The 244,095-nt window shown below is 44.0% G+C and overlaps 7 protein-coding genes, 1 long non-coding RNA gene and 1 other non-coding gene across 23 annotated transcripts; 4 read left to right on the forward strand and 5 right to left on the reverse strand.

The window, feature by feature from the left end:
* Positions 1 to 15,206: 15,206 nt before the first annotated feature.
* Positions 15,207 to 99,821, forward strand: SCHIP1 (schwannomin interacting protein 1). Of its 5 annotated transcripts, XM_090147626.1 has the most exons (10): positions 15,207 to 15,271; positions 16,109 to 16,189; positions 18,314 to 18,461; positions 72,144 to 72,650; positions 93,141 to 93,259; positions 95,528 to 95,645; positions 96,183 to 96,380; positions 96,656 to 96,779; positions 97,487 to 97,580; positions 97,892 to 99,821. In XM_090147626.1, exons 2-10 carry the CDS (start codon positions 16,122 to 16,124, stop codon positions 97,941 to 97,943), a joined length of 1,428 nt encoding a protein of 475 aa, XP_090003752.1. In that variant the 5' UTR covers positions 15,207 to 15,271; positions 16,109 to 16,121; the 3' UTR covers positions 97,944 to 99,821. The 5 variants fall into 5 exon arrangements, with proteins under 5 accessions (XP_090003752.1, XP_090003753.1, XP_090003754.1 ...); XM_090147627.1 differs by lacking the exons at positions 15,207 to 15,271; positions 16,109 to 16,189; positions 18,314 to 18,461 and adding an exon at positions 61,702 to 62,020 and having other exon boundaries at positions 97,892 to 99,820; XM_090147628.1 differs by lacking the exons at positions 15,207 to 15,271; positions 16,109 to 16,189; positions 18,314 to 18,461 and having other exon boundaries at positions 72,498 to 72,650; positions 93,141 to 93,263.
* On the forward strand, positions 40,067 to 44,005 carry LOC149916643 (uncharacterized). 2 transcript variants are annotated; one of them, XR_016469747.1, is made up of 3 exons: positions 40,067 to 40,156; positions 40,411 to 40,489; positions 43,867 to 44,005. It is a non-coding gene; the product is annotated as an uncharacterized LOC149916643 (long non-coding RNA). The 2 variants fall into 2 exon arrangements; XR_016469748.1 differs by lacking the exon at positions 43,867 to 44,005 and adding an exon at positions 43,416 to 43,650.
* Positions 99,822 to 104,747: 4,926 nt separating the features above from the next.
* On the forward strand, positions 104,748 to 106,544 carry IL12A (interleukin 12A). The gene is made up of 5 exons (XM_031603700.2): positions 104,748 to 104,948; positions 105,744 to 105,851; positions 105,957 to 105,998; positions 106,092 to 106,196; positions 106,377 to 106,544. The coding sequence occupies exons 1-5, from the start codon at positions 104,760 to 104,762 to the stop codon at positions 106,542 to 106,544; spliced, it is 612 nt and encodes a 203-aa protein (XP_031459560.2). The 5' UTR covers positions 104,748 to 104,759.
* Positions 106,529 to 121,403, reverse strand: LOC116235485 (uncharacterized). 4 transcript variants are annotated; one of them, XM_090147620.1, is made up of 17 exons: positions 121,061 to 121,403; positions 120,765 to 120,922; positions 118,081 to 118,112; positions 116,599 to 116,652; positions 116,072 to 116,143; positions 115,540 to 115,569; positions 114,278 to 114,328; positions 114,144 to 114,187; positions 113,982 to 114,031; positions 113,446 to 113,666; positions 113,121 to 113,371; positions 111,836 to 111,970; positions 111,402 to 111,540; positions 111,192 to 111,245; positions 110,988 to 111,071; positions 110,332 to 110,604; positions 106,529 to 109,732 (listed from the first exon to the last, which is right to left on the reverse strand). In XM_090147620.1, the coding sequence occupies exons 1-17, from the start codon at positions 121,103 to 121,105 to the stop codon at positions 109,716 to 109,718; spliced, it is 1,710 nt and encodes a 569-aa protein (XP_090003746.1). In that variant the 5' UTR covers positions 121,106 to 121,403; the 3' UTR covers positions 106,529 to 109,715. The 4 variants fall into 4 exon arrangements, with proteins under 4 accessions (XP_090003746.1, XP_090003748.1, XP_090003749.1 ...); XM_090147622.1 differs by lacking the exons at positions 120,765 to 120,922; positions 121,061 to 121,403 and adding exons at positions 118,522 to 118,612; positions 120,042 to 120,170 and having other exon boundaries at positions 108,651 to 109,732; XM_090147623.1 differs by lacking the exons at positions 120,765 to 120,922; positions 121,061 to 121,403 and adding an exon at positions 120,042 to 120,212 and having other exon boundaries at positions 108,651 to 109,732.
* Positions 121,404 to 129,985: 8,582 nt separating this feature from the next.
* Positions 129,986 to 174,439, reverse strand: IFT80 (intraflagellar transport 80). Of its 2 annotated transcripts, XM_090147618.1 has the most exons (20): positions 173,882 to 174,438; positions 172,345 to 172,429; positions 171,807 to 172,025; positions 164,803 to 164,913; positions 161,706 to 161,774; positions 156,464 to 156,573; positions 155,813 to 155,902; positions 154,697 to 154,834; positions 147,095 to 147,274; positions 144,977 to 145,095; positions 144,082 to 144,156; positions 142,720 to 142,883; positions 139,811 to 139,875; positions 138,997 to 139,132; positions 138,673 to 138,820; positions 137,869 to 138,040; positions 136,298 to 136,387; positions 136,026 to 136,198; positions 134,790 to 134,913; positions 131,519 to 132,006 (listed from the first exon to the last, which is right to left on the reverse strand). In XM_090147618.1, exons 2-20 carry the CDS (start codon positions 172,382 to 172,384, stop codon positions 131,893 to 131,895), a joined length of 2,337 nt encoding a protein of 778 aa, XP_090003744.1. In that variant the 5' UTR covers positions 172,385 to 172,429; positions 173,882 to 174,438; the 3' UTR covers positions 131,519 to 131,892. The 2 variants fall into 2 exon arrangements, with proteins under 2 accessions (XP_031459565.1, XP_090003744.1); XM_031603705.2 differs by lacking the exons at positions 171,807 to 172,025; positions 172,345 to 172,429 and adding an exon at positions 129,986 to 131,028 and having other exon boundaries at positions 131,923 to 132,006; positions 173,882 to 174,439.
* On the forward strand, positions 146,489 to 207,627 carry SMC4 (structural maintenance of chromosomes 4). 6 transcript variants are annotated; one of them, XM_090147615.1, is made up of 24 exons: positions 146,489 to 146,746; positions 176,241 to 176,430; positions 177,555 to 177,733; positions 178,338 to 178,529; positions 180,161 to 180,337; positions 191,937 to 192,101; positions 192,805 to 192,932; positions 193,383 to 193,523; positions 194,504 to 194,654; positions 194,936 to 195,100; positions 195,923 to 196,156; positions 196,599 to 196,784; positions 197,743 to 197,904; positions 198,230 to 198,455; positions 198,550 to 198,629; positions 200,305 to 200,457; positions 200,605 to 200,731; positions 201,073 to 201,262; positions 202,155 to 202,299; positions 202,796 to 202,969; positions 204,096 to 204,278; positions 204,900 to 205,132; positions 205,743 to 205,926; positions 207,253 to 207,627. In XM_090147615.1, the coding sequence occupies exons 2-24, from the start codon at positions 176,301 to 176,303 to the stop codon at positions 207,448 to 207,450; spliced, it is 3,903 nt and encodes a 1,300-aa protein (XP_090003741.1). In that variant the 5' UTR covers positions 146,489 to 146,746; positions 176,241 to 176,300; the 3' UTR covers positions 207,451 to 207,627. The 6 variants fall into 6 exon arrangements, 5 of the variants coding, with proteins under 5 accessions (XP_090003741.1, XP_031459568.2, XP_031459566.2 ...); XM_031603708.2 differs by lacking the exon at positions 146,489 to 146,746 and adding an exon at positions 174,532 to 174,708 and having other exon boundaries at positions 177,558 to 177,733; XM_031603706.2 differs by lacking the exon at positions 146,489 to 146,746 and adding an exon at positions 174,533 to 174,708.
* A 1,868-nt stretch (positions 207,628 to 209,495) lies between these two features.
* On the reverse strand, positions 209,496 to 219,993 carry TRIM59 (tripartite motif containing 59). The gene is made up of 2 exons (XM_090147629.1): positions 218,495 to 219,993; positions 209,496 to 212,809 (listed from the first exon to the last, which is right to left on the reverse strand). The coding sequence occupies exons 1-2, from the start codon at positions 218,558 to 218,560 to the stop codon at positions 211,580 to 211,582; spliced, it is 1,296 nt and encodes a 431-aa protein (XP_090003755.1). The 5' UTR covers positions 218,561 to 219,993; the 3' UTR covers positions 209,496 to 211,579.
* Positions 219,994 to 220,117: 124 nt separating this feature from the next.
* Positions 220,118 to 239,408, reverse strand: KPNA4 (karyopherin subunit alpha 4). The gene is made up of 17 exons (XM_031603710.2): positions 239,132 to 239,408; positions 234,805 to 234,849; positions 233,688 to 233,777; positions 233,570 to 233,599; positions 233,429 to 233,481; positions 233,065 to 233,160; positions 232,866 to 232,951; positions 231,085 to 231,171; positions 229,731 to 229,900; positions 229,599 to 229,643; positions 228,743 to 228,874; positions 228,369 to 228,497; positions 226,967 to 227,071; positions 225,874 to 225,945; positions 225,095 to 225,257; positions 223,910 to 224,004; positions 220,118 to 222,034 (listed from the first exon to the last, which is right to left on the reverse strand). The coding sequence occupies exons 1-17, from the start codon at positions 239,198 to 239,200 to the stop codon at positions 221,936 to 221,938; spliced, it is 1,566 nt and encodes a 521-aa protein (XP_031459570.1). The 5' UTR covers positions 239,201 to 239,408; the 3' UTR covers positions 220,118 to 221,935.
* LOC116235550 (small Cajal body-specific RNA 7) lies at positions 227,716 to 228,029 on the reverse strand. The gene has a single exon (XR_004168387.2).
* Positions 239,409 to 244,095: the final 4,687 nt, after the last annotated feature.

A 244,095-nucleotide genomic window follows, 5' to 3' on the forward strand; every position in this document is an offset into this window, starting at 1 on the left:
TCTAATTTCTCTGCCAGTCTGTCCTGAGAAATGGGCTTTTATTTTGAGTTTAGGTCAACAAGTGCACCTAATTATCACTGTGAAGTGTCAGCATTGGGAGATACAGTGAAGAATAATTGGGTGATACTTCTGAAAAATACGATGCAGTTATCTGAAGGTTTATTTTCTGCTATAGCACCTGTCGGTGCACTACCTGGACTTCTTCCATCTTTCCATGACTTTCAGAAATAACAGGTGCCAAAGCTGTCCCATGGATTTGTGTTGTTTGGGTTAGTGGTAGTGGATGTGGTTGGCTATGGGTGACCAGGTGAGCCCATCAGAACCTGACTGGTCACAGTGCTGTTGTATCTGCAGAAAGTGCCCTATGGTGAACTTATATTGGTGCATTCACTGGGGGAAATCTATGCTTGACACGGATGATGGTTGGAACTAAGGTGAGTGTATGAGAGGATCAGGGATAATGCATTAGTGTTGGAATGGAGAGCTCTGTGGGATTTAACTCAGTGCTTGGGAGGAACAAAGACAGTAGCAGTAACTAGTAAGAAAATAATAAAGAATGATGTCATGGTGTTGATGTATGCAGTGATGAATCCTGCTGGGACAGAGCAGAGATGGAAGCACTTTGGAGGAGGGCAGCAGATGCAATCCCATTGTGAATATGTTCATCTCCCTCTGAATTAATAGAGAACAGATTTTGACCAAGGATGCTTATTTGTGCTGGTCACAGTTTTCACGTTAAAAGTGGAGGTGGCCACTTCCATAGCTCAGAACTCCCTAGACAGAGAGAGGCGCTGATTTTTAGAAGTGAGATGCTTGGGGCTCATGTGAAGGTGTTAATTTAAATGAAATCACTCAACAAAGCATTCAGGTGTTTTTCCTATCAACAATCATAGCTGTAAATATAAAGAATGGAATTATTAATGATGTGCATGCTGTCAGAGTTCTGTGCAGTAAGATTTAGTCACAAGGAACTATAGATAAGACAGCTCTGGTAATCCAAATGATAAATTATTAATGTTTCCATTTGGAAACGTGGAGCTGATGCTCAGAGCTGTGTGCTTGTGCTGGGGAACTCCCCTTGTGCAATGCCTTTGGTGCAGGCATGCTGTCTCGGGAATATGCAGAAGGAGGGGAAAGTCAACCAAACTCCTTGGAGTCCAAGGTTGCTGAAGTTCACAAGGAGCCATCCAGCTTAAACTATTGCAGGTTGGTGTTGTGGACACGTAGAGGATGTGGAGCTGTGCAGGAACTGTTGGGCAATGCAAACCTTCGTTGCAGACCACTCTGTGGGAGAAACAAAAATCCTACTGTGCGTCATAGGCATCTGAATGAGAACACATCCCATCAGGTCCTTCCGATTTATCAACCTTATAAATATTCACCATGACAACCCAGTTTCTAGAGTTACGAGAAACTGTGAATTCATTTGGGGAATTAGTGTTGGTTATTATAATTTCAGTTTGGGGCCCGAATGTGTAAATAACTTCTACAGAATTCTGGTACTAATTATTTATCTCTTGCTCTTTGACAGCACCAGTTGTGCCAGCTAAGAAAAGAGTTTCTGCTAGCATTGCCCCAGTGACTCTTCTAATGGGTAAATCATTAGTGCAATTAATAGAAATTTTACTTCCAAATAACTGATTGGAAAAACAGAAAGGGGAATCCTCCCTTTTCCATAGTATTAGAGAACAGACCTTGATAACTGTTCTCTTTAAAGGTGAACTTCTAAAATTTACCTGTGTATGGCATCTTGTGTATGAAAGCATTTTTTCCACATTAATTTTCTTTAAGCCTTGCATTTACACAAGTCCAGACTTGTGCCACCAACGCAGTGCTTGAAGCTACGTTTTCACTTTGCAATGAAGGCTGCTGGGGTTCATAAATTACCTCTGTCTTCTGAATGCATCTGCTTCCTGGTGGCCAAGTCTAAATTAACACAAAACTTAATTTGTGTAAGTATATTTCTAGTTAGATGGAAGTTCTCCTTCCTCATTAAAGAAGGGGGGAGTATGAGTTGTTTTTCCAATATTCTCATACCACCTTTACAGTACGCTGCTCATAAATGCTCTTGGGTTTGTTCTTGCTGTGTATGAGCAATCCTTTTATTTTCATTAAAAGCACTTTGGACCTTGATTAGTTCCATTAGTTTCCAAGCAGAGGGTGAAGGGCTGTGTTCCCAGCCAGAAGGATGTCTGTGGGCTCTTTGAGGGATGTAGTCAGTGGGCATGGTGGGGATGGTTGGGTTGGAGTTGGTGATCTTAGCAGTCTTTTCCAACCTTAATGATTCTGCCTTTCTCTTAAGCTTGCAGCCAAAGTGCCCTGACTGCTTGATGCACGTGCCTATCCTTTAATGCTTGGCCAGGGGGTTCAGGAGTTGCAGGGCTGTGGGTTGGACTGATGCATGGATCTTAGACCACGTGGTGTTTAGGGAACAGCACTGAAATAACAGTAACAGCATCTTTCCACCAAGAGTATATACGTTGATTTTTATCCTGGAGGAAGAAGCTTCTGTCATGAGTTTGAAAGCCTTCAAGCCATGGACAAACAAGCTTAGGTGGGAGCTGCTCATATGGTCACAGTGGGAGCAGAGATTTGTGGTGTTGGCAAGGACCTGCATGGCTCAGTGCTCCCAGGGGAAAATGGAGCAGCGCTGCAGGGAGGGAAGATGTTACTGTGCAGTCAGTGTAAATCACAGCCCTTCTGCAGCAATGCCTTCCCTCATCCCACCAGGGTTAAGGACCTGGAACAGGTGCTGGCATTGCTGCTGAAATGGGTGTTTGAAAGCAGGTAGTGCTTTCTGCTCTTTATTTCTCCAAACTCAACCTAATTAGCACAGCTGGAGGGAGGGACGTGCTGCAATTCTTCAGAAAAGCAGCAGCAATGTTGTTTGCTTTGAGGATCAATCCGCAGTAACTGGATTAACACGGAGCTTGTACAGATGTCAGAATTCCTAGAAATAATGAAATCAAAGACCTCAAAAATGCTTTTAGTCAACGTCCTTATATGTCACGTTCAAATTAAATGCTGGAAAATTCCTTCTGATGTAACTCTGTTGTGTGTTGGGTTTGGGGGCTTTATTTCTCTGTTCTCATCCTAACTCTCTGGGAGGCACTATCTTGCAAAAAATATTTGGGGAGAGAAAGACTGGTTGAGCTGGTTGGTTCCTGGGCCTTGGTGGGACACCTTCAAGGAAAAAAACCCGAAGATTTGGAAGTCATAATGGCAGCATTTCTGAATATGTGAATACCTTTGTGTGCATGGCTGGGAAACTCACAGCAGTTCAGCCCATGGGTTCTTGTTGCATGTGATGTGGTGGTACTCAGTGCTTAGGTTCTTCCATCTGTAGTTAAATCCAACAAGAGGTGCTATAATGGAGGAGATCCTCCTCCTTTGAAGCCTGGCATCAAAGGAGAGTGACCGAGTCTAAATGTGAAGGCAGAAGTCCTCCTGGCTGGGGTGCAGAGAGGTACGCTGAGCTCGGAGCGGTTATGGAAATGGTCCTTGACCTCATCTGTTCATAAAGACCCAACTGCTCGTTTTCCAAAGCGCTGTTGAGAAATATCCAAAGGCTGTCTGCAATTTAGAAACCCAGCATATGCCACAATGTCTCAGCAACAGGTCTGGGCAGTGGAATCCTATTTCTGTAGTCATTACATAAAAGTAGCCATAGCAATGCTAATTTGTGTGTTGTCTAGGGAGCGAGCAGGCCGTCAGAACAGGACTAATCTTACTCTGTGTTGTTTTTTCTAATAAAAAGGAAGAATGCTAAATAATTAACATAAACAAATGAAAACTAATTTGCCAATTTTTAATTTTTACCCAATTGCGCGCTCCATGTTGATGAATAATTTACAAGTCAGAAAGGAATATAAAATGAAACTATTTCTCTGGGGTCTGCTGTGCATGTTATCTGAACATCCTATCTGACTGTTCGTTTATACAAAAAAAAAAAAAAAGAGTGAAAAATAACCCCAGAGAAAACAGCATTCAGCGTGAACCAGGCTGTAATAAAAAGAGCTGCAGACTCCAGAGGTTTTACTATTTCCTTATAGACCTGGGATCATTTGTCTGAGGCTGTTTTTGAATTATTCATGTAAACTGTGGCTTTCTGCTTTCAGAGACCGAAGGCAACCGGCTCCTATCATACGGTTTCACATGCTGCTGTTCTGTTTGCATTTAAGTTTTTTGTAGGGTGCCCTTTATACAAAGGCTCTGCAGGATGCTGTGGGATTCTATCAGCCACGCATTAAACATTGAGAACCTGTATTGTGCTTAATGCTGAGGGTTTCACACAGCAAAGAAGGCAGCTGGCGGGAGGGTGAGCCAAGGATGCAAGGGAATGTAATAACTGGAGAGCTAATAAACCTTGGAAATAATGCCATCGTTCTGCTTTGGCTTTGGAGTGCTAGCACCAAGCAAAAGGCATTTATTACTTTTGCTCCAAATGCTGCCTGTTGACTTCACAAATCTTCTGTATCTCGATGCCCCAGACCTACGCAGGGCTTGAGGCTGACACTGGTGCCTCTGTGTAAGCATTTTGGTTTGAATCAGGAGGGTGTCTTTTGAAACCAATTTCCTGACTGCCCTGTTTTAATGTACTTGGATTTGGAACACCTCATCTTGCGCGGACTGCATTTCATAGCATCATTAAGGTTGGAAAAAACCTCTTAAGATCATCCAGCCCAACCATCACCACCAGGCCCACAATTTGTTGTGGCTGAAGATGCACTGACAGCCGTTGGTAGCTGTTTGCATGGAGAGTGATGGGGTTATCAACAGCCCAGACTGCTTCTGGGGCTGTGGCTTTGGCTGTGCAGATCTGTTCCCATTCCGTTCTCTCCTTGCTGATGCAGGCATGGCCATGGATCCCACCAGGATGTCCTGGCACACCTCCAGCCTCCCATGCAGGGATGCAGTGGCTTCACTCTCCTACCCTCATCAAGTCTGAGGGTGGCACAGATGGAAGGGAATGCCTTTTGGGGCTAACAGAGATCCTGAAATGCAGGTGTTGATTGTTCTCTGTAGTTAGAAGGACAGATTTGGGATGTAGCTGTCTGGTCTAGGTGACTGCACAGACCTGTATGTTTCTTATTCCAGGGTGGAAGATTTCCTTCTACCTGTTCTGCTAAAACTGGTAGTTTCAGTGTTTGAATATTTTGCTAGCGATATTCTGGTCAGAAACCAAGCAAAGCAGCACCAAACACAGCTGAAGTAGGATAAAATGTTAATATAAAATGAGGATAAAATGTTTGCATTATAATGTTATAATGCAAAGATGTTGGAAATGAGCAATTCAAGAACTTGGCTTTTGTAGGAAACACAGCAGCAGCACCAATAGCCAGCTCTTAACAGCTCGTGCAGGCCAGTGTAGGGCAGCTCTGCAAGCAGTAATGCCCAATTACAGAAGTTACGAGGAAATCTTTTTCTCTGTGTTCTGGAAAATGTGCTTTTTTTGGATGGTGTTCAAAGAATCACAGTCCTGTTCAGAAAAAAACATCTGTGCATGATTGCTAGCACTCCCGGATTTTATCATTATGTTCAACTGTGATAAAATCTCCCAAGTAAGAAAGTGCTGCCAATGCTGTCAACTCCTGATAAACCCCAGTGTTGAGCAGCAACTGAGGCTGGCTGGGAGCAGAAGGGAGCTCTGCTAACCCACAGAGGAGTTTCACTGGGCTTTCCCTGCTGATAGGTATCAGGTTAGAGGTGTAGCTTTTTGTAGACGGCTCTTTTTGTTGCTGCTCATCAGATTTGTAAAGTGCCATCCTGATGTTTATCTGCTCCAGGTGAAAAGCATCGCTGCAGCACACAGGATGCAGTTGCTAAGCAACCGCCTTCAATTAAAACATCATCTTAGATATCTGCAGTATACATGAAATTAGATTTAACTCCTCAGGAGCTTAGAGGAGAGCACCCCCTGAGCCCAGCAGCTCCTCTGCCATACATCCTCCTCCTTTACACCCTTTGCTACATTGCCTGCAAAGCTTGGGAGTGGGGTTTTGGTTCTCTCCAGGTTGGCAGTGCAGCACTGGCATGTGGTCATTTCAAATGCATGCAGAGCCTCTGGCACCTCTCAGGAGGGAGAGAGGCTGGAGCCAAGCTCAGACTGCAGGGTTTGGGGACTTCTGTCCTTGGGTATTCGTCAGGCCCATCCCCAGCCTCAAAACAGAGCTCAAATCCAACAGCTGGAGGAGTGCTCATTGTAAATGGGCTCCAAGTAGATGAACTTCTGGAAACGGCTTCAAGCTCATTTTTTGTAAGGAGTTTGTATGAGCTGCTCCCCGTGGAGCTCATTGCTGTCGGTCAGAATTTCAGCTGCATGGCATCCCCTGAGCCATGAGCACCCCGGGTTCCCTCCTGGAAGTGCTGTGAGATGGCTATTGGAAACCCCAGCAGTCTGAGCATGCCATTGGGAAAGACAGGATGGGGGGAGGGGTGCTTGGGAAAGTGAAGTGCTGCTGAGGGATGGGGGGTGTCTGTGCAAGAATGAGAGACTTTTACGTTGGGAAGTTAGATAATTTCAGCTCTGGAAGTGCACTTTTCTAACCTCCAACATGCTCAAATGCCAAGATTGTGTTGAAAACTAATAGAATCCAAGTGTTTTCCTGTGGAAAAACTCATACCTGAGCTGCCTGAAGCTCTGTTGTGAGAAACATTGCACAGTGTGTATTCAGGCTGTACCTCAAGTCCCTTGGCCAGACCCCACATAGCTTTTAGAGAAGCCCAGACAAAGGCCAGAGTATTCTGCTGCTGCTCTGGGACCTTCTCATGGTCACTTTCCTGGATTAAAGCACTCAGCTGAAGGGAATGTTGCTGCTTTTACATCCTGGAGGTTAGAAACTGATAGTAAGAAAAAAGGCAAACATTTGTTTCATTACATTTTTTTTCAAGGTCCACTGCCTTCGCCTTGTCCATTATTGTGAAATGCCACATGCTTAGTGTCCTCCAGCACCATAACAGAAAGAATTTGAATGCTCAGTAGCATTCAGTAATAGCAGAAATTTAGTGTAAGATATGAGCTAAATCCTGGGTTTTTAAATGAAATAATTTTGTGTCCCTTCTGCCCTCTTGCTGTACTTTTTTTCCATTGCTATTCACAGAAGAAAAGATCCCTGATGTTGACCAGACTATATCCCACCCTTTGTGATTATATTTGATTTTGATATAGGAAATCAGATTGATTTGATGGGTGTAGTTGCTCTGAAACCTGCTCTGTGATTGACTGACTGATTGATTGATTAATTCTCAAGATTAATTTAGCCATAACCCGTGTGCTAAAAACACAACAGAACAGTTTTGTAATTTGCCTCAGAGCTGTACCTGTGCCCATCTTTTTAATGGGATTGTAAATTATATGCACTTTATAAGGGGACTACAGTAGTCTGAACAATTGTGTTAATGACTCTTAACAAGTGATTAACTGGGAAGGCAGGATGGAGGAGATTGGATTGTTTCACCTGCGAGATTGCCAGGGGAGCATCTTTATTACTTGTCTAATTATCTTGTTGCCATTTCATAGTGGTCCCCAGTAGTGCTACAAAAGTTAGAGGAAGTTCTGCTGTGAGCCCTTCTGAAGTTACAGTGCAGATGTTCTTGTCACCTTGGGATGAAATGTGGGGGCATAGAACATCTCTTTCTGAAGGAGCTTAAAAAAGTCCCTTAGCAAGGTGCTCACAGATATGAAACATCACACAGCTCTGTCTGTTCTATCAACAAAGGGTCCCTACCTTGATGAATTTGCTATCTACTTTGTGTATAGCAAGCTGGTTAGAAGGGAGAAGAGCAACCCCTGCTAAATCAAATGGACCCATTTTGTGAGAGAAGTTGAGTAAAGAGTCAACATAACCCCAAAATGCCATCAGTGTTGGGATTCAAGAAGGGCCATGGGGTTCATATTAGCCTAGGCAGCCCTTTGCTAATCTTCCTGATCTAATTGACCTCTTAGCATGTTTATGCCCACCCTTAAAATGGAAATGATGTAGATACACTTAAGAGAGCTGAGATTGGGTCTTCTGGGGTGTGGCACCTGGAGGATGTTGGCTGGCTGATGCAGGTGCTGTCCTGCTGGAGGGATTTGCCCTTGGAGGACTGCACTGAAGCTGTGGTGATCTTTATGGCAGAGCAGTAGAAAACGCCATATTTTGTAAGCAAGAGATGCTGGAATGGGAAGGAAGGTAGGGCAGGAGCCTTGACATGACTTGTGCTTGCAGTCTCCAGTGAGCACAGCTCAGCTGGCAAATTAATAAGTGGATTGCTGGTTTCTTGGTGTGTTTGCATAGTTATAAGGATCAGAATGAGTGAGTAGTTTCATTATTATCAGCTTGGAAAAGCTATCTCTCATGTTGAAGACAAACAGGAGAGTGCGTGGTGGAAATTACAATACACATAAAGATTAAGACCCTAATCAAAACTGCTCCATCTGCAGTTCATCATAACAGAGGAAATGGTTCTGTGAGAGCACATGATCTTCCATGAACCTAAAGTCTGTGGCTGCAGCTGCTCTCCTTTGGGTCAGTCAGGAACACCATGTGGCTGCCAGCTGACTGTGCTGGTGCCTCTGCCTTGTGCAGTTTGCAGTGACAGAGTTTCAGTTGCCCAAAAATAGGAGTGGGGAAGTGGTGGCCACACATCCAGGATCACTCATGGTGGTTCAGAGGTGGCTGATGCTTCTGCCTTACTCATGTCCTCACTGCCTGTCCTGACCAGGGATGCATATCCCCACGTGTGCAGTGGTGGAGGACAAAGCTTCTTGGCACTCACAGAATCACAGAACCATTAAGATCCCCAGCCCACCCCCCCGTGCCCACTCACCCTCAGTGCCACATCTCCACAGCCCTCAAACACCCCAGGGACAGTGACTCCTCCAGCTCCCTGGGCAGCCTGTGCCAGCGCCTCACCACTTTTTTGGAGAAGAAATGGTTCTTAATATCCAGCCATTAAAGCCACGTGTGCTTTCTCCAAGCAAAGGCACTCGCTGTGAAGTTGGTGATATGGGGACTGTGCACTCAGTGCTGCCACAGTGCAATGTGATGGATATTGGTGCGTGCTTTCCTAAAAGCATCACCTTTGGTTATGGACCAGATGCATCTTGCATGGCCTGTGCTGAAATGTGCAGAAGCGTTAAAAAGCATTTCTATAATAGATGTGTGTTTTTTGTACAGTAACCTTCTGATTCCTAAAGTAGTTCATCCGTCTTCTCTTTTGTGGAAATTAGTAGACAACCACATGCTGAAAAGCTGAAAATTGGATTAATATTTTTCTTTTCAGTTTTAAAACAGTCATCTGTTGTTGTCATTAGAAGTAATAGGCACACGAGCTATAAAAAGAGCCACTTACTTTTTCTGGGGGAACGAAACCTCCACTGGGACTATGGAAGATGGATCTGTCATGTCAAATTTTCCTCTGGCTTTCCCCTTCCTGGCATGCTCAAATCCACCCTGGCTTGGTTGCAATCTCATCATATTTCTCTCAAAATTAAGCTGGACGCAAGTGTAACTTGCAATGAAAATCTGAGACGTGGGTGATGGGGGTGGCTGGATGGTGTGGGTTTCTTCCAGTGGGTGCAGATTTGTGTCCTTCATTTGTGAAGAAACTAAAAGAAGGGCTGTCCAATAGCAGCCAGGGCTTGCAGGAGAGGCTGGTTGCTTTAACTGTGAGCTACTACTTGGGAACCCAGGGCATCAGGATTGTTGGTTTTCATTGCAAATGGAAACTTGCCTTGAAAACCCATTTCCTGCTGTGCTGTCTTGGCAGTTCCAGCTCTGTCTGGGTTTTCACTGTAGGAAGGGTAGAGAACAGTGGACAATATATACATGTGTACAAAGTATCTATGCTTGCATTTTTTTCTTTCCCTCTCAGACTCCTCTCCCTGCTCTCCCATGGCATTCACGCTGTTCCAGACCTTTTTACTCTGTGCTCTGACTAGATGGAGTTTCAGAAGCACTTCAGCTGCAGAGAAGCCAGGATGTCAAGAGGCTTATTTCTCTCCAGTTTGTTCTGTTGGCAGAAGGTAGAAGTGTGTGTATTCTGAGGCAGAAGTAGTGCTGCTGGAAGTCTTGACCACAGTGATAGCAGAAAGAAGGTGCTTTCTAAAGGAATCTCACTTGGCTTCTTAGTGGGATTCATCCTTGGGCGAGGTCTCCAGAGCTGCTGTAGCTCTGCAGCCATGGTGCAATACATTGCTCTTCCTGAGGGTAGAAGTGAAGGAAGGAAAAAAACCCAACAATTTACTGACATCACAGAAAATGAAGGGCTCAGTGGGTCGTTCTGCGAGTGCTCCTGTCCCCTGGGAGATGTCACAGCATTGCTGTGTTTCCCTCCTGCCCTTATATCGTGCTCAGGAGAGTACTTAATATTGCAGCTGTCCTGTGCAGCCAGGATGGTGGCAGAAGGAATGGGCACCAGCTCAGTTCATGGGTCTGAAGGCCAGGGCTTCCAGCAGTTTTGGTCTCTATGCTGCTTTCACACTTAGTTTCGTATCAAGTCTTGTCTTGATTTAACAACGATCAGGAGAGAGAATCATGATTTACAATATAGAGAAGAGAAGCAATTAGATAGTATGTCTGTAGGGTATTAGCAGAGAAGGAGGGATGTTATCTGAAGAAAATGAAAACATTCCTGATTCATGTATTAAAGTGTGTGAAGTGTCCTGTGGAATATGAGGCAATCACAACCCATGGGAACTTCCAGCAATGAGTGAAACTGAGAAATGATGCAGTGTAGAGTTTATCTTCAGCAGAACAGTATACTCACTGCTCTAATAAAGCTTTTCCATCTCTACCTTGCTGGGTTTTCAGTGGAAGGACCAAAGGAGCTGCCCACAACCCAGCCTTAGTTTCCAGCCTTCTAAGCCCCAGCAGCTCCTCAACTGGAGCAGTTCTGTGAGCATAACTTTGATTCTCAGTAACATAGGAAACGGGCAAAATATCTCACTGGTATCCAGCCACATGAGCACTAAGCTGCTGGAGTTCATTGCCTAATGGCTGCTGTTCCCCTACGCTCTGTGCCTCAGCTCCTGGCTGCCTTGCTGCTGTATCAGTGTGCTCATCTACACCAGAGTGCTGTGATGCTCCGTGCCCATCCCAGCAGTGTTCTGATTATTGCTCACATCCTTCCAGCCTGAGTTGCATCAGTGATGCCAGCCCTGTCCTTGGCCTGATTTGCTGTTTGGTGTGGTGAATCCTTCTGGGAACAGCCCTTGGGCTTTGGCTGGTGGGGAAGGATGGGTGTGTGGGCAGAGCTGGCATGTGCTCACTGCCCTGTGCCCACTGGAGCAATGTCTGTAGCTGGAGGACTCTGAAGAGCCTGCAGGAGTGATACAAGAGTCTGAAGTTGCTTGCTATTAATTAGTGGTTAATAACCACAGTCCATTTTAACTAATCCTAATGTACAAGGAGACAGCAAGGGCTGTTCCTTCCCTGGAGGTATCACAACCAAAAGCACAAGGTACTTGTGAGATTGGAGCTTATGGGCCAGGGTCTGAGTGGACAGCCTTGCTGTGTCTCCGTGCAGCAGCTCACACGTTTCCACCACGCTAATTTGTATTTTCTTCCTAAGTCTGTATCTGCAACTGAAGTAGATTGAGGTGACTCCGAAGATGGCGTGGTTTTTTTCAATGTGATTGGTAAATCTCTCTGACAGCTGTGCATTGCGGAGCCCCTGCAGCTATGTTAATCGTGTGCACTTAATGTACTTTCCTTGCATATTCATAGCTGAAGTGTTCCCTATTAGATTGCCCAGTAGGGCTTCCCCCTCCCGCCCCCAATACACAACAGCCTCCATCATCTGCTGTCTCTTTTTGTTGTGAGATATGGAGCGTGTGCCACTGTCTGACGTTTAATTACCACTGCTACTGACTGCTCAGTGTGCAGGGGTGCTGTGTTAGCTGCTGTGCTCCAGCCCTTAAATGGGACACAGAAGGCTCTACGCACCCCTGTGATGCATGCAATGCAGGCGGTCTGCTGGTTGCCCACGCTGGGGCATCATTTAACACGGGGACCATGGTCTTCCCTGGGAAAACTGAGCTTAATGTGTTCCTGCTAAAGGATTATTGCTCTGATACCCTTACAAGGCTGGGAGCTGGTTTTCAGTGAGGCACTGTGGGGAAAAGCGATGGTCAGACGGAGCCCAGCAGAGATGCTGTGCACAGAGGTGCTGCTGCAGCCCAGCAGGTGAACTGGTGAGGTTCCACAGCTCCTTCCTGGGACCCTCAAGCACTGTAAATGACACAGTGGGATAGGAGGACATGAGTAACGTGAAATTTGAATTAAAAAAAATACATCCTGCGGCTTGGGTAAGGATTGGGCATAGCCTCTTTGACTGGGGGTTGGGGCTGGGTGTTCTGTGAGGTCCCTTCCAATCAAAGCCATTTTATGATTCGATGACGTGTTTGAATAACTGCTCTTAGTTATAAATTGGAAAAACAGGTCTTTGCTGCTGCAGTTTTGGGGTTTTCCTGTGCTGGGGGGGTGCTTTCTGCCCCAACCTCTGTCTCTGCCTGGGGAATCCCTGTTGTACAGCAGCGGGCAGAGCTCTGAGGCAGAGATGCTCCAACAATGGCACACATGTTCAGAAAGGATTCTGAACATTAATTTCCAACACGTGGCCTCTGCCCTGATTTCTCTGCGCTGGTACAAACCCGTGGGTATAAATAGCTCCACTGACCCAAATGGGTATTTTTGGGCACAGTGACAGCACAGGCTCACAGCCTGCTATTCCAGGTAAATATTTCTCTAGGCACGACTTTGCATCTGCAGAGTTCTTCCCTTAGACATTAGGCTAATATTGGCCTTTGGAAGCAAACTTCTCCAAAGTAGACTTGAGGGACCACTGCATTTACTGTTTGAATATTTATTTCCCAAAGGTATGTGTGGCTTAGAAACATCCAGGAAATGCTTTTTTCCTTCCTAAGTGGCCTTGTGCAGAAGTCACCTCTCTGCCTTTGCTGGCAGAACTGGGGAGCCCCAAGTGCAGTGGGGATGGGTTGGTTGGGCTGATGATCCTAGAGGTGCTTTCCAGCTTTAATGTTTATACATATTTCTGCAGCTCCGACGACTACTATTAACATCTGTATTCCACTGAAGTAGGAAAATGAAAACTGCAATAAATTTCACAGTATGTTTACATTCTACCAAGTTTTATGGAGGCACCGTAATTCATCGCGTGTTCCAACAGAAGCGTGGATCTCTTCCAGTTTAATTTTCCCAAGCCTGAGTTTGCAGCTGGGTCGCTCCTGGTGTAACCTGTGCCAAACATCTCCCAGTTGGCTGCTGTCATCAACCCCTGCTCAATGCCACGCAGGGTCCAGGCTCAGCAGCAGAGCTGGCCCACAGCCATGGTTGCAAGGAGCAATAATCAATGCTTCATGTTTAATGACGCAAAACTGAAATTAGTATGGATTTTATGTCTCCTTCTCTTCCCAATTATGCAAACGTTACTGTGCCCCTTTTGTAGTTGTCTTATGTTATGGCTTTTAGATAGGCAGGCTGGTGATGTTTAATTGAAAGGCTGAATAGTCAAAAATGTCACAACTGATTTCGGTTTTTACTTTTTTTGTTCCGTCTTCACCCTTAGGTTAATAGAAAATGATGTCAAACACAAGAAATGATTTATGTAAGTTGTGCAGGTTTTGTCACCCAGGGCTATATATAAAGTCAATTGCAAATTGTTTTCACATTGTAAATTACCTTACAGTGCTCTGGGACACACTGAAAAAATGGCCAGCAGAATAATATGGGAGAATAAAGGTTATCTTCTGAACCAAACTGCGCTTCAAGGAAAACAATTTTGGAAGTTGCTTATTTTTAATGTGCCAGGAAGGACTGAGCATAAAAAGAAAGCAAAGCCCTGGAAGTTTGAGGATGGGTTATTTCCAGTGGCAGGTTTTGGGGGAGCAGCCTGGCTTCTGCATCACATGTGTGCAAGATTAAAAATTGGTTGTGTTTGAGAAGGCACTGTCAGATCCACTGGGCTGCAACGACAGCAATGGTGGCATTGGAAGCAAAAGTGTGCGATTCATCTCGGGATGATGAAAATATCCTCATTTTATCTTGTTAATCTCCTGAGAATCCATATCCCTGTGTAAGATGGTTGTGGGCCCCCTTCCCTACCTCCATACCTCTGAGTAGCTCTTGCTTTTCCATTTAGTTCCCAATGTGATGAGGTAAGAGAAGCCATGGGTTGACATCTTTGTGTCTTCATGGACTTCCCACCTCCCGGTGTGCTTTCATTATTGGCCAGTTGGATATTTCTGGGGCAATGTATTTAGGTTATGTATTATAAAAGAGGATAGAGATGCACCTTCATGAGTAAATCAGGTGGAAACAGACCGATACTCTTCTCCTTCAGTGGCTGTGAGAACAAGCTGTGCGCTGCAGCATGTCCCAGCATTCCCCATCCTACAGCGAACCACCTTGTTGGCCCACGGAGATGGTCTGGCAACAGGAAGACAACATAACATGGATTATAATCTGCTTTAATTCTAGGTTTGCACCTGCTTAAAACAAATATATGTATTTAAATAGTTTTTATTGCACTTCACGTTGCGTATTTCTCAATTTTAGCTTGGTTACAGATCTCCACCATCTCTCAGCTCCCACCCCTTCTGAACAGAGTGTGGCACTGCTAGAAAAACACAACTTAGTTTTTAAGTCCTTTGTCCATGCTGAAATCCATGAGGGATTTTTCCTGGACCCCCAGGGGTGGATGTGGATGCAGGGAACCCCATCTACATCTGCAGTTCAGCTCTTGGCATCTCCTCTTTTGAAGTAGGATCCAATGCAAATACCCTGGTGAAGATGGCAGGCTATCTTCATTTATCTTTCATATTAAATCTCAGCTAGCAACTCTCTTAATTGTGCAACTACAGTTTGATTGCAGAACAAAGAGAAGTGCCCTTTGGTATGAGCTGATGCTCATCACCTCTTCCCCAAACCATCTTTCAAATCACAACAGCCACACACCTCGCAAACAAAGGAACACTTTCCTCTTTCAGTCTGCTATTATTTTTTGTAGGTCTGATCTTTACGTGCTGGGTATGTTGATAAAGGTGTTGGTTTCTTTGTAGCTATTATGTGCACTGGGAAGCGTGCCCTGAAGGCTGCCTGAGGAAACGTTGTGCTTTGTGGTTGGGCCCAATGGTTGGAGCTTGAGGGGGGATCTCCAGTGTCAGCCAATGAGAAATGAAACATTTCTCTCTCTTCTTGCAGGAAGAGCTCAGAAAGCTCCAGAACACCCTGGAACACGTCAATGATGGCAAATACTCGCTTCAAAGGTAAAGGTGTGATTTCCACTATATCTCATACGTGTGTTTTTTAACGTGCGTATATTTTTCACCTGGCAATATACTGGATCTACAAGATCTCACATCTATCCCACAAACAATCTTTACTTTTAGTTACAGGAAGATAATTCCTGAAAACTGGTGCTGATTGGGTGACGTAATTAAGCGTCCAGTCAAAGTCTCAAAATAACTCCCCAGGTTGGGGTCTGATCTTACCAATTTTCATGCAGAGTTCTTTCATTCATGTTGCCAGTCCCATCCAAAGCAGTGTCCCAAGACGTTTGATTTTTATCTTGTAACATTTTAAAATTGCTTTCTCAAAGCAATCGGTTTGCAGCACCGACTCCTCAGTCACTGGTATATCACAAAGAATATTTCTTCATCTTCTTGTATGGCCTTTGCTGATGTAATTCATTTGCTGCCAGCATTACCACTGTTACTTTCCATTTTACTCTCCAGCTTTTCAAATGTAGCCCTGGGGATGAAAGTTAATTTAGCAAGAATATCTACTATATTTGCCAGTGGTTCTGTTTGCAGCAGCTTCTTTGCTGGGTGTGCCTGACTCTGGGACTGGCATCTGGATGGTTTAGTACAGAAAACTGCAAGGACTCAAGCAGGCCCCAGTCTGAGAACTGGGTCCAAATTCCTACTTCTTGTTAAGTGAGGTGGGGTTGGACTTGGGGATCCAAATGCCTTCCCCCAGAGGCAGCAACACATGAACACGAGCAGCTCTTGTATAGTCTTGTCAAGTTTTCTGAATTAATTCACAGTGATTGCAAAAGTGTCATGCTGAGACACATTAAATCCATTTTCTCTTCTGTTTCATAGCCATCAGCTTGCCATGGATGAGGAAAATAATATTGAAAAATATCGTATCAACTTACAGCCCTTGGAAACCAAAGTGAAAATGTGAGTAACCAGGAATGTCCTTTCTGCATTTAAGTGCTGCTGAGTTTGTCAGATTCCTGAACCTCAGAACCCAGCTTGTGTCCATCCCATGTGTCTGTGCAACTCTAAGTATACTGAGGCAGAGCACAGAGCAGGTTGTGCTTGAGCCCCAAAGCCACTGGCAAAATTCTGAGCTGTAGGCTGAAGCATTACACAGTTGTACTTACTGAAGTTCAGTTTCAACTGAAATCTGCACCTAATGTGCTATACTTGTTGTTAAAACATTAATGCTGTCTTAAAATATTGAAAGGACATGAAGTTTCAAATTAAAATCCAGCCAGTGTCTTTTAGACATGCCAATATAAGGCCACTGAAAAGAAAAGTCCACAGAGCTTCTGAGAGGGGCAGCTGTACCTTAACTTCAGTTTATGCTCATGCTTTAGAATGGAAAATGCATGTAAGCATTAATATGTAAATACTACTGGTATGTGTTTTGCAGTGGGGCATGGAGCTGAGGTGATGTGAAGTATAAATGCTGGAGATGTGAAGATGCAAATTCTTTTTTAAAGCAAAACACAATTACTGGAAGCTCCTCCGCTGGCATTTGCACCTGGGGGCTTTAGTTGGTATTCCTGTCCATCTTAAAGCTGTTGTATGAAAACAGCATGGGGCTTGACCAATCCAAACCGCTCTGAAATGCACATTGTCCCCTGGTACAAGGTGAGGCCTTTATTGCTGTTACCTGGGAGCAGGGGCTGATCCCCACCTTCCCACAACCTCCTGCCAGAGAGCTGGGAGAGCCATGAGATCTTAGCAGCAACATCTGGGGGCTGTGTGGTTTTTTTTCCTGTTTGTGGAACTCGGAGCAGAAGTGACACCTTTATTACAAAGGCAAAGTGGAAAGTGTACTTCTAGGACAATAAACATCTGTAGGAAAGGCTTTGGATCCTTTGGGTTGCACCAGAAAGTATTTGTAAGGCTCCCTGCAGGAGGAAGGAGCGTGGTCCGTATTTCACACCTCCAAAGTGCCAGCAGGAGTGGGGCTGGGGGTCACAGCAAGGAGTTCCCTGGGCTGGTGCTGAGCCCCCAGGGTCGCACTGTGCTGCTGGAAGAGCAACCAGGGAGCTCTGCAGAGCTGAGAGCACACCGAGGTCAGGGTGCTGCATGCCATTACCAGGCATGGTGAAGGATTTGCTGAGTTCATCTGCCAGCAAATCAAATGTTAAAAATCCCCAAAAGGAACATTTCAGTCTCATTGCACTGCTGTAGCTCAGATGAGTCTCAGGTCAGAACTTAGCCCTGTTTTTCCATGGGGTTGGCAGATTGTTCCATAATTCCCTTTCACATCCATGCTGTTAGCAGCACAGATTTGATAGCAAGGATCTCTGGTGGTGCCGCACTGCCACCTGCCGAGCTGCAGCCCAGGGAAAGTACTCCAGAACCCTGCCCAGGCAGATGCTCAGGGGCTGTGGGCTTGGCTGGCTTTTCGCCTCCTCACAGTCAAAGCTCAGGGTTTGGAAGCAGAGCTCCTGCTGCACTCCCACACATTGCTCTGGAGCAGTTTTAAGTCCCATTGGCAGTGGGAGGTGGATTTCAGAGGGTGCTGGGCTGGCTCTGAAGGGCCAACCATGTCTGTGTTATAATCTTTATTACTGGTGTAAGATTTTTATGCTGTTCGTTTCTTTAAGCAGATAATTGTCTTCCTCTGTGTTTGCAAGCTGTGAGAGAATTGCTGAGTTAAGTACAGTCTTAGATTTAAACTCGCACAAGTGATTTAAGAATTAGAGACATAGAAATGTATCTACTTAACAGGCATCCCAAGATACACCAGGAGTGCATAATGTAAGGCCTACAGAGGTAATAAAGAATTCCATCTACTTAACAAGTATCTCAAGATACGCTAGCAGTGACAGTGGAATTCCTACACAGGGTAGCAGTGCATGGTAATTTTCAAAACAAAGCGCACAAAGACAAGACCACCACGTTTAGATGTCGTACTGAGGGACACGTTGTAGTGGGCAACATTGGTGACGGGCGGACGGTTGGAGTGGCTGATCTTGGAGGTCTTTTCCAACCTCAGTGGTTCTTAGCATAAATCCTTCCTGTGGATGCATTCACCAACTGTGTGCTTTGCTCTCTGCCCAGCATCCAGCGCGCATGGCGGCAGTACCTGCAGCGCCAGGACCTGCGCCCCGAGCAGCTGGGCAAGCGCAGCCCCTCCCCGCCCTCCCTGTCCTCTGACAAGATGAGCAGCTCCATCAGCATGAACACCTTTTCGGACAGCAGCACGCCAGTGAGTACAGCCTTGGGCACGGTGATCTGTTGGCTCCTTTTTGATGGTTCCCATCGAGGGCTCTGCGGGGAAATGAAAGTCATTGCAGCGTCTCAAACGGACACGTAAAGGGACAGTTGGGCATCGTGAGCAGGTGTGCAAGTGAGACATAGATCTGTCATAGAAATAGTCATCATAGAAATACTGTGTACTGCACACAGCAGTGGTACTCTGAGTGGGAAAAAAGATGTTTCCAAAGTGTTTTGGAAGCAAAGATCTTCACTTGGGTACGTGTTTGGTATTTTGTGTTGGTGTTCTCCAAAAAGAAAAAGGAGAAAGTGGCAAATTCTGGTGTTTTTCCAAGAAACCGATGTGTTTTTTGGCATTATTTTGTTTTACTAAAAAAGACTTGGAGAAGTTGATCTAGGGATTAAAAATCAAACTTGATTTTGGAAGCGATGCACCAACCTGCATATTGGGAAGCTGCTGGTGGAGGCTGTGCTCCTCTTGTCACAGTGACTCCAAACCAGGAGCCAATTTTAGAAAATATTGTGTGGCTTTGTGGCTGTCCCTGGAGTAGGGTTTTTTAGGTCAATAAATCAGATAGATATCGAGCCTATAAATACAGCTTTCAGCTTGGAGACAGCATACATCTGTTTTGAGGAAACAGTGGACCCAAGCGCAGAAAGTAATTCAATAATTTCAAAAAAATACAAGAGGTAAAAGTGGCCACAGTGTGAGTCAGGCTGTCCCAATAAATAAAGGTGAGGTACGTTGTGTTGTCCAGCTGGGAGCACGTGGGGCAGTTGGGAGCACACTCTGCAGGTCATTGACATGAGGGCACAGTGCTTAGTTATGGAAGCTTCGGTGGAGATCACAGGGCAGCATTTGGTGACTTCCAAATTCACTGCATAGTGGAGAAGCCAGTGGGGTTCTTAAAACAGATGAAGCGTCTGTGTGAGGAGTTGGTGACTGTTAGTTTAACTGCGTCTTTGGAGCCTGTTAGCTGAGTCCAAAGCTGGAAAAATGCCCCATGCTGTAGAACGTAGCATGTTCCCAGGGATCAGCCATGACTTTGTGCTTCTGGTCTGCAAGTTAGAGGACGTTTCAACTTCTTCCTCCGCTGATCTGTGTTATCCAGGTTAAAGCTGACAAGAGGTGAGCTGCTTCCTGCAGCTGCTATTTTTGTGGCACGGCTGTGGTTGGGCAGGCAGCATCGGGTTTGACAGCATTTAATGAAATATTACTGAGAGTGCACTGCTCTATTTTTAGGTGCTTCATGCTCATAGCTGGAGGCCAGGATGATAAAGTGTGTCTCTGTATTGGGTTATGTGCCGATGTCTCACATAGCAAGTGAATTAAGCTCCTGTAATGAGAGAAATAACTTGGGGGCCTGCTGTTACCTGGGGCAGACACACAGCCACCGCCAGAGGTCCCCCCTCCCCCACACACAGAGCTCCTGTGGGGTCCTCAACCCTCCACGGGACCCCCCTTGGGAAAACAACACTTTCTTAGCACTTTTGCATCTTACAGGAAAATGAGTACATCTCGGAGTTGTGGTGGTGTGAAACATGCAGCTTGAGACACCAGAATTACTGCGTGGTTTGCATTAACATTGGATTACAGAATCACAGAATGGCCAGGGTTGGAAGGGACCTCAAGGATGATGAATCTCCAACCCCCTGCCACATGCAGGGCCACCAACCTTCCCACCTAATGCTAGACCAGGCTGCCCAGGGCCCCATCCAAATCTGGCCTTGAACACCTCCAGGGATGGGGCATCCACAGCCTCTCTGGGCAGCCTAAATTAATGCCTGTTCATCCAACTGCTGCATCATACTTGTTTAACGCAAAGGAAGATGGGAATATTGTCTGGCACTTGTCTGGTGCCCGGTGCCAATAAGCTTTGAAAACTCAGGGAACATTTCTGAAGGCCAAAAGAACCCATTCTGTGTGTCCTTGGCTATTGCAGTGCCAAAGATTTGGGGCACCCGCACTGTGTGCAGGTCAGCTCTCAGCTGAGGCACTGCGACTCCAACAAATGCCACTGTGCTTTTCAAGGTCTTCCCAAACCCTTTAAAATCAGATTTATGTTGTTGTTCCGCTTGCATTGGAGAGTGCTGGGGGACACTGTGAGCATCAGGAGCAGAGGAAGGAGGTGAGGATAATCCATATCTGTGGTCTAAGAGGAGATGGTCAAAGGTGTTTGATCTGGTGGGGAGGCACTACATGTGTAAGGGCTGTCGAGGGTAGTTTTGTTTCATATTTACCTCTAGAGAAATAAAACAGCTCTGGTCCTGTGTGAATCATGATCTTGGCTGTGTGGTGAGCTCACAGGAGAGCACACAGCAATGCTGACAGTGGGTCACCCGTGCTGGTCCTTGAGTGCATACACTGAGGACAGATTGTGATCGAATGCAGTGGTGAACAGGACTCTGTCTGACACACACGTGCCCTCCTGACTGCAAATCTCTGGGTTTGGAATTGACACTGTCAGCTCTGGGGCAGGGCGGGCATAAGGGCAGAGCAAAACAGGGACAATTAACCTTGGACTGTTGAAAACTGGATGGGAGAGTGAATTGATTATCTTAACCAAGTAAAAAGACCTGGGCAGAATTAAATGCACCATTTGGACTGTGAGCTGAGTTTTCCACTGCAGTGTAGGGTACATAAAGGAAGGAGAAAAAAGAAAACGTCTGAGAGCAGAAAATCTGCTGCTGGACCTATCTGTAAATTTAACACTCTCCTGAATCTTCATGTCTGGGACCTTGATAAACTGGAAAGGTGGACCAGTGTGAACCTAGTAAGGTTCAACAAAGCAAAGTGCAAGGCTTTGCACTTGGGTTGGAGTAGTCCCAGGTATACATAAAGAGTGGGAGAAGAACTCCTTGAGAGTAGCTCTGCCTGTGGCAGAGGGGAACTTGATGATTCTTGAGGTCTCTTCCAACCCAAGCCATTCCATGACTCTGCTTTCCATTGAATGTTTAGATTTGTGCTATAGAAGCAGGTGAGCAGAATGAGGAAATAACCAGTCCATTTGCCAAGACCTCAATTTGGCCCACATTCCAGAACAAGACCTTAAAGAAATGGAGCAAACATTTATAATGCCACTTATTTTGCTTTAGCAGTGTTGCTGCTGCCCTAAGAAATAATCTTAATGCTAGTCTTTGTGTAAAAGTACACTGTGCTGAGCAGTATGGAGTCTCCCAGATAAAAATTTGGAAGAGAGGGAAAGTCGAAATGAAATTTGTGCTCCCTGGAGAGGTTTTTCATCTCTTTTCCAAAGAGGCAGAATGCAGCTAGCATGCCAAAATATGTTAGCAATAAGCGGTGATTTGCAGATGGGAGAGAAAAATTTATGAAGTATTTTGAGTAACCACTGTCACAACAGAGCCACTTAATTCAGCTGAAATCTAATCCTGGTTTTCAATTTCCTTTTGCTGTGCAAGCCTCCTGGTGCTCTGCTCAGCTGCATTGCAGGTACTTCTGGGGGTGAAAAAGTAGTTGAATACTTGAATGATGAAAGGCAGAATCTCGTGTCCACAAAACAAATGAGAGCCTTTAGGCTAACAAATGCAGATTACTGCAGCAGGATGGGTATTGAAACGGCACACACCAAATATCTATTTGTACCTGTGCATGGGTCCAGCAGCTGTGGTGAGGTAGAATTTTGAAGCTCTTAATTGGGTGAATAATACCTGAATACGAAGTACCAGCACGTGCAGCAGGTGTGTTGCTGGAGAGTGCAGAATAATGTTTGGTCACTTGTAGCTGAAAGAGAAGCTGTTTTCCACTATGACTACAAACCTCTTGAGGCATTTGTAAGGGGAAGTGAGGAATTGGGCTGATAGAAGTCATAGTTAAACGTGTTTTTTCACTCTCTTGCCCTTGAAACTTTTCTGTTCTTAGAGAATAAGACAAAACGTGCAGATCGGTAGTAGAAAAACTGATTGAAACTTGGAAACTGAAATCCTATGAAAAGCCTGTAATACCCAGTCAAAAATGCTCAGAATCAAAGCCACGGCCTTCTCACAGCACACACATAGCTCGAGTGCAGCATGGAGGAAGGGCAGTGCACCCACAACCAGAGAAGATGATTCTAACCCAGAAGTGTCAACACTTGTGACTGAGACTGAGAAGGAAATGGTGAAGATGAATTTCAAAAGCGTAGAAGATTTTCTGTTATTTAGTTAAGCAAAGTACCATAAATCACTGAAAGACAAATGAATGCCTTCTATGTCATTGCTTACAAGTGCCAGTACAACATTTTAAAGTCCCTTTTTTTTTTTTTTTTTTTAATGTTGGAGATGAACCTTAGAGGATAAAGACCTGTAATCGTTCACAGCGTGATTTCATCTCTTGTTTAAAATAAATCAGTTCTCTTTTAAAATGTCAGGCCAAATTGTCTAAGTGCCTGCTAAACTGCTCTTATGTGAATTTGACTCTTCTGATTTTACCCATAATTGATACCAGTTACATAATATTACAGTTTTACCTGAAAGTAACAGATCCCCTTCTTCCACCTCCCCCCCTTCCCCAGTATCATTCTTGACAGTGGGGAAAAAAGCAATGAGGCCATTTCGAAGTGTTTGTGCTGTAGTATGCAGTGTTCCTTTGGGCCTTCCTCCCAGTAGAATACAAATATAATGAGCAGAATGGATGTAACTTTGGTGATGAGATGGGAAACAGATTTTTCCTGTTAGACTACAGCTTTTTAGGACACGAAGAAGGGGTTTGCCAACTGTGTGTGTATGTAGTACAGGCGATTTTCTAGCTGCTAGAAAATGCCTACTGTCAATCACTTGTCAGATTACTGTATGAGGAGCACACAATAAGCATCTTCACCACATCCAGTTTCTTCTGTTTTCCTTTTACATTTTTAGTTTAAATGAAGAAGAAAAAAAAAAGGAGCAACAAAAGGATTTGAGAATATTCTTCTTTTATTTCTTTCTTGCTACAGTGTAGAAAGGTGGCAGAATTTACCTTTCTCTGTGGTCTGCGGCTAAGTTCCTTATTTTATTTTCCATCAGAAATAAACAGTATCTGGAGCTACTCAGAAAATAAATAAAGATGATGCCAGATATGTCCCACTGGCAGTTGGCTGCGGGTGTGACCTGTTTTTCTGATAACATCGTGTCTCTTCAAATGGTTCAGTCTCAAAGACATAATCTGTGAAAGCCACAGAAAACCTGATAATCCTCAGCAGACAGGCAAGAACTAGTGCGAGACAGCCCCGAGCCCAGACTTCTTAGAGAATTGCGGTGGGGTGTTGGCTTTAATTTATTTATTTTTTCATTCCTTTGTAATCTAATCCAAAACCCTGGCATGGAAATGAATGGATTTTTGTCCCCACTTGGGGTAGGAGCGACCCCGGGGCCCTGCAGCATTGTGGATAGCGGCAGCGCCGCCCTTTCAGCACTGCGGACAGCTCCACTCCCCCCCCCCCCGGCGCGGACCGCACGTACCGGGCTGGGGGCTCTGCCCTGGGGCTGCTGCTTGTTTCCATGATCTTCCTCCCCCTGTGCTGGAGTGGCTGCAAATACAACGCAGAATCACAAGGTTGGAAACGACCTGCAAGATCATCTAGTCCAACTGTCCTCCCATTACCGTTGCTACCACAAGCACTAAACCATATCTCATAGCTCCACATCCTGACGCCTCTTGAACGCTGCCTGAGACAGCAACTCCACCACCTCCCTGTGCAGCCATTGCAGTGCCTGACCACTCTCTGAGAGAAAGAGTTCTTCCTTATGTCTAACCTAAACCTCCTCTGGTACAACTTGCAGCCATTTCCTCGGGTCCTGGTTGTTGCCTGGGAGAAGAGGCCAAACCCCTCCTCGCTACAACCTCCCTTCAGGAAGTTGTGAGTGCAGTAAGGTCTCCCCTGAGCCTCCTCTCCTGACCAAAAATTCCCAGCTCCCTCAGCTACTCCTAATAAGACTTGTATTCCAGACCCCTCACTAGTTTTGTTGCCCTTCTCTGGACATGTTCCAGGGCCTCAGTGTCTTTTTTGTAGTGAGGAGCCCAAAACTGAACACAGTACTCAAGGTACAGCCAAAAGCATAAAACAAATACACATCAAACACAAGATTTTTACTTTGCCTCACAAGGCTTTCTGGAGAATGAAAACCATGTTATTTCAAGCCCATGGCAGTATCCAGTACATAATATTTGTTGTCTTGTGTTCAGGACAAAATGGCAATGAGCACAAAGTGAAATGCAGTAGGTTCTGTCTGAACACCAATAAATACTTTTACAGCATGAAGGTGACTGAGTGCTGGCACAGGTTGCTCAAGTTCTGGAGTTTCCCTTCTTGGAGATACTGGAACACCACCTGATGTGGACCTGGGCAACTCACTCCAGGTAGCCATGCTCAAGCACAGGGTTGGGCAGGTGACATTCAGAGGTGCCTTCCAGCCTCAGCCATTCTTAGATTCCGCTAAGTAATAGGTGGGAGCTGGAGCAAATTAGCTGGGCACGGAGCATATTAAATCAGAGATAATATAGACAACTGCAAAGAAATGTTTGCAACTCATTGTGTTCTTAATTAAGACTCTTATCTGACTGAATTTCTTGTAACTTTGGGCTGCAATTAAAAAAAAGCAGTTGGACTTAGTATGCAGATAATTTACTTAGCTTATTATTGGAGGAGGGAGTAAAACAGAAGATAAAATACACTGGTATTTGATTTCTTCATAAAAGTTTTTATTATTCTTTTTAACAATCATGCATATACAGCTTTGCTAGGTTCCACTGCTTATCTTGTGTGTACATAATTTTCTATCCTACAGACTCAAAGTACTTATTCTTACGCAGGTTTGATAGTAAAATCCATGACTACTTACTGTGTCCAGAACTGAAGCGACTTTTTCATTCAATCATAAAAAGTACGTTGTGTCACTACTCGTAGTGTGTGGGCGAACATCTCTCCAGAAAATGGACAGTTCAGACCACTTTCATCACAAAATGCAAACTTCTGTAAACTGAAAAAAGAAAAAAAAATAGCCATGCTGTCACCACATGCTGCTCACCGAAAATTTTTTTAACTCTTTAATAGCTGTTCATTTTCCTTGCAGCTATTCCCAACCTTTTAATAGATGTTATTTCATCCAAACGAGAATCAGAGTTTAAATACATTTTCCCTTGTTTTAGTACTGGTTTCCTTTCTCTGCAGTGTAGCCTGAGGGTTCAGAAATGTGTCCATGTTTGGAAAAGGTCTTGTGGGCAATGGCATCTGTTTTCAAATGTAAAATGCTTTATTAGAAGTTGTTGCCCTTGTGGCTTAGGAAAAAATGTCCTGAATGCAATTATAATGATGTTATTCATTACACAATTATAACATTGTGTATTTATAAACTGTCACCTTTAGCAAAAGTGATCTTGGCTTTGTATACTGTAAGGCAGTGCTATTTAGAAGCAAGGGAAAGATCTACAGTCGAAACAAGTTTCCATTCACAGCAGGTTTAAAACTTCTTTTGGCTTCATGTAGCCTGAGTCCAATCCCCACACCCTGTATCTGGAGGATATCTGGATGTTGGGATTTGGGATATTGTATATTATTATTGAAGGAGCTCTGACCTTTTGGTCCTGGGAAGTTATCTCATTGTTCCCATTTGTAGCATAGATTGTACAAATGGGAAATTTGCTTATTTTGAATGCTGAACACCTGTGCTGCAGACATGAGGCTTGCATGTTTCCTGCTGTATCCTGTCTGAAATGGTTTTGCAGTATGGTTTGCTTAATAGACTGATACAAAAGGGGGAAGTGGCAAAACCAAGTGACAGCAAGTGCATTATCCTGCCCAGCCCCGTAGCAGATGGCACACAAAGTAAAGGGTAGGTGTTTCTCTTGTCTCTAGCACTGACTCCCTTAGCTACCCAGCAGAACCGTGGCTATGATATCCTACACTTTAGTGCCATTTAAACCTTAATTACTGCTCTGTTGCAGGACTCGCACTCTGACCTGGTGACATAAACCATGGAGCTTTTTAGTTCTCACTAGATCAGAGCAAAGATCCTAAGCCCCTGAGCTGAGTGTCCCTTAGAGCAGCTCTAACAACCGTCTGAAGGTGATGCACGAGGAAAGGAGGCCAGGTTCATGAAACCTGCTGTCTGGGACATTCCTCACCACAGCACAGTTCTCCGTCTCCCATTTTTCCTCCTGTTCTGTTATTCCCTCCCTCACTCTCTGCTTTCTCCGTTCCCCCTGCTCACAGCCTCCCCTGTGTGCAACTATGAATGTTTTCTGTCTTGAGTATAGACTAAGTGCACTAAATATTCCTCTCACCTCAAGCCATCTCTCTTGGCTGAAGAGGGGACCCTCAACTGGTGCTCTGCCTTTTTTTCTTCCCTTTGGATCCTTTCTTGATTTGTTCCTTACTTCTAGCTGCTTAAGCAATACAAACCAATCCTGCCCTTCTGTCCTACTTAAAATAGGAGAATACCCTGTATTGCATTTAAAGTTACACTGACAAAATCAGAGTTCCATCTTTAGGTAACTGTATAGTCAATGAAAATTATATAAAGGAATATTATATAATCAAATAATATTAAGATGTTATGATAATGAAATAAGCAAGAGAGTTAGGCACAGCAAGACAAAGAGAATCAATAGGATGCTCACCCATGTCATGGGCTTGCTCAGGAAACTCCAGTGGAGTGGATCTTCCAAAGAGAGAGAGATCCTTCCCCGCTGGCAGTCAGCTCTTAAATGGGTCTAGGAGAGGTGCAGCCAGGCTCCACCCCTTCCTGCAGCACAGGTGAATTGCTTTCAGCTGTGCTCCCAGGGCTGACTCCTTGCTTGCCTCAGGTGATTAATCAGAGGTTCAGGCCGTGACTCAGCACTTCCCATACAGTAACCAAAAATTGTTCCAACTTTCCAAATAGAATTCATGCTTTGTCTGACGCCAAGTGCAGGACAGCTCTGCAGGGAGGGACGTATTTGAGAAAAATGCTATTCTTCTGAAAAGTAGAATAGCATCTATAAGCATGATTTAGTAATCCTGTCGTTTTGCCCTTATTCAAGCTACATATTATTGCCATTAGTTTTCTTCGTGGCTAATTTGTTTCCAAGAGTAAATATTAAACTATTAGCAGGAATTGCTCAAGTATCCCCCAGTAATCCAGTCTGAAGTAGATGTGGATGGAGGTGGTACACAGAACGAGCTAGAACTGTAAAAATAGGTTTTTACCTCTGGCAGTAACCAAGCAGTATTAGCAATAGGGCTGTAGTTTGTTTAGGTGAATCTTCCATGAGCTAATGTAATTTGTGGTGATTAGCAAAGTGATCTCCAGAGCCAAATGGAAAGCGTGACTTGCTTCAATTCTTACAAATTCTATATTGCAGAGAAGCTCAGAGACATTAACTGTGATAAATGAATTAATACACTACGTTTTACATATTTTAAATCAAAGCACTCTGTAGCAACATACTGATTCCCTTGCCAAAAAAAAAAACCCTTATAATTTTGTTCCAGAAGGTCAAATAGAGAATTATTCTTTCCGTTTGTCTAGAATGGATTAGTAGAGCCCACATGGCAAAATGGATCCAAAACAAAGAGGTTTGTGAAATAAGAGCTTGTTTTACTTGATGTGAAGGCAGTAAGATGGAAAGGAAAGGTCTTCTTGGGAAAGGACTGAGTGTTGAATTCTTTCTGCTCCTGCAAACCCAGTTTGGTTGGTATTCCTTCCGCATCAGTGCAGTACCTCTAAACTGCACTCTTTTGGCCCAGTGAATTATTAAGGTTTGGCTCTAAAACTGGAACAAAATACATCTGCAACTTCTGCTCATTGGTAGGTACCCAAATGCAAGGGATCCCTGTGCTGAGGTCAGTGTTTGTTCTCTGCTGTACGTCAACACTGGTTACAAATCATGCTTTGCTGACATGGGAGCAGTGAGAAGACAGCAGAGGTGAAGGGGAGTACCAAATTACTTAAGCAAGTGCAATCCTAACAAGCTGCTCCTTGAGTTTACATAGATAGAGGTAGAAGGAAGAGGAGCATTTCTATAGGGAGCACTGTCTTGTGTCTGCAAGGCTGCTCTCATCAATCCATGAACAGCAAAAGGGAGAAGGAGCTGTCTTTGATAAACATTTACCAAGTGATTTCTATATAACGTAAAAATGCAAATCTTTGCATTTGCTGTTGAATAACGTAGATGGAAATGTAATTAAAGATCAAGAAGACAGATCAACCACTGGAAAGAAAAGGGCTTAATTAGAAATCAAATATTTGATGATTTTGTGGGAAACATTAACGCTGATGTGAGCTATAAGAAAGCATTTGAAATTAAACGAACATGGAAACAAATGCTATTTTCAATTCCTTTAATTTACTCCAGATAATTTTAGCCCTACACTATGTAAGTGAGTCTACACAAAGCTTCTGGTCCAGCATGACATTTGTCTTCTGAATGGGCATTTTACGTAGAAATAGTTGCTGCGATGTGCTTGTATATATTTGTGTACATAACATCATCGTTCCAGATTGCTCTGTGTACATCTGACACTCTTACAAGTAATTTCCCCTGGGGCTTTTTAATGCTGTGTTACAAAAGGACAGTCTCAATTTGGCTTTGCTGGTGGTAGCAGAAGGCTGATAGGTTTCTTTATGTGCATCTATTGAATGTTGACTATTGATGCGGTGAGTCAGTTTGATACATTTCAGCTGAGCAGTGGCAAAATCAATTCAAAAATGATCTCAGTTGATGACAAAATGTCTAACAAAACATTTCGGAACCGTAATGGTGTGGGAATAGTCAGCAGGGACATGCTGCTGGGGTGAAGCACAGCTATTCCAGCAGAGTTCTGGAACAGGGGGTGGCTTTGGAGTGATGTCTAACAACAGGTTTACCATTTTTGGTATTGACGATACTTAAAAGCAGCAAGTTTGATTTAGAACTTCGGGTGTTCCAACTGACGTGCTGTTGTTGTTTAATTTCTCTATCAGTTGTGTGGGAGGTATGGCTTCAACTAAGGGTTGTGTGAGACCAGGATTTCCCTGGGGTAACTAGCTTTGCTTGCTGCAATTAATTATATTTTGATGTTACCAAAGCTGAGGAAAAAAGTGTACAAAGTAATAAACAATGGAGTCGTGATCACTAGGACCAGAAGGAATTCAATACATAAAATACATGTAATAGAAACATTTTAGTATGTAGGGGGAACCCTGTTAGAACAGCCAGAGCCAAATCCATCAAATTGTGTTAGTGGCTATATCAATAGCAAAATGTGACAGCATCCCTTTAATAGTGTGTATTACAGAAGAACACTGTAACTCGCCAAGTATGTTCAGCTTATATTCTCCTAAAATTGAGGGTATTTATTTCTGCTCATAAAATAAATTTCTAGGTGAGTTATACTGGGAAAACATACTTTTACCTGAATAAATACTAACAATTTTAGCTATTTCTTTCACTGCTGCAAATTTAAGCGGTGAAATAGCAAACATTGTTCTGGTCTTCATGAGGTTCTAAATCTCTCTCAATAACTACATTTTTTGAGCCAGCTTGACTGCTTACGCATATGAAATAACTTGTTAGGGTCGGCTCAAGTTCATCAGTAAGATGTATGTGACATTTTAGGAGGGTGAATGTGCTGAACAGTTCTGCCAAAGGAATATATTTAAGGGAAAAGCCCATCTTATCTTAGGTAATTTCTCTGAAAGTGGGGAATTATTTCACATTGGAAGGAAAGCCATTGCAATTTGAGCAGAGACAAAGGCGGCACAGCGGAGAATCGCCTCCTTGGGGGTGATTCATTCCCCATCTGCTCCACGCACTGCAGAGGTGAGCCCAGGCTGCAAGGGCGCTGCTCTTGAGAGGAGATTTGGCAGCTCTGCCAACTGCTGAGCGGCGCAGCGTGCCTCCAGCAGCATGCCCCACATTGTGGCTGTATTAAATCCACAGCAAAAAGGGTAGGGCGAAGCACACAGAGAGCGGCGGAATGATAAAAGCTGATGTGATCAGCTGGCACCTGCATGGCAGAACTGAACCCAGATCGACTTTGTATGAACAGCATTTTAGGAGCTCTGAGTACTTTTGAAAAGGTCTTAATTTTAGCATTAAGGTGATGTATTAACTTTCCATACAGGAATTATCAAATCTTAGTCATAACTTGAATTTGTTAAGTGTAAATTACTATGTGGTTGGTTGACCTCTTAATGCTATCTATCCATTTTTCCTTTGGTCAAGAACAAATTACTTTATAAAATCAGCTTGATACGGCCTGGCTGTCAATTTTTCTATTAAAAATGATCACGCATTATTTCTCTGTGCCATTAATGCGCAGCAGAGAATCATTTCCAAAATGAGTTCTTGCACAACTGGGTGCTAATACTAATAGTTTTGTGAGCAGAGCCTTCCCTGAGGTAATAACATTTTTTCTTAAACATGATAAAGTAGAATTTTCTGATGTATTTGGTCATTGTTTTGCTTGAGAATTGATATTGTGGATATTGGATATGAAATTATCACCTAATTTGCCATGATCAGTAATACTTATCAAGAATATGCCATCACAAATGATGTGGGTTTTAATAATGTAAATGTAGACACAGACTTGCTCAATCTGCTCCACACCATGCATGTACCCAGCCTGGGACACACGGGGTCCCCGTTGCACTCTGGGGTCTGGCCAGAGTGTGGAGGGCAGCCCTGGACAAATTGCTTCCCATCAGCAAGAAATGCCTTCCTGAAACATTGCAACTGTGGTTTGCATTGGGCCTGAGGCTGGGATTCACTGAATGACTTCTGTCCAGTATCTACACCATGCTGGGGTTGCCAAGATATCAAGCCTAAGACACTTTTAATGTAACTGCGTGGTATGGATGAGGTCTGTTTGGTGTATGGCATCCACTGTTAGCCTGGGGTTCCAGTCTTCTCATTTCCTTCTTGTGTGTCCTTGGGATTTCTTGTGTTGCCACTAATTGCTTTTGGCCATTTCCTTCTTAGGCTTTTTCCACGGTGAGGCCAACAAATAGATGTTTAATGAAAATGGAGTGATATTCTAAGGGAAGAAGTTCCTTCTTTTTTGCTTCTGCCAGTGTTTGAGGTGGCTGCCCCCCACCCCTCGCTGCTCCCCTGCTTCTGAAGCCCCCGCCATGATGAGCCTCCTCCACTTGGTACTCCAAAGCTTCCACTTCCTACCCATTCCTGTAGTTAAATAGTAAATTTTGAAGGATTTTCCCATCACTTTGTTCTTGTCTCATGCTCTTTTGTACAGTGACATTTCGTTCATTGTGTCCAGGTCTCCAAAAACTGTACTTGGGCTGATGGCACAAACTCTTGGTTTTCTCCTCAGGGAGCTGATCAAGAGCTTCACCAACACACTGGTTTTCTACTTTATTCCTTTTGACTGCTGATTAACCTTTTCTTAAGTGTTGGCTTCTGCCAGTTTGGGGTGGTTTTGTCCTTTTCAACATCTTACCCTTTCACTTGCATCCCATGCTGTGCATTGGGGTTTGCACAGAGCTGAGTTACCTGCTGTGTTAGCCATGTGGGCTCTATTTAGGGCACACCTGGATCTCTCTAATTGTCCCTCATTGGGGACATTTAATTAAGCAAAGTTCCTCTTGTTGGATCAGGGCAGTTGCTGGGGGGACCAAAACTGGGCAGTTAATATCAGGAGATACTTGGGTACAAGATATAAAAAGAACCAAATCTGAACTCTAGAGTAATGCTGTAGTATGTTTTATGTGACATTTTACTGCTGTATCTAATAATGCATTCTTCACATCTTGTGCAGCAGTCATGTTACTTCTTTATTTTAGAATTTAGAAGCTTTTGTTTTACAAACTAAGACTGGTGTTTCCAGTTCCTCATTATGGTGCTGGTTTAATTGTATTACTCCTCTCATTGTGAGATTGAATATGGCCATTCAGCTAGAAAAAATGCTGCTAGAATAATGTAAATGGTTGAGCTTTGGTCTTTCCGAGGTATTTAAAATTCTATTGCTGTTCCCATAAGCCACAGACAGCAGTGGGTTGTTTTTCATGGGCAGACAGTACATCCTTCTCTTGGGGCTTTTACGGGCGGATTGTATAAAATGATAACGCAATGGATGGGGCATCTGCCATATTCCATCAGCTGCCTAAATCTGCTGTTTCAGACAGAAATTCAATACAGTAGAATATCTTTCAAACAGATTTTCAGGTACATGGAATTTCAAGAGCGTTCTTGACGCATTTGCAGTGGGTTAGCTTTAAAGACATTCGCGTTGCTTCAGTAAGGATGTAGCTAAAATGCTTTCAAACCACCTTCAAAATAATAAAATGACTTCGGTACTCTGAGGAGATAAGAAAAATATCATGTTATTATACTTGATCATGATGTTGTCCAGAAGTCTTAGATATTGTAATGCCTGTTGGATAAAATATTACCATTTTAGTGAAGAGCAGAAGGAACATCTTGTTCTAAAGAGCACTTTGGGGAAAGAAAGGAAGAGAAAGCTTTACATGCAGGAATAAGATCCTTCCTGGTGATTTTATGTTTAAATGAAATAAGTGCAGTGGTGGAACATAAGTGGGTTATCATGTGATAACACTTTACATGCTAACTGCATGGCATATCTGTGCAATGCAGAGCTGTTTATCCTAACTTGCAAAAGCCTGCTGCACACATTCCTGGAAATTCAGCGGCCCGGAGTGCTCGTTATTTACATTTTGTTCTGTGTATGATTTGCAAACTTGGAATGACGAAAACCCAAAGATTGAATCTTGAAGCCAAGTTTCAGTAACAGCCTTTACACCTGAAAGGAACACACAGCATGGATGTGCTATGGGGAAATCAGTAGTTTGTGGTGATGCAGAGTGGTAAAAATTCCAATTCTGTAGACAGCATCACTGGAATTCTCAGTGTGGCTTCTTGCCTTCTTGGTGTCCATTTGCCCATTCTGATTTGTCTCTTACTGATGCTAAGATATGTTCTGTCTTTTATTCTAAGATCTGTCCTCCCCTTCCCATTTCTCAGCTTTCTTCAATCTGTCTGAAAAAATCCCCCAAAAGAACAGACCTTGAGTGGGACGTTAGGACAGCATGGTAGGAATCTGTGGAGCTCAGGAGAGCTTAGATGTTGCACATAGAAATCACATAGAAATCCAGTACGTTTAATCCCATGCATTGAGCTGCTCAGTGTATCTGCAGGAATCATAAAATCATAGAATAGTTTGGGTTGGAAGGGACTCCAAAGGTCATCAAGTTCCAACCCCCTGCCACAGGCAGGGCCACCAACCTCCAGGTCTGGTACTGAACCAGGTTGCTCCATCCAACCTCATCTTTGTTCTCTTGTGATGAAACAGATCCTTTTGCGACCTTAACCAGAATGAGAGGAAACTTGGCAGCTGGAGCTCAGACATTGCTTGTGACCTTTCTTTCAGGACAGACTCTTGCTCCCTCACGGAGAAAGCTTTGTGAAGACACTAATCTCCTGCAAATGCAAGCTTGAATCAAAATGTTATTAGATATCCTCAAACCTAACTTGGCATGGTAAAAATATCCCCAGGTTTCTTCTCAAGAGGAGGTTTAATGATCCAGAAAATTAAGAATAGTCATATTTTTCAATGTGGAGATATTCTAATTTTAGATGTCCATACTTTGTTTCCCTGCATAAGCATGGATCTGTATTTCTGAGTACTGTGTGGCACAGCTGTCCTTTCAACCTTTGGGAGGGCATTTCTGCCATGCCCCAAGTTTTAGTCCTGGCTCTTGGCTGAACAGAAAAGCATTATTTCATGTGTTAGGGGTCACGCAGAGCAGAAGAACTGGCTTTCTGTGTAATCATGCCAAAGAAATTAGAGGCTGTTACTGCATCCCTCTCACTGCAGCAGAAGAATGCCAGCCCCACTGGCTTTCAATGAATGCATTTTCCAGCATCACTGAAGGGCATTATTTGGATCTTCTACAGCATCACTGTCTTTTGTCTTAAGCCTTTGCTGTACGCTGTAACTCTTGGGTGATGGAATATTGGTGCCAGCAACGTGAGAGGTCCTGAGAACTGGTAGAATCTGGCTGGGCGCTCAGACCTCACTGCACATAAAGCATTATTGCATCAACGTGGCCATAAAACTCTATTAAAAGAGAAGTAGGTTGGTAGAAAGTGCTCGTTTGGAGCACGCCAGGATGAATCATGTCTGGGCAGGCTTGCTTCAGCCTGTGTCTTGCTTTATTCTCAGCTGTGGCTCTTCAAAGAGAGGGTTTTTTTGACTGTTATTAAATTGTGCAAGTCTAGACTCAATATATGGTTGGGTTAAAAGTCATTTTTATCATATTCTCATGCTTTTCTTCTGTTTCCCCCTAAGTTAGGATTTAAAAGGAGCTTGAGCTGAAGTTTGATACCACAGCTGCATAGGGTTCACCCTTGGTGAGCAGCACCTCGTGCTTGAGATTGGTGATTCCTGTTAAACTTCATTTAAAGCCTACAAGTGCATGAGGTTTGAGAATTAACCTTGGCGTGGCCAAGTGGAAGACGTAGTTATATTTTAATAGAATTACTTATGACTGAGTAGTAATTTATAATTGCATGAGTGAGATATTTTTCCATCCCATATAACCTGCATGGAGGAATGCAAAACACAAACACACTTCTTTTTTGTATTTCCTTTCTCTTTGGCATTGAAAGTTAATGCCTAATCATGGAAAGGATTGGATAAATGTGCACGTTAGAAGAAAGAAAACAGACTTTGCATTAAAATTCCTGGTTTCTCTGACTGAAATATATATGACCTTTTTGCTGAAATAAGAACTGAAGAGGACTAGTGTGAATAACACTCACACAGTGCTGAAATGCCTGCGTTATTTCCCTTGCTTTAATGTGGCAATCATCTCCACTGTTACAAGCACCTCGTGTCCATCTCCGTGTACAAATACAGCAACAGTGCTCTGTCCAAATGCAGCAGAAAATGAAGGAGGTGTGTGGCAAATCCTAAGAGCAGTGTTCTTGCTGCAGGTACTGCAAGGTCACTCATTCCTCCCCCCGGGTGCATCGCAATGAGTTCTCCTGCCCGTGCTTTGACTTCTAGGGGTCAGGACTTCCATGAGGACAGAAGCAGCTGAGCAATAACACAATGGGAATGTGTTTTATTTCTTAATTCTGCTCTACGTTTTGCTGCAGCCGCGTCTTAACGTTCTTCTCTGCTACCCAAGAGGAAATCCAGCATTTAAAGTCTAACTCTGTGAGAAAGGACAACACCAGAAGAGATGTGGCTATGAAAATACAGGGCCAATTCAATAGATTAGGGGGGAAGTACCTATTGGAAGTATCTATCTGTGGGGAAGTTATCTGTTTGAAATAACGTAAAGAGTTTACATTTCATAATTTCTCTTTATTGCGGAAATATTTTATGCAAATATTCGGGGTAGGGAGATGTTACCAGATGGAAATGCAATAGTTGTGGAGTTCTTCCTGGCACTTTTGACAGCATATATAATGCTGAATGGCTTTATGCTAATGCTTTGCCCTGGAATTCATATTTTATAGCTACTTTGAAATTCAAATTAAAGAGGTTTCGAAACTGAAAACCTCGCCCTCTAAGATATACAGTTGTATGCAGAGAAGCATTTAGCTGTGTTGGCTCCTGAGTATTGTCATGGCAGTGTGTAAGAGGATGATTATGGTGTGAAATGTGAGCTGGAAATCTCCAAATGCCACCTGTGCTGCAGGGATGTGCTGCTCTGCTGGGCGAGCGCCATGGAAGCTCGCAAGCTTTTGAAGAACATCACTTCTTCCCAAGGGGGAAAGCATTTAGGATCTGAGAAGTGTGTAAATAGCACCAAAGTAATGCTTTGGGCAGTTAGCAGTGCCCTGGTTGCAAAACCATATGGGATGCACTCACAACAATCCTGCTGTGGGGTTGTGGTCTGGGCTATCAATTGACCTTCGATGTAGAGTATTGCAGCAGCAAAATATCAAGATAGCAAAGATAAGATTTCTTACCAGCTACACCTCATGTGAGTTATTGATAAGGTAAAGTTTTATGCAGTCGTAGAAAGAGATAACAGCTGCAGGAAAGCCACAAAGCAGCAGTGCTTTGCCCACTCACAGCTCTGCCCATTCCCACATCTCTCCATCCTCATACATAAAACACCAGTTCCTCAGTGTGTGCGGTCAGATCCGTTTGAGAACGATTTACACCCTCACATAAAAACTTCTCAAGCTAGCTGAGTTTATTTGGTGACTGCAGTCAGTTTCCCTGTAACTTAATGGTACTTAATCCTGCCCCGTTGGCCTCTGCAGCTCTTGTGTCTCAGCCCCTTGCTTGCAGCACTGCTTCAGCTCTGGCACAGCAATAAGCCTAAATCCTCAGTGTTTAAAATAAAAACTTTGATAGCCCAAAAAGTGGAAATCTGCACGTGCTGTCCCACAGAGCAAAGTGGAAGTCTGAAATGTGCTGAAGGTGATCCAAAACTGGAGAGGTTTTGGACTGGCGTTCAGCCATTGTGATAAGTTGCAATTCATAACCTGCTAAGGTAGCGCCAAATCATGGCTGGATCCTCAGTTTAATTTCCAAAGCAATTCTTTTACTGATGTATAAGGGGATATAATATGCTGAAATTGTTAATGTCCACTGTGTGCACAATTTGCTGTTTCAGTGTTGTGCAGTCCTTTCATTCACCATCAGTGAGCATGCAAAATGAGGAGCTGGCAGAAAGGAAAGTACGTAGAAGTGAGAGGAGCCGTCTAATATTCACCCATATTGCAGCACAGATTTTCCAATTACATCTTAGAAATCGTTCTGCTGGAGCTGTGAACTCCATGGGCCAGAAGCAGAACTTGTACAAATTGCTTCCAAGTAGAGACATGGTATATGAGAAAATATGCTCTGAATTTGTATTTTATTAATGGTCTTAACAGTGGAAAAAGCTGAAAGTCCCATTTAAGTTAATTCATTGCAAGTAATTTTTGAACAGAACATAATTAGTGTGTTCTCTGCCAATCTGCAGAGCAGGAGGAAGGAGTCCTTGCAGAATCCCTCACTGCTGAACCAGTGACTTTCCACATCAGAAATCTTAGGACAAAGGCAGAATTCCTAAATAGCTCAGGTATCAATGGAAGAACTGACACACCTGGTCGTTTGGTGGGTAACTGGACATTTTTCATAGGATTTTTCAGAGCAAAACTGTAATTTCACACATCTGACCAACCTCAGCTAGGCAGCAAGGCATCGTGCTGCATCTGACACATCTGAGGTAAATTAAGGATTGCCATCTGGTAGACAGATTCCCTTAAATTTGTTCTCCCTTTTTAATTAAAATAGGCTTTAATTAAAAGCAGACATGTCAAGAAGTGCTGAACATCAATTATTTTAGTGACAACAGTTTCCAATTTGGGATGGGCACGTGCATCAGGAAAGGATTTTCTCTTGGGTAATGTATACCAGCTCAGGCCCAGCACAGAAATAGCTGTCTTTCCCTTAGGGTTCATTAGCATAATCCATGATATTATCAGTGAGCATTGACCAGGACCCAAAGTAAACAGAACATTAGGGATATTAGTAGTAAGAAACCATGATTTTACATGTTGTAATGTTGGATATTGAGTGCAGGATACTTTGTTCCTTTGGCTTTGATCAATGTAGAGATGCTCAAGCACGTAAGCTCAAAGGCATTTTTGGATGTGCCTTCTTTCATCTTTATCTCAACTGACCAGCTGCTCCATCAGGTTGGATATAGGAAAGGGTTCTGCACTGGAGCAGGGTGCAAATAGAACAGCTGCCCAGTGCCATGGTCAGGGCCCTGACCTACTGGAGCTCAGGGAGCGTCTAGACAACATTCAGAGACATGTGGTCTGATTTTTGGTGGTGCTGTGTGGAGCCAGGAGTTGGACTCGATGATCCCTATGGGTCCCATCCAACTTGGGGTGGCCTGTGATTCTGATTTCCCAAGCTTGCTGCACTGTGGCCATCACAGCATTAATTCATCACACTGAGCAAGGAGAGGGTAAATCAAAAGATGGGCCAAGGCTGACTGGGAAGGGATGTTTTTAAGGCGAGTGCTGAATGCCTTGGGCAGTTAGCAGTTTGTTTTAGCAATTCCCTTTCTCAAAAAAGAGAATTCTCTTGAGAAAGGAAGACTGAAATATTCTCGGTTCCATAACAAGTTTAATTATTGTTGGTAGCACCAGAGTCACGAAGGAAAATGACCTAGATATTATAGTTTGAAAGCAAGTTTTTTAACAGCTGGCAGATGGGATTTATTCATTCATAAAATGCTGATTTATAACTTTGGGGGGGGGGGGGGGAAATGGCAGAAAATGTGAAAATCCAATTCATTCATCAAGTATTTTGGTGCAAAAATCAGACCTACTAGGGAGGGGGGGAGATTATGGTTGTTAAAAGCAAAGCTATTACAGTTCATTCTTCATCATGCACTGACAAGGTTTGGACATGGAGTTATATTAATTCAAATGACCCTCAGAGCTCAGCCATCTTCCCTGTTCCTCCCCTCGTGCAAATAATATTTGGTGCTCTCGTTTTTGGAGAGAGAAGCCAATGAAAAGGTTGAGCAGAAATAGTTCACTGTTTGAAATTATTTTCTGCTTAGTTACTAGGGGCCTTCAGAGTACTGAAGTATTTAAATGCCAGTGGAAATTTTACCTTGTGTAGTCAATATCCTTTGTACCTGCTGTTCTCAGAGCTTTGCTCTCAGGCTGTGTGCTCTCCATACTGAGGGTTGAGCTCAGGGTGAGTGCTGGGATCAGGACAGGGGAGCTGAGTCCCAAGGGAGCCTTGTGTTCAGGCAGGACACTGGTGTCATCTGCTTGAAGCTTGGGACACGCACCTGGGATCCAGTCCAGTCATTATCTGTTGGGTGGAGTTCCAGAATTTCTGCATTTGAATCATCTCCATACAGTTGGAAACACTGCAAGGGAGCACAGCGTATGTGGTTCTCCCACAGCAATCCTGAGCCTGGCAGATGCAACAGGTTTTATAAAAATAATTGGCTGTGCCTGGTAGATGCCTTATTTTGGGAAGCCGATAAACGCAGGATGATACAGAAGGTGTTTGCAGAGTTCCCTCTGATGGACTGGTATCTCTCTCCTTGATGCACTAATGCACAGGGCTGTCTGTTTTGCTTGCTGTCAGCTAGGCAGATTGGCAGCACTGCTGTAGTAGGTGCCCCACCTGCTCAGCAATCCACCTCTGCACTTGTGGGTGAGTCTTTGTCATGTGTTTCACAATCCTCCAACATTCCCGTGTGGATCAGAGGTAAGAGATGGCATTTCTGAAATCTGAGGAGTCTAAGAAAATCAATTATTTGTCACTAGGGTTTCTTTGATGTTGGGATGCTCCAAGTTCCTTGCACCTTCTCTAAAAAAACAAACAAAAAAAAAAACAACAGTACAAATCTATTTTCATAGAAATATTGGATCTCTTTTTCCTTTCTTTTATAAAGTTCTGAAATACAGGACATGAGTCAGTGGTGTTGGAAACCAGTAAGGATATCTGTCTTGTTGAGCAGTCTGACAAGATGACTCAGACAGCGAGACGTGGTTATGTCAGAACAGAGTGAGCAAAAGGCATCCATCTTGTCATTATTACTCAAGAAAGAAGTATTTTGTGTCATCAGATTATGCTTTTTGAAGAACTCTGGAATCCATTTGCCAGGTGCAGGCCTTGGAAACCACCTCTGCAGCCCATTTCTCATTCGCTCTCCTTCCATCAGGGCTCACCTCATCCTCCACCTCTCCATACAAACATCATCTCCCTTTGCACCCATCCTATGCAGGTGCATTTCCAGGGGAGTAGGGCTTCTGGATCCCAATTTGTGGGAACCACGGGAAGAAATTTGGATTTGCCAAGGGACAAATTTTCACTTTATACCTCAATGCTTCTGCTGTCAGTTACCAGAAAGTTTGGTAGCCATAATTAAAGTATGCAGAAACAGAAGTAGATGGTTATTCAGGGAGGCTGGGATTTTATCCTGCTAGCGTGCCTTCATTATGTGTACATTTTTACCTTTTCTTTGGTTTCTGTCCCCAGAATATCCCTATTTTCATTGTGATTGATGATTGAAAAGTTTGGGGGTTGGTACTAAAGACACAACACATGAGAAAAAGTGGTAAGTTTGGTGCGGATGCCCTTTCAGTAAGCCAAAATGCCTTCTTTAAATTGCCTGGAAAACAGGAAATCATGAAAACCTCATGAAAGTGAGACTGATGGAAATAGTGCACAAACAGACAGGGCTTGAGAATACTGGATGATAAAACTCTTTCCTTTCAGACCAGAGAGCCCAGTGCCCATGTCCCCAGTTTGGTAGTCTTTCAGAGAAACCCAACTTTGCCAACAACTGGTAGGCAGCTAAACAAACTGCACTTAAGTAGGTGCATGAGATGATGTGTAGGCCCTTCTGTTGGTGCTTGGTGTGACCACTTATGATCTGGATGATCGTAGAGGTTTTTTCCAACCTTGGTGATTCTGTGATTTTCCACGCAGCTCGGTAACTAGAACAAAGCAACTAGAACTGGAAATGATTGCTCCTACAGCTTATAGAATGTTTCCTTCAGTCAGACACTTTAAAAAGCTGAATTTTGAAGAACAGCTGGTTTTGGAGATCATCAAACTGGGTAAAGGGGTGGACACAGTGTGGGGAAGGGGAAGGTGCAGTGAACCTCTCTGATCCTAGACATGAAACCTAGAAAAATGTTTCCACAATGATACTGAAATCTTAATAGCCTGTCAAACGCGCTGCTCAGAAGACATTTGGAATGAAAAATAGCTCCAAGATTTCCAGCCGAACAATGCACAGTTCATTATACATCCATCAGAAGCCAAACTGAAAGTTAATTTAGCTCTCTGATGAAAGCCAGAACCTACTTCTCAACAGTGGAGATAAAAGCTGGTAGTCTCAGTGATGGCTTCCTCACTGCCCACGTGTGCGAGGAGCAGAGAGGTGCTTTGGCATGCCCATGAAGCTGCTTAAACCTTCCCAGTGGCACATGGGGAGGGCAGCTGAAATTTCTGTTATATACAACCAGATGGATTGCCTCCAGGTGTTTCTCCCTTGTTTTGGGGCAAGACGATGTGATCATGGAAATATTCTTAGCTTTACTTAGAAGGGACAGGTTTGCTTCCAGCAGGTATGTTTTGGAAGACCCTCTGTTAAGAAAAAGAGAAATTTTAGATGGTTTCTGTGAGAAAACGAAAGATAGAAGTAGACACAGCTCCTTGGTTATCCCATTAAGAATAGCAGGAGATCCCTGAATGCTTCAGTGCAGTGAGCACTAAGGTAACGTTTGCAAAGGGAATCCTTAATGAGGTGGTAGGGACACGTCAGCCACTTCCCTTGTCTTGTAATTAAAAGCTGCTATCTCTAAAGTCTTTGGCAGAGAGCAAATTAGGAGGGACCCAGGACAGGAAAGAGCCATTACTCTTTAAACAGGAGGTTACCATCTTGAAATGCACAAGTACTTAATTAGGATGTAGAAGCTAATTTAACAAAACAGGGGAAGCTTAAATTAAGGTGCTTCAACTGCAGATGAAACCAGATATATATTTTTTTTTAAACTCCTGAAAGTGCACAAATAAAAGTTTAACAGGGAGGCAGTACTTCTTCATGAACACCCAGCTCCCAAGGGTTGCTCTGGGAGGAGATGGGATCGGTCACCCCCAGGAGCTTGGCTCAGTGTGGGGCTGCCTGCACCTCCCCATGCCAAGGGGCAGAGAAACCAGGGCAGGGCTTCTCCTTTCCCTTACGCCTTCCCCCCATCAGCTTCTCAGTTTCATTTCCCAAGCTCATTGCTCTTTATTTGTACACATGGTAGGCAGAGGTGGTTAAACATACCATCAAATTTCTTATTACAGGGCTTGTAGAAAAGTGCAAATTAAGGGTTTGTGCTTCACGTTGCATGTGAATGACAGATAGATCCTGCCTCGGGCTCTCCCTCTGTAATAAAGATATTGGAGTAAGTCACTGTTTTAGCTGTGGTGCAGTGTTAGGTGCAGTTAGGTGCTGTATTTCAGAGGTAAACTACAGCCAGTGATGACTCATCCCCACTGCAGCAATAATTACAGCTCAGTCAAAAAAGATGTAACAGAATTAATTCAAGAATGTTTAGCCTGAAGGCATCTGACAGCGTTTAGAAAACGTGTGAAATATGTTTTCTTTGGGTAACTTTTAGAAAAAAGCATTTCTGTAGATTGACTAGCCTGTGTGAAATGACTAAAGAAAACCTCCCACAGCCAAGCCTGAGATCTGAGTTTGACCCCAAACGTCTCCCAAAACAGCCCAGGGGAAGGGGGCAACACCAGGTGCATTTTGCTGAAGGCAATTAATTAAGCTCTGGTCCTGACTTGCACCTGGGTCCCACAGAGGAAGGGGAGCAGCTATTTGCTGTTACTTCTCTTGGGGGCACCCAAGCAGCTCTGATCCTCATGGACAGATCTCTTTCCCCCAGAGACCTTCCCACTCCTCCAGATAGGTTTCTCTCCCATTTCCTTGGGCAGATAACCCTAAATCCATCCTGGTGCAGGTCCAAAGCAAGACCTGAATGGGGACGGGCAGCTCATGTAGTCAGTGAGTCCTTGATTTTCCTTCAGAAGGTCCATCAGGAAAGCCATTGGCCCAGGCCAGTCCTGCCTAATGCAGTGTCACCACAGTTCATCATCTTGATGATGCCTGAACTTCCCCACACCACCTTTTGGCTGCATGGTCCCTCTTTGACCCTCTCCTGGAGCCCTGGGGTGTGGAACAAACCTCCCCTCATTGTGTGCCATAGGAGAAGGAGGAGGAGGAGGCTGTCCCTGTGTGTCACATGCGCTGTGTTTCCCAACTCCTTTACTGGTTTTAATGGGATTTGCCATTCTCTGACCACGAGCACAAGTGGCAGCCTGGGGTGGGCCCTGCCTGCAGACCTGATACAACTGTTCTATGAGCACAATTGTCTGTTATCTACAAAAGCCTTAACTCTCTGCTATGTATTTTTGTGCTAGATACTTCCCATTTCCTACATCAGTTGGTTGATAACTGCCTTAGCTTTGCTTTTCAGCAAAAGGATCTTAATTACTCAATAGACGGAGCACAAAGCCTTGTCTCAGCAGCCTCCTGACAATGGAAGTTGGTGATAAAATGCATTAAAGCCTTCACTGGTATTGTTTACACATTTACAGCAGTGGTTGTGCTCTCCAGTGATAGAAAAGGCAGTAAATAAAAGCTGTTAGGATCGTCCTTTTCATTAGCATATGATTTTGTAGTCTTTGGTGCCTTAATCGTTTGTGCATAAAACTGACCTGTAATTAGTGGAAAGAATTTCTCTTAATTCTCCTGAGAATTAAAAGCTTTATCTGACTCAGAGAGCCCACGTACAGAAATTGTCTTTGAGCTTAAATTGGAGGTGGGTTCCCCTGAACACCTTCCTGGCTGAAGCCAGGAGCAGACAGAGACAGAGAGGTGAAACCTCCATCAATGCCCTGACAGACCGTAATTCTTTGTCACTGCAGCCCCATCCGTGGATCTGTTTTATGGCTGATGAAGGAGATCTGATCGCTCTAATTCATTGATGTGACTTGGATTTAACCATCGTACTTTCCATCCTCAATGAATCAGCCTGATAATAAAATGGCTTGGATGGTGGTTTATTTATTTAACCCATTTAACCACGCTCCCTGCTGCCTTATTCTTCCCTGCAAAAGTGTATTCCCAGGGAACGATGCATATGTATAAAGGAAACCAGAAAGGAGGCTGAAATCCGCAGAGCTATGTGAAGTGCATTTTAGCTTTACCTTTCACACAATCAATCATGCCTTTAAGTGCAGAAATTGTTACAGACCGGGCAGGGACAGACAGCATCTCTAAATGCTCTCAGTTCTGTGGTATTTTATGAAAAAGCAATGTCTTGCTAGTCATCATAAGGAATGTGGAGACAGACTTTAAGGAGTTTATTTTAACAGTTATGCATTTAAATCGTTCCATTAGACTGGACTTGCTCTCCTCTCTGCTGATAACAATCAGACTTAAGAGAGCAATGTGGGCTCTTCAAGGAATTATTTTTGCCATTTCAGAGCTTAATCTGCTCCTCATTTTTAGGAAAACAATGATTTTATAGGAACGAAGCCGTCCAGGTTAACTTCTGTGGCCACATATATATTTTCTGCTATTGCCATGTGATGTTATCATCTATTATTACAGATTTACTGAACAAATGAATTAGCAGCAAACTGCTCTGGCCCTGAAGGCACCATACAAATCCAAACTTGTTGATGCTGCCTTTCCTTGCTCTCTCCCAGCCAACACCAGCAGGCTGTGAGTGGCTCTTCTGAGCGTAAGAGGGTATGTGACATTCCTCTGTAATGGCTTTCGTCCACGTGTGATAATAGTGGGCCCTGAAATAGGAAAAGGCTGGGCTTTTTGCATCCAAAGTATTTGGTCCGACATCCATTTTTTAAGGACTTAAGAGAAATTTAAAGGTAAGTCAGAATATTCAGATCCTCTCACAATAGTTTATGCGGTCCTAAAAACGCATCAAACATACCTCTACAGAAGTATAAAGCAAGAATCACTACAGAGAAGGGCAGTATTTGCAGGGCTCTGAATCGTAGAATCATAGAGTCATAGAGTGGCTTGGGTTGGAAGGGGCCCCAAGGATCATCAAGTTCCAACCCCTCTGCCACAGGTGAAGCAAGTCTTGACGACAGGGATGGGCTGCGTTCCTCATGTTCTCCATAGGACCCTAAATCTTCTGGACTGCTTATTACAGAACAGCTGGAAAACATCTGTGGACCCTCTGAACTCATCATCACCATCCCATCATTGTGTTTTTCGTCGGGATTTAATTCAAATAATCGGTGGTCAGGTGTCCAACCAAGGATAACGTGGTGGCATTGAGTCAGGCACAGAGCACACATCCCTGTGTGCACATACAGATGTACTCAAACCCTCCCAGTCTCCCCAACCATTTCCCTTTCCCCTCCATTCTCGGAGGTGTGTTTAAGTCATGTGAAACTCTCAGTGCGTGTGAAGGAGTTTGTGCAGTGTTAGCCAGCACACGTTTTAAGAAATAGCTGTCTGAGCTTGTTTGTGCCCTGGAGATGCATATTTCTGCAGAGCCAAAGGAAACAGCACCCAATTCTTAAGACTTTGGGGCTCCAGCAATTTGGGGAATGCTAATTATGCCTCTGAGTGCTGTGCATCCAGAAAATGCTCTAATTGCAGGTCCCTTCTCAAACCTCATTTCCCTGTGCCTGGCAGCATGAGCTTTCAGAGCGGGATTTTGATGAGCTCTCTGCACTTCTTGCGTGAGACAGCTTGTCTTAAAACCAAACGAAGGTGAACCTGCAGGTTTACAGCACTTCCCAGGAGGTTTGTTCCAGATTCAGAGGTCTTTTTTTGGAAAGCTGCTGTTTGTGGATGTGGAAAGCAGAGCAACCTTTGCCACTGCAGTGTTCAGGGCTGAGATACTTTCCTCTGCCTCTTCTGCCCATGGCTGCTTGGCTCTATTGGTGGCCTGTCTGTCCCATCCAAATGTCCCTTTGTCCTCCGTTGGGGTTAAACAAGGCATGGGTCTTTCCTCCATTCGTCTGTGTAACCTATTAGCATTGTTACTCTTTGAATTATCCTAATTTTATCTTTCTACAAAAGGAGCTATTTAGAAAATATATTTATTTTCAAGTGTCTCTACCTTTTGACTCATAGTTCTAATTACAAATAATGACTTGATGGGGCGTGTTAAGACAATCATCCTGCTGAGTGAATTGCAAGGCTCGAAAAATAAAGAGCTTTCTCATCACCTGCAGCAATTTCAGGGAAATAAAGGGTAGAACTGCATTAAATGATCATTTTCATCACTGTAAGACACAAGGTGGTTTCCTCAGTACTCTCCCAACAATGTATTCATGTCAAATGCTGTCAGCTTCACTGCTTTCTCCGTGATTAAACATCGCCCAACCCCAGCTCAAAGTATTGAATGATTTTATTTTATCATTATTATTTTTTTAAAAACGAGAGCTCTCGTTTCAGATGAGATGCTGACCTTTAAATAAGGATTAAGGCAGGACAGCTTCGATACCTTTGGTTGGCTTGGCTAGATAAGCTGCAAAATAAGACATGGTCTTGTCTGCCAAGGGTGATATAGCATCATGGAATCACCGAGGTTGGAAAAGAGGATCAGGTTTTTCCACTGGGGCACATTGCTTCTGAGCAAAAAAGCAAAGAAGAGACTGAGGGAAAGGAAGAAAGAGGGTAAAGAAGGTATACTCAAAGAGTTAGGATTTTTTGTTGCCAACTCACTTTGATTTTCAGACTAATTTGTTAGGAGTTGCACTGAGATGGAGGGCATGCCTTAAATCAGTCTGATGGTTTTGCCAAGATCTTTATTTAAAGCCTTACCCTTAAATTATACAGCAGTTACCTGACAGAAAGATGATTGAGTTAATGAGGGATTATTACAATATTCTTGATTGGAGGAATTAGGAAACAACGCCTCGCTCTGCCCTTGGGAGAGCTGGCTGTTTCATTAACAATTAATAGGAAAAAAAAAAAAATAGACACTGTGAGAGCTGCAAATCAGTGAATCAGTGTGAATAATAGAAACCAGGGAGAGGTGGGCTCAAATATATTTTTAAATATATTTAAAACCTGGCAATGCTCATCTGAAAAGGTTCTCTGTCTGCTGCACACGGAGAAATGGAAACCAGCACAGCGCTCCCTTTTCTCCTCCCCAGCGATAGAAAAAAAGTCATTACTGTGAAGATCGTTTCTCTCTCTGAACAGATCTTGTATTGTTTGTGGAAGCTCTTCCCATGTACCTCTCCCAGGTGGAGCTGGGGCACTGAGGGTAATCCGCAGGCAGCCTGCTATCTGATGTTATTTAATGGCCATCATTGAATGGAAGCTGCTCAGTGCTGATGTGAGGGCAGCTGCCTGCAGAGAGGTGGGAGTGTTGGGGGTCCACAGCACTGGGGTAAAAGGCAGCTGTGGAAGGTGTTGGTCAGCATTTTGTCCTTGCTACAGCAGGAGCATCCCCTAATGTTGCACAGGGAAGGCAGCTCCTTCCGTCACAGCTTCTGCCACACGTGCGGCTTTTAATCAGGAGATGTGTAATTGCATTTAATGAGCGCTGCTGCATTCAGTGGTGGCATGGAAATTGTAAATTGAGGAGTCGAGTACAGGTTGAACCTTGAGCTATTGAGTGGTGCAGTGATTTTGCGGATTATTTTTGGAGTCCAGCTGGATTTACTGGGCTATAAAGTCTATCAGGGCAGCAGTGTGGGTTAATGAGGTGGTCCTCAGCTGGGGCTCATCCATCCCCAGCTGTGTGTGGTTGGGAGCAAAGAAGCTGAATGGTGCTGGTGGTAAGAGAGCTGTGGTAGGTTGTGATGAATTGTGCTCCTCTCTAAAATATTGTGGGCTTTAGAGCATGGTGGTGGTTTGGCAGCCTGGAGTAGAGGATTAACCTTGGAGTGCTTGGATGGCTTGGAATGGTTGGAGGCTTCACCGTGAGGAATAAGTGCATCTGGAGATCTCAGGTAGGGTTTTGGGTTTCTGTTTTCAGCTCAGCTTCCCTGCTCAGGGTTGTATCCTTTGTGTTTTGCTTTATGTGCACAGGGTCTCCCTTCCTTGCCCAATGCATTGAGGTGAAGCAGCGTGCCTCTGTGCAGGCTGTGTGTCTTGTGAGAGATTAAACTTGAAAACCCCTTCCAAATTCACATCTATAACTTACATGCAATAATACTGAACTGCACAAGAGTCCTGTGGCTCAGTGCAAGCACATATGCTTTTTTGGGATCAGGCATGCTTGGGGATGTGGGGAAAAAATGAAGACTCCCTGTGGTGGGTCCGCAGCACCCATTGGGGTGGGTAATGCCTGCATGAGAGCTCAGTGGTTGAATGGCTGTGATCATAGGCCATGGCTTGGAAATGGCTCATCAGAAGTGGTCTTGAAATGTGTGTCTATTTTTCCAGTTCTTACTGTCTGTGCTCTTTGTTGTGCAGCTCTTCTTTGGTTCCAGGTTTCTTAGACAGAAACATGGCTTTTGCCTGCAAATAATTATTGTGAATTTTAAGAGGTGCAGGAGGTAGAATGTGGAAAGCTGTGTAGCCCCTCAGACTCTTAAGAAGTGCTTCTGTTGGGACAGAAGGGTGCAACTCAGATCCATTTGAATGTACAAGTTACTTTAGAAGCAAACCAGGAACCCACAGTTGTGCCTGAGCCTGATGTGTTGATGAGGAAGTTAATTTCATTCCCCTAAGTTCAGCTGTGGCAAATATAATGCTTTATTAAAATGCTTTCTCTGCAGTTTTTCCTCTGTGATAGGCTGGGTTGTGCTGGGACCCATCCCTGTGCCATCCCAGGACCTGCCCTGGGGCTGGGCTGGTTGGGGAAGACCTGGCTGGGTGAAGGGGATCAGTGTGCAGGCAGCTCTTGGGCATGTTTTGTACACCTGGGGGACAGAAGCCATTGCTGAACGGTTGAGGCTCTGGAGGCCATCTGGTCCAGTCTCCCTACCCAAGAAAGGCTACCTAGAGCAGGGTCACCCAGCACCATGCCACCATGTGGGCATTTTCCTTCAACCACCAGTACTGTGCCATGACTAAAAGATCTGTTGTTGAGCAAAGCCATCAGAATTCGCCCGTAACTCTTTTGCTGGAGGCTACTGTGGCTTTGAGTGCTTGGGAGCATTGCTCTGCCAGGGATGAAGAGCTTTGGCTGACTTCTGCAAACCTCCTTACTAGCTGTGATGTACTCTTCTACGTTTTCGAGCACGTTAAGTTCTTAGAGCTTTTGCTGTGTACACCTCAAAGATGCATTTCAACAACTGCTGTAAATCTCTGGAACTGATCAATATTATTTTGAAATCCAGTGCTTTTGATGCATCGCTGTGTGATTGTGGGGCTGATCCTCACAATGCCAATTTTCAGGTGTCTGTGGGTTGGGTGTTGCTCTTATTGAAGTCAATGAAAAATGGACCATTGCTTTTGGAGATATAGAGACAGTCTCATGTGGAACATGACAGGAGTTATTTAAGATGCTTTTCAATGACAAGAATATGCAGAGCTGCTTAGGCAGTGCTGCAGAAAATGCCTGCTGCGTGGTAAAGAAGCCCTGACAATGTGTTAGTAAAGAAAATAATAATAATAACTTGACTAGGAGAATACTACAAGAATTTGTAAGCCCAAGTATAGTTTTTAGGTTGATGTTTAAGCAATGGTTGTTATACGTGTGCTGAATGAGGTGTCTGGCATTGTACAGCTTCAAACGGTGAAGAGAGAGTTAAACAGGGTGCTGCTCTTAGAAGATCTTTTCTGTTCATTGAATTATATGATGCTCTCACATAATGTCTTAGGGCCAGTGATAGTTTGGGTTGCATTTGTGCTGCTATTAGTTCCTTGATACTGTATGAATGAAACTCATGTATGCTGCATCAACTTCACTGTGTGTGCTGCTGTCCTGCTGCCCAGGGGCTTGGATCAATCCAACAAGAGAAGCCTTTGCTACTGACTTTTATTTTTTGGTGTTTTTTTGTTTTCATTTATCCAAGCCCATCTGTTTACTTGGTGTCCAGATGTAGGACCAGCACGTGGTGTAGCTGCTGTGACCAGGTGTTAGCAATGTGTCTGTGGTTGGGTAGTGGGGCAGTGGCTACCCAGGGAGTGCTGGGATCACCATCCTTGGAGGTGCTCATGAGCCATGGAGATGTGGCACTGAGGCATGTGGGCATGGTGGGGGTGGGGTTGGGTTTGGGGATCTCAGAGGTGTTTTCCAACCTTGCTGATTTGATGATTCCTAACGTGCAGGCAGTTGTGCCCACATCCTCTTTGGGTTTTTTGGGAAGCAGGGATGGTGCCTGAGCCCAGGGGTTGGGATCACAAAGGGTTGGGTAAGGGGAGACCTCCCTTGGCTGTGGGGTTTGTGTATTATATAAGGACCTATGGAACTGACACTGAACATCCCCCCATGATGTGGCATTGTTGTGATCATAGAATGGGTTGAGCTGGAAGGGACCTTTAGGGTCGTGCAGTTTCAACCCCCTGTTATAGGCAGGGACACCTCCCTCTAAACCAGGCTGCTCACAACCCCATCCAGCCTGGCAACTTCATTACCTTTGTACCTGCTGAATAAGTCACTCTGTAAATAGCTATTGTTCTTAATCATTGCAAAGCAGTGCATATCTCTGGTTGCAGTGTTGACTCCTGCATGGCTGCAAGGCAGAAAGTGGCACTGCCATTAACCTGTGGAAACAGGGAGCTCTTGATGCCCTCCAGCCACAAAGCATTTAGGTGAGGTGAAGAACCACCAGATGAAGTTGTGGCCTCCTGACACTGTGTAAATGCAAGTATTTACCTGCAGGATCTGTTCTGTTAGAGTCTGTTGCTAATGTGGATTTTATTAGGTTAGGGACCTTAAAGGGAAACCAGATTGTGTTATCAGTCTGGGCGAGCTGAGGACTTGTGCATTTAAAAGGAAGTAATGCTACTATGCTGTCCCTTCCTCCTGAGCACTGGGTTTCATTTGACTTTCAGAGGCACCAGTTTCCTAGGTTTGCTTAACTGCACGTCAGGGGAAGGTGCCCAAAATATCTATTGGAGGGGGAAAGATGGATGCAGGAGAGGCAGCTGAACAAAGCTCCTTGGTTAACACTACCTATTAAGTGGTCACATGCCAATGATTTAACCAAGAAATGCCACGTGAAGGGGATGAGAGGGAGTTTCCCAGATATTAACTTTGTCAGATGTTTTTCTGTGCTGGTATCACCATCACAAATACTGACTGTTTCACATAACCAGTTTTGTGCACTCAATATCAGTGCCTGCAGGTTACCCACACAACCCAGGAATGGCAATTTGAGCTAGAGCTCTATCTGTTCCATCCCATTAATGGCACGCTTAGTTCATTCTTGTTGTCCATTATTACTGCTAGCTGTGGGGCAGCTCACCTGCACCCCCTCTGCCCTGAGCTGAGCTCCTCCTGTTCCTTCCCCTCCTCCCCCACCCCAGCAGCTGGTACCATCCCCTCCTCCTTGCAGAAAGGCACTTAAGACACTCCCTGGGGAGGGCTGCCAGGTGAAGGATGAGCATTGCCACGAGCTCTGATCTCAACACTGTGCTTTTATTACTATTTTTTTTAATTTATTTTTGGGCAGAGCAGGTCTTGCTGAAGCAGTGAGGCTGCCTGTGATGGCTGCGCTGCTCCCACCACGCTGGGGTTCATCCGGAATAAAAAAGCAATTTGGGGCCCAACTGCTTATCTCAAGGGTCCCCTTTTGTGCACGCTCATTACCCCAGCCCAGCAATTAAGAGTTTGGGCAGCGCTTTAATTGCATTTGCTTCTCTGTAAGCAGCAGTCTAGGAAAAGCTGAGAAGCCACAGCACTGATTAATTTTACAGCTTGATTAAAGGGTGGAAATGCACCATTTTGGTTTAATCATGCTGCACGTGTGTGTCCGTGTGTTTCTGTGGGCTTTGCAGTGGGAATTCAGCAAAAACCCACAGTGTCTGCAGATTGTCTGTCCAGGTGAGATGGGTGGCTGCAGTGCCCACAGCACCTGTGCAGCACAGTCACACTCCTAGAGAAGGGCACCTTCACGTTGAGATGACCCCACACTGATGGATGTGCCTCCAAGGAAATAAACAGCACCTCTAGAAGTGCAACTCTGTTTTCCATTAGATTTCCATAAGCAGATCAAGCAATTGGCTTTGCCCTGAGTTTCTCTGATGCTGGCATTTTCTTGCCTGCATGTTAAAATTTTGTTTGGGGTGTTGTTCCAAAATCAGCGGGGAAGGCAAGCAGTGCTCTCAGCACTTCCATGTGTGTGCTATATCCTGCTGACATCTAGCTTAGAGGCTTGGTGGCCGTGGTGGCACCTTCCAAGGCAGCAGGATGGTGGCATCACGGGTACCCAAGCCCTGCGTGCAGCTAATAGGCACCCAGTGCTTAAAAATAGAGAACAGAGGTTTGCTTCGTCAGTGCTGCTGAGTGATGCTACTTAAAAAAAAAAAAAAAAAGTACATTAACATATTTGCTGACTTACTCGTTACAGCCGAATTGAGTGCACTGATTACCTGAGCTCGCTGGCAATGAAATATGAATATTTATTTGACTGAGCTGAGAGCAGGTTGGCGTGACAGTAGGGCAGGAGGCAATGTGCACTTACAGTGTTTCTTTTGTCTTCTGTGTCTTACAACATGATTATCGCTTAGCAAAATAGAATTATCCCATTGATTGGATTTGCATCATCTACAACCAGGTGGCCTTTTCTCTAGTTAAGCATCCTGATAAATACAAAATAGGTTGTAGTATAAATTAGTGTTAGACTGATCAGAACTTTATTGCCTTTAAATATTCAGCACTCCTCTGAGCAGAGCGTGGTTTTGCCTGTGCAAAGCCTTTAATGCTCTGCATTTAAACATCATTTTTGTCCCTTAGTGATTACTGTCGAGTGGGTCTTTTATTGCTTATGTTGCTCTGTTTTGATCACTGAACAGAAAAAGAAAAGAGCTGTGTTCTCAGAATGACGTGAAGGGATTTAATGAGGAGATGTGCATCGATAGGAAGGATTTGTGCAGGAGCAATCAGTGTTTGCATCACACTGAAGATGAAGTTAACCTCAGATGCAACGTGATCCCCTTTCATTTGCAAAGGGAGAGATCTAATGAGCTGAGCTGGGCTTATCCTGCTTCTTACAGATTGCAGGGCACAGTTGTGTTGTGAACTTCTATAGAAATCAGAATCTCTTTGGTACAAAGTGGAACTCATCAGAAGTGGGCACGACAAACCCAGGCACCTCTGTGAGTCTCTGAGTGAACGTTTTCCCTCTTGCCTTAAAACACTGCGTGAGCATTGATGCAAATCCTACTTAAATGCTTGTCAAGTGGCCTTCCTCACCTTTTTTTCAATGGTCAAGAATTTTTAAATGACTGAAACAAGTGAGTTGCTCTAAATTAAAAAAAAAAAAAGTGGGAGGAAAAAAGGTTCTCCTAAGCAGAGTCTTTACTGTTGGAAACATGAGAATACAGAATACAACGTGATGTTGGGAGGCAGAGAGATGATGAAACGTGATCGTTTTGTTGCCCTGACCCACACACCATCATGGGCTGGGGGATGATCCACGAACAAATCAAGGATTCCCATTTGAAAGAAGGCACATGGAAAACGTAACAATTTACGTATTAAAAATGAAGGCATCTTTTGAGTGTTAATGGAAAGAGAATATTTTTTTTCATTAGCATACTTATTGAGAAGGGCAGCGCTGCTGTAGGTTAATCCTGTGTTGGGTGAAGCTTTTTGTGCTCTTCCTTTGTTGTTTCCTTTTATCAGCTTCTGCTCAACAGCCCAGCACACAGCAGAGGCTTGGGGCTCTACATAAGAGCTGTTGATGCATGGTGTGAAAACAGAGCTTTGTGGCTGAGGGCACAGCACAGCCCAAGGAGCTGCAGTGAATTTCCCAGCTCTGTGCCTGGCTATGCTGGGGGCTGCCATCAGCGTTGCTGCAGCTGGGGGTCATGGTGTGTAAATCCTTAGTTTGAGTTCATGCCTTTGAAGAAATGCTGGAGGGACTGTAATGATTCCCTGGGCTGTGGGGCTCTGCTAAGTGCCCATCAGGTGATGGAAATAGCTCCCAAAGCTCTCCCCTCCCTGCTTTCGTATTCAGGTTAGTAGTCCCTAGAACAGTAATTGTAACTACCACAGTAAGCAAATTTGTGTTGCACTCACTGTTCCCTGTCCCCATGAGTGTGGCTTCCCAAGGCACGTAGCTTGGAGGTACGTGGATGCTTTATTGACATGAACATACAGATGGTGTGACCAGTGGTCTTTCCTCAAGACCATGCATGTCCAAACCTGATGGTTTTTTGTTTTTATGGACTACTTCATGTATTTCCTGCCCAGTCCTGGCTGGGAGCAAACTGCTCTGTGCTCAGTGTTGGCCAAGCATTGATCTATGAGCTCTGCAATAGAGATGCTGGGAGACAATACTGCAAGAGAGAAGCTCGTTATAGGCAGCTGATTAATTACCAGTGGAGCAGACCATTGGTAATCCAATGGGACTCTGGTGTTCCTTTCCCTCCCATTCACCAGCTGCCATCAGTGCTCACTGTGCACAATGGCCATGTCTTTTACTGGTGCATCACCATCATGCAGCTGCCATTCTGCTGCCATGCAGGTGAGTGAGTGTTTAAAAAAACAGGGGGAAAATAGATCTCATGTAAACATCTACGTTTTAATTCGCTTTTAATTTCGTCAGGCCTGTTATGTGTTTATCAAGGCATGTAACAGCTTTATGTTAACAGCACAGCAATGCATCATTAAGCACTCACCAGCTGCTTCCATCCTGGTTCCATTACTGATGGCCCTCACCAGCTCCTATTGAGGGAAACAAATGCCTGCTTTTCTTTAATCACTTGCACCAGTCCTGCAAAACAAGGAGTGATAACAGGAGGGCCCTGCCATGTTTCTGTGATGGCTACAGCCTGGGAGCTCGTTAGGTGGGGGTGAGAAGGAGTGCCCAAATGGCAAGTGGAGGTGCTGGTTAATCCCAGGGATTGGGCTGCGGGTGCAGTTTCTGAAGGCAACCTATTGATGCCTTGCAAATCCCAGCTCCAAAGTAAACAGTTAAAATTATTTCCATGGGCTCTCCAAACTCATGCTGTTCTCAGTAGCTGTAAGGCAGAGGGGGGAGATAGGGAAACCATGGTACAGCAGTAACACTGTGTATTTGTTCAGCTGGAGGCACGTGCACCAACGCTGCCATTGGATCTCCCCACTTTGTCTTATTGTAACCTGGTGGTGGGGTTATTCCCCATGGGAGCCCTTGATCCAGACGTGATGCTCGCTCATGTGTGCCACCTTGTAGTTGTTTGCTACGGAGCAAACAGATCTGCAGAATTGAACAGTGCTCTCCATAAAAGCATTTTGATTAAGCTTAAACCACCCTGAAAACAGAGGTGGGATTAAACACAGCTGGATGGGGCAGAAGTCTGCCTTGCACGAGCCCAGGAGTGCAATCTAGTACTCACAAACTTCAGTCACCTTTCCTTTAAACTTGCCATTGATTTAAAGAACTCCTGTTATTACCTGACAAGCTTCCTCATTCTCTGCATTTATTTTGATTTTGTAGAGCTTTCAGCCATGCCTTTATTGCTGCTGAGCAGTAAAATATCTGTTATAGCCAGGGCCATAAATTTCCCCCTACCCGGGGGCTGTACCCTCGTGGCTATAGATCACCACAGCTATTGCCAAAAAGTGCCATCATATCACATTGCAAATTAGGGGATGGGAAGACAGGGCTGTGCTGATGGTGCCTATTATGTGTGTTGGAGGGAAATGCTCTGCTCCCCAAACTGAGACAGTTATAAAAAGTTCAGGAGGGACATCACTGGAGAAGGAGTTCACTGGAACAGGTTGCCCAAGGAGGCTGTGGATGCCCCATCCTTGGAAGCATTCAAGGCCAGGCTGGATGTGGCTCTGGGCAGCCTGGTCTGCTGGTTGGTGACCCTGCACATAGCAGGGGGTTGGAACCAGATGATTGTTGTGGTCCTTTGCAACCCAGGCCATTCTGTGATTCTGTAAAGTCAGAAATAGATGGTCAATAGTGGCTCTTCCTCTTGTTGTATGTGAAAAAAGAGGACAAAGCTGTGGATACAAGGGACAGTGTAATTAATGGTGGCTTCTAATGGGTCTGATTTTTAGGCACCTTGTTGACATAGATGAAAAGTGTAGGGAGATGTGTTTCCTGTCCCTAGGAAGCACCAAGGCTGCATTGCTGGCATCCCCAGCTCCCTCCCTCCCCACATCCCAGCCCTCAGCTCCTGCTTTCCTCAGTGCAACATTAGCAAAGTAAAGAAATATGAATAAATTAAATGCAGCATCAATTATTTACCGATCCGAAGTGTCTCTTCCTGCTTTCTCAGAGCCCCGCATCCCTCCCAGCACCCTGTGCAGCACAGCCCTATTTTATTTTTTAAATTATCTAACACTTCGTTCAATTTTTAATCCTCCCTGCCATTTAATAATTAATGACCTTTGGATTTAACTTCCTTTTTTTTTTTTTTCTGAGCAGCACCGCAGGCTTTGGAGAGAGACCTCAGACAGCCTCTGTTGTTATTTGTATTTTCAGGCTTCTCTTTCCTGGTGTTTACCTTCTTGGCCACCACCATCCCCATCTATTCTGTTTTTTGAGATCCTTTCAGTCTGTGTTTCCCTGCTGGCCCCCTCAGCACAACTCTCACTCCTTTACTTGCTGGGGATTCCCACTTGCTGGCTGTGCTGCAGACACTTTGCAGCCAGAATATGGTCAGGATATTTGTATATTTTTGGCAGCAGATGGGCCTAGAATGCCAAATTCTGTGGTTTTCTTCCTTTTCCTCTCGCTTCCTCCATTTGATTGGAGCACATTTTAATCACTGTAAGTGGAAAATCTCCCCCATGTAGTGTTCTTCCCATTTTTTTTTTATCGCTTTCAGACGTTTCCCTGTATCTTTTCCCAGAAGGAACCCCATAAGGTTTCAGTGCGATGGCAAAACATAATGTAGGGCAAATATCTTCTAATAGAGTGCTTTTCTCCCGGAGGATGCTCGCAGGTAGCAGGCTGTGCAAGGCGCCCATCTGGCAGGTTCTGCATGCGTCTGTGCTCAGGGCACACAGGGACACTTCCCCTGGGTTCCCAACTTCCCAGACTGGAGGAGTACATCCCAACATCTGTGCCCAGAGCTCTAAAAGCTTCCTTTTGGCTCCATCAGGAAAGTGGTTTTTAATACTCAGAGCAGCCTCACCCATTACCCACGAGAAATGTTTCCGCTTCTCAGAGCTTTGCTAAGGAAGAAACAGAGTGCAGCATGCGTGGTGGGGATGGGCTGATGGTTGTTGTACTTGGTGACCTTACAGGGCTTCTCCAACTGTAATGATTGTGATTCTGAGGCCTGGAGGAGGTTTCTCCCATCCCCTTCTGTTCTGTCACACATCTGCAGGACAGGAGCCAGGAGCCCCTAGCAAGCCCTGCTGTGGGCTGGGAGAGATCCTGAGTGCAGAAGCTTAGGTGCTTTGCAACACCTGCCTGATGAGCACCTGCACACTTCAGCCATGGGAGAAGGGTATCAATCAGAGAATCATAGAATGGCCTGGGTTGCAAAGGACCACAGTGCCCATCTGGTTCCAACCCCCTGCTATGTGCAGGGTTGCCAACCAGCAGACCAGGCTGCCCAGAGCCACATCCAGCCTGGCCTTGAATGCCTGCAGGGATGGGAGGATACTTTATTCATAAATTCAAACTACAGCAGTTTACATACCAGGTAGCATGTAATTGCTCTTTAATGCTTTTACATCCCAGCACTTTTGCAGAGGATGAAGAATTATTAGTATCTCTCTCAGATGGTCTCTTTTGATGAAGGAAATATTAGCTGGCAGTGCTCAGTGTTAATTCTGGCTGGCTGATGTTGATGGCTCGATGCAAAGCTCTGCTTCAGCTGGCAAAGGAGATGTTGCTTTGGGCTTTGAAACACGAAGACGTGAAAATGAAGTGACACATACATTCTGAAAACAGCTGGAGAATAGCTGGGGGAAATAAAATGTGGCCTTGTAAGGGAAAGCTCCCCAAGCCTGGAAATGCTTAACCCCACGCATTTGTATCTGGTGTCTGCAAATGCTCCCAGCATTCCCCTGCTATCAGGCAGGTGAGCTTGCTAGCACAGGGTTATGTGCACTGGGGATTGTGCCTTATTACTGCTTCAGCAAGAAGTGTGACTCTAAATGCACGTTACAGGCAGCAGCACGGCACTTGGGAGGCCCCAAAGCATGGGGTGTTGAACCTAAGTGCTGATTCTTGGCCTGCAGAATGTTCTTATCCTGCACATCCCTGCAGGTGTCCAGGCAGTGCAAAAACACATCACGGAAGGGTTTAGATCCTTCTTTGTCCCACCACAATGGGGATGGGGCACCCGTCAGTGCTGCTGCCACCCAATGGAGGAAGCAATGCTCTGAGCAACTGTATTTCTGATAAGAGACTTAAAATCAAGGTTCTGATTTGTGGTGCCCAGGTGTGAATAGCTTCCCAAAGAAGGGAATCATGAGGAATAATGGTGATCTCTTGGGCTGTAGCCTCAAGGAAGGCAGTTTGCAGGGAGGTTGAGGAGCCCCTCCCATCCTTCGGAGGTGACAGCAGTGGTTCAGCCTGCTGTAGTTTAATTTAAAGGGCTGCTGATGCTGAGCTCTTCCAGCACTGTCTGACCAGCAGTGCAGGCTGCCCAGGGGTGCTGGGGTCCCCGTCCATTGAGGTGCTCCAGAACTGTGCAGATGTGGCTCTGAGGGATGTTGTGAGGTGGGGTTGGTGCTCTTAGAGTGTAACCTGAATGATTCTCCGAAATCTTTCAGCTCTTTTGTTCCCCTGTGGGGTGTCTCCCCAGTGCAGGACATGGCGTTTGGATCTCCTTAAGGCCTTTAGGTGCCCATTGGAGATGGGTGACAAACCAGTACAGTAGCTGTGGTGTCAGAGGTCTCTATGGGACACATTCAAAAGGCAGCTGCTTTCCAACCAGGCGGTGACAGTTAACTGGGAATGATGGAAGTGGGGCTGTGGGAGCACCCAGCAATGGGCAACGTGGGGCAGGTGGGGTGAGAGGAACGCCGAACTGAGCTTTGTGAGCAAATTGTATGTTTTTATCACGGAGTTGTTATTGCTGGACCCTAGAAGCAAAATCCTGAAGCAAATGAAAGAATCTGCTGATTTCAGAAGCTCTGGGGAGCAGTGTAGTGAGTGCTGCTAATTACACAGCTCTGGTGTGAGCTGGGAGGGCAAAACTTTAAGCAAGCAAAAGTGACAGTGGGGTTTAATTAGCAGGAACTGTGGTTTGGTCAGTGGCTGCTGCCCATACACAGCAATGGGACCTGGGGCAGCGCAAGGTGGATCTGTGCCTCTTTTGGGCTGTGCCACTGCTGCCATTTCAGCACTTTTCAAGGTGAGGGGATGAAATATGCATGCGGCTCCCTTCAGGGCAAGCTGGCTGTGCTATCAATTTGTGCCAGGTCAACTTAGTAGAGCCCTTGGATTAAAGAAAATTGAGATAAGATGTGGGTTTGCTCCGGCGGGCAGCCTCTGAGCGATGGTGTGAAGCCTTGGCTACGTTTGATTTCTGTTTCCCACAGGGGCTGCAACTGCTGGGGATGGATGTGGGCACCCAGGTGGGTGTGAGCAGGCCCCAGTACCCCTGGCAGGCAGCTCCTCACCCCCAGGATGTGCACATCAGCCATCAGCACAGCACTTCCCAGCACGCTCACTGGGTTACTTGCTTTTCTTTGGCTTTTTCTTCTGCTTTGCCCAGTTTTGCACAAGCTCCTCATTATGCTGGCGGTTAATAACAGCTTCAAATGCAAATCCAACAGCACGAGGGTGGCACTGCGTTGCAAAAAGGAGCAGCTTCTGCACCTGCCTTGGCTGAGTGCAGGTGGGATTGAAGGGAGGGCTGGAGCCATTCCCCTAGCCATTGCAGATAGTTGGTGCTGCTCAATCACAGCATGAGCCCCCCCCCCCCTTCCCTCAGGGGCACAGCCCATAGGTAGAGCTCAGCAAGGCTTTGTCACTAAGGTTTACACAGCAAAGTGTTGTGTGATTCATAGCATTTGTGGTTTGAACTTCTGGTGTGTTGTGAGCTGTTAATTACCTCCCCCACTGACTGTTCCCAGCCAAATGGATGGAAGGTCAGCAGCGGGAGAGGCAGGTTTCCCAAAATGCATGCACTGCCCTTGTTTCTCCTGCATCCCTCTTTCATCACCCAGTGGATGATGGGCCACCTGGATTGAGAATTTCCTCTGGTCACAGAACACTGTCCTTGATGTGGCAGTCAGGGACGTGGGCAGCCGGCATGGTAGGGTGGGTTGGATTGAGGATGATAAGGGTCTTTTCCAACCTCAATGATTCTGAAATCCCACTGAGATCTGAGAAATATTTGTTCCAGAGTTTTGAATTACATGGTCGGATGCTGCTGAAGGCTGCTTCAAACCAATGGTTTCCAACCATGATGACTAGAAAAGACCTCTCCATGCCTGCTGCCCACATCCCCCTGTGCCACATCTCCACAGCTCTGAACAACCCCAGGAATGGTGACCCCAGCGCTCCCTGTGGGCAGCTGTGCCACTGCACCACTGCTCTTTTGGAGAAGAAATGTTTCCTAATACCCATCCTGACCCTCCCCTGGTGCAAGGTGAGGACATCACCTCTCATCCTGCTGCTGTTACCTGGGATGCTCAGACTTCCCAGAACAAGTTAACTTTGTGATGTGTTTCTTCCCCCTCTGGACTTCTGAAATGAGCTGAATTAGAAACATCCATCCCAGCTGACATAAATGAATTATTAACTTCAGAACCAACTTCAGGTCAGCGGGCTGAATAGTTCAGGTTCCCACTGCATTTATTTGTGAAAGCAGGTGCGGTTCGTATGTAAAATCTGTACAGAGAGGAATGTGTTTGGAACAGGGTGGGTTATGTCTGCTCCCAGCCCTGACTGCAGGCACTGGGGCCAGGCTGAGCCCCAGCCCTGGCTCCTGCGCAGAGTGTGATGTAGGAGCTCATGAAAGCAACGAGGCCGGGCTGTGATGTTATTGGCAGGAGCTTCCTGCTGCTGAAATGTCACTTAGCTCTTTGGAGAACGGGGTGGGCAATGCAGTTTTGCCAGCCAGGAGCTGTGGGAAGGGCTGGATCCAACTCGAAATTAACAAAGAAGAGCCAAGCCAGGGCAGGGAGGATCCAGGGGGTGGTTCGTTGTGTTCCTAAAGTAAAATGGGCCCCATAGGACAGATGTGAGGCTGGGTGCATGCTGTGGGTACAGCTCCTGGTGTTGGCAGCAGCTGTGTCCCCACTGCGGTAGTGCAGCGCTGAGCCAAGCCAGCCCTGCTGCCCATGGCTTGGTGTGTTTTGCCATTAGCTCTGCTTAAAAAGGAGGAGAACAAGCTGTTTGACAGCACTCCCAGCGCCGTTACCTTGTTCTTCTTTTATTATCCTGGAAGCCTACCCTGCTTTCCATCACCAGACCGGCTTGCAGGCTTAGGAAATGCTGCCAAAAACTGAAATCCAAACATGTTTTGCAGTGCTTTAGATAGAACCAGCCAGCGCTAGCCCGGTTCCTGAAGCTGTTAAAGTGGTATTTCCCACAAGGAAGGATGTGCATCAGGACAGAGACAGCTTTTTATTTGGTAAATCAGATGAATGCTAATTAACACACCGGTGATTGTGTTATTTTTAAAGAAGGGAGTCGCGTCGGAGAGAAGATAAAAGTCAAAAAAAAAAAAAAAAAAAAAAGATAAAAAGTCATGACATATTAATGATTCAGAACGTTATGCCGGAGCTGGCAGAACAGAAAGTATGATGAATAATTCAAACGAGACAGGATTTTCCTCGCAAGGTCGGAGAACGTAAAAGGGACGGCTTTGGAGAGCTCGGCACTGCCTGGGGACCTCCATCCATCGCAGGCTGGAGCCAAGGAGAGCGCGTTGGTGGCACCGGGCATCCCTCAGCTGCAGGACTGAGCCCGGACCTTTGGTGCTGGATGGATTAAGGGCCGCTCTGGAGCCCGGGTCCTTGCAGGGCACGCAGGCAGCAATGCTGTAGGCGGCGGTGAGTGACTGGGCTTTCTCACAAAATGGCTTGAAAGAGGAAGGCTGCTCTGGAAGATGAACGTGAGTACGGTGCGCATCTGGTGCTTTCGGGAGGATCATTCCCCTTCTGTGCAGAAATGTGGTTTGGGAGGCAGATCACGCAGACGGTGTGAGTGCGTGAGGGTGCAGGTAGAAAATCCCTGCCTGGTGTGAAGACCCTGCACGGTGCTCAGCTCCTCCAGTCCTGGTCCTGACCCAGCTCAGACCTCAGCACAGCCCCAGTGCCTTCAGCAGCGTGCAGGGCTGGAGCCGGGCTCAGGAGCTGGGGCTTTTTGTAGCAGATGCGATTCGGCAGCCTGCGAGGTCTGTGGGTACATCCTGCAGTGACGTTGGGTGTATTTCAGGCAAAGCCACGGGAGCCTCTAGAGAGATCCTACTTCACCCTAAGACAATATTTTTTAGCCTTTTTTTTTTTTTTTTTTTCTTGATAAGTATGACTTGGACTTGATCTGTGTGTCTGGCAGCGGAGATTGCGCAAAGCAATCTAGGATGGCTCTAAAGTGGTGGTCGTTTGTGAGTGTAAATGGGAGCCTTTGGGCACCCAGCTGCCTCACAGAGAAAGAGATCTCATTGCAATAGGTTCTGCTTTTTGCCTGCAGTCCCCGTGTGCAAGGAGGAGCAGATACTGTATTGCTGTGATATTGGGCTGCATGGCAGCAACCCATGGCCCTGAAGCAGTGCTGGCCACGTCTGTAGCACTGCAGAAATAAGTGTGGCACGAAGTGTGCCTTGCAAAAGTGTGCTGTGTCATGCATGCATGATATGTCAGTGAAAGCAGGGAGAGGGGTGGCAGAACAGAGGCTGCATGGTAAGGGCTAGGGCAATGAGTGCTGCCCGACAGAGGGGGATCCCACCCCAGCTTTGGGGTGCTGGGCAGGTGGTACCCCAACCTGCGTCTTCTCCTATGGGGTGTGATGCAGGCAACTGCCTTGAGCTCTCTTTTAAAAGCCTTTGGGACAAAGAATCCTATTTTTAAGCACCGCGTCCCTTTAGAGACATGCCCAGTTTTAGCTGGCAGTGCGTAGGGAAGTAGGGATTTGTGCTCACCAAAGCTGTTCCCTGTGCCACCCAGCTGACACCTCATCACGTTCTCGTGACTTAGTGTTCCTTGCTGTTAATTGGGAGGGCTGTGCAATGTGTTGAGGCTTTGAGATGAGTTTCCTGAGGCGTGCAGCCCTCTTGCTGGGGGAGGATGGCTGCTCCCACTGTTCCTGCCTGGGATTTGGGATTCTGGCTTTTCCCCAGTGTGAAAATCATCTGGGAATACTGAAATGGCAAGATGACAAATGGAGCAGCAGCAGCACTTGGGATGTATTTTGTGTAGCATCTTATACACTGAATGGGGGAGGAGCTCCATTCTGGGGACAGAATGAGAGCGGAGTGAGAGTGGAGCAGCACAGAGCCGCAAAGCCTTTTCCCCTCTGCCCTCCTTTCCCTCAGCAGACGTGCTCTAAATCTCCTCCATCCCTCTTCCTCCCGTAATTAATAACAACCCCAGAGAGGCTGAGCCACCACCGCTGCTAATTGGAGCACAGCATGGGCAGTGCCAGGCCGGTAAGAGGATTATTGGCTTTCTGTGCCACTGGTTCCAGTGTCGGTGGGAACCCCCTGGGTCAGCGGCAGGGCAGAGCACAGCAGCCCATCCCCTCCTGCCTCCTCCTCGCCTTCTGCTCCTTTGGTGCCTTCCTCATTTAATCTAGTCTGGGTGGGTCACGGAAGTCAGCTTCAGGTTTTTCTGCTGTGTGATATAGGATCAGGCTTTGTAGCACTGCAGGCGAAATGCAAACGTTGACACCAGGCTTTCTTGCAGCGTGTTCAAAAATACCCAGCCCGCCTACCTCGCACCTTCGGAATAGCTGAAGTTTGTGCCTTGCAGGACTTCTGTAAAACAAATAGCAGGAGCTCTCAGGAGCAGAGCCCAATCTATTCCTTCTTCCGTCATGGAGCTCCTGTGCTGGGCACACTGGTCTGTAAGGCGTTTAGGAGGCACAGCTGGTGTGTTCAGATGTTGTCTTGGAGCACCTGCAGGAGCAGAATCACAGAACCATTAAGGTTGGAAAAGACCTTTGAGATCCCCCAACCCAACACCGCAATGCCCACTGCCCACATTCCTCAGTGCCACATCCTCACAGTCGTGAACGCCTCCAGGGACACGGTGACCCCAGCACTCCCTGGGCAGCTGTGCCAGTGCGTTACCCCTCTGTTGGGAAAGAAATTCTTCCTAATATCCAACCTGAACCTCTCCTGGTGCAACATGAGGCCATTACCTCTTGTCTTGCATCAGACACAGCATGACCCTGATGGCAGCAGCAGAGACTGGGACATGGAGCTTTCATCCAAGCAGCCCAGGCTGGAGGATTCCATCCCAGCAGAGTCAGCTCCCCTCACCCCCTGGGGCAGCCCAGAGGCCTGGGATTGCTCTGTGCCCAGCAGCAGCTCGCTGTTCCCCATCATGACCCAACAGTGTCAGTCTGTCCTGCTGCACCGTGCTGAGGGCACAGCCACTGCTTCGTGCACACAGCTCTGCCTAAGTGGGTTATGGTTGGAGATTAGCTGGAAATACCTCTGCTTAAATAGTGCATGGATTAGAAATAGACCTTTTCATTACAGGAATAGGTCACGGCAATTCGCTTTCTATTTTTTGCCATCCTCCCCCAGCACTGAGTTCAGTATACATCTGACCCACTGCTCAGCGCGTCAGAGCTATCAGCTGCAGATCTTCCAAATTCTCAATTAAGAAAACATTTTTCTTAATTGCATCCTCTTGGCCACGGGCAGGGATCTGCCCAGTGTGAGCCCAATATGGTGATCCCAACCCCTGAGCTGCTCCCATCACAGACGGGGCCAGGGTGAAGGTGCAGGACGGGCACGTTCCCATTAATGAAGCACTGCAGTAATTGTTGACTTGCTTCATCACTTTGATTTCCAGCAGATGGATATTAAATAACGCTCCTTGAGGAGAGGAAAATAAATTTTCCCCGAGAGTTACGAGCCTACTGAGAAAAACATAAATTCATCAGATGCGTTTGGTAAAAACAATTAAAAATAATTTAACTCGACACCAATAGCATTAAATGAGATTATGGAGAGCTGAAAAACTGCACTCGCCGTTTAATAACATAATTGCATTGGGTCCCCATGAGTTTCCCTTTCTTAGGGTGGCTGCACTGTACCCCCACCAGCTGCTAGCCCACATCTCTGCCCAAGGACATTGGGGCTGCAGTGGGCACTGTCACTCTGTGCTTCTCCTTCACTAACCACAGCAAGGCCTGGGATGCAGCAGGCGTTTCCAAGTAATACAACTCATTAATCATCAGCAATCAATTATAAATGGGTGTTAAGTGCCATTGCAGGAGCAGAGCTTGGCAGCTCTGGCCATATTGGGCATGGCATGGGATTCTATGGGATGGCATGGCACAAGGTAACATGGCACAGCCCCTGGGGAAGCACAAGGCACTTCTGGTGCAGGAATAGCTCCATAACAGGCCTGTTTTCAGGAGCTAAGCTGTGCTCAGAGCACCCAGCCCAGCACTCGAAGGCAATCAGCTAAAATGAGCAGTGACTGATGTAACCAAGGCAAGACAAAGCACATACAGTTGCTTTCAGGCTAATATGTAGATTTATGCAGAAAACAAATATAAAGAGCTGCATCTGTTGCGAGCAAAGTATAATTCATCATCAGGGAAGAGGTTTTGTTTCCTCACAGCTACATGTGCTGTAGTTATGTATTTTATTTTCCTTGGATTTGTGTGCAGTTGTGTTGGGTATTTTTTGGTTGGTTTTGGGACTTGGTCATTGTTTTTTTTTTTTTTTGTGAAGTTTCATTTCTGACTTGGAATACAGATTAGGAACTTTACAGCAAGGGCTGAACAGATTCTAACATAGCAAATGGGCAGCCCTTGGCTCTGGGGCACGTCCCAAGGACCAGAGCAGGGCGAGCAGCCTCAAGAAGTGGCACACAGGGCTCAGCCCCCTGCATCTGCCCACCATTGAGCATCTGTCCCATAGGCTGGGGAGAGCAGTCTGGGGGCTTTGGGCACAGCCCTGCTGCTGCTCCACGGCACGTTCCTGCAAACGGCTGCGTTAAGCACATCATAAATCATTAGGGAAAAGCAAAGCAGCAGCCTGTACTCCTGTGAACCTGAACTGCATCTCAATGCTGAGCAGCTCATAAAGGCGCAGAGGCGAAGGAATAGCAGGAGATAATTGCCCTTGGTTGGAAGGTGGGAAGCAGCAGTGGAGAATTTGGTGGTGCTTGGGCAGAGTGGTGCAGCTGGGGCTGTGCGTTGGAGGGCACCTGCAGGACCATCTTCAGCCAGGAAGAGTCCTCTGGAGAAATTGCTGAGTGTTGGTTTGTACTCAGATGTCGTCTACTTGAGCTTGGGCTGCAGGGATGTACCAGGGCACTGCCCTCTCTGTTTTCCTTGGTGCCTTCAGCACCCAGAGATGGGTCCCTGCGTACTCAGTGCTGTGCCTCCCTGCTACGGGAAAGACACTGAGGTCCTGGAGTGTGTCTGGAGAAGGGCAACAGAGCTGTGAGGGGTCTGGAGCACAGTGCTGTGGGGAGTGGGATGGGTCAGTCTGGGGATGAGGAAGCTCAGGGGACGCTCAGGTTGGATACTGAGAAACCTTCCTTCTCTAAAAGGCAGTGGCACAGCTGCCAGGGGAGTGGTGGGGTCACCGTTCCTGGGGGTGTGCAGAACCATGGAGATGTGGCACCTGGGGACATGGCTGGTGGGCTGGGGTTGGGGATTAGGAGGGTCTTTCCCAACCTTAATGCTTCTATGGTTCTGTGCCCTGCACAGCAGCCACAGAGCAGTGGAGACAGCAGCTTCAACTCACTGACATGTAATTACAGGGCTGGTTCCTCCCATCCTGCCACCCTCTGCTCCGTGCACATGGAGAAGTGGAGCAGGAGGGTTTTCATTTCAGAACTGCTCTTTAGCTCTATGTGACCTCCTGTGTGCATGCTGGAATTCCTTGGTTAATAGGTTTAGAGTGACTGCAAAAACACGAAGATGTGGTGGTGCTGTGCTGGCGTCGTGCATGCAAACTATTTCAGCTATTTCCTCGCTCACATTCCTTCCCAAATGTGCCTGTGAAACCAGTTTATAAATGGCTTTTTTTTTTTTTTTCAACGTGGCCTTGGAGATTACACCGAATTCCAGAGGCCTGTGCAGAGATAAGGGGATTCCTGCTGACCTCGCACCATGTTTACCCAATGTGTTTGCTGGCCCTCCTGGAGCCAGGAGAGAAAACAGAAGAAGGGGAACTCACAGCCCCACTGGTTTCATCCAACCTCAGTGATGTGTCCCTGCTGGGAAAGCGTGTGACAGTGGCACATCACTGCCTTCATTGTAGATGAGGAGGGAGGATTGGTTCCCTGTGGTACCCAGCATCTCCCCAGGGGGGGGTGAGGGAGGAGCAGAGCCCCGCTGCTGGGCTTCTGACAGCCTCATTGCAGCCCATTTACTCCTTGAAGAGTGGTTTTTGGTAATTGCCTTTAATGCACCTTCGTTAAAGCAATGAGGTGGTTTTTTGCTTTCTATTGATTTCAGTGTAATTTCACTTTTACCATACTTGGGTGGTAATCCCCAGCTTGCCAAAGCAGTGATACAACCTCTGCTGTGTGTATCAGCACATTTCACACTGTTTGGGAATAAAATTAGTCATCCTGACTGCTGCTTTGGCCTCCAGAAAGACAGCTCCCAGGAGGTTCCAGCAGGTTGCCATTCTGCCCTATTGAAATGGCCAGGAAATACCTTCAATTGGAGGGGATTTGTTCCTTCCTTGTTTCTTCCATAATCCACCAGGAGCAGGGAGGTGCAGTGGGTGCTTCAGAAAGCAGAGGTGTGTTTTTTCCTCCCTTCCCTGCCATTATCTGCCCAGGGCAGGGGGTTGGAGCTCGATGATTCCCTCCAATCTGAGCCATTCTATGAATATTGCCCAGATGAGAGAATGGGAATTTGTCACTGAGTTCAGCCTGAAGTGCCTAAAAAGGCATCCAAAGCAATACCTGGAAGAAGCCCTCTGCCTCTCCTCTGCCTGCAGCAGAGCTACAGTGGGACCACAGTGTGCAGGGCGTGATTTCCTCCTCTTCCTTCACACCCCCTCCTCCCCCCCATCCCTGCTCTAAATTAAGCAAAGGATTAATGTGCTAAATTTAAATGCTGAAACCTGCCAATGCAAATGGAGTTTGAGTCTCCCCAATGCAGCCCCAAAAGGCCAAGCAGTGCCTCCTGCGCCGGCTGGGCTGCGGGAGATTCATCAAGCAAACAGCACTAATAGGAAACAGCGGCAAGATGTTGAGCATGCGTTGTTCCTAGATATAGTTTGGCCTTAAAACACAAATTCCTGAGTTCCTGTTTGCTTTTGTGATAGGGGAAGGTGTCTGTCACCATGGTATCTATGTGCGCCTCTCAGCAAAGAATCACTGTCAAAAAGCTCCTCAAAAAGCAGTGATTTTCTCTTAAAAATGCAGAGCTGTGGGGATGGCATGGTGCTACCCCTGCCCTGCTGGGGAATATGTGGTAGAGAACTTTGGTGTCAGGAGGGCAATGGGTAAAAAGGGGCCAGGGAGCATGTAGGGCACAAACTGGCTTCTCCTGGCTGTGAGATGGGGAGCCCAGCTGGTTGCTGTGCAGGACGGGGTCCCTGGTGGGTGACAGCCACCGTGCAGCCATGATGTGTGGATGCCCCCATCCCTGCAGGCATTCAAGGCCAGGCTGGATGTGGCTCTGGGCAGCCTGGTCTGCTGGTTGGCGACCCTGCACATAGCAGGGGGGTTGGAACCAGATGAGCATTGTGGTCCTTTGCAACTCAGGCCATTCTATGATTCCATGATTCTGTGACATCATGCAGCAGTGGCAGGATGCTCTGCAGGGAAAGGGAAGCGGGGCTGCTCTTTAGAGGCTTTTTTTATTATTACTTAGAGGAAATCCATGACATGACCTGCCATTGTTCAGAGGAAACGTGCGTTGCTCCTGCTTCGTGGGGCAGATCAGCACCATTTCCCTGGCAAAGCCCCAGCTGCATAATAGCAGCTGTCAGCTCAGTCTGGGACTCAGCAGGTTCATCAGAAAGTGCTCCTGGAAGCCCCTGCTCTGTCAGGTAAAGGTGCTGTGTTTTCTTGGACCAGTGGTGGGTGCCCAGTAGGCTCCAGGCTGCAGCAAGCAGGCACTGGGGAGGCTGAGTCCATGCATTTGGCAGCAAAGTTCTATGTATTTAGGCCTCCAAAACTGGGAGAAACCCAAAGTTTTCCCCAAAAATGCCAATCTAAAAGCACGTGGTTGTGTCCTGCCCTGCTGTGTATCCCTGTGGGGCTGATTGGTGCCTGGGAGTGGGGCGGTGGGTGATGCTCCCAGTGATGGATCAGGTTGGAGAGGGCAGGAGGGGGTGGCTGGGGCTGCTGGGCTTCCCTGTCCTCCTCCTTCCTCTACCTAAAAGTTCTGCACTTTATCATAAGAAAGAGAAAGCACCTGAGGTATCTTTAATATGGGGTTAGGGTAGTGCCAAAATGGTATAACAAAGTAAGTTTGATGGCTTGTGGAAATAAGCAAGCTGGCTTTCAGCGTGGCCCTGCACTTGTGCAATGAAAGTTGCAAGAATTCTGCTTCCATAAGAGATTGCTGTTTCAGAACAAACTCAGCTTGCTTTGTTTGTATTAAAACCTACTTTGCAGTGAATAAAGTAACTGTAAAGCAAACTCTTTCATCTACAAGGACTTGTGCTCGCACCCTTCCCCCTTTAAAATTCATATGAAGCTCAAGTTGTTCATCGCTTTGCAGGAACAGCCCATTTGATGTAGGCTTGTAAAAGGGAAGAAATGACATATGTGTTTTGAATAACAATAAGTGGTTTCTTCTTGCAAAGGGTCAAGTGGAAATATGGTCCCTGTGTATAATTAGAAATGTAGAGGGCTGACGCTGCAAGGGTAAACCAACTGCAACTGTCTGTAAGGAAAGAAAAAATAGAAAGTTAAAAAAAAAAAAAAAAAGGAGAAACTTAGACAGATAGCAAACATGGTTTGCTCTGCAGCCTAGTAAGGAACCATTCTGCCCTTCTGAGGCCTGCAGGTGGGCTGAGGACTTCTGGCCTACCACTTCTGAGCTCTCCTTTGTCAGCACTGCTTTCTGCAGGTGTCATAGAATCATAGAATGGCCCACAGTGCTCATCCAGTTCCAAGCCCCTGCTATGTGCAGGGTCATCAACCAGCAGACCAGGCTGCCCAGAGCCACATCCAGCCTGGCCTTGAATGCCTGCAGGGATGGGGGCATCCACAGCCTCCTTGGGCAACCCTCCATCAGAAGAGGGGTGGCCAGCAGGGACAGGGAGGTGATTGTCCCCATCTGCTCTGCTCTTGTGAGGCCCCATCTGCAGCACTGTGTCCAGGTGTGGAGCCCCCAAGAAAGGCAGAGAGCTGTTGGGGAGGGTCCAGAGGAGCCATGAAGATGATCAGAGGGTGGAGCACCTCCCATACGAAGACAGGCTGAGGGAGCTGGGCTTGTTCAGCCTGGAGAAAAGAAGGCTGCGGGGTGACCTCACTGCAGCCTTTCAGTACCTAAAGGGAGCCTACAAGCAGGAGGGGAATCAACTCTTTGAAAAGGCAGATAACGGCAGGACGAGGGGAAATGGTTTGAAGTTGAGGGATGGAAGATTTAGGTTGGATTTCATGGGGAAATTCTTTACGGAGAGAGTGGTGAGGTGCTGGAACAGCTGCCCAGAGAGTCTGTGGATGCCCCGTCCATCCCTGGAGGTGCTCAGGGCCAGGTTGGGTGGGGCCCTGGGGAGACTGGTCTAGTATTAAATGGGGAGATTGGTGGCCTTGCATGTGGCAGGGGGGTTTGGAGATTCATGATCCCTGAGATCCCTTCCAACCCTGGCCATTCTGTGATTCTGTGATTGAGCAACCTGTTCCAGTACTTCACCACCCTCTGAGTGCCCTATGGGTCACATCAGCCCTTGGTATTCCCTTCACTCCAGGGAGCTGATGGCAGCTGGCAGCCAGAGGTGGCCCTGGGATGGTGGGCTAACAGTCCCCTGAGCAGCACAGTGTGCTCTCCTCTTCCCCAAACTGTTGTCATCACTCTCGTGGCAGAAATCTTCCAATCGATCCCGCGTGTCGTGAGATCCTATAAATAAAGCTGCTGCAGGCTGCCACTGTCAGGCTGGAACCCAGCAGGCTGCTCCCTGCCTCGCAGCACTCAGATATGCTCAGACAAAGACATACATCCCCAAAATGTGCCATAGAACCACCAAGGTCGGAAAAGACCTCCAGGATATTCAGTCCAACCATCTGCCTGCTACTACTGTCTCCATGTCCAGCAAAAGCATAATGTCAGGTGTAACCCTGCTGTGCAGCTGTGGAACCAGCACTTATTTTTGCTGCCTTGGCCAAAGCAGCTGTACCATCGTGCCCATAGGGAGCTGGGGCTGGGAGCCATGGTGGCACCAGGGAGGTTCAGGGTGCAGATTAGGAAAGATTTCTTCCCCCAAAGAGTGGTGCTGCAGTGGCACAGCTGCCCAGGGGCTGCTGGGGTCACCAGCCATGGGGGTGCTCAGAACTGTGGGGATGTGGCACTGAGGGGATGGGTTGGGGTTGGTGATCTTAAAGGTCTTTGCCAGCCTGAATGGTTCAGTGATTCTGTGATCGCATAGGAGGTAACGGCAGAAGTTTGGTTTCCTGTTATCCATCCTGCTGTGTCTGTCGGTCTGTGTGTACCATTCCTGCAAGTCCGGCCGAGTGCTGCTTTGAGATTCCAGCACTGCAGAAAGCATCCCATTGAAATTAATATCGGAGCGGGATTGCTGGTGCGTCGGGTTCGCCTTTGACCAGCCAGAACATCCCAGACACAATTCGCTTATTAAGGCTCCCTTAAACGGCCAAAAAAGAAACGGGAAGCGTGGGCAAAGCGCTCCCCTCCCCGTTACCGACCCGGGGCCGCCCCCTCCGCCCCCCCCTCCCCTCTTCTCCCCGACGGCCGCCGGAGGCGCTCTGAGCGGCGGAGCCTCCGGGGCGGGCGGTCCGCGGTACCCGCGGGCTCAGAGCGGGATATAGATATATAGGTATATAGATATTAATAATTTTTAACGCGGAACCTTTCTCTCCATTCCTCCCTCCTCTTCTTCCTCCTCCCCTCGCCAGGATTCCCGGGAGGATGGCATGGATTTAGGCAGCGACGCCGGCAGCAGCCGCTCCAGCTCGGAGTCCAACTCCAGCAAAGTGACTCCGTGCTCCGACTGCAAGTCCTCGCCGTCCCCCAGCAGCTTAGACCTGGCGGCGCTGGACGACGATTCGGAGGAAGAAGAGGAGGACGACGACGAAGACGACGAAGCCGCCTACCTGCCTCCCCGCTGCCCGGGCCCCGCCGATGCCCTCCCCGCCGCTCCCTCCCTCCGCCGCTCCCCGCAGCGTTCCGCCGCTCCCCGCCCGCGGTCGCACCACCGCCCGCCGCCCCCGAAACAGCAGCAGCGGCGGAACGGCGGAGGGGCGCCGGGGCCGGGCGGGCGGCGGGCGCGGCGGGGCGGGGGAACGGCTCAACCCCCCCGGGAACCGCAGCCGCCCGCCATGGACTGGGCGGCCCTGGAGAGGCACCTGGCGGGGCTACAGTGCCGGGAGAAGGAGCGTGGGCAGAGGGCCAACCCCGCCTCGGTGAGTGGGGAGCGGAGCGGTGGGAGGGGGGAGCGCAACTTCGCGGAGCATCCCCGGGGTTGTGCGTTGGGTGTGGGGTGATGCCGGGCGGCCTTCCCGCTGGTTGAGCCGGGCGCCGGTGGGGATCCGGCTGAGCCGCAAAGCCTAACGAGCGTGCTTTCATGGGGAAACGCCGCGAATTGTTTCCACGGTCGCGTCATCCGCAGACAAAGTCGGGTAGAATTCGCGCATGGCTCGGGCCGCCGGAGTGGCCGAGCGCTCCTTGGGACTTTTCCATCGGGGTTGAATCCGAGGGAACCTCCCGAACGCAGCGCAGGAGCCCCGCGGTGCGCATCGCCCACACCCCGCAGCTTCCCCGCCTGGTTCGGGTTTTGTTAAGGCGTTCCAACCCCTCGCATCCTGTGAAGTCATCTGGCTCGGAGAGGTAGGGGATTTTCCCCTAAATCCTCGAATTACAACTAATTGCTGAAAAATGTGGGTGGGTCCTGGGCACAGTGAATGGCTCATAGATGAGTGTGACAGCAGCAGTGCCGGGCGCTGTGCCCAGGGCCTGAGCTGGGGAGCCTCAGTGCTTGGGGACAGGTAACGTCCCTAATTGCTGCTGTCTGTGGAGAAAGTGGGCTTTAAAAAAAAAAAGAAAAAAAGAAAGAAAGAAAGCAAGCTCGTTTTTGTGGCTTGGAGGCTTTCTGAGCTATCTGATGAACTCCTGCTGCCCCGAGCTGCCGGAAGCAGCAGCACTGCTGGAAACTCGTTGCCTGCGGTGATGTGCTTAGCAAGGGGAGGGCTCACCTGAGGAATTCTGCCCAGATGTGTTTCTCTGTCTGCACAGAGACTGCAGGCTCCTGGGTCGGGAGGGATGTGTGGTCTGGTGGTAGAACTGTGAGGTTTCTGGATGACCAGATCCAGTGTTTGATGTAGCAGTTGGCAGCAGCCCGTGGCAGGGGTTGGAAGTAGATGATCTTTGAAGTGCCTTCCAACCCAAACCATCCCTTACCATGATGTTTTCCTAAAGTTCAGCATCTCGCTGTTTGTAACAGTGTTTTCTTGCCCCGCTGGAAACCCAAATGTTTGGAAACATGAATATGGTGAAGTGAAAGAAGGCAGGGGGGAGAGGAGTTGGTTTTCTCCAACAGCAAGAACACACTTGAGAAAAGAGAGATTTCAGCGTGAGGAGGCCTTGGTTGGTGCAATGTAAGATGATCTCGTTAACAGGGGCACAGTGAGGAACAGCTGTTGTTTTGAATGGGAGCATTTCTTCAGCCGGTCTACGTGAACAGGAATCCAGTGTAGATGTTAAGAACAAAATCCTGACCATTCGTGTGAGGTTGGAGCAATAGGGAATTCTTTCTGCTGTGGGCAGTTGCAGTGAGTTGGTGTCATTGTGCTCTGGGAGCCAGCTGTAAAGTCACCACGCCGTAGCCCAGCACTGCTGTGGATGCTGGCTGTGCCATAACTCTGCCCATCCTGGGCCCAGCTCCTTCCTGAGGCTCTGTGACATTTCAAAGAACAAATCTTTAAAGGAACATCCATCCATTCCTGGAGAAGCGATCCCAGTTCTGCCCCCACCACTCTTCTCCATCCCAGCCCTGGCCCACAGCCGTACCAGGAGCAAAACAGATGTGCTGTGCTGTGATTTACAGGGCTTGGGAGCTGTGCAGGAAGCAGGATTTTGCTGCTCACCATTTTGCTAATGGTTCTAATAAAATCAAAATCAGCATCGATGGTTTTAATACTCTTTCCATTGCATCTCTGAGGATGGTGATTACAATCAATAGCATGTATTTTCCAAAGAATAACATCTGCAAATTCCATAGTCAGTTAAACTTGTTGGGCAAGGAAATGGCTTGGCCAACCAGCTTGCCACTTCAGAGCCTGTGGCAGTCAGAAGACGGATGGCACTGCTGAATGGACTGTGCTCTATGGAAGAGGCTCGTTGCAGGCAGCAGTGATAGCAGCTTTTCCTGCAGCCTCCAGGTCCGTGGTCCCTTTGGCAGGACACATAACGTGTTGTGCATCAGCACAGCTTGCCCAGGCTTGTGCCTTGCCTCCAGCTTATGGGTCCTGCATTGTGCTGAACATAGTCGTGTTAGGAAGTTAAATTTGTTTCCTTCTGAATCATTTGGCTCTCGAGGCTGTCTTGATTTACAGGAGATGGGCACAGGGCTCTGCTCTGCTCCCAGCTGTGGTTCACTGTGGCTGGATGCCCGGAGAGATGGATTCAAAGTATAGTCTGTGGTCCAGGATTAAATCCTGGAATGATTTATTGGCTGTCCTGGTGGGTTCTGGCCCTGTGTCTGCTGGCTGAGCTCAGTGGGAGCGCAGTGCAGAGCTCCTGCCTGCTGGTGTGCTCTGCCTCCAGCGTTTAGGGAGCAAATGTTTGCTTGGTGAGGTGGACAGCGAGGTTGTTCTCACTTAAAATAAGTCATAGATGCTTGACTGAGCCTTCTTAAAGCGTTGGGTTCCTCGTCCCAGCAGGCATTTCCCCAGACAAGAGCTGTCTGAGCTTTCACTTCTGACACACTCATTTTCAAAATCAAACTTGTGGCTTGAGGGGAATTGCATTTCTGTCATTCCTGTGATGTAGAAGCCCTGCCAGACCTCCTCACACACCTGACAGCAGGGTGCCTGGGCTCTCTTATTTATCAGCTGGAGCACCTCTCCTAGGAGGAAAAGCTGAGGGAGCTGGGCTTGTTCAGCCAGGAGAAGAGAAGGCTGCAGGGGGATCTCACTGCAGCCCTCCAGTACCTAAAGGGAGATGATCCACAGGAGGCAGAGAGACTTTTTACATGGTCTGATAGTGACAGGACAAGAGAGAGTGGCTTTAAACTAAAAGATGAGAGATTTAGGTTGAATGTTAGGAAGATGAGGCCCTGGCACTGCTGCCCAGAGCTGTGGGTGCCCCATCACTCAGGGCTGGGCTGGATGGGGCAGCCTGATGTAGTGGGGGGGTAGCCAGCCTGTAGCAGAGGGTGGGACTGGGGTGGGACTTAAAGGACCCTCCAACCCAACCATCCCATGGTTCTGTTATCTTTAAGGTCCCTTCCATCCCAACCATCCCATGGTTCTGTTTTCTTTAAGGTTTTTTCCAACCCAACCATCCCATGGTTCTGTTTTCTTTAAGGTCTTTTCCAACCCAACCATCCCATGGTTCTATGATCTTTAAGGTCCCTTCCAATCCAGCCATCATGGTTCTATGATCTTTAAGGTCCCTCCCAACCCAGCCATCCTATGATTCTGTGTTTAAATTCCTTCTTCTGCACCCAAAGAAGAGAATGGGGCTGTTTGGCTGGGAGGGATACTCCAGGGGCAGCTTGTTTGTGTTGATGAGGAGCACAAACCCTTCAGCTTTAGGAAGTCCTGTCACTGGGTTGAACAGGGGCTGACCTTCCACACGTGGTGCCTCCGACACGCCTGGTGACACAACACAGCAAGGTGACTGCGACGTACTTCGGCCACTTTCCACCCAGCTCAAAGGTCAGATGAGGTTGGCAGGTTGTTAATGGTTCTGCCAAAGTGTGCCCTGTCAGTCAGCTCAGGAAACAGCTGTAGGTGCACTGACGGGCTTGGTTCTGGAAGAACGTTTGTAATTACACAAACTGGGGAGATGTGTGTTTGCTGGGGCAGAAACTGATCCAGGCAAAATGATCGTAATTAATAATGCTAAGTAAAAACTCTACAAGTTGCCTCTGTCGGTGCTGCAAAGCCTGTCATTAAAGAAAGTGCTAAATACGTGGGGTGACAGTGTGCAGATGCCTTTTTGATGAACGATTCTCCTTTATCTGAGTGTTGATGTGATGGAAAGCGCTCTGTTATGGATACCAGCAAGCTGCCCGGCCGCCTGGTAAGTGGCTGTTCCTTATGGTGTGCAGAAATCCCCAGTCAGACTGAGAAAGTGGGGCTGTGGGAGTGCTGGTTGCAGTGCAGGCAGCAGCAAACTTCCAGGTTGGATATTAGGAAATGTTTGTTCTCCAAAAGAGCGGTGATGCAGTGGCACAGCTGGCCAGGGAGTGCTGGGGTCACCATCCCTGGGGGTGTTCAGAGCTGTAGGGATGTGGCACTGAGGGCAGTGGGCATGGTGGGGTGTGCTGGGGTTGGGCTCGGTGATCCTAGAGGTCTTTTTCAACCTTAATGATTCGGTGATTCTGTGGTATCTTTAGAAAGAGCCATTTGTGGTGCTGCCTGCTCAAAGATCTGTGGGTACGTTTTAAGAGTATTTGGGTATTTGGTGTAGTCAGCAGCAAAGACTGAAGGTTTCTGAAGAGAGAGGAGAGCTTTTGGGGAGGTCGTACAATGATTGGTGTGAATTAGTTTTGCAGTGTAACCCCACAGCCCCGTGCCCTGCTGCTCCCCTCACTCAGCACTGAGGTCTGGGGCTGAGGGAGCAGCAGGAACACTTGGTTGGGTACTAATTATGCACTTAGGCATCATTTTCTTGCATATTGTGTGTGCTAAGCGAGAGAGTTAGAGTTTTCCAGTTCTCAGAATTGGCCTGTGCTGTGCCAAACGTGTTAATGTGACTGCTGAAGGACCATAGCTACTGCAGCAACGCTCAGGGATGGTGTGTGTGTAATAGCTGTGTGTGTGAAGAGAGAAATTATAGGCAGAGTGTATTAAAAAGCACAGGAAGAGTCAAGTATTTATTCAGTACAACACCAAACGCATTCAGGATCTGCAGAGGAGCATCTGGGCGAGCTGTGGGCTGGCTGCAATTGCTGATGGCAGAGAATGGGAATGAGTGCTGAGCCCCAGCCCCTCAGCCTCTCATGGGCACGGAGCAGAGGGAGTAAAATATATTAAGCAGTGAATGCAGGGCTGAAGCCTGAGCCACGGAGATGCCTCTGCCCTTTTTGTGATCCAGCATCCATCCTGCAGGAGCCCCAGATTAACACAGTGGTTGCAGGGGGACCTCGCGTCCTTTGAAGGATGCTTGAGATTTACTCTGTCACCTTAAGGATAAATGAAGCAGAGGTGCCACTTCCCTGTGTTGTGCCACGTTTTGCCAAATCCATCCCACTTCTGTGAGCAAAGCACTAATGGCTCTGATGGCAGCGAGCTCCTGTGCTACCTGAGCTGAGTTGTTCCCTGAGGCAGGAGTGCTCTGTAATAGCTGTTGTCATCAAGGGTTTCCAGCTTTTTCAAGTACTTGTATCACTTTCACCCACTCTGTCTTTCCCCATCACGCCTATGGAGTCATTTGCGTCACAGCAGCAGTAGATCTTATTTATACCACCAATTTCAGCTTCCTGCTTGGTGATCTATGGGTCGCCTTTAAATGAGAAAATTGCACTAAAGCCATTTCTTTCAACCTGTCCATGCTTTGTTAGAATGAAAGCCAAGTGCTCGCACGAGCTGGAAGAAATAATGGCAGTGGGGTGGGGGTGGAAGGAAAAGAAAGGAGAAGGGGAAAGGAAAGAGGAATTGAAAGAAAAAAGGAAAGGAGAATGGAAAGAGGAAAAAAGGAAAAGGAAAGAGGGAGTGGAAAACTGAGAGGGAAAAGGAAAAAGGGAAAAGAGAAATGGGAAAGGAGAGAGAAAGAGAGGAAAAATAAAAGGGAAGAGGAAGGAAAAGGAAAAGAGGAAGGAAAAGGAAGAAGGAAGGGAAAAGGGAGAGGAAAGGTGCGGGGATGAGATTTACTGCTCTCGGTTGGTAGGTGGCAATGCTGGGAAAAGAATGAGAGAGAACTATATGGAAGTGCTTAATTCTTTATGAACACAAAAACTGGTAGTATGTGTGGTCTGTAGAGGATTGAAATGCTTTTAGTGAGTTATTAAAAATTTAATCTACATTTTTTTATTTAATGTAACTCCCATACTGAATTTATTAAAGAGGGACTTGGGGAAGTAGCAGAGTTCTGTGCCTGGGTTGTGTGTGGCCATCGTGTTTTGTTTTCCTTCCCACCAGGAATTGGGTGATAAACTGATCTCAGCAGTTTAAAAACGAGTAATCTGTGATTGATGCTTCTTACTGAGTTCTCTATGCTGTGCATTTGCATTGCTGCCCATCTCTGATAGCTTAACAAGGGCTGACACAAGCTGGTGAGGCTCTGCTTTCTTCTGCTGCTGCTTCTCCTTGTGTTTCTCCAACTGTAAATCAGTAGGTAGATATGAAGGGGCCTTGTTTTGTTTTTTTCCTCCTGAGGAAGGCACTTTGAGGTTGGCTTTGGGTTTTTTCCCATAAGGAACACGAGCTGCTGAGGGTCATTTTGCTGAAGGGCTGAGTGAGTTCTGGAGCAGTGTGACAAGGGCATGGCAGGATGCTGAGCTCTGTGCCTGTTTTTCACCTGCACCTCGTGAAATAGGATTCTGTGTTAGGTGAAGGCTCTGTGCTCATCACTGGCTCCAGCCTTGCCCTGGGCAGACAGCTCTAACAAAATGATTTATGTTGTGCTGCAGCAAAGCAAAGCAGAGAAAAGAAGAATGTGAAAGTTCTTGAGGAAAAAAAAATAAAAATGGATGCAAATGCTAAATGCTCATCCTTTTTTTTTTTTTTTTTTTTTCAAGGAAAGGGGGCAGCTCAGAATTAATGCAGAATTAATTACAACTGATAGAGAAGCATGAGCCCTGGTGCTGTCACTGCATGCTCAAAGCCACACTGCGAGCCTCTGTGCCCAGGCAGTGCCTGGTGCTGTCTGTAACACATGGTCAGGCTGGATGTTAGGAAATGGAGTGGTGATGCACTGGCACAGACTGTGCAGAGTGATGGGGTCACCATCCATACGGGTGTTTGGAACCATGGGGTTGTGGCACTGAGGGATGTGGGCAGTGGGCATGGTGGGGTGGGTTGGCGTTGGGTTGGGAATCCTAGAGGGCTTCCCCAACCTTAATGGTTCTATGATATACTGTGTAATGTATGCTTGCTAATTACTCTCAGTGGGGTTTGTACCAAACAGAGGTGGAATTGAGGCCCACAGATGCACAGGAAAGGGGTGATATGGGCATATTGGTACCTCTTTTCACTCAGAGGGTGGTGAGACACTGGAACAGGTTGCCCAAGGAGGCTGTGGATGCCCCATCCCTGCAGGCATTTAAGGCCAGGCTGGATGTGGCTCTGGGCAGCCTGGTCTGCTGGTTGGTGACCCTGCACATAGCAGGGGGTTGGGACTGGATGAGCATTGTGGTCCTTTTCAACTCAGGCCATTCTATGATAACTGTGCTGCTGCGGTGTTCCCAAAGCTTTGGAAAAGCATGTGTTAGTGTGCAAAAGCAAGGGGCTGGAGGAATGAATGTCATTTGGGCTTTGTTTTCTGCTCAGGGAGCTCCTGGATAGACAAGTGCCCTGCACAGAGCACAAGCAGCAGTTCTGTGCTCTTGGCTTGGGAGCGCGTTGCTGTGATTGCAGTTGCAGGAGGAGGCTGAGATGAGCCCTGCTGTAGAACTGCTAAAAGCAGAGGGCTCCCAGAGCTGGGCTCACTGGAAGGCAAAGCTCACAGCCAAAGGGAGAGTGACAAATCTGATTTACGAGGCGAGCATCGCTCCTTTGCTCTTATATGGAGCTGCCGCGCGCTGGCTGCAGCTCCTGCACTGCATGACTAACTGGGACCCACCCTTACTATTACTGGTATTTTTAGCATTTTCCATCCCTGTGATCAGCCTGTCTGCACTCACCATGGTGAGAGCTTCACTCTGCTCTCCCACTGCACCAACCCGGAGGTGCAGCTGGGAGACCTGTGTGTGGACGGGGAGCTGCAGGGCTGCTGCTGGTGGCTTTGTGAGCGGTACGAGTAGACCAAAAATAGGCAGGAAAAAAAAAAAAAAAAGCATAGATTTCTGCTAGGCTTTGTTGTTGGGCACCAAAGTCCCCAGCTGCCTGTTTCTGCCCTGTGTCTCGGCATGTTTGTGTTGGATTTGGCTGCGTTTGACAGAGAAGCTTTGAATTTCGGGTGACGTGGGGGAGTGGTCTGTGGAATTCTTCAGCCTGCATGTTCCTAATTGAGTCTTTTCCCACACATTTGGCTGGGAATGGAGCAGGTGGCTCCAGGTGACTGGTACTGGAACAACCCCTGAGTAACCCCATTTCAAGCTCTCTGAGCACTGATGGAGGTTGGTGTCCCCGTTCATTGCAGGGAGTGGGACTGATGGCCTTTTAGGTTCCTTTCCAACTCAAACCTTTCTATGATAACCTCAGAACTGCTCCAGAGTGATGCCAGCACCATCCTCATGTGCTGCCCTGTCTCACTTATGGGCTCAGGGAAGTCACTGATGACTGGCAGCACAGAGCACTGTACTAAAGACAAATTAACATACAAGCACAGGTTGTGTCTGTGCTCCTGCATGGCCAGGCTGGAATTCCAAGTTCTTTGTTGGAAGCACACAGACCCAGACCACAGGATGTGGGGTTTCTGCTCACGGATGTTCCCATGCAGCCCCTTGTGTCTGTTTGGGGAAGCTGAAGGCCACATGGCTCTTCATCATCACTGGGGAGATGCGTCTCATTCTTCCCCTTCTCTTCCTTCTTCTCACACGGTGCTGTTCCCAGTGTTGTCCTAGAAGACTTTGTGACAGCAGAAGCTGCCCTGAAGGACATGAAAGGGCAAAACAATCATTTCTGGTCAATGAACTTCTGTAACTTATTGCAGATTGGGTAATTCATGGAAGTTGGGTGATTTATTACAGAGGATGCGGGCGCAGCCCATCTGCTGGCTGTGACGTTGGGTGGCTTTGACTTGGGCTTGGTGCTGTGTTGGGTTTGTGCTGGGCGAGAGGATGCAAGGAGGGGAGATGCTGGGGCTGCACAGACAGTCCCCAAAACCTCACCATGCTGTGAGCATCGGGCCTGCACTGTGTGTATCTGTACGCAAACACTGAATGTTATGTGTGCCCAATGCAGTTTGCTACAAATCCTCTCCCGAACAGGACAGAAATAGCACTGCAGAGCAAGGTGGGTTGTAACGTGCTAATTTATTTATATTAATACAAGATCTTGCAGTTTTATATTGTTCTATTGGAGGGCTCATGTTCTCCGTAGCATTTTGCATAATGTGACTCTTGCATTTCCAAAGGAGCAGCTTATCCTTAAGGACATAAATACAGCCGTGGGGAGGCAGCCATAGCTCTTCAGTTGCTGTCTCACTGTGCTCATTAGAATGGGGAATTGGTTCTCCATTCATGAGCAGCAAAAAGCTGGTGGGAGATCGTACCTACTAATCATCAGGCTATTTGTAAATCTTCTATTAAGCACGTGTGAGCCAGCTGATTAATGGCACCGTTGGAAGTTAGGGCCATGCAGCTGTATCAGCCAGCTGATACAAGATGGGATGTCTGGAGGTTGTTGGCCGTGTGGTTTTTCCTGTTGGACCACCAAAAAGCTTTGAGTACCTGCAGTCACCATACAGCATTCAGGGGCACTGACAGCACTGTAACACTGGGGAGAAATCGGTGCTATACAGAGGGAATGGGAATCATAGAACCACCAAGGTTGGAAAAGAACTCCAAGGTCACCCAATCCAACCATCCATCTATCACCAATATTTCCCACTGAACCATGACCCTCAGAGGGATGGTGACTCTACCACCTCCTGGGTAGCTGTGGCCTGGGCTGTGTGTGTGATTATCTGCTCCCAGGGAGGAGTGGCACATCCCAGGGGGTGGGAGGCTGCTCAGCATCGCCCTCCCTTGAGAAAGAAGGAGGGAGTAATAGTCCAGGGCATTAGACATGAATGTAATCCAAACAAATGTTCCCCTTTCCAGGGAGATTTCTAGTATTAACCGATTAAAATATAATCTTTTTTTTTTTCTTCTTCTTCTTTCTTGCTAGATTTAAACCCTGGGAAGCTTTAGCTTGGCTTAGAGAGGAGCTAAACCCATAACTCCTAGTAAATCGCTAGCAAATAAAGATGAAATCCCATGGTGCCCCATGTAATTCCAGCTGGGTGGGTGGGAGCAAGTCTGTGTCCCTGTTTTATGGGGTGGGGGTCAGCAGGCAGCATGGGGTGTGCGTACTGATAACTGCATGGGGCCGTGGGAAGAGAGGAATGCATTGGGATGGACTGGCCACGGCTTCCTGCCCGCTGCTCACCCGTATGGCTCACTTCCTTCCCATGGAGGTGGGGATGTGCCCCCCCACATCCTGTGGTTATGTCTGAGGTTGTTTCCCCCACGTGGGGATGGCTGTGGGAGGGCTGGGGATGTGCAGGACTCAGACATGACGCCTTTTCCCCCAGCACTGGTGTCACCAAGTGATTGCCCCTTCATTTCTCAGAGGTCTTTTCCAACCTTAGTGATTCTATCATAACTGATGACGTCCTGGTGATTGACTACAGGATGGGCAGTGCGCCTGGTAAAGCCACTTTTCCCTTCTTTTTGGGTAGCACAGCATCTCCCCACACCCCAGACGCTCTGCAGAGCATCCAGGGGGAGCAACGGGAGAGAGGGCTCAGGGCTGTGGGTTTCCCTTGTGATGTGCCCAATGGCTGACATTGGAGACGAGGTGCACATGGTGCTTTTCTGAGCTCACTGTGAGTATTTTTCCATGCCAAGCCCAAGGTGTGTGCTGTGCTGAAAGTGAATGTTTAAATGCTGATGTTTGGGAAGCCCCACCTCGGTGAAGGGAATGCTTTGTAGATGCAGAAGGAAGCCTTGTTTGGGTCATTTGGTGCACTTGCCCTTCATTTTTGAACCTTATCCCATGAGTTCCCATAGCTCTTTTCCTACCACCTCCATTTCCACTCCTGGTGAAGCTGCAGATTGCTGTTATCTCCCCCTGCATGCACTCCAGCGTGGAGGAGGAGCCAGCAGAGCTGTTTTCCCACAAAGGCCGATTTTTCTACAGGCACATCTGGTGCAGGAATCCAAGCTGGGAGCAAGTGCCTCTGCAGTCATTTACATTCTGGAACCTCACAGCTGGCTGCGAGGAGGAGCAGGCAATAGCTGGTACTGCAGAATAAAGCCATGTTGCGTTTAGGATCCTCGAGCTGTGAGCTCATCTCTGGGCAGTGTTGGCATGGGGGGGCAGTGGCCATTTCAGGGGTGAGCCGTGCCCAACAGAAGGCAGGGCTGGAGTGTGGGAGCAGCTGTGTTCTCACAGCCAGCAGTGCCCCAGACACTTGCAGGTGGGGCTGTCAGCCCCTGGAAGGTGAGTCCAAACTGAGGTAATGGAGCTCAGTGAGGACCCAGCACCCACAGGCTGTGAAGGCAGAGAATCACTAACTTGTTCCTCCGTTCTTTGCAGTTTTCCCTATTGAAACTTTTACAATAGAAAGCAAAGTGTGGGTTTGGTTCCCCCACGTGCATCTGGCCTGAGCTTGTGGGAGATGTTTGCTATCTTATAGCGTTATTTTGGAGAGGCAATGGAGCCATCTGCAAAGGGCAGCAAGCCATCGTCTTGCAGAAAACCTCTGCAGAGCAATCAAATAGCCATGGAATGGTTGTGTTGGAAAGGGCATCAAAGATCACAGAGCCAATGGAATGGTTGGGTTGGAAGGGGCCTGAAAGCTAATAGAGCCATAGAATGGTTGGATTTCCAGGGGCTATAAGGAAGATGGAACTCCAGAATGGTTGAGTTAGAAGTGGCCTCAAAGCTCGTAGAGCTGTAGAATAGTTGGATTTCAAGGGGCCCTAAAGATGATAGAACTGTGGAATGATCAGGTTGGAAGGAACCGGCTGAGGTTGCTCAAAGCCCCATCCAACCCAGGGATGATAAGGGCACTCATTGGGTGTTTGAACCCCGCAGGCCTTGGGGCAGTTCGGCTTCGGGTGTTCCGTGCTGGCTCCGCGTGCCACGGGCGGCCCCGGCTTTGCGCTGCGGGAGGCGCTGCGGGGCCGCGCGGTGCGGGAAGCAGCCGAGCCCCGCGTCCCCCCCCTCCTCTTTCAGCCCCCCCCCCCCCCGCGCCCGGCGGAGCAGGCGGGGCCGGGCGGCAGCGTCCATCTTAGCGGCCGCGGGATGCTCGGAGATGGTCCTGCAGGAAAACTGCGCCTACCGGGTGAGGGGCTGCGGAGCGGGCCGGGGAGAGGACGCGGGTTTGTTGTGGCGGGTTTGGTTTTTGTTTTTTTTTCTATAAGGATTTGCGGGAGGCGCGGGGAAACGGAGCCGCGGGGAGCGCTCTTCGGCAGCCTTTGTGGAGGAGCCGCGGTCGGGCCGGGCTTTGTGCTCGCCATGTGATGCTCGCAGCCGCAGTGAGAGCCGCGGTGGGGCTGAGCGGAGCGGCACAGCTCGGGGATGCTCCGGCCCCGCCGTCAGCCCGCCCCGCAACGCGCCCGCAGCCCCGCCGCAGATGAAGCTGCTCCGGGTGAGTGCGTGCGATCCGCCGGCCCCGCACGTCCGAATCTCTGCGGGAGAGCCGACCCAGAAGAGAACGATTTCTAAACGCGTTACGTTGCGCTGCTCAATGAGGAACGGGGCTGCGCTGGGGTGCTGGACCTCCCCGAGCATCCACCCACTCCTCCGGGGCAGCACCATCCCGAGCTGCCGGCATCGCCTCGTCGGGCAACGGGGGCCCGGCATCCCGCTGTGGATGCGGCACCTGCAGCTGTGCTTTGGTGCCATGCAGGCATTGGGTTGGTGCTTGGGCTCGATGGGCTCAGAGCTCTTTGCTAAGCTGAATGACTCGATGACTCTAGGATTCTTGTTGTGCTTTCGTTGCTGTGTACCGTGGGGGTCGGTGCTGCTGTGGGTGCACCTGCTCAGGGAAGGGCAGCGTTTGGGGCTGGGTTGGTCCATCTGAGCATCCCCTGCACTACAGCAGCACTCAGCAGTGCGTACGTGCGGTGCAGGGCGTGTTGCAGAACGGCCCAGCAGCAGAGCTGGGCCTTGGGAGAGGGGCTGTGCAAGGCAGCAGCTCAGCTGCAGCGTTCCTCTGAAGTCAGGCTTCATCTTAAGGCTAAACATCTCTTATTGCTAAAGATATCGTGGAGGGAAATGATATCAGTGCATATATCTGTATATAGGGATAATTCAGCTGGTTTTTCAGTGGATGCTTTCATTGCAGCAAGTGCTTCTGGAAATGGATTTCCCTTTTTAGGTCCTTTGGAAAAAAAAAAAAAAAAGCTGTTTTTTTGATCTCTGCTGGAGGGAAGCTGGTTGTTCTGCAGCTACAAGCCTGTTGCTCTCCTGTCGTTATAAATGGGGCCATTGTTTGTGGGCAGTGGATGTTTTCCTGGCATGTTTGCTGAGATGCTGCGGATCTCGGGGCAGTGGGCACACAGTGCCCTGTGGGCAGTGCCTGGTGCATGGGAAGCAGTGCCTGGTGCTGGCCTGGCAGCATCCCCACGCGCTGATGCCCCGGTTTCATTGCACTGCATTTGATCTGCTTCAATTGAGCTGCTTGTTTATGAGCCGGTCTCTCTCCTCCAGAACAGTAAATATGAAGACAGAAAGAGGCAGAAGGAATGCAGATCCCGGGGAAGCAGCAGCTCAGTGCAATCTGTCTCACAACCTTCCTACCCCCGCTGGCCCATTAGCCCAAAAGCCAAACATGAATCCTGGGTTGTGGTTCCATCTGGGAGCCAGCAGAGCCGGGGATGGGGCAGCCATGGCTGCCTCTGCTCCTCACATCCCTGCTCAAACGGCTCACTGCAGCTCCTGGGGAGTTAGGAGAGCTGCAGAGCAAACGGAGGAGTGAGCTAGCGTGTGGAGAGAGGCTGGGGACATGTTTGCCTTAGGGAAATTCAGCAGAAAAGCTCTGACCCGAGCGCTGCAGAGGGTGGTGGCCTGGGAACCTGCTGCCCTTGCGCTCTTCCCTTTGCTCTCCTTTGGGTTCTCTGTGCTCAGGAGGCTCCGGGCTCTGCCCTGAGGCTGCCTGCATGCTCCATGGCCGGGCACTGCCAGCCCTACCAGGGGTCTGCCTCCATCCATGGGGAATTCCTAAAATCTGATAGAGGAATGCCCTTTGGAAACCTCTGAGTAACCGAATGAGGACACGCAGCCTGAAGGCTGCGAGTAACCCAAGTGTAAACAAAAAGAAACTTCGTAGTTATTTCCTTTCCTGTTTTATGCTGATTTATTTTCCTGTGCCAAATATTTTGTTCTGGGCTCTGTTGTGGTTTTATTTTTTTTTCCTCCTATCATTTGATGAGACTTCTTGGCTTCTTCCCACCTGGGCACACTGCTGGCACCTGTTCAGCTGCTGCTGACCACCACCCCAGGTCCTTTCTTTCCGTGCAGCTCTCAGCTCTGCTCCACACCCACAGCAACACATGGGGTTGTGAGTGGGGTGCAGGACCTGGCCCTTGGTCTGCTTGGAGTTCGTACAATGGGCCTTTGAGAAGAAGCCCCACATGGGCCCTACAACAGCAGCTGCCCGCTGCTACCAGAGCCATAGCCATGGCACAGGACAAGGGCTGAGGGCCCTCTTATTCAGTCTGATCCCAAAAATGCTCTACAAAATACATGGGAAGCATGGGACGTGCTAAATCCCGGGTGGGAAGGGTCAGCATCATTCCCCAATCTGCAGTGAGTTTAGTTCACAGGAAATGTAGGTTTCTTCTCTGACAGCTCAATGACAGCAGCATTTGGAAGCTGACGCTGAGCAGAATGGAATGGTGGCTGTTCCCTCTCCCAATGGAACAAGCAGCAAAATCATTCTGGGGCTTTGCATTGATACAAACTAGCATTACATATGCATGGCATGGTTTAATTTAGCTCCTTGCTTGTCCATGAGCAATGAAGCAGCCCAATCCCTCGCCTTGCCTGAGCAGATCCAGAGGCTGCCACCCCATCCCAGCAGCCCCCCAGCCCTGCACTGGGGCCACTCAGCCCCACATAGGCCTGTATTAACTTCTCCTTTGGTGCTATAAAAAGCAGAGCAGCCTCAGGTGGCTCCGGCTGCTTCTAACAGCACTCCCCTTACACTCAGCAGTGCTGTAACCATGGAGCCGGCTCACAGCTGATGCAATCTGACGTCTGCATCCTTCCCCAGGAGGAACCCGCAGCTGATGGTGCCCACAGCTTTGCAAAAAGATGCTGTGGAAGGGTTGTTGCCGGGGACAGCATCTGTGGGTTGCACTGAGATGTTCCTCCTGCGTGGGGCATCCCGGCGTGGGGCTGCATCCCAGCCTGGATGGTAAGGCTGGGGGCATGAAGGCTGCAGTGAGGTGGTCTCAGGGCCAATGGAACGGTGTTAGACTGCAGTCCCAAAGCCCTTCCTCCACTCTGCGGGGTTTGTTTCTCAGATTTATGATGCTGCTGTTGTGGTAGGGAGAGGAAATGTATCCGGGGAGAGATGCTGCACTGCCTGCTTCCCTTTAGCAGAACTTTCTTGTGACGTGGATTACCATATTACCATTATAGGTGACTAGAGATCGGACTTCCATAGCCCCAGGGGAGGGTCAGGTTGGATATTGGGAAGCATTTGTTCTCCAAATGCTGTTGGAACAGCTGCCCAAGGAGCAGTGGGGTCACTGTCCCCAGAAGTGTCCAGAACTGCAGGGATGTGGCACTGAGGGATGTGGGTATGTGGGTTGGGTTGGGGATCTCAGAGCTCTTTTCCAACCTGAATGGTCCTGTGATTCTCAGACCTGGAGGAGGTCTCTCCCATCCCCTCCCATTCCACCACATGTCTGCAGGGCAGAATCCAGGGGCCCATTGCAACTCCTGCTGTGTGTTGGGGGAGAGCCTGAGCACAGGGGTGGTGGGCTGTCAGTCGGGCATCTTAAAGGTCTTCCCCAACCCTAACATCAATTCTGTGATGTCTGAGTGTTTGCAGTATTTAAAAACAGAAACTCTTTCCTTCAAGAGATGGAGGGCCGGTGCGTGCAGCAGCATTGTGTTGTGCACAGAGCTGGGCTGAGAACAGGAGATGTTATCACTGCCGACTCAGGGACCCCATTGTCAGCAGGGGACGTTAAATTTAGCAGCACTGGGAAATGACACAGTGAGTCAGCGGTGGAGGGGAAGCAGAAAGAATGAGGCATGCAGAGAGCTGTGTGTCCTGGGAAAGCAATGGGATTAAGTCGTCCCCCGTACTGTTGTTATTATTTCCCCTCTGAAACTTCAGGATGGGGTAACGCCGTGATGATTAACCTGTGGGTGATCGGAACCAGCAAACTCAAGGCAGTGTGCATTCTAAAAGAGGAGTGCTGGCACTGGGATCTGTCACTGTGGGGTTGCTGAGGGTATTCCTCTGCCACTCTGCAGAGCTGTGTCACACTGAGGAGCAGTGCTCCTGTTGATGTGCTGCATTGGCCTGACGGGACATAAACCCCATAGCCTGAAGGATCCCCTGCATGGTCCCCGAGCTTGTGGCTGGGGAGATAAGGGCTGTGCACCCTGGGCTGGGGCCCTTTGAGTGCATGGGGTGGGCGACGGGGGCCAGGCTGTGGATCAAATACCATTTGGGTTCTGTTGGTTACTTCCTAGGAACTTATTTTGCACCCGAAAAAGCTCTTAGAGCCCAGGAGCAGCTCTCTGGGGAAGCTGATATTGGAGGCGAGCCTCGCTTTGCAATCATTCTCGGAGGTTGTGGCTCTGACATCAGACACCGGGATTTTTCCTGCCCTTGTGCAGCACTTGGGGCTATTTTTACCCGGCGCTGCCAGTGGCTGCAGGAAGCCCTCAGCTTTCCTCTCCCGGTCCCGCTCTGCTGCCTGCCCACAGCTTTGACTTTATTAGGGCAAGGCCTGCGCCCGCGGGGAGCAGCGAGCGGCGATCCCGGTGCCACGGCCGAGGCGAGCGGAGATGTGCCCACGGGGAGCAGCCGGGGAACGGGGCCATGAGCGGGGCTGGTGATGGAATGGGTGACATCATCGGGCAGGCATCCGCGCGGGATGTGGAGGGGAATTATAAAAAGGTAGGAGACAAAAAGGGGCCTTTTGTCGGCGTGCTCTGCATGGATGGGCACTGCCAGGCGGCGGGCACGGGGCTGCAGAGAGGGCATATCTACACAGAACTCCGTGCACGGGGCTGTGTGCGTGGGGCTGCACGCTCAGTGCTGCATACGTAGAACTCTGCGCATGGAGCTCAGGCTTGGGGCTGCACAATGGGGCTGTACTGTACACATGGGGCTGCATGCATGGCCACTTGGCAGCCCAAAGAGCACAGCGCTGGATGCTCGTGCCCCACCGCTGCCTTTAAGCACGGATGCCATCTCCCTGGTGTGATGTGGCAGAACTGTCCCTTCTGCGTGTCCTCGTCATAGCTTCTCCCCACAGGCCGTTCCTAGATACCTCCTCAGACCAGGAGAGCTGGCATTTGCAGGGCTCTGTGCCACATGGCTTGAGAGAACATGAACATTTTGTGTTTCTCTAGCAAATCCGGCCGTACAAAAACAAGCGTTGCATAATTATAATTTCTGCTGGCGAATCCAATCATAGCCTTTGTACTGCACAGAGATAAAAAAGGGCGCTGTGTACGGGTCTGGGACTTTAAATATAGTAATTGTCCATGGCTGGTAATGACAGTCCGTGGCAAAAATAGCCTCCGTGGTGTGTCTGCAGGGACCAGGCAGCTCCACAGCAGTGGGGTGATGGCCCCTGATGGCCCCCATAGGCTTTAACCCCTCGGCTGGATGGAAGCAGCACCGCCCTCCAGGCATTCATTCACCTGCAGTCCTAGGACAAGAGGTAATGGCCTTAAGTTGCACCAGTTGGATATTAGGAAAAAATTCTTCTCTATGAGTAGTCAGGAACTGGCACAGCTGCCCAGGGAGTGGTGGGGTCACCATCCCTTATGGGGTGTTCAGAGCCGTGGGGATGTGGCCCTGAGGGCAGTGGGCATGGTGGGATGGGCTGCAATTGGGTTGGGGATCTCAGAGGTCTTTCCCAAACCTAATGGTTCTGTGAGTTTGTTGTGCTGTACCCTCCCAAGCACTCTGGGCAGCTCACAGACCAGCCATGCTGGCTGCTCAGCCCTTGCTATCGATCAGCAGAGCTCCAGAAATGTCGTTGTCGTCCGCTCTTAATGGAGGGCTGTTAATGGTGGATGGTTCCAAAGTGCAACGCGGAGCCTGGGAGATTGCTGCGGCACCTGAGTTGCAGATAAATATTTGATGTGCACTTTTATTTGCTCTTTTGGGTGACGTCTGTAATGCATAAAGGCTGCTAATACCGCGTCCTGCATGCAGAGTGGGTGAGCGGAGCAGCCCAGTTCTTAATTCTCAAGTGACACCAATAATACAGGTGATGCGCTGGGGGCTTTTCTCATTTCTCAGAAATCAGCAGAAATCTCGTGGTTCCCATCCCTGCACAGGTCCTAAGGGACAGCCTGACGGATGGGGATTGCGTGGAGATGAAGTGTCAGTGGGGCAAATTAGGGCTGTTGGCCAAAGATGGGCTTTTGGTGGTAAACCAGTGTGCCTTGTGGATGGCAAGTGTGTGTACAGACCAAGTATTGAACAAGTCCGTGCTCACCCAGTGTTGTGTATGTGCAGAAGGAAATAGATGACAAAATAGGTCAGTAGGAGATAAAGTGGGTCAGGCAGCAATGTGGGCACTGCTGCCAGTGGTGTGAACAGCCAGTGGGCCAAGCAGGCCTGACCATAGAATCAGGATGGCCAAGAAAGGGCCCACACAGCATGGGGATCCCAAGCTTGTGTCCTCCAAACAAGAGTCCCAGAGCACTGCCCTTTCTAACACATGCATAAATCTTCATCAATTCAAAACTTTTCAGTTTTTTTTTTTTTTCTTACCAGAAATTTCTTTTTCCTGTTTATCAACCCAATCATTTTTTTAATTATTCTGTTGGGTTTTTTTAACCCCCTGAGGATGCTCGCTGCCCAGTTGATGCCGGGGCAGAGCTGAGGGACGCGATGTCAAAACACACATTTAAATATAACATGGTTTTACATTTTCCTTGCTAGTGCCTTTATGTTTTATTCGATGCATTATTTTTTTACATACAGAGCGAGTTTATTTGATAGTCAGAGAAACCACATGCAATTTTCCTTCTCAATTTCCAGTTTTCAGTGCCCGGCTCAGGATGCATTGAGCAGCTGGTGGGTAATTTATCTACAGCATAAAGTCTGGTTCCCTTAGGTATATTCTATTTCTTAGTAACTGTTCCCTATTTTATCATAACAAATAGGACTCTCCATTTCTTTACGGTCATTATGCCTTGTCTGTTCTATAAGATGGGATATGCTGAGCTCAGGACTGGGAATAGCATTATTTCGTATCCCTGTAATGGCCTGGTGGAGCAGACAAATGGCACATTGATTAAATGGACAGATGTCAGACTGGGAGCAGCTGCAGCCACAGTGGGACGTGGAGCAAAATTATAACGGGTGTGGAGAGAGCTCCATCTATAAGGGAAAACACGCGGGAGCAGTCTGCGTTCATATGTGTTTTAATGTGGAGTGATTTTCAGCATTTATTCGATGTAGGGCTGGTGTGGAGAGAATGCATGGCCCCATCCTGCAGCCCCTGGCTTCTGGAGGGAGATGGGAATGTCTGGGCACGGAGACGGGATGGAAGGGGTCCTTTGGGTGGGAAGAGGAGCATCCATGATTTCGTGAAATACGAAGGTGCTGTGGGGATGTGCCCATCTGGTGCTTGGAGGCAGCTGAGCTCGGAGGTCAGCCCTTGGCAGAGAGGGGCCCCATCCATGGAGGTGCTGGAGGCCAAGCTGGATAGAACCATGGGCAGCTTGATCCTCCCCACAGCAGGGAGGTTGGGACTGGGTGATGTTGGAGGTCTGTTCCAACCCAACCGTTTCACGATTCTGTGATTTTTTTCTGAAAGAGGGAAGGTGCACCATGGACATTTACTGGTGTTTCTTCCATCTCATCCACTCACCACGTGCCCAGTGTGGCAGCAGTGCCCAGGGGTGCAGTGGGTGGCAAAAAATTCTGTTTTTCTTAGGTTTTGTGTCTCTGCTTCGTCTCATTTTGGCCTGCTCTTCAAAATAATGGCTCCTTTCCTGCATTCCCAAAGGGGTGGTGTGCAACCAGCCCAGGAGTGTTGTCAGTAAATAATATGGAAAAAGAAAACAGGGAACAACTTGAAAATTCAATACCCCTTGATGCTCTGGGCGTTGTTTTCAATGCTCTGAATTATTTGTAGCGGTGGCAAAGGAGTTAGATTACAAATAAAGTACGTATTTTGGTAAGAGATTGACAACATAATGGGCAGTGCGATGCTGTAATGTGGGTTGTCAACACTGGGGTTAGATTAAATGATTAGCTATTTTACGTTAATAATTTACATTTCATTATATGTCACTTCCCTCTGTCAGATAAAGGTGTGTTGTTCAGGCAGAATTTGAGGCACTGGGTTATGTTAGTGCTGTGGATGCTGCCTGGTACGTTTTCTTTTGCTGCATATTCCTGATCAGCTGTTACATCTTACTTTAAAATGAAATTTTTGAGGGCTTCCAAATGTTTCTCCTGTCCTTAATTTGCCCTCTTTTCATCCATTGCCGACGGACACCGGTGCAGTACTGCTGTTAATTTGGGGTACAGATCTGTGATTGTCATTTCTTGCACGCTGACTGCGCAGCCATGGATCGGTGATCCGTTTCAATCCATCCCATGGCCTAACCTTACTCAAAAAACGCCTCTATATGAGTGCATTGTTAAAACCTTGGTAATTTGATGGCACCTCTCCTGCATTCCTTCCCCTGCAGGCTCAGAAGAATGAGCGTGAGTCCATCAGGCAGAAGTTGGCTCTTGGCAGCTTCTTTGACGATGGCCCAGGGCTCTACACCAGCTGCAGTAAGAGTGGCAAGCCCAGCCTGTCCTCCAGGTATGCAGGGCTGTGGGGTGGGTGGAGGCTGGGCTGCTTGGTGGGGTTGGCCAAGAAGCTGTGTGTCTGAATTCCTGTTGAAATGTGCACGTCCAAAGCAGGAGAGAGCTTGGTCTTATTGCTGGGTTAGCGTGGTGAATGACGGGACCCAGGAGAACCTCATGAGGTTCAACAAAGCCAAGTGCCTTGGGAACAGCCTGCCCAGAGGGGTGGGTGCCCCATCCCTGCAGGCACCCACAGAGAGGGCTGGGCTCTGAGCACTGATGGAGTTTGGGTGTCCCTGTGCATTGCGGGCAGTGGGACCGATGGCCTTCAGAGTTCTCTTGCAACTCAAACTGTTCTGTGATCCTATGAAAGCTGGTTAAAAACAGAACTATTGGTTTGTGAAAGAGCATCTTCCTTCGGTGGTTCAAGAGGTGGGCGTCTGTTTCATACTGGTCACCAGTTGGCTTTGGACACCTACTTGTGTGACCTGGTGTAGGGAAGCTGCTTTGGCAGGGGGGTTGGACTCTATGATCTCTGGAGGTCCCTTCCAACCCCTACGATTCTGTGATTCTGTGATTCTGTTGGTTGCATGTTTCATACTGGTCGCCAGTTGGGCACTGAGCAGCCAGGATGGATCCACAGCACCTGGGCAGCTTGAGAGCCTTCTGTGCTGTGGGCAGATGTGGGGCAGGGAGGGAAAAACCTGGGAGAGACATAAAACCAGGGGGAATCCTACTAGGGCAACATGGAGGTGAGACTGTAAAATGCAGCTGAACCACAGTGCATCTGAAGAGGAAAGTTGAGCTCTGTGTGGTTACAGCTCAAGTGATAACTGCTGTTGTGTAATTACAGGGCAGGATTAATTAACATCCTGCAGCAGGGCTGGGCAGCCATACCACAAGAAAACACCAGAAGTACCTGGATGCTGCAGCATTTTGTTTGTATTTATAGTCCAGGCAGAGCACTGGTATGCACTGCATGGGTCAGGACATCCAGGAGAGGCTGACAGTCCCCAGTGCTCCACCACAATGCTCCCAGTCCTTGTCCCAGTGTCCTGAGGGTGAGCACAGGATGCTTCCTTGTGCTGTTGCATCCTTGTTTTGCAGAGCACACTGCATATTGAGTCAGGGGTTCCATGCACATCACACGGGGCCATGGAGGAGGCAGTGGGAGAGCTGGGCTGCTGCAGCCCATGCTGGCTGTCACTGTGAGCAGCTAGTGCTTGCTCGCAGGGAAGGGCTCCACATCCAGCTGTGTCCCACAGGATGTTTCCTGGATTCCTTTTGAGGCCGGTTGCTGCTTCACAGCTGTGCACCATTTTAATCCAGGATTTTTACAATGCAGTCAGCATCCTCCGTTTCGAATACTCTGGTGCTCCCAGAGGTGCCTCATCTGCCTCTCTGTTAGGATGAGCATGGGTCAGGCATTTTGGTCATGCTTTTGAAATGCAGGTGTCCCACAGACCCTGATTTGCACTTACTCTTCCCTTTCTGCATAATGCAGTTTGAAGCCAAGCCAAAAGCTGTGTCCTGCTCCCAAACCTGGGCACCGTGTTCACTCAGCCTGGCTCAAAAGCTCATGTGTTAATGCTATCTGTTGTATAGCAATAATGAATTTTAAAAAATACCACTAAAATAAATGGAAAGTTTGCTGTGAGGACCAATATAAGCCCCCCTATTACAGAGCTTGTGTATGGGCCTCCCCCAGCATGGACACATGGTGATGGTACACAGGAAAGGCAACAGAGCTGCCCCCAAAGGATCATTTGGAACTTGAATGTAGAAAAAGGAGTGCAGTGTGAGAGGCAAGCAGCCCTGTTGCAAACCTGCATCACGCCATGCTCAGGGCTGCGCTGCTTCTCTTCCTCATTGCACGCTGGGACTTAGCATGGACAGCACGTGGTGGAGCAAAAGCTGGGCATGGCTCTGCTGGAGGAGTTCCCATGAGATGCCTTAGTGCCACAAGCAGCCTTGGGACAGCCCTCAGTAAATCCTTTTGGTCAGCACACGGTGTTTCATGGCCACGATGACGAAGCTCTGCAGTATTGTGGGTATTTCTGCAGTTCAGCAGTAGATGGTGCTAGAGGCACTGTCATTGTGGAGCTGATGAGTTTTCAATCTGAGCTGTCACTTTGTAATGCTGTGTGGGAATTGTCACCTCTGACCCAGGCACTGGGTGCTGCTGCCAGCGGGGCCAATGGGGCCAAGCAGAGAGTTGTGCATCACAGATCTACCATTGCGTACGGCCCGTCCCCATCCCCACTGTCACCTCTCCTCCCTGCAGACTCCAGAGCGGGATGAACCTGCAGATCTGTTTTGTGAACGACAGTGGCAGTGATAAGGACAGCGATGCTGATGACAGCAAGACAGAAACCAGCCTGGACACACCTTTGTCACCCATGGTAGGTCTGGTGGCTCATCTCCCAAAGCACATAGAGAGAACTGCTGGGGCACTGAAGCCCAGAGCAGCTGGCACGTTGCTATTACAGGACAGACCTGCTGCAGAGGGGGGGATGCACTCAAGGGACAGTGCCCTTCTCCTGCCCTTCCTTTCTCTGTGCTCTGTCAGGGCAATAATGGGTGCAGAGTGGTGTCAGCTCCCATCAGCTCTGCACTCCTCTGTTCCTTCATGGATACAACACAGAGGCCCCAGACCCGTGGTGGGCTTTTCTCCAGCTTAACCAGCTTGTCCATTAGGCACTTATCGATCTGTTTGGCTCCATCTAAAGTGCTCAAGTGGCTGTTAATACTCAGCAGAGCCAATCAAGAAATCAGTTTGATTTAAAAAAAAAAAAAAAAAAAAAAAGCCACCCAACCCTGTAATCTTCACCTTGCCTATAGAAATGAATCCCTCTGTGTGCATACGGAGGATGTGAAGCTGCAGGTCAGCTCCTTTGCTCTGTCCCCGCGGCTGTAACGGTGCGTGTCTGCTTCCCTAGAGCAAGCAGAGCTCTTCCTACTCCGACAGAGACACGACCGAGGAGGAGTCCGAGTCCCTCGATGACATGGATTTTCTCACCAGGCAAAAGAAACTCCAAGCTGAAGCCAAAATGGCCTTGGCTATGGCAAAGCCCATGGCCAAAATGCAGGTGGAGGTGGAGAAGCAGAACAGGAAGAAATCTCCGGTGGCAGATCTGGTGAGTGCAGGCTGATGCAATGGTCCTTCATCCCTCTGCCTTGGGTGCTATGGGAGCAGGAAAGGAGAGGGGGAAGCATGAAGCTCAGTGCTGTGTTAAGACCTCCCAGCTGAGGCTGAAGGCCTGCACTGAGTATTGGCCAGATGCTTTGGTAGTCTCATTGTAGCCAAAAATGGGTGTTTGCAGGGAGGGATGTGTGTGGGTCAAGCTGGTGCTGTGCAGAAATATGAGTAATTCAGAGAAAAAGAATTAAACAGAAGAAAATTCATTTCCAGCTGCCACATATGCCTCATATAAGCGAATGCCTGATGAAAAGGAACTTAAAACCTGCTGACCTAAGAGACATGACTATTGGGCAGCTACAAGTGATAGTCAATGATCTCCACTCACAGATAGAAAGTAAGTGGTCTTTGTTTAATTATTCTTTAGTAAGCACCATCTACTTCAGGATATATGTAAAAATGGTGGTAAATGTACAGTAAAGGAACCATACAGGAGAGCTGCTGGAGGTGGGCTGTTTGCTAGGTCTGGCTCCTTTGGCTTTTTGCTTTCTTTTTGTCCGTCAGGCATTCAGAGGGCTCCGTAAGGTAGCATTGCTTCAGCCTCTAAAAGTAGCCAGAAATACTGCCAGTTTTGTGGCTTCATGCAGCCTTATGGCTGTGTTTTGATATGATGCTGTGCGTGGCCTCAGTAGCATCCACAAGTGGAGAAGCCCTCTGGTCCAGTGGACACCTCTGAGTACATATGTTCTGTCTTGCAGCACATTACCGTGGCTCACGTGTCCTTGCGTTTGCCCCCTTGTCTGTCTTTGCTCTCTCCAAAGGATCCAGGGTTATTCCCTAGCATCTCCACCTTCCCTTATCAATGATTAATTAATCTTAAAGGAAATGTCTCAGGTGGCTGTAGGACAACAATAGCCCCAGCACGTTCATTGGGCTGCTCTGCAACTCTGTAACTGCTCGCGTTCGTTAATTACCGTCCCTCCTGGCAGCTCCTGCTAGGGATGTGGAGCTGCTCATGCCTGTGGCTGAAGCACTGCAAAATTCCTCTCCTTGCAAACCTCCCCCTGCTCAGCGCGAACTCTCCTCCTCTCTCCCCGGCCCCAGGCTTGAACGAGGAGCTGGTGCAGCTGCTGCTCATCCGGGATGAGCTGCACACAGAGCAGGACGCGATGCTGGTGGACATCGAGGACCTGACCAGGTGAGAGAGGGGTCCATTGGCCATTTGCCCCCACTGTCAGCCTTTGGAAGCCACCAAGCCAGCAGGAAAACGGGCATTGCTATGGCTGTGTCCATGCAGCAGCCCTATGGCTTTACCCTCATTGGTGGCAGGAGGTGATGGGGACTGCCACCACCATGGTGAGATGCAGGTAGCACGGGAGGTCGGTGGGATTGGGGTGTGGGTGACCTAAATCCCACAATTATAGGATCTGGGGGGGACGTGAGCTTGCAGAGTGCCACTACCCCACCTCCATGCTTCTGCCAACACATAACCAGGCTTCTCCTTCCTAGACATGCCGAGAGCCAGCAGAAGCACATGGCAGAGAAGATGCCAGCAAAGTAACCCCAGAGTCTGTGGCAGCAGAGATGGAGCTCGCCTGTCCCTCGCTTCTGTGTCTGTACACGTGCTGATGTCCTCAGTGGCGCGCAGCAAATCAGTGTTAGTCCTTGGTCGTGTCCGAAGCTTTATGTCCGGTGATTGGCCTCTGCTTCTTAATTTATTTTAATTATTTTTTTCTTTTTTTTACTCGTGCCACTCAATATCAGGCGTTTTAATAATATTATTACAGAAAAAATGTACAGTACTTATAACATTATAAAACATGGCTGAGGAGAGAGGGCAGTTTAACTTTATTTTTGTTTGCTTAGAGGTTTTACGTTGGACGATATTTTACCATTGACTACTTTTTTATTCTTCACTGTAGTTTTAAATAAAGAGACTGTACTTGACGGTGCTATACAAGTCCAAAAGACATGCCTGCCTCGTAGTGACGTCGTAACCTTCGGTAATATGTACATTTTAATCAGTTTTCAACATTTTGTGAATGTTGACTACCTGACGTTCATTTTTAGATGTGCTATTAACATTCAGTTGGGTTCAAAGAGTTACCTGGAAAGTTTTATGTATAAAGATGTAAAATAAACATTTAAAAACTTGTTTCATATGACACGTCTTTTTGTTGGCCGGTGGTTGACTCGGTGATGTACTCAGCCAACTCAGTGTGCAGTGCCTCCTTTGTCATCACCAAAAAGAGCCAAGCACATGCAGTTGTGCAGAGAAGACAGGATTGTTGTAGAGCTATTTATCTGTAAGCTCATCATGTATGTATGACATGGACTTAAGCTATTCTGCTATACTGGCATTCAGCAGGCCCTAATATTGTGACTATCGTTAGGCCCAGGCACACACAGTAGATGTTCCTATATTTTATTATCCATGCTGAATATCTCAATGACTCACCCGTGTCAGAAATTGAGAAAAAGAAAAATCTATGTTAAAAATCTTCAGCAGCATATGAAATGTATGCAATATGGCAACAGCTCCCCCCTGCCTTGGGGTTGTGCCCTGCTCTGTGGGCACTGTGTCCCTGCTCTGCTCTGCTCCCAGGAATGGGGACCTTTGCCTTCCACATTTTCATTCCCCCCCACCCCATGACAAATTCCCCTTAGCAAAGCACTCAGCTGACGACTTTTAGGGTGTCTGCAGCAAAGCATGAAACGCATCCAAATTCCACCCCCCCACCACGAATGTATTTTATTAAAATGACACTTACTTATTGTTGTTCTTCCCCTCCTTCTCCCGAAGCAGGCCAGGTGCTGAAAGCTCCCTTGGCATTTTGCAGCATTTTGGGGCACTTTGGGGCCATTTTGCCACGTTGTGCTGCTCCACTAGCAAAGGCTGGCTCAGGTGGGAGTGCCTTGTGCTTGCCTGCAATGGAAACTTCTCTTATTTAATTTGCTTTTTTGGAATCTATGCAGAAAGTATATATATAAATATATATAATAGTGGGGGTGTTCACTTGTCAGTATCTCCTGTTGTCTTGCTGCTGTGACCTGCATGCAGCCATTGCTAGCTGCTACTGTTGAATTCCTGCTCTGTGCTTTCACCTGTGAGGCCAACCCCCCCCATGGGGTGCAGATGGGGGGGCTCAGCCTGAAGCCCCACTGCAGAGCTGCTCAGCAGGAGGGGTGGGCTGCTCTGCTCAATGATAAGTGCCTTTAATTCTCTGGAGGGAGCAGGCCTGTAGGCACCCAGCACCAGGACAGCCAGTGGAGTGTCCATCTTCAAGGGTTTGGTTTTTAACTAAAAAATAAGTTAAAGTAATTTAAAAACTATATATAGTATTGCTGGGTAACTGCATCTTAGATCTCTGTCCAGTGTACTGCAGTGTCATGCAGGTGTGTACAATGGCAATGCTGTGGAATGAATGGATTAAATGATGTTTTTGAAAGAAATGTGCCTCGTGTGGTTTCTGAACTGGGTCCTCTCACAGTGCCTGGCCCTGGCACCAAGATCATGCCAATGTTTGGGGGATGTGCCCCATCCTTGGGAAGCCGGGGGATAGAAGGCATTGCCTCAGTCAGCACATCCACACTGACGTGTGCCTACAAGCAGCCCTTGAAGCAGACAGCTTTACTTTGGGCTGAAACACAGAGATGCTCAGTGAGGCTGAGCTGGTGAGGCTTAAACACCCTGGAGGTGTTCAAGGCCAGGTTGGATGGGGCAGCCTAGTCTAGTATTAGATCTGGATGTTGGTGGCCCTGCCTGTGGCAGGGGGATTGGACCTTGATGATCCTTGAGGTCCCTCCCATCCCAAGACGCGTTCTGTCCCCGGAGCTATCCCACTCTTTTGGCCTTGGGGGCAGTGGCTGTTCCTGGCACCTGGGGACTTTTGTGGAACACAGGGGCTCCGGGGGATGTTTTGCTTTTATTCTGCCTTAGCTTTTATTTTTGATGTTTTCCTTCTGTGAACGGATCATTTACATGGTTCCACTTAGGACTCCCATTATCAGTACCGTAACCGTAGAGCCAAATTTCCCAAAAGCTCTGGGTCAGACAGTTTCATTTCATGGGCTGACATCAGTACAAGCAGTCAGAGGCAGTTTCTGTTCTGAGAGCAGCATCACCCACCAGGATACAGGCAGCCAACAGCCCACCCGAACGTGCCCAAAACAGCTCATAGGGACACCCAGAATGGCACAGACCCCAGCTCCAGCAGGAGAAATAAAATGGAGTTCTGGAGATAAGCCACTTAGGCAATTTGTTAAATTCCATGTGCATGGAAACAGGCAGATGCTGCGTGGCTGCCATTTGTTTCTGTCCTGTGAGTGTCTCTGTGCCAACCCTGTGCTCCCTTGGACATCAAGCAGCTTGGATTGGGAAACAGTTTCAGAGCCTGCTTTGTAGTTAGCAATATACATAGGATCATAGGATAGACCCATAGAATGCCTTGGGGTCAAAGGGACCTTAAAAATCAGCTGTTTCCAACATCCTTCTACGGGCTGGGTGCTCCCCCAGCTTAGGCTGCCCATCCAGCCCAGCCCTGAGCACGCTGGGGATGGGACACCCCCAGCACTGCCATGGTAGGTTGTTGTGGGATTTTTTTGTTTGTCTTTAATGCTAATGTAATTGTTGTGCAGATAAGGACCTACCCCTGTCCCACCCCTTTCCTGCTCTCCCCTTCAACCTTTCCTCCCCCAACCCTACCAGAAGGAGACAACCTGCTGCCTTTTCCTCCCTTGCCTCTGTCTGGTGTCACAATAAAACTTTGTTTTTTCCTTTTTAATTCCATCTTTTGGACTCAGACTTACCTATGCTTGAAAGCATTCAATGATACACACAATAACAGTAGAAAGAAAAAAAAAAAAAACACAACCAAATCATGTTTCAGACAGCTGCAGGGATAACTTCCCTGTGAAGATAAAGCAGCCCTTAGGTCAGAGATGTGCTTTGTAAGACAGATGCTTCCTGCCAGGCACATTTTATTGGGTTCCCCTTTTTTCTCCCTTTTCTTTGCATCCCCCAAGCAGCACTTTCTGCACAGCATCTCCCTGAGCGCTGGGGGAACTTGGGGGAGGAAAGCATGGAGAACTGCAGCACAAAACACACACACACCCTTTGGCTTTCGTCCCTCCATTGCTCAAAGGGAAAGGACAGCAGGGTTCAGGAGAGCTATGTGCTGCGGGGTCCCGGGAGGAGCAGCACAGAGGGCATCCCCAAGGAAAAGCCACCGCCTGTGCTTACAGTCGGAGCTCGCTTCCCTGCAGGAGCCCAGAGCAAGGAGTTTCTCTTCCTCCTTATTGTAAAGCAGAGCAAAACCCACGCGTGCAGGACCCCGCTGCCAGGCTGGGAGCTGGGCTCTCTTCTCAGCACTGAGCTGGTTCTGCTGGTTCCTTTGCCAGCTGTGCTGAGCTCACCTGGAGCTCTGCTGTCACCAGCGGCCCTATGGATGGATGGACAGACAGCTGCCACCATGCTCACCTCGCCCCTAGCTTCCTAACAGCAGTGCTTTAGGGGAAGGAGCACGTCTTCAGAAGAAAAGTGAAATACACAGCAAGTTTATAAAAAAAGGGAATTGCAGAGTTTCGTGTGGATCAGCCGGGCCTGCAGCAGCAGGCATTTCCAGGCAGCTGCCAGATGTGAGTGTCGGGGCTGCCCCTGGTGCCAGCTCCATCCCATCCCTTTATTCGTGCCCACATTTACCTCTCATAAGGGGATGAGACCTCCCAGGAGCAGTGTGTCTGTGCCCGACGTGTGCAAGGCCACATTTCTGGTGCCTAACCATACGGCTGTGGTTGCCCCTCTCCATGGTTAAAACCATCCCATCTGGCAGTTCAGGGCCACTGAACCTAAGAGAGACAGAGAGAAAGGGATGTGAATGGGAAGGAAAAAGACACCCAGAGAGGAGAAACTGTGAGAGCCAGCACCAGCCGCTTCCTGCCAGCCAGGCAGTGATGCACCCCTCCAGCTGTTGGCTTCAGCATTAAGCCAAAAGCCCCAGGCTCAGAGCAGGCTCACCCCCATCCCTGATCCTTCCCATTTTCTAGCCTGCTCACAGCAGCCCTCCTCCTCACACACCTGCAGTCACTTATCCAAATCCACCAGGAGCACCTGTGTCTGCATGGTGCTCACCCCAGCAGAGCTGTGGGCATCAGCTATCTGAATAGGAACCTTCCAAATAAACTACCCAGAATCATAGAAAGGCCTGGCTTGAAAAGGAGCACAATGCTCATCCAGTTCCGACCCCCTGCTGTGTGCAGGGTCACCAACCAGCAGACCAGGCTGCCCAGAGCCACATCCAGCCTGGCCTTGAATGCCTGCAGGGATGGGGCATCCACAGCCTCCTTGGGCAACCTTTTCCAGTGCCTCACCACCCTCTGAGTGAAAAATGTCCTCCCAAGAGCAAAAATAAAATAAACCAACTATCCATGAGAGAAAGCCTCCATGTGTTCTTGGAGCTGGGAGAAAGACACCAATTATTCCATGCAAGCATTCCTCACTGCAGCACTTTGCAGATCACAGAACCATAGAATGGATTGGGGTGGAAGGGGCCTCAAGGATCACCCATTCACACCCCCTGCTGCATGCTGGCTGCTCCCAGCCCCATCCAGCCCTGTCCTGAGCACCCTCTGGGAGGGCTGGCAGTGCTTCACCACCCTCTGGTAAAGAATTTCTTCCTAACATCTGACCTAAACCTCCCATCTTTTAGTTTAAAGCCATTCCCCGTTGTCTAGATCTTTTTATGTAGCCATGATCTACTTTTAAGCTTAGCTGTGATTTAATTTATCACAGCTTTACTTTATATATATATAATTAATGCATAATTATAGATACATACATAATTATTACACAATTATACGTAATTATAATTACAGGAAATAGGGCCTTCCTACAAACAACCCCTCTGTTCCAGCTGAGGACATGCCCACACACAGCACAGGATCCACACAGGGTTCTGGGATTCAGTTTGTAGGAAGGGAGAGAGCAAGCCAGCCTGGCCACCGAGTGTCAGTGCCACTGCCACCCACTGTTACTGCGACCACCAAGGAAGAGCTCCATCCAGTTGCCTTAACTGCAACCCCATTGCAGTGCTACAGACCCAGAATGGCAATAGTAGAACTGCATAAGTGCACAGAGGAGATAGCCCTGCACTGCTTTAATAGCACAAGTGTCATCCCACCTCTATAATCCTTCCTCTGCCTGATGAGATCAGCATCTGAGACTAAGACATACTACGTAATAAAAAGCACACGGGCTTTCCTGTTTCAAAGAACTTGCTTTCATTTTTTGATGCAGCTGATACAGGAATATCCTCACTGCTAGACCCTAATGCCTTGTGCCCTGCTATGAGCCAAACCTAAAGGAAACATTCCCCGTGTTCCCAGCAGGGTGCAGTCAGTTGCAGGAGGGCAGGGAGCACAGAAAATGGGACCAATGAGGCTATCCGTAAACCATCATTTGGAGCAACACATCTGGTCAGGCACTGGGACAGCTGCCCAGGGAGCAGAGGGGTCACCATCCCTGGAGATGCTCAGAAATGTGGGGATGTGGCACCTGGGGACGTGGTTATGGACATGGTGGGGTGGAGGGTTGGGAAGCTGAGAGGTCTTTTCCAGCCTTAATGGTTATAAAGGTAAAAAAGCTCAGCCTTCAGTTCCAGGCACAGCAATGGAAAACACAGTCAAACTAGAAAGTCATACGGCAGTGTTCTAGCAAAGCATCTTCTGACACATCACCACCTTCTTAGGGGAAATAAGATGTTCATTAAAATAAAATGAATCTGAAAATTCAATATAAAGAAAGCCCTTGATTCATCCTGCTGCTTTCTAAGTGCACAGGAAAACTCCCACTGACTTCATGGAAAGTTCTCCAGGGCCCCTTGGCACGGCAGGGTGGGCGGCTGTCACATTCAGCATGAGCTAATGGTGAATCCTTGGTGCCCCAAGCCCACCAAAGGCAGAGCTTCCAGGTGGCTTAGTATGCACTGCTATCAACAGCATCTCATCGTTATCACATTGAAGACTGGAAATGGAAAGCTTATTTATGTGTCAGACACATGCTTCAAACACCCCTATTCTCCCTTTAAAGCCATCCCCCTTTTCTATACTTATCAGACAGCATAAAAAGTCTCTCCCCATCTTTTTTTACGTTCCCTTTAAGCACTGGCAGAGGCTCCCTTTAAGTTCTGAAGGAAGGGCAGCCCCACCCCGTCCTGTCCCCACACTGCCCCAATGCCAGGACCCCGCGGGATTCCCAGCTCTCAGCTCCCCGAGACACCAATACAAAGAAAAAGGGGAACTCCTGCTCCTCCGCCAACATAAAAGCAGCGCAGCCCCTACAGCAGCCACCGATCCCACATCAGTTTCATCAGGCAGAGGCATGGCAGAGCACAGCATCAGGAGCAGAGCAGCATGGCTGGGGGTCGGGCACTGGGTGCTGCCGGCTGTGCTCTGCCTCCTGCTGCCATCCACGTGGGCACTGCCACCTCCTGCCCACAGCCTGGCCAAGGGACTCAACTGCTCCAGGACACTGCTGGCCGCTGCCAACGAGGCACTCCTGCAAGTGCAGGTATGAGAGGGGAGGGATGGTGCCCAGGGTGGGAGGGTTGTGTGTGGGATGGTGCATAGCCAGGTAGGTGATTAATGGCACCCAAGATGGTGGGGATAGTGGCCAGAACAGTGGGGATGATACATACCTAGCCATGCAGGAGACAGGTTGGTGATGGTGTCCAGGCAGATGATGTGTTGGTGAAGGCAGCCAAGATGATGAGGATGGGTTCCTGATGCTATCCAAGCAGGAGAAACTTTGGAGATAAATCCCAGGCAGGCACATACACATGCACTCAGCTCGGGGAAGTCTCCTTCTGAACTCCCAGCAGGACTGTAACTGCTCGCAGTGCCCACCCACACAATCAGCAGCACCTGTGTTTGCACAGGTGTCTCTCAGCTCTCATCCACTGCAGCAGAGTGCTAACCAATTGGACTGCTTGCTTTTGAGCACCTGTTTCTCTAACACCGCTGCAGAACTGGCTCTGCAGACACCTGCTCCCAAGCTCACTGCATTTGGTGCTCTGACTTTGCTGTTACAGAGCCCTTCTGCCCCTAAATCCCCATCAAGATGAGAGTTTCTGCCAAAGTCCCCTTCTAGAGTTGCAAGCTTCATCTCAGAGAAGCACGAAAGAAAACCACTGAAGAGTTTCCCAAAGTTGCAGTGTATCAGTGAGCACTGCCTCTGTATTTTCTTTTTTTCACTTTCTAGTGCTTTATATTCAGCACAAACACTGCATTTACTGATTTTGAGACTGTCTATTTGTTGTTTTCTGAAGCTGAATCGTTCACCCTTTTCCCCCCCTTTTTAACACAGAAACAGGGAGTGCTGGGATTTGAATGCACCCTTGAAGAAGTTGATCTTGAAGATGTCACCAACAGCCAAATCAACACAATAAAATCCTGCACAACTGAGGATCTGGGGGTAAAACCAAAATAACCAACTTTCAGCATCATATTTTCTCCAGCAGCCATATAACATGTTGTCACTAAATGAACCTGTATCATTTCTTCTTTAATTTATTTGCAGGCTGGAAACTGTCCAGTACTGGAAAGTTCTACTTTAGCTATGGTAAGCTGTGAGTTTCTATAGAAAACCTTTGTTTAGCACTTCTAGCACTTAGCAACAAGTTCCAGCATCTCTTATTAATTCTGACTTCTGCAGAGCAAATGCCTGCAGGGGATCTATGAAGATCTGAAAACCTACAGGGCAGAGCTGTGGAACCTCAAGGATCTGAGGGTGCTGACATCCATTGATGACATGATGCAAGTAAGCATTTCCATCTTGTTCCATCCATCTTTAAATGGGGTTTTAGGAGCAGAGTTGTGTTGTGCAGTTAGTCGCTGGGGAGCCGGGAGTTTGGAAGGTTAATGCTGGTTTTCCTAGGAGTAAAACTGGAAGATGTTAAGAGCTCGTTTGTCCCTCCACTGACCTCCCTCCCCACTGCAGGTCCTGCAGCCCCGCAGCCCAGCCGTGCCGCAGCCCTCGCCCAGCACCATCCTTGGCTCCTTCCAGGGCCGCATGCGGCTCTGCGGGGTCCTGCACGCCTTCTGCCTGCGTGCTGTCACCATCAGCAGGATGCTGGGCTACCTGAGTGCCCTCACTGCAGAGACATAAGAAGAAAATGCAACAGCACGGCCGTCCTGCTGTACAGTTACTTATAAACCATGTTCTGCTGTCAGTGCCTTTGAAGCTAGCGCATCCAACTTCTAAACCTGGGGACAATAAGCTGGATTGTATGAGAACGTTCTCAGACTGCCGAATGCTCAGCTGTTACAGTGTTTTATTTATTCAATTGTAAGTTCCTGAAATGGATATTTATGATAATCCTGGTTTATTTATGATGATGCTCCTTATTTATTCTATTTATTGCCTAATAAAATTGAAGTTGACATGAAAGCTGCAGTGACCTTTTTTTTTGTTGTTCCTTGAGATATCACACACCTCAATGAACACAATGTATTCCATCCTATTAATAGGACAGAATCACATTGATCAGACTTCTAATGTATTTTGTATTCACAGAATCATTATGGTTGGAAAAGAGCTCTCAGATCCCCAGTGCAACCCCAGCCCACCCCACCATGTCCACATCCCTCAGTTCTGCCACATGCCACATCCCCACGGTTCTGAACACCCCCAGGAAAAGTGCTTGACCACTCTTCGGAGAAGAAACATTTCCTAATCCCCAACCTGCTCTCAAATAAGCAGAATACCACAGCACCACTCAGCACTGGGGTCTAGAATTCCCATTTTCCTCGTTCCTCACATCAGCTCTGCTCCTTGTGGCTTTGACTCTCCAGGGGGCTTTTGTATCAGGTGTGTTCAAGTTGCCAGGTGCTGCCTGACAGGCACATTTTGAGAGCAAAAGGTTTCAGTTAGGAAGCAAAATTAGCTAGCTTTGCAATAAGTGCCCCTTTAGAACTATTTTTTGTTTATTTGTTGCTGGAGCCACATCAAAACAACAGGCTGAAATTGGGTGTGCAGACAACAAAACCTCTTGTTGATGACAACTTACCTCCATCCACCACAGCTAATATCTGATCCCTGCTGTGCCAGGCAGGCAGCTGGGCACAGCCTTTCCTTTCCATCTGTTCCATTGCAGGAAAAGTCTTCCTCTCTTCTTGCAAACCCATTTGACGTTATGTGTTTGGAGAGATTCATATTTAAGAACCTAGCTAAGAAATAACCACTGAGGATTTGCAAACATCCCTGTCTCAGTGCCATAATTCAGAAGAAATTAACTAATTGGGTAGTGAGCTTAGAAAGGTAAGGCATCATACCTTCCAACTAAAGCATTTGGAGTTGTGATTTACTATCTGCATTCACTAGAACCACTTGCTAGTGGTAAAACTAGCATTAATATTCTGGGAAATGTATCCCCTTAATGCTCTCTTTTATGAGATAAATTGTTTCATTCTTTAATAGGGCAATGCTTAATGTCACCTGCATTTTTATTAGTAGTGGCTGGTGTTGCACATGGAGAATGACAGCTGTTTAATTACTTCTTAGCATACAGAGAGAACCCCCTGTCATTTTGAAACAAAAACTGAGGCTTCAGTTGAAAACCCAGGGAGAGATGCTGAGACAAGCACCCTCCCACTCCTTCTTCCAAGATCACCACTACTCTGCTTGCTGACACAGGGTCTCTCACCAAAAAAAAGCATAGAGAAAGCAGCAGCTGACTTGAAATGCTGTAAGAGAAGTGAAAACTTCAGCAGCAGTGAGAAGAACCACTGAGCAGCAGGAGTCTGTCTGGAGAGATGGGGACACTGGCATCGCCCTGGCTGCTGCGGGGAGGATGCCTTAGGTTGGAAGGGACCTTAAAACCCATTCCATTCCAAATCCATGCTGTGGGCTGGTTGTCCCCAGGCAGCTCAGCTGCCCAGGGCCCCAACCAGCCCAGCCCTGAGCACCCCCAGCTCCTCTGGGCAAGGCACCCTGTGTCCCTGATGGCAATTCTCATTTGCTCGCCTCAGAGAGAAGAGCCAAGGGCAGCTCCACGTGTTCCTGTGTCCCAATGTGTGTCCCCTAAGTCCTACAGCAGCAGAAGAGCCCACAAGGGATGCACACATCCCCAGGAAAAGGCCTGACCAGAAACAACATTTGACCAAGGAGAGGAGCACAAAGGGGTGAGAAGATGGCATGTGACATACAAGCAGCAGACAGCTGCTAAGAGCTGTATCTCAGCAGACAGCTAGAATTTAAAAAAAATAAAATTAAATTAAAAATTACACATAAATAGCCAAAATGTTCTCTTTTTAATCCTTATATTTAAAAGTATGTTTGTTTGTTTGTTTTTCCATAAACATACACAGCAGGAGATGATGAAAAGAACCACCTGTCTGCAAACAGGACACTCTCTCTGGCCATCATTCAGTTTATCAAATAACATTATTTTCAGATCTTTTACAACTGTGTGCTACAGGTCCTGCCCTCAGGATAACAACCATCTTGGAGACCCCGATTTTCTCTATTTTACCTTAAGCCCACACTTACAGTAAAGTTAAAATTAATCACATAAAAAAAGTAGTATAAAAAGTTCACAGTACAAAAAAAATCATACAACATAAAAAAAAAATCTCATAAAAATTGAGACACTGTACAGAGAGAAGAAAATCCCACAGAAGATTCAAAGCTGCCTGCAGTTCTTAATGGTGCTACTGTGAAAGTGGGCTTCGGATTTAAGAAAACAGAACCACAGCTCAACATGAGTGCATGGGGATACATACAGTGGTTGTGTATCAACAGTGATTCTGCAAAGGAATTTATCTGCAAGTTTAAGGAGTTTCTTCCCTGATCCTAGGCATCTCTGAGCAATACAATGTACCTCATGATTTTGACAGTTTCATTATTTTAAGGGGATAAAAGTTTTGATACAACTTTTCTCCCTTGTCTTTCCCTGATTCAAATAAAAATGTTTCAAGATAACAGTCATATACCTGATAAAGGTAAACCCAGTTCTCCCAGTGCTCGTTGTCTTTTAGGATTGGCTCAAACACAACAAGATTCAGTGGCAGCTTTCAGTTTTGGGCACGTCAAGCCTGGCACTTCCATCCAGTTGCAATGACTGGTATCCAAACGTGTGAGTAATGATTCCCAAAATGCTACTTACACTTACGTAGGTGCAAAATTTCATTCACATTTCTTTTGAAGACACTCTAAACTTTCCGCTGACTGATTACGACTTGGATCTTCATCACAACGAAATCCCGGGAAAATAGCTTGAAAAGTTTAACCATTTGGGTGGGGAAAGTTCCTGAGCTTCTCATCAGCTTCTCCAACTCATCACTCAGCCAAAAAGCCTGGGGAAATGAGCATGCACAAGCACATAGATATTATTTCATATCTAGAGGTCATTACAGTATTGAATAACAGGTTCATAAAAACCCACAGCAGTGCAGGGCCATGGCAATAGACATGTCTGCAAAGGTCAGATGAGTGAGGGAATGTCAGCAGCGGTCCTCACTTTGAAGCCAGGTTCCTTTTATGGAGGGTAAAATGGGAGCGAAGTTTTGCTAGTTCAAAAGCCAGAATTTGTTTATCATTATTTCTTTGGAGTTCTTGTTTTTTCTTTGGACTCTCTCACAAATACCAAGAATTTGCTTGGGCATATAATGCCCATTAGTCCTACGTCCCATTAGGTCAAAAGGATTAGGTCATGGTCAAGTATTCTGAATGTAGGCAGGAGAAAAACATTACTCATTTTATAATATAATATCATTTTCTGAAGGGAAGTAGGAAAATGTCACAAGAAAGAAAATTGTCATCAATATTAGAAGGGAAACAATTTTGAGTTACACAAGAAAATGCGTACTGGGTATTTAGTGAACTCTCTGACGTGTACTCTTAAAACACATCTGAAACTCAGTGATGTAATTGCACAAATACAATAAGCTGATACCTTCTAGTGCTTGCACTATTTCATATGACACTTTTTCACGGAGCCTATTGCACAAAGCTTGTGCAGTTCCATTGCTTTGCTCTCTTTCTCTCCACTTGCTTAACATCAGAAATTTCTGGATATTGACTTCCTCTTCATTTGCTTGAATCTGCTGAATGTCTTTCATTTCCATTTGAAGACATTCAATGGCAATTTCTTTCCACTCCACGCCAAACAACTTTGCAATTACCATCAGCTGTTGATCAGTTAGCAAGCTTCTGCTTTTAATTCCATCTGAAAAGACATAAAACAAAAATCAGATCATGCTCATCTGATTAGACTTTTAATCTAATGACACCATTGATTCTGTGCAGGGGACATATAACAATGGGTATCTTATTAGCTAGGCAGTCAAAACTGGATTAACTGCAGCCAAGCACTGCAGAAAATCACCTGAAGAACTCTGAAGGCTCATAAAGACACCAATTTCTGAGCAACTGCAAGTTTACACGGACTAAGCACTTTTCCTTTCCTCTGTCACCATTTACTCACAAACTGAAGCTCTGAATGATGAAAGCTCTCCCTCTGGTGGCTACATGCACCCATCAGTAAATACCTACATGATTATTTTTGCTTATTCCCAGACTTGGCTTTTTAAATGGTACAGAGATGCTTACCAGTATAATTGTTGGACCTCTGCTTTTTGCTACAGTGTTTCTCTTCTTCAGAAAAGCTGTTGGTTGATTTCCGTCTTTTGACACCTAAGGAGCAAAGCAGAATTGATGTTAATTTACTCATTTCACGTGCATATCACTTGAGCAACAGCAGCAAGCAGGGCTCACAGAAAACATTAAATCTGAATCAACTTCATGTTGACTTACTGCTTGGAATTCTTGTTTGCTCATTTTTGTTCTGATCATAATGTATCCAGTCACCTGGAAAACAGTTTTCAAAGATAAACAACAGGTGAAGTAGGAATCCCCCATTGCTGTGAAGGTATTTAACAAATTTCATCTACAGGCAGCACTACACCCCAACTCATGCTTCTTTTCAGCTGGAACAACCTGCTAGCCAAGGCACAACATGCTTACTTTCTCTTAGTTTTGCTTTCCACACAGCTGCACCTGAGTCCAGTTCAACCAAAGATAAGGTGAAGTCATCAGGTTTCTCAAAATAGACTTCAATGTAACTTTTCAGCTTCAAAAGAGATCCATCAACAAATTCAATTTCCTGTAAAACAGAAATATTTTTAAAACAGACTTTTATCCAAACATAAATTAAACTGGAGGGATGTGGATGCAGACCAAAGTCTGGTCTACCCAATGTTTTGCCATTGACTTCAACAGTGTAAGGATTTCATCCTCAAGCTTTAGGTCTCTAAGAGGCAAATGCTTTCTACAGTGATGGCAAATTAATTCTTACAGCCAGTGCATGCCCTGCACTCAGCAGGAAAGGAAAAGTATTTTCTGTCATGTTTCAAATCTGTGCTGTGATGCACCAAATCATGCTTACATGGAGAACTTACCTCTGGAGTTATTTCAGCTTCTGGTTCACAAATTAATCTGTATCTCTTTCCGTTCTGTAGTAATTTCTGGCACACAGGGGGCTTGTCAATTTTAATGAATTTCTTTTTGGAATGTTTTACTGCTCTTGATATATCCTGAAATTTTAAAAACATGATACTAAGCTCCTGTCGCTAAGGGAGCTCATGTTTACAACCCACATTGCTCCTCACAGCTCCTTGTGTCCTTCTCCACCCATCCCTACAAAATGCTACACAGCAAACCTTACAAAATGCTCCATACTGAACACATAACTTGTGGGGATAGTGAAGATTCCCCCAAAAATAGAGAATTGTGCTACATTAGTGAAATCAGAAGGGCTTCACAACCCAAATGGAAGCAAGTGTTATTAGCTGCTGTCCCTTCCCATGTTGGTCTGTGAGGGGATCGGTGAGAGTACAAGTGGTGCAAGTCCTGAGCTCTGTGAATTTTCCAAGAATATCCCTTAGACTCACAAGGATAATCGAGTCCAACTTCTGGCTCTGCATGTGACCACACAAACCCCAAACCTTTATCTAAGGCTGGTGTCCAAAAGCTCCTTGAATTCCAGCAGCTTCAGGCCATGCCCACTGCCCTAGGGAGCCTGTTCCATTCCCACTGCCCGGTGCTGAAGAACCTCTTCCTAATTTTGGTGGCAAACAGGTTTCTGACTTATTTTCATTTTTCATACTTTTCATAGCACCACGTGAACAAGCAGGTGGGCCAGTACAGCCGCTTACATATCATAGAATCATAGAATCACAGAATCACTAAGGTTGGAAAAGACCCACAGGATCATTCAGTACAACCATTCACCCATCACCAATGGTTCTCACTAAACCATATCCCTCACACAACATCCAAACGTTCCTTGAACACCTCCAGGGTCGGTGACTCCACCACCTCCCTGGGCAGCCCATTCCAGTGCCTGACCACTCTTTCAGAAAAGCAGTATTTCCTCACATCCAGCCTGAATCTCCCCTGGTGCAGCTTGAAGCCATTCCCTCTAGTCCTGTCACTATTCACACGAGAGAAGAGGCCGACCCCCAGCTCGCTACAACCTCCCTTCAGGTAGTTATAGAGAGCATTGAGGTCTCTCCTGAGCCTCCTTTTCTCCAGACTGAACAATCCCAGCTCCTTCAGCCGCTCCTCACAAGGCCTGTGCTCCAAACCCCTCAGCAGCTTAGTTGCCCTCCTCTGAACAAATATCAAATCCTTCCCTTCATATTCAGCCTACGGTGAGAGAACACCTGCCATGACAAACCCAACCTTGATGAAGGAGTCGTTGTTCGTCGCCACGTAGACCCGGAACAGCAAGGAAGGGTCGTCATCGATGGCCTTGTAGAGGATGACAGCTCCGTGGTAGAGCAGGGGCTCCTCACTGCGGATGAGCGGCCCGACGGGGGACAGCGAGCTGACCAGCCACCGCACGTGTGAGGCCGAGAAGTCCGTGGATGGCTCGATGGCTGCACCCGCACCCTTGATGTGCAGCACCTTGAAGGCCGGATGGGAGCCACCATCTGTGGGGACACGTGACGGCACTGTCAGCACGTGCAGCGTGGTCCAGCCTGCCCACCTCCGTCACAGGACTTACCGCCGAGGCAGAGGGAGTGCGGGAAGGCGATGGAGGTGAGGGCGGAGGGCGCCTCGCAGCGCACGTCGAACAGCGGGCCGCCCACCACCCATGGTGGCTTTACCAGCCCGGCGTATTTGCTCCAGGACAGCAGGGAGTAATTGATGGTGACCGCCTTGTTCACCTCAAAAATCAGACCGGTGACACTGCACTCGTATGTGCCTTCTGCATCCAGCTTCATCCTGCCCAGATAGACCCACATTGCATTGCACGATTCACATTGCAATCGTTTACAATTATTAATATTAATTATTGCAACGAGATGCACAGGAAGCCACCCTGAGAGCTGCCAGACAAGGATCTACAGACAGCTGGAGTAAATTGCTTATTTTTCAAGATTTGGGGGCATCTTTCTTTATTGCTATGAATGTATTTGTGCAGCAATTTTTTTTCCCACTTAATTAGAATGGAGAAGTATCTTGATCAGCACACCATAAATGTAATACCCATTAAACATAAATGTATACCGTAAAAAAAAGAAAAACAAACAAACATACAAATATTGTCCTCCAGAAAGCTTCCTAGGGGTCACTTGCTCTCTCTGGGCCTATATAAACAGATAAAATAAAAATACATATCTAAGAGGCTGGTGAGAAAGTAGCATTACAGTTTGCAGGTTCTCTCATGCAAAACGTGTGGGTTTCTTTTTCTAAACCTACATTTTCTTTTCTGCAGTGCTTACAGTGGGGCAGACAGTCCGCTCCTAGTGAGAAAACAGGAAAATCAGCTCATTAAAACCAAAGTAATTAAATGCTCAGGGAAAAAAAAAGCAACACCTTCAGAGTTCTCTTACCATCTGATTCATTGCAAACTGGCTGTGATTCTTTCTTTTCTTGTTCTTCATCTGCATAAAGAAGTGTTAAAAGTTCTCGTTAATATTTGTTAATAGCAAAAGATCTCACAGCCACCTGTGGCTTTTACACAAGGGAAAGGACAATGAGGACAGAATGGGGATGGTTGTCTCTGCTCCAGGCTCTGCCCATCCCAGCTTTATGGGATTTGCAGTGTTTGCACTGCTTCTGCCCATGGGGGTGTGCAGTGGTGCACTGTGCAGCAAACACATCCCATAGCCTCCAGGCAGCATGCTCTGCAAGGACAACCCACCCATTTAATTCCCCTGCTTTAACAAAGGAATACTAAGGAGAGTATTCTCAAGACTACAGTGTCTGTGCCAGCTCCACACAACCTGGGCATGAAGATAGGCACCTGGATACAGCTCATAAAAGCTCATAACTCTCATAAGTTGCCCACAGTACTGGTAATTTTTTAAGTCGGGGTGGACCCATCCCCAGGATGGTCTCACCGTACCCAGCACCAACTCCAAACACTGAATAGAAGCTGTGCACCACTTCGCAGTGAGAAGGGAGCCATGCTACAGCAGTACACCTGTCCTCCTTACCCAGCTTTACAAATGCCTGAACCAACCTCAGCGAACCCCAAGACAAAAGCAAGCAAGCAGAGCCGAGATATGGGGTGAAAGTTTTTGGCCTGAAGGGTTGAATTGTGCAAAAGCAACGGACGGAGCTCCTGCCATGAGGCATTATGAAATGCAAACAGCACCCAGCAAATGCGGTCCTTGCAGGCAGGCTGCCCAACCAACCTGCTACATCAGCACCTCCCAGGTGGGCAGATGGGAGAGAGGTAGGCAATCCATTATTATCTATGGGAAGTGCCTGGAAAATATCATGGAAACACCTAGGCAGTGAGCTGGATCCCAGCCTGGAGCAATGCTATTTTGGGCATGGAGCAGCAGCTGGGATTGCTCTGAGTGCTGTGCAAGAGAGGAAGTAGGGCTGAGCAGCGCGGGCTTGCTCTGGCAGCGCTGTTAATTAATTATCAGTGCTTTACACGCCTCCATTCGTACCACGCATGCTCTCTGCCTGCACAACAGTGCTCTCTGCAAGAGTTCTTGCCCCGAGGAGCAGAGGTCACCGGCTGTGCCGGCACCCGATCACTGCTGCAGGCCCTCATGCATCCTGGTGCAAAGTACTCATCCGTATCGGCTCCCAAATGTCTCCAAGAGCGGATATGGGAAAGAAAGAGCAGCACACTCACCTGACCGCCTTGTGTCCGACTCCTCTGTATCTGATGAGAAAAAAGCTTTCTCATTATTTAGTAAAGGCAATCGATGTTGGGTGAAAGCAGGATAAATAAGCTGCTCGTGGTATAACCCACACAAGTGGAAACCCACAGCCTCCTCACCAATAACAAACGCTTCCTTCAATTCTTTCCCCGTCCATCCTGTTTTGCCACTTTTGCTGCCAACTGTTCAGCAGATTTATAGCCTCTGTGGACAACGGCTGTGGTGTACAAACATCTGCATGTATTGTGTGCGTGAGGCCAATGCCACACGAGCTGATGACCCCCACTACTACAAAGCTCAGCACTGAGTGACTATGAAATGATGAGCTCACATAAATACAATTCTGCTTTTCAACATTCAGTCACTGGCTTAACAGTTCTGTACAATAACTTGGAGGAGACTACTCCCAAAGAGGGAAGGAAAAAAAAAAAAAAAAAAGCGGTTTTAAACTGAATTTACATTTTCAAAAGAGAGAAAATATGTAAACTGCAATATAATGCCCACCTGAGTCATCTTCTGAGCTGCTGCTGGAGCTGCTGCTGGGGCTGCCAGAGCCACTGCCGGAGCTGCCCTCTCCTGAACGACAGGAAGAATTAAAGAAAGCAGTGCCAAGGGTAAGTAAGAGATGCATTTTGAAGTTTAAATGCACTAATCTGGTGGGTGTTAGGTAACGTGACAAAGCAGGAAAAGCACTGAGCCGTGCTCAGGCAGCAGAGATCAGCATCAGTGATCTGGGGTCACTCAGAACCTTTGAGGGTGTGTGTGATGCTCAAGGTGCATTATTTTGATGTATGATGTCCCGAACAACCCGAGGCTGTCCTGGAGGTCCCTGCACCCCCACATGTCCCATTTCACCCAACTGAATTCCATGGTTTTCCATGGGAGAGGCACCTACAGGTGCTGGTGTGTACCACCGTGCTGTGAACCCAGGCTGTGGATGTGCCATGCACACTTCTAATAAAGGTCTTCTTACAAATCTCAGAGTCACGCTCAGGAGGGGGCAGGAGGTTTCTGGTCTCACAGCTGCTCACCTGCTGGCAGCTCCTCCGCACAGCCCGTGCTCTCCTCACAGGAGGTCTCCAGTTCTGCAAAAGAACAGCCAGGGGTTACGCATGCATGAAAAAAGGAACTTCTGTGTGCCTACAGGCAGAGCTCCCTCCCCTACAACTTCACGTTTTACGCAGGCTTTATGCAGAAAGAGCTGACTGAGCCACAGCCATCTGTGTCAACCTCCACCACTTCCTTGAGCACCAAAAATACAGCAGCTTGTATTGCTCTGAATCAAACTGCAGCTGGGCTGGTCTGCAGGGCTGTGCAAGGGCACAGAGCCTTGCAGTGGGAGGGCAGAGGGCTGCAAGGATTGGAGGAAAGGGGAGGAACAGACAGATGGACACCGTTCCATGCACCCACCAGGGTGAGCAGCGATCCAGCTCCTGACATCCAATGGACATGAAAAAATGGAAAGGAAACCAGGCTGACGTTATGGAATCACAGAATCAGAGAGGTTGGTAGGGACCTCTGGGAATCACCAAGTTCCCCACAGGTTCCCCACAGCAGGCTGCACAGGAATGCATCCAGGTGGGTTTTCAACAGCTCCAGATGTGGCCACATCAGAGCAAATGGGAGAACATCCCTCACCCAGCTGGTCACACTCTTTGTAATGCACCCAGGACACCATCAGCCTTCTTGGCCACGAAGGCAGACCTTTGCAGAGCTCCTTTCCAGCAGTTCAGCCCCCAGCCTGTACTGATGCAAGCAGCTATTCCTCCCCCGCTGTAGGACTCTACACTTGTACTTGTTGAGCCCCATCAGGTTCCTCCCCACCCAACTCTCAGCCTGTCCAGGTCTCACTGGTGTGCCAGCCATCCCTCCCAGCCCCATGTCATCACTGTAAGAAATGGCAGTGAGGGACATGGTTAGTGGGTATGGTGGTGATGGGTTGACGGTTGGACTTGATGATCTTAGATGATCTTTTCCAACCTTAATTATTCTGTGATTCTATAATTGCCAGCCAAGAGGAACTGCAGAGACACACCAAGGACCAGCATCTCCTGTCCTCCATCCCACCCCAGGCATTCCAACCTCAGCACACACACCTCAGCACTCAGAGTAGGGCATTACAGATCTAGCAGAACAAAAGCCTTCTCTCTATGATCACACACCGAATTTTCTGCACAAGGTCTCTGGGAGGTCCGGCACTGCTGGTGGTGCTCACTGAGTGCTTCAGTGTGGATGCACAGAGGTTTGGCAGTCACCTACTGAACTGTCAATGCAAGGCCAATTCCTCTCTTGGCATTTTTGCACTATGCAGATAACAGGGAATGAATAAGTAACAAAGGAACACGAATTTCAAAAATAAGTATAATGCCTCAAAGATCCTACCCATGAAATTAAAGCAATGGACATTGACTTTTCTATAGGCAGTAGTTATAAAATGGTGCTTTGCAATCTGGAGAATGGGAATTTCTAACACCCAGCCCACTGAAGCCCTGTATTTCTCAAAGTTACTGTACCGTGTTCATCTGCAGAGAGGGATTCGATTCCGCTGGAAGACAAAATGGGAAATGCATGAGAAGATCTGGCAATCCTTTGCCACCTTTTCATCCAAGCCAAAGAACGTGAGGAAAGAAGCAGGTTTTAAGGCAAGTTGAACAGTAATGACAGGGGGTGGTGCTTAAAAATGTATTTTCTTAAATGCTGCTCATGGACTTCAGCTCCTGCCCTCGTCACAGTGCTGCTGGGGACACCTGGCTCTGACACAGGGGTTTCCATGAGGTCAAGCCTTGGTCTCCAGCCCCTTTTTCTCTCAGGAAATGAAAGGAGCGAGAACAAACAAGAGCCTAATCAATAGTCCCTGGTGATTTTCAGACCTTTGCTCCGTGTTCAGGCCTGAAAGAGCAACAGGATGCAAACGTTATTCATCTTCTTCAGCAATGTATGAAGCTCAGACAGACCTGATGACCCAGAAGTGGCAAATGGCTCCCATCTGAACACCTGCTGGCGGTCCATGGCAAACCCAGGCATATCTTCATTGTCCTTTCTCTCCTGAGAAAGGAGATTTACTTTTATGGACCAGATGTGGAAACCTTTCCATGAAGCTCCACAAAGCCATCCCAGAATAACCATCAGTAAGCCAGCAGGTGACATCCATCTGTGCTTCACTTTGCAATCAGAAGCAAACACCTGGCACGTCTGCCTTCCCAGCAGTGAGAAAATAACTTCAGGTTGAGGAGCAAGGAAGGGAGGAGGCAAAGCAATGTGAGCAAAATGGAGATACTGCAGTTGGATGAGGAGTCTGGGTGAGAGTTCTGCTGGAATGGGAACTGTGATCACACTTGCATCTTGCAAAAACTACACTGAGAGTACTTGCAAGGCTGGGAAAAAGCTGTGCAGCTTTGCCAAGTGCTGCCTCGCTAAACAAGATTTGCCTGCAGTTGGCTGATAGCCCTGCTTTGCATTCCTCATCAGCTACAAAACATGTATTGAAGAAGAAAAATGGAGTGGGAAAAACAAAACAAAACATAACCAGCCCTATTCAGTGTAACAGATTTTGTCTCACGATCAATTAATTACAGAATTACTCCGGGGAAGAAATGCAGTTCCAGCTTTGTCTCGTGTCACGTGAGAGCTGCGCAGTTCTGTTGCTCAGCCCTCCCCAACAGAAAGCATAACAGCTTAACCACGTTTTGCAGGGAGAAGATAAACACTCTCCTCCCAGCGCCGTCACACAGCTGCTGCCAGCTTGGAAAACGGCCAGAGTATGGAAGGGTTGCTGGAGAATGGGGTCGGGGACAAAACCCCACTGCTGGGAGCAGGGATGTGGAATGGTGACATGGAGCAGAAATGCAGAGCGGGAACGCTGTTGGCTCACTGAGCGCTTTTGTCTGCTGGAGGAGATGATGCTGGGGATGGCGGGCGGCAGCATGGCCGGTCCCTGGTCTGGAGCAGGGGGGTATGGGGAGCAGTGTAAGGCCAGGATCCTGCACCTCACGTCCCTGGGGGCTTCCTGGGAGGGTGGGAAGGGAGACCGCGGGCTTGGACCTGAGCCAGCAAGGGGGAGGGAGCCGTTATTGGGGTGCAGAGAATGGGGAAATGGAGGGTGGTGGGACGAAATGCATGGGGATGGTGCTGGGGCTGGGGGGAGGTGAGGGACGGGGCGAGGGAGACGGGAGGATGCTGGGGGATGGAGGTGGAGGGCGCGGAGGGGGAGCGTGCTGCGAAGGTTGGGGAAAGCGGGGGGGGTGCCGGGGGGATTGGGAGGGATGCTGGGAGGAATTGGGAGATCGGTCTGGGGGGGTTGGGAAAGGAATGAGGGCGCCGAAGGGTCGGGGAGGTGCAGGTGGGGGGTGGGGGCGTAGGGACGGGAACGGCGGGAGGATGCACGGCCGGCTGGGGGGGAACGAGGGATGCTGGGGAGGGGCCGCGGGGCGGGAGGACCCATCTCCGGGCCCGTGGGGCGCCGGGTCCCGCTCACCTGTCGGGCTCCGGGCAGCGGCGGGCCATCGCGGCGGGAGCAGCCGGGCGGCGGGAGCGAAGCGAAGCACCGCCTCCGGGGTGCGCGGGGGAGCCGGGCAGGGCGGAGAGATCGCTCCGCCCCACAGCGTACGGCCGCCCTTGTGTCCTGTGTCCCCGGTTATGGGGGGTTGGAGGGAGGTCAGGAGGATGCCCGGAGTGAGCGGGTAAAGGAAGGAAAACGTGAGCGGGAGCTCCCCGCTATGAGCCGAGCGCTGGCGGCAGGCAGTGCTGCTTGGGTGCTGGGGGGAACGAGAAGAGCCGGCGTGCTGCGATCTGCCTCTGCAGGAGATGCTGGCAGAGCTGCTAATAAAGGACAAGCATAAAAAAGGAAACAGGAGAAGAAAGAAGAAAAAAAAAAAGAAAAATAAGAAAAGATAAAACCTAAAACAAGCCAAAACTTGCAGAAGCACTGCAGGGAAGGGATGATGAAAACAGGATGAAATGAGGTGCTGCACAAGAAGTGCTCCTGGAGCACCTGGGCTGCCCTGTGTGCAGGGAGCACCGCACAGCCGCCTGTCTGCCGTAATGGGCACTCACCGCACTGATGCAGCTCTGTGTGCTGCCTCACCAGGGCCGGAGGTCCCCACATCTGCAGACCTCCAGGTGCACTCCAGACAGACCCTGTGACAAACCCCATCCCTGAGCCTTCCCCAGACCCAGCAGCCCCAGCTCCAGGGTTCACCTTGCTGTCCCAGGGTCATATCGATGCCTCCAGGCCACCAGGATCCTCCCAGCAGAGCTTCCAGCAGCACTTCTAGCCCCGACCCAGGGCACACTATCATGCTCTTGTTTCAGTAACCCAAACACAGCACCTCCGGATCCAAGCCTCTCCCAGCAGCACTGGGGACAAAATCTAAGTGTTGGCACTACTACTGAACTGGCAGTAGTTTGCTTTCAGGACTTCCTCTCGCTGGTATTTGCAACTGTCTTCCCATGCAAGATGTAGATATGTACATAAGTTTTATCAGTAAAACTCACTCTGAAGACTGTTATGGGTGCCATTGAAGTGCTCAGTTTCCACATTCTGCCATCAGAAGGACGAATGGAGCTGGCTTCCAGAGCTGTTCCAAGACTTAATGTGGAGTGTTACTGCTCTCGAGGGGCTCTACGATGCTGGAAAATCCCAAATACATGTACAGAGGTTGCAGGAACAAGCTGTGGGGCTTGGGCTGCAAAGCTGTGCTGAAATAAAATCCATTTCATGCAAAACTCTGGAAAAGTGACACAGAGGGGTCGGATGAGGAAGAAAGAAGGCTGTGTTACTGCAGGAAATCCCCTGGCACGGAGCACAGCTGAAAGGAGGCAGAAAGGGCTCGGTCCCCACAAGCAGGAGCAAAGATCAATGACGTTGTTGTAACATTGTAAGTACTTAACTATACCCCAAATAAAGGGTAAATAAGAAAGAGAAGCAAGACAGAAGAAATGAGAAACCAACAACAACTGTACAATGCAGAGAGTTTGGGCTTGTGGTTTTGTGTTTCCCACGAAGGCTGCAGGCTAGATATAACAGCACAGAGTTTCAAACTGTAACATGGTGTGGGCACATCCTGTTTGCAGACCCAGAGACGTGGGGCATGGCTGGTGTGGGGCCACCTGGTACCCAAAAATGGGGAGGCTGAGAAGTGCTTCCTGAGAGCAAGCAGTGCCTTGTGGCACAGAGCTTCACATCTCCAAAGTGTGGCTATAATGTTCTGTCCCTGCTTTAGGTATTTCAATGCTCATATCAACAGCTGCTTCTTCTTCACTCTCCATAAGCTGCTGGCATCAGCACCTTTGCCACAGGGTCAAAGCTCAGCACAGAAGTTCAGGGCAATCTGAAAGCAGCAGCGCTTACCTCCAGGCACAGCTTGGATGGTCTTATGTGACCGTGACATTGGGACACCCTTTTCTCTGCCTTGCCCCATCTCCTCTCCTGCACCATCCCTTGTTCTCCTCCACTGCAGATGCACAAAGGTTTCTGCTGTATGGCTTGGGAAGGAGCAAGAGCAGCTCCTGGCGTTGCCCCTGGCTGCTGTTTGCTGTTTGTATTTTCCTGACTTTTCCCAGACACACAGAGGTGAAGAAATACATACAAACATCCTGATAATGATGCCAACACAAAATATTCACAAATCACTCTGGGGCAGGCCCAGCCTGGCGCACATTGCTGACAGCAGCCAGATCACTTCTTCAAGTGCCAGCTTCTGGTCCAAAACACCCCAATCAAAACAACTCCACAGAGGCTCAGTCCCCAGAAGCGACTGCTATTTCAGCAACTCTTTGCCAGTTTGAGCTGGAGTCACACTGTGGTGAAACCTGCAGTCAGACCCAGGAGCAGAAGCACCTCAGTACAGCAGCGTGTGTGTTCCTGTATGGGACTGTGAACATACATGCAAAGGCAGAGAACTCACTGGAATGTATTGAGAGTATTTGAATGTATTTGAATGTATTCACATATTCATACAGGCAGTTGTGAAAGCGTCCTGTGCCAAACTTAAAATGTGGGCTTTAATTGTTTGCTGAGGATAATGTGTTGTACTGTACTGCTCAGTGCCTTCTGTCAGAAAATTAAGGTCTTTTCATTCGAACGACAAACGTGGTACATAATTTCATGGGATCCCTTTGCAGTCAGCTTAAGCTGAGAATCAGCTGTGCTCAAACTGCAGAGACAGCATCTAGTCAGTCCTCCATGGCCTGAGACTCTTCCTTATCCATACCTACACTTAATGCCCCTGTTGGCATCCGGCTCTGTAACTTTGTCAGTAGCTTTGAACAAGCCCTGGCCATCCCATTTCTCATTGCTGTAAAATTAGATTTCTCCTCTCTGGCTCCTGCTTGATCCTGAAGTTAAACAAGCTGCTCCAAGACCATTACTTATTGATAGGAGCAGAATTCAGTCCTCCTCCTGGAAGGCAGGAATCAATTCGAATGCTGAAAGCTTCCAACACCTCTTGGTTTCAAGTGCCCTAACCAATCCCTATAGCTTGATGCCAGGCTGGGCACAACCACAACACATAGTCCTGGATTTTCACCCAAAAAATACTGCTGTAGTCACTGGGGAATGGATAGCAGAACTTTCATCTGCCTGCTGCTTAATTTCTGATTCCTTAATTGTGTGTAGCCATCTGTCCATCACACAGCCATGGACTGCTTCTAATTTCCACCCCCTTCTCCAAAGACAGACCTCGGTCTTGCACACACATCATAGGCTGTTGACCCAGTGCTGTCACTTAGAGCAGAAATCACAACCAGCCGTTGTGGAGCGAAGGCATGGAGGGGAAAAGGCTGGAGACACATTACTGCGGGTCCTGGGACACAGGAACCAGTGAACGCCTGTCATTACATCACTGCATTTTCTGGATATTTGCTGTTCTCCCTCCCTGCAGCTCCTGGCACGCACCGTATCCTCGACCATTGCAGAGCCGCCTTCCCCATCTCATCTCTTTTTGCCATTTGGGGGCAGTGTACGAGCAGAAGTGTCGGCATTCCCAGGGCTGTCCGAATGTTACCAGAAAGGCTTCAAGTGCTGTGCTGAGACCATCTGTACAGCTGAACGCCAAAAAGCACAGCCTTCCTGCCCCAGAGTCAGGCAGAGTAGCGTGGGACACCAGGACTTAGCCTGAGAGTATTTTCTCCCTTCTTAAACCACTGCCCAAAGAAGACACAATCGTGGATGCAATGCACTACGATGGGGTTTTCCATTTTAGGGTACTGACTTTAGTGGCACTGATGGCAACAGCAATCCTCTCTCTATGTACGGGGGAACAGCTGGCAGCTTGAGCCATAGGATGCAGGGGACAAGAGGACAACTCACAGCAGCTTCTCCACAGGTGTGGTGTACCAGAGCAGCTACAAACATTTAATATCTATATGCCAAGTCCTGCCCCTGCCCTCACTGCCCCTGATGCCATGCATGGCACAAGGTGAGATCAGAATCTCTGCACACTGCACCTTGGAGTGTCCTTCTCTCCAGAGCAAAACAATGATGCATTTTCTATACTTTTCAGAATCTAAATGTCAACCATCCCAGATGGGATCGAATTAATAAATCCAGTGTGTGCAGAACGCCGGGGCCAGTTCGGAGGCGGAGGAAGATGACAAATCAGCTATTATGGCTCCTGAGGACCCAGACTCCTCATTTCCCAAGCCTCTGCCATCTGACCCCCACCGTGTGGGTGCCTCACAGCCCCACGGGTTCACAGCCGACCCACGGGGACACACAGCACCAGGGGCTTTGTGGGGCCCTTTCCTGTTGGCGAGCATCCCGCAGCACCGCCCGCGCACAAAGGATTCAACTCCGTGGTAAAAATAGCAGTTTCAGCCCGCCCCATCCAGCTGCCCTCTGTGATGCTGAGCCTCCGCACTGCCCTGAACAGCAGCCTCAATTTCCATGCTGCAGTTTTCACGGTTCACATCCAGTGGCAGTGTGGGGATGTGTGATGCTTCCTGCACTGGCGGGATGCTCTGGGCTGGCCATGTCCTCCCACACCCTTCCCTCCCCCACCCTGCTGAAATAAGTGGTGTTTTTTCTCCTTTTTCTTCTTTGTTAAACATCCTATTGACCTGGTGATGCCCTGACTTGCCTCATTTTGAAGGTGTGTTGCATTTATCGCCAGCAAAAACCCCTCACAAAAGGGCTGCATCAGGGTGAGAGAAGCTCCATTTAATAAAAGCATCTTCATGCAGAATGGAAGGGAAAAAAGAGAAATAGTTTCCAGTGGGATGGCATTCCTTTGCCATGGTGGGGGCTCACAGTGACGCCCTCCTTGGTGGGGTTCCACCTGGGGGCATTCAAAATCCTTGCATGGGGGACCACAGAATCACAGAATGGCCTGGGTTGAAAAGGACCACAGTGCTCATCCAGTTCCAAGCCCCTGCTATGTGCAGGGTCACCAACCAGCAGACCAGGCTGCCCAGAGCCACATCCAGCCTGGCCTTGAATGCCTGCAGGGATGGGGCATCCACAGCCTCCTTGGGCAACCTGTTCCAGTGCCTCACCACCCTCTGAGAGAAAAACTTCCTCCTAATATCCAATCTAAACTTCCCCTGCTTCAGCTTAAAACCATTCCCCCTTGTCCTGGGATGCTGGGGATGCCAGAGGACCGGGACCATCCTTGCATGCTGGGCTCCAGCACACGGACATGGTTTCACCTCCTGTGCTCACAGTGACCCCGGGATGTGTGTGCCCTGTGATTCATGCGAGTTGTGTGGGTGGCAGAGGGACCGCGCCGAGAGGAGGAGGAATGGGAAAGAATCCGCTGCTATATTTAACCACAAATAATAGGAAGAGCCTGAGTTTTGGAGCTAAGTTGTAAATAACAGTGAGATGAAATCATCTCAGAAATTCATGACTGTATCACTGCAGGCCCTGGAGAACCGGTGTGACTAACGAGAGAGCAGCGGCTGGGGAAAATGTTGCCCCCTGTTTAAAAAAATAATGACTTTATTTTATTATTCCAGAGCATGGCAGCAGTCCTTCCTGCTGTGACAAATGGTGCTTGATGGGCCTTGAGCTGTTGCTGTGTTTTAACGCATTTCAGCATTTCTGCACTACACCAAGCAGCAGCGCACCGGCTGCCAGCACATGGACAGTGCTGGGATCCAGGGGCTGTCAGCAGAAATTAACATTGTTAATCAACAAACTGCCATCCAACAAATCCTGCTTGTTCTGTGAGCTACTTTTTAGATGAGCATTAGGTGTGGAGGTGCTCGTTACTTGCAATACCAGAAGACTCAGCCAAAACCCAGCGAATGAATGGGATCATCTCCAACATTAGGATGGTTCAAGACCCAGTTGCAGTGAAGAAGAATGCTTAGATCCTACCCATCACTTCATTTCTGAGAACACCCAGAATCATTAAGCAGAAGAGAACACCTCGTGCGGGAAGGACTGGTGGCCATGCACGCGTGCTCGAGCTTCTCTCACTCACTTTCCCTTTTTTTAATAGTCTAGAAGAAAATATTTGCTGGCAGTAGAGATTTCTGAGCTGTGAGGTAATGACATACACATGCAGAGTCATCTTCTTGTTTCTGAAGCCTATTGCAGTTACAGATGTGCTGAGAAGTATGCAGTAATAGAGCTCAGCTCTGTGGTTTTAATTCAAGCAATTCAGAGCTCTCCCCAGCTGAGCAGGGATCGAAGCAGGCCATGCCTGGGCATTTCCATCAGTTCCTGGTTTTGCAGAACTTTTAACAACTACTTATTCTTCACTTTGGCAAATTGGTTTGAGTGTTGTGAAGTCCTTCAAGGGTCTGCTTCCATCTCAGATCTATGTTGTCGTCCAGCACTCTGCATCCCTCCTTGGAGCTACAGGATTATTTCTGCTGCAAACTGCTGTGCAATGGGCCCTGCCAAAAGGAAACTTCGTTGTGCTTCTTCCTTATTACTTTCCCCATATTTGGAGGAAATGTAAAAGAAAGGGCAAGGCTGATGTGAAGTATCATTCTACCAAGGGCAGTGCAGGTAGCAGGCTTTGTGAGGACGGGTTTAGAGTTACACAAATGGTGATGGTCGCCAGGAAAATGAAACCCTCTATAAAGTAACTATTTGGCCAGGTCAGCTCTTCGGCGCCAGTTGGAAGTCAAGCCTTTAATAACTGCTGCTCCAAGGAATTGATGGATTTCTGCAGGGGGCATTTGCAGGATCGATGACTGCACAGTCCTTGCAAAGCTGGGGAGAGGCAGCTTTTGGCTCCTTCCAGAAATGCTGAGACTCCAGTGAGTGCCTCACATCTTGCAAGACACACATGATATATCTGTATGTAAACTGAAAATTCCCACAGCCAAACCTACGCCATGCTTTCTGCTGGGAAACATTGGCCATGGCAATGAGTTCTTGCTCTCCAGCCCTCTATTTCTGGATATTTTCCCAAAGATTAGGGTTCTTCTTCCCTGGTCCCAGCATGCACATTGCTCACCCAGCATCACAACCAAGGCTTATTTGGGATTGTTTTTTGAGTTGCAAGAAATAAGTTGGAGATGCGTAAGTGGGTGTCCAACTGGCTAACAGAATGCATGTTAAATGTAGGTGTCCAACTGATGGGTTGATGGTTGGACTTGATCTTAGATGATCTTTACCAACTAGAATGATTCTGTAATTCTATGACTGAGACAACACCAGTGCACAGGGACACTTGTTACTTCTGATAGCTGCTTGCATTGATCTGCCAGAAGCTTTTGGTGCTCTGGATCATTATTTATGAAGCTTTGAGCTGTTGAATGTGAGCTCTAATACAGACACCATCCCCTGGCTCTAGGCTTGCTTGTTTAAGAGAACTTCAGGAGCCTGGCCCTGAGCAGCTCTCCCCAAGCTGTGGCACATCTGGCTGCACAGCTGGCAGCCCCACTGCCTCCATCCCCGCTTTGCCTACCTACAGCTGCTGGTCCTCAACCACATCCTGTGACAGGGGGCTCACCAAAATGTTGGCTTTCCTGAGCCATCAGCAGGCCTTAATATTTCATGATGCTCTGACGCTGAAGATGTAGCTGATCAGAAAGGCTGTTAAAATGCAGCACTTTATTAATGCTTTGCACTGTGCAATGCTGGTTACTCACCGCCGTGTTTGCCATAAAGATCCCATCAGTGATTCTCCAGAGCCCCATGCATGGCAGAGAGCTGTGCCCATCTGGGCTTCCAGCTCCTGCACTGCTCTGCTGTAAGAAATGCCCTAAGAAATGAAATAGAAGGAAATTCTGCAAATGAGATCCCTGAAGATCCCCTGAAGATGATAGGAAGAAATGGTTTCTTGATTATTGTATGAATCGCTGCGGCCTCTGCCCATTCCTGCATGTTGCACAGAACCTTTTTTTTTTACCACTTTCTTCCTGAATGTTGTAAAATCTGCAGCAGATACAACATGTATGAGTTTCCCTAAATGCAAGGATGACAGCAGAAGCGTTGCTCATAGCTAGCAGAAGTGAAGTCACTGCAGGTCGAGTAAACAGGGCAAAGGAAACCAGTCCAGCACCCAGGACCGTGACGCTGGTGGTTCTGCTGCTGCCTATCAGATTTGGCTTGGTCACACAGAGGGAAGCTGAGCAGAAAAGCACTGATCATGTTGTGCCATGTTTCACATGAATAAATTTTTCCATGACCAGAGCAGAGCCCACTCTCCTCTCTTGCTTGCCTGAGGAGTTTCGCAGATGAGCTGATGGGAATCAGCAAACAAGACAGACAAGTGCGTGGGATTGTTGTGGGACCACAATGAAGAGATGAGTCAGCCCCTAGCACCGGTCACTGTGAGGTGACACGGAGTCCTGGCCTTGCACCAATAGAAGCTGTTGATAGCAGGAGTGAAAAGCCAACAGAAAGCAAGCACAAACAGCTCTCCCTCCTGGACCTTGCACATGCAGCCAAAATTCTCTGTTGTAAGTGGTGAAATCAGTGATGGGCTCTGCACCTGGCACTTCTCCTTCCATGGGATGCTCAAGGTTTGGGTACCGCTCTTCCCCACATCTGCGGGCATCACTCATCTCTGTGCCCTTGGCTACCGCTCATCTCCAAATCCTCAGGTTCAGCCCCATGTCCTCAAGTAGAACTGATCCCCAAATCCTTGGGTTCATCCACGCATCCTCTGCTACCGCTCATCCCCATGTCCCGTGGCTCAGATTATCCCCACTCAGAGGAAGACCCGTTCCATTTTGGAACACACTGACCACGAGGATCAGGCAGTGGGGTGGCCCCGCTGCTGACTCCAGAAGGAGCTGCCGAGCTGGGCTGTGCGGCTGCCACTACACCTCTGGCCCTCTGCCCCATCCTCTCCACCGCCGCCACCCCATTAGCCCATGAACCGCCGCCAAATGGCCCCATCAATTTTTCATTAGGAATCAAACCTGATAAAACCCAGTCGTGCCGCCGGGCCGGGCTGCCGACCCCAGACCTCGAGGTGCGCGAGGAGACCCGCGGGGTTGGTTGCGGGGATGGCGGGCGGGAGGGGCGCGGCGCCGTGCGGGGCTCCGTGCGGGACCTCCGGGGGTTGTGCGGGGCCGGGATGCGGCGGGGCGGGGGTCGGGCCGGGGGCTGCGGGGCGCGCCTGGCTGCCGCGGGCGCGGTGGTTGGCGCGGAGGCTGGCGGCTCTGCTCGTGCTGCTGGCCCTGCTGGCCGCCGGCTGCCTGCTCCACCGCAGGGCTTGCCCCGCGCCCCGGCCCCGCCGGAACGGCCCTCCTCGGCCCCGCCAGCACGGCCCCGCCGCCCCGCAGGGTGAGCTGAGGGAAGAGCGGGGCGCGGAGCCGGGTTTGCCGCCGCTACCCAGCTACGAGAAGGTGAAGCATCTGCCCAGCTATGAGGAAGCGCAGCGCTGCCCCAGCCGCCAAACCCGGGATGGGGATGGGGAAGGCTGGGTGTGCGGCTGAGCATCCGCGTATGGGAGGGATGCAGCGGTCCTTGCAGTGCTGACATCCCCGGGAGAGATGCTGGACATATTGGATGCGATGGGATGGGGGACAAAATGGGATACTGGCCACAAAGGGATGCTGGACGCAATGGGACGCTAAATGCAATGGGATGCTGGATGCTATGGGATGCTGCACGTTGGTGGTTCCCAGGAGGGATGCAATGCTGGACACCGAGGGCCCAAGGACGGTCAGGACTCAAGAAAAGCCCCCCCTGCTGGGGACATGCCATTCGCTGGGTACAACTGGAGGACATCAGGGTCTGCAGCATGACAGGCCTGCGGGACACCAGGCTCACATCATATCTCCACCAGGATGAGCAGTCCTGGAGCTGCTGCTCACCTCCCTGCTGTGGGCTGGACAAGAAAAGGGCTGAGTTGCCTAGGGCTCTTTTGCAGTGGCTATCCTGAGTGAGCAGGATGAGCAGAGAGCCAGCACAAAGGAAGGTGGCAGCCAGGGACAGCGCGTGCATTGGAGGAAGCTGACTTGGGGACATCACCTCTTGCATGATGCCATCATTAAGGTACAGTGATGAGAAGGAAAGGGCTGCCTGCAGCTCAGTCTGTGCCGAGATCACAATGTCATCAGCACAACACCACGAGCTCAGTCTGCCAGAGCCATCATTCCACAAGGGTGGAAGCAGCTGGCAGGGGCAGCAGGATCTGCAGCAGGAGCCTATTTCTTCCACAACCCTCAGCACTTGTACAGAGCCTTTCATTTCTCATCAAGGCGAATGGAGGAAAACAACTTGCTAATAAAATCCTGGCACCCTCTGGCAGCGTGCTCTTTATTTCCCTGAGGCAGCTGGGATTGAGGTGAGGCCTTTTTTGTATTTTTCAGGGGACAGGGAGCCTAACAAGTGTGCAAAGCTCCAAGGAACTTGAGGCAGTGAAGAAAAACCTGTTCGCACAAATCAGCACTGGTCCCACGTGGGCAATGTAAGGCTTCAGAGTCAGGAATTTGGTAGGAGCCTCACAAGAGAACAGGATGACTACAGGCAAGTCTTCCTAATAAATGAATGAGCCATTAAGCTTTTCATGAAGTTTTTCAAATAGCTACAAGATGGCCACGGGCAGAATGATCAAAACAGCCAAAATTCAGAGAAAGTAGACTTTACCCTGCATCACTTTCTCACATGGAGCTTTTTGGGTGATGTTAACCCAGTGCTTGTGTGAGGATGGCTGAGAGAATGTCCATCTTCCCAACAAACAGGCAAACCCCAGGGAATGCATGCTGCTGTCCCATTTTCCCATCCTGACCAGCAGGGCCAGAGATAAGGCTTCAGAGCTTGCTCTGCTTTTCCCCCCATTTCCCCTTCTATTTCTAGGCGCTACCATCAACATTTACTAAGAATTCTATTCTAAAAAGCTGCAGTAATTCTCACCCCACCCTCCTATACCCTCAGCTTTACCTTTTCCAAGCCTGGTCCCACAGCTGTGCTTGCAGGGCTTGGTGTGCACACCAGTGCCACCAGTGTAATCAGCCACTGGGTTCATACCCAACATGCAATCTTAACATCCAGAATGCTCCGAGCTTCCAATCCACCAGAAAAAGGGCAGGAAAACAGGTTCAGCCTCCTGTGCACAATAAATAACTTTCGTGAGTCCAGCTGGATAACTTGAGGTTCCAACCCCAGAACATCAAGGCCAGCACACACACAAGCCTTTGCCAGGTCCTGGGTAGTGAGTATTTAACAGTGCTTTCAGCTGGCCCCAAGAAAAGCAAGATTGAGTTGAGTTTCAGAACTTGGTATCACCACTAGGCTAGTTTTTAAAAATTGCTTACACTGCATTGCAAATCTGAGCCAGGGTTCATAAATTTAACATTAAACACTTGCCATTAGTGCTATTTTGGGCTCAATTCTGGAAGTAGTAAGTGCTTTCTGCAAGTCAGTGGAAGGTGTTCACTGTGTCCCATGGCAGTACACCAAAACACTGGGGAGTTTCAAATTAGCTATATCAAAATTGTTGTTTTATTTAACAATCAAGTAAATCAATTAGGAGATCACCTAATGCATCACCTATTAGCTACATTAGGAAAACAAATAACAACAACAAAAAACAAATCTCAAACAAAACTCTTTATTTGGTTGTTTTAATTATGAAATTGATAAACTATGCAAAAAGTATCATATAATCATCTACAGAATGTGAGAAATTTGCCAGGTGCACAGATATTTAACAGGCTGATGGTAATTTAAAGGATTTATACTATAAAATGTTAGTTATGAACAACCTGCTCACATCTTTGCACTGCAAAGGGCTTTTATAGAGAACCTCTATCATATGCAGTCACTTTCCTATGTAAAAGACGACTAACAAGAATTGCATCAACTCTAGCTCTTGCTCCCCACAAAACGTTTGCTGATTTATACTTCTGTTTGACAAAATATGCCTGCACAAATGCTCCAGAAGCACTTATTAATATGGCTGGAAGGTCAGTTACTGCTGTACAGTTACACTAGCTCTTACTGTGGCACTGGCTGCTGCTCGTTCTCTTTCTTTAGCAATTTCCATCTCTATTTTGGCTTTGATTTTATTCCAGTCAACTTCCAGCTGCAAGAATAGAAAATGAGTACACAGAGGTCAACTAACATTGTACAGAGAGATCAGGTAGCCATTCATTAGCAGTAGATTCTGAAGACTTTGTTGATTATGATTCTTCAAGTATGACAACTTATAGTAATACAATGAATCAAAAGCACAGTTGAATTCTAGCAAATGGATCTTTCCACCTTTAAGTTAAAAAAAAAAAAGTGCAATATTTTTTAAAATGCATCATTTCATTGCATCTGACAAAAAGATCCACACATCAGAACAGGAAAATAACTTAGATCAGAACAAATCTAACAAATATCACGAAATCTGCCCTATAACTCAGAACACAGCTGTTTATCAATAACATTTGCAGTATTGTTTTTGATTGGAGTTAAAGTTCACTAAGTAAAGTTAATAAAATTAACTAAAAAAAGCATATTACACTTGTTATTTGATATAACAGAAATCAGATTTCTGCTTGAAATTTGTCTTCTACATCTAGAAGTGTTTCAGCTTTATTTACATTTTTCTCCAGCTGCAGAGAATCGTCATCTTCTGGCTGTACTCTATTTCAGTGAAACTTCAGACAACAGATACAGCACAATACACACAGTGCAGCTGGGTGCAATAGTTGTCTTTGTTTCCAAAAATGCTTGACATGAAAACATGGATCACGGTGCACTTGAATGACTACAATAACATGTCCAAAACCTAGACAAAAATGTAGTTGCAAAGTTCAGTTTCACTGCTAGAAAATGAAGGCTGTCAAAGATGGGATGGGGTAAAATATCTCAACTGCTGCCTAGGCAGTTTTCAGAGTAGCTGTTATCCTGTTAACCAAGTTGTGAAATAAGAAGAAAGATTCTCTGCTGGGGGAAGATATAAATGCAACACTCGTATTCTTATGTGCAAAGGATAATCCCCCAATTCAGGATGCATTTGCTGGGTCCAGGTGCTTTGGATCTGATGACTGAAATCTTTATGGAGCTCTAAGAAAGAATGCGTTTGCTTTAACAGATGTCACACAGATGCTAAACATACCACAGAAAGGGCCAATCTACCATCTAGCCCAGAAAGCTACTTGCCCATGAAGCCAACAACCCTTGCCAGTGACACCTAGAAACTGCCAAGATATGGATTCTCAACATACATATTAGGTTCATAGTGCCTTATATATAAAGATGTGAGATATAACAACTAAGCACATTGTTTAGATTCCACGTCTGATTGCAGATCGGTGGCCTCAGCTGCAGTACAGAAAAGAGAAGAGCTCCCTGCTTAAAGCTGAGGCAGTTTTTGGTGGTAGGATGAAAAGTGAAAGATTGTTCTTTTCCCCAGGAGGGAATAGCAACATGATTTTTTTCTCTTTGATGTCCTGATCATGTTCTTCTCAATTGCTGTTTGTGTCTGACAGGCTGCTTTAAGAATTTAGATATCACGGTATCCAACAGCAACAAATTGACTTCATTAGGCAGGTCCCCTCCGAGCTTGAGATCCAGAAGACAAGACCACCAGAATAGAATATGTATGGAACATCCACAGTGGATGTGGAATACAACTCAAGGAACTTCCTGCACTCGACACCCAATTTTCAAGACTGAGTGCAAGGTGAACCCCCCTACACAGCCTCTGCCCACACCTTGACCCTGACTGCTTAGGAACCATTCCAGCTTTCTTGATGATTTAAAGGTAGAACAGTATTATCCAAGAAGGCTCTTTCAGAAGCATCAGAGGATTAACATGATTATTTGCTCAGCGATGGATCTCAGTGTGGTAGAAGACATAATTTCAGCTCAGCAGCTGAAAATGCTGCGTAATAACAGTCCTTGAAATCCACTGTTATTTTTCTACATTTCCTAGGTAAAGTACTGAAGAATTGTACTGTTCAGTAAGTGGATAGATACCGTGCAGACTTTTGTTCTTGTTTATGATATGAAACATCCTCAGAAGTGCTAAAAGCTAATGACTTACATTAGAAATCAAGCTTTATTGAAAGTGTAATGGGCACTGTCCAATTAAAGGATCCGAGCTAGAAGCTAAGATGCATTTCCTGATCCATCAGCTACAGTGGATGAAAGGATGCATTGAAGTACATGTCTCTTTTTACAGCTGCACCCTCAGAGTGCTTAGGAACACCAAGTGGAAGAGCATAAAGGCTGCTGGATGAAATTGCTGTCTAAGGTGCATATGTAGTACCTCTTACAAGGGTTAGGCACAGAAGATACCCTGGTGAAATCTAAGGTGCATTTAGCTTATGAACAATAAGCTATCTCCTCAGTCTTTAAGATCTGTGAGATACCGGTGCATTGAAATAACCTAATGATTATAAAGAGGCTTTCCAGAGGTTTAATAAATAATATATCTAGCTATTTATCATATTTGACAGAACAGTTCATAGTTCACATTTAATACATATCTGGTTACCTTCAAAGTTTGTTATTGCTGCTATCCATAAAAATATGTAAAAATGTTGTGAAGACATTTAAGAGCTTTGCATTCAGCCAGTCTAAGCTCTAGCTCCCTGTTTATAGAAAACAACTGTGCCTTCATTTGCATAATCCTTGCCAGATACTAAATATATACATTCCATATCTGTGCCTTCAAATAAAACATATGCACAATGGTTACTAGCCAAGTAGCCACACATTGAGCTATGAATTTGCACTGTCAGATGTAAAATCTTAAGATTTGCATCCACATTTGAATTGAAGTAGGAAAACTGCAAAGCAATTCCACCGTAAAAATGGTTGCAAAGAACCATCTGACCTAAGGCTGTAGGAATAATTCCAAGGAATACTTACACCTTCTGCATACTGCAAGAATCTTTTGTTTGTTTCTTTTTTACCAAAGTCCTCTAGGAACTTCTGTCGATAAGCCAGGACGGTGTCAACATGTGTCTTGTGCTTTACTGCTAGCTCTAGTGCCCTGGAATAAAACAGAAAGGGGCTTGTCAGGCTATATAATGCTCTGGCACAACTACAATCACCAGGGCTTTACAAAACGATACACTGAGCAGCGTTTCAGCTGCAGGCAAGGATTCCTAATCTACAGAGCCAAGTAGTTCCATATCAGTATCAATCACAGGAGGTTAAAAGAAGCCAATTGATGTGACTGTCTACTTTGTGATGCATGCTATGAAAAATATCCAACAGTTTATTTATGTTGACAGCCTCATCACATCACTGGAGCTCAACAATAGGAGTCTTTTTTGCAAGAAAATGGAAAAGAATGCATAGAGTTCAGCACTCTCAATACAACAGGCAAAATTAATCATTTTTAAGAACATTATTATAGTCATAAATTACTTCTGAATATTGTTATCCTGTGCACTTCAGTGCTGTGCAACCTATGCTGTAGTTATATTGTATAGGTGGGAAAGATAAGCTACCGGACCAGTATCATTGATCACCTTCATATCTGCTTTCATATGAATCACATAAGAAATAATGTTGGAAAAATGTGTTTTTTATGTCATACATATTAGGCAACACAATCCAAAACAGATATACATGAGGAAAGAAAACTTTTTGCCCCAAGTGATATGAGCATAACAGCATGGCAATTAGCAGCAAATGGCCCCAGATGATTCTTTCAGAAAATGTGTATTCTTGTTTAAAGGAGAAACTCCTACACTGTTTTCTCATTCCTAATTCATATTTCATCCACCTACACAGTGTTGGGAGTCCAAACAGACTATTTTTAGCTACAAGACATTTCAAAACAGCTTTAGTACTTCGGGGGTCACCAGCAGTGTGACGTATTGCTAAGGACCTTTCTATGTCAACAATGTGAAAAAGGAAAATGTTATTTAAACAGGACTCTAAGCATGTTTCAGAGTTTTATCACAGAATACTTTTATCTTCTAAATCTGATAGGAAAAAAAAAAAAGGTTGTTTTACTTCTTGGGTTATTTAGCTCTGGACAATTTCAGATAGAAAATTACTGAAACTATCTGTAATAAAACAGTTGAACTAAGAAATTTACAGGTTCTCTTAATAAGACTACTTATGAACATACTGTATTTAAAGAAATACTACCTATCCCAATTGTAGAGATTAATGTTGACTTGAATAGCTTGATAAATAAGGCCTGTTTGAAGGAGTAGGGTTTCAGCTTCTTGTGTGTTTCCACTGAACAACAGCATATGAGCCATCCTTGACTCTTTCGATGGAAGATCTTTGATGGAATTGATGTACTGAACTTTGTCTATCTGTTAACAAGATGCACAATAAGTTTAATGAGAGAAATCAATTAATTAAATCACTTTTGCAACAGTTTAACTTTGAAACTGTTAAGTCCACTTCCTTACCTCACCAATTGATGCATAGGCAATTTCTGCAGTAGCCATGTCTTTGTTGGCAACTGCCATAGCAGCTAAACATGCCCACATGGTTTGATCCTGAAAGGAAAAAATACGCAATTCCTAAAACTTCAAATATTTAACATTATAGTAAGAATGGCTTCTCAAAGGAAACCCATCAGTCCTGAAAATAATGTATAGGAGTGCAATATTTCCCAGTATGCCATTCACTGCATTGTGGTCTCTTCACAGAAAGCCACTATTTAATTATTTTTTAGAAATCCCTCATTATAAAAACTTTGCTATTGTGATCAGCTGAGACTGGCAGTGTGGCTGAAGGAACGGTTAGCTTTCAGACCTCAGCCAGTAATAAACTCTTGCCACAGAATCATTTTATGACCTCATCATCAGTGTACCTGTCATAATTGTGGAACTACAGTGGAAAACAAAGCATTGAGCAAGGTTGAAGCATTTTAACCTGATTCATACCAACCTCATTTCACAAATAACTACTGGGACTGTGATATTGACAATCACCAATCATTTATGATAAGTGTACTACGAATGAAAGATAAAGGAAAAATTACTTGACATTAGAACCCTCTGAAAAGTAAACAAATACTTTAAAAATCTGGTGTCCACCAGGATATTTTCAGTTTGTTTTATGTTATATAATGTTATATAAGAATTATATTATATTTGAAATTCAAAATTCCAGTTCCCACTACTGAAAGGAAGCCAACTACTAAAGAGGCAACAATCAAACTGGTGACAGAACTGGTGTTATTTAGTGTAAAGAAGAGAAGGGAGACTTTTACAGCATCCTTCTGAAATCTAAAAGAGGCCTACAAGAAACACGGAGAGGGACTCTACCAGGGAGTGAAGTGAGAAGACAAGGGATAACAGTTTTTAAAAAAGGTAGGTTTCGATCAGCTATGAGAAAGAAATTCTTCACTATGAGGGCAGTGAGGCCCTGGCACTGCTGCCTAGAAAAGCAGCAGATGCCCATCCCTGAAAGTACTCATAGATGCTGGATGGGTCTTTGGGTAGCCTGGTCCGGTGGGAGGTGTCTCTGCCCATGGCAGGGGTTGGAACTTGGTGATCTGTATGGTCCCTGCCAATCAAAACCAGTCTATGGTTCTATAAAATGAGGGAAAGGAGGCAGGATTTAAGGGGATTTTTCTTTTGCACTGTCAGACTCACCTCATCTGTTGCTGTTGCCTAAATACATACAAAAGAAAGCGAAGGAGAAAAAAAAGAGTAAAATAGAATATGAAAACATACAAGACCAAGGCATGTGGAGATAAAGAATAGCTTGAGTCAGATACATTAAGACCTAAAACATAAGCTTTTTACTAGCTTCTCTGAATACTTGTGTTTAATCCATCTGGACTTTGGTAGGAGTACAAGTAAGAACTGCATAATTTTTCACCACCAGCCCTAAAATCATCAACAACAAAGTAGAATGGAAATAAGACCCAACATCTGATATGCAACCACCAATGTTAAAGTTATATTCAAAAACCATTTCACTGTCACACTTCGCTTGTAGCTGAATGTTGCTGATTATTAAAACTTACCTTGACAAAGCGACACAACCTGACAGCATCTTCCCACTTAGAGCTACTAACATACTCATGAAGAATCACAGGGTAAGGTGAAATATTAACGTGAATAAGTGAACCATCTGCTCTTCTGATTGTTATTTGATTTCCAACAAAATGTACAATCTGAGGGTTTTTGCTGAAATCACTGCATAGAGAAGGAAAAGTCAGTTAACATTCACTTCTTTCATATTGAAAAGAATGTAAGAAATACAAAGAAATCTTTATTATTAAAATAACACCATTGATTATACTTTATTTTCAAAGCATATAGAAATCTAAGCATCTAGTTACTCAACAGTTATAGCCATTTGGTAGCTGTACTGTTCCCTAAATATAAAATGACAGCTATGCTGACCGAAAGGAAAATACAAACTGGACAATTGTTCAAAGAACGAACTTAAACATAAAATATAAAATATTTTTGGGCTCCCATACCTCTTAGAAGGAAATTATGAACTTAGTTACTCTCTATGAAGAATTTCCTATTGCATATATGTGCTGAAGTAAGTAAACACAATGAGACAGAAATAATGTTATCTGTCACCAGATATCTTGATACCATTCATTTCTAGCAGATACTTTAAATAGGTCAACTTTCTTTTTTTAAAAATAACTAAGACATTATTTTGAGATATCTATTTAAATTTTGCTTCTGCATCAAGATATTATACTCCTTTTAAACTGTGCAACATTACTTGAACTCCATAATTCTTTAAGGAATGAACAAAATGGTTAAGATATACAGTAATATTACTGTCATCAAAAAGAATACATTACCTTGCATCTTTTTCATACAGAGTTTTTGTCAAAAGATCCTTATCTACATAGACAGTGTTGGGGTAGTACCAGACTGTAAAACGGGTATCCTGAATCCCACAGAGTAAGTTAGATGTGTCGTTCCAAGCCAACGTTTGAACCATTGTTCCTTAATTTAAAGATAAGAGTGTCAGGTGAAGTTCTACAAGAACCTCTAAAATAAACGTGTACTTCTTGAAACTTTCCTGGAGGTACTCAATGGTCAGACCTTGTTTGTGGATCACGAATCTGTCTACAGAATGTACTTTTAACTAAAAATATCATAACATTTAGATTTCTTCTTACCTATTTTGATAATTTTCTGTTCCTTTCCAAACCTTTTAACTGAAGTAATGTAAAGATCTCTGTTCTTATCAATAAAAGCTATTTTTCTTTCATTTGTAAGTCCTTTCTGGTCCAAAGCAATCTCCACAATTTCTGTCTGAAGAAGGAAATATTTGATTTTTATTTTGGATTTGATTTGTATTGTGGATTATGTGGTGCTCAAACAAATGAATGCTTAACAAAATTCAAGACAAGTGGATTGTGAAGGCACTTTTTAGGTGTCTTCTCCATTGAATTAAGCATTATATCAGTTGAATTTCACACAGACTAGAGCAAAAGTACAGCAGAGAAGAGTTTAGGAATTTACTATAAGACTACAAAAAAATGGAAGTGGCAGTACAAAAGCAGCCTAAAAGATGAATGTTTACCTCCCTCTCTCTGGAGAGGCTGTCTGATTTTGTGTTTGGAAAAAGAGTAAAAGCTCTGATGGAAGACAGACTTTCCACTGGTCTTCTTGCCTTCGATATAAATGATTGCAGTATATGCAAAGGAAGCTCAGTTGATCAGTTTTACTGCTTACTGAAACAATTCACGTTTAGTTTCAGTCTGTCATGTGCCACTGAGAAGCATGCTAGTGACTGAAGACAACCTAGAGTATATCCCTTGGTACATAAACACTGCATAGAGAATCTAATCTTTTAAAAATTTATTTTCTAAGAGTCAACTAGAAACATCAAATTGCTTCATATTAAGATTGTAAACCTTAATACATTACGAAGGCCACTATTGATTATTAATTTCAAAACAACAAAAGATTCTGTAGCCTTCACCTTACCTTATGGGTTAGAGATTTTCCATCTCCTAGTGTCTTGCCAGATATAGCATCAAATATATAGATGACTGGAGGAAAACAAATGGTTTATTAGTTAAAACCAACAGTTCTCCATAGATTTGAAAATCAGTTTCATTTATTTTCAGAGTATCATTTACAGTAATTCACTGTGTCCCTGTGTTGCCCTTGAAAATAAGCAGAAAACCCCACAACATTTCTCCCCAGTGAAGATCTGCTGACATCGCCCATATTTCTGGGATATGCAGTGAAGATTTTCTATTTGCAACTTACCTAAAAATAAAGTTTCTCTTTCCTTCTCTCTCTCTCTCTATTCGTATGTGTGTGCTGCACATGCCACCATGTACACACAAAACCTTTTATACAAACTATGCATATGCCCACATACCCCTACAGTGTGTGTGTATATATACATAGACACACAAATGTGTACATACAGTATGTGAATATGTACACAGAGACAGATGTGGGTATTCAAACCTAGAGAAATCAGTAACATCATAATGGACACCAGCTGCAACTTAAACATTTGATTCAGCACCAGTCTGTGGAAAACACAGATGTGAGAGCATTTCAGATGCTCGATAACACATCCCACCTGAGGTTTCAATTTGTTACCTGTAAGCACATGCCATAAGATGAACGTACACGTTCACTCCAAAGGATGGCGATGTTAACATGTTAATCCTGCTGTGTCTGTCTTTCTCTAGGACGCAGGATGTTGGTTTGAGGTCACTGGTTATTTAGGCAGGAAAAAAAAGAAACTGCAAGAGCAGGTGTTCAGAAAGTATTGCTTGAGTTTGCAGAGGAGGAAAAGAGAGGGTTTTGCACAAGCGTTGCTCTTGGCAGCTGGTTAAACATACAAAAGAAAATGAGGTGTTCCTGAGAAGGGGTATTTTTCTCACTCAATTTTATGCATGACTCCCTGCATGACATTTATTTTGATCTGGCTATACAAACCAATTTCACTGCTACTGTAATAGCTGTAGGAAGTGAGATTAAGGTGGTAAAGAGAAAACTATTGCACCTAAAAGGCAATTAAAATGGATTAACTTTTCACAAATAACTTAAGCCACAATGCTTATATGGCATGTCAGAAAACAAGTGTTTGGGTGTAATCTCAACATCACTTTGCAATCACTTAAAACCTAAATAGTCTCTATTTTGTATCTGTAAATTAAACATATAAACAAAGCTTAATTTCTCCCTTTGATCATCCAGAGAAAGAGAACAGCTATGGTGTGCTTCTAACACAACACATACTGTACTTCCATGAGAAAACTGCTTTTAACTAAGGCCAGCAGATCCTTCCTGAGAAGCTCTCCTCCCTCCTCCAGCCTCCCTAGAGAATGAGGGAGGACACTAAGTGCAGAGGTGCGTGTTTTTTTCTGGATTATTGGAAGAGGAGGAATACCCATTGAACTGCTCTGAAGTTATGCCTGGCTGTATGTTGGAGTCAGAGAGCTCATAGAGAGCTCCTTGCTGCGACGTGCAAACTGCTTCCTGCATCACACTCAGCCATCTCAGATATTTCTATAATGCACTGCATTATGAAAAACAGACCTGCCCTCAAAATAGGGCAAAGAAAAAAAATGCATCTGCTAGGGTGAGTGCAGAAGAAGAAACAGGCTTAGATAAGCCACAGCTTCCTGTGCCAAGAATCTGTTTTCCCATGTGCTGGCATATTATAAGGCTTTTTACCGCTACGGGTGGGACTCATAGCTAGGATAGGAAAACAAAAATCCCTATTTATTAGCAGAATGGGAGCTCCTACCAATAGGATCATTAGGAGGGCTTATTTTGAAACCATAGCCAGAAACCCAGCCTCTGTAAATTACAGTTTTGATAGAGATTAGCCTGTGTGCAGAGCTGGCTGACAATATCTTCAGGACACGTAAAGCAATGGTTGGGAGTGGGAGGTACAAGACAAAGAATTCCAAAATTCCAAAACTGTCTAAAAGCAACTGGAACCACAGGCAGGATGGTTTCACCATTTCACTCTAACACAAAACCTGCTCCTGTGCAGATGGGTTCCCACTGATCCCCTCTGTCCATGCCACAGGAGAAATACAGCTATCAGGAGCACCACAGCCCTGGGCTGGAACATTTGCATGGCCTATAAATGACACTGCTGTAAAGTCAGAAGTCACAGTGCTGTGGGATTTCCAGTGACAAATTTAAATCGTCGCAGAGGCAAACGATGTATTTGCATCAAGAGAGAACAATGGAAAAAAAGCTGACAAAAATTTTCCTGTATCACTCATTAACATAAAAAGTTCACTCTGTCACATCACACATTATAATTACAGTGCTTCTGATGCCAAAGCACAGAATTTAAGACCAGAAAGATCAACAAGAGCACAACACTGAGACAGAGCACCACAGCCTCACAGTTACGGTCACATCAGCTGCACAGACAGCTTAGCTGCTGTACAGACACAAGTCCCCAAAAGCTTGTGTCTGTACAAAAAAGAAAAGAACAGCCCACAGCTACAATTGATCACTGTTAAGGCACCGGTAGCTTCTCTGAGAAGCAGTCAAAGAGAAAAAAAGATGCTGAGGGACTTCTTTAGAAAATCACATTTAAGAGTGAAAACTCACAGTGCAATTATTCCCTGCACGTATTCCATGTTTTCCATGATGCATTACACCCAACTGGAATTTCAGAAGTATATCATCCTCTTTTGATTTTTTAAACAAAGGTAAGTAAGAACCATAATTTTAAGTCATTCTTTTATTATAATATTACCGTTAGATAAATTCTTAATGCTCTATGCCTTCTTTGTACAATAACTAGGCTGTGTGAGCAGGGAAAACCAAGTTAAATACAAAGACACTGAAAACTTCACAACAAATTAGTAGCAAACATGGAATGATTAGAACTGAGAACTCACCCTTTTCATCAGCTTTGTCTTTGACTGCCAGAGTATCATTACTCAAAGATACTGTCTGGGCATTTAAAATGTCTGTTCTCATTCCTGGAAATTTTGGAGAGGAAATTAATCTTCCTTCATAAGAGTATAAATAAAGTCCTCCACCATCTACAAGAAGAAAATGCCTACAAAACCAAACCAAAACAAAATTTAAAAAAACAACAACAACAACACAGAAATGCAAATCATTTAATAATACAGAAAAGAATGATGATCACTTCAGCCATTTGAAGACAACAGTCTAACATCACTCAGTTTCATGACATAACTTCTAAGCCTTGCATTTCAAAGTTATATTCTAAGAGCTTTGTGTGGATGACTTTGGTTTTAATGTGAATGTTATCTCTTTCCATAAGAAATATTTATTGTCTGGAATTACAGTGATTTTCTTGGTTGCAGATATTTTAAGATTTAAGTCTCATAACACATGAAGACTCAGCATTTGGCTGCACACAGAACTGCCACATGTTGCCCTTCAAGAGAACTCTGACTGCTAGTTTGTGTACTGTGGGCACACACTTGAGAAGTAACTCTAACACCTACAGCCAGCTTTAAAATAGTAATACCTGCATCATTTCCTTCAGTGTGGATTATAATGTAAAGAAAACAGAAGACACTTAAGAGCCAACTGTCATCTATTAAGACTCATAAGTGAACAATACCATATTTGCCAGACCACATTCCAATCTTTTACATAGGATATAAATAGTGCTGCATAGCACTAGTTGTCTGCTAAGTACAGTATCTGTAGTTCATAGACACAAAACAAATCCATAAACAAAAAGCCAGCTGGTGAATGCCAAACTACTGTAGACTCTCCTACAGAAGTACATGGATAGAGCTCTGTGACAAATAATTTTCAGGAAATACAGATGAGAACATTTTTAAATTGAACAAAATAAGTCATGTTTTTCAAACATAAATATAAATATATAAGAAAAATAAGAGTATTTATTTCTTGTTTTGCATAGCTGGCAATACTTCTAATCAAAAACAGAGGCCAAAGATAATTTCTATAAAGTGTATTATGCTTCAAAAAAAGCAGTATAAAACATCACAAAGCAGATGTTAGTGTACCATAGGAAGATTTACTTTCTTCTATAGACAAGAGGATAATCATACCTATGTAATATATAAGATTCATTGCCATTATCACGTATATGACAAACACATCAGCTAAGCTTTCACAAGCTTCTTACCAGTACTGAACATTTTTTCTCTATTTCTAAAATTCTGTGTGTGTTAAATCACAAAACAAAAGTTTTTAGGAAATACATCTTAAGGAAGTATCTGATAAGGAATATTATGTAATGCATTAGCTACCTTTCTGCTTGTAGAATCAAAGTAACTGTTCCTTCCTTCAGGTCAAAGATAAGTGGTGTATTCCAGTTATTTGTGCTGCAAGAAAGAAAGCCAAGTTCATCAATTGTTAAATCCACTATCTTCATGTGTCACTGTAAATACAAAGCTGAATTCACCATGTAAAGCACACACACTTTATTCATTTAACATTTCTGTGAAGGAAGATTTTGAAAAGGAAAACAGCATGCAAGAAGTCAAGTAACACTGACAACCGTTCAGTGCGATCCAGTAACACTTGTGCCTTCAGTTTCGCATCCCTTCTCACTCAGTGGTCTGAGTGGAAAGCAAAATTCCATTTATATGGAACAAGAATATATTAAAAAATATTTCTGAATTGCAACTCAACTCTCTTACAGTGATCTAGAGTCAGGATGGAGCCTCTTCCCTGCGTGCCCTGTTACACACTGGATTACTGTTAACATGACTTGTCTCACTGCTCAGTTACTTTAGGAGTAAACTTTAGATTTCAGCATAAGAAACAGAATATGATGTTCTTAAAACATCATGTAGGATTAAATCATTCCTACTCTATTCCAAAATAATTGGCATACCAGAAGGAGTATTCAAAGAAGACAGTGGATGGAATCACCCAATTGGGGCAAATATACTTGCATTCAGCCAGCACTACTGCTGCCTATACCTGAAAAGAGTAGAACTTTTTGTAGCAACACATACAGACACTGCACCAACAAGAGGCTAAGAAGGAAAAGATGGCAGGAGGAGTGCAACTATACTCTCATTTTCTTCTGGTGATGCTAGATAGAATATTTCAATTAGTTTCCAAAAGAAAAATTCTGCTGCTTTCTTACAAGGGTTAAATAAACTCAAAAAGGCTTTGTGAATATATATTACTTACGAAAATATGTAACACTGAAGAGAAGTTGAAACAACCAAATGCCCATAGTTCAAAGAGGCCTTAATAACTCTGTCACGGAACTCCAGCAAATCGACTGCATCATTGATAACATTGTGCACCTAATCAAGAGAAATTTGGGGTTGAATACAATGGCAATAGGCAGCAGTAATGCTCAAAGAATAAAAACTACTGAAGAGTCGGATGGACCGCCTTAAATTTAAGAAATAATCAATGCTTAATCGGAACGCAGAAGGTATAAGAAAAACATTAGATGTGAAGCTCTGGTGATTGAGGCTGTCTGAGCGTCCCCATTTTAAGGCTCATTGTTCAGCTGATTACTTAAACAATTTGAAATGTGATACTTCAGTGATCCCACCAAAATCCCATTCAAACAACTCAGCAATATCCAGGATTTGGACAAAGATATGCTGCTGAGATATTAGATAGCTCTACTTAATATACTTTAATGCTACCACATTCTGAAGGAAGAGCAATGTAGGCATTGACTTTAATAAGCAGGTCATGTCTTTGCCACTTATGTGAAAGTCTGCTCAAATTACAGTGTTTCAAGCAAACCAGTTTGTTTGTAACCAAGTCAGATTTTTGAGCTCAAAGATTTCAGGCATCTCCAATGTAAGGATTTCACCCAGATTTCCTCCATTTTGTAACTGATCACAAAACAAGGATGGATCTCAATTATTATGGAAGACTAGCAATCATTTGCAAGACATATTAATTACTGTGTCCACCACAGTGATACGTTCATAACTTTGCTACTGTAACAATGACAAAAGAAAGCTTTTTAGAAGCTTTTGTAGGCAATGTTTTCCTTTGTAAATATATAGGAATCAAATAAATTCAGAAGAAAATAACACAATAAGATGTTAATCTTGGATCAGTGTTAGCTATCCTTCCTCAGTTGTTTGCATATTCAAACTCCCTGGAGTTATTAGCAGAGCCCATCTGTTACGAGTCGATGTCTGGGAATGAAAGAAGAAATATGAATTTTTACCTGCTAATTTGTCTTCTGTGTTCCCAGACACTGACTCATATTATCCCACCCACCGGACACAACTGTAACACAGCGTTCCTGTTGTTACAACTTTTCCCAATTACATAGTCAACATTAAAGAATCAAGACACGAAAACATTTAAGGGCCTAATTAGGAATTTGGGAACTTGACTTTGATACTGAAAATATTGGCTTGGTATCTAATGCCAAATGTGCAATTTGGAAAGTTTTAAAGATGGAAATCTTATATTACCCCACTGTCCAGAGTGAATGTTGTGAGTCAGTGTCTGAGAACACAGAGAACAAATTAGAAGGTAAAATTCATATTTTTGTATTAATTCACAGATATTTGGTAACCTAAATGTGGAATCAGGCCAAGATTTTTCAAAGGAAGGATCCTAAACCTAAGCTCCAGAAACCACATGTAGGGCCTGCTGCGATTCCAGCAGGGCTGGGACTTGGCAGCTCCCACAGAGGCCAGAGCCCAGTGCTCAGTCCCCAAGGGCCGGAAGCACCACGTAGGTACCTGATGCACGTTATATGATATACAACACATTTCTGTAGGTTTGGAAGACCTGAATTTAGGCTGTAATACAATATGTGGTGCAGGAAAGCACATTACAACTTTTTACAGCCTTAGCCAGCAAGTAAATTTATCTGGAAATGCACTGAGACAGCAACGTTCATCATAGCCTCATTATCAACAGGGATACAGGAAATCTTCCTAAACAAGCAGCTCCAACAACTGCTGGATGCAGGTAAGGCAAAGAAAGCTCCTCTATATTGTCTGTACTTAGTGATGTAGTCTCATCTTTGCTGACAGTGTTGGTAATTCTTTTGGTTATGGTCAACGTATTGTTTTCTGCATAAACATTTTTATTTCACTTGAGGTTTTCTCTCTCATGTAAGCAGCTTCCCACAGCTGTGCATTATTCTGGAGGATAAGGTACTTCTGGTGGTATGATCTTCTGTACAAGGCAATTTTATGATAATCAATAATGAATAATCAATAATACTTGTTACTTGAAGACTGAAAACTCAAATCTCTTATTAAAAAAAGGCCTTAGAAAACTGCTACTCTGAATGCACAGTGTTGTTTAGGTTACCTGCATGGTTCTTCTCTTAATCAATGTTATTTCAAAGTTCTTCCATTCCCAGCGTTGCTCCACAACATGGGCAAAAATGACATGTCCATTCCCACAAGCTCCAGCCAGTTGAGTGCCATCCACAGACCAAGCAATATTAAATATGCTGCCAGTGTTTGGCTTCTCTAAAGCATAGGACCACTTGCAGAGAGAGAGAAAAGAATTCTTAATTTTTTCTGTACTTCTTGGATGTAACTTATTGTAATAAATAGAGTATTGTTAATATTTGTAAAGAAACATATCAGTGAGATGAATGCTATTACAATTTTAATAAGTGAATCAAGGAGATTAGATTTCTTCAATTAGATTGCTTGAAAAGCAGGGACACAAAAAGGAAAGCCATCAGGGCAAAAATCAAGGATGTCCAGTTGTCTAGTCACTTAAAGTGCATCTAGTCCTTCATAAACTATGGTTACCACATAAAAACTTAAGTGGATGTACTTAGAAACAACTACAGTGGTACAGCAATCTTAAACATCTGCATTCTGTTTCTGCTGCAGAGGCAGCATGGGGCAGCAGCTCCTCCTGCACACAGAGTTGCCAGGCTCCTATTGCTGCTCAGAGGGCTCCCAGCACTGACATTGGTGAATTGAGAAAAGCACTGGAAGTGATGCTATGCACCCTTCTCCTAACACAAAAAAGATGCTGGATGCCTTGCCCACTTCTTTTCTCTAGGCTCTCATTGTTATTTTATAGGTGAAGGATGTATTAAAATTTCCAGTTGCTATGCTTGCAACAAGAAATTGAAACATGACTGCAAGCAAAGTAGTGACATCTGGCCGAGCCTTGGAGAGAAGCAGAGAAGCTTACATTTAATACTAACCGTAATTTTATTCCTTTTCCACATTTATGTTTCCTCCAATGAAAACCCTTATTCAAAAGTTCCCCCAGCCTTATGTGCAAAGCTCCTCTCAAGTTTAGGTGGGTCCACATCCACCAATACATTCTTGTCAAAAACGAGAAGAATTTTCAGACCAAGAGCTTTTTTTCCCTGTTTCTTGCATCTCAGAAATACGAGTCATCCCAAATCTGAGAACAAGCATTTCCCTGAAAGTGGATGACTAAAATGAAATAACCTTTTAAGGACTTTTGGGATTTAAACCAGAGTTCAAAAATGAGATGCAAACCTCAACTATAACTTCTTCAGACCTGTTCAAGAGAATATTTTAAAAAGTATTTAGCTTTCAAAAAGCTACCTGAATATTCAAATGCATTTGAAACCTGAAGAATCAAATCCTAAAGAAAAAACATGTGACTGAAATTAAATGCAACCATTGGATTCTCATGACTTTCAGATACATGATATTACACCAAAGGGGAGACAGCTGGAAGAAAACGCTCACCTAATGTTTCTACCATGTTTCATGTTCTGATTTCTTTTGCAGTACACATCAGACCAAAGAAATATGAAGTCCTTCATGCAAAACCTTCATATGATTTATATGAAATGATATCACAAGAATCATATTAAAATAAAGGTGTCAGACTCCAACTTTCAATAGCAGAGAAACACGACGGGATGAAATTCAAGCTCCCCACTGTGCTAACCATGTGCAGCACACTATATAAGATGACCTCCTTAGTTAGGGCTCTTCCACTGCCCATACACATGAAAGTGAGTGAAAGACAATGTCAGCACTGACTGACTTTCCAATTGCAGGCACTCAATTTCAAGTCTTCAGCTTCCACGCCTCTTGGCTTGGAAACACCATTCACTGCAACTGGAGAATGTAACTGTATGTTGGTTTTGCTTCTTTCTTTCTTTTTTTTTTTTTTCTTTTTTAAGAAAAGAGTGAAAAGAGTGTAACCCACTTTTCTGCCTCAGTGAGATGAACTCTGTATGTAACACTCCATAGCAACCAAGGGCATGCCACTAACTTGTGTCTGACATCCTCACATTGGGAACAAGTAAGGTGCAGAGCTGTAGGACCAGTGATCACAACAAGCACACTCACAGTGCTCCGAATGCCTCACAGCTGAGACATCTCACAGCTGACCACAGGTGATCGAGCTGAGCATACTTTGAAGAAGCAAAGTTTCAAAGTTGGATATTAGGATCTTCCCAAGCAGACGAGGTTTTTTTCTAAGGCAGTTTACATTAGATCAAGGCAGTAAGCCATCAACTGAACACCAAATAAGGATGCCAGAAGAATCTGTCTTTAGCGATGCTTTCTCATGCATAGCAGACACACTGCAACTCTGACAGAGGGTTCTACAATTTGTTTTTTCAGGTATTTTAAAAACTTATTGCCAGCTGGTAACCTAACACACGTATATATTTTTAAATATAAAACAATTAAAGTTTTATTTTCCATTTCTTTCTGAAAGCTCCCAGTATAACTCAGGCCACCCCAGTGACTCGTACTCCCTGAGGATGCCTGACACATCTATTGTGCACACAAAATGCTGCCATCATTGAACATAATTCATCACTCCACTTACAAGACAGAAACAACACCTAGAAACTGAAATAGACTTTATATATCTCCTCAATAGACCGAGTTCTTTTAAAAATCAGGGTGTGAATATGACTGTATGAATGCTGTGCCAACATCAGTCAAAATGCTGCAATATTACACTTTGCCATTACTGCTTGGCTTATACTTTTCCTGTGCCATAATTAATTCTTTGTGAATTCAATAAACCACCTCAAGAACAAAAAGAGAAGTCACAGAAGTTGGATTTTTAAAAATATATTACATAAATATCTAAAAGCAGTAATTTAAGCTTCCCTGTTGTGGTTACACAATGTATTAAAAAAGCTGAAGCAGTGCAGCCATTGCATGCTGCCTGACTTCCAGAAACGGAAACTGAGATGTGGGTCAAACAGCTTTAATGAGCAGCTCCAGAGAACTCCATGTCCCAGGAACAAGGACAGCCTTTCAAAGGTCAGATATCGATTACTCAGGACCTAATACAAAGGATTTTTACTTATTAGTAGTTATTATTTTTGGACTGAACACAAAAAATTAAGAACAGTTATCCATGTGATACCAATGAATAAATACTTCAAAAAGAAATGCAATGAAAAAAAAAAGCCGTTTCTTACATTTTAAATGACTAACAATAATACTAATTGTAGTATTAATACTACTACTACTACTACTACTAATAATAATAATTGTTATTGTCAACTGTGGATGGTTAGCTGCTCCCAGCTGGTCTCTGCTCAGGGTCTCTCTTCCATTACAAGTGTAATGGAAGGTAAACCTAATCTTGTAAGATTACAACAATCAATTATCCAAAGCAAATCTAGATTTAGGTGCATTAGAAATATCTGAACGTGAGCATATATACAGAACCAGCTTGTAGGAAATGTGTATGTCTGTCTATGTATGACTCCACACATTTTATATTGAGTATAAAACATGAGGTTTATTATATCAAACCCCACCATTGTCAGGCCTTCAAGTCCCACCACACAGGAACCCACAAAAGATTCTACAAAGCAGACACAGCATGCACAGCAGGTGCTAAGGAAATCCCGTGCTACGTGTGAATACACAGCACCTGTGCTGCTGAAACACACAACTAAGAAGGGCTCCTGCAAACATTTTGCGGACTTAACTCTGGTAATTAATGTTAATTACCAAGAACTGACTGAGCCACCACCCCCAGGGGAGGTATTCAGCTGCTTTCCTACAATTCTCCTGAAATCCAAGCAAACTTAGAATTGTTGAGTCCAGAAGAACTAAAAATAGGATGATAAACTGTCCCGTATAAATTCTTAACCTTAGAAAATGAAACATTGATTTAATTCTTTAAATAGATGATTACTTCCATAGATGATCCACATGTTTTCATTTTCTTCCAGAAGTCACATTAGCCAATTCTAATAAATTAAAATATGTCAGCTTGGAAAGAATTGGTCAGCAACATAACTCCATGGGAAACCTATCTGTAATATTTTTTTCTTTTATTGAGCTACAAAGAATTCAGAATCATGACTGTTAATAAAGGTGGATGAAACAGAGACAGTGCAGAAAAAGCCCTTATATTGTTACACTGCCAAATGCATATCTTTGTGAAGCAAGGCTAAAACTAAATGTAATGAGATCAAAGCTCATAGTAACTCTATAGAAAACAGATTTGTTGGGATTTCCAGTGCTGTAGTGCAGTTCAGTTCTAAGCAGTATGAAAACACATGCATGGTATATAGCTACTTCCAAAATCTCACCATCTTTTTTCTATTAGTCTAATATCTAATGTTAATAGGAAGGATATATGATAATACGAATTCCGCAGAATGTCCTGAATTTAAATCATGGCTTTAATGAGAAAAATTATTTTCAAAGTTTCTTTGTGAATATCTACAACACTGTGGTTTTAAAATCCTTAGATGCTTTTTCTTCTCATTTGTCAACAGTTTACAACACAAGGAAAAGGGAACACTGCTAACTATTTAACATCTGACCAATCCTGGACATGGGCTCTCATTATACTTAAGTCTATCATAATGGGAAAAAGATGAAAAGACAGAGCTCCATGTTTGTAGCTGTAGCACCATACTCACATTTGTTCCCAGTGCAGTGAGGAGTAGCCATCACACTTGCAGAACTTTTCCCTTTATTTTCTATAGATATTCCCTAAATTTTATTCCAGTGTTTTTATCTATTACCCTTCTACAATCTGTGAAGCACTTGGGACACAACCTGTCTTTGGAGTGGATGGGTAGAGCCCATTTCCCACAACATGACGTGGGAGCAGAACGGAGGAGAAGGAAGCTAGTGAATCTGTCATTCTTACCATCTCTTGACCTGATCAGTAATGGCAAGGGAAGCATGCAGAGCCACAGGAAATAGCTTACGTAAAGGAACCTTTTAAGCTCTGCCCTCCATCCAAGTGATTAGACTCTGAAAAGCCACGAACACTAGGAAGGTTCGAGTCCATCCATCAACCAGCATCACATTTCAGCATTTTTAAAATTAATCTCAGTAGTCTCTACAGGATTAATGATGACAGACAATAGAGCAGACAACAAATTCCAACAGTCAATACCAAGCAAATTTTGTTTGGTGTAACCTTAATAATTTCTCTTAGATAAATAATGCTAACAAGAGGCAAAGGTGATTTTTAAAAGAAATGAAATTGTTCTAGGAGTTACTATTCCATTTTTAGTTTTCTTTTCTTAACGTACAGCTGCCAGAACAAAGTATCCAGGAAGAAAGAAAAGAATAGGAAAAAAGAACATACGCTAACAGAATTTAATTTAATTATGTCCCCAAACTGAACACATATGCTAGAGAAGAGTTAATGATATATATATCGCCTGATGGCTCCCCGAGGAGCAATTTGCCAATACAGCTCCATTACATCAGACATAATAAAAATGTCTATGTTGACCAGTAAAAGCCAGGTCTGGTTCTCTTCAAACTCCATCACTCTGGTGGTATGTGAATCATTCTTCCATTTCCCTCAATATTAGCAAAGCTAGCTCTTTAGTAACTATTTATACTTAATGTCAGGAAAGAAACTTTCATTAAAAATCATGACTTTTGAAGATAACAAATGATCGTGGCTAGCAGCTGAACACAGAAAAGCATCTGGCACTAGCTACTGTACATGTCTTTGCTTCTTTAAGAGTTGAGTAGTAAAGCAGGTAAAAGAACCCTTAACTTTATGAAAAAATAAACCCATCTGCATTAAAATTTTAAATAAATTCCACAAGTTTATTCAATATTAAATACTGATTAAAAATTACTAGTTTTCAGTTAGCGGGAGTCTCAACTGTACTTATAATAAATTAGATTACATAATGACTAGCAAGAGAAACAGTAATGCCCTGGGGATCAGAAACAAAAGCTGTTTGCTACAAAACAGCACACATGACAGCAGAAAAAACTCCAGCATTTTTCTTCCTTTTCCACTACATCAGTCTTTGCCACATTTAAACTTAAATCTGTATTGAGTGCAAAATGCAATTTAAATTGTTGGCATCACCCCCACAAGAGCATATTTATTTCAGTTTACCACTTGCTGATGTAGCTCAGTAATCCCAGTACTCAGAAGGGAGGCAGAAAGCTGTTGTGGAAGAGGAGAGCATGGTTTCAAGTGCTGTTCTAGGAAGAATACCAATAGTAACAGCTAGTCTGGTTGTTTAAAGCATTGTGTTACACACTGTAGTCCCACACAAATGTAATTACACTAGTATAAATATACCTTGTTCAGCTGCATCAAGCAAAATATGCTATACATGTATAAAACACACCTACAACAGCACACACACACACACAGGGAGATGGGAAGGCCACAGAGTAGGTTATTCCTTGAATTGCATTTGAAATAGAGTTACACAGAATATTAACCAGAGAAAAAGATCAATTAAAATTAGGTGTGCACTATCATGGCCTACATCAAGGAATACTGCTGAATCCAAATTCAGTACAGAAAATGAGTGATGAACACTCAGACCTTAACCTGTACAACTGTTCTCATAGAAGGGCTTTTCTTCAAGAATCTAAAGCTGAGATGTGTCATCCCTGTTCACGGGAAGGAAAAACCCGACGTACTGAAGGCACCCCAAATGATCACAGCAAACACTGTTTTCCCAAGCTGAGCAAAAGAGCAACAAATGCAACAGCAAAAGAGGTAGAGAATGGGTCAATGAAAGTCCCAAACCAGCAAGGTTTGATGCAATCCGAGTCTGAACAAAAAGCTGCAGAACCACAGGAAATCCACAGAGACAATCAGGTCAATCTGTGCTCTGGGCTAACTTACTTAGAATACCAGTGCAGGCAGATGAAACCGCATTAATTTTAATTGGAGAAGAAGTCAAAAAAAAAAAAATATTTGGTCAGCAATAGCAAACATAGAGTAAAGCTGTGAGTTGGGAGAAAAAAATTATTTTTTAAGAGAGAGAAACAGAGGCATCTCTATTAGCTGCCTTTCTTCTATCAGAGTTATTTTTAAAGTTAGGAAGTAATAGAGAAGTTCAGATGAGAAGACAGAAGTCTGTCTTTAGCTAGAATAACTGTCTTGTCCATCTTTCAGCAACATTCCCTTAGCTCCTCTTTTAATACTGCTTTTGCCTTATAGTTTTTAATGTCTGACCTCTGCATTTTGTGATTTCTTTGTAAGATGTGCCTATGAACTCTTATTATTCTTTCAAGAAAAAAAAATGCAGAGGAATTTTTCTTCCTGTATTATTTTCCCCATGGCCATTGTTCTTCTATCTGCTTTTTTTAAGGCAGGTTATAGTCACACAGCCCTTGCTTGTTATGGTTAATAGCTGCTTTTTATGCTTGTAAATGTTTACTGTGTTTTTGTATTTTTTAAAGAAAAAAGCCACAAAAGCTATAAAAATAAGAAGCACAGAAAAATGTAATGTCCTGAAAGACAATATTATCTGAAGAAATTTTACCTACCCAGAACACATTCAGAAGCACATCTGGGCAGATCAAGAAGAGAGATACAGATACAGCCAGCAGAAAGGTGTTGGAAGTCAAAATTGGTTTCTGCTAATAAAAATACTTGCCTGTACACGTATATCCTCAGGAATATTTACTGTATTATCAAACAACTTGCAGAGTTCCACATCTGCTGTTTCTCAGAGTTGTTACTTACCCCAGTTTTATCACATAGACGTAAAGTATGGAAAGATCCCACAGCAAATAATTCTCCATCCCCAGACCAAGCAACAGACGTTATTGGATACTCATGGGGCTGTGAGCTGTACAGAAGATGCCCATAACTGTCCCAAACCTTTAAAAAAATAATTCTATCTATAAAACCATATTTTGGGTGCACCTATAGAGCTATCACTGCCCCTCACAATTACAACAGTTACAAAAATAGACTCTCCAAGTTACTTGAGTGCATAAATAAATCCCACGTTACAGTTGACTTTTCATTAAAGGCTGTTCCCAATCAATACTGGTTAGTGTAACGCAGTAGATACTGCTTCACTGCTATGACAAATATTATATTACTGTGCATAAAATATTTTGAAATAATGAGTGTTTCCTGCACTTCACTGTAAGCTGAAAACATAACCACGAGATTAATTTTATTTGTACCTGTTTCCCAAAAATGCAAGGCACCTCTTCAAACTTTTAAACCAAAGCGATTTTCTTACTGATTGTAACTAAAAGGAGACCAGGAAGCCAATGAACAGAGCAAAGCCGTTTGATTTCAATACTTTGATGGATATGGTCTTTTTTTCATCTAATATTTGTATATGTTTTTCCCACAGCCATTGGGCATTCCGAGAATGACAGAACCAACGTGTCACACAATTGAAAGTTCATACTTAAGGGAAGAAACACAATATGTGCTTTCCATTTTGGATATAAAATATTCTAACTACACAATTTCCTAAGGGATTCACTAATGCTCCTGTAACAGAAAACAGTGCTCTATCTCCTCTAAGTTTACGTGTCATTACTTTTTCCAATATATGACACAGCTTATATTATTCAAGCATTCATTCCTATATTTTTACCCATTTTCCTTTAGGAGTTTGTTTCAATTGCATTTTAATAGTTTTTATTCTGACATTTTTCTAATTTTATGCCTTTAGATGAAGCAATGTAAATTCGGTTAACAAGTTTTTCTTGAAAACTGAAAGTCCTGACATTTTATTTTGAGCTTCAAAGTCTTACTGAAATTAGAAAATCAGAATGCCTACAAATAACTTTTTTTGGTCATTTGGCTTCCCCTACAAAGTTAGCCAGTACATACCTTATATTTACAGTCTTCACCTGCAGAAAGGATAAGTTCATTCACTGAGTTCCAGTCGGTTTTTAAAATAAGCCCATCGTGGGCCTTCCACTGAAATGGAAAACAATAAGTTAAACATAAACGTAGTAAGTCTGAGAACTACTTTTAATATTTATTGTTCAGCAGTAAGTAGCATTCTCACACCCCAACGCAGATCAGGTTTTCTATCAGTGCACATGCACTGACTTATTCTACTTTGCAGAATAAATTAAAGACAGCAAAGAACACAAAAGCATCACAATCTTCATAAAAGGCTGTTCCAAATGATTGTGTCTGTATCTTTCTGTGGTTTTCAGTAATAAATGAAAAGGGAAAGGCTTCTGTATCTTTGTGATTCCTCCCTGCTTGCAAAAAGCGAAATCCTTGATCAGCTGCCTGAAGAATATGCACAGAATAAATTGTTCCTTTCTGTAAACAAAACTATTTGACAATCTCCTTATTCTCAAAGAACCCTAAAGCTTTAATTGAAATAAGAGGTGGAAATTTAAAAAAAGAAAAAAAAAAAAGAGCAGCATGCACACTGGAAAACTTCAGTATAAACTTTGAATGTTTGGGAAAACTACAGATACCACCTTTCACGTGGGAAGTGAGACCTTAATGTATTTACAGTACCTGCAAAACTTTAACATTTGGTTGGAGGGGTTTAATAATGAGCTGCTTTCCTGAAGTATAGAGAACCTTTTCAGAATCAGGTCCCCAGGCCACTGAGTACACCGGCGTTCCTGTAGGATACGAAGAGAACATTTCTGATGTCTTAGCTGATCCAATTATGCTGCAGTCGCTTCAAAATGCTCCCTTCAAACATACATCAAAGATTCAGAAGCAGGAGAAAGCCAACCTATGGATTTCTTTAGTTATAAGATTGCTTTTTGGTCAAATCAAAACTATTTGCTTCTGCAGCCTCACTGACCCTCACATTTATACCCCCAATTGATTTTGTTTCCCTCTAAAACACAAAACAAACACCTGATCGATTTCTTCCAAGATACAGCTGAGCAAAACAAGAGTGGCCTGCAGAACTAACAGATTTTTCCCAGTAATTTGGAAAAAAAAACAAAACACAAAAAAACAGTTTTTGTTGATCAAAAACTCCAGAATGATGCATCTAGAATAAAGCTGACTGTACTGCTTTACAAACAAGCTGTGTTGCAGTTTTTATGTGATCTTCTCTGGAAAAAAAAAAAAAAAAAAAAAAAGGAAAAAAAGAAAGTGAAAAATTGCATGGAAAAAAGCATCCAGGAATAAAAATGCAAACATTTTCTATAGTACTCAACAGGATTAGTCTCCCCTCAAGAAGAACCAAAGTATTACAACTACTTCATTCCTTGCAAATGTACATGAAAAAAAAAAAAATTCAGAAGAGATCGTGTCCAAACATTTGTTTCTATCACACAAAAGCCCTGTAGCAATAGGCAGCAAGTTACAGCACTGTCTCAGCATCAGAGGACACAGAAACTGCATATGAAACTGCAAGAGGGGCTGTGCAATAAGCTCCAGGCAGACCATTCCTTTTTACTTTTTGTAAAGCTTGCTTCCATACCTTCTGAATCAGTTTTCACCTATAGACATAATGTCCTCATGAGAACATTATCAATGCCTTCACATCAACGAGGCCTCTGAAGACACAGTAGAATTGTCTAAGCATAAGCACCTACAGCAATGAGACGTGCCCAGGGGGAGCTTATAGACTCAAGTTGTGCCAGGAGGGGGTCAGGTTGGATATTAGGAAAAATTTCTTCTCCAAAAGAGCAGTGATGCAGTGGAACAGGGAGTGCTGGGGTCACCATGCTTGGGGGTGTTCAGAAAGTGAGGGATGTGGGCAGTGGGTGTGTGGGGTTGGGTTGGGGATCTCAGAGGTCTATTCCGACCTGAATGGTTCTGTGATTCTATGACACAGGACTTGAAGGAGCTCCATCCCCACGTGGAAAGAGTTTGGAGTTGGGCACAATAGCCCAGCTAACCCTGAAGGGCACCAGGAGCACCCATACAGCCCCAACCAGAACTGCACCCAGAAGGCCCATCTCAGCTATCAGAAACCACAGGATGAGCAAACAATTACAAATCTAAAACATTTGTGTTTGACAACTTCATCATTTTAGAGGAGGAAAACAGTTCTCCTAAATTCTCTGAGATCTGCACTTCTTAAGCATTCATGCATATTTTAGCTGATAACTAGTTATCAACTTAATGAATTTTGAGCAAATTAGCCATGGTTTGTACAGTCACCATGAAAGATAATAAAAAAACCCCAAGGCTTAACAAATCCTCTGTCAAGGTAAAATTCTGAAATACACTTCTGGCACACTAAGCTCCATTTCAAAAAAGTGACTCACACATCACTGAGCTTAACCTGAGCTTCCACATATTTGAACTTTAAACTGAGAAATGCTGTCATTGCTCCTGAATATTTTTGTAATTTGTATGGTTTCACTTATAAAGGCATTTATTCTATGTTATTTAGAGATACAGGATGATGCAATTTTTTGAGTCACCCACGACAAGAGGCAACTCACAGAAGCACACAACACAGATTAAGCAGATCTGGCACTAGCTGTTCTCCTACTGGCAGCAATCTATGTTGAAAATGACATAAATTCTGTCGCCAGCAGTACCGAAATTCTAAATAAACTAATTTTTGTCCTGCTCTAACGCTGATTTAACAATCAGAAGATTTTTAGATTTAAACCAAATGTTTCCCTTTTTTATGATGGCTGACTACTTAACCACAATTGCCAGGGCTTAACAGCAGGAGCTAAGTTAACTCATTTCCTTCTGCACTTAGCAAGAACTTGGTTGGGAAAAGACTGCCAACTCATTGCATTGCTGGGGAAAGAAACTTTCCACAGGACAGAATCTACAGCAAATTGCACTGGTGATAAACAGCTCGAGGAAAAATACTGTGTGACAAAAGCTGTGATAAAAGCAGAGGAGGTGGGCAGAGGGAAGAGCTGGAGAAGGGAGATCAGCATTAAGCACACTTCTTCACATCCCTGCGCTCCACTGGCAGATGTAAATTCCCAGTGAATTACCCCAATGTCGATGTGTGTAGCAGAGAAAGAGCTCAGGTTGAGTGACAGAGCAGCCACAGAAGCCACTTTGGTAGATGCAAGTCTCCTGAGACTTTTTTCTTGCACAGGAGTAGAAAGACGAAACCATACAATTTTGTGTCTGTGGCAGCACAATAATAGGAGTTCCATTCTGCATTTTGAATTTGTTCCTTACAAATAAGTTCTGCTTCCCAACAAACTTTGTAATTAGACTGCCTGCTCTGCAACTGCTGTGAGTTTGCTTCCAGTAAGCAAAAAGGCAAAGGAAGAAACTTAAAGTTGGAAAAGTAAAGCCAGACTTAAGAATGATGCAGCCATAACAGCCATACATTATGACCAATGGCAGAAGAGGCCACAGGGTCACACGAACTTTATTCCATGTGTTGGCACGACATAGGACATGTGGCCACAGAGCTCCATATAAGTACTGAAAAAGCTAAAAAGAGAAAAATATATGTTCGTGTTTTTCTAGTGAATAAAAATCCAAAGATAGAGCAGGCATGTAGACCATCAAGCAAAGATAAGAGCCTGAAAATTTATTTCTAATACAAAGAGTGGAATGAGTAGAATGCTAGCAACGGTAATCCTTTCATTTCTCAAGATTATTGATACAGAAGTGAAAAATTAGCTCCAATATGATATCTCTCTCTTAAAAAACTTTAATTTTTCTGCAGAATCCTATCCTGATCCCAGGTATGCCAGCAGCTTACAGAACGGTCTCTGGGAATCTGATCCTATCAAGTTTAAAGGGCTTTGGAGCCTCGCAGGTTCTTATCTTAAAACACAAATATAGGAAGATAATTATTTCATGCAGAACCAACTCGCCGTACCAGAAACTCTAACTAATTAATGGAAACTCAACTTGCTTACTGCCAACTGGAATGTCTCTTACATTATGAGCTTCATAAAGCACAACAAACTTGAAACATATCAAGTGAGAAATAAAGAAGTGCGTGCTTCAAGTTGTTTTTTCCCCTCAAAACTTACAGTTTGGTTAGCTTGTCTTTGTACATGGTAAACATGAAAACACATCACATCTGAATATGAACCTCTTCAACAGAATTGAAATAGACTTTACATTCACTCCTGTGGTTAAAATGCCTTCAACAGGTTGAAAGAATTTAGATAATTTGTTTTAGAAAGAGATAAGGGTCTGACATTTAACCCAACCCCAGGTGCATGTGGTTTCTTAAAAAATGTCAAAAGGTCACATGATCTCAATGTATGAAGGCTGAAAAACAAAATCTAGCTCAGTATCTTCACTGAAATAGTACAAAAATGTTCAAAATCGTAACTTTAAAATGCTATTTTTTTTTTTTAATAAATACCAAACATTGTTTGCATGAACACACATTCGCAGCTTACACCATTATACTTTACAATCAGGTGATTTTAAAATTTGATTTATATAAAAACAATTGAAATGCTCCAGTGTGCATAAAACAGTGGTTGCAGAGCCAAGATCAAGGTTAGGCCTCCAGGGCCCCAGTTCAACAAAGAATTTCAGCAGAGGGATCATTTCAGCTCAGTAGGACTGTCTGCATATATTACATGAGTTTCTGGATTCAGTTGGGCAGAGGAACTAACCTGGAGACACTTTGCATCTTTCAAGCACTCCTGCAATGCTTAAACGATCTCTTTTTCAGTTCACAGTTTCATCTGCAAAGTCCGTGGCTTAATATTAAAAACTGGATTTCATCCCTCTCCAGAATCCTCAGCATAGAGCTGAAACTGGGGTCTAAAAATGTTGCATTAACACTTTACATTTGGCAGTTTTTTCTTTTATTCCATGAAAACAATCATCTTAGTAAAAAAAAGTAAGTGACACAGCTTGTCCTTTAGGTTTGTCACCCGAAAAGAATTATGTGGAGGGAGGGACTGAGTATAAACCATTTCAGCTGAACAGCAAATGTTACAAAACCTAAAACAAGAGAACTGGAATCTATACCAGAAAGTATTTCATACTCATATCACAACTGCTAATCATAATTCAGTAATAAAAATGAAATACATATTTTTGCCAATTTCCTTACATTATGGCAATTGATCCAGCCCAAGCCAAAACAAAAGAGAAACCTCTATGTAAGAAGATTGTGCTTTATCTTGAAAAAGATCACCTGACAAAAAAATTCATAGAGCACATAATATTCAGAAAAAGATAAAACAGGCAATGCATGCTCTTCTTTGCTGCAGAAAATCCTGTGCTTTGTAAATACTTACTAAGAACGCCTTTATAAGCAAGCAAAAGGAAATATAGAGAGTGTCAAAGTATTGCATTTTAACATGTCTGCTGCTGTTGAATAATTGTAAGGTCAATTAAATCAATAATGACAACAGTCTCTATTAGATGAGTGAGATACTGCTTCCAACTTACACGACACACGGAATATAATGACACTTCTATTGTATATGACATACCATAATGACAAACAGTCCATGGGAATACAACAGGAGCACTATGACACATCTAACTCTTCTTCTACTGATTTGGCTATCTAACAATAAATTGTCTATCAGTTAAACACCACTCTTCACAAAGAAGTCTGTGGTTTTGAGTGGTTTGATGAGAAAAGTTAGGATAATTAAGCTTATAGTCAATAAACTTCATATAAGTCAGTATTTCCAGTATAAAGTCAAAGAATTACTTCCTACTGTATTTGAGTCTTATCTTTAACTTCAGTGAAGTATATCTAAGCCTAACAGTCTCTAATCAAGCCATTACTAGCAGGCTTAGGGTCTGCTATTTACATTTATCTTATATAACCCAAATTCAAAGTTGTAATTGAACTTTAAGAAAATTAACTTACCTTGTTGAGCTAAAGTGGATCTCAGCATTCCACTTTTGGACCAGATTTTCACTTGGCCATCTTCACCAACTGTGAAGTTATCACAAAAATCAAAACTTAGAAGTCTAACAATCACGACGGTTGCACAGTTATTGTGTAAGTTAAAATAAGATTGTGTCATTACAAGGTAAATGTCATTTATGTTGGCTTCCTAACATGGCAATAGACAGTACTTTAAAGAAACAATATTTAAGCTTTTTACCACTGTTAGCAATAAATCTCTCCCTGTCCTGAAAATCCCTATGGCACAGTGTCCAACCTTTTGGCTTGCCTGGGTTGCACTGAGTGAAGAAGAATTGCCTTGGGACACACACACACACACACACGGGTTGCTCAAGAGTATTGCCTCCTATTTATTTCCATTCAAACTACAACAGATACAACGAGCACAGTAACTCTGCTGGAGAGATTGAGTGATTCTCAGCAGCAAAACAGTATTTTTCAATATAGTCATCACCATTTGCTATACATTTTCACCAATGATGAACAAATCTGCATGCCATGCTTGTCAAAACCTGCACCAGCAGAGGTGACCTCCTTGTTTTGTCACATGGTAACAAAGTGCAATGGGACACTGGCAGGAAGGTTCAACCTCTACTGCCATACCACCAACATTTGCCTATTATGTCATGAGCCAACATCACAAAATAGCAGGCATTACTTTTGGAGCAGCCCTTGTAAAATGTATTCTATAGAGAGAGCAAAAAAAAAAAAAAAAAACATAAAACTAGTGGGATATTTGACTGTTTCTGTGATACTAGTGCATCAGTCTGGTTCAATGACAATGGCTGCAATTCTCAGTGAGTTCTTCAGGCACTCACTGGAGATTTTTCATGAAATTATACTCTGTATTGCATCCTTGATAATATATGCTCACAAATGTGCATACTGCCAAAAGCAATGACATGAATAAGGCATGACTGTGAAGCAGGGGATATTTCTCTCTGTTAAAGAGAGATCTCGTCAAGAGACGTGATTTTTGAGTTGAATATCCAATTGCAACTCTATAATTTCCATTAGAAAATCTGCAAGCAATGTATTTATGTCAACTGAAGATGGAAGCTGTGCTGGTCTGCATGCAGCCCAAGGTCAGACATGCATGCAGGCTTTGTTTTCTGATCTGAAGCTGCTCCTGGCAAGAGAAATTCCATGCCTATTTCAATATCCCAAGTTCTGTATTCTGTAGCCTGCATCTATTTACAGTTCAAAGTCCCAAAGGCTGATTAAATGAGTGTCTTAGGAGTCCAAAGACAGAGGGAACAGATTTCATGTGTTAAACTGGAGGCTCCACAGTTGACAAAAGGTGAATCTGAAGATAACTGAAGGCCCAATCCGGAAGGCTTGGTTTTTACAAAATAACTGTGTGATACCAAGAAAAATAAGTTTACTTGCTTATAAGTTTATGCTGTACAGCAGATTTAGTCATAAAATCCAGAGATTGTTTAATGTGTTTTCATACTTGAAATGCAAACTTCTGTGACTCTATTTAAACATCCCAGATTCAATTAATCAGGAAAAAGATGCATGTGGACCTTTGGTGCCATTCTTCCTTTTAATTTTTTTTACTGGATTTCTAGATTTGATACATGGTAGATTTAGCATTTAAATTGTTTAAAAAGCATAAAATTGTTAAAAATCTTTCTTGTGCCCATTTGATACTATTAAAATAGAGCCATAAAGAGTATTTTAACTGATACGGTACCACCAATGAGCCACTATTTCCCAAGGCACAGCTGCTGTACAGCAGTGGTTGATCTCAGAGCATATCATACAAGCTTTCAAAAGAAAAAAAAAATTCAGGGTGAAAAAGGTAATTCCAACTTTTTCTTTGGAGCAGTCCCTGGGGCAAATCTGTCTCTTAAAAGAACAATATTTCTGTCCCTCTGGGATTTAAGAGGAACATGCCAGACACAGCTCCTTAAGGCAGCATTTTAGAGTCAGACTGAGTCTGGCAACAAGCAGATCCAAAATTATCTTCAGTGCTTCTGGACTGAGCTGGAATTTGTCCAAAACAATCAGCTGTGCTAGATCAACAGGGGGTTGCAGAAAACTCTGCCACCAACAGAAATCAAGAAGTACATCACAGGAAATGTAATTAGCTTCTCCTCAACATCAAGATAGCTTTGTTGTTGGTTTTCTGACAAAAATGCCAAAAGCAACTAATTACCAAAAGATTTAGAACAAAAAGACACAGAGATGTGGATGTTGGAGATCACTCTCCCATCCCCAGCAGAGAGGAAGAAACAGCAGCTAGACTGCACTGCTCCTAACAATCAAGGAAGAGCAGCACAGGAACATTCAATAAGCTCATGAGGCCCTCAGTAACCTTCACTGGCTCCAGTGCCATCTGCAAGGTATAAACACACCAGCATAGAAACCTTTTGTCATAACAGACAAGGAAAAAAAATCAAATATTCTCCTTCATGTATGAAAAGCAGAATGTCTGTAGAAGCCTCTAAGCATTTTGATATTAAAAACATTTGCTGTCAAGTACGTAGGACAATATATAATTAACAGGATCACATAACATTGTTTTTACTCTCTTTTGTATTAAAGTAGTGCTAATAATTCTAAAACATCATTAATTAAATAGCACCAAATTAATTTCTATTAAACAAGGTGATAATATCCCAATAAGGAAGACATTAGAAATCCCTTACAGTAGGTAACTTTGTTTGCTAATTTTGAATTTCCATTTCATTCCCATTCTTGCAAAGGAATTTAAAGCTAGACCCATATGCGAACACTTTAATAGACTCAGTTTTATTAATTTAAATTCTATATAACAAGAATATACGCTAGGAAATTTAGGACCACATCTTTTAAAGGTATGTCAGGGATTAAGATATATTTCTAAAACACACTGTTGTGCTTATCACATAGAGTAAGGTCCTTATGTTCTACACATTTTATGGATAGTTTTATAAACCTAATACTACATTTTTGTACCCTTCCATTTCTTCACTGCGTATCATCTTTGCAGACTAAAAACCCCAAAGGTTCCATTTCGAGGGAACCCTTTTGTTATTTTCGTTTTCAACCCCCTCCATTTCCTTACCTGTAGCCAACGCCGTTCCCTCGGAATTCCACCTCCCTGCAAGCACGGCTCCGCTGTGGGCTTCTACGCTTTTCTCTACTCTTCCCACTTTTGAAATTAAGTGGAATTTCCCTAAACAAAAAAATCAATATAGAAATAGCGTATCTAATTTTGTGGACCGATATTTATTCTAATTTCCTGTCGTAAATGCATACACAAAACCAGAAGAATGAACCATCAAAACCAAGACCAGAACACGCAATTACATTCTTCACAGCTATGAGTAGCCCAAACAAACGCACTCTTGCAAAAGAAACACTTGTAAACCAGCTAAAATGTTTGTACAAATGGGTTGTGCTCTTTCCTTGTGGTATGTGCAGCCTTTGTTTTGACGATTCATTTTGCTCATGCCCCTCTAAGGTTTGCGTGTCTCTCTGGGGACGCAGCTGCCTGCTGCTATTTCATTGTCTGAGAGCTAACAAACAGAGGTACGCGCTCTGCAGCCCAGGAGAGCCCTTGTGTTTTCTTTTTTTAAGATCTGAAAAATCACTCAGCACCAAAAGGATAATGGAAAAGTGACTACAATCTGACCAGCAGCGAGCGCGTTTCTCTGAGGAAGTCTTACTGCCTGCATTATGGAGCTGTTATGGAAATTCACAGAAGCCAAAAACAAAGCTATTAATGATTTCAACAGAAGCATGAGGAAGTCTTTCTTTCCAAATGAGGGATGTTGCTTAAATCCAGGAAGATCAAATTTAAACTGGACCAAAGAGCAGACAAAGAAGGGCTTGGAAACATGTGGCAGAACAAAAGTGTGGCTTAGAATAGCTCACATTCAAATTAACCACTTTAAAACCAAAACCTTTTTCGAATTAATTTACTTAATCTACCAGCCAGTGAACCACGAGAAACTATTCCAGCACGAGAGCTCCTTGAGATGAACAATGCATGGATACCTCACACCAAGCGCGTGCAAATGCTCCATTACTTAAGACGGGATCGTTTTTCCACTAATAACATATGCATATGACCCTCCTGCATGGGAATATGAATTATAAGACAGGCCATACCTGTTCTGGTTAAATAGTAGGATCCCAGAACATATTGAAAAAACACACAGAGAATGGGGACTATATTTTCAGTTACCAAAGATATTCAAGTGTCTGGAGTCCATATCTGAAGGTATTTTCTTTGGTCAGAGCCCTTATGATAAGCTTATCCAAAGTGGATCAAAAGATGGTAGCTTAACCAGTTAAAATCCAGTTTCTCCTAAGCAGAACTAGATAATCAGTTAGAACTGTGATATCAACAAGAACCTTCCAGCAGTTACCAGCTAATGTGAAAGCTTCCAGCACACAGCTGGGTTCAGCTGGGCACTGTGGGTGTTGGAAGGCACTGTGAGCTGGAGAAGGCTGGGAGGTTCCTTCTGGTCCCTGGAGTAGTTTGACCACACAGCTCATCTGCAGGAGCTCAATACCTGGCTCCTTCAGTAAAGAAATACGTTATCTACGTTAGCAGAAGGTAAACCTAAGACGTCATTGCACTAAAGGCACATGAAAATCCCAGCAGCCAGGATGGGTGTGCTTCCAGAAGCCTGAATCCACTTTCCATTGTGTTCTGGCTTCCCATGTTTTATTTTGCACTTTGGTTTCAAAAACAAAACAGAAACAAAAGCTGAAAACAAAACCCGACTGCAAACAAACAAAAAGCATTCTGCTAGATCTGGCAGGAAATAAACATCAAATGCACACCACTGCTCTCTGCAGCGTTACTCAAATGAATACAGTTACACTTTGTCTTCATTTTAAGCATATGAACAAATAGGCAATAATCCTCAGCCAAATCTCTGCCACTATAAGACTTCCAAGCAGAAGAGTTAACACTGAAGAAGAATGGTTTGTATAAATCAGTTTCTTTGAGGTGACCATTTAAAATATAACACAGTGAACTAAACATCTTTGCTTTTCCTCACCACACATATTCATATCTAAGAGAGCACTCTGGACAGCTGGTTTACCCACCCCCTTTTCCTTCACAAACCTAATACTAAAACAGCTTCCTCCTCGTTCACTTCATTCTTAGCTTCTACGATTATCAATGCTGGTCCTTTCATATTCATTGCAATGTACAGGTGTGAGATTCTCATTTCTTGTATATAAGTAGTAGCTGGATTCACAGGCATTCCACAGCTAATGCTATCTTTCCCAACTGAATAGCCCTTCAGTTATTAAAAAAGCATTTTTCGTTCTGACCACCTCTCTCATTTGATGTAGCATATTTGTTCAGCCCATAGCCAGGACCTTTTCCATTGCAGAACACCTTCCTCTAATCACTGAATGACATTCTCATGGCATCACCAACACTATTCAACACTACATGGCTGAGCTCTTCGTGGCCATCATGTACATATTTCACTGATATTACAAGTGGAAGAAAAAAATAATAATCAGCTTTGCAACAGTAAGCTTGCATACACTGAGAACTCAAAGAGTCCATCAACTTTCAGTATCCAACTTAAAGCCTTCAGAGTCACTTTGCAGAGAATAAAGAGAATTTTGTAATGTTGGACCAGCTCTCGTTGACCCAGAGCGAATCTGAGGTCTGTATTTCTGTAAGAAACCCCTCCAACCTGATACATCCCAGGACAATCAAACACACAAACAAAGCAGTGTGATATTTTAGTGTAAGTCACATCAGGAGAACAATGGGCCACATCACAGAGCAGAATCCTCTTCCACTGGGAAGCATCCAAGTCACCAACCAACCTTCTGCATCCCTTCCTGCTCTACCAGCCCTTACTTCTGTCACAAGGCATCTTCCCAATAACAAAGCACAGCAAACTGTAGCCTAGCAGGAAAGAATATACTTTCAAATAAAAACAGGCCCATCTTAGGCACTAAGATAGAAGCATCTGGAAAAACAATCATGTGTTTTAAAAGTGTACCATAATGCTACAGTACAACAAATCAAGTTATCACGGCTATCATCCTCATTTCTGTAATTTCTCTACTTTTCCAACACGTGAACTTACAACTTATGAGAATCAAATGAATGTGACCCATTCGATACTGGGCTTTTTCATAGCATTCTTAGGCAGAAGTTGTTCCAAGGCCAAGTTTCAATGGATTTCTCTGCCTTCTTCTGTCTATGATTTAACATTCAGGTAGTAGTGACTTTCAAAATTACTGTCTCCTTATAAGCAATTAAGAAAGGGAAAAATTTAGCTATATGCTTGGAATAGATAGAAGCAATCCAATAGAAATGATTCAATTTAACCTTTTTAAAGTATCAGTTCTGCAAAATACTGTTCCCTTATCTTCATTAAGTACAGAAGCTGTCCTCAAGTTTAAATTGACTCTCCAGTTCTGGAGGAATGTCAAGTGGGAGATTAGCAGCCTATTCAAATACAGACCATAAAACACGTATGTTTTGTTCATTACATTTCATAGACTCTTAAATGCTGACCTAATAGAAAATGATCAATAATATACAAGCTGAAAAAATAGGTCCAATTCCTTATGAGTTGTGCTTAATACACAGCTTAAAGCTGAGTATTTCCATTATGTTTGTAAAGAAAGCAGTAACGTGCCCAGCTCAAATAGGAAGCAAAAGACAATATTCCACCAGAGATGCAACTCAGAAGAAAGCCCAAGAGGATTAAATTTACATTTGCTCTAATTTCACAAATATCTGGAGTTCAACCAGGAATTGATGCAACTCTGTAAAGACATGAGACTCAGTTTCCATCAGATTCAGCAGATTTCCAGGAGTCCTTATCAGACATGAATGAGCTGCTGCAGGAAAATTGCAGCCTTGACACATATGCTATGTAATTAATAGCTAAACAGCATTTTAAATTTTACTATTACTATTTTTAAAAAGCAGCAATTCAGAAATAAATGATTGCATTCTAAGTGTACGAGCAATTTGCTTGCACATGTGCAAAAAACATCTCTGCAAGTTATTTCTCTCTATATATATCTGTATTTATTGAAAGTGCCAGATTACACTAGGAGAAAAACTCCAAAGCTTTCTGCATTGAGCTTTATCCCCATTCATTCTTTCACAATTGGTTCAGCACTGTTTTCTATTTCAGTTTCACTGAGGAAAAGCTAACAACTATGATTGTTCACAAACACATCTCTTCAACTTGTTTCCAGAAACCACATTTTCAGGCTGAATTTCCCAGTCATTGCTGAGAGCTCATCCCTTAACAAAAACAGCTAAGAAAAAGAAGTGAATTGATCATGGTGAAAATTCCTCATTCCATGAGTAACAGCAATGCTAATTAAACCATACCAGAGGTAGCTCCCACATTCCCACCTGCCTGCCAGCTCCCTACAAGACTGACCATAGAATCCCCATTTTCTTCATTCTTTTAGGGAACAGGGAAAAAAGGGTTTCTAGGTCAGTTCTATTCTTTGACTTTTGTTTAAATTCAGACTTGAAGCACATATACAAATTGGGAATTACTCTATTCAGCTCAATAAATTGAATTAAAATCACATCCTATCTTCCTTGTGTAACATCCCATGTTATCCCCAGGGTATCTACTGCTCTGTACAACCCCGTGTCACAGCAAGAGGCAAGGCAGGCTACGAGACTGCAGTTTGAACAGATGATACCAACTGCAGCTCTAACTCTGTTAAGGTGGTACGTCTTAGGGATGTGTTAAGAACTGGGCAATACAAAGGGCCTACACATCCACAAAGAGCAAAAAAACCAAAAATCTCCCACTGCACTGAAGTTGGCAGATAGTCAACTCACTTTATATTGCATGCAAGCAAGAAGCATCTGATTAAAAGAAAGTGAAAGTTGATCAAGCTGATCTCTAGAAGCTGGACAATGACAGGTCAAAGACTTTCAAGTGCATATGGATTTTAGCTGTGACAGAGTGACACAATCATTTACATGACTTAAAAAAAATGAATCCCTTTTCTTTTCAAGGGGTAATGGCTCTAAACTAAAAGGGGAGATTCGGATTAGATGCAAGGCAATCCTTCATTCAGAGGCAGTGAGGCCCTGGCACTGCTGCCCAGAACTGTGGGTGCCCCATTACTGCAGTGCAGTAGGTGGGGCTGAGGTGATTTATCATAGAGTCATAGAATGGCCTGGATTGAAAAGGACCACAATGATCATCTGGTTTCAACACCCTGCTATGTGCAGGGTCGTCAACCAGCAGATCAGGCTGCCCAGAGCCACATCCAGCCTGGCCTTGAATGCCTGCAGAGATCCCTTCCAACCCAAAGCAGCCCACAGTTCTATGAATACCTCCTCAGGCCCAGCTGCCTAATAGACACAGCAAAATACAGCACCAAGTACTGCAAAATTGCACTTCTGCTCAGCCAAACTTCTCTCCCCATTTTCCCTTCCCATACACAGGGGATGTAGGATGCCACAGCAAGCTGACCTTCAGACTCAGGCCAAACAATGTCCTGCTATTGCTCCATAAGTTTAGTGCATTTATTCCATAGGAAGTACAGAAAATCTTTAAAAAAAAACAACTTGGCCTTCACTCTGTGAAATGAACTCTTCTCCTTCCTTATTTCTTAAGTGCAACCGTTGTCAGCAGCCAGAGAAATCAACAAAGTTTAGTGCATGGAATGAACTTTCCTGCCTTCTTCAAATACATGGCTCTCCCTACCCATACAGAAAGCCACACTGGACACATCAGCACCAGACTGCTATTGCCCTGTAACAAACCTCTTCCAATCAGACTCACTGGGAAGCTGGCCACGTAAGCTGCACTCACCAATGAGAGAGCATGCTAGATCCAGAAATTCAAGGTTCTGGCTAAACTTGGGCAGAAGTTAACTGGAAATCATCCACTATTCCCATTAAAACTATCAATAAGGTCATGGGCAGATGGCCATATCCTGATGGAAACTCTACAATTGGCCAAGAGCTGTTCTGCCTGAAAGAGCTGGCAGATTTAGGGCAGCATATTGCTTTGAGTCCGTTGTTGAGCAACTCCCACTGCTACCATTTGTGTAGACACACAGCTTCACCACCAGGACCTTTGACTGCTGACAAAAGAATATAAACTCAGTTGAGTATATTGATGAGATCTGCTTCTTCGTGCACATAATTACTGCTATTGGCAAGACAGTTTAATTGATTTGTTCTCAAACTTTCCAGTGTTTTCAATGAAGTAAAAGGAATGCATAAAATGTTAATACCTACGTAAGGACTGTCCAACTTCTGTGAGCAAACCATAGAGCTTTTCCAAGTCACTCATGTGCCAAGTTCTTGGATGTACCTTATGAAATTATCAGAAATCCATCTCAAAATAACAACCCAGCCCCAGCAGCAGGCTTTTGCCAGCCAGGCACTCACAGCCTGCATCAAGGACTACTTTTCTTAGCTGTGCTTTTGTTCCAGAACAATATTGACAATGAGGTCAATGTAAAATAAAACAAGCAAACCAAAAAGGCAAGTTTCCTAAAGGATCAAGCCCCTTGTAAGCTTAGTTTTAAAGCGGGCAGGTTTGGGAAGAAACAATAAGTACATCTGGCAGTATGTGAGACATACAGATCAGTCTTACATCTCTGCTGACAGCCAGAACTCAAGGCTTCAGAGAGATATTTGAGACAGTGCAGAAAACACATACAAGATATGTCCCAGAAATGGCCTACATTGATATTAAACACCATGGTGAAGCAATTTCAGTATTTTGGTCATCTTCAGTTTTGACAGTTAAAAGCAATCTGATATCTGTGTAGTAGCAGTGCAAACATATTGGAAGCTACTGATTTATGAAAGAGCCAAGTGTGAAATGAGCTACCAAAGAGGACAGAATTTGACCTTACATACAAAATTGTACATCTGCTGAACGAAAGAAATATATCTAGTAATGTTGTAACAGAGAAAACTACAGTAATGTAACATATTGATTTTGAAGCATTTTTACATCAGTGCAACTGGTGTATCAGCATTCAAAACTGCTTTATTTCAGACTGTTTAAATGCAAATGATTTCTCATGCACAAGGTGGTATAAAGTTAGAAATGTTTTAAAGTGCCATACCATCAGAACTTGTAAGAACGAAGCTCTCAGCATGGGACTGCTTCTTCCCACCAACACTTCTGGGAAGCCAGTGAAGGTCTATGGGATAAGTATCATCTGGAAGTTTCACTACTCGAGTCGTCTCACTCGTTAGAAGGTTCCATTTCAGAATCTGGTGATCATCACTGCAGGAATACAGCTCGTCAGCTGTGGTCCATCCTACGCAGCTAACTAATTCCTTATGTTTAATTAAATTAAGGAAGTCTGAAAGTTTTAATTGTTAAAAATACTTATTAAATGGTCATTACTTCAATACTTGAACATTACTTCACTACTATTGCACAAAATACTTTATATATAGGAAATACAATTTTTCACTCTTTCCCTGCTTGTTTGTTTCAAGAAAAGCTGGTAGAAACTCCATGAGAAATAAAGCAGACAAACCTCACCATGCGACAAATATTTTACTACAAGATTTATAATATATAAAATCCTTTCGAGAAGATAAACTACATGAGAATACAGCATGCATTTCCATGGTTTATTCTAAGATAAAGGATATGTTTTGGTTCCCTTAAAAGCGAAGTCTTCAGTCTCATTTTGGTTGTTCAGATGGAACATTTAAACGAGGTATGCAGGTACAACTGCAATAAAACAGAGCGAGCACAAATAAAGGCAGCTGAAACTCAAAAGGAAGATACCAACACTACAACAAAATGTTTTCAAATAAGCAATATTACATTAGTACTGTATCAAAACAAGCACCAAAATGAGGTTTTAGGGGTTTGTACAGAATCCAGCAGCACTCTTGAATGCTGGGCAAGAGAGAGAGGTGCCAGGTGTGCTTTGCTGGAACGCTGTAAAAGGAAAAACTGAAGTTCCCTTGTGCAGGCACAGCTGTGATGGTACTGAAGGAAAACCTGGAATCACAAACTCATCAAGAACCTTCATGTTTAGTGACAGCACTGTGAGAAAACGCAGAATGAAAAGCCCTGCTGGGAAGACAACCCTGCCAGGACCAAATGATACATCATCTTACTGCCACCCACTGCTACTTGTAATGTCCACCATGCTTCACTGCAACACAGTATTTCCATGGGGAGGTCAGTGAGGTCCTACAGCATCCATAGTGCAACAGCCAAAGCCTTTGGAAGGCTCTGTGTTGGATGAGCACTGCCGGCCCTCAGGGTGGGAAGGGTGGGAGCACTGAGGAGAGCAGTGATGCAGGATGTGACCTCTGAGCCTCTGAGTGTTTTCCACCATAAGAACAACGATGGGTCAAACAGTTACCGTGCGGAATTTGAGAAACGTAAAAAGGATGCTCAAAGGATAAGAGTTCATTTCAGCCCTACGTTACATCACTTAAAACGTGCAATAGCTATATTTATTTTTGAACATTTCTCTCACAGTTGAACGCCTAATATCCTCCTCATTCCCCGAACCAAAGGCTGTGCCGTGACCCTCGCTATGCAGGCACATCAGTCGGCCTTTCAGCCCAATCCCTGACTCCCTCACAGCGCTGCCAGCAGAACCGTCCCATCTGCGTGCCCGGATCCCACCTGCCTGTTTTCCGAGCACCCCACAGCACTCCTAACCCACCGGCTGCCGATCGCCCCGCGGTGACGCCTTGCTTAGAGCCCTTCCTATCGCACTATACACCCTCACGGCGCTGTCAGTTCCACCTGCCGCCAACGGGCGCGGAGCTCACAGCGCTCAGCTCGGCGGAGATGACGGCGTCTGTGGGCAGCGCTCACGGGACGCGGCGGCGAGGAGCAGCGGGCAGCGATGCGGAGCGGCGGGAGCTCAGCCCCGCCGCCTCGGCCGTCGTCCCTCAGGGGCAGCGGAGGATCTGAGGGGAGATTGAGCAACGGCTCTGGGGGGGGGGGGAGGGGGGAGCCGGGCAGGAGCTCTCCGCTCGTGCCAGAACCGCCTCCTTTCGCCCCGCAGCCCGAGGGAGGTCACGGCGGGCCGCCTCCCCGCCGGCACCGCTCGGGATCTCAGCTGACGACCCGTCCCCCGCCGCCCTCGCCATCCGCCCGCCCAGCGCCGCCCCTCCCATCTCCCCGCAGCCGCCCCCTGCCCGGCTCTGCCTTTACCTGCGGCGGCGGCGGCGGGCGGCTCCCTCAGCTCCGCGAGCTGGGCGTGTGGCGGCGCCGTCTCTATGGCCACGTCCGTCTGTGGCCGCGTCCCGCGAGAAGCGCCCGCAGCGCCGTGTGACAGCGCGTCACCGCCGGCGGGCGCTGATTTCAAAAGCGAGCCCCGTTTCCGCTTTATTTATTTATTTAAATACTTTTTAATGCTTTTTTTTTTTTTTTTCTTTGGTGGGTATTTTTTTGTTGCCTTTTTTTTTTTTTTTTTTTCTGGCGGAGCTCTACGCCGCTCCGTCCGCTCGGCGCCCTAAGCGCCGCCCCCTGACCTACTTCTCCAACGAAGGGATTGAATCCCTTCCACGCAGGCACGGCCGAAACGCCGCAGATATCGCTTCGCCCGCTCCTCCAACGCACCGGGGGTGGGGAGGGGGGAAAAGGAATTAAAAAAAAAATAATAAAATGAAACGAATTAAAATAAATAAACCCAAAGCCGGCCGCCCCCGCAGGACGCGCTGCCCCGCTAACGGCCGCCAAGATGGCGCGCGGCGCGGCTTTTTCCTCCTTTCAAACCCGCGGCCGCCCCGCCCCCTCCCGCCCCAGCCTGCCCCGCGCCTTTCTAACGAATTTCGGTTCGAGTTCGCCGTTTGGGCGCCATTTTCGAGTGTGGAAGCCGCCGAGTCGCGGCGCCGAGCCGCGGCCGCCTGAACCGCCGCCGCCCGTCCGTGTTGAGCGCGGCGCTTTGCCGCGGGGCGGCCGGAGCCGGGGCCGCCTTCGCTGCCGGTGGGGCGGACAGGCGGCCCGAGGGAGCGAGAGCGGAGCGCGGAGCGCCAGAGGTGAGCAGAAGGGGCGGGGGGCGGCGGGCGCCGCGTTCTTCCCCTTTGCTCCCCGCTCTGAGGCGGCGGCCGCTCCTTCACGGCGCTGAGGTGCCGCCGCGCCGTTCCGTGCTGCGGGCCGGGCTGTGGGGACGCGCTGCCCCCGGGAGCGAGGAGCCGTGTGTGGGAGCTCCGCCCGCGGCTTTTTACCCTTGGAATGGCGAAAGCCAAACTGTAGGAAACAGGGTGCCCGGCGCATGGCTGCGTCAAATGATGGAGGGCCGGGGGGGGGGGTTTAAAAAAAAAAAAAAATTTGGAAAAAAAAAAAAAAGGACTTTCTCGCAAAAGATTTTCTCGCTGACATCGGTTATCGCTCCCGAAAGGCTTGCGATAAGGACGGCTTCCTGCCCGCCGCCGCCTCTCTCCCCTCCCCGCAGCGCGGTGCCGGGCGGAGCTGCGCTGTGGAGAAGCGGCGGCTGTGGAAAAAAAAGGCAGCCCGGTGCCGGGAGAGGCTGCGGCTGCCCCGGCACGGCGCTCCGTAACGGGAGCACGGGCTGCGACCGCTTTAAAACGAGCTCGGTGTCTCGTTTTTTCTCTCTTCCCCCCCCCTCCCCCATTGTCCCAAATGAAGGACTCTCATGAGAGTGTGGGCTGGGGGTAGGTCTGCAAACGTCAAATGATTGGCACCAATTGTGAGATGACTTTCTAACCGCGTCAGTTTTTTTTTATCTGGTGAGAAGTAAACTTTCTCATGTCTGTTTCTCTGCAAACTGCTTTCCCCGCTTTGATTGAAACTCTTTAGAGAGTTTCCCTCCCGCCGGTCGCTTTCTCTTTGGCGTTTTGTGGGAGCCGTGTTGGAGTACCAACGTGTGGACTGCTGTGTGCTTCCTCCCTGCTCAAGTAGCTCTAACATCACCAGGGATGAAGGTATTTTCACGTTGCTCTGGCTGTTAGATGCCGAATGCTGGCAGACAGGGCTGCGCTGCGGCTCACAAAAGGAGCGTATTGATGGAAGCTGTTGGAGGGTGAAGCCTGTGCTCTGACTACGCAGGTCTTTTTGTTTGTGTGTACATACGCTCAGCATGGAGTGCTGAAAGCAAAGTGTGTGTCGGGACTGAATGCTGCGTGTAAAGAGCTCGGACGTCGGGCTCCCCGCTTCGTTCCTGCCGTCGTCGTTAACTCTTTTGCCCCTGGTGTGGTGTCACAGCTGCTCTCCCCAAGTGGGGTTTGGTGGCCCCGTGTGTGCTGGGGGAGTTGGAGCTTTGTGATCATTGAGGTCCCTTCCAACTCCGGGTCGCTCAGTGGTTCTGTGAGTGTGCAAACTCCATCGGCTTCAGGAGGTGCACGGCTGCTGTCTGCAGATCAGGGCGGGTCCGTTGTTTTTTGGGGCGATCCATTTATTAGTTTCAGCCATAGTTTTTGTTTCAGATTTGGGTTTTTTGTCTTCAAAATGCATCTGGTCTTTCGTTTCCGCGTTAGTAGTACTTCTAGGTGTATTCCATAGGGGACTGTAGTTTAACACAGAGATGGTGGGGTTTTCTTGTTTATGTTAGAGAGAGATCCCTTCGATAGTTTGATTGCTTGGAATTGCCGGGGAGCAGCCAGCTGAGATCATGGCGAGCAGGAGCACCAAAACCTCGACAGCAGCCCACCAGAAAGGCAGACAGCCCGTAGAGGAGCCCGCCGATGACATGCAAGTGGAAAAACAAGACGGCAGGCAGCTTGGGGAAGGAGCAGCAGAAGGTAGGTGGGAACACTGTGCTTCTGGTGCCGTGTAAACCTGACCGTGGTGCACAGCGAGCAACAGGGCTCAGCTGAAGTTGCCGACTATTTCAGATTGGACTCGCTCTATTCTCATCTAGAAAGGAGGATTGAAAGCTTTGACTCCTGACATGTTTAAACCGCTTTTAAAGCAGTTTGCAAAGAGTTGGTGCTGGGACTTGTGACTTAGTACAAGTGCAAAAGCAATTAGTGAATTTTCTCCTAATAAAGCCTATTTTATGTTCCTGATCTGTACCAGGTTGTGGTACAAGAGCCAGGATTTTTCACACTTATATGCAGCCAATGCTATGAGATTTCTTGGAATGGAATAAATGTCACGTTTATTTATTTAACTCTTAAAACGATTTGACTTTCTTTTTCATGAAGCAGTGCATTGTCTTGTGGTTCTTGGGTTGAGTTTTTGCTGAAAGTATCTGGAAAAAGAGCAGTGTGTGTCTTTTAGGGTAGCGAGACAGGAAATGATTAAATGATTTGAGTGCAGATATTTGACAAATGGATTGAAATATTGAAATTGGTGGCAAAACCTACTGTCTACGTGAAGGAAAAGCTGCTGGTAACTGTTGAAAAACTGCTTTGCTTACAACAAGCAGATATCCAGGGGGCCAGTTTGTTTTCGTAACAAACTTCCTGTCTTTGCAGAGCAGTTGTGCTGTCATTACAGCTTTAGAGCATTGTGCAGCGATCCCCAAATCTTGCAGAGTGACTTGGGAGCACGCTTGCAATGTGGCTTTGCACTTATTAATTAGGAAGACTTTGCCTGTTTCAGATTTGTAGCCTTATTGTGACGGCTGTAGCTATTGTAATTGCGGAGTGCCTATTAAAGTGTGTTAGAATAGGAATTGCATAATGAAAGAACAAACCCACTGGTGAATCGATGGGATGCCTTGAGTGTCTCTTTTTGAAAGATTCAGTTCATGGAAAGGAGGATTTAAATTCCACTTAGCTCCTTTCAATAATTGCAGAAGCATAGCTTTGGTTAATGTAGAAATGGTGTCTGCTTTTGAAATCGAGCATTTTAAAAGGTATTTGGTCATTGAGTGCTTATGGCCTTAATTTTCTTTCTGCTTATTTTGGATGGTTTCTAGCAGTCTCAAATGGGGAGTCTGATAATCGGAGTTTAGAAGAGATTTTGGGTAGCATCTCTCCTCCCCCTCCTCCAGCAATGACCAATGAAGCCGGTGCTCCTCGTCTCATGATAACTCACATTGTAAACCAGAACTTCAAATCCTATGCAGGGGAGCAAACTTTGGGACCTTTTCATAAGGTAATTTTCTTCTCCCTTAAGCGGTCTCTAAATGAAGGTAAGGTTTTGCTGCATGCTGGTGGCCCTTCCTGTAGTTTCGCATAACCTCACGTCAGAAAAACTGAAGAGTATTGAGCTTTTAGAATTGCTTTGGTGGTGATATCCTTTCTTTTAGTTACTGAGCAGTAGGGAAAACAGCAAAGTGCAAATTCTTGATTCTGTACAATTGTAATTTGTCAGAAAGCCTGCAAAAAAGCTCACTTCTGTCTTTATTTCGTTTGCTGGGGAATTTTGAGGAGCATGTTTGAAGAATGAGAATGTTTTTAGTGCCCACAAGAGATTTTCGTGGCTAATCATGAAACTTTCCTTGCGAATTTGCTTGCTAAGTGCAGTATCACTTTGAGTTAACAAGTTCTGATTTAGAAGGCTGAGCTGAGTGGAGGTGTTTTGTTCTCTTAAATAAGTTGTACTGCTCTGCCTTTGGTTGTGAAGATTAAGCTATCAAATAAGCTGCAGTTTCCTGCGCTAGAAATAATTATGTTTTGAACTATTTACAAATGAAGTGGGTGATGCACACTGGATCTATTTCCCTCAGCCCGACAGCTTTCTTCCTTCTGTTCTGCAGCGTTTTTCATGCATTATTGGGCCCAATGGCAGCGGGAAATCCAATGTCATTGATGCGATGCTTTTTGTGTTTGGGTATCGAGCACAAAAAATCAGATCCAAAAAACTCTCTGTGCTGATCCATAATTCTGAGGAACATACAGATATCCAGAGCTGTTCTGTGGAAGTCCACTTCCAAAAGATCATTGACAAGGTATGTATCCTGCTGCTCAGGAGGGTGGCACTTATTTTATTCAAGCGTTTGACAACTTAATATTTGATTAGTTTGAGCTGGGGAAGACGTGGTGCCATAGTTTACCCTTGGGATGTAAAACATCAATTTGAAGTTCATTAGCTTAAAAATCCCTCTCTCAAGTGGTGCAGTTCTTAAAATATGAGCAGGGACTCTTGTGCTGTTCTGTTAGATGAGTATTTGGTATGCAGTCATTTTGGAGCTGCTCAGAATCATCTAACTGTCATTTTCAGAAGTCGTTGTACGTTTGTCATTTCTTTTCCCTGAAGTAAATAAATTTTCAGAAATGTTAATTCTGAAATTAACAGCACCTCAAGTAACTTTTGAGTCTACTTTTGGATGTGTTATGTATTCCTACATTTCTAATACAAGCATATAGATTCAGGTGTAAAGCCTATTGAAGCAAAAGCCTTCAAACCAATTAGAAGCTATTTTAGAAAATTCATGAAATATAAAACCAATCTGAAACACTTAATGGATGATAAATGTGCCTGCAGTTTTAAATCAGATTTTTCCTGGAATTTCTGGATTTCACACCCACTGGCTGGCACAGCGTTTGAATGAAATAGAAAGTGCTGACAATGTTAAAAAAATAAAATTTTTGTTGCTTGTCATTTCATGTATTGGTAAAATCATCTGGGCTGTATTGTTAACTTATTGCAATTACATTACTAGAAATTAGTTTTGTGTGATTTAAATTGAATTTTTGTGAGCATTTAGTCTGGCTGAAGCACCTTGTTGAATTTCAGGTTAGTCAGCATAGTGGGAAAGGTACACCGAAGCTTCAAAACCTGTGCTAATAAGGGGACAGTCAACTGATTTAAATAAATTTTCTTTGACTCAATCTACACAGACCCGTGCTTTTTGCTTCTGCCTGTGCCGGCCACATTCAGTGATTGTTTAGTTTGATTTTTTTTTTTTTTTTGCTTGGCTCTGTATGAACGCCTAGAAGCTGCATTTGTGATGTAAAAAGCTTGTGAGTGTACCTGGTCAGATGGTGCTCAGGGGGTTGGCCTGGCAAAGCACAGGGCCAGCTGAAGTCTTTACAAGAAGCATGGCTCAGCTTAAAATGAATCCCAGCTTTACTGCAGTTGCTGCTTTTCAGTGAAGTCAGAGTGATCTTTTGAAGCTGATGACATCATGTTTGTCACATCTTTAATATTTTGCGTTTTTATCTTCTGCAGTTTCTCTTTAGAGCTACTCAGCAAAAAGCAGCTTTCTAGCACTATAAAAGAGGAGCTTAATTGCAGACAGTAGCAAACCATTCAAGGCTTCCTAATCTAAAATTGAAAGGGCAGGATACAACAGCCACTTTAAAGCTGAAGTAGGCCTTTTGTGATGTGCAGCCCTGGTAAAGAGGAGAAATTAGGTATTTTTAAAGCAAAAGCTTGTATTAGAGATGAGAAAGAAAGCACATGAGGACCATGCAGATTTGGGCTTTTTTTTTTTGGTCTAGTGCTTAATACCTTTTTTGGAGGTGTACATCATTAAGTGGACCCTGACTTAAAACCTTAAAGTGATAAAATGGTGAAATGTGAGGTAAACCTACGATACACTAATTGTATTTCTGGCTTTGTTTTTCCTCGAAACAGGAAGGAGATGATTATGAAGTCATTCCTAACAGCAATTTTTGTGTATCTAGAACTGCCTATAGAGATAATTCTTCTGTATACCACATCAATGGAAAGAAGTCAACATTCAAAGATGTTGGTATTCTTCTTCGAAGCCACGGAATCGATCTGGACCATAACAGATTCTTGATTTTACAGGTTGGTGTATGAATAAAACCAATTTTTATTAGAGCTATGGTGTATGAATAAAACCAATTTTTATTAGAGCTATATTTCCAGGTATAGTTACCAAAATACTGCTTAGGTTTGAGTCTTGTATGTGAGGCCTTAAAGTACTCTAGCAGCACATCATGGTTTGCATGCTGTAGTGAAGATGCGAATCATTATTTGCTGCTTTAGAAATTTAAGGAAGATAAACAGTTGAAGACACTAATATAAATTTTTCTATTAATGAATCTGTGCTCCTGACATGTGGATGAATAGAAGAGTTGTCATACTTGTTCCGCCCTAGCAGCACGTAAATATTGGTGTAGTAAAATAAACCTTAAACCCCAATATTATTGTGCTGCTTAAGCGTGGCAGAGATTCAGCAACTTGTTTATACTTTAGGTAAAGGTGCATCAATATTAACTTAATGATACTACTGCTAAGTTATCTATCTTCTCATCTATAGACGTGGTTTTACTGCAGAAGTATGTATATTAAAAATAACTGCATAAAATTGAAGGCAAGAAAAAACCCATTTACTTCTCATTTACACTCGTTTAACAACTGCAGGCGACTGAATGCACAGCAGGTTTGTAGTCAATTCAAGGTTCATATTGAAAAGCTGCAGTTTACAGCTCATGCTATAAAAATAATAGTTTGTGAATATGATATCATTTCTTTTCACGTTAGGATTTAAAGTTCTAAAGCTTGCTGGCGTGTGCTGGCTGTGGGAAATACAGACAGGCTGAAGACAACCACACTTAATTTTCTAGTGCTTAAATAATAATGGAGGATTTTGCTCGTGCCAGCCAATCACTTAACATGTGAGCTGAGTTAAAGTACTTGATGGACATATTTAAGTATTCCATTGGGTACATACATCTGCAATCACCCATAATTATTTCACTGCTATTACAAACATGTCACAGATCTATTCTGAAGGATTGTGGCCTAGAAAATCAGAGAACAGTGGAAGCCTCCTAAGATCTGATGGTTTTCAACAGAGATGATTTTGTCTGTTTTTCTCAAAGGACCTTCCAGTTCCTCTCTAACAAAAAAAAAAAGACAAATATATTAGATAGGTAGTTGTGTTTGCTTCACTTCCTCAAGTCTACTTTTTACAGTTACACCCACAAAAAGAGGATATATCTGTTTTTGAAGTATTCATGCCAATTAATTACTCCATTCAGCACTTTCTTCTTGTGTTTTTCGGTTTTCAAGTGAGATAAAATTATTGGTAATTTATATTTGTTATAAGAATGTTCAGAAGTATCACTTTAGGAACACTGTTTAAAAAAAGGAGAAACTGCAGTCAGATATGGTAGAAATTATGGTGCAGAAGTATCCCAAAAGCTGAGTGCTGCAGTGCGTGCCCTTCCTGCTCTGGGAGGGGAAGGAAGCATTTTGCAGGGACTACTGCTAAGTTGCTGTTTTATTTTTTACTTTTCTCCCCAAATGTGGTTTATTTTCTACTTCTATTAATTGTTTCCCATGGGGAGCACATACTTGTTCCTAAAAGCTTGAGTTTCATGCTTTTCATTTGTATAATGGGAGATCGGGGGTAGTGTGAGCACTGTTAAGACACAAAGTGATGCTTCCCACCATTTTTTTTTCTTTGCACTGAACTTTGTGCATGATGTGTTATAATGAACTGCAGAGGAAACTCCACAGAGGTTTTCTGTTTATTCAGTGTGACTGAGGCAAGGCCCTTTCTCCTTGAACACGTCTGTGTGATTTTTATTATTATTATTTAATTATTTCTTTTAAAGTGAATTCTGTTAATCAGGTGATAGAAAGCTGAGTAATTTCCATCTGGAAAATGTGACTATTTTTGCATAATGACAGAAAAACATCAAAACCCAAGTAGTAAAAATGATAGAAATAAATGAGACCATATCAGAAAGCCAAGGCTGCCTGCTGTTATCACAAGGATTGCCCCTTTTTCCTCCTGTTTCTCAAATTAGGTTATTTAAAGTTGGAGGAATAAGTGACAATTGTATTTCACTTTTGCTTCACTCGTGTTGTAGTAAAGTTAAATGTAGAGTAGCCTCTTTGAGCTCAATATTGAGTTAGAATAATTTCACTTTGAAAATAAATTGCACCTCTTTGGTTATGACTTTCATTTGGGTGTAATTAATATAAATCTCTTTTAAGAGACTGTGGACAAAACTATTACTTGTTATCAAAAGCTGCTTTCAATCTGTGAGAGAGCATTCTCTAACACTGAAGGAAATGTTGTAAGAGATCATGTCCTACAAGTAGTGCTCTGAGATACCTGATTGGTATCCTGATACCACATTTAGCATTGCTCAATGGCAAATACTTGCTTTTGAGAAGGCTGCTTTCTTTTTTTTTTCCTTCCCTTTTTTCTTTTCTCCACCTCACTCCCCATTCTGCTGTCTCCCTCTGGCATGGCTCATTGGCTGCATCTGGGTGGCACTCTGAAAGCTTGGGCCAGAACCACGTTTTCTACAAGTTGAGTAGAGAGTGGTGCAGCTACTTCTGATGCCATACTGAGAATATTGAAATCAAACTGATGATTTTGCTGAGTAACGTTGCCAAAAATGCCTGTAGGAAAACAACGTGATACTGATTGGGCAGTTCTAGAAATGTTAGAAATTGCATGCCTGAGTTAGTTAATTGGAAAAAAATCTTGTTTTAAGGGAATGGGTTTGGTTACTATGTGTTGCTGCCAACAATTAACAGGAGGAGTTTGTCACTTTTGCGATGCTTAAGTTCTATTGCTATGTATTTTGTTTTTAATAAATTGCTATATGCTTTTTAGCACTTAGGGAACAGACAACTGTTTGGTGCACTGTTAATGAGATTGCCACAGCCTGAAACTGCAACAGGAAAAAAATGTATCTTGTCACTTTTTTTTTTAAAAGTATGCTGAGTAGTGTGCTAATATCTGTCATCTTGCTGCTATTGGTTCCTGCCTTCCACACTTCATACCCAAGCTTCAGTAACTTGTGTATCTGTAAAGAAGAACAAATAAAATTATTATTAATTTAGCTTTTTTTTTTTTTTGAATACTTGGAATATCACTGTCTGCACAGAAAGCTTGGGTAGGTTTTTCCCAGCCAGGTTGGGCAAAGCTCAGAAGGTAAGTGTGTTTGCTGTTGTTCAATAGTGAGTCCTCTGAAATGGTCAACCTTGAGGCCAGAAAGAAATCCCAGCCTCTCTCCTATGGCTGGTTGTCCTTGTGGAAGTATTAAATAAATGGGGAGAGGATGTCAGTTAAGGACACCCGAGGGGCAGCAGGTCTGGGGGGCAAAACAAACTGGTCAGCAACTGTTACCACCTGCTGAAATTGGCTTTGTTATCTTTCAAGGTAAGAGAAGTATGGTTGATATCAACTTTGTAAACAGAAAATGGAGTTTTGCAAGCAATGCCCATACGGATGAATATTGCAGAAACAATACTAAGAATCAGAAAATCTGAATTTGTTTTATACTAAATAGAAGCAGACTTCTAGGAGTTGAAATCAAACTATTCTTGAACCTGTTTTTTCAAACTATTTTAAGTAATTTTTGTGCTACGTAGTGTCATTTAAATGTATTTGATAGACAATTTAAAATTTCTCATGTAATCTTATGTGCAAGTATGAAGAGCTACAGTGATTTTATATGTATGCATTCTTTAACTGATTGGAACAGCAGTTTCTAACGTACAGATAAGTCTTGTCCTATGGCAAGATTGTGCTGCAGGAGAGGAAATTTAGTCAAGTTTTTCACCTGCTGCTTTGTGGAAATAATGTAGGAGTCACTCCTTCAGTGAACTGGAGAGGAAATAAGGGGGAGCAGATTTTCTTCTTGCTTCGAGATAAGCCTGAAGTTCCCAGTGATTGAAGGCTGCTCTCCTAATGAAGCACACCAACATTTGAGCTGAAGCATCCAAGTAGAGCAGAAGCTAAAAAGCTCTACTGGGATTATAAATGGAGATCAATGCTGCCAAAATTGGTGAAGGGAGTTTTGTTCTAGAAATTTCAAGGACAGCTGGGCTGAAGTGGTAGGAAGAATTAGAACCAATGAAATTTTGTAATCAAATAAAAGTATTAAATAGTATGTAAAAGTAGAAGCTTTACATTTAATTCAGAGTACAGAATCACTTTTCCTGTAAAAAATATTAGCTTGATACTGTGAATAGAGAGCTGCAAGAGACACGCTATGACTTCCATACATGCAATTTCAAAGTGAATTCTTTGCTGTCAAAATTTCTTGGCAATTAATATGATTTTTGTTTTACAAATTCCAATGCAACGTCATAACCAATGGTTTTTTTTTCCAGAAAAATAGGGAAATATGGAAAGAGGATGCAAAATACACTTATCCAGTGTCGTTGAGAGCGGTGGATTAAGTTTTAGTCAGAACATAGCAAGAATCTTAAAACAGTCAAATGCTTTAGGTTGGTTCTGCAGTAACTGATTTTGATTCCAAAGTGATTCTAGACTTGCACTCAATTTGTATTCTTTTATTAAATACAAGAATGTCCTTAAGAAAGCTTCTAAAATTAGACAGATGTGTGAACAGCTTGACAAAGGCTACTTTTAAATTATTTCCAGAATGCAGAACAGTAGTTTTGTGTAAACAACTGAATGTTGTGTAACAGGCCAGTTATAAGTTTTTCTTCATCTTTGAATGGTAGTGGCACTGTAGACTTGTGCATTTGTTCTTATTACTTGCCTTCCTTGATTTCTCCCCTGTCTTATATCACTTCTCTTGGAAGGCAGAGAGTGAAGGTGAGAATTTGATACTTTTCTCCCCCACGTTTGCCAACCAGGCACGTAGCACTGGAGCTGTGCAACAGAAAGACCTGAACCTTAGTAGCAGTAGTTCAGTGTTAGTGCTGGTTCTGATGGTGATTTCAAGAAATGGGTTAAAAATAAAAGCCCAAAGAATAACACTGACAGGAATATCCTGGAAGTTGACTCTTTAGAAATACAGCTTGTATAGCAAATATCCTAAGTGTTCTGAGGCAGTTTCTCCTTCAAGCACATCCATAGTGTTATCAGCTTCACACCGTGTGCCATTGCTTCTCCTTACGCTAAGAAGCTCTGTGCAGTTATTTTCAGCTCCTGTAGCTGACTGGTGAAATACCTGCACAATCTCCTGTCCGTGTTTCCCTGGCCTGGAAGAAATGCTTGGCATTTTAAGGGAGAAACTGAAATACACCCTTGTTCTCTAAAGTCAGATGCAAAATTCTGAACTTTACTGTTAAGTGAACTTTGCCTTGTGCTACATCAGTTCTGGCTGGTGTTCCACCTTATAACTCAATTCCCATTTCCACTGACAAGTGCTTTTCTTCAATGGGAGATGCAGTAGTGTTCAAATAGTGCTACTCTAATTCACTACAGAACTCTGAGTTAAGTTGGCTGATAGAGCTGCAAGCACTGTTTCCTTGGTGTTCCTGATGTGCTGGCTACAGCTCCACTGTTTGCCTCAGTGCTTAAAGGATGAGTTCTGTTGGTCACCTGTGAGATATACAGAAAATCCCATTGTTTTTAAGCTCAGATATGGACTTCCTTACTAACTAGAGTAGCCCTTGGAAGGAACAAATGTTCGTTCTTAAACCATTAGCCTTTAAAATCCAACGTGCTTACATTAAATGCTTTTTTATGCATGGATATATAATACACTCACAAATACAACAAAAACATTATTCTTGTATTACTTGATAAATTAAACAATGAGCCTTGTATGTATTTGCATATTGCTTAAGTCAGTGGCATAAATGAAGCAGAATTAAACAGTACCATGAAGTTGCAAGCTGTAATCCACTAAATCAGTTAATTTAAGCAAATTGAATATATATATTGGTAGTACTGGGAAAAAAGTTATAAGGTTATTATAATAAAGAGATGCTCCCCACTTGTGGTACTCTTTCTTTTCACAATTTGAAGAAGGCTTTGCTACTGCCCAGCACCTCAGAGGTGGGGAGAATGTAAATAATAAAAAAAAGCTATATAAAGTATTTTTCTAATTTCCTAGCATCATTGTTGTGTGATTATTGATTTATTTTAAAGCTTGGAATCAAATGATAAAGCACATGAAAGTTCCCCAGAAGATTCCAAATATTTGTATTCTCAAGAGCAGCTGAAGTGACAGAAATGAGCAGTCCTGCTCTGCAGCTGTGCTTCATTTGGGGTTTCGGTGATGTATTGACACACAAAAGGTTTTTCCCGGTGCATGAGATTGCATCTCCTAGGGGGTATTTTCTCTTAAACTATTCTTCATTATTACAACTGAATAAATTTCAGTTCAGTTACATCTGACATCATTCCAGTTCTGAATTTGACTAATGTGGTTTTTTTTTTTTTAAACTGCAGCACAAGGTTCTCTTTTAAAAAAAAGAGAGAATAGAACTTCTCATCCACAGATTTCAGCTCATGTTCATTTATTAGATTTTAAGCTTCAACATTTCCTTATTTTGAAATATGTTTTAATGTGTCCATTTTGTCCAGCTTTACTATGCTTCTCAAATGCGTGGGGTTTAACACTCATTGGAACCATGCATTACATCATTTGGGATTGTGCTAATTTAAAGTTTTTCAGCACTTGAGTTTATAACTTCAGATTAAGATATCAGAAATTGACAGCACCACAACCTGGAAAATATCTTTAGCTATCTGCTGCTGTAATTCCACAGTGGAGCTCTTAACAAAGTACATCTGTGAGTGCTGCATTCACAGTTGAGTTGACGAAACTTTTTGTTGCGTGACACCATCTCCATATTTTTTTCCAAAATTTTGAGGAGTGGAGACATCATTGGTCAGCACCTTCCACAGGTTGTCCTGAGACCCCCCAATGCAGAATAATTTTCGCAACAAAAAAACATTATTTCATCCTCCAAGAGAAGGTTTAAGACAGCTTTCAGTAGAAGTTAAAAGGCTTTTTGCTGCTGTTGCCTCCTTTCATACTGGAAGTTTAAAATGGAATCTGAAGGCTGAGCTCTGGAACTCCTTAATTTTCAGCATGATGACAGACAGAACTGCTCCTGTTTGTATGCAGCACAAATTAACCTCTGATTTTATCACTGTTTGAAGCTGAGTGATGTCAGTGTTAGGATTCATGTGCTGTTCGTGCTTAATACCCTTAGAACCCTTCAGGCCACAGAGCCTGCTCAGTCTGAACAGAAGTGCACGAACATGATGCTGCAGTCTGCCAAGAGCATCAGACTGGGAGTTCTCTGCAGAAGTGAAAACTAACCTGCAGTGTCAAAACTCAGGGTAAGAATTGCAGAAAGGTAACTTAATGAGTAGGTCAAAAGTTCTCTTCATTGAGCACTTTGACCTTGCTCTACATTCAAAATTTTTGTGGCTGAATATTGTGTGAACTCAGATTTAAAGATTCCTGTTGTGAGAAATCAGCTGTTTTAAGTGAGTAATTTCAGAGAAAACAAGGGCAATAATTCTATGAAATGCAGTGATTGAAAGTTGAGGCATTTCACTGTCCAGCTCTGGAGGGCTGTGCAGGGGATGAAGTTCGTACCCTTCACAGATCGGTTCTAGAAAATTGCACGTGGCATTGGAGTGCCTCCACTTAATTAAGCTGTGTGCACTATGAGAGATGTGTTCATGCTAATGAGAGTTTTAGCCTAACGTGAGCACAGAAGTGAGCATGCAGTGGAAATAAAGAAATTAAATGGATTCAGGCTATACTAAATGACTTGCACTGAGTGTATAGCATTCCCCAAATACTCAAAGGATGCAAGTTCAACTTCTGAAGTACAGAGTCCAAAATAAACACTTGTAAGCCACGTGCCTGCATAAGAATAGACCACTGTTTGTTTCACCTGGTCTGGCAGTCCATCGGGTGTCTGTGCATCCACCCACTGCATCTCATGGTCTTCAACTCAACAGGCAGAGCAAGCCCAGGCAGTGCTGCATGGGGCACTCACTGGTGCTCCTGTCCTCATCGTCTGAGTCACCTCAGCTGGGGCGTTGGTTGCAGGTGGTTAATTTTATTAGAAGCAGCTCTTGCACTGGCCTTCGAAGGCTTTCTTGCTCTGCTTATGTTGCAATAGAAGTTTACATTTAGAAAGTATCTCAAAAACATCATGACAGTTAAATAGTTCGTCTCCTTGACAGTTTGGCTGTGTGAGGGGAGGTGGGATCATCTGTTTCCAAGTTCCTTGATGCTATTCCTCGCAATTGTGATTAGAGGAAATGGCTTTAAGATTAAATAGCTCTATCAAAATGCACCAATAATTGTTTTTGGATTACTAACCCAAGGCATTCAGAGGAACTTGTCATTTGTATGTATGTTATACAGCGTTTGAGCTGACTGCCTCTGTTCCTAGTGGTGTGCCAGCATCCCAGTATTTCAGTCTGATGCAGAATGCTGTGTGCACAGTGCAGAAATAGACATAGGGTTGGTGCTTCCATTTAGAATTCTTACACAAAACTTGCAGCCTTCCTGAAGCACTCAGGATATGAGATGCTCTTACGTGTTCTTTGTGCATACTTCTGTAGGACTGCTGTCCTCTGGTAGCTGTTTGCCAGCGTCACCGGTTTCTGATTGGTAACATCCATTTCAATTGCCTCCAACTAAGAGGATTTATGTTAATTTTTTTTTCCATATTGCTCCCTCTCCCCTCTTGAGTGCATGCCTGAGAGCGAGAGGGAGATAGCTGAGGGAAATAGTTAAAGACATTTCCTGGTGGTCAGTTTTGAGACTTCATAAATGTAGGTTCAACAGCTATAAGAAAACATGCTAGGGCGTGCTGCTTCTCAACAAGTGTCTGCCTACTGTCTGCTTAGTTTCACTTTCAGAAATGCTGGCCGTATTTTGAAAGATCTTTTACTAGATAAGAGCAAGGGTGTATTTTTGATACAATGCAAGTAGTTGTGGATAAAGCAAGATGCATAATTTAAAAAGTTAGGAAACAGTTAAATTGAGTATATCAAGTTATAACAGAATGCAAAGCTGTAAAATGCTTTTTCCTGTTATCGCTGTCATGTACCTGCTCTTCCTGCAAGCAGTCAACTTCAGTCTCCTCTACTGATGACAACAGCTGGGAACCTCTTAATCTCTTGGTGTGATAGCTGTAGGGATGGGCTGATTTCTTAACGTAAAATTTGGTAAATAACTTAAACATTAAATAAAAATTAATACTGCTATGATCCAGTTATTATTTGTATCTTCTAGATGTTTACACTTTTACCCTTGATAGGAAAAGAATCCAAACGTTGAAGTACATAACACCATTTAAATATTTTCCTGTAAGTTGAAGAAAATATAAAATTATTGCTTCTTGCAGAGCAGAGAACTTGCACATACAATTGATGTACTCAATCTGACAAGTTCCAATTATGTTCATTATCTTCTCACTGATCACCCAATTCACTTCATCTTTTCAAAAACCTTACTGTACGTATTGCCTAAACTTTACTCCCTGGTAAGGTTGCATTCCTGGTTCTATGGTGATATATTATTTTTCCACATAGACAACCAAAACTCTGATTTCTTAGTTTATAAGATTATAGAGTGAGATACAGAATTAAGCTTCATTACTTATCTCATTAAAAACATTGCAGCTCTATTCTTTATGTTGGTGAGCTATGGAGAGCCCTCACAACTACTAAAGCAGTCATGATTTAAAGAGGGTTAATTGGACTGAATTAGGTCATGAACAGATGTTGGCTTACATCCCTTCCTTGTCCACTTCGGGTAAATGACAGTGTCTGTGCTTGTGTTAAATACAGCGTCGTTTTGTACCTAGTTGTAGAAAAGAAATGGGGAGGGGGTGATTGGAAGGCAGAGGAATGAGGGGGAAAGAAAGCACAAGTTGGACTGCAACACCAACCTTTGTGATGTATAACATAGGAGATCTTTGCAGTGATGGTTTTTCCTTGGGTGTAAGTGCAGGAAGAGCTTTAATGCAAGAAGAAACAAAATGGGGATTTATGATAATTCCACAGTGATGGGTGTGTCATTGGAATTATGCATTGTGCAGCTGCAATTATTAAAAAACAAATTACCTTTATGATATCCATAAGAAGTAAAAAGAGATTTTTTTTTTTCCAAGCCTGTTGAGACTTCTTTGAACAGTAATTATCAAAAAATAATAGCCTGGATGTGTGTAACTTCTAGAATTTTTAAATGAGAAAACAACAAAACAAAACCAACCAAAAACAACCCCCCATTTCTGTGTTCTACCCCAACATGGGAATTTCTTGTGTTTCAGAAAGATTTCATAACTTAACAAATAGTGCTTCTCATTTTGCAAAATTTGCCAACTTCCCCTGTTCCCTTCTGCTCAGCTAAATAGTATTTATTAATTGGAAGAAAAACACAGTGCCACTAGGTGTCATTGTGTGCTGAGAAAGTGGAATGAAGCCACTTCTGCAAGAAGTACCGATAGATCTCAAAGGCAGTGCTCAGCAGTACCTTGTCCTCCACTTTTGTAGCCACACAGGGCTGGTTTACAGTGCTTGCATGGGAATCCTCCACATTGCTGACTTCAAGTGATGGTCCCTTTTGGTTGTCCTGCAGTCCCATCAATCACTTCATCTTCTGTATGCCTTAAAAATTTCTTCCTTGTCCATACTTCAGAGCTTGTCTTCAGCCCAAGCTCAACATGAAGCAGTGAAGTTCTGGAGTACATTTTGGTCTCTGTATACAGACTTCAGGTGTTTTTTACATACTTAGGTTGAATGCTAGAATATAAATCCTGTTTTTAAATTTTATCACTCCTAAAACTAAATTTCAGTTGTAAAAGAGCTTGTTATTTCACAGGTTTAAACATCTGTCCCAAAGCCTGTGCAGTGCCAGTACTCTGCAGTAGTGCTCATCTATTTACTAATCAGTTGTACATCCAATAACTGCAGGTTTTTGAGGGGTGAGTAGTTTGTACTCACCATTCACTCTGTTTAATTTTTGCATCCACATCTTTATTTGCTCTAAACTCCAATTTAATACATGTGTATCCAGGTTCTTGTCCTCGCCTTCTAATGTACAGCATCTAATTTACAAAATATAATCCTTCCTTTGAAAGGTTTAATGCTGCTCTGTCCTCAGCATAAGATATTGATAGTAGGTATATATTTTTAATTGAGCAATGATATCAGTGAAATAAAGGTCCTTGTCATTGTCTCAGTTTAATCTTTAATTCTTATTTTGTAAGGAATCAAATCAGTATTAAGCTCAACAGTTTAAAGCTAATGCCGTACGTACAAGAAAATGAACTGGAGTCTCACACTTAACTTTGTTGCTCTCCCAACAAGCAAGCCTTGGTTGTATGAGTTACAGCTCCAGTTCAGCCATCAGACAAGATTTATAGAACTTCTGTTCCCTAAAGGGAATCTTCAAGGACTTAAATCCTGATTTGCGTAACTTAAGACTTTTGGGTGCTACACAGCCTAGAGGAGGTGCTTCCTTCTTTCCTTCTTTTTTTAGGTTAGGGAAAAATCTTTACAGAAACAGCAGATTTTAGACCTGACCGTGAGCTTCAGAAGAGTCTGCTTTGCATGTATTCATACTCCTGCATCCCTTTTGTATATTTTCAACATGCTATCATTATCCCTCAGGAAAGAAAAAAAAAAAAAAAAAACAAAGAAGAAGAAAACATTAAACCTTTTTTTTCCAAGGGGGAAGTTGAACAGATTGCAATGATGAAACCCAAAGGCCAGACTGAACATGATGAGGGCATGCTGGAATACTTGGAAGATCTGATAGGGTCTGCACGACTGAGAGATCCTATTCAAACTCTTTGTCGCAGAGTAGAGACTTTAAATGAACAGAGGGGAGAAAAGGTAAGTCTTAGAAAAGTTTGTTTGAATTATAAATTGAACAGATGAACTTGCGGTGTCTCATTATGTGAGCTTTTAGAATAAGCAGGAGGGAAATCTAACCTATGCCAAGGAAAGGGTGAGGGAGAGAAACACAGCAATGCCAAAGTGATGCGAAACTTCATGAGGACACTTAGAAATACAGAAAATTAGTTGTGACTTGAGCTACAGAGATCTGTTGCAGGCAGTACTTTCATGGCATTTTACTTATGCATTTAGTTCTAAATGTAGTAAAATATCCAAGCCCTATTTTATTTGACTTAGTGTGTCCTTGGTAAATTCTAACATGTAGCAGATTCTGTTTTTTTTAAGGCATAAAGGAGAACAAAAGATGTGTAGTCACAGGATTTAACCTGAAAGGGGCCAGTGAAAATGCTGACTCCTCTTAACTCCTCTTTGATGCTCACTTGCATTTTCCTCGGTGTGCACAAACTGCTCCCAGCATTTGTAGGATTCCTTTTTAGCTCTGTTACTTTTGAATTGCCCTCACTGTACAGTCTGCAGCAGACATGCATCTCTTATTTCAGAAAGTCTGCACTGCTCAATTACTTGCAGAGCTAACTGTGGGATAACATCTCTCCAAAGGTTCTGGGGCTTATTTATCCTCATGATTTGTTCTTCTATGCTGCTAGCATTAAAACCAGCTTTGACTGTCTGTCTTGTCTAGTTAAATAGAGTTAAAATGGTGGAAAAAGAAAAGGATGCCTTAGAAGGGGACAAGAATAAAGCCATCGAATTTCTTTCCTTGGAAAATAAAATGTTTAAAGAGAAAAACCAGATCTGTCAGTACTACATGTAAGTAACTGAAGTTTTGATTTGGCTTTCATGTGGTGGTGGTGTTTCCGTGTCTGTAATTAGAAATATTTTATGTTTCTGGGTAGCCATTCAAAATCAGTTGTACAGCACGGGGCTAGAGATGTTGATTTTTTTGAGTTATCAAGTTAAACTTTTTGTATTATGATAGATCATATTCATTGTCCTCCAAAGAATGGTACCTTTTACAGCTTCATACTTAGAAGCTTCAAGTGGTCTACTTGTTTGGTTTTTTATATGAAGTGTCAAAAAGTAATAGATTTCATTGCTGTTCTGTGTAAAATTGGCATCATTACTCAATAATGAGTATTGGGATGTAATACGTGACATTATTGATTTCTTATCCTTGAGATGAGAAATAAATATTCATTTTAAATGTTTATTTCATGGGAAAAAAATGTTTTTTGATACTGTTTTATTGGATTTCTTTAGCTATGACCTGCAGAAACGAATAAATGATTTGGAAGCACAAAAAGAAAATATACAGAAAGAAACTAAAGATATCAATGAGAAGAGCAGTAAACTTGCAGATGAAATGAAAAGCAAGAGTAAAGCTTTAAAAGATCTTGAGAAGTAAGTACTGTGGGTATAGACTTGTAAGATAAGGTTACTGAATTTTATGTTTTTCATAGTATTGTTGAAGTTACAAGGATTTTCAGAAAAAAAGCTCACATTTTCCCACTAGTTGGACATAATAATCCCTGGGGGTCTCTTCCAGCTTTCAGTAGTTATGAAGAGGTTGTAGTAGCTGTATTTCATGAAAAACAAATAGACAAAAAGGAAACAGAGGAAGCAGAAGCCTGAAATAGATGCATGGGTTGCTGCTCAAACAGGGAGCACAGCTGGGTTTTTAGTACTCCTTCCATCAAAAACTTAAATTATCTGATGAGCAGAGTCTCTTACGAACAATTCCTGGCATTAATTAAATGATATTTTCAAGGAAATAAAATTTAAAATATTCTCATTGGATTTCTTTGGTGTTCTGTGAGTTGATTATCTTAGAGAAATCTGGCTAATAGCCACCATTAATGCTAATAAAATGCCTGGGTTTTAAGGATTTAGAAGTACAAACTACTTCTTTATGCTGACTACAAAAAATAGCTGGAAGATTTTCCTCAGGTTTTTATATACACATCTGAAAAGCTTTGATACCTTGGTGTACCTGTATTTGTCTCTGATTTCCTTATGAACCTTTTATCTATGGTTTGAATTTTCCTTCTGTTGACTTGTCTGGTTACTAAAGCTTCCTCTGACTGCAGTATGAACCTTCTCATCCTCCGAGATTTGAGAGAGTTATAAATTTCAAATGTTAGCAAAGGAAAATAATAATTTCCAAAAACGTGTTTAACATCATTTCATGGGTTTATCTTTTCTGATGAAAAATCAGTGCCCTGGGGAAAATACTATGAACACAATGAGCCTTGGATGCTGCTTCTCACCAAAACTGACCAGTATTGTTTTAAATCCTGTGTGCTCACTTATTAAGCCAAGTTCTATTGATGTCTTTTTATTTAAGATATGGAATAGATAATTTTTTCTTGTTTTCCTTCTAGGAAAATCGATAAAATTACAGTGTTAATAGAGGAAAATAAAAATAAATTTACTCAGTTGGATTTGCAGGATGTTAATGTAAGGGAAAAACTGAAGCATGCCAAAAGCAAGGCTAAAAAACTGGAGAAGCAACTTCAGAAGGATAAAGAAAAGGTAGAGTGAACTGCAGCTTGCTTTACATAAAGAAATGTGCTTGGTTGCTCTAGATAAGAGCATCTTCATGCAGCTGGATAAGAGTAACAAAGGACACCAGTTCTACTTCGTGCAATAGAGAAGGCTTAAAAATGTTTTAGTTTTTTTTCACTCTGATATTTTGTCTTTTGTCAGTTGGGTTTTTGTTTGCTAATCACTTTAAATTTGAAAGGTAGGGTTTAAAGATGCAGCCAAACTGTTCTGTTTCGGTTGAAGAGGGAGTTAATGTTGTCCTTCTTTAGGTGGAAGAACTGAAAAACGTACCCTCCAATAGTGAAAAAACCATCAGCGATGCAACATCTAAGAAAGAGCTTCTTGAAAAGGCAAAAGACAAAGAGGAAGAAAAACTCAAGCAGGTTATGAGTAGTCTTAAAGAAGAAACACGAGAAATTCAGAAAGAAAAAGAGGTTTGTTGACTCTGTTTTAACCAAGGTGCAGCTTTTGGAGTGGGAAATGTAAGGATCACAAGATAGCTGGAAGATGTGATATATATGATAGTGTTCCATGTGTTGATTTGATGGAGACTAACCGGGAAATTCATTTTTAGAACTTACAGTGAGCTAATTCATTCTCATGAGGTTGTTTGCTTTTCGTAGTGATAAGTTATTAAGCATATCATTCATACACATACATTAAATAAATCTACACTTCCAGTACTAGAGCACACTTGAATTTTCTCCCATCAAAATATTCAAGCCAACATTTACTTGAAAATAATAATTATAATCCAATTTTGAAATGCTGTGTTCTGAGCCTTTCACACAGCTGTGGTCTGTCTTTCAATGCATACACAACCACTGCAACACTTACTGTTGTTGATATTAGCTGCCCAATCATTAGCAATCTGGAGACTGAACATTTATTCTATAAATGTCAAGGTCTGTTTCCTGTACTGAACACATTCTCCATTTGATCTGTAATTCAGTACAAACTTAGTACAAACTTAGTACAAATTTAACTGGGAATGTTCTCCGCAACTTCAAGTTAAGGTGATACAACGCTTGTATGGAAATGATTTAAGGTAATTCCATAGTGTTCTTTATAGCTATGGAAAAAAAAACTTCCATAAAGAATACGTTAACAAATTCAGAGAGATATACTTGTTCTTCTATTGAATGGTTTTCCTGCTAGTAAAAGAACGTGCTCATTTCCTTGTTGCCTTTCACACAGCATGACTGACACAGTAAATCCCCCAGGTGTGTTTTGATTGGTAACATCCGTCTTCGCAGGGCAAGGAGAAAGAGCTGATGGAGTTTTGTAAGATGGTGAATGACGCGCGTTCCAAGATGGATGTGGCACAGGTGGAACTCGATATCTACCTCACCCGCTATAACACGGCTGTGTCTCGGCTCAAGGAGGCAGAGGAGGCTCTGATGACTACTTCTGAAACTCTTAAACAAAGGAAGGCTGCTATTAAAGATCTAGATACAAAGTTACCTACAGCTGAACTGGAATTAAAGGAGGTGAGACCTAGCCTTCATTTATGGAACTGAACTACATTCAGATACTTAATTAATCACCGAAGTTAAGTATCTGATTTCAAACTTATTTTGGTTGAAGAAAATATTAACACTAAACACAGGAAATTAAATCTCATGCATCTCTGCAAGGAAATCAGTTTAAATGTAATAATTAGACACGGTAAAATTAATGAACAGCTATGTTTCTGAGACATTTGAATTTCACCTCATGCTCCCCTCTCGTTCCCTGCAGAAAAAATAATTCCAATACTTGGTGTAAGCCTGATTCATATGTGCATAAGCTGTTTTATCTGTTTCCAAGTGTACAAATAACAGCCATTGTTCTGGTGAATGTTTTGCTACTTTCATTTTTCAGTGGCTGCTTTATTGCTTACACAGCCATGAATCCATTTCTTGTGGCTAACATCTTTCTTGTACCCATTAGAAACAGAACAAGCTTGAGAAACTGAAAGACGAGGAATTGAGTGCTCAGGATCTTGTTCGAAATCTCCGTCAAAAAGTAGAAGAAGCCAAAAGTTCTTTAGCACAGCACCGCAGTCGAGGAAAAGTGCTGGAGGCTCTGCTTGAGCAGAAGAGGTCGGGGAGTATTTCTGGAATACATGGAAGACTGGTAAATTTTAAAAGGCTGTTACAAATTTTGTCTTAGACTTCATGGGGGTAGAGTGGTTTTTCTCTGAATAGGTGAAAGGTAGAATAGGTAAAGGTCTGAAAATGCTGCTCAAGTAGAGCTCTTTGTTCCTTTTTTCTTTCCAAATCAAACAATGCATATATCAGTATACATGTAAAGGTAATAATGTTACATTCTGATGTTGTTTCTTTGCCTTGCTTGGTCCTGTAAGAAGATTCTGCTTCAAACATTCAATGCATGTATATTTGAAAACCTGAGGTATAGGTAAATTTAAAGGATAGTTCAAATGGCAGCACGCAGCTGTCTGCCACCGCTGGCGTTTGCTTTGTTTTATGCTGTGTTACCACTTGCCAGAGGAAGGACTGAGGTTAAGAAGTTAAGAGTTTAAGAGGCTGGCTGTGCATGCTGGTTCGTTAACCTGCGGATAAGTAAAGATTTTCAAAGGAGACCTGATAATAATAACCTGATACCATTTTGCAGTTGTGTACAGGAATGCTTGCAGAGGTATCTGACTTGAGAAGTGCTACCCAGCAGTTCAATGGTGGAACCATACACAGAATATACCAAATGATTTTGCTAGGCCTGACCACCTCACTAAAATACTAGCATATAAAATTTACCATTTATCTACAGAAAAGAAATCCATAGCTACCACACTGTTTTGTCAGAATTACTGCTTTTGAAATTCTACGTGTATTATGGAACTATATAGGAGGAATACATAAATAGCAGTGTGCAGGAGAAGTCGGATGTGATATTAATTCACAAAATTTAACTAAGGTTTAAATTATTTGGCAAAAAAAAAAAAAAGTTCTATAATTTTTTTTCATCTCATTCTTTGTAAAGCTTTTGTCGTACTTCTCAACACCAAGACAAAACATCAATGCCCAGCTAATGAAAGTATTTCTGTTCCCCTCTCCATTCTCCTTTCAATTCTTAGGGAGACTTGGGAGCTATTGATGAGAAGTATGATGTTGCTATTTCATCATCTTGTGCTGCTCTGGACTACATCGTTGTTGATACTATCGATATTGCACAGGAATGTGTGGAATTCTTAAAGAAAACGGAAATTGGAGCTGCCACATTTATAGCCCTCGACAAAGTAAGTACTGGTGTTATGGCAAAACAAATTACATTGTTGATTTACCCTAAGATGCACAGTGATATTTGTATACATACAAGTATGTGTTACATTGATATATTACGCTGAATAAGTATTAATGCAGGTAAAGCTAAAATGCAAAATGTTTAATTATAATTCAAGTCAGTAGAGATTCTTAAGAAAGGAAGTTTCACCATTCTGAGAAGTTACATTTAACTAGAGAATATTTACATTTGCTTTAAAGCCTTGGATCTTAAATTATGGCATCATTTCATTATTCTATCCAAAGGAACCTGTGTTCATTTCTTTACTTTCTTTTACGTAGATGGCCGTATGGAAGAAAAATCTTGCAAAAATCCCAACCCCTGAAAATGTGCCTCGGCTGATTGACCTGGTGAAAGTAGAAGATAAGAGCTTTTCCCCAGCTTTTTACTTTGCGTTACGTGATACCCTGGTGGTCAAGGACTTGGAAGATGCTACCAGAATAGCATTCCAAAGAGATAAAAGGTGGAGGGTTGTAACGCTGAAAGGAGAAATCATTGAGCAGTCAGGTATTTAAGTGTAAACTTATTTGTTCAGCACTTCATAGAAGCTATCTAAGTAAAATGAAGCATGCTGATTTCTCTTCCTCTTTCACTGCTTTAGGAACAATGACTGGTGGTGGGGGTAAAGTAATGAAGGGCAGAATGGGCTCCTCAGTTGTAACTGATGTTTCACCAGAAGAGGTTAGTGCATAATCCTAATTAAAAGTGGAATTTCTTTGAAGTTTGTTATGTTTTGATAGTTCATACACACTTGTGTGATGTCCTTTTAAATACATATGAGTAGTTAATAAGATGTAAGATATTCTGATAGTGACTGAAAGCTGAAAAAAGCTGAATGTTTATGAGGCTGGAATAGGTTCTATTGGTCTTAAGTGCACTTGTTCACACCCCAACCATCATATGCCTACTATTTACTTCTGGTCCCTTTGTGCTACCTTTGATAGCTTGGAAACTGACTGAAGGTAGGTGTGAGAATGTGGAAGAGATTGACTATAAGGAACCACTGTGCTGCAGAGAAGTATATGCAAACTCACAGCAGGAAAAGAAAGATTTTGTCCACTGTTTTGTGTCATTGTAAGATTTCTCATGGTCTGGCAACATCTTCCTTCAAATTTTTGTCAACAATATTTGGAGAAATCCAAATACTGCCTTGCCATTTGAATTTATTGTGGTTTTACTCTGTACTTGTATTTAATGCGAATAGTACTGTAGACAGTGTCCTTTTCACATAGTATCTGCTGATCAATCCAAGATCAAACCACAGTATTAACACCTCTGCAAGAAGGCAAGCTCCCCCATACAACTGTCAAGTAGATAGTGGCTCCTGAGGTCAGTCCTCTCCCAACAGAGAACGAACTTCTTGTTCTTTAGGAATGAGAGCTGTAAGCCAGTGCAGGGGTTGAATACCTGCTTACTCTTGAAAACACACAAACAGTGGTTAGTATTTCTATGTGAAAACACGTTCATATTGGAGAACTCCAAGTTCCAACTCAACATGAAGGTTTCTCTGCTAGAGGAGATAAAAATTGTGTCACCATTCTTGATGTCCTTGCTCATGTTTCAGCACTGTTTGGTTTTATCATTGGGGGGTTAAAAAAGGTATCTATTTTTCTCTTGTTTTTTTCACCTTCACTTAGCTTGGAAAATAGGATTATATTAACCAAGAGAAGTTACAGTGCTGCAAACACCAGAGGTTTTGACATGGCAGCTTTTGTCAAAGCTATTCATATAATGTTGAGTGTGTGTTGAACTAAAAAATTAATCTCACGGACAAACTCTTATTGTCCCAGTCTTGAAAAGGATCAATAAATACATAAGCCAGCTCATATTTCTATCCTAGTAATAGGGAAGACTGCTATTTCTTGTCTTCAGCCGTCAGATTTACCATGGTTAGTTTCTCTCCAAGAGACATGCTTATCTCTGTTTTCTATCTGGTCCATGAGACATACTGTGGCACTCAATAAACATCAGTAGCTATAACTTGATTTCTCTGCTGTCAGTTTTGCTGTGCACCTGTGTAGAAATTGTGGGCACCTCCAACCTGAAGAAGTATATTTGTGTCTGTGCCTATTAGGCAATTTTCTGTTTGTAGAAACAGAAAATTGGCTGAGATCTGAGATGTATCTTTATCCTTCTGCTCTTGAAGGTAAATTTCAAGAAGCCTGTCTTCCTAACACCACTTTATCATTGACATTCTCAGCAGCCTCCATGTTCTATCCAGCTTTAGAAAAGTCTCAAGTTGTTACATCACTTTTTGTGTTTTAAGAGATCATAGACTGTCCAGCACGTGAATGAGTACTTGCTGTGTTTTGTAGTGGTGACACTCTGTGAGTGATTGTGTTTCATTTTTGTGTAGATCAACATGCTGGAATCTGAACTGCAGAGGGATTCCAAAAGAGCAGTACAGTGTGAAGAAGAAAAATTACAACTGGAAGAAGACATAACAAAACTAGAGAAAAATGTTCGGGAAATGAGAAATACTTTAGAAAAGTACACAGCGAGTATCCAGGTGAACAAGTTGGTCATTGAGGCAACATCTGGTTTCTATATCCATGTGCAGGAGAACAGCTCCTCAGCCTCAAGTTAATGTCATCTTTGTCAGTATCAGAGACCTTTCTTAAAGTATGGGATTTTAACACAGTTCTGTTTTCTGTAGAGTTTTTCTGAACAAGAAATTCGTCTAAAAGGCCAAGTTAAGGAATTTGAAGCAAAAGTAACTGCTGCTGCTCCAGACAAAAACAAACAGAAGGAATTGGAGAAAGTCCTCAGTAGTTATAAAAAAGGTACTTATTGTGGAGAGAAGGATTATAGATAAAAACTGTAGTCATATTCATTTGCTAATGCAGGAGTGAATGCTGAGGCTTTGTTCTTCCATGTTGTCAGTGCTGTACTCACCATTTTGCTTCTACAGCATTTTAAGAAAGAGCATACAGATTACTTCGGATGTCCTGTATTCCTCTTTTGAACAATATAGCATCAACAGCATGCAGATGCTTTACTTTTTCAATCACACTAAAATCTGAAGTTATAAATATCTTGGATGTTTCTACCATATGATTGAGAGAGACAAAACTGTGTTTAGAGACCACATCATGTCATTAACACTTACTTTGTTTATCAACAGATTATGAGCGTGTTTCTGAGCAAGCTGGTAAAATGGAAAGTGAAGTTAAACGATTACACAACCTCATAATTGATTTCAATAATCATAAACTTAAAACACAGCAAGACAAAGTTGATAAGATCAACCAAGAAATAGATGAATGTACTTCAGCTATTACTAAAGCCCAAGTGGCAATCAAGACTGCACAAAGGTACAGTAGACATCAGTGTGTGACATTTTAAAGGCTGCACACACCTGTACTTGGGGGATCTGTCAGGCTGGAGATGTGCTTTCCCTTCCTTACAACCAGAGGAAAACCAGAGGGAGAAGATCACAGCCTTTTTTCTAACAGACACCTCAAACTGAAGCTGGCTCTTAATTAAGATTTTTTAATTAATTAAGAAATCTTTGTTAATTAGTGTGCTTTACAGGCAGAGAATCAGAGACCTAGAAAGCTTAGTGACACCTAATAAAGGAGAGTCATTTCAGTCTTCAAACAGCTGCATCTGTTGACATCAGAATCTGTAGCACATTTGTGTGTTTCAAGTGGGTGCCGTAGTTAAAAGTCTCTACATCTGAAAATCTTAGTTTTCATTTGCATGCATCAAGCTAAATGCTGCTTGCATTGAAGAGTTAAAAGGCAGTAACGTTTTGCAGTTTCCAAAAGGTGATTTAAAAGTCCCATTTAATCAGTTTTTTCTGCTAATATTTGCCTATCACTAAAATACAGTATCAGGAAAAAATTAAAAATAACAGTTATTGGCATGCAGTGAAACAGTTCAGATCTGAAGGGACTAATTTTATTGTGAGGTATGTCAGAAAGAAAATGGGCTGTATTTTTATTTTAGCATTGCAATACATAGGGAGCTCTTGGAGTGAATGTCAGAACAGTGTGAAAGAATGAACTATATGTTAGTGTTTACAGAAGACAGCTTTGTCTTACCTGCATATCCCCAGTGTGTGAGGGTTCATGCATACGTCAATACTTCCTATTTGGTTACCAATATTTAGGGAACAGTTTTTATAAGTAAGGCTGTGCTTCTGGATTCTCTGATGCTGTACTTGCACTTGTGAAGTATATGAATGCCTTGGTATCCATTCAGAAACCTAAAAAAGTCTGAAGATTCTGTTCTTCGCACGGAGAAGGAGATTGGAGACAATGAGAAAGAAATTAAAGACTTAACAGAAGAGCTGACTAAGCTAGAAGATGAAGCTACTGAGGTTCTGAATGACTGCAAGCAAGCTGAAGTAAGTGTAATGTTAATTTGGTGTATTTCTTCATAGAGGATGCAGTCTGAAATGAATTGTACGTTGGTATGAATTTGGTACACCGTTGTACCAAAGGTGTCTTAACTGGTGCTGTTAACATTTATCCTTAGACATTCCAGGCAGGCTTAGAATACAGAAATTAGTTCATTAGCAGATAGCTCCATTTAATGAGCTGCCTTGCAATTTGAGCCTGACTTCATGACACTGATATAAAAAATCATTAAAAACATTAGCTTAGGACTTGCTTAATCCAGATCTGGATTTCAAATATAAACTGCAGCATATATTCACAGGTGGTATTTCAGAACTCATGGACAAGGTTAACCTAACTATCAGAATGTGTTTTATTTACATCCATACTTACGACTGTGGAGAGTAAGCTGTGTAAATAACTTAGTGAAAACAGACCTATAACTTGAGGAATGGGTAACATTTCCCTGGCAACTGAGGACTGCACTTTGTGCCACTCCTGCAGGAGGCGCTGCCGGCCGTTCAGGAGGAGCACCGCAGTTTGCTGCAGGAGATGAGAGCTATTCAAGATGATGAACACGAACTGCGAAAGGAAGCTCTCAATATCAAGTTTAAAATTGAACAAATTGATAGTCATATTTCTACACATCAGTCGAAGGTTAAATACTGGCAAAAGGAGGTAAGCAAGTGTTTCAGTTCATAGAAGATGAATTATGATATGCCCTAAAAGATTAATAGGTTAACATAGTAGGAAATGTAATTTAGGCAAAAATGGATATTCAGCTCATTATTTATAGCAAATTATTGTTTATCCTATAAAAACCTGCTCTAAAAAAAAGATGATATGAATGAAATGATTTAGCTTCTGACTTCCCAAGTTTTTTCTTTATGAAAGACTGGTGGGGTAACTGTAACTGATGTAGTGCTATTTAAGAGCAATGAAAAGCAACAGAGAAAAAACAGTAGGCAATAAATACCAACTAAGGGACTTTCTGTGCCTGGCTGTTCTCTCAGTAGATACTGGGGGAAAAAAACCAAACCAAACCAAACCAAAAAAAACCCTTCTTAGACAGGTGAAGAAAGCAAAGAGGAGTAGGAAATGGAAAACATTCAGTGCTGTATCCACTAAGCTGTTCTTTGAAACAAAACAAATTACATCAAGAGTGTCTTCAGTCAGCTTCTGGGAATGGTGTTTAATTCTTCTGGAAGCAATTCTGCACAGAAACCTGACTTCTTTGGCCCATAGGCTCACTGAGTGCACAGAGTCAATAAGAGGCAATGGAGGGGGTTGGCTTTGCTTTGTTTTTCATGACCTATGCAAAGTGCACAAACGTGGTGTGTGCACAGGGAGACATCCAGGAAAAAAGGCCAGATAAGATGTAGACCAGCAGATGATCATGCAGTGCCCTTTACATCCTTGCTCCTTTGAGGACAGCTAGGGCAGCTGCTCAGCAATGGTATTCAGAAGCTTTTCAATCTTGCAACTACAAGGTATTAAATACAGTTATTGAAGTTCTAAAAGAAACTTCAAGGATAAAGAAAGTAAAGATGATACCCATGTTACCTGCTGCTGCTCCATGTACAGAAATATCCCATTTCTAAGAATAAATCTTGAGGAACAAAACAACAGTATATAGTATTTGTTGTCTTACATGCATCTTAATTTTAAAGAGAATTAAGTGAAGAAGTTTTGAATGCTTGGAAGGTTCAGTATCTACTAATACCAAAAATATTTATTTTGGAAACATGTTCATGTGATAATTAATGTCATCTTTAGATTTCTAGTAACTGATTTTGGTTTTTAGATATCAAAATTATCATTGCATCCCATAGAAGATAAGCCACCTGAAGAACTCCCAGTGCTCAGTCAAGAAGAGCTTGAGGCTATCAAGGATCCGGACATTATCACTAATCAAATAGCTCTCTTGGAAGCACAGTGCCATGAAATGAAACCCAACCTTGGTGCTATTGCAGAGTATAGGAGAAAGGTAAAGCTTTGCTACTGCCATGTAGCAATAGAATTTATTGCTTTGATATTGCACTGCGTGTCAGCACAACAGTATGGCTTTGTCTTGTCCAAAACACATTTAGCTTTTTAAGGATTGGCTTATCCAGGTTTTCTTGCCTAGTGTTGCCTCATCCCAGGGGAAGGAGGAAAAACCTTTATGCACTGATTGCTGACATAAAAAGCCAGGCAGTGACTATCTGTGCTATCAGATGGTGTCAAGCAGAACCATTGGTAGCTGTTGAGACAGGTTGATTAAATGTGCTTTTCTGCAGTGCTCCTCCAGAGTGTTTGAGAGCTGCTCTGCCCACAGCTCCTATGAGCAGAGCTGTAAAATTACCTGAAGCACAGAGCTACTAAAATAGGCATTAAATGTTTAATTACAATTTCAAGTTAATTAAATGACTGAGGGCATCAACATTAGAAGTGAACAGCGAAAAGAGGGAGGGTTTGTTCTCAGCTCTTTTTTATTTCAAGGCTGTTGGTCACTCTGAGAAAAATAAGTTTTCAAATGGTAGAAAGAAAAGTGGCATAAAATCTGAAATAGAAGCAGCTTCTCGAACTGCACTTTGGTTTTGTTGTGTTTCCTTATTGTTTTTTACAGGAAGAGCTATACCTAAAACGTGTGGCTGAATTGGATGATATTACCAATGAGAGAGACAGATTTAGACAAGCTTTTGAAGATCTCAGAAAGCAGAGGCTAAATGAATTTATGGCAGGATTTAATGTAATAACAAATAAGCTGAAGGAGAACTACCAGATGCTGACTTTGGGAGGAGATGCTGAGTTAGAACTTGTAGACAGTTTGGATCCCTTCTCTGAGGGAATCATGTTCAGGTATGTGAAAATACTTGGTATTGTTGCTGCAATTCCTAATCATTGTATTGCCTTTTTAAAACCCATTTTTACAGTAAATTTTACAGCTAACCATGGTAGCCCCACCTCTTGGCAAATACTGGCAAGATACACACAGAAGCCACAACCTTTTAGCACTGAGTAATAAAGAGGTTCATTTCACTTCTAGAAACACATAATTAACAAACAGCAGTTAGAAAGCTTTGATTTCAAAGTAATTTTTCAGGTTTCTTGTTTCCCAAACCATTTTATTTGCCCAAGGAATCATGTCAGATCAGAGTGGTAAGCAAACATTGTTCTGTCATAAATGGCCCTAAAAGTATATTCATTACTTTAAGAATAGAATAACATTATTGAAATAACACTTTTGAAATATAATTAAATAGTAGTTTGTGTAATGTTGCAGGTCCCACAGAGAACAAATGAGTGTCACAATAGCTCCAGTTCAGGCAAACATCAGCTGACCACATAGCTGTGTGTACCCAGGGAGCTGCTCCACAAACTCCCTGCTGCCTTGTGACTTGCTTTTCACCACAGCATATTGCTTTGATTCATGAACAGAAGTAATTTACAAACTCTAATTTTTTTTCAGCGTTCGGCCTCCCAAGAAAAGCTGGAAGAAAATATTTAACTTATCAGGAGGAGAGAAGACTCTTAGTTCACTGGCTCTAGTTTTTGCACTTCATCATTACAAGCCAACACCGCTGTATTTTATGGATGAAATTGATGCAGCACTTGACTTCAAAAATGTATCCATTGTAGCATTTTACATATATGTGAGTACTGGTAACTATTGTAGTGGGACTTTTTCCTTTTCTGCCAGAAAAAGGGAAAGTGGTAACAAAGTTACAGCCAGAGTCTTTGTAAGATGCAGTGTTTTCAAATAACTGTGCGAAGCAGATTTTCAGAAAGGTGCTAAGAGTGTAGTTTTCTGCATATTTTTTTCTGAACTGCTGCTTTCTTGAAGTTGGGTTGCTAATAGATCTGTAATTATTGCCTACATCTTCACTGCACATTTTGAAAAGCTGTCTAAAGAGCAAAGAGTTTGCCAAGAGTGCTGTCGTTCAGCATAGCCTTGCTGCAACTCCTTTCTCTTTAAAATTAACTAATCAGCCCCAGTCAGCTGAGATGCTCTTGGTAGGGCGTTCACATATCCAGCCTCATGACTTCATTCTGAGGTGCAGCCAAAGTCCTGGGATTTTTACTTGCCTTTCATTCTCTCAAGATTCAATAGGTAGGTTTATTTGATCTGTCTTTTTTGAAAGCCTGAAAGGAAAAGCACTAATAATTCTATCATCACCATATTTAAGCCAAGCAAATATTTACATTGTTGCAGTTCCTGTTGCTAATTTAAACTTAAAATTTTCAGAATTACTCAAAGTATAACCACCCGTTTTGGGAACAGGCTGGAAGTGCCAAAGATTAACTACTTCAAGCTAAGGAAGCACTTTAAATTTTGCTTCCATAGTACTTGTATTTTCACACATGTGACCTTACACTGTTGTTCCTGGGTTATTAAGGGAAAAAAGGTGGTTTTATTTTGAAAGCACCACCCAATGTAGATGTTTTGTTACCTGCTGTCATCGTGCCTCAGGATCACAGAACTGCTTTTCTTCTTCAGAGCTTGTCCCCTTTAACAAGGGGTTTGCTTCCCCCAGTTCTCAGTGTGTGGAGATAGGTTTGATTTCCTTTTCATTCCTAAAGGAGCCCTCATTAGGACAATTCAGGTAAGTTAGGAAGCCTTCAGGAAAGCTAATGAAATTCACATTAAAACTGTGGCAAACTGAAATTCTGCAAAAAGTTATGTATGCTTTTATTTAATTCAGTTCACTTGAACAGGTCATGTGAAAGGAAAAAAAAAGGGGAAAGCTGTTGCTTGCTTGAGTCAATTGAAATGCTTTGTGCTGAAAGCCAAGGTAGGACTCAGCCAAAACCAGACAAGTAATGAGAGATCAGCACCTGCAGAGCTGTTGGATTGTACTGTGCACTGAATATTTACAGTGATGTATCAGCAGTTCTGATCTTAAACCTGGATGTAGAAACCATGCAAAAACGCAGCTTTCCAAAATCCCGTGAGCTCATACAAGTACCTTTCATTGCAGGAGCAGACAAAAAACGCGCAGTTTATCATCATCTCCCTGCGGAACAACATGTTTGAGATTGCAGACAGACTGATTGGGATATACAAGACTCACAACACCACGAAAAGTGTGGCAACAAACCCCAAAGTTATTGCAGCGAAAGGACTGACTGAACTTGGCATTGCTGAGCACTGCATAGCTCAGAACCAGAATGAATGAAAAAAAACAACTTTCCAATGTAAATTAATATTCTTGCTGCTGCTTACTATATTTTTTTAAATATACTTCTGTATTTTGAGATTTTTCTCTTTAGATTTGAGTCTCTTTAGACTGTTAATAAAAATAAATCTAAATAAATGGCATTCTTTATCATACAGTCTATATGGGTCTTAATTATATGAACTGATTAAAATAACAACAGCTATTATTTCAATTATTATGTCAATTCAGGACTTTTTTCCCCCCTCTGTGTACTAAAGCAAGCAAATTGCTTTCAAATGCCAACAAAGAAAGAGCATCCTTATTTAAATATCAAAGCATTTTAATGTACGAATCCCTGTAGGTGAAGTCAATATATAAAATAATTTGCATTAATAAGGCTGTAAAATGGAACAGACGTACTTCTATTTCTAGCTGCTGTCATAAAGCTGTGATCTAGGAATCGGACGCTGGGAACATTTTGCAGTGAACTGTTTTGGCTGTTGTTTCCTTCTCTCTCTTCCTGTAATTACACAGGAAGGACAACACTTCTCTCTTTTCTGTGGCTGTGTTGTACACTTACAGTTTATCAGTCCCACAGTGACTCTCACCTGCTTGCTCTTAGAATCATTTCACAGAGAGCTAACATGTTTTCACTTGTAGAGGTAAGGTTAAGTCTGCACCCTATTCCTGTTGCTTGCCTACCTGTTAAAGTTTTCTATTTCTATCATCATGATGTTAGCACTTCTGTATGCATGTTTTGCTTTGAAAGCTGTCTTTGTATTTTTAGGAGCTGGAACTGTACTCCAGAAGTCAGGTCAAATATCTGGCAGGTGGTCACTAATAACCAGTTACTGAACTAGAAGTGTCTCCTACCTTAGGATGAGATTCCTCACTGCTGTATGCCAGTATCTCATTTTTGACAGAAAACAGTTGTGTCTTAAATGCTACTTCATGTCACTTGTTAGCTTAGTCAGCAGCAGTTATCCACCTTTTTCCTTAAAGAAAAAAATAACCAATCATTGATGTGCTTACTCTTGTAAGATGGCTACCAGTAGAAAAGCTTACTGCACACAGTTCTAGAATGATAGTTTACTCTTTTCTGTGCGATTCATCTTTGTTTACATTTCCCTCTCACTGTTGTCCTATTAAGCACACTTACTTCGAGCCTGATTAGCTTATTGTACTTTCTGTTGCCACAGTTCTGAATGGGGGTGTTGCACGTTCTGTTAAACAGTGCACATTGACCCTGAAGCCTCCCCATAACTGAAGAGGCTGAGTGGTGCCAAAGCAGCTGTGCTCTCTGTACCATGCCTGCACTTACCTGGTAGCACAGGCAGGGTCATCAACACAGCTGCTCTGCCAGACTGGAGGTGGTGTAACTGAATAGGCTGTCAACTGAGGGAAAAGTCCCATGTTTACAGTGAAAGCTTCTCTACAATAAATATCACCAGGTGCAAATTCACATGCATTGAATAAAAATGTACATGCAGACTATTTGAATTGGGGCCAGAAAGCCATCCCGGTTACTTTCAGATCATTTTTAGAAAACAGATCAGCAGCAGTGAAAATCAATAGTAAAGATAGGAAATGAAAGGCCTTTCTCTGCCCCATCCTAATATCAGCCACAAGTGCAGTTTTGTTTTTTCCCATCTCATGACAAAGCTAGAAACCCTTGATACAGCCTGGGGATAAGTTTACGGCAGTTACAGTATTTAGTTCTCACTATCCTACTTCATTATTAAGTGATAATAACTTAATCTTCCTGAAGGTGAAGCTGTTTTGGCCACAAGAACTGCTGAGTGCTCTCCCTGCCCCTATCCTGACCCATGACCTTCTCTGCAGTATTTTGTCCTCTTGAGAGGGAGTGAGAGCAGCTCAGCGTGCACCTCACACTCAGCCAGAGTTAACCCACCTCCTGCCAGACACCTGCAATGAACAATGCAAATAACATGAGATCTACACTGACCAAACTCACAGCAAGCTGTTTTAGAGACTCATTCTGGTCTATGCTACAAAAAATTGGGCAAGAGGAAGAAATCAAATCAAGTACTGTTTAATACCCACATTCTAGCTCCAGCGAGCCCTGCTGCTCTGTCTCATAGCCCCAGTCCAGCCCCCAAGTGCTTCCAGCTGTTCAGGATTAGAGGGAGAGTGATCAGTAAGGAAATCAAGGTGTTAGCCAACTCTAATGTAAGAATATGCAAATTTATTAAAATATATAGTACACTGATAAGTATGAGTACTAAATGTTTCTATCAATCAGTGATAAAGACATCTTATAAATTCACGTAATCTGGAAAAATAAAATTGCATTATAAACTTTCCATAATATTTGTAAAAGTCAGGAAAATAAAAAAAAGCAGATAGATCAAAAAAAGCAGATGTGTGGTAGCAGACATAGCACCAGGTTGTGCCAGATGGCAGCCATCCAGAAGGGCTTGAGGGAAAGACAGAGAGCCCACTTCCAGTTTTATTGGGCACTTAACCCATCCTAGGCTATGCCTACACATGATTTCACAATCCAACCAGCAGTATCAGTGGGATTTGCCATTGTTCATGCTAGAAGTACAAACCATAGACAGGCAGGGCAGAGGCCTGCTCCTCTGAAGCATTGCTTATCATTGACATTTCAGTCAAATCTGAGCAACATGAAGCACCAAGTTGCTGAGAAGGGTGCTGCACAGTTGCCACTTGGTTAGACTTAATGTTTTATCAATACCATAACATGAGAATACCAATAAGCTCAGGATTTTATTTCTGCTTAAGAAATACATCAGCATCACACGTGAGGATCAGTCTTGCTCTCAGCCCTCACTGACATCAGTGGCAGCAATTACTACTGTTCTGCAGGACCCCCCAGCAGCACCTGCTGGTAGAGCAGGCAGGTCTGGGTTTGCACAAGGGTTTTAAAACACCAAGTTGTGAAAGGCTGGTCTCACAATTACATCACTAGTTCAACAACTTGAGTATCTTTAAATAACAAAGCACCCAAGGAATGCTGCTATGCTAGAATATACTATTATTTGCACTGAGTCAAAATTAGACATATATTCATTTTTGTAAACTTATCTGTGTTCTGCTGTTCTAACTGCAACAGTTAACAATTATTCCAGCCTGTAATCAATCTGTTAATAACTGCAGGTCAAAATCTGCTTCCATTGTGAGTTTTTCTACTGAGTGCAGTTTAGTACCTCATCATAGGAAGAGAAGCATGTCACCAATTATTTGACTGCAGAACAAAATGCTATGGCTTTGCTTCTATGTCAAGTTAAAGTCTCCATCATTTGTGCTGAAAAGCTAGAAATAGATTTACACTCATTTTCAAGTTGTTTAAGGACTCTTGATAACATCTGAAATCCTCATGTCGCTGACTTTGAAGGGAGCTTTGGTACTTATTGCAGTATGTATCTATTTTCACTACACACTAAATCTTTCAGCAGAAAGTCAAGGATCATTATGAGCACTGGAAATTCCCTGCTAGAATCAATACCTGATTTGTGCACAGCTGGCACTAAAAGCTGTGTGCAGTATTTTACCACAGGTACTACAGATACTGCTCTGTAAACAGGATCGTGTCACCAGCAGCCAAGAACACACAGAATGAAAACCAGATCCATTAACACATGACTTAAAGACTACAACTATATCAATTAAAAAGAGATCAATAAAACGCAGCAGAAGAGTTCTGTGTACACCAGACCAAGTGACTGACTTGTCTAGGAGCAGCCAGTGAGTGGTCAGGTGCTTTTAAAAACTTTTCATGTTGTACTGCTTTTATTAAAAAAATATTTCCATTTATGTTGCCTTTTTTTTTTAAAAGTAGATGTTCAAGAAATTACTACAAACTGGAAACTGCTCTCTTCCAGATTACAGTTTGTAAACTGATTGCAGCTTTCTTACACACGCGTTGTTTCTGATGGCTTCCAGTTTAAATATATGCTTACCTCCCTTACTGCGTGAGCATCTGAAAAAACCTTTTCATTGTAAACGTTCTCCTTTCCTAACTGTTAACTGAGAGGAAAGCTATAGGATAAAAAGAAGGATATGTGAAAAGAAAGAAAAAGCACAGTTCTGAGAACTTGGCTTCTCAATTGAAACTTTAAAGACATCATGGTGTTTCTGACGTTAAATCTAATCACTGAAACAGTCAAATAGGAACAATTCTCCCTAAAAACTCCACCAGTAAATTCAATTTGTAGCACACCACATCCACTGTGTTCTGCCAACAGGTGCAGAAATCTTGATAAATAAAGAACAAGAAATCTGAAATATAAGTGGGAATGGATTCAATGACAACCGATGATATTGGTTTGTGAAATGAAAGCACGGCTATCACTATTATTACTGTAAAAATAAAGGTGACTGATAGAGGATTCGCAGCCTGGAGAAGTTCTTCAGGTTTTCCTCTTTCCTTTTCACTGCTCCTGCTGTGCAGTTTCCTTTTTGGAACCAGTTTTATTTTCGGAGTCAGGATCTTGTTGATCTGACCAATTTCAGTTTTAGACCACACATCCTTCAACAGGTGCCCAACCCTTGGGTAAATCTCCACAGGTTTAACATCCGGCAGTTCCTTCTCTTTCAGAGCTTTTATACGTTGATGCACACTGTCCACCTTCTCAAGAAAAACAAGTGGAGACTCTTCTTTCTGAATAGAAGTATTCAGTGACATTAATTCCAGTTGTTCTTCCCTTATTTTTTTCAACTTCTCAATGTGAGGTTCATATTCTTCTAAAATTTGTCTGTTGATTTCATCCAGTGCAGCCAGCAGAACTTGTTTTTTATGTTCCAGTGTCTCACTAAGCTTCTTAAAGTACTGTACCACTACCTTTTTATCATCTTGAACAATGCTTTCACACTGAGACTTCTGTTCTTTTAGCTTTTCAATAAGCAAGCATACATTAGACCAGTGTTTATCAGTTAATTGCTCGAGAATTTTCCCAGAAGACTCTTTCTCTTTTAGGTAGGCACTGTGAAGGTCATCTATGGGATGACCGTTGTGTTTTCCTATTGTAAGGCAATGGCCACACACTAGCTTTTTATCCAAAAGGCAGTACACGTTCAGGGGCTGCCTGTAGTGCTCACTGCAGGTGGCCACGTCAGAGTGATCCTCCTGGCGGTACTTCTCAATGATGGCCTTCAATGCAAAGTTGATGGGCAGCGACTCGGTGCCAGAGGCAGGAATCTCAACAACACTCCTGCAGTTCGGGCACTTCAGAGGAACTCTCAAGGGTCTCCAAATGGAAAAGTTGCTTGACAGCTGAATAACACTTTCCAGACAGCTCCTGCAAAAGGTATGGGAACAAGGGAGGACACGTGGGTCTTCAAACAGGCTGTAGCAAATGGAGCAAGTCAATTCTTCCTCGAATTGATGCATGTCCTGCAAAAGAAGAAAAAAAAAGTCTGATTTTTCTTTTCACGATCTTTTAAAGTTGTCTTATTCACCTAAAGGCCTCAGCATGAAATTTAATAACCAATAACCTAAGCTATACTGATGTAATCATTGCTAAGAGAAAAGAAACTATGATAAAAAACTAAAATACTATGGGCCACAAGGTGTGGGAGCCACACACCTTTATTTTCCAGATTTTCCATAGCGTCACTGTGGCACTCTGAGGTTTGCACATTTCACATTTGTAAGTGCTGTTCCAGACACCAAAACTAAAGCATGCCAATAACACAGCCAAGCCAAACAACAAATCTGTTTTCACTGACTACATACATTATTTTCTGAGAGTTAATTACTATGGGAAATACATGTAAGTATGTACACTAATGAAGTTATTGTCAATTTTGAGAACATCACTTCCACTTTGCTGAATTCTAAGTTTTCATTCATGGTTGGGAAAAAAAAAATACTTAGCAGTATCTTCATTATTTTCTCCTATATACGTGGAGCTAATAGAAATACAAAACCCTCAGACTTCTTATGTTTGCAACTACTATTTTTTCCTGAGTTCAGGCCTTTAGTTCCTTTAAATGAACCATTACAAAAGGGAAACATTCTTTACAAACAATAAACATTAGATAAAGTGCAAGATAAAAATAATCTTCAAAGATGCTTTTAACTGCGAAGTATTTGCTTGCTCTCACAGAAGCAGAGGAAGAAACAGACTGGTTTTCCTGGCACTGTTATGCAGCTCCTGTAACTCCTGTGAGCACACACAGGCAGGACAGCCGTGTGTGTCAGTCAGCGTGGGGCTCCTGCACAGCCCCCTGCCCAGGAAGGCACCGAATGCCCCAACGTGCTGCGGGGAAAGGAGACTGCACACGAGCACCAGCAGAAGGAAGGCAGGAGGTGGCTGCCAGAGACAGGAAACACCAAGGAAGAGAGATGCAGCAGCTCAGCAAGGAACAAGAAAACTGTTTCCCAGGGAAAAAATAAAAGGCAGGAGGAAGGTGGGAAATGTTTTCCTGTCCCGAGCTTTGGTAGCAAATGTATGCACATACACACGCATTCATCACAGGAGGGCCACTCACTGTAAGCAAATTACAGGCTAGAAGACACGTTAAAATTCCAAGTGTAACCATGCTGGGAGCATGCTGGGCTTCTGAAAGCTTGCAGAAATAGCAGGCCCAGTGAGCAGCTAACAACTTACCCTCCTGTAATTAGCAATGCTGTAGACAAGATAAAAGCACATCATATAGCATATCTGCCACAGCTATGTTTTAAAATTCATTAGTTTGACATTCTTTGTACAGACTTCAAGGGCCTAATTTATTTGTTTCCAAAAGCAAGCTTTCATTTAGATGGAACGAAGTAATGATGTGTATTCAATGGCAATACTGCATTCCTGACCTAGAGAGTCAGCCACTGCTCATCTCGTTAATTATACAAGCACTCGTCCAGTAACTACTATATCTAGAACATGGCTGTGTGGGTAAATAAGTAACCATTCTACAACAGAAGTCAGCTGGAATAAGCTGATAAACTCTCAAAAGGTGAATTTGGCGCCAGGTAGCAGCTGTGAATCTAAGCCAGCTCCAGTCTGACCCCACGAGTTCGGTGCTGCCAACAGCTCACTGCAGCCAAGGTAAACTAGCACCAGAAAAGCTGCCTCTTGATGTTACAGAGGTCACAGTACCCCCCGTATCACTACTATAGAAGCCCAAGTTTGTGTTAAGGAAATAAATAAGCGATTAAATGACGCATAGGCAGTATTTTCCACTTAAAGGTCACCGTCGTGGTGATGCACGACAGAACGTACGCTCAGAAAACACAACAGGCTGAGCTGCAGCCCCGGCGTTGGTTCATATGGACGAGCGGCGCCTCCCGGGTTCCATCGAAGTAACAGAGGCGGCAGCCCAACCCAACAGCCACAACTTCAAACTTTCCATGCCAGCGGGGACGGGACACGACTCGGTGCCACCGACACCCCACAGCCGCGTAGCAGCAGCGCTCCGTTGCCGTTCTGCGCCATCAGCCCGGCTCGGCGGCCCTCGGAGCGGCGGGAGGAGCGCACAGCCACGGCCTGGAGGCGGAGGTCTCATCCCGCGGGCCAAACACCGCCGCGTCAAGCCGTTTCTAAACGGGCACGCTTTCAACGTAAAGAAATACATCAAAAACCAGAGATGTCACCGGGTTGTACGGAGCGGGAGCTGAGGGCCGACGAGCGGAACGGCGCCTGCGTCCTGCGGGGCTCTCGCTGCGGGCGCACGGCGGGGCTGCGCGGGGAACGCGCCGCCGCCACACGGCCGAGCCCTGCCCGCTCCGGAGTCCCGCAGCGACGGAACGCCACGGCCCGCCCGGCCGCTACGCCGCGGGATCGATGGGAGCTCTGCGAGCGGCCCAGCTTCGCTCCGCCCCGAGCCGAGAGCCGCAGGCGGTGAGGACCCCGCGTCTCCCGCACCCCGGTAATCGCCTCACGCAGCCCCCAGCCTGCCGCCCTCTCTCTCACCTCAGCGCGCCAGCCGCCCCTCACGGCCCCGCCGCTCTCCTCAGCGCGCCGAGCCGCGCATGCGCCGCAGCGCCAACGGCCGCGCCGTTCGAAAGTAAACGGTCGGCGCGCGGGGCGGAGCCGGGCAGCAGCCGTTAACAGCGCCCCCCCCCCAACCCCCCCACAGCTCCCCTCATCATAACGTAAATCGCAATTTGCCCCCTGAGGCAAACTACAGTTTCTCATACGTGCGCCCTGTGCCGCGCCGCAACGTGTCCTAAAAGCTGTCCTTCCAAAAGACATCCCTCCCAGGAGCGATACAGAGCTGCAAAGTGAGACGAAAGAAAAAGGAAGTCAAAATGACAAAATACGAGACACGGTTCTTCATGTAATGAGTTCAGTTTATCTTGGGTTTGTGGAACCAAAGCAGCTAATAAAGATTAAAGCAGCACAAACTTTTTTACCCTGGTTTTATTTCCAGAGAAATTTTGCATGCTGGTATTGTTACAGTACGGATGGCAGTATTTTATATATTTGTTTTGCAAATTCTTTTTTTTCTCTTATTGTCCAAACAGGGTACATTTTTTTCCCAAGCTCTGTAGCTTCATTACACATTGCATTTAATTACTGCACATGTCCAAAAGCAAAAGTGCTGCTCACAGCGTTCATTCGGTTTGTTCACATGCCCAAACCATGCCCAGGAATACATCACAGAGGATGCAGGTGCAAAGTACCACATGCCAAGCCAGAAATCTGCCTGAGTTAAAATTATCAGGTTTTAGAAGTTACTTGCACTGCCAGAATCATTTAAATCATGTATTCTCTTTAATTACAGGTGGGCAGATCCCTGCCTTTTTTTGCCTGCTGATAGTACCAGACACGTGTACCTGCAGACTGTGCTCAACTTATTCCCTGCCTCTACAGCCAAATCACCCAGCAGCTGCAGAACACAGGCACCCAGCACTGAGGTGGCCTCATCCATTTCCAGGATGCTCAAGCAGCCACATGGGCTCAGTAAGAACCCACCTGAAGAGTAACCCAGAAAATGGTTTCTCAGAGAACAGATATTGACAGCACATTTCATAGTAAGTCAGAGATGAACTTGGATACAGAACATGTTCATTCACTCACTGACAGATCACAGAGACAGTAATCCACTTTTTATTACAGAGATGTCACCCTGAAGATTTTATTTACTATTTGAGCAAGAAAAAAAAAAAAAAAAAAAAAAAACTTAAGCCAGATACAGAAATCTTTAAATCCAGAAAGTCATTCTCCCCTTCAGCCTGATTTGTAGAAAAAGTTTCAGCCGTATGGATGTTTTGTTACTAGCATCACAGAGGCAAATCTTCACAAATTGAAATTTTGGGAACAAGTAGTACCTTTTAGCAGAACTCTGCAGCTGACAAATTGTTATGAGCAAGACAGTGGGTCACTGTTCTATCTGCACAGCTGACAGCCTGCAGTGTGCTAATGCCAGAGCCATCATGAAAGAATAGCTTGAGACAGCTCCCTTCAGGCTGTGCTAGGGTCTGCTGCAGTAACAGCCTGATAAATCATAGTCCATCCAATTCAGATCACAGAAACATTACAATAGTTTTGAAGATTAATAGGTAGTGCAATGTGGGTATATAGGTAGTGAAAAGTGGGTATCTCCAAATGTCTACAAACATAACAGAGGCACAGCAACATAGGTTATCAATTGTATCTTGGCACAAAAAGTCATCTGGAACACAATTCAGCAGTTAATCCCCTTAAAAAAAAATCCGCATTTCTGTGCCTATGCACATTTAGAAGTTATGAGGAAACCCTTCTTCGGGTTCACGACACAACCAAGCTGTGAATGTCGTGTTTCTTGAGAGAAACTTCTCCATCTCCTCAATACTCCTGTTTTTGTCATAATGGATGGAAATGTATTGCTACTTTACTTAGAAACCTATTCTAAATCATCTGCAACTGTACCAAAGACCTCCTAGTAATCTACAGTGCCTGAAAGAGTCCAATGGCATGGACACTCAACCTGGAATTCAGTTTGTTTCCAGGGTACAGAGACAACATAATACAGAATATATGTATATTATATATTAATTCCTTCCACTACTCCCTCAAAAGTCGCAAGGAACAAGTTACTAAAGAAGCAGCTCAAACAAGGGAGCTTTTGACAATAATTTACAAAACAGCCGATAATCTGAACAACAACACACAGTGGTTTATAGCCAGTTTATTCTTAAGTACTTAGAAGAAATAAAAATTCTCAAGATGCTGCAACGTTTAATTTGAGAAAAACCCTATTCTAAAAATGACACACATGCTTTCTCCTGCTACCTAGTGCTGCCAGTACTAAGTCTGACAAAAGCACATGCTTTTCCATCAAACTGCACAACCTCTGTAACATATTTACAGATAAGACTGCATTCAGAGCTTCCCACATCTGTCATTTCAATGTTATTTTATAGACAAAGTCTATCAAAAATATTTTCTTCAAGCTATTAAAACTGTTGTAGGTAGAGTTCTTCTTAGCTTTGGAGCACACCAAAGCAGCAGAATAAACACAGCAATTCCATTTCAAGGGATTTACAAGTAATAATGGAATTTCTTTATGGAAATTAAGTTTCCAGTCACTCTTCTGTAGGTACTAAAGCAACATTAACTCTTTCAATAAACCATGTGCCTTCTGAGTTTTACTCTGGCAGTGGCTAAAACTTGCTATTACCAAGAGTTTGTAAACTCAACACATTTTCTGCTACTAAGTTCCCTTTCATAAAGTCTATTTGATCCAGATGCATGACTTCTGTAATTGCTTCCAGCCTTGTGACCAACATTTCTGCCAGTAATTTGGTGACATGCAGAGCTGAGGAAACATTTATAGTTAAAAGTGGCAAAGTCTACAAGTATTAACATGAAGACATTCTTAATTATAAAACAGCGGAAATAATTCAGCAATTTAAGCAATAAACTATACGATAGGAGTTGTTAACAAATACATGCAGATTTCTTCACTTTCAGTAAGAAAATGCCACTCTTCTTTCTCCCTTCCACATTCACAGCTTTTTTTACTCCATGAGGGTTTTGAGATTGTGTAAAAGAGGATTCCTCACTGAAGAGATCAGCTTCTCTTACTCAGGACTAAGTTTAATTAGCAAAACCAACTCATTCCATGACCAAAACAGCAGAAACAGACAACTTACCAAGGCTGCTTGCGATCCATCAGATGATACAGCTGCACAAAGAAAACATGAAAGGTATTTCCCCATTCAAGCTTCATGCATCCAACAAGTGGCTCTCTGAGGCTGAAAGGCTTCACACAGCCAGGAGCTATTCCACATCTAGGAACAGGAGAAAAAGAAATAGGGTCAACTTCTTTTAGGCTGTTTGTTCAGATGAAGCCTAACATTCTTCACAGAGCTATTCCTTCTGGATACATCAGCTAACTCCAGTCCTAAAACCCCAGGCAGCTATTTGTCTTACAATGCTGCTCCTTGGAATTAAAAGTCTACCTGGAATAGCTTATGCTAGAAATTAACTTCTGATCTTTCTTTTATTTATTAAACCTCTTCTATATTAGATATGGCTTAACAACTCTTTTTGTACTTCAAAATACTGAAAAAATAGGCTAATATTCGACCCCACCTCTGCACATTTGGTTATTTTTCTTAGAGCTGACCAGGGATTAAGAAGTTAGCAACTGCATGATGACAATCTAAATATCACAGAACAGCACTCTGCTACTGAACAGCTCGAGAAGGGCACTTCATATCATATCTCTACCATTATAAATGAAACATCTGAGTTCCTTCTGTCAAAGGAGTATTTCCATCATTCTATAATATTACAAACTAAATATATCCAACATTACAGAGACAAAACTGACTTGTGGCCATCACCCCAGTGACAAGGCTGCACCCTCAGGTAATTCTGGTAATTCTGCCATTCCCGTTTCCAAGCTTTTACCACCTGATTGGTCTTCTAGAAGTAAACCTTCATCCCACACCCCCTGCAACTCCCCTTTCCCCAGGAATATAATTACCTTAAACGGAACCTTCTTTGGGGAGAAAAAAAAGGCACTAGCCAAACCGCCAAACAAATGCAGCCTTGATCGCGAAGAACTCCGACTGCTGCCCCCCAGTGGATGCTGGGCTATTTAACCTTGCAATATTTTGGTGCACTAACAGAGTAGGGACAGGATCTGCTGAGAAGCAGATGAATTTCCTACTTTAGTCTTTTTGGATTTTTAAATAAAACATTGAGAACACTCCGTGTAAAAAGGTAGAGGCTGAGGGTAGAAGAGCAGAGAATTAAAGGAGATTCTGTGCAAGTATGTAACAGCAGGAAGAGGCAGCAGGAGCACTGTAGGACCTTGCCACAGTGTTGTTTTCTTTTCTTCCTGCATCAAACCTACAAATTGCTACAAATACCTTTTCTCCTCTCACCTCTACCAACAACACAGCAATCTTCTCCAGTACATCACACTACAGATTCTGCGTGCCACGTGAGTAAAATTTCACTTACAGCACATCAACTTCTCCAAATAAACACACACATCACACTAACTATTCCATCCCCTCTAAGAGGTAGTTTGATTTTACATGAAAACACTCTTACTTCAGCTAACACATACTACGTAACCGGGTAAAGCAGGAATCTACACCAAAAACCATTGTGCCAAGCCCACGTAACACACTGCACTATGTGCTGATACACGGCATGTAAACAAGGCAGATGATGGAGCAGGTGTAACAGTAACACAGCACTGATCTTCAGCACCTTTTGAAGAATAGGAACGCACACACAAAAAGACACGCTCAGTACAATACTGTTGCAAGATTTAATGTTTATTTCCCCAAGACAGCCTAGCCTGCACTCTACTTGGATAAATTTCACAAGCTAGTTTCCGCTGCTTCTAGTTTTAAACTTTAACCATGTTTCTGATGACAAGGAATGCTGCAAAAATACTCTAGTCCAACAAAGAGTTATGATCACAAAATAATCTTTATCCATTCTACAGTGTTTCAGAATTACCAGTTGATTTTAAAACACAAGGTAGATATAGATGCTAATGGTGGCTAATCTGGTATGTTTTATTATAGCAAACTGTTGTTCATGCAACACTTGTGCTCAAAGGGGAAGGCACAGCATTTCCTACAATGAGCCACCTTATAAAGAGTTCATTTTGTACAAATTTGTAACATCACCTTTAATTTAGTGTGCAGAACCTCAAAACTGAGGCATTACTCCAATTATAAAAACACTTGCATCGCTTTTGTGCAAGTTTTAAAAATACAAAGTTCTCTCTAAAGTGGCTCAAAATAGATTGTTCATGGCTGCCTACATCTAAGATAAAAAGAGTCTAAAACAATTGGATTAGGCATATTAAAGGTGTTCAAACCATGACTTGATTTGTACATCTATTCACACCTCTTTTTCGGTCTTTATTCGGCAGTACATATGCACCAAATTCCATTTTTAGAAGTTTCCATATCATTTTCATAGAAAACAAAGTTTGAAAACAAGTAACATTGAAACACAGCACGGTATTCTACCACAACGGAAACATTTGGTTACAGGACTCAACAAAATCTAAAAATGAACTATGCTGTAGATTACCACATGCAAAGGTCTTCATGTTATCTTTGAAAATGAAAAGGATGAGATTTTATTACCACATTTTACTGCTTTCTACTATTATGGTAACTTGTGTACTGCAACACAGTCTATTTGAAGGGAAATGTATGATCTTTTTCATGCAAAAATCTACAAATTAGTTTTGATGATATGGAAAGCTTTTCATAACATCAAACATTCATCTGGTGCAAATGCACAGGGAAGCCTTCCTGAAACTCTGACTTTACAAACAACTAATAAGCCATACAGGAAAGAACTTAAAAGTAACTGAAAGAAAAATAAGAGGGGAAAAAAAAAGAAAAAAGAAACACAGGCTGCAGGAGTAAACCAGAGTCTGCTGCTAAACCGGTCTTGGTTTTGTGTCCAGTGTAAGTTAACACTTATGAACTCATTTTGATGATTTACTAGGTTTTATTATCAGCCCCCTGAAGGCGAATCAAGCTTGCATGCGTTCACATACAGCATCACAACCATACTCTCGTACACACGCCACTCCAGGACTAGGAGTCTGCTTCATGACTGAAGAGCCCCGTATTTGAAACAAGTCTGGCTCCACAGCATCGAGTCCAGACATTCATTCAATGTTGTCCATTCACACGGTGCTTCATAGCAAGGCCTGGGCTCATTCTCCTTGGACTTATATGGGCATCCTATTCTCTTATGCTTACAAGGCTTGATGATGGTAGTACTGCATTTCCCCCCAATTGCTCTAGTAAGTCATTGTTCCTTCTCAGGCACTGAAGATCTTTGACCTGTAGCCCTTTTTCTTTGAACAATCTAAATAAGCATTCAGTGTGAAGTTTTTCATTACATTTTGCCACTCATTCTCACTCGCACCCACTCGCCATCTTGACTTCATTTGGGCTTTTCTGTGATTCCAAATGAAATCTTCACATTTTCTTTCCCGATTTAATGCAGCAGCGGATCCCATGAGCCAAGATTGATGGATCAAACCTTTTTTTTTTTTTATTCAGTGCTGCATTGTACCTAACTTCCAAAATACCACTCTAAAACTGGAACCCTTCTGCTGGTACATTGGCAGATGAATTGAAACCAAATGTTCCGCCTTGTATTGCTTCTGGTACAAGGCTAGGATCTTCATCAATCTGCAAAAGAACAAGAATATAATAAGAAGGAACAGAAAGACAGAATCACTAAAGTGACAAACTCTGTCTCTCCACCTATCCCCTTAATTGCATCAACTTTTCTTTCAACTTTCTCCCCCAACCAGGGAGTGCTATTATGATGAAATAATTTAACCTGAAATGCTTCAGATTTAGCAGATACACTACATGGCACCTGGCACTCTCATTTTAATATGTTTCCACCCTGCAGAATACTGGGAAGTATTCTGTTGGTCACATATCATACTTATTTGTCAGCTTATCAAGTGTCACTGGTCCTAGAAACAGACCAATAATACTGAAAGAGCAAGTTGAAATAGTAGTTTCAGCTTAAGTAGGTAGTATACAGGTTGCTAAATTGGCAATGTATAGTCTTGCTATATACACAGAATCTGAGCTCCTAAGAAGGACCTACTGTTTACATTAAAAAACAGACTAGCATAAAAAAAGGAACCTTAGATGTAGATAATGGTTGCATGCCCTAGTTTAACCATTTCTGCAATAATATGCTTGCCAGATCTGTCTAATCAAGTAGAAAATCTTCACTTCATGATGCAGACTGACATTGCATCTCCTTCATGCGTAGTGAGCATCTTTTATAATTTAAAGTGCACAGAAATTTAATATCTTTGTTTGATTTACACTGCATGTTTAAACTGAAAGTGACATTCCTGATCAGCATGTTTTTACTTTCATTTGATGCACGTGTATCTGCCTCTGATACTACTGGAATATTCAACACATTTTTCTTATTAAGCAGAATCTTGATCTTAGCACTCAAGTCAGCAAGTAGGTTAGCAGATGTGAAATAGCAAACTTAGAAGCTGACAGCTAGAAGAACTACTTGAAGCCCAGTATTTCATTCCCTACAGATAAGGCCTAAATTAGGTATCAGACCTTTAGGCACTTCATCATGAACAACAGAAGATATGCAGCAGGTTCATATAAGGGCTCATTCTTCACTGAATCTGAAGTTTACTAGAAAGTTTTGGAAATCTAACAACAGACTGTGAAACCAAAAGGTTGGTGACAATAATAAACAAAACATGCAGAACCTTAACAGTGCAGAAAGGTGTTAAGATAAACAAGCAACCCACTGAGCAGTGCTCTCCAGTAGCATGGTTGCAGAACATGACATATCCTGAATGGTGATGAGTCAGCCAAGCCTTCAGACTTCAATACCCATTTAAATAGTTTCCTCTATGCTCCTTATCTCACTGAAGGTGACACGTAAGCAAAATCAAGCACAATATCCCTATGTTTATCACATTGTTGAAGAGCACATCCAAACTTTTTAAGCAACTAGTTTGTGCTATGACATTTTAGGTGCCAGTGGACAACTCCATGCTTCTCTTAGACTACACACAGGCAATTTTTTCAGAACCCATAATTATAAGGCACAAGATCAATGCAAGTGAACCAACCTTTCACATAATACACAAAACCAGCTTAAGGCCAGAACAGCTCATGTGCAATGATTATTTCTGCAATCTGTGCAATTGCACCACTCGGGAATACAGATCAGGACAATGCCTATTGCTTTAAACAGATCAAGAATTTCAAGAGCTAGAAAACTCTAATTATTGCCTATAATCAACTATTCAGAAAGGCTGTGACATCAAGTTAAAATCCTACAAGCCCTGAAGTATGTATGTCCTGAAATAATTCTGCAAATTTGGCTTACAAATGTGCAACAGTACCCTAAATGCATATCAGTCAATTAGTAGACTAAAAAATTCTGGTGGAAAACAACCCAACAAATGCCAGGCTTTGGAGCTGCTGTCTCCCTCCTGAATCACATTTATGAAAGAAAACAAGTGATTACAAAAGCAGATGTCAGAACTATAACACACTTACATCATCTGAAGAGAAGAACTGATCAATGATCTCATAAGCCAGCTTGTAGATGTCTTCATTTTCATGATTTTGTAGCTGTTCGATTTTCTCCAGGCCTACACAAAAGATGCAGTCAAATTAAAATATTAAGTTGAAGTAAAACAACCTCCCTCACTCTATTTAAAGTCTCATCATACAAAATCATTAAAAACAAACCCAGATATAAAAGTAAAACTCAATAAGTAGCTGTTAAACCCACTTGACACGCTCAAGCATAGAAGCTTTAGAGACAGGACAAAATGTACTAGAGGTTTTGGAATACACACTACAAGACCAGAAAAGGTCATATAGAAGGCCAGTTCCAACAGTTATGGTGATCCCTTCTCTTTCCACTTGGAGTGGTTAGGCCAATCTTTGGAAATAAGGGCAGAGGAGATGGGGGCACTAAGAAGTGGTTTGTATCCTCAATTCACAGTAGCCACAACCCATGACATTCCAAATCATATGCTCTTGGTGCCATTGCTTACTGATCTGCAGCTTGATTATATACCAACCAGCTCCTGTATACAGTTTTTTGGCAGACGCGAGTGAAGCATGCATCTATGTTTTTAATATTCTGACCAGCAGAGCTTTAGGCACAAACCCCTCTTCTCCCTCTTGCCACTCTCACTGAATTAAGCCTTCTCCCTCTTTCAAGATTTTGTATTTTCAGATTCACTTCATGTTCATGATATCTCAGTTTTTAATTGTGCTCAAACTTAGTATCACTGTTCTTTCATCCTGGAAGATTTTTAGTCAACTTAAACAGCAACCAGCATACAGAAAGTCTGAAAGCCATTAAGAAAATAAAGCTGTATTTCTGCAATTTGTGTGCCTCATTATTTTATTCCTCCCTTAAAAAGAAAAACAACACCCAGACACATGTATGATTAAGGTAAGCAAGTTATCCATACATTTACAGATAATTCATCACGTACACTGCATAACTAGAATAACTGACACCTAATGAACTTGACTGCCATACACCAATTCCTCCATGTTTTATTTGACCATGAACTTAAACAGGCAGAAAAAGATGTTGTTTCTTAAAAAAAAAGGATCTGCTTAAAACATCTGTGCCAACACAGAGCCCACAGCACATACACATGGCAGGAGGCTCAACAAACAATGTTTTTAAAACAGTATAAAAAGAACACGACTTCATACCTCCACACTCTTCAATAAGATTGGCTATGGTTTCTGCTTCATCTTCAGCCATTTTTAATATATTACTTAGTCCATCCAGAACCACTTGCACAACTTGCGCATCTTTTACTGTTAGCAAATTGCAAAAGGGAGGAATTACGTTTTGTTGAATTAAGTATGCCACCTAAGGATAAAAAAAAAGAAAAAGGTAGTGATCTCAACAGTGCGACAGAGACAAAGCACCACAAGCACAAACACAGCCAAATGTAAGGAAGTCAGAACACTCAAAGTTACCCATCAGGATAAAAGCAGTCTGTAGAAGAGGCATTTCATTGTTTTTTTTTTTTTTTATTTATAGCATAGAAGAGTAAACATATGAATTATCTTTAAAATATGTTTTGAAAGGACTACTGCTTAAACAAATAGTAGATACTGTAAATTTCTCAGCAATAGAAAAAAGACTGAACTTCAAGTTTGAATAATGATAATTTTATATTCCGAGTTAACAAGAAAGTATTGTAACATAGTTAACATTTTTATGCAGAAAATGGTAAAAAGATACTAATGCTGAATGATCAAGATCCTTATCAGAGTGTGCAAGCAGTTACTCATAGCTATGAGGCTATCCTAACAGAGGGGCCTCCACCCAACTCCCCACTGATACGGCCATTCCAAAACCAGAACCTAAGTTCACTCCTAAATCTCTTGTGGAAAAGGAAAAAAATGACTTAAGCAAAGAGTAATCTAGACATTCAGAATCCTGCCACAGGATTTATGTCTGGTCATCAGGTTTGACTCACTTGGTCTTTTCTTCCACTGATTGTTAAATTGCTTATTGCCCAAGCAGCTTCTTTCTGAGTACCAAAGTCGCCCTAAAATACAACAGCAAATAGAAATTACATCAGATAAGAACTGGAATTATTATATTCTGTCAAAGCTTTAATTTGCTACTCTTTATTCTGCATGGTAACATCATATCTTTCACTAGAAACTTGCTGCATTGAAGCACTCGTCTCTCACATTCCTTATCAATAGCTGTCATGTTACAGCAAGAAATAAGTGGTGAGTGTCTGTTTTGATAAACATACTATGTGCACTATACGTGGCACACACCATAACTGGCTGCCTCTGAAGTCAGTGAACAAGTTTTCTTACTAAGTTTAAAAAACGGAAAGGTTAGCCCCTAACTCTTTTCACAGAGACCTCACTGAGATCATGATTCTCACAGCCGGTTAGAACTATTCCTAAACAGATATTTGTTCCTTCAGGGAAAACAGTATTTCCTCAGTCTTAACCCCAAGCTCATTCCATCTTCATCTTGACTACAACCAAGGTTGCTGTTTCTGGTTTCTATTGCCATAAAGCAGCACATCTGCATATAGAATGTTGTCATTTCTGAAGTAAAACTCAGAACATACATTCTACAACTACTTTATACATCCATTTATTTTTTGTTGATACAGTTTTAATTGTTAAAAAAAAAGATGGGACATACCTATTCCATTACTTTAACCTTTGGCAAAGCATTGGGAACTACTTCACAGTTCTCCATTCACATGTATTAATTTTATGTATGGGCAAGAATTTCTGCCCCCACTCTTCACAAAGAGGAAAAAAATTAACAAGACTAAAAGGAACTGAGAAGAGGGGGGGGGGGGGATTTGCTTCTTTTCCCAGTACATTCAATATGCATTTTTGTGCAGTTCTTCACAAAATACTATCCAGAACAGTAACACATCTGGCAACATATTAAAAGTGCCCAAAGTTAAGGTTCATCACCCCCCTCTTCTCCATCCCCAAGTTTACAGTTTCATGATGTAAAACATGAAGCAAGAAACTCATTGTCATTTTCCCCACTTAATGAAATGAACTGTTAAATCCTTCTTATCTCACCTTATCTAGAAGATGTATTATCATTGGAACAAGGTTTGCATCTATTACTGCCTGAACTTGCTGCTGATTTCCTGCAGTGATGTTAGATAGAAACCACACTGCTTCCTGGAAAATAAAAGGTTTTGAGAAATTAATTCAAACGGTATTCTGTATTTTATTTCCATCAGCAAGATTTTACATTCACAGAATCATAATCATTGAACAGTTTGGGTTGGAAGGCACCTTTAACACCATCTAAATCCAACCCTCCTGCTATAGGCAGGGACACTTCCCTGTAAGCCAGGTTACTCACAGCCCCATCCATGCTGGCCTTGAATGCTTCCAGGAAGCAGGCATTCACAACCTCAGCAGGCAACCTGTTCCAGTGTCTCACCACACTCACAGCAAAGAATTTCTTCCTAATATCTAGTCTACATCTTCGCTCTTCCAGTTTAAAACCATTTCCCCTCATCCTGTCGCTATCTGCCTTTACAAAAAGTCCCTCCCCACCTTTCCTGTAGGCCACTTTCAGGCAATAGAAGGCCACTATAAGGCTCCCCCAGAGCCTTCTCTTCTCCAGGCTACAGAGCCCCAGCTCTCTCAGTGTGTCCCCACAGGGGAGATGCTCCAGCCCTCTGATCATCTTCATGGCCCTCCTGTGGACCTGCTACAACAGCTCAACTTAATTAGCATGATTTTCTGGACAAAGCTTTCTTTCTAGATGAGATTTAATTTCCTAATTTCTGTACTTAAACATTCAACTGAGTCTCTTGGATCAGATCACAGGATCATTTTCATTAATGAACCTGTTAGAGATTTAAGATGCCTAGGCTTGTCTTGGTGAGCTTGTCTTGGGCTTTAATCATTGGCAATGTTGGAAAGTAGGACCCCAGAATTTAACAACATGCCTCAGATGCACTCCGGAATCAGCACTTCATTATCAGTGCCCCCATTTAAAGCCTTCTCTATACAAGCATGCATGCACACCTCCCCCCCCCCCCCATCCTCCCACCCCATTTGACTCTGTTCCTCACACACAATCCATTCAAAGAGACATCCAATTATCTCTATTTCATCACTTCCAAGAGAGTCAGTTTAATTAAAGTGACATTTCACATATCAATAACCCTAACATTTATGTCAATCACCAAAATTATAAGATAAAGCATTAATTTCATAGGAATTTGTTTAGAAGAATCAGAAAACAACCATTCTTGGTCAGGGACAAGTTTGTAGTTCCTTAAGAGATTTTTCTATGGTTGTTAAATTCAAAAGGGAAAAAAAAAAGTCATCCATTTTGCTGTAAAGCTGGCATTTTGAGTCATTACTCAAATCTCTACCACACTACATTACGTGGATTCCAAAACAACTAAGCCAAATATAAGGGCGGTATCAATCAAACACAAACTCTGCAATTACATACCTTATTAATTTTTTCTTTGGGATGTGTCAGAAGTGCTGGAAAATGTGAAAGGGCTTCACAATTCAGAACTACCTGTGTCTGTTCATCTGTACCAGTGACAATGTTTCCTACCGCTCTCAGCGCAGCAGTCTGAAACAAAACACTTTCAGTTCTTGCAAACAAAACATTTCCTTTAACCAAAAAGAGCAAATATTTTTCTAACTGAGCATATGCTACAGCTTCAAAGAGTTAGAGAGGCAAAGTATGTTATGTAAATGATGTCTCATATAGGAGAAAGTGCTCTATAAAGTTCATCATTGACAGTAAAAAGAAATTAGCTACTTTCTCTAGCACTGCATTTTGAGCAACACTTAAAAAAAGTTAACTGAACTCACTTGCACTTTCACTTCTTGATGACTGAGAAGAGGAACCAAATGAGGGACTATTCCGGAGTCTATCACCATCTGGATCTGTTCATTGCCAGCATCCGTTAGATATGAGAGTGCCCAGACTGTATCTACCAATATCTAATATAAAAAAAACATTCATTTGTAGTTACCACAGAGGTATCATCATTAAAAACAAAGAATTGATGTAACACAAACGAAGTAGGTCCATAACCTACTTTGTTTGACAGACTTAATGCTTTCCAGTCTGTGGAAGTCTGAAATAGTTTAAGTATATTTAAATATTTTGGTAAAGCACTGTTGTCATTAACTTCACCAACTCAGCTGCAACTTCACTAAAGAACAATTCTTAACTCCAATTTCTGTTTAGGCAAAAAGCTGACATAAAATTTTAGGGAAGTTAGTCACTTATTTTACTACCGAAACAACCTGTGTTTGTATTTAGCCTCTGATGTAACAGTAATGTAGTACCTGCTAACATGCTCACATTTTCTTCTCATTTACACAGATTTTTGTTATGGTTTCAAGCTTAAGAGGTAGTCAAAAACCCCTACATTTATGTGTTATCAAATGCTTACAGAAAATCAAGTCAAATCTAATTTTGTATCAGGATGAACTTTCTGAATGGAGAAAAGCTAATTCTCTTCAAGTACATTCAAGTAAAGACTTATAGAGAGAGAAATACAAGGCAAAAATCATAACTGCTGCTTAAAATCAAATATGATAATAAGCTTACCACAGCATGATAGATTTATTCATTTTAAAAAGAGCTACTTAAGTATGGGAAGCTTCAGCTAAAAAGCTATACCAGAACACATAACTATTTCAAAGCGATATTACTTACATTTACATCTGTGTGGTGAATTAAAACACAGAGGGCTGGAAGGATCTAAAGAGAAAAAGAATCATTTCACCGTGATTTTTAAGGCATTCAGATACTCAGCTTTGCTTTAATTACAGAGAGCAATTCAGTCACCTCCTGAATGGTTTCCATTGGCGGAGGAGGATCTTTGTGACGGCACAAGTTGACCATGACCCAAGTAACGTTTCTTAAGAAAGTTATGGGAATAGATGGGCTGATGAAGGACAGCAGTGGTTTCACTACTCCAAGGCTAATAACATAATCTCTACACTGGGGTCCATCACCTGTTAAAAATATCAAGAGAGAATGAAAACAAAGGTCATCCCATTCAATTCACAGAAAGATAACACCACAACACACACCAAATTCCTAATGGTAATCTTGAAGATTCTGTATGAGTGGTCAAGACCAGTTTACATGCGTCCTGTTGTTTGGAAGACAAATCTGTACCACTGGTTCTGCATACATCCAACAAAAGAACAGCTAAATTTGATTCATAATGGCTACTCAATAAATCACATTGGATCCAGTCAATCTTCAGCATCTATGCTTATGAGGGAGTCAGTCTAACTTCCGTACATTTAAAATTCAAACAATTAAAAATGCGTACAAAGTTTAAGGCACAGACACAAGGCTCAACAGCCTGCAGTTTCCCAGGTCTTCCTTTCTCTCTTCCTTGAACAGGAGAGTGAGATTTCTCACTTTCCAGTTACCAGGGACCTTGCCTTACAGCCATGCTTTTTCAAATGTGCTAAGAGTGGCTTGGCAACCACACCAGCCATTCCCTCCAGAACCCCAAGATGCATGTCATCTGGTCCCACAGACACGTACACATGCGGCATCTCGGAACTGCTCCACTCTTACAATAGGATGGATTTTGCTTCCCTAAACCCACTCTTAGAAGTTCAGGGACATACAAGCATACAGTATATTTCAGGCAGTTACAAAATCAAGATTTTCACTGGCTTGCTTCTTAAGACCTGGCATTTCTAAAATGTCAGATGGAAGAAACCTCAGTATGGCAGAAATCATAACTTCAAGCACTACAACTGTAATCTGGATTGTATACCATCTACAAGCACTGGCTAAAGCCTGCATACAAAAAATCAAATTAAAGATTGAATGACCACAACTTATTTACTATTCAATATCACATGTGAGCTCAGGCCGTATTTCAAAACCCAATGCAAAACAGTTTTCATTTTAACAATCTACATGCCTGTTCGACAATAATTCCCCTTTTCCTGCATCTGCAAAGAAAGTATGTATGCATATGCTTTGGGGTGTACACCCTGGATGCATGACAGAAAAAAAACAGGAAAGAGTTAAGAACAGAGCGACTGCCAAGAAAGGCTGTTTACTATATTACAGCTGAACATCTCAACATTCTGACACAAAATGCTACCTAGTTTATTCATTCATTTTCAAAAGGAACTCAGCAATTTTTAGCGGCAGGAGTAACACAAACCTATGATATTGCCTAAAGCCCACACAGCTTGTTCACAAACATTTTGGTGAGGTGAATGCAGCAGTCTCAGAAAAAGTGGTACAGCATCTGAAAAACACAAAGAAAACATCATGCAATCGTTAAGGAAAGCATATCTGAAAAGACAAAATTACTTAACTCAAAGTTTCACGAGACTTTCTTCTCGTGGTTGAGTATTGGTCAAAGCTCAACCAGCTTCCCAGATGATACTGAAGTAAAACTGTGTAACAATTCTTCCTTTATTACTTGTTCTTATTGAGCTTGCAACTCTCAAAATAACCTGACATTTAATTTGCTTTAAGTCTCAAAAATTACCAAAGCTTGTCAGAATTCCAAGCTGAATTACTCTCATTATACACAGAAATCCAGCGCTAACTTTTTTTTTTAACAGAACCAATTGCAGAAGTAGTAACTGTACAGCCAACCTCACCCATTCAAGTTAGCCAACTTAAATCAATAGATTATTGACCAGCAACGTAGTAAGAGGGATGGACATTGATTTGATCTGCTGCAATCTTACACATTGTCCTCCCACCACATCACTACTAGTAGTGAAGTATGCACCAGTTGCTAACCAGAAATCCATCCAGCCATTTAACAGCTAAGATGGTGCTAAGAAATAAGAAATAGGTATACTTTTAAAATATAAAACAAATAACATACAGGCTGCAAGAAGCCTGTAACTGTTTAGCACTAAAAATGAAAAAGAAACAATCTATTTCAATCACTGAAGTGAAACAGTCAGTTACAGAAAATACAAAACATTGACATTTCATTGTTTAAACCACACTGCACATTTGAGAAGCTGCATACTTAATACATCAAATAAAATTCCTAGTAGCACTAAAAAAGTCAATATATGATTGTAATGTTGGGGAAAACACGATCAAGCATAATTCTGTCTTTTCATTTTTAGAAACATTGTATACTTAATGGTATCAGCAGCACCCACTGCAATACGACACTGTTTCTACCCATTAAAGATAATAGCATCTCACGTGTTGTAATTTGTGCAGATTTCTTCCTTGGATTTTAGGCAAAGTCAGTATATTAAATTCCTTCAGGATCTCAGGAAGCTCTGCAGACATTCTACTTAGCTTTTTCTTTATAAAAAAAGAACTTAAGCCACATTTCAAGTACAGAAGATAGACTGCTCTTAACTCAGATTCCAAGTACAAGACAAATTCCTTCCCAAACTTCAGGCTCCTCAAATCACAAAGACTAGTGTTTTTTCTTCAACTCAGTTTAGGAAAAGTTTCATGAGAAGCATTCTCTAGACCTGGTTCACACTTTTCTTCTCTGTTCGCAATTAGATGGGAAATCCCCCCATGGGAGACTTTTTTTTTTTTTTAATTATGTTTGAGAACTGAAAACCAGCAGATATCAACTCTGCTAGAATAGTGTGAGTTCCCAGAAGAGATTACTCACCATCAGGAAACCCAACTGAATTTAAAAATCTGAGAAAATGAAGAACAAAAGCAGATGTGCACTTCAACTGATGCTGCTTGCCAGAGAAGAAGTAGAACTTCTGGCAGGAGACTTCATGGACAGGTCCTTCAGCGACGGGCCTGTGATTGACAACTCAATTTCAACCTGGCTATCGCATGAAAGGACCAACCCTATCACACGTGGAGTGGTGAACATGCTTGAGATACAGAGAAACAGGAGTGTGGATGCGATGCTCTTTACACTATCATTTAAATCTTGTTTTTGTGGAAGCTATGGTGCATGCTTTATCAACCATCAAATAGTACTGGACTTACTAGATTGAACTACGGCCTGTGTTTGTTCAGAAGTTCCAGATGCAATGTTTGTCAAAGCCCACGCAGCTTCAAACTGTAAAGAAGGACTAGAGAAATAAAAAAAATATTGTAACAATGAGTTTTCAATCAGAATGTATAGGCACATTAGCTAAACTCTAGGAATTCCCCCAACAATACTTGGATTTGTAGAAATACTTACTTGTCATCTCTTTCAAGACAGTGCACTAAAATAGGTAATATTCCTGATTTTATTAGATCATCAATTGGTGGATTGCGATCACTGGAAAGCAGTTTTCTGTTTAAGAAAATAAAAAAATACAAAACTCAACAATCAGAATGAGAAGTGAGGACTAGAAAGGGTCACTGAAGGTCATTTAGTCCAACATCCTGCTCAAAGTGCAATTATTGCTAACACTACATCAGGTCAGTCATTAAGGATTTGCTTCTTTAAATCAGTAAGTGCATACCCTCCTTAGTCAAGCTAGAATACACAGTGTCTGAATTCAACTGCATGGTTGAATGAAACAATGAAAACAGTACATGTGAGAGAAGTGTCTTCTTACCTTGCAGCTTGCACAGCACTTAACTGTATACCCTGGTTGTCACTTGAAGCATTCTAAAATAAGAGAAAATTCAGACTTTTCACATTTGTCAACACAATATAGATAATGTGAGAACAACAAATATTTTTTTTTTTTTTTTACCTGTACTATTGCTTCCAAAGAAGTGTTTTGCTAGGAAAAATAGATACAAAAGCAGTTAGAAATTAGCCATCTCTGAAGGAAAAAAAAAAAAAAGATATGGTTTAGAGTTAATTCTTACCACTCTGAAGTCACCATCTATATCAGAATCTTCACAGATATCCTCATGGGGAACATTTCTTCTCTTTAGAAGATGTTCATCTCTTTTGTTCTTAAAAATACGTTAATAAGAAATTAGACTTAGGGGATGTGTGGAGTATTAAGAAATGCTTTTTTAAGCCAGCATCTTAAGCATGTCTTCACTGAGACTATTAAAAATTCCAACACTCAAGAAGTTAGTAACTGCTGCAGAGGGAAGCACACTTTGGAAATCACTTTTTATTAGTAAAAACACCATCTAGTTTTAGCTCTAGCAGTAACTGCACTTCTAGATTCTTTCTGCACTTCTTTCGTACGTACATATATCAATGCTGACACTGCAACTTATCTGTTAGTAATCGTAACAAGACCAGGCCATTCCCTGAAGTTAGATTTTCTGAAGTAATTCAAGCTATAATTAGAGACAAAAGTAAACTTATTTCCAAAAATTCTCAACAGTTGTATCTTCACACACATCCTTGCACTGTTTCACTTGTGTGTTAACCCGCTGCTCTGGGAAAGAAAACAGCTTTCTGTCTACAGACTTTGAAAGGAAAAATCATAGAACAGCCTGGGTTGAAAAGGACCACGATGCTCATCCAGTCCCAACCCCCTGCTATGTGCAGGGTCACCAACCAGCAGACCAGGCTGCCCAGAGCCACATCCAGCCTGGCCTTGAATGCCTGCAGGGATGGGGCATCCACAGCCTCCTTGGGCAACCTGTCCCAGTGCCTCACCACCCTCTGTGTGGAAAACTTCCTCCTAATATCCAACCTAAACCTCCCCTCTCAGTTTAAAACCATCCCCTTTTGACCTTACAAAAAATGGTAAGCCTTAAAAATTGCTGCAGGAACAAGAATTATTCTTCTCCTAAGACTACAAATAAAATTGTATTTATAAATGCATGACTTGTAGTACTGGGAATGGTAACCAGAGCTTTCTTCTAAACCAAGATACCTCCACAGAATTAGTAAAGATTAACAGTTAAAGGATGGTGTTCCCTGTGGACTGTAGAGTCACACACAAGCATTTTATTTATTTAAAAGTAACCAGCATCACCAAATTCCATTCAGTAAAAAAATAATACTAGTTTATCTCACCTTTCTTAACTCTACGACAACTTCATTCCTTTGTCTTCTCATAGTCTGAAAAGAATCAAAACAGAAGTACATTATGATCTGGACCTGGTTTAAGTGATTAAAGTTTTTGCCCAACTATTTTCAACTTCATGCACTTCGAATAGTACTTGTACACACCAGATTTCATCTTCATTATTGAAGCAGAAATCCAACAGGAGATGAAGTAACTGAAGTGAGGAACAAACAAGCACCTTGAAGGGCAATATCAGATGATGCTGTTCGTAAAACATAACAGTACCAAGGCAAGCTAAGAGAAAGTAGACTGGGATTGCCTGATATTTATAACTCTTTCTCAATTCAAGATTGCTTGTTGTTTTTTCCCCCCACTGAAAGAATACCCACATCACCAGAACGCCAAAACCCTGAGCCAGTAGTTGCCACTTCTGTACTCAGCACTGACCTCCCTCCAGGCTTAGGTAAAGGGAACATGAAAGCCATAAAGCCTCAACCATAACAGTTATTTCCCTGCCTTGGGTAACACATTTATGAATAAGTTCAAAATTAAGAGACCTAATAAGGAAAATTGAACTATAATGTGCAAAGCCAAACTATAACTGAAAAAAAATAACATTCAACAAAACCCACATAAAACCCTTCATAAAGTAAGAACAAACATATTCTCCTTATCATGTCCCATTTAGAGTAGTCAGGAAAACTGTAAATATACAGAAATTCATTCACTTGTGAAAGGTATTAACAAAAAGAAAATAGTCTACAGATATTTTATCCTACGCTTCAAAATCTGAATGAGTTAGAACAAAACTGCATTTTTACTGTGAATGAAACATTTCCAGAGAAAGTCTGGAATTCCAGAGCAGGAGGGACTGCTTTAACACTGAATGTGGGGGAAAAAGCAGCCAGGGGAGCTTCTGACCAGCAATAAGGAACAGCTTGGAAGGATTAAAAACTCAACTTTTGGGAATAAGTATTTGTATTGAAAGGAATGGACATTACATCACAATCAAGCTTCCAGCTCTGGGCAAGGCACTGCACCTTCTCGAAGGAAGGAGTTAAAAGGAAAAGAGGGCAAGATGGGATGTGAGTGGAAAAGAAAGTATGGCCTCTTGCACTGCTTTGCAAGCAGAACTTTTCGTTGCTGGAGGGCCAAAAATGCATTTTGTCAGGAGAACAACAGGCAGAGGACAGCAGTGGGGAACACCTGCAGGCCAACAGCTTCCCATTAAATAAAAGGCAAAGCAAAGGAGCATACCTAATGCAGCTGCAGCACATACACCTGCCAGGTAAGAGTCACTACCAAGTACAAAGTGTCCCACACTAAAAGCACCAAAGCCAGCAGTCAGGAGATGTGCAGATTTTAAAGGATGTTAGTTGAACAGGCCAGTCAAAACCACAGTTAATAGAGGAGCTCAGTGCTGCTTACATGCATGGCCTCTTCAACTTTACACCTACAAAAAGTCACATCAGCAACACAAGGCCAGCAGTTAGGACTCCCTGGATACAGATAAGCTCCATTTCCCTATGATGGGCTCTGCACAGGTGGCCATGGGATAGCAGCCCCAGAAGCTCCAGGCCTCGATGTCTTTGGGTGAAGAACTTCTGCTTAACATCCAACCCAAACCTCTCCTTTTTGAGTTTTCTCTCTTGTCCTACAGGGAAAAACTGTTGCTAACCAAGAACAAGATCAACTTCATCGTTTCAAGGAGTGGAAACCTGCACTGCTGGGAAATGAAACTACAAGGGTTTTTAAAAAGCCACATCGTCACAACTAACAGCTCTATGACTTATGACTTGGATGGTAGCACATCCTCATTCAGGAAAAGCACATATGCACACATGTAACAGAAACAGGGAGAAAAGAGTGGAATTAAAACAGATACTCCAAGCAAAAAAGTCTTGGGCACAACTTGTACAAAATTTCTTTACCTGGAAAAAATAAAAATCACATATAATGATCAGGCTTCAAAACCCTGTGAACCCGTCAACACTGCCGGAAAAGGAAAAGGATTCTCCCTCCAGAAAATAAAACCACCCAAAAACAAACAAACAAACAAAACCAACAGAACACTGCCAGCCCCATGGCTTCATTTTCTCTCTGGTTCCGAAGAGCACCCGAAAGCCAGGGACTCACAGAAGCCTCTGCACAAAAGACAAACCACCACTGAAGAGCAGTTGATCAAAGCAGGGCTCCCTCGAGTCACTTCCTATGCAAGCAGTGCTGGGTTGATGAAGAAGCTGCTGTTGGTTCACCCTGTCACTGCTCTGCCTTCCAGGAAAGGAAAACACACAAGAAGGATGAGATGAAGTCAATAAGTTTCACAGTACTATCATCACTGCTGGGAATTAAATAGACTGCTCTGAAAAACTCAGTAACAGCAATGCTCAGATGAACTTGTGTTGTTTGTCAGAAAACATCTCAAAGACAAGAAATCAGGGTGCACTGCTTTCCTTGGCAGATGGCATCATATAGCTGCATTCTCCAGCGTCACCTTTGGCTCTGGAGATCTGATGTGATTGTTGAACTGCTCTGAAGCAGTCTCACCTTGCACTAACACAACCATTAGCAAGCAAGCTCAATTTACAAGTTTCTAGAAACCAACTTCTGAATGCTCCTTCCTTGGCAACTGCTCCATTGCATCACTTCAGTACGAATTCATCTGGCTCTTTCACTCACTGGATCCTGCTCTACATCAGAAATCAAGTCATCAAATCTATTTTCATCAAGCTACCGCTGCTACCCCTTTTTTCAGTATATTTAGCCCCTAACATTTTTATCATAAAGGCTATTTTCTGACCATTAATCACAACTGAGCCCTTCAGCTTATCAGAACAATCTTGTGTGAGCTGCAGGATGCCAATATGTTCATGTTTTCCTCAGCAACAACCAATACAGAAGTGTTCTATGTCCCACACTCAGGGACAGCTCAGAGCCATCAGCCCAGCAGGCACACACACCCAGAACTAACACACCCTCAGCCCTCTTCCACTTCTTTCTCCAATCCATGCTTCTCAAGAACTCAACCCTACCACACACACAGCTGGAGTAGCATGCCTTCCTGCTTTCTTGTTTGCAGTTTAGGGGGTACACTGCCATCATGAAACATTTCATTTGAGCACCTACTTGCAGTCCTACAACAGTAGTGGCTGAGAAGGCTGCTCCACACCCACAGCAGCCAGTCCAGCCCTCACAGCAATGACAAAGGAGTCTCACAGGTATGAAGGAATCACGGAACAACCTGGGTTGAAAAGGACCACGATGATCACCTGGTTTCAACCCCCTGCTACGTGCAGGGTCGCCAACCAGCAGACCAGGCTGCCCAGAGCCACATCCAGCCTGGCCTTGAATGCCTGCAGGGATGGGGTATCCACAGCCTCTTTGGGCAACCTGTTCCAGTGCATCACCACCCTCTGGGTGAAAAACTTCCCCCTAAAAAGGCACTGAACTACAAAAGGAAGGATGAACTCTTTGGAGCTGCATGTAAGCTTACATGTGGATTTGGTAAAAACCCAGAACAGTAACTTAGGCCCTCCTTTATCCATTATTTCCCTCCTATACTAATTCTGATTCACCTGCAGACTGCAGCAGTAAAGTCTGCTCTCACGATCACCCATAAAAAAGCTGCAGGGTTTTAAAGCAAACCATCCCCACGAGGTCCCACCAGAAAAACGCATCTCAGCTCTTTCCACTTCAGAGTTATAATGGCAACTCTCAGCCCAAAGACATAGAAAAAGTAATAAAAAATAAAAAAATAAAAGGCAATGACGCTGCACGTGCTGCCATTCCGGCTTTTTTTTTTTTTTTTTTTTTTTTTCCCTGGAGAAGCTGCGTACGAAACGCTTTATAAAAACGAGTATCTCGGCACGACTTTTAAAACAACAAAGCGTCCGAGCTTCCTCACAGAACTGCAAGTCAGCGTAACGGGACCTATTTTTAAACCAGCTTCCCGGGGAGCGAGATTCCTGCTCTCCTTCAGTTCCCCCGACCACGCGGGGGGGAGAAGGTCGACCAACCCGCCGGCTTCGCCCGGCGCTTCCACAGACAGCTCGCATCCCGCTCCCTCTGAGGGGCAGCGCGGGGTCCCTCGGACGCGCGGGGCGTTCGCCCCGCGCTGCCCCTCAGCGCCTCCTCCCACAACCGCGCAGCCCAACGGCCGCACCCGAGCGCGCAGCGCGGCCTCTCCCTTCCCCTTTCCTCCCGTCCCTCCCTCGCTGGGCGGGCGGCGCAGGCCGCAGCCCCACAGCGGGCCCCTCGTCGGCGGATTAAGGAAAGACGCCACACGCGCTGTTGTGTCTCTTTCCCGCCGCCATAGCCGGGCGGTTCCTCGCGTACCTCCAGGTCGCGGCCTTTGTTCTTGAAGTTCTTCAGCCGTTGGTTGTCCAGTTTCTCGTTGTCGGCCATGGCGGGGGGGAAGGTGGGAGGGAGCGCGGTTGCTGCTCCTCCGCCGCCTCCTCCTCCTTTTTCTCCTCCCGGACCCGTGGCCCCGGAGCTCGAGCACGCAGGAGGCCGCTCTGAGCAGCGGCCGAGTTCTCTCGCCGCGCCGCTGCCGGCCTGCTCGGGGCGGCGCTGCCCCGCTGCCGGGCGCCGAACGTGCCGGGAGCCAGGGACGGCGCGAGAGAGGAGGGGGAGGGGGGAGGGGAAAGAGGGGCAGCCTCGCTCTGGGCCGCCCGGCCGCGCCCGCTGATTGGTCGAGGAGCCCGCGCCCGACGGCCAATGGGAGAGGGGAGGGAGAGGGAGGGAGCTGCGCGACGCCGTGACGCGCGCGATGACGGCGAGCGGGAGGGGGAGGGGAGAGAGAGCGCCTTTCCAGGAGCTTCGGCCGCCGCCATTTTGAGCGGCGGGTCGGGGCGGCGGAGCATGGGGGAGGAGCGGGAGGCGGTCGCTCGGCCGCCTGAGGGGAGCGCCGTCGTTGCTGTAACGCCAGACTTGGCGAAAGTCAATTAAACGCTTCTATAATACAATTCTCCGCCCTGGGGGCTGGTGTGTGTGTGTGTCAGAGAGGGCTGCGGTCTCAGTGAAGGCGGTATCAGCCCTGCTTCCCCGGGCCTCGGCGGTACGCGCAGCTGAGGGGGCAGAGGAGGGAGCGGGGGGCGGGGAGCGGCGGGTGTTGTGGAGCCCCTGCGGAGGCGCGGGTAAGCTCCGGTAGGGGATCGGCGTTGTCTGTGCCGCTGCGTGGTGCAGAGCTGCGGGCCGGGCTCACAGCTGGCAGTGCGTCACACGGGAAGGGGAGCGTTGGCAGCTCAGCTCTTCTGCGGTAGGATCAGCTGCTGTAGCTCGCCGTCAGGTGATGAGAGGCACAGAACCGTGAAGGCTGGAAAAGGCCTCTCAGATCCCCATCTCAGCCCCAGCGCTCCGCGCCCTCTGCCCGCATCCCCTCAGTCCTGAGCTCCGCCGGGGATGGGGATCCCAGCTGTGTCACTGCGTCGCCCGCCTTCTGGAGAAGAAATGTTTCCCAGTACCCAAACTAAACCTCCCCTGGCAGAAATAAAGCCGGTACTGCTCCTATCAATGTTGGTGGACACGAGGTTTCCATAATAATTAAGAGCTTTCAATGTTTGTTAACTCCTTGCTTCCTTCCAGGATGCTTTATAACAAAAATGTCAGCTGTGTGTTGCACAAACTGTTGCAGTTGCAGAAAGTCTTTCCTGAACTTATATTGAGCATAGCAGCAAAGAGAATAATGGTACCGTGAAAATTCACGGCTGTGTTTTGTTTGAACGTAGCTGAGGCTTTCTGTTTACATCAAGTGATGTGGTTCTCTGACTATGTCCTTATTATTTTGGTAAATTAGGAGTATAAAAATACTGTTTATTGGAAACCAAGATCTGATAAGCTACAGCTTCTTGGCAGTGACTTTTCCAGAAATGCAGAAGAACTCTCCCAGTTCTGCAGCTTTTCTGTGACGCAGCTGATCAGATCACAGAAAATTTCTAAGTAGGCAGACAACAAGGATTAAAGGAAAAAAAAACAACAAACAAACACTGGATATTTTGTGAAGAAAAGGCTGTTTTTTTCTTCCTGTCAAGGCTTACTTGGTAATACATGTAAGATTTGGACACAACTTTAACTTCTAACAAAATTATGCTCCAAGTAGTACCTAGTACTTCAGTCTCACTAAATATATGGGCATACCTAGTTGTCTACCAATATGTAAACCATCTTCTTTGAAGCTAGCAACAGTAACTCCTGTATGTTGTTGTCTGGTATACAAGAAAGACATTTTCTTTATGTGTCTATTTGTGTCTTAAGAAGTAATGCACTGTCTTAATGAAAGGATTAGCAGGTAAAATATTTTGCCTTACCAAATTGGAAATCTCTTACATTTGCTATGGCTTTTGTTGTACTGAGTTTATTTTGTAGCTCTGTATTTACATCTGAATGGTTTGAATTAGTTAAAGTGAAACTTTCCTACTTCTGATTTAATTTGCAGGCATGTTTTAAGGCTGCCTCCTCTTGTGGCTGCAGATTGTATTGTATGTTTCACAGAAACGTGCAAAATCCTGTATTTTCTTCATTCTCTGTCATCTTTGAAACTGCCCTAGCTGAACATAGCTACTGCAATCACACAGTTAATGTGATGGAAATAGTTCTATGCTGCCAACCGTGATCTAATGCCTTTGCTGAACTATGTTTTTTTGTTTTTTGGTTGGCTGTTTTGTTTTGTTTTTTTAAACATGATAAGAGAATCCAGAAAGAAATACCTAAAAACAACAGAGGTTAAACTAGCTAAGTATTTTTTTAAGTGAAAATTTGAGGTGAAGCACTATGAATTTTGACTGGTTAATCTGTTTGAACAGTTAACATTTTGCTCCTTCTGAGGAAATTGCACACAGACAGAAGGAAATATAAGGCTTTTCAAAAGTGAAACTGCTTTGGAGCTTTGCATAATAGTATAAGTAAAGATACTGAAAAGTCACTGTTATAGAATGACATGAAATCATTGGTCTCAAAAGATGTCAGGTGCTTTACAGATCTATCATGTTTTTGCTGGTTTTGTGGTGTCCCTTCCTTGGAGGAACAACTGTTGAGTCCCAGGGAAACATTTTTGCAGAGTGGTTTTTATACTGTTGCATCCTTAAAAAGTTTTCTTTGTGAATCAGTATGTTAGTGCACAATTGAGGCTCTGTCTCTGTAGAATGTGGTCACTAATAATGAAATTGGACTCTGTAGTTTGATTTCTGATCATGCCTTAAGATGACAAGGTGAAAAATACACAGTGTCAAGAGCTGGCCCAGAAATTTACAAAAAGGAAGAAAAGTTTTCTCCCATCACTGCTGTTTTCATAGTTAGCCTTTCCTTGTCTTTGCTAACCTAAACAGGCTGACTTATCACCTCTGCCACCTCCCACTGTCGCCACGCTCAGCACTGACTGATTACACAGCATGTAGTTTGGGAAGGATGGAATTGGAAAGCCAGCGCATTCTCTAGCGACCAAAACTGACTCAATGCCCCAACTAGTAACAATGACCTTTCCATGGAATCATCTCTCTCTTAGCGTTACCTCTCGGTTCTTGGAAAAAGATTGACCGAAAGGGGAGCTGAGCAATAGCCGTGTCATTTCATGAGTAACCATTTGAAAATAACTAAGAATCACTCAGTTAGCATTCCTTGGAGAATCTTCCTTCAAACTGACACCTGCCTTAAAATCACAGATCTAACAGATCATTCTGCATGCATGGTTTTCTTGCCATGTACCTTCATATAAAATTCAAGAGCAAGCTTCGCTGTTATTAAATTATGTATGTTCAGAGGAAGACTATCCTTCAGCAGTCTTTGATCTGTATTTCTGATCTGTTATCATCTGAAGAATAATTTACAGTCTGTCTTAAGTGAAGACATAATCAGAGATTAATCAAGTGCATTTTGTTTAACTGCAGTCTGATAAATCTGTTTAGCTCTCAGAGGAACAATTACCAACTTATTTTTGTATTGGTTTGATTTTTACCTCGGATCTGCCGTGCAAATCTCCCAACACGTGGAAGACTTGTTTTGAAGAACAGTTCTCTTCTGAATTCTTGTGATGCTGGTCTGTTTTCTTAACATAAAGCAGAAATTTTGGTCCGTTTGAGTCAAATGAGTTGCTGGAAATCGCTTCTCATAGCCAGTAAACCTATATCTGTAGTGTAAGGAACAAGATATTATGTAAAGCTGAGAAGATTTGTTTTGTGCGTAGAAAAATGTTCACTAATCCTGGGGCTTATGCGCCTTTTCAGACCCAAAATGGAATAGCTAGTATTAATGAAAAAGTAGGATATTTTCTGATAATCTTTTATTTGGTGTGCAAACACAGCTATGTATGTGTTCATTTTACAAGCAGCATTTCTGAGTCTGGAATCCAACTGTGCTTGCTGGATGTTAAAACAGCCATATCAGGTCATACCTGAACTTGAACTGGGATCAGCTGTGAATGCTGCACCAGTTGAGAAAGACATTAAAACAGAACTGGGCTTCACAAAATGGGACTTTATTTTGAAATGGACATCAGTACAAAATATAGCTACGTAAGATTGAATAGGACCCACTCAAGTAAAAAAATGGCTGGTTCAGGCTCTATGAAGCAGCTCAGGTTCTTTTGCACTTGTTTTCACCTGTCCCCAGAGTGCTCTGTTGTAGCTCCTTAACATCAAAAGCTGTTCTAGAGAGAGATGGAGGTGCTGACAGACTTTTTCTGCTGAAGGAGAGGGCAGGTGGAGGCATAATGGTGCCAGAAACAAGTCAGCACACAGCCCTTAGCATGAGCCTGTGCAGACCCTATACCACAGCACTGGGCTGTGAGCAGCACGCACTATGCTTGTATTTCTGGGCTCCCCCTGTGAACTGTGAACAGCCACAGGCTGCTTTAGGGGAACTAAATCAAAATTGCGCTTTTGCAAAAGACAGCACAACTTTTAAGATTAAATCAAAGAGGAAAAATTGATTTCTACTCCATGGGCGCTGCTGCTACATTTAGTCCTCCTTTACAACACTGCGTTAGAACTGTGCTTTTGTATGTGCTGTTTCCAGCTGCTATGTTTTGGTTGTACCTTTTAGTATGGCATTGGGTTTTGCCTGAGCCTCCATAATCTTTTGTGCTGTTTTCCTATTTTACCCATTTGAACTCTTTGAGCCAGACTGCAATTTTTTCTCTTTTAGAAAATGTTCACACAAACCTGAAGTTCTCTGACCTCTTGCTTTGTTAGCTGTTCAGATTTGCTTTGCTCCAGTTGTAAGTCAATTTGGAGAGCTCTACCTGCAGCAGCCACAACAAACACACTAGAGTTCCTGCTGTCATTGCTGACTGCTATCATGGCTTTACT

Source organism: Phasianus colchicus, chromosome 10 (genome assembly GCF_987193195.1).
Source record: "Phasianus colchicus chromosome 10, bPhaCol1.hap1.1, whole genome shotgun sequence".
NCBI classification, from domain to species: Eukaryota; Metazoa; Chordata; class Aves; order Galliformes; family Phasianidae; genus Phasianus; species Phasianus colchicus.

Excerpts from the sequence above, each read along its gene's own strand:
- SCHIP1 (XM_090147626.1), top strand. The coding sequence starts at position 16,122 with ATGGATGAGGAAAATAATATTGAAAAATATCGTATCAACTTACAGCCC. Across the intron at positions 93,260-95,527 it reads AAGCCCAGCCTGTCCTCCAG|ACTCCAGAGCGGGATGAACC; the intron begins GTATGCAGGGCT and ends TCCTCCCTGCAG. Across the intron at positions 96,780-97,486 it reads TCTCCACTCACAGATAGAAA|GCTTGAACGAGGAGCTGGTG; the intron begins GTAAGTGGTCTT and ends CCCCGGCCCCAG.
- IL12A (XM_031603700.2), top strand. The coding sequence starts at position 104,760 with ATGGCAGAGCACAGCATCAGGAGCAGAGCAGCATGGCTGGGGGTCGGG. Across the intron at positions 105,999-106,091 it reads AAAGTTCTACTTTAGCTATG|AGCAAATGCCTGCAGGGGAT; the intron begins GTAAGCTGTGAG and ends TGACTTCTGCAG. Across the intron at positions 106,197-106,376 it reads CCATTGATGACATGATGCAA|GTCCTGCAGCCCCGCAGCCC; the intron begins GTAAGCATTTCC and ends TCCCCACTGCAG.
- LOC116235485 (XM_090147620.1), bottom strand. The coding sequence starts at position 121,105 with ATGTGGAAACTGAGCACTTCAATGGCACCCATAACAGTCTTCAGA. Across the intron at positions 111,971-113,120 it reads ACAACGACTCCTTCATCAAG|GATATATCAAGAGCAGTAAA; the intron begins GTTGGGTTTGTC and ends TTAAAATTTCAG. Across the intron at positions 111,246-111,401 it reads GAAAGCAAAACTAAGAGAAA|GTGACTGGATACATTATGAT; the intron begins GTAAGCATGTTG and ends ACTGTTTTCCAG.
- IFT80 (XM_090147618.1), bottom strand. The coding sequence starts at position 172,384 with ATGAGACTGAAGACTTCGCTTTTAAGGGAACCAAAACATA. Across the intron at positions 139,876-142,719 it reads AGACAAAGCTGATGAAAAGG|TCATCTATATATTTGATGCT; the intron begins GTGAGTTCTCAG and ends GTTTTCCTCCAG. Across the intron at positions 132,007-134,789 it reads TCTTGCAGTATGCAGAAGGT|CTGGAAGTTGACTGGAATAA; the intron begins GTAAGTATTCCT and ends CTATTCTTGCAG.
- SMC4 (XM_090147615.1), top strand. The coding sequence starts at position 176,301 with ATGGCGAGCAGGAGCACCAAAACCTCGACAGCAGCCCACCAGAAAGGC. Across the intron at positions 201,263-202,154 it reads GCAATCAAGACTGCACAAAG|AAACCTAAAAAAGTCTGAAG; the intron begins GTACAGTAGACA and ends GTATCCATTCAG. Across the intron at positions 205,927-207,252 it reads TTGTAGCATTTTACATATAT|GAGCAGACAAAAAACGCGCA; the intron begins GTGAGTACTGGT and ends CTTTCATTGCAG.
- TRIM59 (XM_090147629.1), bottom strand. The coding sequence starts at position 218,560 with ATGGGGAAATACCTTTCATGTTTTCTTTGTGCAGCTGTATCATCTGAT. Across the intron at positions 212,810-218,494 it reads ATGGATCGCAAGCAGCCTTG|GACATGCATCAATTCGAGGA; the intron begins GTAAGTTGTCTG and ends CTTCTTTTGCAG.
- KPNA4 (XM_031603710.2), bottom strand. The coding sequence starts at position 239,200 with ATGGCCGACAACGAGAAACTGGACAACCAACGGCTGAAGAACTTCAAG. Across the intron at positions 229,901-231,084 it reads GGCTTTAGGCAATATCATAG|GTGATGGACCCCAGTGTAGA; the intron begins GTTTGTGTTACT and ends TATTTTTAACAG. Across the intron at positions 228,875-229,598 it reads TTCACCACACAGATGTAAAT|ATATTGGTAGATACAGTCTG; the intron begins GTAAGTAATATC and ends TTTTTATATTAG.